At 47.1% G+C, this 234,698-nt stretch overlaps 5 protein-coding genes across 8 annotated transcripts; 3 read left to right on the top strand and 2 right to left on the bottom strand.

Annotated features, from left to right (window-relative positions):
- Positions 1–3,912: 3,912 nt before the first annotated feature.
- Positions 3,913–7,197, top strand: nopchap1 (NOP protein chaperone 1). The gene is made up of 4 exons (XM_069192894.1): positions 3,913–4,067; positions 4,566–4,649; positions 5,034–5,170; positions 6,225–7,197. The coding sequence occupies exons 1-4, from the start codon at positions 3,989–3,991 to the stop codon at positions 6,405–6,407; spliced, it is 483 nt and encodes a 160-aa protein (XP_069048995.1). The 5' UTR covers positions 3,913–3,988; the 3' UTR covers positions 6,408–7,197.
- Positions 7,198–8,661: 1,464 nt separating this feature from the next.
- On the bottom strand, positions 8,662–33,644 carry aldh1l2 (aldehyde dehydrogenase 1 family, member L2). Of its 3 annotated transcripts, none has more exons than XM_069192891.1 (24): positions 33,496–33,644; positions 32,743–32,826; positions 29,984–30,128; positions 25,996–26,230; positions 24,574–24,739; positions 23,491–23,592; positions 21,861–21,950; positions 21,391–21,523; positions 20,877–21,007; positions 20,191–20,282; positions 19,675–19,822; positions 19,076–19,195; positions 18,558–18,685; positions 18,245–18,395; positions 17,241–17,311; positions 16,507–16,612; positions 15,249–15,336; positions 15,065–15,158; positions 13,989–14,088; positions 13,723–13,821; positions 13,145–13,310; positions 12,732–12,837; positions 11,466–11,665; positions 8,662–9,203 (listed from the first exon to the last, which is right to left on the bottom strand). In XM_069192891.1, exons 2-24 carry the CDS (start codon positions 32,788–32,790, stop codon positions 9,148–9,150), a joined length of 2,775 nt encoding a protein of 924 aa, XP_069048992.1. In that variant the 5' UTR covers positions 32,791–32,826; positions 33,496–33,644; the 3' UTR covers positions 8,662–9,147. The 3 variants fall into 3 exon arrangements, with proteins under 3 accessions (XP_069048992.1, XP_069048993.1, XP_069048994.1); XM_069192892.1 differs by having other exon boundaries at positions 33,547–33,638; XM_069192893.1 differs by lacking the exon at positions 33,496–33,644 and having other exon boundaries at positions 20,877–21,002; positions 21,389–21,523; positions 32,743–33,162.
- Positions 33,645–38,850: 5,206 nt separating this feature from the next.
- On the top strand, positions 38,851–74,260 carry washc4 (WASH complex subunit 4). Its single transcript, XM_069192890.1, has 33 exons — positions 38,851–38,983; positions 42,042–42,181; positions 43,231–43,284; positions 46,733–46,798; positions 47,203–47,248; positions 47,459–47,526; positions 47,640–47,722; positions 47,824–47,866; positions 48,402–48,505; positions 48,601–48,721; positions 48,836–48,959; positions 49,195–49,322; positions 49,578–49,738; positions 50,645–50,771; positions 51,139–51,264; positions 55,971–56,078; positions 56,460–56,606; positions 57,633–57,712; positions 57,853–57,958; positions 58,791–58,907; positions 59,693–59,861; positions 60,707–60,861; positions 61,173–61,247; positions 61,339–61,443; positions 61,792–61,926; positions 62,566–62,674; positions 63,385–63,451; positions 64,076–64,162; positions 64,242–64,389; positions 64,679–64,775; positions 65,091–65,287; positions 66,289–66,385; positions 71,468–74,260. Exons 1-33 carry the CDS (start codon positions 38,923–38,925, stop codon positions 71,524–71,526), a joined length of 3,510 nt encoding a protein of 1,169 aa, XP_069048991.1. The 5' UTR covers positions 38,851–38,922; the 3' UTR covers positions 71,527–74,260.
- A 1,106-nt stretch (positions 74,261–75,366) lies between these two features.
- Positions 75,367–85,364, bottom strand: samm50l (sorting and assembly machinery component 50 homolog, like). The gene is made up of 15 exons (XM_069192889.1): positions 85,205–85,364; positions 84,423–84,533; positions 82,756–82,857; positions 82,164–82,251; positions 81,721–81,827; positions 80,828–80,958; positions 79,734–79,821; positions 79,205–79,333; positions 77,970–78,041; positions 77,794–77,880; positions 77,415–77,485; positions 76,539–76,606; positions 76,260–76,406; positions 75,734–75,875; positions 75,367–75,531 (listed from the first exon to the last, which is right to left on the bottom strand). The coding sequence occupies exons 1-15, from the start codon at positions 85,223–85,225 to the stop codon at positions 75,486–75,488; spliced, it is 1,410 nt and encodes a 469-aa protein (XP_069048990.1). The 5' UTR covers positions 85,226–85,364; the 3' UTR covers positions 75,367–75,485.
- An 8,498-nt stretch (positions 85,365–93,862) lies between these two features.
- On the top strand, positions 93,863–234,488 carry scube1 (signal peptide, CUB domain, EGF-like 1). 2 transcript variants are annotated; one of them, XM_069192887.1, is made up of 23 exons: positions 93,863–94,275; positions 98,455–98,577; positions 118,290–118,415; positions 135,155–135,289; positions 161,424–161,549; positions 162,927–163,043; positions 168,741–168,830; positions 188,526–188,642; positions 200,655–200,777; positions 210,452–210,568; positions 212,096–212,218; positions 214,077–214,196; positions 215,098–215,196; positions 219,406–219,522; positions 220,144–220,302; positions 220,624–220,827; positions 221,871–222,032; positions 223,795–223,962; positions 224,727–224,888; positions 225,658–225,855; positions 228,472–228,624; positions 229,198–229,277; positions 229,622–234,488. In XM_069192887.1, exons 1-23 carry the CDS (start codon positions 94,188–94,190, stop codon positions 229,772–229,774), a joined length of 3,060 nt encoding a protein of 1,019 aa, XP_069048988.1. In that variant the 5' UTR covers positions 93,863–94,187; the 3' UTR covers positions 229,775–234,488. The 2 variants fall into 2 exon arrangements, with proteins under 2 accessions (XP_069048988.1, XP_069048989.1); XM_069192888.1 differs by lacking the exon at positions 168,741–168,830.
- The last annotated feature ends 210 nt before the right edge of the window (positions 234,489–234,698 follow it).

Below are 234,698 nucleotides of genomic sequence, written 5' to 3'. Positions count from 1 at the left end.
AGTCAGAAATGTGAACAGCGCAGGTGCTGTTACAGCTGGAAACGCATTGAAAGTATTTGGGCGAAAGAGCAAACAAATGTAACGTGTCGACAAGCGCTGCGAGCCATCGGGTACACCTGGCTTCTGGAGTTACTGGCGCTGCGCCTCGGGAATCCCCTCTATGAGGAAGCACACCGCCAGACACGCCAGACACGTTCTCCCGGTCACAGCAGAGCTGCCCGGCCAGAAGCCTTTCAAGAAAGGGCTACTTTAGCCAAAGAGGTGCGGGAGGGTGGCACAAGCTTCCCAGCCCGATACCCTGGCTTCTGTCAAGCCGGATGGGCCGATATCTTTACAGCGTCTCCCGCATGTTCCCGATCTGATACTGGAGATTCACAGAAGTGAAACTCGGAGATCGGCTCCATTAGACGCAATAAAAATAAATAAATGCACTTGCATTGTGGGGCGGGGTTGTGAGTCAATTCCAGTTTTACATTGCTTAACAGTTAGCAGTAGAGTGTGTATGTCGCTTATGTTGGGTTTTTTTTTATCGGGATGGTCTGTGTGCTGCTAATTTAATCACCAGAGTGACGGAGGGTCTGTAGAGTATTGAAACCAAGTACGAAACCAACTTATTTCGAAAGGAGTAGCGACGACGACGACCAACACCTGGGTGTGTGATCCGCCGGGCCAGCCGGGGAGCAGGGGGCCGTGACGCCGGGCAGTGAGAGGGTCCCGGCACACACAGCGGAGCCCCGAGCGTTTCCAGGCGCTGCTGGCCGACTCCGAGTTTGGAGACGCGCCAGTGGGACTCCGCTGACATCGGGTAACTGCTGCCCCGACAGGCAATACTCCGCCACACGTATCCGCGACGCCTGCCCCTTTTTCCGCCTGACTCTAAATGGGTGAGCGGGGCGCAATAACATCATGAGATCTACTCACGGCGCTCGGGAACGGCCCGGCGAGGTGGCTCCGGCGATGGCTGGCGTGCAAACTTGTGCAGCCAGTTCGGGTGCCGATCGCGTCCGTCTCCTCCCCCTCCTCTCGCATCCGGCTCGCAGCCGTGGGAGGCGCTGGGCTCGTAAACACCGCCCTGTGTTGCACTCCCGAGCCCCCTCGGACGATAAGCGCTTCCCGACCGGTAGCCTCCTGCAAACGCAGACCGAGTGCGGGGCGGCTCCCTGTCCTGCCCTGCGGTCCCCTCCCCTCCGGCCGAGCGGCGCTCGCGGGACGCGCGCGCAGACGGCAGGACGCGTGCGCGGGAGCGTGCCCGGGCACGCGGCTGCGCTAGGGGGGGGGCAGGCGCGGGCGCGAGGCAGGCCGGGCGCCCCGCTTCAGCGCGCGGCAGGAGGGCTGTCGGGGTACCGGGCGCCCCGAGGAGGGGCACGGTTTTAAATTGCTCTGGGACTGAGGTCCATCAGCTGCTCCACGGAGCGCCAGACTGATCTGCTGAGTGTTCAATGGTAGCTCATTGTCATTGCCATTATATGAAAGCTGCATTCTTAAAAGAGCAGTGACGTGCGCTCCGGAACAGGCACTGCCTGCTGTCCGCCCGTACTGAGCGACAATAGACAGAAACGCAGAAAGGCGCTGCCGATGCTGTCTGTGCTTCTGTGGTTTTTGCCAGGATGGGTCAAGGTGTTTAACAATTTAACACAGGTGTCATTTTAAAAACCCTGAACTTGAACTTGAACTGTATTGCCATATGTAACTGGTACTGGTACAATGGAATTCTTACTTACAGAAGTCTCTCGATTGTAAAACAAGTGTAAAAAACAAAACAAAGTGCAAACAGTGCATCAAGACAATGTACAAACAAACAATAGACAATGTGCAAGTAAACATGTAGACAGATTGAATGTAAACAATACAGACGTGTAAACAATGACTGGAGATCTGCGATAGATAAGAAATCATAAAGAGGTAGATGGTGATGGTGTAGGTGTGGTCCGAGGGGGATGGCTAAATGTGTTCACCAGTCTCACTGCTTGTGGATAGAAGCTGTTGAAGAATCTAGTGGTCAGTGTCCGTATGCTCTTATATCTCTTGCCTGAGGGCAGTGGGGTGAAGAGCTCATGCCCGGGGTGGTGACTGTCCTCTGTGATGGCCAGAATTCTGATCTGACGGATGGAGCCCGTGTTTGTTTGTTTTTTCTATGCCCTGATCACAGCCCTGCTAGGGTGGATTTCCTGCGTAAAAGTGAGTGATCGAATTATTGGGACGCTCAAATGTGGCCTTAAAGGTGTTTTGCACAATTTTCGTATTTAGACATGACAATGTCAAATCAAATAAAAGTGTGTGCATTTAGTACCAAGAGTTTGGTGTTATGTTATGTTATGTTATGTTATGTTATGTTATGTTATTGCTATTGTGTTGCTGTCTATTGTCTTATCTTCTGTCCTATTTATATAATGCACCTGGGTGACTAATGAGAAACACTTTTCCTAATACTATGCACCTGTGTATGTTTAATGACAATAAAGTCGAATTGAGTTTGTCTGATTCTTTAAACAAATAAAAAACTTTTGGATGGAAGACGTGTTAGTGGGGCCAGTAGGAGGCGCTCACCCTGCTGTCTATGTGGCTCCTAATGCCCCAGTATAGTGACGGGAACACTATACTGTAAAATATATTTTACAATATTTTTTAAGTTTAATCTTACTTAAGCTTTCGCGATAGTTCTTTTTTTTCCTCGATCGTGATCGTCTTTTCGGTTCCGATAATAAACCCAATTACTTGTTCCTTTGTATATATTAGTGCTTTGTACTATATAAGCGCTTTGAGAAGCCACCTTTAAAGGCGCTATATAAAATAAAGTTTATTATTATTATTCCTTCCTTCATCTTAACTGTGACAAGACTGAGGTCATGCTTATTGGTACCCCCCATCAACTTCGTAAAGCCAGTCCTGTAACCCTGTCTGTAGATGGCTCTGTACTTGAGCTCCAATCAAAATTGAAAAACCTTGGGGTTATATTCGATTCTGGCTTAACATTCGACCCACATGTACAGCATACTGTCAAAACATCTTTTTTTCACCTTAGAAATATCGCAAGACTACGCCCTATGCTATCATTAACTGTGGCTGAAAAGCTGATCAACATATTTGTATTCTCCCGAATTGACTACTGCAATGCTCTGCTCCCTGGTGTATCTAAATCTACTCTGAACAAGCTGCAGTATGTCCAAAATTCAGCAGCCAGAATCCTGACCAGGTCTAGTACAAGTGTTCACATTACTCCTATCCTCGAGTCCTTGCACTGGCTTCCGGTCAAATTCCGCGTAGACTTTAAAATCCTCATGCTCACCTACAAGGCTTTACATGGCTTGGCACCTCAATACCTGTCTGAACTTTTATCGCCCTACTCCCCACCTCGCAACCTCCGCTCTTCAAATTCTGCCCTCCTTACTGTCCCCCAAGCCCGTCTACATTGTATGGGCGACAGGGCCTTCTCCTGCTATGCCCCCAAGCTCTGGAACTCTTTGCCCAAGGATATTAGAGAGTCACCTTCTCTAAACTCCTTCAAATCCAGACTCAAAACCTTCTTCTTCAGAAAAGCCTTTACTTAACTGGTTCCATTCTTCACCCCTCTGCTCTTCTTAATACCATCTTCCACGGTCTCCTCTATCTTTATTGTTGTATTGTTGTAATTATAATTGTGTCCTGTCTTGTGAAATTTTCTTATTTATTGTTTAGTCTTCTTATTTATTGTTATTGTCATCCTGTAAAGCGCTTTGAGAAGCCACCTTTAAAGGCGCTATATAAAATAAAGTTTATTATTATTATTATTATTATTATTATTTTATAGTGTTGGTGCAATAACGATTTTAAAAAAGCTCGTCGACGGGCGTGTGTATTCCTCCAGCCTGTGGGTGGCGCGTTGCCTTTCTCTTTGCGCTCTCACTTCCCTCTTCCGCTGGGGGGGCGGGGCTGAACTCGTCGACCCGGATGTTGATGGGGCTCCTCGGGTGAGGAGCGCGCGTGGCGGTGTTGGGTCCCGGCCGGCAGGATGGGGGACAGCGAGCAGGCGGACGGAAGACCCGACAAGCCCATTTCTCACGAACTGCTGTCGTGTGGCAGAGGCGGAGGTTTGTGCCGGAACCGAAAAAAATAACTAGCGCGAAAGCTTGTGTTCAGGGCCAATTTGAACAGTCCCATCCAGACAGCTCTAACCGTTTGTTATAAAATACTGTGTTGTATCTGGACGTGATAAACATTTCTCATACATACTCTGTTGATATACGCTAAGGCTGATATAATCACAGATGGAAATACATTTCATTCTAAAACAAAAACTACGTTTAATAACTTGTTACTGTAGAGCTCACTGAACACAGAAGAACTTGCATCCAGGTATTCCTGACCGATCCGACTGCGTTGTGCTTTTTCTGCCAGGTACTTTAGTTCACTAACCACATATTTATTGTTCTGGTTGTTTACAAACTATCACTCTTCATTATGTACTGTGTACATTGTGTGTTTGTTGTCTGCTGTACCGTGTATGTCCCGAGAGAGCGCCATCCGTCCCGTTGCACATGGAGATATGGCAATAGACTCCTCTACTCTCCGCCCTGTTGTTTTTGTAGCTCTGCAAGACAAGCTGCTTCTAAAACCTAGATCATCCAAGAGTGGCGGCACCTTACAAACAGTGAAAGTTCCCAGGAGCAACGGTGAGTTCATATTTATAAAAACAAGAACATTTCTCTGTTCCTGCCTGAACATTTTTTATGTACGTTTCCCTCTCCTCTCAGTTCACTGCTGCACGGCAAGTGCCGGCTCTTTGAGAGCGCAGCAGTTTTCAGTGTCTAGGTATTGATATGGCTGAGGTGTATTGATTGCGCTGGTGTAGTTAAAACACATGGAGAAGGTTGTGGTTTATACTGTGCAAAAGGATTAATAACCCCAATATTGCTACTTCTGGTACTGTTTTGAAATGCACTTTGATGCTCTGAAAATTTGATCAAAACGATTTTTTCCCCCAGTGAACTTTCGATCAGCGTTTTGATCTGTGTCTGTCTGCGCTCTCTGAGTGAGGAATGCCTGTGTCTGTTCAGTTCTAGACAGGCTGCAGTGTTTTCTGCCTCAGATGGCCCAGGCCAATGAGAAGCTGAGGCAGCAGATGGAGTCATCACCGGCCAACCTGTTCGACATTGAAAACATAGAAGAAAGCTCTGATAAAGTCATTGAGATGGTGAGGCATGCTGCTGGAGTTGCACTGTGGATGAGATATAGAATTGCAGAACTCAGGGTACAGGTGCTTAGAATAATATCAGCAGGTGCCCAGATTCTCATTTCCGCACTGTACATGACATGACAAATACAATCAAAAGGGACCTGGGTATTTCTGTGCATTCTTGTGTGTCCTCATCAAGAATCAAAGCATGATTTGTCGTCTCTTAAATTGTCATATGCAGACAATTTAAGAGAATGAAAACTCAACAACAAACAGAGGAGACTGAGAAGAGATTTGATCCAAGCGTGTACAATCCTGAGGTATATAGATAGGGTTATTCCAGGGAGCTCTTTCATAATGGGAAGTGAAATAAAGCTGTGGGGTCACAGCTGGAAACAAGAAGGGGATTGATTAGAACAGAATGTGGTGGTGGATGTGTGGAACAGGCGTCTCAGCCAGGTGGTCAGGCCAAAACATTTGACTCTTAAGAAACTGCTGGATGAAATTTTAAATTGGACCAAATGGCCTCTTACTCTTTTGTAAACTTTTCTTATGCTCTAAAGCATCTCAAGAGTTCTGACCAGTGTGTGAATTCCCCCTAACTTGAGTGCAGCTCAGGTGAGGTGCGGTACAGTGATTGCGGTGGTGTGACAGGGTGGCGAACTGTGGAGTTACCGTCGTTTCCTTGGCTGGAGCTTGTTGGTAATGGGTTTCCTCCACTCGTGTCCCACAACATCCACGTACCACACCTCAGCTGGGCCAAAGCAAGGCCCTGGTAAAGGAAGAGCGCAGAGACGCCAGATGTAAATTAAGTTTCTCATGGAGATACGTGCCAGGGATACAGGCTACATCCTTTGACAAGATGAGTTGGAGGTCTGTTATTGTTTTGTCTAGAGCATAGTGATGGAGTACAGCTGATTCACTGGTTGTTGCTTGCCTAGGAGACAGATCTTCTGTCTGTGGCCTGGTTGATTTTTCAAACGGCCAGCAGCACGTGTCAGAGCGCGGTTTGAAAAGCAGTACCACAGTGCAGGACGCGCTCCTAACGCAACACCTGCTTCCTCTCCGGCAGGACGTGGCTCTGGTGGAGCTCAGCGACTCGGGCAGTGAGCCTGAGGAAGACTCGTCTGACGAAGAGGGGTCTGAATCGGAGAGCGAGGGGGAGACCGAGATCACGGAGGACACCCTCCGCCTGCCAGGGAGCCAGCGGAAAAGGAAAGCTAATATAGAAGTGCTGGACAGTGCAGACACTTAGCCTGGACGGTTCTCCTGGAGCGCCTGCGAGGAAGGTGACTGAGCACCCCAAACCTGCAGCCGCCAGGAGCCCCGCTGCCCCGTGTGTGGACTCCGCTGACTCTGCTTTCAGTACCTCACAGAAGACAGGATTCTGTGCAAAGCAGATGGCAGATGTTTTCCGCTGGCAGCCATCACAGTAGCAATTTAAAAGCTGCCCACCTGTGAATCAGGAACCAGACCTGGAGCCAGGTGTTTAGTAACACACCCTGCGGCAGGACAGCAGCAGTTCTAGCGTAAAACGGATTCAAAACATCTCTCTTGCATTGTTCTGCACATGCCATTGCTTTCTAGATATTGTATGTGAACTATTTTTAAGATTAAATCTCAGAAGATAAGAAGGTCACAGAATCTCAGAAGGTCCATAGGACTAAATCATGTAACTGATTGTAGACACTTGCGTGAAGTATTGGTGTCACACCCCTGCAGCTGAAGCCTTGATTTGTCCCCGGCTCCTTTGTCAGTGCATGCCCACGGCAAACACCTGGAGGTCTAGAATGGATTGGAAGCCTTACTCTATTGGCCTGCATTTAGCTGGAGAACGAAAACAGAGAGTTGATCCCATTATTTTCCTGCACGACCCTGGTCTGGTGCACTTCCAGGTCGTTCCCCAGAGAACTGGTTTGTGCTCCCAAGTCATCAAGAAACAGCTACGAGGAACTCTGGAAGAGGGAGTTGATGTATCACTGTACAAGAAAGGGTTTGCGCTACGATTGGTATTTTCAATAAAGTCTTTTCCTATAGCAGTAAAATGTTCTGGTTGCCTTTGTAAGGTGCTGGAGACTTTTCCATTTTCAGGGTCAGGGGGTATCTGCTACCTATAACAAGAATCCCAGTGTAGCTGGTACAGACCTGGTAAATATCTGTGTTTCCAGAACCACTTCTGAGACTGCCTGCTCTCACTCATGCCACCAGTGCACAGGACACTGAGAGCCTCTGTGTGGCTTGTGGTGAACACAGCTGCCTTTGTGCTCATGGAACTGCACCCTGAGCAGACCTGCAGAGCAGCCCTGAGTGTGTGATCCAGCCTGGTACCGGCTGGGCCTGGAATATACAGTGGTTTCGTGTGAGTGAACAGTGGGGATATCAGATGGCTCGCAGAATGTGAAATTTTGATTTGGAAATTGTATGCAAAGGAAAAAACAGGGAAGTCTTTTGATATTATCTGAAAGCTTAAAATAAATCTTCCCTGCTGGATTTTCCCAGTACTCAAACAAAACCTGTTTCAGCAGTGGATGGAAAAATGTGTAAAAGACCAGATATAAAGTTATACCCTAACCCCGCTCTGACAAAAGACTGTGATAAATGAAGCTTTAAGCTCAAGTCACAGTCAAGTAAATCAGTGTCTTGATATGATCGGTAACAGAACTGTATTTCTTTTATTACTGAAAGTGTTTTTAAAAATTTTGCTCAATCCTCAATGTATCAGTCTTCCTCACTGCGAGAGAAAAACACCACACTGGGAATCCTAACAAGAAAATATTTACTGGGTTTAGGTATATTATTACATGGTGGCTCTTTGTACAAGCAGACCTTCAGAGACAGGGACTAGGGCAGGCACAGATACTTTCTGGTTTTTGCAAATTAAGATTTTTTTAGACCTCTATGCACTCTGAATAGATGGAAAATAAATATGCTCAATGGAGTATTGTAGTTGTTTCTAGAACTGAATGCAATGGTAAGAACTTTTTCTAAAACCTTCACATTTTTTATTACAAATACTGTATATTTTCATAACACTGTGAGTAGAGCAGTTTGTTCATCATCATTATAATAAGAAACTTTTGGGGGAAAAAAGATATATGACCAGATTTTGGGGTATTTTCTAAAAAGTAAGCAATGTTGTTTTTCAGTCATTTAGCCATCAATTATCAGTGTGCTGCTTGTCCTGGTGAGAGTTGTGGACAGGGCAAGTCTGCACCAGGAGCTCGGGGCGGGACTGAGCACACCTGCTCTCCCCGGCCTGGGACACCGGTCTGCTCCAGGAGCTCGGGGCTGGACTGAGCACACCTGCTCTCCCCGGCCTGGGACACCGGTCTGCTCCAGGAGCTCGGGGCAGGACTGAGCACACCTGCTCTCCCCGGCCTGGGAAACCGGTCTGCTCCAGGAGCTCGGGGCTGGACTACACACAATTTGGAGTAGGCAGTAAGTTTAAGGATTAGCAAAGGAACCTGAAGGACCTGGCAAAACACCCATGCAGATGCAGAGAGACCACGCAGACTCCACACAGACATCTGTGTTTAAATTCATTAAAAAGTATACATATACAGCCACCTTATAAAAAAGAAAATTCAAACTAAAATAAACCTTTTGCTCTCAAATTCCCTCAGTAAAAAGAAACCCTCTGTGTTTAAAAAACATAGTTCTATTTATTGTTAAATTCTCTGCAGTTCTGTGGGTGGTGTTAAGTGATCCAGTGTTAAGTGTTAAGTCCAAAAGTTCGCAATACTCAAAAAAATGAGCCTTCTGCTTTGGATTTGATTGGACGTCTGCTCATCTCTTTGCTGTAGGTTTGTCTGGTTTAAGGTAATGCTATGCAAACTGGTTGGTGTATAAAATCTCTGGAAGTGAGTCCTTAAATACCAGTCTTTTTTTAAGTTTAAAAATGAAAGATCTGTAGGCACATGGATGCAGTGAATGTTTAAGAAGTAGCAGCTGTTGGTGTTTCTTGCAGCTGGTGATGAGGAGGCCAAGGGACCGCTTCAGTACTCCACTGTCACAGCTTTCGTCCTCAGGTACTCGTGCAGAGCTTCCTCCCCTGCAGGGACATGTGCAGAGACAGCGTCAGCCTCCGTGCAGCAGCTCCTCCACACACAGAGCAGGGACAGCGAGGCCCAGAGCTGAGGCAGCTCCTTCACACACACAGAGCAGGGACAGCGAGGCCCAGAGCTGAGGCAGCTCCTTCACACACACAGAGCAGGGACAGCGAGGCTCAGAGCTGAGACAGCTCCTCCACACACAGAGCAGGGACAGCGAGGCTCAGAGCTGAGGCAGCTCTTTCACACACAGAGCAGAGACAGCGAGGCTCAGAGCTGAGGCAGCTCCTTCACACACACAGAGCAGGGACAGCGAGGCTCAGAGCTGAGGCAGCTCCTTCACACACAGAGCAGGGACAGCGAGGCTCAGAGCTGAGGCAGCTCCTTCACACACAGAGCAGGGACAGTGAGGCTCAGAGCTGAGGCAGCTCCTCCACACACAGAGCAGGGACAGCGAGGCTCAGAGCTGAGGCAGCTCTTTCACACACAGAGCAGAGACAGCGAGGCTCAGAGCTGAGGCAGCTCCTTCACACACACAGAGCAGGGACAGCGAGGCTCAGAGCTGAGGCAGCTCCTTCACACACAGAGCAGGGACAGCGAGGCTCAGAGCTGAGGCAGCTCCTTCACACACAGAGCAGGGACAGTGAGGCTCAGAGCTGAGGCAGCTCCTCCACACACAGAGCAGGGACAGCGAGGCTCAGAGCTGAGGCAGCTCTTTCACACACAGAGCAGGGACAACGAGGCTCAGAGCTGAGGCAGCTCCTTCACATACACAGAGCAGGGACAGTGAGGCTCAGAGCTGAGGCAGCTCCTCCACACACGGAGCAGGGACAGCGAGGCTCAGAACTGAGGCAGCTCCTTCACATACACAGAGCAGGGACAGCGAGGCTCAGAGCTGAAGCAGCTCCTTCACACACAGAGCAGGGACAGCGAGGCTCAGAGCTGAGGCAGCTCCTTCACACACAGAGCAGGGACAGCGAGGCTCAGAGCTGAGGCAGCTCCTTCACACACAGAGCAGGGACAGCGAGGCTCAGAGCTGAGACAGCTCCTCCACACACAGAGCAGGGACAGCGAGGCTCAGAGCTGAGGCAGCTCCTCCACACACAGAGCAGGGACAGCGAGGCTCAGAGCTGAGGCAGCTCTTTCACACACAGAGCAGGGACAGGGAGGCTCAGAGCTGAGGCAGCTCCTTCACACACAGAGCAGGGACAGCAAGGCTCAGAGCTGAGGCAGCTCCTCCACACACAGAGCAGAGACAGCGAGGCTCAGAGCTGAGGCAGCTCCTTCACACACACAGAGCAGAGACAGGGAGGCTCAGAGCTGAGGCAGCTCCTTCACACACAGAATAGGGACAGCGAGGCTCAGAGCTGAGGCAGCTCCTTCACACACACAGAGCAGGGACAGTGAGGCTCAGAGCTGAGGCAGCTCTTTCACACACAGAGCAGGGACAGTGAGGCTCAGAGCTGAGGCAGCTCCTTCACACACATAGAGCAGGGATAGTGAGGCTCAAAGCTGAGGCAGCTCCTTCACACACACAGAGCAGAGACAGCGAGGCTCAGAGCTGAGGCAGCCCCTTCACACACACAGAGCAGGGACAGCAAGGCTCAGAGCTGAGGCAGCTCCTCCACACACAGAGCAGGGACAGCGAGGCTCAGAGCTGAGGCAGCTCCTCCACACACAGAGCAGGGACAGCGAGGCTCAGAGCTGAGGCAGCTCCTCCACACACACAGAGCAGGGACAGCGAGGCTCAGAGCTGAGGCAGCTCCTCCACACACACAGAGCAGGGACAGCGAGGCTCAGAGCTGAGGCAGCTCCTTCACACACACAGAGCAGAGACAGCGAGGCTCAGAGCTGAGGCAGCTCCTTCACACACACAGAGGAGGGACAGTGAGGCTCAGAGCTGAGGCAGCTCTTTCACACACAGAGCAGGGACAGCGAAGCTCAGAGCTGAGGCAGCTCCTCCACACACAGAGCAGGGACAGCGAAGCTCAGAGCTGAGGCAGGTCTTTCACACACAGAGCAGGGACAGCGAGGCTCAGAGCTGAGGCAGCTCTTTCACACAGAGAGCAGGGACAGCGAGGCTCAGAGCTGAGGTTATGTGGTTACATTCAGACTATCTTAATTTAATTACATTACAGAAGGAGCTCTTTTTGCACAGAAGCTGATTTCCTTGAACAGGAACTCCGAGGGCTTGTTCAGAAAGAGCTTGCACAGGGAGAAGCCCCTGCTGTCAGGCTGTTCAGTGGAGAGGGACGATATCTTACCAAGGTCCTTCCCAAACCCGGACTGCTTGAAGCCCCCGAAGGGCGCGGCCACGTCGGTCTTGTTGTAGGTGTTGATGAACACGGTTCCGGCCTCCAGCCTCTCGCTCACGTACATGGCCTTGCTGATGTCCTGGGTGAAGACGCCGGACGCCAGTCCGAACTCGGTGTTGTTCGCCCTCTGGAGCACACCGTCTACATCCCTGTTGGAGAGTGGGAGAGCAGGGTCAGACCTACACCACACTGCCTGCTGGGAGAGTAGCACCAGGGTCAGACCTACACCACACTGCCTGCTGGGAGAGTAGCACCAGGGTCAGACCTACACCACACTGCCTGCTGGGAGAGTAGCACCAGGGTCAGACCTACACCACACTGCCTGCTGGGAGAGTAGCACCAGGTTCAGACCTACACCACACTGCCTGCTGGGAGAGTAGCACCAGGGTCAGACCTACACCACACTGCCTGCTGGGAGAGTAGCACCAGGGTCAGACCTACACCACACTGCCTGCTGGGAGAGTAGCACCAGGGTCAGACCTATACCACACTGCCTGCTGGGAGAGCACTGCATGCTGGGAGAGTAGCACTAGCGTCAGACCTACGCTACACTGCATGCTGGGAGAGGACCAACTGTATCTCACAACTCACTGACAGCTCTGCATTTGTGTTCAATCCCACACAGCACCCTCTCCTGTGATACAGAAACTTTACATGACACGAGTAAGGAGTGAGTTTTGAAGCAAGTGTAAGGAGTCTCCACTTGTTCACTGAAAACTGTGAGTAACCCATATTGAAATCATGTCAGGGAAGCACCCTAATTATTTATATATACACTGTGTATTTTATTTTGTGTTTGATTACTGAACAGGACGGCACAAAGTAATGAAATATACAGTATTTATATACTCTTTAAAGATGCCTGAGAATTACATTTATCATAAGTATCAACATAGATATGAATGTTGTCAGAACTGTTAAATTAAGTTGCTGTACTACCCTGCTTTCTCGGACCACCCAGAGCTTTCTTCAGATATTAAGGACTCAAGTGTGCTCTCCAGCTGATTCAGGGTCTGAAGGATTCATTTTCATCGTGAAAATCACAGCTCTAAACAGACACCTGAAGAGGCTCAAGAGTCAAGAATGTTTTTCCTTTCTACTTGTCCTCCTAGAATTAGCCTGTCCTTGTTCCTACTTCGCAAGGATGTACGTGGACAGCGTGAGAGTAAATCCAGACCTGTCAATCTCAGACAAAGCTTAGTGAGATAAACCCACCCATCTCTAAACTTGGAGATGACCATAATGGGCCCAAAAGACTCCTCCTTCGCGATGTACATGTGATCCTCCACATCTGTGAACACTGTGGGTTCCATGAAACAGCCTAAAAAACAAAATAAGGACAGGAAGCTGAGGAGAGAAGCGTGCAGGAGCAGTGTGTGAGTGTGTAAGGACAGGAAGCTGAGGAGAGGAGCGTGCAGGAGCAGTGTGTGAGTGTGTAAGGACAGGAAGCTGAGGAGAGGAGCGTGCAGGAGCAGTGTGTGAGTGTGTAAGGACAGGAAGCTGAGGAGAGGAGCGTGCAGGAGCAGTGTGTGAGTGTGTAAGGACAGGAAGCTGAGGAGAGGAGCGTGCAGGAGCAGTGTGTGAGTGTGTAAGGACAGGAAGCTGAGGAGAGGAGCGTGTTGCCTGACCTGGCCGTGGAACCTGTCGCCCTCCGTACACCAGTGTGGCTCCCTCCTTCTTCCCGATCTCGCAGTACTCCAGCAGCTTCTCCAGGTGGGCTCTGTGGTTCTGGGGCCCATGGTCTGTGGAGCGGTCCAGGGGGTCCCCGATCTTCATCTTCCTGATCTCCTCCACCTGAGAGGTACCGCAGCGAGAGAGACAGCAGTGGTTTTCCAGCCCAGTCCACACAATGCCCTGCTACTCCATTCCTGTTTGACTTCCTACAGGAGTCCTCGCTGGACTGGGACCTGGCCAGGAGAAACAACTGGCCTCACATGCTACTGTGGAGCTTTTTCTGGCATGTGGCCATGCCACCCTGAGCACGCCTGATCTCGTCTGAGGCTAAGAGGGTTGGGCCTGCTGAGTATGTGGATGGGAGACCACCTGCGAACAGCTGGTGCTGTAAGCTTTTATACCAACATCCAGGCAACTAGTTGTTATGGAAATAAAGTACTGAGCTTGAACTTTATAATATCCTACACAAGCAGTTCATCTTCATACTGTGCATTCGTCAGCAACATCCGAAGCCAGTGAAATCTTCACTCACCACTCTCCTGACGAACTCATCGTGAACGGAATCCTCCACAAACAGGCGGCCAGCTGCAATGCAGTTCTCTCCTTTGTTGAAGAATACAGCCCCCATGCCCTAAAAAAAGGAAGCCTGTGTCTGGGTCCTTAATCATCAGCTCATCGCCCATGCCTGTTCCACGTGGCTAACACTCGAGACTGAATTCCCTCGTCACTCCAAAAGCAACCCCGTCGCCTCCCCTGAACGAGGGTGTGTGAAGAGGGAGCCCCAGCACCCCAGCTTACCATGCGCACAGCCTTGTCCAGCTCGCAGTCGCTGAAGATGATGAGGGGGGACTTGCCCCCCAGCTCCAGGGACACCTTCTTCAGGTTGCTCACCGCACAGCTGGAAGGGGGAGCAGGTGTCGCGTTAGCACGGCTCTGGGAGCTGCCTGGCCTGCAGCTCAAGATTCTATGTGTTGGGCAGTTGAATTTCACAGACCTGCAGATGATCTGAATGCTTTCCTGACATCTACCACCTTAAGGCCTGTTAACTGGAAACAGAAAGTGCCTTACGGCCTGTTCTTGGTTTTTACAAGCGCTTACTCTTGCCCCATTTGAAAACAATCGCTTAATGATAGTTCATGTGGCAGCTGAGTACATTTGCCTGTGTATCGTTAATGTCCTAATTCATAATAAACAAACCACATGGGTAATTTGCCAATAGACCTGTCACTTGTCTTAGTGCGGGTGTGTGTTACTGACACTCTACACTCCCTTTATAGTTCACAGCTCAATGGCACCTAACTGGCTCTCAGAAATAACAGTCCTTCATTTAACAAGGAAAGAGTGTGGAGGAAAAACTCCCCGTTAGAACAATGACTTAGTCCAGAGGGAACTGCACTGTGCTTGCACAGAGGAAGAAGCTGTGAAAGAAAGAGAACTGCCCCTCTCTGCTCTGTAGCTCTGCAGGCCACACTGTAGAGCACTGCATCTGGGGCATTAAGCCATCATAACAATGAGCTTCAAATGGGTCAGAAGGAGAACTAGAATTTTCACGATTTTCTAAGCCTGATTAAAGTAACATTCTCTCCATTTTGAAATTTACTTCAATGTGAATTTAGAAGTTCTAATATTTCTCATGTCGAAAAGTTTTGGCCATCAGTTCCACAGCCCATTCTTATGCTGTCAGGCAGGGTGCCTTCTGAACTACAGTTTGTTCCCAGGGTTCCTCTTTAAGGTCAAGTTGTTCGCTAAACACATACGCCAATCTTGTCAAACTCAAACCTACAGCTTCCAATACCTACAGCCTCCGACTGGTGGAAGCCCAGCCGGGCCAGTGAGCCCAGTGGAGACCCAGCGACTGCGATGTGGCGTCCTACCTCTTCATGATCTGCTTGCCAATGGGTGTGGAGCCGGTGAAGCCCAGCTTACGGATGTCAGGGTGCTCAGACATGCGCTGCCCCACCAGGCCTCCTGTGGGCAGAGACAAACAGAGCCCGGGTGAGAGGAGGCCGGGGCAGCAAGGAGGCGGCCGCTCCAGAAGCTGCTGTAGCCCCTCGTTACCTGAGCCAGGCACGATGTTAATCACACCCTTGGGGATGCCAGCCTTGACCGAGAGCTCTGCAAACTTCAGCGCAGTCAGTGGCGTCACCTGCGACAAGACGGACACACTGCCTGTCTCAGTGGTGTTATCCAGAGAGCCTTACTCAGTCGAAAGAGTTTAGTGGATTAATAGATCCATGAGAAGGAGACTCACTAATACGAATCTTTCCATAAAAACTTTGCTAACTGTTTTAGCCTGTAGCTCTCTGTGGTAGTGAGGGATCCCCTAACACACCAAGACTTCTCACAGTGGGGGACACGTCCTCCAGGAAACCCTGCAGATCGACGTCTCTAAAAACATCACCCGCAAACAACACTTGAAGGGCAGAACGATGCTGCGGAGAGCGCTGTCACCACTGGGCACGCACGTGGGCGGGTACCAACACACAGACCGTTACAGTTTAACCCTGCAACAACAAATTAAAATAAATCCTCGTCCTCTGCAGGGCTCCTGGCTACATTTCTCCCAGTCCCACCTAAAGCAGTCAGGCAGCTAGGCTGCTTACCGGCTTCGAGACAAATCGTGTGGCCATAGAGACTCCAAGCTGCAAACCAACAAAACAGCTCTCACAGAGTTGTCTTCTCCTGTCAGTGCACCCACTCTCCTTCACCCTCCCTGCTTCCACCAAGAAAGCATCTGCATCTCTACCAGCTCGGCGATCGGCTTATATAGGCTGGAGCAGGACACACAGCTGCTCCCTGATCCAGCGACTGCTAGCAAATGTAATTTTTTTAACAATTTCTCTGGTCTTGCTAAGGGTGAAGGTGTCCATAAATTGTATTATACTTCTGGGAAAAGTACTGCCACTCAAGGCAATATACACTCTAATATACACAACACAGTCATCCTGCTCATGCTGAGTGTTCAGTGCTCATACCACCATAATCCTGCTGAGCGAAGAGTCTCTCAGCCAACTGTCCTCTGTCACATCAACACCAACCAGCTTCACTACAGCACCACTGTAACTCACACATGTGCGAACAGCACAGACTCAAGTGCTTCCTGGCACCATATCTGACCTGGGTGATAGACAGCAAACAGGCTGACTTTTGTCAAGTCAAAGTCACCACAGTCTGGCTATAGAAATAGGGCAACCTGGTTGGTCAGGGACAACAGGAAGAAGAGCACTGCACATCCCTGAGAGACAGGGATTGTAGGCTAATGTGTAAAAAGGGGGGGCCAGAGTGAGAGAGAAGGGGATTGTGGGTCAGGGTTTACCTGGGCAGGCTTCAGGACCAGCGTGTTCCCAGCGGCTAAGCAAGCTGCACTCTTCCACGCCAGCATCATCAGGGGGTAGTTCCAGGGGATGACAATGGCGCAGACGCTGTCAGGAGACACACAAAGTCGCATCCGCAAGGAAAACACCACACAGAGGGCACACAGTAGCTGACCCTGAGCAGCACAGAAGGTCCCTCAGGGTCTTAGTTCAGACAACGTTCAGCTGTTTTCAATTGATTCAGACATATTGCTGCAGGTGAACAGGCATGCATATGTGGTGTGAGTGGGTTTAGTCAGGCATCATGGATGGTGAGAGAGGGGGTTGCTGAAGTACAGTAAATGCACATAGCACCCCAACAAAGAATCGAAAACACTGTACATTTCTGGCACGCAAAATGAGAACAGTATTGAATATGTGGAAATAAGTGGTGAAGATCGGTGTCCGGCAAACTGCAGAAGTCCTGTTACTGTGAAATGGACACATCTGCTTACATGTGCTTCCCTTCATAAAGTGATCTTATCTTATCTGCATGTGTTCCAGTTCCTTTGAGACTGACAAAGAGCAGGAGAGAGGACCGCTGTCCTTCTCCTTCTGCGCGTCCTGTGACAGCACTGCGCCTCGGAGAGCCGACCTCTCCCATGGAAGATGGGTAACGAATACTGGTGTCATTTCCCGCTTCTATGCAGTGAGAAGACCTCAGTGCACCTCTGCTCCCTGGCCCCACTGTTCTCACCCCAGCGGCTCCCTCTTGGTGAAGGTCAGGTTGTTGTTGGGACGGGCCTGGTTGATGGGTATGGTTGTGCCCTGCAGAAGAAGATCAATACTCTTGGAAAATGAAACTCAAAATCGAGCTCTTCTTCTGAGGATGTTTTAAAGGACTAATTTCTATTTGGTTTTGCTTTGTGCAACCACATTTACCGGCCGACCAGGTTGTTAGAAATAAAGCGATGATAGAACTCAGTACAGCGGGTAAGGTTTTTGAAGGTACAATTGTCACCCCACCCTGCTCTGCACACAGTAGTGACCCCTGTGCCCACATGGGGAGAAAGAGGAAGTTTGCCACTGCCCCCTGTGCCACCTACTGCCACGCTACTGGCTCTGCAGCAGGACGGCAGGTGTGGCACTGACTGGCAGAAAGGTGTGGACATTTTATTGAGCTGCAATATACAATGATAATAAAACTACAAATCTCAAAATATTACTTTGCCTTTTCATGGGGACAAACACTAGCAAGAACTGCCTTGGCTGACACTTTTCTCTCTATCAACGCTCACAATGTAATCACGGAAACTGCGAGATCAATTCACCATAAATGTCATAAGGTCATGAGCAGCCTGGGCCTTTGACTTCCTGTGAAGTCCTTCTTGGGCCTGTGACTTCCTGTGAAGTCCTTCCTGGGCCTGTGACTTCCTGTGAAGTCCTTCCTGGGCCTGTGACTTCCTGTGAAGTCCTTCTTGGGCCTGTGACTTCCTGTGAAGTCCTTCTTGGGCCTGTGAAGTCCTTCCTGGGCCTGTGACTTCCTGTGAAGTCCTTCAGGGACCTGTGAATTCCTGTGAAGTCCTTCCTGCACCTGTGACTTCCTATGAAGTCTTTCCTGGGCCTATGACTTCCTATGAAGTCCTTCTGGGGCCTGTGACTTCCTGTGAAGTCCTTTCTAGGCCTATGACTTCCTGTGAAGTCCTTTCTAGGCCTATGACTTCCTGTGAAGTCCTTTCTTAGCCTATGACTTGCCGATACCTGGATCTTGTCGCACCACCCAGCAAAGTAGCGGAAGGTCTGCACAGACATGCCCACGTGCGTCTTCAGTGCCAGGGTGTACACTGCGCCCGAGTCCAAGGTCTCAATGGTGGCCAGCTCCTCCTGGTGCTCCTCCATCAGGTCAGCCAACCTGTGGAGAGTCGGGACAGAGCACAGAGGAGCCATGGTAATGACCGGCCAAGGACTCTGCAACTCTTCTGTTGTTTGAGGATATAGAAGTGGTCACCCCGGATCTGCGTATGAAATAGCTGCAGGTGGAGCTCAGCCTGGCGCCGGGGCACCGCGTACTCACCGGTACAGCAGCCGGCCTCGGTCGCGGGGGTTCATCTTCCCCCAGGGCCCTCGCTCAAACGCCTCCTTCGCCGCCGCCACAGCCTGGTCCACATCGGCCACGGACGAGTACGACACCTTACAGACAACCTGGAACACAGCAGCGAAGCCAGTCTGCCCACCAGAACCACAGGGGCACACAGCGCGCGGCACTGGGAATTAAACAACCCTGCGGCCCCTGGGAGGACTGCAGAACGACTTCAGCCAAGTGCAAGAGCCCAGCATTCCCCAGCATCATAATGTACTGTGCTCTTGGGCTTGATACCCCCTCACAATTCTCATGGCATCAGAAGTGAAACGATCCACTGGGGCATGCCGGAGCTCATGCAGTGCTTGTTCCTGAAGATGCTAAGATGTGCACACCGCTTTTAAACTCCAACTTCTCTCTTGACCACGAATGAGCAAAGCTGTGCATTTAAACCACGGGGACTCGATTCAAGAAGCTTCACTGGCATGTCCAATGAATTTCAGTATTCTCACCGAGCCATCTGTGGGGTTGACTGTGTCGTAGGTCTTTCCGCTTTCAGCATCCACAAATTTCCCATTGATAAAACACTGATGCGGCATCTTCACAGTCATGTTATTCACTTCTTTAGTTACCTAATGAACAAAACAGAACCACTTGTTTATTTAGGATCTTTTAGCTGGTGAAATAAATGTTCTAAAATGCAAAATCCAATATAAATTTATAGTAGAAGACTTATAACACCTTAAAACGTTTAGGGGAGCTACTGCAAAACCCATACAGTGGGTAAACAGCAGAGATCTTCAGGGAGGGAGGAGGTCTGAGCTGCGCTCACAGCTGCAGTACGTAGTTTAGGCTTTTAGGCTCTAAAGTTTATATACTGAAGAATTCAAACCCCCATTAAAGTATGTGGATTCAAAAGCAAAGCTTCTGAGACCTCTTCAGAAATATTCTGGGCAGTGACTAACATGTCAAATACAGGATTTGTACACAACTTCATACAATGTTGTTGAAAGTTCTCGAGTGGGAGCAGCCAGTGTTTTGCTTGAGAAATGAAATGAGAAATCCTCCTCTGGTGACGAAGACTGAGCCTCGGCAGGCTGTGCCGACTCACGTGGTCAACAACCAGCTCTTCCTCCCTGTCCTCGCCCCTCCGCCTCCTGACCACCATCTGGATGAAGTCCTGGAAGCTGGTGGCCATGTACACGTCCTCGTTCTCCAGCTGCAGCCCCTCACACTTCTGCTTGATCTCCTCCACCAGCCTGCGGAGCGGAAGACACGTCAACACCCTCACTGCCTCGCCTCTGTGCTGAGAGTCACGACTGCCTCGCCTCTGTGCTGAGAGTCACGACTGCCTCGCCTCTGTGCTGAGAGTCACGACAGCCTCGTCTCTTGACTGAGAGCAAGGCCTGAGGCACTGGAGTCTTGACAGGCAATGTAGAGCCCCAGCCCAACTGCAGGGAATGAGCTGCAGCTGAAGGAATGTTCCTCACTAACAATCTGTCAGGCTACTTTCCGAGGTTTTCCATCTTTACCCCAATGTTCTTTAACTGAGCTCTCCTCACACTTTCACCGCAATCAGTACCATAGTACACTCTGAAAAGTTAAGGACTCCCCAAACCAGACTTACCTCACTACATCCATTGAGGCTGCTCCAGATTTGAAGAAATCTGTCGAGTCCTCAATCTTTGGAACGTTGCTCAAAATGCCTTTCCAAATGGCCTGAAACAAGAAGCGCGATCAGAAACGGAAAAGCCATCTGCTGAGCACTTCACTCTGGTGAGATTGAGCAGAGCTGGTGAGACTGAGCAGAAGGACCTGACAGTGCTCTTCCAGTGCTCCTGACAAAGCCAAGCAGAGAACTGAACCGAGGAAAAACTGTTCCGGACCCCAGGGGCTGCCACACTCCTCCACACAGACACAGAGCTCAAAGGCCCCGGTTTGAGGGCAGCATGGAGCACTTAGGGCTCACTGTGATGATAGACGCCCATGATGAATGCTTGGCGCATGAGGTGTCAACATTTTTATCTCTTACTTCCGTGCGCATTTTAATTTAATTTAAACTTAAAGTAGTTGATGTGTTTTTAATAAATGAGGTTTCCCAGATAAGTGTACCTTAAAACTGAGCACGTTAAATACATCTGTACTCTGTAATTACAGTCAGAATGTTTTCCCCTTTGTGGTAAATTTGCCCACAGTGAAGACAGGGAAAGCTTTTTTGGATTCTTCAGGGGAATCAGGACGATTATCTGGAAGGAAACCGCCTGGGGTGGGTCTGCTCGAGCAGCATGAAGCAGAGACAGCGAGGAAGGCTACCCGGATTTCCTCGGCGATCTTCTCCTCCTCCTCAGTCAGCTCCACACTCGCCGTCTCTCCGGCCGAGAAGTACTTGGACGCCGGGATCATCCTGCCATCCTCAAACTGCAGGTTCTTCACCAGGAGCTGCGGCAGAAGAACGGGCCGTGAGAAGCCAGCGTCGGCCTAGAGCTGCTGCTCGCTCTCCGCTCAGGAGAAGCCACTGCTGCTCCCGACAGTAGAAAAATGTATTGCTTTATGAAATTACATTTATATTTCTCATTCAATAAACAGCACTACTATGCTGTCACTCTGTAAAACGCTTCAACAGCCTAATGTAATGACAAGCAGAAGAGGGGGTCCCCTCTCAGAGAGCTGCCTCTCACTGAAACCCCTCTTCGTCTTTCTCAGGGGGAACAGTTCTCAACAATTTCAAGGCAGCTCAGATTCTGAGAGGCTGCCCGGATGTTCTCCTTTCCCGCAGTCTCTCCCGGGTCGGGAAGGGATCGTGCCGCGCGGATCGGCGGAAGTACCGATTTCCCGTCGGAGCCGAAGAGGACCAGTCCGTTGCTGGTGACAATGCCGGGCTGCGGGGCTCCCTCGATGTCCAGAGGCTCCCCAGGGGGCACTGGACCGGCCAGGAGGGAGGAGCCATACAGGGTCACTGCCTGGACAGAGACACAGCGCCACCTGCTGGTGAACTCAGGCCTTCGCAGGGAAGCAGAGCTGCCTGACTCGTCACGTTACAGGTTCCAACTGAACGTCTCTCTGAACAGCCTCCCCGGATACATCAGCTGGTCTGGAAATAACTGATCAAATTCTATTCTGCAATATCTCAGAGAGTCCCTGTATAACACGCTCACGCACAGCACTGCATTTTCCTTTTCCTCGTTTAGCAACAGTAATGACCCAGTGACAGTTAAAGTAAAAGACCAGAAGAAGTGGGCAGAAAACCCGGGCCTCTCGGACACCCGAGCAGAAGCCCACCAGGTGTGCCCGCCGTACCTGTCCGCCAATGACGGCCCACGCTCCCGGGACTTTATCGTGGCCGCGGACCCAGTTGTGAATGGCCTGAGCTGGCTGGTTCCAGGAAACCTGTGGAAAACAGGGAAAATGTACTCATTCCAGTGGTGCAGCACCGGAGTTGTCAGAGGGTCACTACAATATAACCCCAGCCTTCCAGGACACCTGTGAAGCTGTACAGCTGTCTGCGTTCTGCGACTCTTGCCAGGGCCTTAAAGTAAACTACTTTCTCCTGAGAAATATGGGCCACACCTGCAGCTTGCCACTCACCTGCAACTCTTCACCCCCGCCCCCACATGTGAGGGATGCCGACCCCAGAGCCACACACTGCAGCCCTGACCCAGCAAAGATTTCACTCTAGGAGTGTGCGTTTCAGTGATCTGTCACTATTGGCTTACAGAACCCCTCTCTGGGCTCCTAAGATGTACCGGTGGTCCCCTTTTGGAGAAGCCTGCTCAGTCCCAAAAACCAGTCCTTCACAGAGATTATCTTCAGTTCCTCTTCTCACATGGAATAGCTCTCCAGTCCTCTGTTCCACAGAGGGAACCGGGACAACTGAATTCCTGAAGAACTCCCGAATTCCCCATTTCTCTTCTTCCTAACAAAAGAAAGCTCTTTCCTCTCATTCCCTGAAACATCTAGCACACTCCACCTGGCTCACCCTTCCCAGGAAGAATCCTGTCCCATTCCTGCTCCAGGACCCCTGACACACCCTTCCACGGCCGGTCTCCCTTACACTGGAAGATACATGTTCCCCGTCTCATGCGAGACCTACTGTACCAGCGAGCGTCACCTACAGGCCCCCAGTTTCCAACTATAAACACTACTAATTTGCCAGCAGCCATATCACCCTGCAACTCACCACTGGTAGTCCACTGAAGCTCAGCAGGTGTGAGCCTGGTCAGTACCTGGATGGGAGACCTCCTGGGAAAAACTAAGGTTGCTGATGGAAGAGGTGTTAGTGGGGCCAGTAGTGGGCGCTCACCCTGCAGTCTGTGTGGGTCCTAATGCCCCAGCATAGTGATGGGGAGACTATATTGTAAATAGGCGCTGTTGTTTGGATGAGACGTATAACTAAGGTCCTGACTCTCTGTGGTCATTAAAAATTCCAGGGTATTTCTCAAAAAGAGTAGGGGTGTTACCCCGGCATCCTGGCCAAATTTCCCTCTGGCCCTTACCAATCATGGCCTCCTAATAATCCCCATCTCTGAACTGGCTTCATCACTCTGTTCTCCTCCCCACTGAGAGCTGGTGTGTGGAAAGTGTACTGTGCGCACTCTAACTCCTCAAACAGGGGTTAATCACCCCTGTGCTACCTAAACACTGCAATTTGGGATACAACTAGCACACTCTCCCTGAACTGTAGGAGCTTAGACACAGCTCCCTGCCCTCTGCACCTGACAGCCGCAACTCCTGAGGAGTTTCTCAGTTAAGCACAGGGCCAACCAGCTGATTCCCTCCTTCTGCCTGGGGAATCCACCCCAGCCCATACCTCCAGTCTCGAGACGAAACCCGGCACAAGGTCTTTCTCACTCCTGTTCTGCCGTCTCAGAAGAGCAGGGGAAAGACTACAAAACAGAGCAACCCGTTGGGTTCCCAGTCCCAGGCTCACCTGGGCGTTGGACTTCTTCTGAATGCCTTCATAACTGGCGCCCTCTTCAGGCTGGGGAATGCGTGGCGCTTTCCCTTCGGCAATCAGCTGCACGGCTTCCACCTGCAGCAGAGACGGGTGTAAAGATCTCTCTCAGAATAAAGTGATAAGCTCATTCACTGGACTATGAGAAGCCCCAGTCCTGTATTCTGAGCGCAGGCCTCAGCTGACAGTAATTGAGAGCAGTGTTGCTCCAGTGCAACACAGTAAAAAGACTGTGGAACTGTTGGTCATCATTAAACCAGAGCTTCCAATTATGGCACATATGTACTGCAAGTAGTTCTAGTCAAACTGTCTCAGAAAGAGCTCATGGCTGCCGGGAGCTGGACAGTATTACCACACCGGCAGGAGCTGGACAGTATTACCACACTGGTAAGGAGCTGGACAGTATTACCACACTGGTAAGGAGCTGGACAGTATTACCACACCGGCAGGAGCTGGACAGTATTACCACACTGGCAGGAGCTGGACAGTATTACCACACTGGCAGGAGCTGGACAGTATTACCACACTGGCAGGAGCTGGACAGTATTACAACACCGGCAGCAGCTGGACAGTATTACCACACTGGTAAGGAGCTGGACAGTATTACCACACTGGTAAGGAGCTGGACAGTATTACCACACTGGTAAGGAGCTGGACAGTATTACCACACCGGCAGGAGCTGGACAGTATTACCACACTGGCAGGAGCTGGACAGTATTACCACACTGGTAAGGAGCTGGACAGTATTACCACACCGGCAGGAGCTGGACAGTATTACCACACTGGCAGGAGCTGGACAGTATTACCACACTGCCGGGAGCTGGACAGTATTACCACACCGGCAGCAGCTGGACAGTATTACCACACTGGCAGGAGCTGGACAGTATTACCACACTGCCGGGAGCTGGACAGTATTACCACACTGGCAGGAGCTGGACAGTATTACCACACTGGCAGGAGCTGGACAGTATTACCACACTGGCAGGAGCTGGACAGTATTACCACACTGGTAAGGAGCTGGACAGTATTACCACACTGGCAGGAGCTGGACAGTATTACCATGCCTTTGATCCCCTCCGGGAAGAGGAAGCGGTTGTACAGGGTGTCGACTGTGTCGTTGGGCTCCACTGGACACTCCCTCTGCAGCAGAATGGGCCCCGTGTCCAGGCCGTCGTCCGCCCAGAAGATGGAGAAGCCTGCCTTCCTATCCCCATGGATCAGCGTCCTGGAGGGAGCAGGGAACAGCATGCTGTGGCTCAGAGCTCCTGTCAGACCGCGAGCTGGTCTCCCGACACAGTCGCTGGACGAATACACAGGCCAGCGAACTCCTAAATCTCTCCTGTCCCCCCGGCTGTCCACGCAGCTGGAGCTCTAGAGCCCCCAGACGCTGACAGATCTGCGCAGCCAGCAGACTGCAGAGATGTGCACTTAGCCGGCAGTTCTCTGATCACCGCAACACAAAATCATCCACCTTAAAAACAGAGAGACGCACCTGAAGAAACATTGTTCTTTTCAGACTCTAGCTTTGCTTTAAAGTAGTCAGGCACTATGCCGTCTGAGAATATTTCAGGTTTCTTGTTTCAGATGTGTCTATACATCAAAAGCCACATGCAGCTCATCAGTGTCTGATTTCCCATCAGGCCCTGCAGGCACAGTGCCTAGGGCCTACGAAGGAGGGAGACACTAGTGACTCACGAGAAACAAGCTGAAACAACCTGCTTGCGATTCGACTCAAGGTGCTCCGGATCAATCACCATACAGTATCTAGCGGCTGTTCTAGAAACCAGAAGTGTCGAAGTGACGGTCACTCGACTCGCTCCATCAATCAGGTGGTCTAGCATGAGAATAGTTTAAAGTGCATCATGTCAATCGGCGTCATTCAATTGGCGTTTACCCCTCTTTTTACACATTTCAGAGTGAAAGTGCCCAGGGCCTACGAACACCTAAATCTGGCCCTGCCACTGATCTGTAGAACTGTGCCCAGAGCAGAGTAAAACCGGGGGTCTGCAGAAGGGCCAGGCACCTGGTGTCTAAAACACCAACAGCTCAGCTGGCACCCCTCCTCGAGGGTTTACACCGCGCTGGTGTAATGGGTAAGGCATGTGCCTTGCATGCTGGAGGTCAGGGGTTCAAACCCAGCTGTCGCCATGAGTTTGAGCGGAGCGGTGGCTCTGTGGCTCAGGATCTACGCCTGTGGCTGGAAGGTTGCTGGTTCATATCCCGCAGCCGGCAGAGGAATCCTACTCCGCTGGGCCCCTGAGCAAGGCCCTTCACCCCAACTGCTCCAGGGGCGACGTATAAACTGCTGACCCTGCGCTCTGACCCCCAGCTTCTCTCCCTCTCTGTGTGTCTCATGGAGAGCAAGCTGGGGTCTGTGAAAAGACAAATTCCTCATGCAAGAAATTTTATCTGGCCAATAAAGTGATCTTATCTTATCCTGCAGCCCTGTGCGCTCTGCCCCGGGGCAGTCCCGCCACTCACCAGTTGATAGCGGAGGCCCCACGGTGCAGGGGCAGGATGGAGGGGTGGTAGATGATGGAGCCGTGCCTAGGGTAGTCGATCACGCTCATGGGGATGAACTGGCTGCAGAAGGGCAGGACGTTGAGCTCGGCACCCACCGCCTTGTAGGTGTCCACCACCTCCGGGATGGGCTGGCCTTTCATCCTCCACCTGGGGAACTTGAACACCGGCGTGCCATCCCTCTCCGCCGCCACAGCTGGAAGCACACAGCCGACAGAACAAGACTGCGTCAGCCTCCGTGGACACCACCCCGCTCCACGCAACGCAAACCGCGAGCGCCAACATCTACTCTTTCAGAGCTTAGGATTCACCCACCCCTGTGTCAGCAGCCTGGGCTGAGCACCGAGCCCTGCCTCGTCAGCAGGGCGAGCAGCAGCACAGAGCACACAGCACCGAGCCCTGCCTCGTCAGCAGGGCGAGCAGCAGCACAGAGCACACAGAACCGAGTCCTGCCTCTTCAGCAGGGCGAGCAGCAGCACAGAGCACGCAGCACCGAGCCCTGCCTCGTCAGCAGGGCGAGCAGCAGCACAGAGCGCACAGCACCGAGTCCTGCATCTGCATGGTAAGCAGCAGCACAGAGCTTTTAATGAGGAATGACTGGGGCATTTTTTTTTACATAGTAAAATAATTAAAATAAAAATCCCCTCTTTTTACAAGTTATGATAATGAAGAACAAATTCTCATTTACAATGACCACCTCAAAACCCCGTTTGCAGCAATCTGAGTGCAGTGCCTTGCTCAAGAGCAAAATAACGGTGCCCCACCCAGTATCTGAACCCACAGCCCCCTGGACCAGAGCCTGTAACCGCCACCACCCGCCAGGCTGCTGTCTCTCTGTCCCTGGGTGATGATAATGAACAAGGACAGAGCTGAATCCTACAGTCACTGGAACGACTTTTAACATTCAGATATCAGCAATGAAGCAGAAAATTAACTTTCACGGAAGGCGAATAAAAGTGCTCATTACAGCCTCTAACAATGGCTACAGTCGCCAGGGAACAGCAGATGATTAACCGCCTCTCTAGCAGCGAAATACCGAAAATAATTGGAAAATGCAGAAGGAAAATTAACGGCCTGTCACACCCGTACTCTTCAGAGGTCGAGATGTTATTGAGTTTATTGATCTACGAGTGCCCACTCATTGGTTTTGATCACAGACGCTCCACAACTGTGAAAGGTATTTTTCACTGTGTGTTTGCTTAGAAAATCACTCTGTCACCTACAGTATCAGTCCTCACTGCACTCTGACCACAGGCCTGCAGGCTGCCTGTCCACTCCCACTCCACAGCTCTGCATCTGCAGGCTGCTTACTGCCCTACCGCATGAGGAACGTTGTTTCCACTCCACTCTGCACAGGCACTGCACTGCTACCATCTACAGGCTCACCATTTCCTTTTTCTTCTCAATTGTATTTTATTTATTTCATAACTGCATTTGAACAATCTCTTTGATTCGTATTTATGTTAAATTATTGTTAGTTTTATAAGTCACCGTGGATATCCTGAGTGTCTGCTCAGCAACACAAAAGCAGACGGTGTCTTAATAAAAAGTGGTATTTGCTCAGAGCTCAGAGTTTACTGCAGGGCCACATGGCAGCTGCTATGTTAATGACTATTTCAGTACAGTGTGTTCACAGAATGGGCAGCATGGCAGCGTGGGTTTCCTCCTGGTGTTCCAGTTTCCCAGTCCAGAGACATACTGGTAGGTTAACTGGCTTCTGGGAAAATTGGGCCTGGTGTGACTATGTGTCTATGTGTGCCCTGTTCTGGGTGTATCCTGCCTTGTACCAGCTGATTCCCAGGATGGGCTCCGGATCCTCCACGACTCTGAATTGGATAAAGTGGTTAGAAAATGGATGGATGGATGGATGGATGCTCACAAAATCCTCTTAGAGTTTAGAGGCTGTAGAGCCAATGTTCTTTCAAGGCTAGAGGCTGTATCTTAAAGCACGAGCTCATGAGCATGTCAGAAGATGACAACTTGAAATGCCCCATGACACAAGGGGACACAGGGCTGAAAGTACGGCCTGTGTACTGTCGATCTGCAGATCTGTGCAAGAGCACATGGCAGCAGTCACTTCCTGAATCTGGGACAGCCGTCTGTCCAATAGACTCACGGGGTAGGAAAGAACTTCCCCTGCAGAGGTCTCAGTAAAACACTCTGCTGCACTGCCTGCAGTAACCGCATCTATCTGAACTGTTTATAGACAGCAATACTCAAAGGACAATGCGCAGGGTCAATTTATTTTCTTTTATTGGGCACACACAATATACAAACAAGACCAAAACTTTCACACACAACTGAGACACAAGCAGGGCGCCATTCTTGAGACTATGCTACCTTTCATGAAAGTAAAGGCATTTTCACATATGGTTCCACAATATTCATTGGCGCCCGATGAAGGTTTCCAGTTCACAAGTCAGTAAACACATCTGAGGGACACTGTGAGCTGCACACACTACAGGCCCTGCAGACTCTGCCTGCGACCAGGATACAAGTGATAGAGGCAGATAAGAGACTTTACTCAGGGCGTTGTGCTGAACTAGCAGCTGCCACCTGCCAGAGCTCCCACACTCACCCAGCCTGCGCCCCCACTCTCTCTCTCTCACCCAGCCTGCGCCCCCACTCTCTCTCTCTCACCCAGCCTGCGCCCCCACTCTCTCACACTCACCCAGCCTGCGCCCCCACTCTCTCACACTCACCCAGCCTGCGCCCCCACTCTCTCTCTCACCCAGCCTGCGCCCCCACTCTCTCACACTCACCCAGCCTGCGCCCCCACTCTCTCTCTCACCCAGCCTGCGCCCCCACTCTCTCTCTCTCACCCAGCCTGCGCCCCCACTCTCTCACACTCACCCAGCCTGCGCCCCCACTCTCTCACACTCACCCAGCCTGCGCCCCCACTCTCTCTCTCTCACCCAGCCTGCGCCCCCACTCTCTCTCTCTCACCCAGCCTGCGCCCCCACTCTCTCTCTCACCCAGCCTGCGCCCCCACTCTCTCACACTCACCCAGCCTGCGCCCCCACTCTCTCACTCACCCAGCCTGCGCCCCCACTCTCTCTCTCTCACCCAGCCTGCGCCCCCACTCTCTCACACTCACCCAGCCTGCGCCCCCACTCTCTCACACTCACCCAGCCTGCGCCCCCACTCTCTCTCTCACCCAGCCTGCGCCCCCACTCTCTCTCACTCACCCAGCCTGCGCCCCCACTCTCTCTCACTCACCCAGCCTGCGCCCCCACTCTCTCACACTCACCCAGCCTGCGCCCCCACTCTCCCACACTCACCCAGCCTGCGCCCCCACCCTCTCTCTCTCACCCAGCCTGCGCCCCCACTCTCTCACACTCACCCAGCCTGCGCCCCCACTCTCTCTCACTCACCCAGCCTGCGCCCCCACTCTCTCTCTCACCCAGCCTGCGCCCCCACTCTCTCTCTCTCACCCAGCCTGCGCCCCCACTCTCTCTCTCTCACCCAGCCTGCGCCCCCACTCTCTCACACTCACCCAGCCTGCGCCCCCACTCTCTCACACTCACCCAGCCTGCGCCCCCACTCTCTCACACTCACCCAGCCTGCGCCCCCACTCTCTCTCTCTCACCCAGCCTGCGCCCCCACTCTCTCTCACCCAGCCTGCGCCCCCACTCTCTCTCTCTCACCCAGCCTGCGCCCCCACTCTCTCTCTCACCCAGCCTGCGCCCCCACTCTCTCACACTCACCCAGCCTGCGCCCCCACTCTCTCTCTCACCCAGCCTGCGCCCCCACTCTCTCTCTCACCCAGCCTGCGCCCCCACTCTCTCTCTCACCCAGCCTGCGCCCCCACTCTCTCTCACTCACCCAGCCTGCGCCCCCACTCTCTCACACTCACCCAGCCTGCGCCCCCACTCTCCCACACTCACCCAGCCTGCGCCCCCACCCTCTCTCTCTCACCCAGCCTGCGCCCCCACTCTCTCTCTCTCACCCAGTGGGTCGGCCTTCCCATCCTTATCAGGAACGGTGAACACGCCCACCACCCTGTGGCCCTGCTTCCGCAGCTGGCTGTACACTTCCTGTCCGAACAGGCTCTGCCCAATCAGGGCCAGCTTCAGCGTATTCTGGAAGCACACCTGTGGAGGAAGGACAGAAAGCAAAAATAGGTGACAAAGCCCTTTTCTACCGCGTGGCGCTACTGCAGGAATACTTCACTATTCCACACAACCAGCTCCCACTCTCTCACGGCCATTCTGTAGAATTCAAGCAGCCCGTTTATCTCACACACGGTGCACACAGCACTCGCTTGAGGCACCCAGGGCTTTAACTCTCTGCACGTGTGCATCAGTGTGACTGACTGCTCACCCCGACTCCTCCCCTGAACACTAGCCTTCGGTCTGGACAGAGCACAAGCAGAGAGAAGCACCAGGTCAAGAGAGACCAAGAGAAATGCAGGAATATTTTGCACCTCCTCCTGCAAAACAAGTTAAAACATGCAGGAGCTGCAGACCAAACCAGATCTTGGCTGATCTCAGTTTCCTGACCTACAAGTTCAGAGCCCTGAAGGCTCTCACTCTGCTTCAGGTCCACCTGCGGTTAACGTCTAGGTGTGACTATTGTGCACAGAAATGGGACCAGGTGTACAGAGCTTGCCTGGAGCCTAAATATGTTTATTCACGTTGCAGTATCAAAGCCTCGCTATGCAAATGATAGACAGAGATGCTACAGGCTAAGTACTGTGCACAGAGTAAAAAACAAAAACAGCCTCAAGAAAACAAAGTATTCTTGTTTCTTAAGACTAAAGGCACAACCTGAAGAGAAATACACTAATGCTCATAAGACTGCAGTAAGTCAGTGGACGCCTCCAGGCATCTCGGACAGCTGTCGAAGCTCCACAGCTGTCTGACAGCTCAGGAAGAGAACAGTCTTCAAGAGGGGAGGCCTTTCACAGCAGAGCTCCAACCCAGGCAAACCAAGGCTGCAGCTCTGATAGTGTTACACAGATCGCAGTGGGTCGGAGTGGGTCGAAGTGGGTCGAAGTGGGTCGAAGTGGGTTATATCGGGAGAGTTCCTTTGTCCTTTACTGCCAGGACTAGACTTGGGAATGCAGAATGAGTATGAATACAGTATCCTCCATTAACTGTGTGAAACATGAGGAATAAAAACTCTAGGGAGAAACAAGCAGTCTGTGTGGGTACACACACCTGTCTATATGTAATGGCAAAGCTGCTGGATTGCTTGTGGTCTGTTTTCCGTGCACAAGCATGCACACTGCCACACCAGGGCCAATCTTCCCAGAACCAATTAACCTACCAGATTACCCTACCAAGGCACCCAGGGGAAACCCACACAAACCCAGGAAGAACATGCGAACTCCACACAGACAGCACATCTGCATATCCAATTAATAAGCCTGGTACCACGTACTCTGAGGCCTTGACCTGCTGGGCGTTAACCCTCTGTATTGACTCCCGGTAAGATAAAGCCTTCATTCACAGTCTCCTCAGAAGGGGGAAAACCCACAGCCCCTCTGGAAAGGGTTCGATAGCTAACTAATGCAGACAATTAGCGCTGACTTCCACTTGATAAAGGCAGAAGTGCGGGCCTTATGCACCCAGCAGTTTTCCACAGAGCCTAAGAGGAATCGCATTGTAGGAGCGGGGAAAGTCTCAAGCACAGTGGCCTGAGCCCAGGAGAACACAGCAGCGAAACGGAGAAGGTCATTCAGTCTGTCGGCGAGTTAGAACAGAAGGGTGGATATTATAGTTAGCTCAATGTCTGAAAGGGAATAATTTAATTGGACAGTTGGCCTGGAGCGTACGTAATTATCTGAGGCGATCAGGTGCAGCGCGATTATTCCAACTCTTCGCGTCTTGAGGCGGCGTAGCGATGGGGGAGGGGTGTCTCAAGGAGGAGCGGTGCTGATCTCCCGGCGCAGTTCCGGGGACAGAGCCGAGGCGTCTAACGTTGCGATCTCGATTCATAAAGCAGGAGATCCACGTCCCCCTCGCAAGATGACACGCTGGCGGCCCCGCCGAGCGCCCAGTTAAAAATAGCAGCGATCGGCTGGGCAAGGCGACGGCGCAGTGCAACAGGATCCGCGCAACGTGTTCCCTGGATGCCGGGACTGCTGATGCAATTCATAATCCAGGAGAAATGCGTCGAATCCTGGAAGGCAGCCAGCAAGTGCACCGCGCATCAACGTGGCGGAGAAGAAAAACGAGGTTTTCTGAAACACTACATATGCGACAGCACATGCCTGGCTGAGAATACGATCATTCAGCAAATAGTTTCAGAATGCAGTTAAACACCAGTACAGCAAGATCTCACGACGTCAGCTGCAACGTGTATACAGTGCAACTCATTTGATACATTGTTTCCTTGCAAAGATTTGTTGTTTTTTTTTCCAACAGAGACTGGTGAAACTGTTTAAACTTCCTGGGCTACGCGTAGCAACAGAGACACAAAATCCATATGCATCGTTTTTATATGATTGCACTGCAAGGTACGGTACAACTCTCACACGTGGGAGGAAATCAGGTCTTTAATGATGTATTTAAATATACTCGATAAAACGCGAAATAGTTCGTGTGAAAATTCAAGATTTAGAGACTCTTTATACTACAGCGAAGGCCCTGTGTTTTTCACTGTCAGTGCAAAGAGCTCGAATTTGCTTCTAACCTCTTGTGACAGCGATGCTATGCAACACAGCAGTTCCACAAAAAAATGACAACCAATTCAGCTACTCACGGGAGCTGTGGAGAAATTCCTAATGACCTGCCTGGCTGTCCACAGCATGATGCCGGCCACCCAGTGGAGCTGTCGTAATTGTTACTGGAAGAAAAAGGAAGAAGCCTGCTGCAGAGACAGTGACCAGTGCTCTAGACGACCCCGCACGCCTCTCTCATACTGTGTGCAGCAGGAGACCCGAACTCGGCGGAGCTCCCACACGCGACCGGCGAGCGCGCCGGCCGACGTGCGCGTCCCCGCTGTCCACATCGTGCCTGCGCGTTGACTGGGGAGCTGTTCCTTGGTGCGTAGCGAGCACGTCTCACACATTTGACACTGCCCGTTGTATTGGTTTTTAAAAAGAGCACTTGATTCAATTTGACACGAAGGACTGTTGTACAGACTTCTTCAAAGTGGAGTAGGGTTTAAGGTCTGCAATGTAAATAAATCAATGTACTCTGAGAACAGTGAAAGGGTCGTTGGGTGAGACAGGGCTGCAGCCTGAGCCCAACAACGTTCAATATCTATTATGATGTGGTCCTAGAATTTGGCACTGCTGGAGCAGGGCTGGCAGACCTGGCTATCCAGAGAGGACAGGTTTAGTGACCACGGCGTGGACACAGAAACTGGACACAGGCAGACCTGGTGCCCAGAGAGGACAGGCTGTGCTCCCACTGCCAGCAGGGAGAAACAGAGACAGAGGTGCACTTCCTACTGCACTGTGGGATTAGACATTCTTCTTTAAAATCACAAATCTGATCCCAGAATTCCCACCTGTCAGAATCAGAACAGCTTCGAAACCTGCTGGGGAAGCAGGACACTCACGATACTCTCTAGAGCTGCAGTCCAGCAGGCAAGAGCCTCCGTTGGTCGTGCAAGTTAGTCCTTCTGAACTGAGTCGAATTGAAACCAGCCCGCATCTCTCGGCGGCAGGCACGCAGCGAGCCCCCCGGGCCACGCCCCCCGCGCGCAGGCGTGAGTGGAGGGGGCGGCTCCTGATTGGCTGGCGGAGTGGGAACGGCAGGGGCTTGCGCTACTGCGGCCCCGCCCCTCTACCATGCCTCGACTGGACACGTCACAGGCTGGATAAGGGCCGCTTGCTCGCCGCACTAATCGTCTAAATGGGGCTTCGCTTATCTTCACCTGTTTGTATCGCGTACTAATGCCAGGTTACTTGACCTTGCAATTATTTACGTCTCTTCAGCCTCTATTAAATGCAAACCGGCACGCATTCAGCTCCCCTGCGCTACAGTGTGTTATGGGACAAGTACAGGATCGTCCCGACATGGAAAGAAGAGACACGGTATTTGGGCAGCTGAGACTCACGCCTGACCTTTGCAGTTTTTCCTTCTCTCCGCTCTTCCGTGTGGAGTGGACCCCTGCTTGTTCCTTTTCAGCCAGCGCACGCTGACGCAGCTCTCCACCCAAACGTCACGCCCAAGATCTTTTATTTTTAACGTGCTATACCATACCTTTTCTAAATGAAATAATGTTTAGGACTATAATTCTTATACCTAACCGTCTCAAAGCACTTTGCTCACAAGAGAATCCTCTCTTTGCTCAGCTCTGAAATGCAGCTCCACCTGGGAAAAGGCAGCAGTCTCACGGGACGCCTGCAGATTAATTTCCTTAATTCTTTATTAATCCTACATACCTCCATTGTTGGACAGGAATTCTTTGATGCGCTGCTTTCAAAGCATTATTGGAGCAGTGGGGTCTTGGCTACGCCTTTTGTGCTTAAAATGATTCTGTAGAGTTTCAGCCATCACAGGGGGTCACAGGGGAGCTGGGGCCTGACCCGGTCAGCACCAGGCGCAAGGCAGGATATACTCTGGACGGGACGCCAGTCCATCACAGGGCAGACGCACAGTTACACCCGCGACTAACCCACCAGTGTGTCTCTGGAGCCCCTGGTGTGTGTCTGTGTCTGTCTGCCCTGTGCTGGACTGGCGTCCCATCCAGAGCGTAACCTGCCTTGCGCCCTTGGAAGGGGCTCCGGCTCCCCAGCGACCCCCGACTGGATGAAGAGGTTAGAGAATGTTAGGGCAACCAAGGCCAGTATCTCAGGGTCTCCCATGTGGAGTAAGAGAGAGTGATCGAGACAACAGGCGCAAGCGAGGTTGGGTATCCAAAGCCGAATGGTAAGCCAGGGCTGAGGTCCAGGAACGAGAAACGGGATCAGAAGCCGAAGGCGTCTGCAGGGAAATCCAATCCAAATCGTAAGGCAAAGTCGTGGTCAAGGAGCGAGCAGTGAGGTGCGAGTCCAAAAGGGCCGACCAGACAAGGCAGGTAGAAGCTCTAGACAAGAAACGGGTACCGAGCCCCGAGCAGTGCGCACTGAGGGTTCAGGCACGGCGTGTACGAGGAACCGCCGGGGGTGATGAGTCACTCGTGCGGCGGCGCTTGTGGTTAAGGGGTATCCGCTGCAGCCGATCAGCTCGTTGGCGAGAACTGCACTGAGGGCCGCTGGTGGTAACAGAGAAGGGGTGATCCCTCCGGCTCGGCCGCTGTCCCGCCGGGAGGCAGAGGCAACAAGTCGCACGGTGCTGCTGAGCACCGGCTGGGCCCTGCTTCTGTCCCGCCGCGTCACCTGAAGGGCTCATCCAGGGCACCCCGACCTGCCGGACACGCTGCACTGAGGCTTCTGCTGGAAACGTTACCCCGAAATAAGAAGGTGTGTCAATACTGTGTTGCACGTCGGAAAACAGCTCTTTTATAGGAGCAAAACCAAGCAAGGCAGCACTGACTTCAATTAGACAAAAAACTAAATGAGAGACAGGAATAACAACGTTCATTGCAAAGTGAAAGTAAAAGCCCCCCCAGAAAAGAAACAAGTCCTGTGTCTGTTTGAGGTCTGGCGATCATCAGTGTCTCCACTGATCCAAAGGTTGGGTCTGTCATTTGTCTTGTTCTTTATGGGTCCAGGGGTCAAGGGATCCAGGGGTCAAGGGGTCCAGGGGTGTGATTTGTCTCAGGTTTCTTCCACAATCCCATATATACTAACCAGAGCACCAGTTTATATAGAGAGGACCACAGCTGCTGTTAGTCATGGTAGTAATAACCAGCAGCCCGAGCTCTGGCAGCTGACAGCCTGTCACATACTGCTACAATAGGATCACTGGGGCAGGATAGTTTTAGGTTTCTGGACTTTGTGGGCTTGCCTGTGGGTTGGATCTCTGCGGCAGACACTGCTGGTGTACCCTGAAAGAGGTACAGTACTTTACCCCCATTTGCTCCAGTCCACCCACCCGTATTAGTCTGCATTGCTGTGATGGACTAATGTGCTGTCCAGGGCTACCTGCTACCTGCCCTGAACTGTCCTCTCCGACGTTTACAGGTGAGATCTGGTTTTACAGCAGTGGTTTAACTCACAACCTCCCAGGCTCTGCCAGACCTTGGCTTTGTCCTCAAAGACAAAGGACTCCATGGATTCCTGGCAGCTGGCTGCTCCTGGGTGAATTACGAAGGCAATGACCTTGAATTCTCAATTGTCGCCAGCCGCCGCTGTCTTACTTTAACCCCTGGCCGGTGGAGTTGGCTGCTCTCTGCAGTGAGAGAACAGGCTGGGTGGGGCCCTGGAAGAACAGAGGAGTTCCCCCAGGAGGAAATCACCCCGACAGCTCTGGTGCTTCAGCTGGTGAGGCTCTCTGCAGCACACTGCATCAACAGCCCTCTGCTGCCCTCAGACTCCTGTGGACTGTGTCCATGATCGTATTAAACACAGGAATTTAATTAATAATAATTAATAATTGCTTACACTTATATAGCGCTTTTCTGGACAATCCACTCAAAGCACTTTACAGGTAATGGGGATCCCCTCCCCCACCTGGATGATGCGACAGCAGCCATAGTGCGCCAGAATGCTCCCCACACACCAGCTCTCAGTGGGGAGGAGAGCAGAGTGATGGAGCCAGTTCAGAGACGGGGATTATTAGGAGGCCATGATTGGTAAGGGCCAAAGGGAAATTTGGCCAAGACGCCAGGGTAACACCCCTACTCTTTTCGAGAAACACAACACACTGGGATTTTTAATGACCACAGAGAGTCAGGACCTCGGTTTTACATCTCATCCGAAGGGCGGTGCCTGTTTACAGTCTAGTGTCCCCGTCACTACACTGGGGCATTAGGACCCACATGGACCACAGGGTGAGCTCCCCCTGCTGGGGTCAGTGTCAGTGGAGGTCAGTGTGTCTGTAGCAGGGCTGCCCAGTCCTGGTCCTGGAGAACCAGTGTGTCCGTAGCAGGGCTGCCCAGTCCTGGTCCTGGAGAACCAGTGTGTCTGTAGCAGGGGTGTCCAGTCCTGGTCCAGCAGGGCCAGTGTGTCTTATCATTATTATTATTATTATTAATAGTAATAATTAAACTGATCTCCTGTCCCAGCCTGAGGAACACTGAGCCTTCTCTCAGTAAAAATAAGACAGTGTGTCACTGAGGAGCAGTGAGTCTGTCTCTCAGTAATGTGTTTTTTTTGTTATTTCTGCAAATGTCCAATAATGTTTCTATTGCTAATGTTCCGTTAATTGCTTCTATTTTGGCAACTCTGTAATTCATCCGTCGTGCCAGTAAAGAAAGTGTCCCATGACGTCTAATTTCAGACTGTAACACTGGCGGGACAGTACTGCCCAGTACGGTAGTTCAGCCACTGCGTGGACGATGCTGCCTGATGTCTATTTCTCTTAACCCAGAGCCAGCACGAATTGTCCTGCTATTGTCCTCGTCTTAACTCCCGCAAGGCGATCAGCGTGATGGCAGCGCCCTCTGCTGCCCAGGCGCGGAAGTGAGTACTGACAGAAGAGAGAAGCGCACACGATTATTCACGGATTTGACCTCCTCCGTCAAAACGGAATTCGGACTGGTGTCCTGGATGGATAGATAGAAACGAGTCATGTATATACTTCACACAAGGGACATGCACAGGAACACATTAATACACAAACACACGCTACGTCCGTGTTCCCCTGTTCTGCCTGCGCAGAAGCTCTTCAGATCCCGGGCGGTTTTGGTCGACCGGTAGAGTTTTCCTGAGGCGGCTTTTTCAAACGCACCGGGTTCTGTTCTGGCTGAGAGGAGTCGTCGACCATCATTTCCGATCGCCTCTTTAGTCTGAGTGTGTACAGGTCTCCGACAGACGGTGACTCCCTCTGCATAGCGGACATCTATAAAAACATAAGAAAAGCTGCAAAGGAGAGAGGCCATTCAGCCCCAGTCTGCTCGATTTGTCAGTAATTAATTTATTCCAGGATATTATGCAGCTGTTTCTTGCAGGAAGCCAGGCTGTCAGCTCCTGCAGTATGGCTTGGTAACGTTAGAGTTCCACACCCCCACAACCCTCTGGGTAAAGCAGGGCCTTCCTGTTCTTGCTTTTAATAGGAACTTCCATGCAGTCTGCTGGGGTGACATTGTCAGGACCTTCAAGGATTTGAATACTTGAATTAGCTCTCTTTGTAGTCTTCTCTGTTCTGGACTAGACTCTGTTCTGGACTAGATTCAACTGGGTGGTGTGGTGGTGCTGTGGCTTAGGATCTGTGCCTGTGGCTGAAAGGTTGCTGGTTCAAATCCCATGGATGGCAGAGGAATCCTACTCCACTGGGCCCCTGAGCAAGGCCCTTCACCCCAGCTGCTCCAGGGGCGCTGTATAAATGGCTGACCCTGCACTCTGACCCCCAGCTTCTCTCCCTGTCTGTGTGTCTCATGAAGAGCAAGCTGGGGTCTGTGAAAAGACAAATTCCTAATGCAAGAAGTTGTATCTGGCCAATAAAGTCATCTTATCCTATCTTAACTTCCTTCAGCCTGTCGGTGTAGTTCACTCCTTTATTCTCTGGAATGTGTCTGGTTGTTCTCTGGATTGATTTCAGAACAGCAATATCCTTTCAATAATGTGGTGACCGAAACTGAACACCATATTCTAAATTATGCATTACTGGTGCGTTATACTATATATTTTAACATAATATACCTTGACTCAACGCACACAGAAATGCCTCAACGCACACAGCCTAATACAGCTTTAGCAATACTGTAAGTCACCTGTCATTACAATTAAGCTTTTTTGAGTTTGAACGTAGGCGTTGTATAGACTACATTTCCCACAGTTCCTCGCTCGAGGGAAACAGGAAGTCACGGGGTAAATCACGGGATCCCAAAAAATTGGCACTTCACATTTGCTCGCCGTCACTGCAGCTGAGAAAACGGACTGTGGTGATGGCGGTGGAGACAGTCTCTCCGGATTGGGAGTTTGATCGTTTTGACGACGGGTCTCAGAGTAAGCGATCTCGTTTATGTGGGTTACGGCAGACGAAGTAACGGAGAGTTTGGTGTTTTGTTGGTGCCTGTGTGAAGGAGAGTGAAAGCGGAACTGGTGAAGCTTGGTAGTTGTATCTCGCACAGAAAGCTGGCAGTCAGGTGCGACCTGTGTTGTTTTCGTCTGTCGGGACGAGCCGTGGCAGCTCGAAGTAATGTTTATTCATTGACAGTTGTGCAGTTGATATTTGTGAAGGCGCAGAAAAGCATACCGCGACGAGTAAGGTGTTTTTGTACTTCCGAATTTGTGGGAGCAGAGCCGGCTGTCGTAACGCCAGAGTGATCAGAGCTGCCGCTGTGTTAAAAGCCTTTGGGTTTCGGCTGCCTGTCGTCCGGGGGCTCTCCGGTGAGACTCGGCTGTACGTCTGAAGGTGGGTCATTGGTGTCGTGATTTGGGTGCTGTTTAGACCCGGCGCAGAGGTGCGTCTGGTTTCTGGACCTGGAGCTGTGTGTCGGCTCGGGGGTGTGTCATGGGGACCCCCCTCCTCCTGGCCCAGCGTGTAGCTCTGTGTAGCAGTGGTCGCCCATCCTGAGGGCGAGAGTTTGGGCTCTGAGGTCCAGGGCTGTCCTGGACCGTGAGTCTCCACACCGGATATGCTGCGGGTTCAGAGCCCGCTCTCCTCTGAGGCGGCTGGACGCGATCGCCGGATCCAGCCTCCCAGACAGGCTCGACGGGTCGAATCTGTATCTGTGCTTATGTACTGTGCACTTTTCCGCCCGTATTCACCCGAGATTAGCACAGAATAAACCGTTTCGCTTCTCCCTAGGTCTTTCGCATCAGCACTGTTATGCATGTAGTAATACTAATTCTCGCCGTCGCAGCAGCTGAAAACGGGCTGCGGTGGTGAATAATATGTTGCATAGTGAAGAAGTTGCACGCCTCAAAATGCAACATATTATTCATCTAGAACCGTCTTGATTGAATTGAGCCTACCTTTAGTGCCCCTAAGGGAATTTGTCTTGCACATCAAGAGCTCATAGCATGTAACGTGAATGACAGTAACACAATACAGCAACAATACGGACGACAATCAACCCCATCCCTCAAGCAGAACTCAGTTATACATCATAAGATTGAAAAACAGACGATTAGCTAGTACAGGGTCTAAAAACAATAACATGATCCCTACCTGCAAACTCTGTACATTGCTCAACAATTGAATGTTAGGTGTGGAGGAAATAAATGCTCTCTTAGTCTTTATGCAGGGGATCTGAATTTCTGGTACGAAGGGAGCAGGAGAGCATCTTCTCAAAAGAGGAAAGGATGAGAGGGGTCTAAATTTGATCGCGAGATAAATAATCGCCCCGTTAGGCATGTTTTTGAGTTCAGGAATGTGCCGGTAATCTTGCCACCCGTCCAGATTACTCTGCTTGACTTGTTTTTGCTCTGCAAGGACACAGCAGCTCCCCAGCTCTGAACACAAAAGGTTAGAATAAAACTCGCATAAGAAAAAGTGTCAGCATTGTGCTTTCCATATGGAAAAACCTTACCTCTGTATTGAAGGTCCAAGATCATTTATAATCAATAAAGATCTGGCTTTCGTATCTCTTTAGAGAATAGAAGTTCTTTGCCATCCACTATGAAAACAAAAGGAAAGGAATCTGTAGCTTTTCGGTCAGTGGGTCAGGAGTTCTGGGGTCAGCTGGGCTCATGTCAAGGGGTCAGGGGCTGGACTGTAAAAAGGTGCCGTCCAGAATTGCTGTGGTCAGTAAAAATCCCAGGGCGTTTCTTGAAAAGACCCTGGTGGTGTGTGTACTTGACAAGAACTTGATTGTGTTGCAGCGGTTTCAGTGTGGTTGAAGGAAGTTCTGTCTAGCTGCTGTGAAAGAACCCTTCTACACGGGACTTGCAGTTCATTTTCCTAGGTCTAGAAAAAAAAGCCCTGGAGCTCTTTCTTTTTTGCCTTTGCAGTCTAGGTCAGGAGACACTGTAGTGCTGTTAACATAATGGGTGAATTGAGGGCTTTACTGGGCATGTGGAACTGAAAGTAAAGGAGCTTTCGCAGCCTTCTCGTTCGGTGTGCAGTTCCAGTGCGGTGTTGTAGTAGTGTCGCATTGCAACATCCTTTACAGAAGAACCAGGAGGACATGCTGCCGTTGCTGATGGTTCTGTCTGTGGAAAGGTGGCGTGGGAGCTTGCGGATGGTAGTGTAACTGTTTTGTAAGGATGAAGGAGACGGCAGTCCGTCAGCTGTTTTCTCTGTGTTGTGTCTTACACAGTGTGGAGAGGGCTTTGGCGTTGTGAGCCGCACACTCAGATAGTTGGCTGTGTTTAAGATGAAACGGCAGCGGCGCGCTCTTGTTTATAAGGCAGGAGCCCGTGCTGGGTCGTCCTGCTTGGCCGTGTGTCTGGAGAGGCGGGCTGTCGGATCTGCGGGACAGAGGCGCCTGCGCTCCTGCTCGACAGCAGCCTGGAGTGGAGCGCCGGTGGGCAAGCTGCCCAGCCCCCATGACACAGTCCCGGGATCCCCAAGTAGCATCCCCAGGTTGTGCAAGAGATGAGCAGCGCAGGGTGGTGCGCAGGACGAGCTCCCTCACTCGTGGTCGTGCAGTTCCTGTGTGAGCAGGAGGAAGTCGGGGAGGGGGTGCTCCGACAGCGGACTCAGATTTCCAGATGGCAGAGTTGTGTCCCGGAGACGCCCTGTAGGCAGGATTCTGATAGGCAGAAGAAGGCGGCATTTTGTGTGAGCCCTGCAGCCCGAGGCTGTGCTGGATTGAGCTGACTCCTGCTCGCTCTCTGGAGAGCTGGAAACTGGAATCTCTCACGTTTCGATCTGGGAGTCTTACTCCAGGACAGTTGCTTCTTTGCTATTGCTGGCGTTTACGGGTGTTTGGGTGTGTGCAGGGCCGTGTGTGGGTGTGTTCGGGGGGGGGTATGCTGTTGTGTGCAGGTGTGTGTTGTGTGCCGACAGTGTGTGGGTGTGTGCAGCCTGTAGATGCCTGGCAGTGCGCTGTCCGCAGCTGGGCGCCCCCTCGGCCTGGCTGTGCCCCCGCTGAAGCCCTGCACCTCTGCTTCTCAGAAATCCACGCGGAGGTGCAGCTGAAGAACTATGGCAAGTTCCTGGAGGAGTACACCTCCCAGCTCCAGGGAATCGAGGACGCCCTGGACGAGTCCATCGGAGACGTGTGGGACTTCACCCTGGATCCGATCATGCTGCAGGTACCCGTCTCGGGGCCTTCAGCCTGCTGGAGGGGAGGCAGTCTGAACCAGGAATCGAACCTGACAGGCAATCCAGGGCACAGGAGGCCGCCATCAGGAACTCTGCCACGAGCCCCGTGTGTCCCTTTTATTAGGTCACGAATGTGTTGACATGGCAGGTGACTTAGACAGCTCCCCGCACCGCTGAAGAGGGGGAGATGGGAGGTGTGAGACCCGCAGGCTGGGTGATGCCAGCAGCCATATCACCCTGCAACTCACAACTGGCAGCCCACTGAAGCTCAGCAGGTGTGAGCCTGGTCAGTACCTGGATGGGAGACCTCCTGGGAAAAACTAAGGCTGCTGCTGGAAGAGGTGTTAGTGGGGCCAGCAGGGGGCGCTCAACCTGCGGTCTGTGTGGGTCCTAATGCCCCAGTGTAGTGACGGGGACACTATACTGTAAACAGGCGCTGTCCTTCGGATGAGACATAAAACTGAGGTCCTTACTCTCTGTGGTCATTAAAAATCCCAGGGAGTTTCTCGAAAAGAGTAGGGGTGTTACCCCGGTGTCCTGGCCAAACTTCCCATTGGCCCTTACCAATCACTGACTCCAAATAATCTCCATCTTTGAACTGGCTTCATCACTCTGCTCTCCTCCCCACTGAGAGCTGGTGTGTGGGGAGCGTTCTGGCGCACTATGGCTGCCGTCGCATCATCCAGGTGGGGCTGCACATTAGTGGTGGTGGAGGGGAGACCCCATTACCTGTAAAGCGCTTTGAGTGGAGTGTCCAGAAAAGCGCTATATAAGTGTAAGCAATTAGTATTATTATTAATTGTTGGACGCTGATGTGCATGTGCCTAGGTGCGCTCACTATCGCCCCCTGGCTGCCGGTGAATTATGCAGCACGGCGTCGTGTCTCAGGCACAGTAGCTGTCTAGGGTGACATGACCGCAGATTAACAAGCCGGTTCCTCTGGGACCGAGCCAGAGCTGTGTTTTGTGAAGCCATGTCTGTGTCTTTCTGTCATTCGCAGACGACAGTGTGACGAGACGTGTTTTCTTGTCCTTTTCAGCTTCTTCCCTATGAACAGTCCTCTCTGCTGGAGCTGATCAAAACAGACAATAAGGTAAAACAAACCAGTCGCCCTCTTCAGCTCACTTCTGTTTTGCAGATTGTATTGCTTGGCCTTCGTGGTGGCGTTTCGGTTAGTTCACAGCACCGGAGTCCTGGGCTCAGGTCCACCCTCTGGTGTCTGTCTGTGTGGAGTGTGCATGTTCTGCCCAGGATTTCTTCCGGGTCTCCAGTTTCCTCTCATTTTCCAGAGACATGCCAGCTAGTTTTGAGTGTCCCTTTTCCCTGTGCCCCTGTGCCCCCATGCCTGAGCTCCTGGGATAGGTTCTCTTCACCCGGGGGGATGCGTGAATCTCTCTCTTATCTCAATGCTTTCTTTCCAGTTCAACCAGTCATTTCTGCTTCCTTCTAGCTCTGCCTAGAATGAGTAGTATGGATGGGAGCGTGTTCATTCAATTCTGATGTGTTATTAGTGGGGAGGACATTATGTGAATGGCTGGGTTCATGTAAGGTCAGGTTGCCCTGCTCTCCCTTACTGGAGCACGGTGTGGTGTTAAAGTACTAACGCAGTCTGGGATGTGCAGTCCATGTGGAGAAGGAGGAGGACCCATGCCTTGGTGACAGGGGTACCTGTAACACAGGTGTGTGGCCTGCAGTGGGTTACTGATTACTGGGTATCGCCTGGTGTTGCGGATTGTGCCAAGCGTAGGAGGTGAATGACCAGGTCAGTGACCTTGTATTTTCTTTAATTTTAATGTTCTTACAAGCTCAGAGGAATATCATGACCTGCCAAGAGCTTCAGGATGATCTGTTTTTTTATTCCATTTAAGTTCCATTCCATCTGGGTTGTTTAATCATTTTATGTATATCTGATCAATCTTCGTTTAAAAAAATTCTCACTCCTAAAATAAACGGACAGCCGCCAAGAACTACAGTAGCTCTAGTAAGTCCCTAATTAACCACAGGACTCTATTCTCTGTCACTGCTTTGCCACCACTGACTGGCGGATGACGACATTAATCTGTACATGGACTGTGCTACTAGCTATGTCAACAAATGCATAGAAGATGTTGTCCCCAGGATTACTGTTCGCAGATACCCAAATCAAAAACCGTGGGTAAATGGCGAAGTACGAGCTAAACTCGGAGCTAGAACATCCACCTTCAACTCTGGAGACAAGTACACGTACAGGAAATCCAGATCCGATCTCAGAAAAGCCGCCAAGAAAGCCAAATATACACTATCACGACTACCGGGACACTCGGAATATCTGGGATGGAATCCACACCATCACAGATTACAAACCAAAACACGGCACCACGACACACATCGCTTTTCCCCCCGATGAACTAAATTCATTTTATGCTCGGTTTGAAGTCCATAACACGGAACCAGTTAAGGAAATCCCAGTAAACCAGGGCGAACTCCCACTGTCTGTCTCCAGAGCTGACGTGTACAAGTCTTAAGAAAGACTAATCCACGCAAGGCTCCTGGCCCCGACGCTGTCCCTGGTCTGCGCAGATCAACTAGCGGACATCTTCACAGACATATTTAATCTCTCCTTCACTCAATGCACAGTCCCCTCTTGCTTAGAGAAAACCACCATCATCCCGAACCAACTGCCTAACTACCGGCCCGTTGCACTCACATCCATCATCATGAAATGCTTCGAGTGGCTGATCAAAGCACACATCACCTCCTTACTGCCTGACACCTTGGACCCACTGCAGTTTGCATACCGACAAAACAGATCAACTGAGGACGCCATCGCCACTACTCTACACACTACCCTCTCTCCCCTGGACAAGAAGGAAACGTATGTGAGAATGTTGTTTATTGATTACAGCTCAGCATTCAACACCATTGTACCCTCAAGGCTTATCACCAAGCTCCAGGACCGAGGACTAAGCTCCCCTCCCTGCAGTTGGATCCTGGACTTTCTGACGGGCCGACCGCAGGTGGTGAGAGTAGGCACAAATACATCCTCCACGCTGACTCTGAACATCGGTGCCCCCAGTGCTGTGAACTCAGCCCTCTCCTCTACTCCCTATTCACCCATGACTGCATCGCCAGGAACAAGACAAACTCCATCATCCAACTTGCGGACGATACAACGATCATCGGCTTGGTCACGAACGGTAGAAACACTGACAGCATGATGTCAGGACAACAACTTCTCTCTGAACGCCAGCAAAACTACAGAGCTGATCGCGGACTGCAGGAAGCATCGAGGAACAGACCACGCACCCATTCACATAGCGGGTCCGCAGTGGAGAGAGTCAACAGTGTCACATATCTAGGTGTCAACATCACGGACGATCTAACCTGGACCCACCACACCAACCCCGTAGCCAAGACAGCACGGCAGCGCCTGTTCTTTCTCCGCAGACTGAAGAAGTTCGGCATGCCGTCACACATCCTGACCGACTTCTACAGGTGCACCACTGAGAGCATCCTACCCGCCTGCATCACTGCCTGGTGTGGTAACTGCTTCCCCGAGAGCGCCAGGCACTCCAGAGGGGGGTGAAACTGGCACAAAACACTATCGGCTGCGCTACTGAACACAGAGAATATCTACTCTGTTAGATGCCTCAGGAAGGCCAGGTCTGTCCTCACGGACCCCAGTCACCCTAAGCACAACTTGCTCTCTCTACTACCATCCGGAAAACGGTACCGAAGTATACAGACCAAGACCACCAGGTTTCGTAACATCTTCCCCCGGGCAGTAAGAATGCTAAACAGCCAACCACAGCAGACACCTGCAGTTACCTCCTTGAACTGACAGGGGGCACCAGCGCCCTCCCTGTCACTTGCACTCTCAGGACACATACGAAGAGTGCTAAATACCTCCTACCCTTGTGTTACTTTCGCACAATCTGTAAATTGTACTGTAAATTGCAATTGTGTCATTTATTGTATCCTAATTTTTTTCTTTTAGTTAATCTAATCCCTATAAATTCCTGTCCTTCTACTCTTCTATCCCTCTTAACAAGCTTGCAGACAAAGCATTTCATTGCCGACAACTTCGCTGTATGCTGTACTGTTCGTGCATTGATAAATAAACCTTGATTGATTGATTGAGGTACAGTGTAATTCTGTTTGTAATTGAGTTGTCTCACCTCCAGAATTGTACTTGACATGTAATAACAGTGAAAGATATCTTTAATTGTCTGGTGACCATTTCTTGTTTTTTTAAATAAGCTCAGACATATTTGTTCTTATATTGCATGTCTGTGATTATAATGATAATAACTGTAGCATATTTTTAACTGTAATTGGAACATCAGAGTTATTTCAAATCACACAGCAGCTGTAACTATAACTGAAAGAGGTCATAAAGCATGGGTGTGGTTCATTGGCTCACCTGTTTCCATCAAGATTGTTGTAATGGAGTAGGAATACATGCTTGTTATCCTTCCCCTTACCCTCTTGACTGGGGAAAAAAAGAGTTGCTAAGCTGCTCTTGAGGTGGAGTTTAGTAACAATGATGATTTTCTCTGCAGGTCCTCAATAAAGTAATCACTGTGTATGCTGCTCTGTGCTGTGAGATTAAGAAGCTGAAACATGAGGTGGGAGAGTTTTAATTGATTGTTTTAATTGATTGAGTAAAGCATAAATTAGTGTTGATCCTTGTTCGTGATCAGTCATTCAGACTGTTGATTAGGATTCATCCCAGTGTTGAGCCCAGATTTTAGATTAGTGGTGATGTTAGTGTAGAGCTCAGACTCTAGGTTATTGTAGAACTCAACCTCTAGATCAGGGTTAAATCCCTGCGTTGACCTCACACTATCGATTAAAGCTTTAAAATAAGAATATGTTTTTTAAACATAGAAGAATTCGGATGTGTTTCCTGCCAGCCCCCTTCTGTATCCGACTGTTTCTGCCTGTTTACTGTTTGCGCCTCGGGTGCAAATCCTCACGCCACACAGCTCTCGTGACCGGACGCTCGAGTGACTGAGATCTCTCCTTGCAGGCGGAGAGCCGGTTTTACAGCGGGCTGCTGTACTACGGTGAAGGAGGTAGGTAGGCCGGCCGGTGTTTATACGGGTGTCTGTGCCAGGGGTTGCAGAAAGAGCTCAGGTTCACTGTGGCGGAGTGAATATCGCTGTATTCCCCCCAACCTGCACTCTTTCCGAAGCTCTCCTGCCTTCCCCTGCCCAGTGTAGAGCGAGTGTGGGAATCCGGGGGGTGAGCGGAAGGCCAGGGGTTCATCATGCCTGTTTTTGCAGCTTCGGAGGCCAGTGTGGTGGAGGGGGAGGCTCAGATCCAGATGGGCAGGTTCATCTCCTTTCTGCAGGTACGGGAAGCCGAGGGCAGCTGCGGCTGCAAGCCTGCATGTGGCTCAGCTTGTCTAGAGAGGAGGCCTCTGGGTAGTGACTGCCTGCCTTCTGCTCTCCCCGCTGTGCGCAGGAGCTGTCCTGCTTCGTGGCGCGGTGCTCGGAGGTGGTGGTCAACGTGGTGCACCAGCTGGCCTCGCTCTACAGCAGCAGCAAGTAAGACGGCCGTCACCTGGCGCCTCGCCCTGCTCTTCCAGCGGCGGCCCCCGGACCGAGCTGGGGCGGGCAACGCTAGCCTTGTGTTTCTTCTGTTTCAGGAGCGCAACCAAAATCATCGAATCGTCTGGTGTCCATTTTCAGGTACGCGACCCAGTCAATCCCCTTTCCTTCGACAAAGCGGCGAACAGTACTTGCCCTGCCCGAAGCGCTCGGTTGAGATGGGGCCCGGTGTCGTGGCTGCCGGAACGATGCCGTGGCTTGTGGGGGGCGCAGGAGTTGGCCCCCCTACAAACAGCACAAACGATGAAAGCCGCCTCAGTCATTCGTGCTGTGTTTGTGCCATTGAAAGTAGTGTTTGTGCTGCTTTCGTCTCCGAGATACAGTGCCTTGTTTTTTCGGGGTCATGATGTCACCCCCCCCCCCCCCACGACGTTGTAGGGAAACCAGACCGGTCTCGTTTGTTAGTGCCACGTTTGTGCCGTTGAAAATAACCTCCCAGCTGCTTTCGTTCCCGAGATATAGCACCTTCTTTTTCGGGGGGTGACCTTGCCCAGCCCCCCTACAACATCACAGGGGATCTGGACCGGTCCCGTCTGTGTGTGCCGAGTTTGTGCCATTGCTTGTGGAGGGCCCTGGTCTTCACCGGCCTGTCGCCCCTCTCGCCCCCTCTCTGCAGACGGTGTACGAGCACCTGGGCGAGCTGCTGGTGGTGCTGCTGACCCTGGACGAGATCGTGGAGCACCACGCCACGCTCAAGGAGCACTGGAAGATGTACAAGAGGTGGGTGGGCCGGAGGCGCGCGGGACCCCCGCAGCCCGAGAGCCATCCTGCTCCGCGCCAGCTGACCCAGTCTCCCGTCCTCTCCCCCCCCCCAGGCTGCTGAAGTCCGTCCATCACAACCCCTCCAAGTTTGCCGTGCAGGAGGACAAGCTGAAGCCCTTCGAGAAGTTGCTGCTGAGGCTGGAGGGCCAGCTGCTGGACGGCATGATTTTCCAGGTCTCCCGGCTCCGTTCGCGTGTGGGACAGGGCTGAGGTCCGGGCCGGCTGCAGGAGTGTGGGAGCGTGGGAGTGTTTTTCACGGTGCTGTCTGTCCGACTGTCTCCCGCTCAGGCCTGTGTGGAGCAGAGGTTCGATAGCCACGGGGAGGGGGTGCCAGTCTCCAAGAACAGCGCTTTTGCTGAGGAGTTCGCCCACAACATCCGCACGATTTTCGCCAATGTGGAGTTAAAGCTGGGTAATGGCTGTTTTTATAATAATAATCAGCTTTATTTTATATAATAATAATCTTTTACACTTCTATAGCGTTTTTTGGACACTCCAGCGCAGGGACTCCAGGACAGGAGTAATGTGATCACTTTCTGGAGACATGGTCAGCATTTGGTCTGAATTGGAAGTGACATTTGATGTCATTAAGCGGTTGCCGCCGGGGCACCAGCTCAGAGTTCAGCCTGCTCTCTCGTCGTGTTCAGGTGAGCCGTCGGAGATCGACCAGCGGGACAAGTATGCGGGAGTCTGCGGGCTGTTCGTGCTGCACTTCCACATCTTCCGCTCTGTCGATAAGAAGCTTTATAAATCCCTGCTGGACGTCTGTAAAAAGGTCAGTTCAAACTCTTCTTTTTGTTGTCTGATTGGTCTTCTTGGGCACGGACATCTGATTCAGTTTTTAAGCGCTTCAGAGTCCGGCCACACTGATGTAGTCTTCCTAGTGTGGGTTCATAACTGAAGCACTGTGGAGGTGTGAAAGTCAGGGTAGTGAGGTGGGGGCCACGTGCTCTACAGGTCGTTTTTGCAGCTCAGGAAGTGATTTTGTGGGGACCCGAAGCTCCCGTCTGACTCTTCTGCCTCCCTGCAGGTGCCCGCAGTGACGCTCACTGCCAACATCATCTGGTTCTCCGACTCCTTCCTGCTGAGCAAGGTGCCGGCTGCCGCCAAGCTCCTGGACAAGAAGAGCCTGCAGAGCACCCGGGCCCAGAAGGAGAGCTTCCTGCCGCAGAAGGCACAGACGCTGGCCAGGTGGGACCCCCCTCTCTGCCCTCCCGCCGGCTCTGGCGTTCCCTGCGCAGTGGAGCTCCAGACACCGGGACGGTCTGTGCCAGGGCAGCTCGGGGTGGCCCAGCGCCCTCTTAAGCCTTTCCTTGATTTTGACAGTTAAACCTGTCGAAATAAATAACGTGCAGGCCCCGAATACACATTACTGTATATACACTTCGAGGTCTTTGGCCTTGCGCCGTCCTCGCCGAGCTGGGCGCAGGTTCAGCGAGATTGGTGAGATCTCTGCACCCGACACTGAAATCGCCCTGTCCTGCCCACGGTGCCCTGGGGCTGGTGCGCAGCTCCAGCTCTTTGGTGTGTATGTGTAGTGCGTCCTCCTTACTACAGTCTGTTGTGAGTGTGCTCTCGTGTGGGATGACAGTGGGGTTTGGCAGCAGCTCGCTGTCTGACCAGAAGGCATTACAGGGGGTGATCAGGTCAGCCCAGTCCATCACTGGGGTACAGCTCCCCTCTATTTCAGACATTTTTATAACTCACTGTCTCAGGAAGGCTGGAAGTATCGCTCAGGATACCGGTCATCCTGGTTTCTCCCCCCTTCCCTCTGGTAAGTGTTATACATAAAGGCACGACCCTCCAGATTCAGAGACGGTTTCTTCCCACAAACTGTCAGATTACTGAACTCTACCCCTGCCACTGGCTCACACTGGTGGTTTTTTTTCTCGCACTGCTTGTCTGACTTTTTTTTTAAAGATGTATGTTATTTAACTTATTGTTGCTGCTGCTGCTCTGTGTTTGTTTTTGGTGATTCCTTTAATGTCTTTGTATTTATTGGAACATACATGCAAATAAGCATTTCATCGCACTTGTGCATATGGCAGGTGAACTGAACTGAGTTCCCTGCTTGAGCTGTCTGTGCTCCTGCTGCAGGGACGTGCAGTCTTACTACGTGTTTGTGACCTCGTGGATGATGAAGATGGAGTCCGTGTTGTCCAAGGAGCAGAGGACCGAGAAATTTGCCGAGGACTTGAACAGCAGGTGCAACGTCTTTGTCCAGGTAAGGAGGAACAGACAGTCAGGAGGCGTCTGGGTAATCAGAAAACGTTAGTTCGTTGGACGATTGAGTAGGTGCAGAAACCAAGCGGGGTCCTGCAGATTCCTCCTTTTCTGAATGCTCTGGAGGGAACACGGACTCTTTTCAGCACCGCGCTCCGGTCGCGGGCAGTCTCTTGTCCTACCGGTGAGGTGCAGTCGGTGCCTGTGCGGGAGTTAAGCACCTGTGCTTCAGATCCAGGTGTCAAGATGTGTAAAACATTTCTTCTGGTGCAGGACAGGTGTTGCCACTAGTGAACTACTGGAACGGGGGGTTTAAAAACAAACGTAGCTGCTCCTTTTCGGGTGCTGATCCCATTGTCGTCCTCCAGGGCATTCTTTACGCCTACAGCATCAGCACCATCATCAGGACCACGATGAACCTGTACATGTCCATGCAGAAGCCCATGACCAGGACGTCGGTGAAGGCTCTGTGCAGACTTATAGAGCTGCTCAAGGTATTTGGCAGTGAGCTCCAGTGAGCTCACACATGCCTGCCCCCCAGTCACAGCTGCCCCTGGACGAGCTGTCTGCCCCCGTCACACCCGCCCCCCCCAGTCACAGCTGCCCCTGGACGAGCTGTCTGCCCCCATCACACCCGCCTGCCCCCCAGTCACAGCTGCCCCTGGACGAGCTGTCTGCCCCCGTCACGCCTGCCCCCCCGTCACAGCTGCCCCTGGACGAGCTGTCTGCCCCCGTCACACCCGCCCCCCCCAGTCACAGCTGCCCCTGGACGAGCTGTCTGCCCCCATCACACCCGCCTGCCCCCCAGTCACAGCTGCCCCTGGACGAGCTGTCTGCCCCCGTCACGCCTGCCCCCCAGTCACAGCTGCCCCCGGACGAGCTGTCTGCCCCCGTCACACCCGCCCCCCCCAGTCACAGCTGCCCCTGGACGAGCTGTCTGCCCCCGTCACGCCCGCCCCCCAGTCACAGCTGCCCCCGGACGAGCTGTCTGCCCCCATCACACCCGCCTGCCCCCCAGTCACAGCTGCCCCTGGACGAGCTGTCTGCCCCCATCACACCCGCCCCCCCCAGTCACAGCTGCCCCTGGACGAGCTGTCTGCCCCCATCACACCCGCCTGCCCCCCAGTCACAGCTGCCCCCGGACGAGCTGTCTGCCCCCATCACACCCGCCCCCCCCCAGTCACAGCTGCCCCTGGACGAGCTGTCTGCCCCCGTCACGCCCGCCCCCCAGTCACAGCTGCCCCCGGACGAGCTGTCTGCCCCCATCACACCCGCCTGCCCCCCAGTCACAGCTGCCCCTGGACGAGCTGTCTGCCCCCATCACACCCGCCTGCCCGCCCCCCAGTCACAGCTGCCCCTGGACGAGCTGTCTGCCCCCATCACACCCGCCTGCCCCCCAGTCACAGCTGCCCCCGGACGAGCTGTCTGCCCCCATCACACCCGCCTGCCCCCCAGTCACAGCTGCCCCCGGACGAGCTGTCTGCCCCCATCACACCCGCCTGCCCCCCAGTCACAGCTGCCCCCGGACGAGCTGTCTGCCCCCATCACACCCGCCTGCCCCCCAGTCACAGCTGCCCCCGGACGAGCTGTCTGCCCCCATCACACCCGCCTGCCCCCCAGTCACAGCTGCCCCCGGACGAGCTGTCTGCCCCCGTCACGCCTGCCCCCCAGTCACAGCTGCCCCCGGACGAGCTGTCTGCCCCCGTCACACCCGCCCCCCCCAGTCACAGCTGCCCCTGGACGAGCTGTCTGCCCCCGTCACGCCCGCCCCCCAGTCACAGCTGCCCCCGGACGAGCTGTCTGCCCCCATCACACCCGCCTGCCCCCCAGTCACAGCTGCCCCTGGACGAGCTGTCTGCCCCCATCACACCCGCCTGCCCGCCCCCCAGTCACAGCTGCCCCCGGACGAGCTGTCTGCCCCCATCACACCCGCCCCCCAGTCACAGCTGCCCCTGGACGAGCTGTCTGCCCCCATCACACCTGCCCCCCAGTCACAGCTGCCCCTGGACGAGCTGTCTGCCCCCATCACGCCTGCCCCCCAGTCACAGCTGCCCCTGGACGAGCTGTCTGCCCCCATCACACCCGCCCCCCCCAGTCACAGCTGCCCCCGGACGAGCTGTCTGCCCCCATCACACCCGCCTGCCCGCCCCCCAGTCACAGCTGCCCCCGGACGAGCTGTCTGCCCCCATCACGCCTGCCCCCCAGTCACAGCTGCCCCTGGACGAGCTGTCTGCCCCCATCACACCCGCCCCCCCCAGTCACAGCTGCCCCCGGACGAGCTGTCTGCCCCCATCACACCCGCCTGCCCGCCCCCCAGTCACAGTTGCCCCCGGACGAGCTGTCTGCCCCCATCACACCCGCCCCCCCCAGTCACAGCTGCCCCCGGACGAGCTGTCTGCCCCCATCACACCCGCCTGCCCGCCCCCCAGTCACAGCTGCCCCCGGACGAGCTGTCTGCCCCCATCACGCCTGCCCCCCAGTCACAGCTGCCCCTGGACGAGCTGTCTGCCCCCATCACACCCGCCCCCCCCAGTCACAGCTGCCCCCGGACGAGCTGTCTGCCCCCATCACACCCGCCTGCCCGCCCCCCAGTCACAGTTGCCCCCGGACGAGCTGTCTGCCCCCATCACACACGCCCGCCCCCCAGTCACAGCTGCCCCTGGACGAGCTGTCTGCCCCCATCACACCTGCCCCCCAGTCACAGCTGCCCCTGGACGAGCTGTCTGCCCCCATCACGCCTGCCCCCCAGTCACAGCTGCCCCTGGACGAGCTGTCTGCCCCCATCACACCCGCCCCCCCCAGTCACAGCTGCCCCCGGACGAGCTGTCTGCCCCCATCACACCCGCCTGCCCGCCCCCCAGTCACAGCTGCCCCCGGACGAGCTGTCTGCCCCCATCACGCCTGCCCCCCAGTCACAGCTGCCCCTGGACGAGCTGTCTGCCCCCATCACACCCGCCCCCCCCAGTCACAGCTGCCCCCGGACGAGCTGTCTGCCCCCATCACACCCGCCTGCCCGCCCCCCAGTCACAGTTGCCCCCGGACGAGCTGTCTGCCCCCATCACACACGCCCGCCCCCCAGTCACAGCTGCCCCCGGACGAGCTGTCTGCCCCCGTCACACCTGCCCTCCAGTCACAGCTGCCCCTGGACGAGCTGTCTGCCCCCGTCACGCCTGCCCTCCAGTCACAGCTGCCCCTGGACGAGCTGTCTGCCCCCATCACACCCGCCCCCCAGTCACAGCTGCCCCCGGACGAGCTGTCTGCCCCCATCACACCCGCCCCCCAGTCACAGCTGCCCCCGGACGAGCTGTCTGCCCCCATCACACCCGCCCCCCAGTCACAGCTGCCCCCGGACGAGCTGTCTGCCCCCATCACACCCGCCTGCCCCCCAGTCACAGCTGCCCCCGGACGAGCTGTCTGCCCCCATCACACCCGCCCCCCCCAGTCACAGCTGCCCCCGGACGAGCTGTCTGCCCCCATCACACCCGCCCCCCCCCAGTCACAGCTGCCCCTGGACGAGCTGTCTGCCCCCGTCACGCCTGCCCCCCAGTCACAGCTGCCCCCGGACGAGCTGTCTGCCCCCGTCACGCCTGCCCCCCAGTCACAGCTGCCCCTGGACGAGCTGTCTGCCCCCATCACACCCGCCCCCCCCAGTCACAGCTGCCCCTGGACGAGCTGTCTGCCCCCGTCACGCCTGCCCCCCAGTCACAGCTGCCCCCGGACGAGCTGTCTGCCCCCGTCACGCCTGCCCCCCAGTCACAGCTGCCCCCGGACGGGCTGTCTGCCCCCATCACACCCGCCTGCCCCCCAGTCACAGCTGCCCCCGGACGAGCTGTCTGCCCCCATCACACCCGCCTGCCCCCCAGTCACAGCTGCCCCTGGACGGGCTGTCTGCCCCCATCACACCCGCCCCCCAGTCACAGCTGCCCCCGGACGAGCTGTCTGCCCCCGTCACGCCTGCCCTCCAGTCACAGCTGCCCCTGGACGAGCTGTCTGCCCCCATCACACCCGCCCCCCAGTCACAGCTGCCCCCGGACGAGCTGTCTGCCCCCGTCACACACGCCTGCCCCCCAGTCACAGCTGCCCCCGGACGAGCTGTCTGCCCCCATCACACCCGCCCCCCCCCAGTCACAGCTGCCCCCGGACGAGCTGTCTGCCCCCATCACACCCGCCTGCCCGCCCCCCAGTCACAGCTGCCCCTGGACGAGCTGTCTGCCCCCATCACACCCGCCTGCCCGCCCCCCAGTCACAGCTGCCCCCGGACGAGCTGTCTGCCCCCATCACACCCGCCCCCCCCAGTCACAGCTGCCCCCGGACGAGCTGTCTGCCCCCATCACACCCGCCCCCCCCCAGTCACAGCTGCCCCTGGACGAGCTGTCTGCCCCCGTCACGCCTGCCCCCCAGTCACAGCTGCCCCCGGACGAGCTGTCTGCCCCCGTCACGCCTGCCCCCCAGTCACAGCTGCCCCTGGACGAGCTGTCTACCCCCATCACACCCGCCCCCCCCCAGTCACAGCTGCCCCTGGACGAGCTGTCTGCCCCCGTCACGCCTGCCCCCCAGTCACAGCTGCCCCTGGACGAGCTGTCTGCCCCCGTCACGCCTGCCCCCCAGTCACAGCTGCCCCCGGACGGGCTGTCTGCCCCCATCACACCCGCCTGCCCCCCAGTCACAGCTGCCCCCGGACGAGCTGTCTGCCCCCATCACACCCGCCTGCCCCCCAGTCACAGCTGCCCCCGGACGAGCTGTCTGCCCCCGTCACGCCCCCCCCAGTCACAGCTGCCCCCGGACGAGCTGTCTGCCCCCGTCACGCCCCCCCCAGTCACAGCTGCCCCCGGACGAGCTGTCTGCCCCCATCACACCCGCCTGCCCCTGGACGAGCTGTCTGCCCCCATCACACCCGCCCGCCCCCCAGTCACAGCTGCCTCCGGACGAGCTGTCTGCCCCCATCACACCCGCCCCCCAGTCACAGCTGCCCCTGGACGAGCTGTCTGCCCCCATCACACCCGCCTGCCCCCCAGTCACAGCTGCCCCTGGACGAGCTGTCTGCCCCCATCACGCCCGCCCCCCAGTCACAGCTGCCCCTGGACGGGCTGTCTGCCCCCGTCACGCCTGCCCGCCCCCCAGTCACAGCTGCCCCCGGACGCGCTGTCTGCCCCTGATCTGTGGAGCTCACACAGTCAGCGCTGCTGTTCTCTGCCCGCAGGCCATAGAGCAGACGTTTCACCGGCGCTCCATGGTGGTGGCCGACTCCGTGTCCCACATCACCCAGCACCTGCAGCACCAGGCGCTGATCGCCCTGGCCACGGCCAAGGTAGGACATCGCCGGCAGAGGGCGAGCAGAGCGGCTGCTGAAAGGATTATTCACTCTTACTTCTTGAGTATGTGTGCCTGTTCCCCATCATGGTCTTCTCTGTTCAGGGTCAGGAAGGTTCCTTCAGCCTGTCACGGTGGGACGTTCTCTTTAGCCTCAGACTGATCCTTTGCTTTACAATATCGCTAACGGCGAAAGGGGTGCAAGCTGGTTTCTGATGCTGTGTGAGGTACCCCTGAGGGAAAGTGTGGGACCACGGGCTGCTTTTACCCTCTTCTGTGCTGCCGGCTTGCTTCCAGAACAAAGGGTCTTTTTTTAAACCTTCTCCTCTGCGCTCTTGGGCGCGGACTGAGTGCGACTCCCTGTGACTCCCCTTTGCAGAAGAGAGTGATCTCGGACAAGAAGTACAGCGAGCAGCGACTGGATGTGCTGTCGGCGCTGGTCCTGGCGGAGAACGTGCTCAACGGCCCCAGCACCAAGGAGAGGAGGCTGGTGGTCTCGCTGGCCCTCAGCGTGGGCACGCAGATGGTGAGTCCTGCAGGGGGGCCAGACTACGATCTAGGACACTGAAGGATAATAATAAAAATAAACTTTATTTGATTTAGTTCCTTTAAAGGTGGCTTCTCAAAGCGCTTTACAGAAAGACAACAACAACAAAAAAATACACAAGTTACACATGATGAGAATACACAGAGGAGACAGTAGATGGTGGTGCTAAATACAGCAGGAGCAGAGGGGTGAAGTGAAGGCTCTTCTACAGAAGAGGGTTTCGAGTCTGGATTTGAAGGAGCTTAGAGAAGGTGACTCTCTGGTATCCGAGCTCCAGAGCTTTGGGGCGCAGCAGGAGAAGGCCTGGGATCTTCTCGTTTTCCTTTTCCCTTCCTTCTAATCTTTACGTGTGTGTATTTGAGTGTTATGAAATCCGATGTCAGATTTAGAGCAAGTTCACCCCAGATGGAATATTGAGCAGCCGGAGTAGAGTGTAACAGCAATGGCTGACGGCTAGAGACCACCCAAGCCTGCTGTTGGGGGCTATGAAGCATTCCTGGATTCCAGTTATCTACTTGTTGTTATAATTGTTATTACTTTTATTACTATTTATATTATTAATGGAGAGAATAGAGTACTTTATTGCCATATGTACACGTATATTGGAATTCTTAAATTTTATTATTAGATTAATTCTTAAATTAATATTATTAAATGCAAAGATCACTTAAGATCAGTTTGCTACAGCAGGGCCGACGGGGCTCCTTTGTTCAAGTTTGGTGATTGGTGGTGTTTCCTCGTTAAAGAGCAGAGCGCAGGTGCAATCAGGGAAATGTGGTGCTAGTGTCTCAGGGAGCGGGAGGAGGCTCCTGTCACCTGTGACCTGGCTGAAGGGGAAGGTGGTGGATCCCCAGAACTGGATAGGTGTATTGAGCATGTCAGCGGTAGCGCTGTCTCCCTGGGCATGCTGTGTTTGTCAGAGCGGTGGCCATGCTGAGCACGCAGGCACGGGTCGCCCCGCTCTCCAGTGGAGCTCACACCTCCTTCTGTGCTCGTTCTCCACAGAAGACTTTCAAAGACGAGGAGCTGCTCCCCCTGCAGCTGGTGCTGAAGAAGCTCGACCTGATCAGCGAGCTTAGAGAGAGGTAGGGGGCTCGGCTGCAGTCTCGCTGAGCTGATTCCTCTGTTTTCCATTTGTGGGTAGAGAGATGAAACCCACAAGCGTTTGAGAGCAGCCCCTGGCTGACTCGCGAATCACCCACCTGTCCTCCCCGCCGTCTTCCAGGGTGAAGGTTCAGTGCGACTGCAGCTTCCTGTACTGGCACCGCGCCGTCTTCCCCATCTACCTGGACGACGTGTACGACACCGCCGTGGACGCAGCCCGAATACATGTGAGCTTCGCCTCCCCTGCAGCTTTAACCCCCTCCTGCACTGCAATCTGCACCTACTGCAGTCTGTACACTACGCCCCAGCCCTGCCTGCCTGCGCTCTGCTCCCGGCCCCGTCTGCCCTTCTGCCTGCCTGCGCTCTGCTCTCGGCCCCGTCTGCCCTTCTGCCTGCCTGCGCTCTGCTCCCGGCCCCTGCCTGCCCTTCTGCCTGCCTGCGCTCTGCTCCCGGCCCCGTCTGTCCTTCTGCCTGCCTGCGCTCTGCTCCCGGCCCCGTCTGTCCTTCTGCCTGCCTGCGCTCTGCTCCCGGCCCCGTCTGTCCTTCTGCCTGCCTGCGCTCTGCTCCCGGCCCCGTCTGCCCTTCTGCCTGCCTGCGCTCTGCTCCCGGCCCCGTCTGTCCTTCTGCCTGCCTGCGCTCTGCTCCCGGCCCCCGTCTGTCCTTCTGCCTGCCTGCGCTCTGCTCCCGGCCCCCGTCTGTCCTTCTGCCTGCCTGCGCTCTGCTCCCGGCCCCCTCTGTCCTTCTGCCTGCCTGCGCTCTGCTCCCGGCCCCGTCTGCCCTTCTGCCTGCCTGCGCTCTGCTCCCGGCCCCTGTCTGCCTTTCTGTCCACCTATGCTCTGCTCCTATGCTCCTATGCTCTGCTCTGCGCTGTAAGTCACTGGGGTTAGTCCTCTGTGCTCAGTCAACAACTTTGGATTATGTTTTAACTGGAAACAAAGTAGGGAGTCAGTTCAGCCCCTCTCAGACAGAATGAAAACCAAGTGCAGACGTGTTGCACTGCTCGTGACGAGCTGGAGTGAGACCTGCAGTCAGCTGTCCACGTGCGTTGTCGTTCTGCAGTACATGTTCAGCGCCCTCCGGGACTGTGTCCCTGCCATGCTGCACGCGAAACACCTGGCCTGCGCCGAGCAGCTGCTGGAGAGCTACGACCACGAGATCATGGACGTCCTCAACGAGGTGAGGGAGTCTGAGTGGAGAGCCTGCAGGCATCGTGACGGAGAGGTGCCGAGGCACCTGGAACTGTGTCCCTTCAAGAGAGTCTGATCTTTCCCTTGACAACAAAGACAAGAAAGAAAACTTACTCAGCTTTGATTCTGATATATAACTCTTATTAACTGTATTTTTTATACTAGTGCGTTTGTCAGTTAGATTCTGGCAGCCCACTGAAGCTCAGCAGGTGTGAACCTCCTGGGAAAGCAAAGGTTGCTGCTGGAAGTTGTATTAGTAGGACACTATACTGTAAAAAGGCACCGTCCTTCAGATTGCACATAAAACCGATGTCCTGACTCTCTGTGGTCATTAAAAATCCCTGTGCATTTCTCAAAAAGACTAGGGATGTCACTGGTGTCCTGGCCAAATTTCCCCCTGGCCTTTCCCAGTCATGGCCTCCTAATAACCCCCATCTCTGAACTGGCTTCATCACTCTGCTCTCCTCCCCACTGAGAGCTGGTGTGTGGGGAGAGTACTGGTGCATCATCCAGGTGGGGCTGCACACTGCTGGTGGTGGAGGGACTTTCCTTTATTTGTGGAGTGTCCAAAAAAGCACTGTATAAGTGTTTTAAGTATAAAGAATTGTATTATTATTTTGGTATTTTCATCAGAAATGTAAGTCCCGTTCGTCAGTGTTTTGTTCTTGCGCTGGGTAATATCCCCCCACACTGCAGCGGTGGTACACGCAGACCCGAGTCAGGACAGCCTGGCCTGGGCTGACGGCCTCTGTGTCTGCTGCTGTGTCCTGACAGCACCTGCTGGACAAGCTGTGTAAGGAGATCGAGAAGGACCTGCGCCTGTCGGTCCACACTCACCTCAAGCTGGACGACAGGAACCCCTTCAAGGTGGGGATGCAGGACCTGGCCCACTTCTTCTCTCTCAAGCCCATCCGCTTCTTCAACCACTTCATCGACATCAAAGGTAATCCTACCACTGACCACTGCCCCCTGACCAGTGACCTCACACCTGTCCACTCTCACTCTTGCCCCCTGACCAGTGACCTCACTCCTGTCCACTCTCACTCCTGCCCCCTGACCAGTGACCTCACTCCTGTCCACTCTCACTCCTCCCCCCTGACCAGTGACCTCACTCCTCCCCCCTAACCAGTGACCTCACTCCTCCCCCCTAACCAATGACCTCACTCCTCCCCCCTAACCAATGACCTCACTCCTACCCCCTAACCAGTGACCTCACTCCTGCCCCCTCTCACCAGTGCCCAGTCCCCACAGTCCTGCCCAGTGACTGCACTCCCTGCATTGCCCAGTGACCAGTGACCACATTCCCTGCACTGCCCAGTGACCAGTGACCTCACTCCTGCCCACTCCCTGCACTGCCCAGTGACCAGTGACCACACTCCCTGCATTGCCCAGTGACCACACTCCTGCCCACTCCCTGCATTGCCCAGTGCCCAGTGACCACACTCCTGCCCACTCCCTGCACTGCCCAGTGCCCAGTGACCACACTCCCTGCACTGCCCAGTGCCCAGTGACCACACTCCCTGCACTGCCCAGTGACCAGTGACCACACTCCCTGCACTGCCCAGTGACCGCACTCCTGCCCGTCTAGTTTTGGGGCTCTGATTAGTCGTGGTAAGGACAGAATGCTTATCTGAACTTCGCTTCAGCTGGGCTCATGCTGACCTGGTCGTGTGTTTGTGTGTTTGTGTGTTTGTGTGTTTGTGTGTTTGTGTGTTTGTGTGTTTGTGTGTTTGTGTGTTTGTGTGTTTGTGTGTTTGTGTGTTTGTGTGTTTGTGTGTGTGCTTGCAGCCCACGTGACCCACTACCTGGACAAGACTTTCTACAACCTGACCACAGTGGCGCTGCACGACTGGGCCACCTACAGCGAGATGAGGAATCTGGCCACCCAGCGCTATGGCCTTGTCATGACGGAGGCTCACCTCCCCAGCCAGACCCTGGAACAGGTGGGAGGGGCGGAGTCCAGGATTTATCCCGGATCTTGTCCCGGGATGCTGGGATCTGGCCCCGGCCTCGCTCACTCTCTTTCTGTTTGCACTGTGTGACTGGCAGTTACCTGGGAGGGGGTGACACTATTGTATTAAGTGATTCCTTTTTGTGAGTTATTTGGAATATTTAGAAAATTAAAGTGAAATGTCATGTTTAAAGCAACATCAGATGCACCAGCAGCAGGTGTGCGTGTGTTTCAGGGCGCATGTTTCAGGTGTGTGTTTCAGGTGTGCGCGGGTTTCAGGAGTGACGGCTGTTTGTGTTTTAGGGGCTGGATGTGTTGGAGATCATGAGGAACATCCACGTCTTCGTCTCTCGCTACCTGTACAACCTCAACAACCAGGCAAGTTCCTTCTACCAGCTCTGGGGAATTGGGTGGACATCTTCAGTCCTGAAAGATGGAAAAGCTGATTTATCCCGTAAATTTTGCGCAGATCTTCGTTGAGAGGACAAGCAATAACAAGCACCTGAACACCATCAACATCCGGCACATTGCCAACTCTATCCGAACCCACGGCACAGGGATCATGAACACTACGGTAAGCTCATCCCGAGGGGGGGCGGTGGTGTAGCAGCAGAGTCAGGCGAACCACTCTTCCACGTGCCAGCTGGGGTCCGGGGGTCTAGGGTCTGGGATCCGGGTCAGCCCTGGTATGAATAGCTTGACAAACGCCAAGAAGAGACAAACACGCCCTCCATTCCTACAGGGCAGCAGCGATTGAAAGCACGGAGCGTGGCTCCTGAGAAAGTGGATGTTTCAGCATGATGGGGCTTTGCTGCACAGGGGGGAAGCTTCCTTCAGCTCCTGGTATAGTGGCAGCTGCTTGTGTGGTCTGGCCCAAAACTCCCATGACCTCAAGCACCCGGTGTCTCAACCCCTTCCCCAGGTGAACTTCACCTACCAGTTCCTGCGGAAGAAGTTCTACATCTTCAGCCAGTTCATGTACGATGAGCACATCAAGTCCAGGCTGATCAAGGACATTCGCTTCTTCAGAGAGACCAAGGACCAGACGGATCAGAAGGTAAGGGGACGGGCGGTGGAGCAGCAGACGCCGTCCTTGTGAAAGAAGCCCTGAGAGGTGGCTGGAGCTCACCTGCGGCCCAGTCTTGCCTGTCCCTGCTCACAGAATCGCAACAACAACTTGTTCTGCTGGAAAAGACAATACCTTTGATTTCTGTTGAGAAAGGAAACCAAATAAATTGTTTCTTGTGAAATGTGGTATAGCTTTTGTGCTATTCTGTAAATAAAACCAATGTTATAGGAACAGGTATGGTTTTATTCCCTGCTGAAAAGAAAATAGAGAGACACAACGTTTCAGTTGTGGAGTCTTCTTCAGGTGTGAGGGAGAGAGGCAAATTGTCAGATGATAAAGCTGAAAAATACTTGACAGCCAAAACATGGTCTCTTTTCTTTTCTTTCAGCAGGGAATAAACCTGTTACCTGTTCCTTTGCAGCCTACGCATGCTGATGCAGCTCCCTGCTTGAACTTTTTCATCCAGTGTTATAGTTGTGTTCGATTGGATTAGAAGACATTCCTAAACATTCAGGAAGTATAAATATGATGGATGAAAAGTGTCGTTGATACCGTTTGTGTCGTGGTTCTGGTATGGAGGAAACCGGGCTCCGGTCGTTGTGCTGACCCTGTGGTTCCTGTTGGCAGTACCCCTTTGAGCGAGCGGAGAAGTTTAACCGGGGCATCAGGAAGCTGGGAATCACCCCGGATGGGCAGAGTTACCTGGACCAGTTCAGACTGCTGATCAGCCAGATAGGTAAGGTGCTGATACAGGTGTGGCAGGGTGGTCTGCTGCTGGGAGTGGCGATCAGGTGCTGCGCTCTGGACACCAGGCTCTCATCCGCACCGGCACGCCGCTCAGGCTGTTAGTGTGTAGTAATAATAAACAATTATGTATGAGAGTCCTTTAAAAGTGGCATCTCGAGGGGCTTTACAGCAAAACATACACAACGAGGGGAGACCGCAGAAATGCACAGTTACAAGTAGAGTTTGGAATACTGTAGGGAAGAAAAGCCTGTGGAGTCTTCTTGGAAGAATAATGTTTTTACAATATATTGCACAAAATGTGGGTCGGACGTCAACCGTGGATCAAATATCACTCCCAGGTCCTTCAGCCATGCTGCAGGCACGAGACGGGTGGTGCGCGTGTCGCTGATCGCCGGGGCGCGCGTGCCTGCAGTGCGCGTGTCTCTCATCGCCGGGGCGCATGCCTGCAGTGCGCGTGTCTCTCATCGCCGGGGCGCGCGTGCCTGCAGTGCGCGTGTCTCTCATCGCCGGGGCGCGCGTGCCTGCAGTGCGCGTGTCTCTCATCGCCGGGGCGCGCGTGCCTGCAGTGCGCGTGTCTCTCATCGCCGGGGCGCATGCCTGCAGTGGTGTCGATCTGCGGTCCACATGAGGGGCTCTGTTGTGTCACGTGGTGTTGGATTTTCCCATGGCTGCCGGTAACAGAGCTGTCTTGTCACACAGGTAACGCCATGGGCTACGTGCGCATGATCCGCTCCGGAGGGCTGCACTGCTGCAGCAGTGCTATAAGGTACAGCGGCGTCTTCAGCCCCGTTTCATCAGCTGCTGTGCTGCAGGTCACAGGCACCTGCCCTCATTACCACACCTGTCCACCTCACTGTCTCTCCCCTCATCACCGCACCTGTCCACCTCACTGTCCACCTCACTGTCTCTCCCCTCATTACCACACCTGTCCACCTCACTGTCTCTCCCCTCATTACCACACCTGTCCACCTCACTGTCTCTCCCCTCATTACCACAGCTGTCCACCTCACTGTCTCTCCCCTCATTACCACACCTGTCCACCTCACTGTCTCTCCCCTCATTACCACACCTGTCCACCTCACTGTCTCTCCCCTCATTACCACACCTGTCCACCTCACTGTCTCTCCCCTCATTACCACACCTGTCCACCTCACTGTCTCTCCCCTCATTACCACACCTGTCCACCTCACTGTCTCTCCCCTCATTACCACACCTGTCCACCTCACTGATGATGTGATGGTTTTTGAAAGGTGGTCAGTGGTGTTTGTGAGGAATGGGCTATTCTGGGAGAGAGAATCCCTCTTTGCCTGCTGGTGTCCTGGACTCGTTCGGACTCGGGGGGGTGATATTTAGTGACTGAGGAAGCCTCGTGTCCTCGTGTGCTCGGCAGGTTTGTCCCGGACCTGGAAGACATTGTGAACTTTGAGGAGCTGGTGAAGGAAGAGGGGCTGTCGGGGGAGACCCAGAAGTCCGCCAGGTAACGAGGAGACCGCGCTGCCGGTGCCGTGCCTCCCTGCCCGCGACACGGCTCTGACCCGCGTGCGTCTGTCTTCTAGGCAGCTGGACTCGGTGCTCGGAGACCTGACCAGCAATTCGGCCGAGGGGACGGAGTACTTCAAGATGCTGGTGGACGTCTTCGCGCCGGAGTTCCGCAGCACGAAGAACATGCACCTGCGGAACTTCTACATGATCGTGCCTCCGCTGGTACGGGCAGGGCTGCTCAGCGCTCATTGAACCCGCCCTGTTCAAGCACAGGGCTGAAGCCAGTTAAGATTTTAGTCACTGCAGATGTGAGAACCATTATATGAAAAAGAAACAGTTAGTTCAGGTGAAATGTTATTTAGTAATTTCTGAAGACGGGGCTCGGAGGATCGGCGTGCTCGTCTGAGAAGGCTGTAGCGCGTCGGTGTCTTTCCTGCGCGGCCGTTGGCTGGAGAAGCAGGGCGAGTCGTGGGAGATGACATGAACTGCTGCCGCCTCCCCTCTCTTGCAGGCGGTGAACTTTGCAGAACATTCCATCAGCTGCAAGGAGAAGCTGAACAAGAAGAACAAAGTGGGGGCGGCCTTCACAGACGACGGCTTCGCCATGGGTGAGGGAGGGGCAGCTGGCCCGGCACAGGGGCTGCTCCACTGCGGGGAGGCTGTGCTCTGAATTCGGTGTGTCGAACCCAGCTCCCAGCAAGCGGAGTTTCCAGAAAAGGACTCCTAAGGCGGAGAGCTACGGAGTTACACTGTTCCTGGTGTTGCGGATCTCGTCATGTTGCTGGAGGGCCGTGATGGTTCTGTCTGCGCCCGCTGGTTCTCCACTGCCGTCCTGTCGATTTTGGAACCACGCAGCTGTGGAATAGTCTGAGCTTTCAGACCCCCCCGTACTGACGGAGCTCCCCTGTGTGTGTGCTGTGCAGGTGTGGCCTACATCCTGAAGCTGCTGGATCAGTACCAGGAGTTCGACTCGCTGCACTGGTTCCAGGCGGTGCGCGAGAAGTACCTGAAGGAGATGAACGCTGTCGTCAAGGAGCAGCACGTCCAGGCCACCAGCCAAGACGAGAAGCTGATGCAGACCATGAACCTGACGCAGAAGCGGCTGGACGTGTACCTGCAGGTAACGGGACCGGTCCGCTCCAGGAGATCAGGCCAGCAGCTCTGATCTCAGGGATCAAACAGAATTCCCAGTCCAGTGCCGCAGTATCGTGACAGTCACAGGGGACGCTGGGCTGTGGGAGGAGCGGTCCTGCGGCGGTCCCTCGGTGGGGGGGGGGAACCAGCCCCCCTCCTACTGGCCATTGGAGGGTGCAGAGAATATGTGAATGTACTGAACAGTAGAGTCATGATTATCCGAACCAAACGGGGACCGATAGTATGTCGGATAATCGAAAATGTCGGATCATGTGGAAACTGAGTAGACAAATCATAGATTAATGGAAGTGCAGTAGAGGTATGAAATCTGGTCTATTAATCTACTGTCACACTAAAATAACTGAGTACAGAACTATTGTTAGTTATTGTTAAAAAACCGAGAGTTTGGAATCTGTTTCCCAGATGTGCCGCTCTTTCTTGCGGTCCTTCCTGGTCTCGCCAGCGTCTTCGTGACGACATCGGTAGCAGTCTCCTCGGCTCGTGCCGCTCCGAGAGCCTGGACCCCCTTCGCTGCGACTGATCCCGATTGAGAGAGCTCCTTTCTTCCCCTCTCGCTGGGCGTGCTTCTAGAATACAACTACATTAAGGGAAAATACAACAGGAAAGACAAAACGCAATCACTGTATGTGCAGGGCGAAAATAAACCACGGGCGCGAACGAGCCCGCGCAGCTACAGTGCGTCAGGGGCAGTATGGGACGCACTGAGAGACAGAGCAGCGTGGGATTGGGCGAAATACTGTGGCTCTCTAGCAGCTGCACCCTCTTCTTAGCTATGCGCACACAAGGCGGTCCGGCGAGGGTCCGGCGAGGGTCCGGCGAGGGTCCGGCGAGGGTCCGGCGAGGGCCCTACAGTATGAAGCATGCGCACAGTACAGTATATAGCATGTTGACTGGCTTTGTCGGATAAAACAAAACGTTGGATAATCGAGACTCTACTGTATATGAATGCAAGTACTGTTATTGCAGGAGTTCGAGCTGCTGTACTTCTCTCTGAGCAGTGCCAGGATTTTCTTCCGTGCCGACAAAACAGCTGCAGAGGAGAACCTGGAGAAGAAGGACAAAGGTGAGTCCAGCACTGTCTGTCCCAGAGTCCCGGGCGCAGCGGTGTCCCCCGGGTGGGGGTGCGGTGAGTGAGCAGCCTCACAGCACTAGGAAGGTGGAAGCTCCTCCAGCTCTAGGCTGAGCACAGTGTACTAGAACCCGAATCCAGGACTGAGGGTACTCCTGCACACCCCACACACACACACACACCACTGTCGCAGCAGAGAGAGCTGCACACCCCACACACACACACACACACACACCACTGTCGCAGCAGAGAGAGCTGCACACCCCCACACACACACACACACCACTGTCGCAGCAGAGAGAGCTGCACACCCCACACACACACACACCACTGTCACAGCAGAGAGAGCTGCACACCCCACACACACACACCACTGTCGCAGCAGAGAGAGCTGCACACCCCACACACACACACACACCACTGTCGCAGCAGAGAGAGCTGCACACCCCACACACACACACACACCACTGTCACAGCAGAGAGAGCTGCACACCCCACACACACACACACACCACTGTCGCAGCAGAGAGAGCTGCACACCCCACACACACACACACACCACTGTCGCAGCAGAGAGAGCTGCACACCCCACACACACACACACACCACTGTCGCAGCAGAGAGAGCTGCACACCTCACACACACACACCACTGTCGCAGCAGAGAGAGCTGCACACCACACACACACACAACACTGTCACAGCAGAGAGAGCTGCACACCCCACACACACACACACACCACTGTCGCAGCAGAGAGAGCTGCACACCCCACACACACACACCACTGTCGCAGCAGAGAGAGCTGCACACCCTACACACACACACCACTGTCACAGCAGAGAGAGCTGCACACCCCACACACACACACACCACTGTCACAGCAGAGAGAGCTGCACACCCCACACACACACACACACCACTGTCGCAGCAGAGAGAGCTGCACACCCCCACACACACACACCACTGTCGCAGCAGAGAGAGCTGCACACCCCACACACACACACACCACTGTCACAGCAGAGAGAGCTACACACCCACACACACACACACCACTGTCACAGCAGAGAGAGCTGCACACCCCACACACACACACCACTGTCGCAGCAGAGAGAGCTGCACACCCCACACACACACACACACCACTGTCGCAGCAGAGAGAGCTGCACACCCCACACACACACACACACCACTGTCACAGCAGAGAGAGCTGCACACCCCACACACACACACACACCACTGTCGCAGCAGAGAGAGCTGCACACCCCACACACACACACACACCACTGTCGCAGCAGAGAGAGCTGCACACCCCACACACACACACACACCACTGTCGCAGCAGAGAGAGCTGCACACCCCACACACACACACACCACTGTCACAGCAGAGAGAGCTGCACACCCCACACACACACACCACTGTCGCAGCAGAGAGAGCTGCACACCCCACACACACACACACACCACTGTCGCAGCAGAGAGAGCTGCACACCCCACACACACACACACACCACTGTCACAGCAGAGAGAGCTGCACACCCCACACACACACACACACCACTGTCGCAGCAGAGAGAGCTGCACACCCCACACACACACACACACACACCACTGTCACAGCAGAGAGAGCTGCACACCCCACACACACACACACACCACTGTCGCAGCAGAGAGAGCTGCACACCCCACACACACACACACACCACTGTCGCAGCAGAGAGAGCTGCACACCTCACACACACACACCACTGTCGCAGCAGAGAGAGCTGCACACCACACACACACACAACACTGTCACAGCAGAGAGAGCTGCACACCCCACACACACACACACACCACTGTCGCAGCAGAGAGAGCTGCACACCCCACACACACACACCACTGTCGCAGCAGAGAGAGCTGCACACCCTACACACACACACCACTGTCACAGCAGAGAGAGCTGCACACCCCACACACACACACCACTGTCACAGCAGAGAGAGCTGCACACCCCACACACACACACACACCACTGTCACAGCAGAGAGAGCTGCACACCCCACACACACACACACACCACTGTCGCAGCAGAGAGAGCTGCACACCCCACACACACACACACACACCACTGTCGCAGCAGAGAGAGCTACACACCCACACACACACACACCACTGTCACAGCAGAGAGAGCTGCACACCCCACACACACACCACTGTCGCAGCAGAGAGAGGTGCACACCCCACACACACACACACACCACTGTCACAGCAGAGAGAGCTGCACACCCCACACACACACACCACTGTCACAGCAGAGAGAGCTGCACACCCCACACACACACACCACTGTCGCAGCAGAGAGAGCTGCACACCCCACACACACACACCACTGTCGCAGCAGAGAGAGCTGCACACCCCACACACACACACACACCACTGTCACAGCAGAGAGAGCTGCACACCCCACACACACACCACTGTCGCAGCAGAGAGAGCTGCACACCCCACACACACACACACACCACTGTCACAGCAGAGAGAGCTGCACACCCCCACACACACACACACACCACTGTCACAGCAGAGAGAGCTGCACACCCCCACACACACACACCACTGTCGCAGCAGAGAGAGCTGCACACCCCACACACACACACACACCACTGTCACAGCAGAGAGAGCTGCACACCCCACACACACACACCACTGTCACAGCAGAGAGAGCTGCACACCCCCACACACACACACACCACTGTCGCAGCAGAGAGAGCTGCACACCCCACACACACACACACACCACTGTCGCAGCAGAGAGAGCTGCACACCCCACACACACACACACACCACTGTCACAGCAGAGAGAGCTGCACACCCCACACACACACACCACTGTCGCAGCAGAGAGAGCTGCACACCCCACACACACACACACCACTGTCGCAGCAGAGAGAGCTGCACACCCCACACACACACACACACCACTGTCGCAGCAGAGAGAGCTGCACACCCCACACACACACCCCCACACCACTGCCGCAGCAGAGAGAGCTGCACACCCCACACACACACACACCACTGTCACAGCAGAGAGAGCTGCACACCCCACACACACACCCCCACACCACTGTCGCAGCAGAGAGAGCTGCACACCCCCACACACACACACACCACTGTCACAGCAGAGAGAGCTGCACACCCCACACACACACACACACCACTGTCGCAGCAGAGAGAGCTGCACACCCCACACACACACACACCACTGTCACAGCAGAGAGAGCTGCACACCCCACACACACACACACCACTGTCACAGCAGAGAGAGCTGCACACCCTACACACACACACCACTGTCGCAGCAGAGAGAGCTGCACACCCCACACACACACACACCACTGTCACAGCAGAGAGAGCTGCACACCCCACACACACACACCACTGTCACAGCAGAGAGAGCTGCACAGCCCACACACACACACACACCACTGTCACAGCAGAGAGAGCTGCACACCCCACACACACACACCACTGTCACAGCAGAGAGAGCTGCACACCCCACACACACACACACACCACTGTCGCAGCAGAGAGAGCTGCACACCCCACACACACACACACCACTGTCGCAGCAGAGAGAGCTGCACACCTCACACACACACACCACTGTCGCAGCAGAGAGAGCTGCACACCTCACACACACACACCACTGTCGCAGCAGAGAGAGCTGCACACCCCACACACACACACACACCACTGTCGCAGCAGAGAGAGCTGCACACCCCACACACACACACCACTGTCGCAGCAGAGAGAGCTGCACACCCCACACACACACACCACTGTCGCAGCAGAGAGAGCTGCACACCCCACACACACACACACACCACTGTCGCAGCAGAGAGAGCTGCACACCCCACACACACACACACCACTGTCGCAGCAGAGAGCTGCACACCCCCACACACACACACACCACTGTCACAGCAGAGAGAGCTGCACACCCCACACACACACACACACCACTGTCGCAGCAGAGAGAGCTGCACACCCCCACACACACACACCACTGTCACAGCAGAGAGAGCTGCACACCCCCACACACACACACACACCACTGTCGCAGCAGAGAGAACTGCACACCCCACACACACACACACCACTGTCGCAGCAGAGAGAGCTGCACACCCCCACACACACACACACCACTGTCACAGCAGAGAGAGCTGCACACCCCACACACACACACACCACTGTCGCAGCAGAGAGAGCTGCACACCCCACACACACACACCACTGTCGCAGCAGAGAGAGCTGCACACCCCACACACACACACACACCACTGTCGCAGCAGAGAGAGCTGCACACCCCCACACACACACACACACCAGTCGCAGCAGAGAGAGCTGCACACCCCACACACACACCCCCACACCACTGTCACAGCAGAGAGAGCTACACACCCCCACACACACACACCACTGTCACAGCAGAGAGAGGTGCACACCCCACACACACACACACCACTGTCACAGCAGAGAGAGCTGCACACCCCACACACACACACACACCACTGTCACAGCAGAGAGAGGTGCACACCCAACACACACACAACACTGTCGCAGCAGAGAGAGCTGCACACCCCCACACACACACCACTGTCACAGCAGAGAGAGCTGCACACCCCACACACACACACCACTGTCGCAGCAGAGAGAGCTGCACACCCCCACACACACACCACTGTCACAGCAGAGAGAGGTGCACACCCAACACACACACACCACTGTCGCAGCAGAGAGAGCTGCACACCCCCACACACACACCACTGTCACAGCAGAGAGAGGTGCACACCCAACACACACACACCACTGTCGCAGCAGAGAGAGCTGCACACCCCCACACACACACCACTGTCACAGCAGAGAGAGCTGCACACCCCACACACACACACACCACTGTCGCAGCAGAGAGAGCTGCACATCCCCACACACACACAGACCAAGCAGGACTTGTTGTTACCTCTCCTTTCTCGGCGAGGGTTGGGCTGTCGGAGGCAGCCGCGTGGCAGCGCTGACTCGTGTGTGTCTGTCTCAGATGAAGGCTCCAAGGCAGCCAACGGCGACTCTTCGTCTGCTAACCCTGCCATGAAGTGACACGGGCGGCCCAGGCAGCAGGCCGAACACAGAACCGGAACTGGACTGCATGACAGAACCGAACCGAGCTGCAGCTCGTACACCAGCTCGCCTGGGAGGAGAGGCCGAGTGAGGGCAGCTGTTGTGCGGCGTCTCTGTGGAGGGAGTGGAGGGGTGTTGGCCATCAGGTGCTAAGAACAAGAGGATCTGGAGGTCAACAAGCTGACAGGAAAAGGGTTCCCAGCAGCCACTGCTGCACTCTCCCCTAGTCCCAGCCGGGGGAGCTGTGACCCAGCAGAACGTGCAGAATTGTGGGTAACATCTCCACACTGCCCCCTGCTTCCTGCTGCATGTAACTGTACATCACCTCCTTCCAGTAATACTCCCGAATTTCCCCTCTGCAAACACAACAGTTCTGACTTTCCTTCTGCTTTTAATAAATCTTGAGTTGCTCTTGTGCTTTTCCTCCACGTTTTACTTTAATTGTTCTGTTTTGACAGGGAGGCCGCGAAGGCTGCTCAATCTAGCGTTTCGATTCTGGTTCTGCAGTTTTGTCTGTGATACAGACACGTGGATAGATTGTGTTTTGAGTGAAGCCTGTTGATCTAGTTGAGTTTGTACGTAGCACTGAACAAGCTGAGAGGCTGTTCTTACTCCCAGTAGGACAGAAGACAGGACTGTTGTAGCTAATTCACCACACTGACACTGTTAGTAAATGCGCTTACGCAGTTTTCCAAGGATATAGAAAACAAGACATTCCTCACGGAGTGCTTAGAGAGTTAGTTTGAACGACGGCTTCTCAAAGCCTTCCCTTGAACAAGTTCCCAGTCGTGGATCCCCACATCAGCCAGTGTTTGATCCACCTGAGCCCTCAGTTACATACTAGAGCCTTAATAGGCCCAGTATTGGGTTTAATTTGAGCTCTTTGTTTTCAGTTCCTAAAGATGTGGGAGGGTACCTTTTTAACTCTTTTTAACTCTTATGTTTCACGAGTAGCTTAAGATCTCCAACCTAGAAAAAAAGTACAACTGTTAGTTCCCAGGACCAAGTCAGAAAATGCTGTGTGAACCCATGTGCAACTTTTTCAATTGTGACATGTCTGTGTGTTTCGAAGGTAGTCTACAGTAGAGCGTCTGGAGGTCATGGCAGCATTATTATGGTCTCTGGTTTTTGGTTTCTACAAGGGAGAGACGTGATGTCTTCTCCTGTTGGGCATCTGTCCGTTGCTGTGTATTTAAAAATGCCAAGTTCCTTCAGTCTTCCATTGAACCTGCCTTTTCAGTACTGCTAGAGGCCTGGGAGAGCTCTTCATTGGTCGGGCCACTAGCTTGTGATCTGGAACAGGTGGAGCTCCGCAGGTGTTTCTGCCATTGTTATCGTACATTAGGTTGGGTTAGGAGTCAGAAGTAAGGCAGCGAGGTTGATATGAGAGCCCGAATGTTAAACTGACAGCATGTTTGATCATGAGGATCTTAAACCGTCTAATTTTATTTAAACGCAAATGGGTATAAAATAACTTCTGAGACCTGGAAGTGCAAGGCTGTGGATGTTAGAAGGCAAAGTTCAGGAACACGAAGGATAAACAAGGGCATTGGGGTCCATTGCACTTATTTAATTGCTAGTAGCTCTTGGATCCAAAGATCTCGCTCATCTGTTTCTCGAAATTATCCAGATGATCATATCTAGGGACACACATGGCTGGGAAGTTTGTTCCAGACTCCCACAACCCTTTGTGTAAAGAAGTGCCTGTTTTTTCCATTTCAGCTTTTGTGTTCTGCAGAATTAATTTTGGATTCTGTCCTGCAAGTAGGGCACTTAACTCTAATGTTTTGAATTATGTTCTTTAGCTTAACACACTTGTTATACTAAACTATCCTCACACTTAATATCTGTGAGGAAGCCTGAGAAAGTAGACCTTGTTTTTTATGGGGTTTTTTTGTATAAAGTGAAACCCATTTTAGCACCAGCGTTCTTGTTGATTTTGTTTTAATTCATGCACATTTAATGACCAAATAGAAAATAATCAAGATAATCTAGGAAATGTATTCCAGGGAGCTCCCAACATGGTTTGTACCTTTCTTGTGTGTTTCCTGACAGCCTGCAACCTAGGAAAGCGCAATCAATTATAATCTACACTGACTTTCATATTGCTTTATGTGCTTGCTGTTGTCCTCTACAGCGCAGATCTTAGATCTGTACCAGATTTGTACACTGCTGGGTGTTTTACTGGCGCAGTCCGAGTGAAGTGCTTTGCTCGAGTGTACAACAGCTGTGTGCAAACCAGGATTTGAACCCCTCAACTTCTCCTTACTAATAATCACTACTTCCAACATGTTTTAGTAATACTGTACTTAAACCAATTCTACAGTCTTACAGTACAAAACCCCACTGTCTCTTGTGGGGGGGAAAAACCTTTAAGACAATAGATTAAAGCAGTTGTGTTACAAATCCAGAGAGGTGATTCTCCCCTCCGATTCTGCAGTCTCTGCCACCATCGGCCTGAATGTCTTAAAATAAGTGATGATCGGGACAAACACTATTCGAATCTTCAGTAATGACATTTTTGTATCTGCAGGGAGAAAGAATGATTTCACCACCATGTGGGGTCATTTTACCAGTTTACATCTTGTGTACATTCCTGGTTTTACCCTTCTTTTATAAACTGCCTTTATGTAAATTTAATATATGCCTAAGCACAGAGTCATTAATGTGATGTACATGGATATGAATAATAAAAACATTTTTTTTAAAGTCACCTGTAGTGTGGAGTCTCATGTCTGTCCCATATAGTCTGATATCTAAAGCCAATGATCATGGATCTCATTGGCAGGTTAGGGGTGGTCTCTGACCCAAACCTGGAAGCCCAGAGAGAAAAGCAGGACTGTACACGGGGTAGGATGCCAGTCCACTGCAGGCACCAAGGCAGGGCACTACAGAGGTTGGACACCAGTCCACTGCAGGTAGCAAGGCAGGGCACGACACACGACACCAATCCACTGCAGGAAGCAAAGCAGAGCCCTACACAGGTAGGAGGCCAGTCCACTGCAGGGGGCAAGATCGGGCACTACCCATCGCAATTCTCCATGTATAAGGTTTACAGAAACTCCCCAGGTAAAGCAATGCTCAACTACTACAACTTTGTAGGTAATGACACTGTAAAATAATTTAAATTCATATGGTGTGTTTTTATAAATTTATGTAAGGAGACTGCTTACACACATAGTGCTTCCTTAATTTCAGTAAACCATCAGTTTGTATATTTAATCCTTGTCTACTTTTACCTATATATGTCTACTTATATCTGTATGCAAAATACATTGTATTCACTGTAACAATATGTGAAATAATGTGTCATTGAAGGATAAAGTAGTCAACGTTCCCATAGTTTGAGTATAATTGATATATATTAATATGAATTATATCAAGACAGTATCTTCTGCTTACACTAGTCAGTATGAAATGATAGCTTTAAATGTGAAACGCTGGTGCTTAATTTGTAGAATCAGTACCATAATTAGGGAGTTTAGCAGTGGTATATGAGACTATACTTTGTGATTTATCATAGTAAACTTTAATATTTTAGGGTATTTTTAAATGACTGCAGTGTATGATCAGAAAGTTTTTACCAGAGTATTTTTTAGGTAAAGATGCTGTCTGCTCATCATAACGGCATCTTATTCGGTGGACTCTTCCTGGTGTGTGTCCTGCGAGTGTGCTCGTTGGTTACGTATGAGCAGCAAAGAATTTCATGTGATCGACTCCCGTTCGACAAATGCCAAGGTTAGAAACTAACTTCTGCTTCCATCCAAGATGCTCTGAATGACGGACCCATAGGAAGCAGAGTGATTTCGTGGACCAGGGTGGGATTGGGATTATTTTTATTTTTTAATAAACTTCGATGTCCAGGATTGGAACAGCTGACCCTAACACACAGCGGTACAGAGGAGGAGGTGAGTGTCGCAGAACAGGAGGGAAGAGCCTTACAGGAACCGGATTCCTGCACCGAACTGGACTCCGTCGCATATCCTGCAAATACAAGCGGATCTCGGTGTTAGAACCCTGTGTGGGAGCAGCTGGGACGCTAGGCTGGGATAATCTGCTGGGGTTACACAGGGGCACGTGGGGGTGCTGGACATACAGTTAGGACCCCTGGCCGAGATGGGGGCTTCCTTTAAAGGGTGGCCCGGGCATCAAGCCAAGCTGAAAATGCACACGGCCAGGACCGTACCTGTCTCCGCTCTGAGCTCCCATGGGCACACAGTAGTTCAGCTCCAGCCTGGCAATGTTGCCCAGCCTCAGCACTATCCCCGCGCCGTAGGACCAGCGGATGCACTCGGCCAGCCTCTGCAGATGAGCGCGCGGCCCTTCGCCTGCCAGGGGGCACACCGCAGGTCGGAAACGTTAGAGCGCGAGAGCAGACGACGCAGGGACGTCCGTGACAGAACATTTGACAGCCAATGAAAAACTGGCACAAACCCTGAACAGTATTTATATTTTAAAATTGATCAAACATCTTTATTTAACTCTCTTGGAATTATTTTTGCTGATCTGCTTTCTCCATACCCATTTATTTTTATTTTTTGACCGACGCTTAAGAGTCCCCAAATTTTCCCGACATGGGAGGGCTGCTACCCTGGGTGGGTACTTGGTGCCGTGATTATTAAACTTTCCCGTATTCTTGTTAGTGTGGCTACATGACCAAAAGACAGAACACACCGTCCGGGAAAGGAACGAGTCTCAGGGCCGACGCTCACCGTAGTTGAGGTTGCACAGGTTCCCCGCGTTGAGGAAGAAGTGGGTTCTGAAGAGGTCCCCAAAGCCACCACGTCCCGGGCGGAAGGGCAGAGGGGTGTAAAGGTGAACCCCCCCAGCCCAGTACGCCTCCCCCCCCAGGTAGTCACCTGGAAAACAAGCGCTTCTGTTGCCTTCCGTTTCCTGTGCGTCACTTAACATTAGTGTGTTCTCAGGCTGTGCGGCTCTCGAGCTCCGAGGCCTGTGTGGTTCCCAGATACTCAGGTGCTCCTGAAACTCACCCTCACTCTGCGGTCCGATGCTGTACATGCTGAACCCTCGCACACTGGTCGGGCCACCCAAATAAAACCTAACGAGGGTGCAGAAATAATTGTATAACTGTACTACATTTGTAGTTTCTGTACGGATGGTAACTGGAAGAACAAAAGCAATATTTAAAAAAACAAACTACATACAGAAGCTAGAAGCCATGGCCTGATAGTAACAGATGATGCACAAAGGGAATGGAGGGAGTTCAACATTATTTTAGTCTTCCTGACACTGAGGAGACTTCACACAGGCTCATGAAGGGTTGGCTCCCCACCCAGGGCAGTGGGTATCACAGTGGGTATCACAGTGGGTATCACTTAGCAAACTAAGGCTGCTGCTGGAAGAGGTGTTAGTGGGGCCAGCAGGGGGTGCTCACCCTGTGGTCTGTGTCAGTCCTAATGCCCCAGTGTAGTGACGGGGACACTATACTGTAAACAGGCACCGTCCTTTGGATGAGACGTAAAACCGAGGTCCTGACTCTCTGTGGTCATTAAAAATCCCAGGGCGTTTCTCGAAAAGAGTAGGGGTGTAACCCCGGCGTCCTGACCAAATTTTCCCCCTGGCCTTTCCCAATCATGGCCTCCTAATAATCCCCCTCTATGAACTGGCTTCATTACTCTGCTCTCCTCCCCACTGAGAGCTGGTGTGTGGGGAGCGTTCTGGCGCACTATGGCTGCCGTCGCATCTTCCAGGTGGGGCTGCACATTGGTGGTGGTGGAGGGGAGTCCCCATTACCTGTAAAGCTCTTTGAGTGGAGTGTCCAGAAAAGCACTATATAAGTGTAAGCAATTATTATTATTATTATTATTATTATCAATAACGCAGGGTGATCAGAGAACTGATCGTACCTGTCGGCGATACAGGAGGGCTGGTCTCCCAGCGGCACCAGCAGGCCGCCCCACAGCGAGGCAGACAGCACCTGGGGGAGGCAGAGCACAGGAACAAGGACAGTGTCCTACATAGCAAACAGAACGTCGCTGGCACCACAGACCCGAGGGCTGGTGGCAAACGCAGCTGCGCATTCTGAAGTGGATTTCTTGCAGATGCATCACATTAACAATCGGTAGTGGTCTGCAGACCCTTTCAAAGTTGGTCAAGCTACTCATATACACAAACTCTTTAGCTATTCAGCAAGAAAACAGACGATGGCAATAAGGTACGTCAGACCACACAAGAGACTGAAATCCCCCTGCTGGGGAGCTTGCCAGGAGGAGAGCAAGGACTTACCGAGTCCCAGAAAAGACGCTTGTTCAGCTGGATCTCGAAATCTTCTTTCAGGAAGCTGGCGTCTCCCCCCGTGTAGCCAGCCAGCTCCTGCAACGAACCCCAGCACAGGTCAGCCCTCGCGAGAGCCAGCCTGAGCCAGTGAGTGACGTGTGGTGCACAGGAGGCTCCTCGCTCACCTGGTTAATCTTCAGGAAGGCACCTCTCCTGGGCAGGATGGCCGAGTTCCTGGTGTCGATGACCATGGCGTGCTGAGGGAAGAGCAGCTCGGTTACTGCTCCCGCTCATCTGAACCACGATTCCACCCCAGCGTCACACACTTCTCACATTGTCAGAAATATCCACAGCCTGGCCAGCAGCCATATCACCCTGCAACTCACCGCTGGCAGCCCACTGAAGCCCAGCAGGTGTGAGCCTGGTCAGTACCTGGATGGGAGACCTCCTGGGAAAGCTATGGTTGCTGCTGGAAGAGGTGTTAGTGGGGCCAGCAGGGGGCGCTCACCCTGCGGCTCATGTGGGTCCTAATGCCCCAGTATAGTGACGGGGACACTATACTGTAAACAGGTGCCGTCCTTCGGATGAGACGTAAAACCGAGGTCCTGACTCTCTGTGGTCATTAAAAATCCCAGGGCGCTTCTCGAAAAGAGTAGGGGTGTAACCAAATTTCCCATTGGCCCTAACCAATCATGGCCTCCTAATAATCCCCATCTATGAATTGGCTTCATTACTCTCTGCTCTCCTCTCCACTAATAGCTGATGTGTGGTGAGTGTTCTGGTGCACTATGGCTGCCGTCGCATCATCCAGGTGGGGCTGCACATTGGTGGTGGTGGAGGGGAGACCCCATTACCTGTAAAGCGCTTTGAGTGGAGTGTCCAGAAAAGCGCTATATAAGTGTAAGCAATTATTATTATTATTATTATTATTATTATTATAACACGCTGCTGAGGTAGAGATGTTACACACAATGAAACGGAGCACAGTGATCGTAACCTGCTTCATAAAACTACACACTCACGAGACGTTTCACAACAAATAAACATTTGCACTCATCAGTACTCCTCCTCTTAGCATCCGATCAGCTTCTTCTGCCCCGAACTCTACTAGCGGACAACAGGGGTACAGCACACCAGTGTAGAGGTACATGTTTTAAGAAATTAACCACAAAAACGCAGCTTGTATGATTTCTGCATACGAGAAACAAATCAAGTAGAGTTTCCAGATTATTTTGTTCTGACAATTCATTAACAAACGTGCAAGATGCCCGCTCTGAGAACTGAGCACTAATGTTCAACGTGTAGGTTCAGCTGTCAGCCCTGCTCAGAGAGGACCTGTCTCTCTTGTGCTCTCTCTCTGTTTCACGGTGTCCGCTGTCCCGCCCGAAGCCCAGCCGGCAGCGGAGCAGGAGCTGCTTACCGAGAGGGATGACTTGAGCGAGTGGCCACTTTCCTCTCGGACAGCGAAGGAGGCCGTGCGAGCCAGGCAGCCCAGCTCTCTCCACACCCCCTCCCACTTCAGGCTGTGGTTGGTCCTCCAGATGGGGAACTGCAAGTGCAAGACAGCACAGCGCAGCACGGTCAGACCATCAGGCCAGGACTCGAGCCCCATGAGCCCCACATCCACCCCCACGAGCTGCCACGAGCTCCCATGAGCCCCACACAAGCCCAGGCCCTGTGCCCCTGCAGATGCACCACTGCATTTCTCTACTCTTTTAATTTGTTTTTAAAAAAAATCAGCACTCCTCTACAATGAAACTGTATCTTTTTGCTGCTAGCAGAAACCAAAAGGGAAAATCAAATCGCCAATGATCATTTTCCCCCCAGGTTACAACTGTAATCTTTATGTAACAGTAAGATAAACAAAATGAAACGAGTCAGTGTAGCTTTTGTTCCAGATCACATTCTGCTGTGAAGTGCAGGAGGTGAAGACAGACATTCCTGCTTACATTGATCTCTGTGGAGATGCCTCGGTCGGTCTCTCGGAGGGAGCTCCAGGGAAACTGGCCCGTCACCTTGTACAGGTTGAGAGAGAAGCTGCAGAAAGAAAACCACCAGGTGAAACACAATATCATTCCTCCCCACTTCCCGCAAACTGTCACACCACATCACCAGACTCCAGCATTATGGATAACTGCCTTAATATACTGATCATCCAAAATAACTCCTATTTATGCATGCAGTTTTAATGAAATACAATATTCCATATAAATATGGAATATTGAAGAAATGTTTTTGGAACCATTTTAATTGATTTGTCATTCATGCACAGGTGAGGAGGTGATTTAACCAGTTGAATGCCAAGCCTGATGTACATCGAGAAAGTAAAATGGATTGATCAAAAGAACCACCTTTGTGCATTCAGTGTGTTAGAACAACACTTCAGGTTGGCCTACCCGCAGTGGAGCCAGGTTGTCTTTACTGAGGTTTTATGCAGATCATGGATCAAGAAGTGTGGCGCAAATGTACAGATTTCGTTGTTTCTCCCTTCAATGGCGAGATCCCAATAGGAGGACCTGCTTAGGAGTAACTAGATGCTACAGGACTCCTCTTGTATTGACTGACGGGAGCCTGACTGATCAAGTCCTGTAGTCTCCTGGGGGCCCAGCAGGATGTGACACAAAGTGACAGCACAAGGGACAACACACATCCGTCCTCATGCCACTCATGCATCAACAGCTTTGTTGCAAGCTATGAATGGGACCTGCTGTGCCAAGGATGCCCTACTTGTCAGGCTTGAGCTCCTAGGAACATTTGTAGATTGAGCTCTGATGGGTGGAATCTAGAGACCAGGGAACAGGGCAATGGGACAGCATTTGCAACCTGGTGCAAAGCAGGCTTCTAATGACGGTCACACATCCTACTACTCTCTTTTTCACAGAAGACTCCCCCCATAATGATCAATCCCTTCTTAGGCCAGTAAGGCTGGAGGCGAGAGGAAGAAGAGGAGACCATCCGCTCGATCTCGCCCGGTTGGCCGTCAGGAGCTTATTGACCCGAGATTAAATAGCTCAAAAAGCCACTGTCTCAATCAAAGGCTCACTTGCGTTCGAACTGCCCAGGCTGAGGTTTGAAGAACGACAGCCCGTAGGAGGTCTCCTTGGTGCCGTACGAGAACTGGAAGGTCAGTTTTTCAGCTCGGCCAAACAGGTTGGGCAGTTTAAGCCCAAGTACCTTAAAGAAATAAACAATTAGCACATTACAGTGAGACACAACATGCACGGCCACGTTGTTCTCAACCTTCAGCACCACACTGGAATCCCTACTTCTGCTTGTTGTCATCGATAGACACACGAGCACTGCTGGACTTTACCAAACTGGAGCCTGAGCCTCCAGCAAAACTTCTCAGCTTTTACATCTCACAAACTGCACAACCCTCACCCTGTCCTGTCTGAAATTAGTTTACATGAGTTTAAGCTACACAGCAGCTCATGATGTATAAAACATTGAGAACTGAAGTATGAGTTCAACATGAAGAATTTAGTACCTTTCGGCATTTATTTCAAATACACTTTTCTAAAACACTAAAAAGAGGAAGGCTTTCGGTCCAAACTGGTCATTTAGATGCTAGTTAAAAAATTGACCCAAGTCTCTCATTCATCACTTTCCTAAAGGATCTCAAGAAATCAGCTTGTTCCAGACACCCACCACCCTCTGTGTAAGTGCCTCCTGGTCTTAACACAGGATGCAGTTCCACAGAGACATTCCCAGGGTTGGGTTCAATTCCAGTGTTCCAATCCCAATTCCCCACTTCTAACCGATTATCAATGCCATGAATGTAAAAAAGGAACTGGACCAGAGAATTAAGTTGAAAATTGTGTCCTCAGGAGAAAAGAGTGTGAGTTTACAGTAGCACAGATGGTGTTTTTTAAGCTGTATGCACCAGGGTGCAGCTGTTAGCGGTCCCTGGAACTCTCTCTGGGTAGAGATACTTACCATGCTGCCTTCATTGTTGCCCACCATAGTGTTGTAGCTCCCAGTGAGCCTTCTCAGCTCTGTTACTTCAAATGTGACGTCTAACCCATTGGGCAGGGCATCCTCTCCTGCAACGAAGCACTGGCATTCACTCGAAATACAGAGGCTGGCAGCTTTTCTGCAGTCGGAGCTGCTGAGTCTAAATCAAATCAGAAAGATGAGTATCCAGGTCTTTTACAATGAGCTAAATTTTCTTTAGGAACAGTTTTAAGCAGTACGACCCACGGTCACATGGTGCTGTCCACAAGATGAGGGGGGTGCCCCTGCCTAAATTCTACTCTGGTCTTGTACAGTCTGGACTCCCTGAAGCTTCTGTATAATTAACATTCGGGAGAGAACGAGCACGTCCGAACCAGAGGAGCCTCTTCTGCCCTGGTAAGTACATGCTCCGCAGCAAGGGGTACCTTCAGAGGTGTCGATCACAACCTCCACTTGTCGGAAGATCCCCAAGCGCAGCAGCTTCTCCCGGGCCTCATGGGATTTCTTCATGACCTGCAGCAAGCACACACCATCACACATCACCAGGGGTCGGGAGTCAGGGGTCAGGGGTCAGGGCTGGAGCACCACTCTGGAATGCGGATCCCAGGCCACTGCTGAAGTTTGAGTCTTCCAATAATTTAAACACCTAATTGATCGCTAGTTACTTAATGAGCTGCTCTCCACTGGGTTAATGGCTGTGCTGGAGCACAGGCTTGAAAGGCTGGGCATCCCGGGTTAATAGAAACAACAGGACAAAACCTGCAGCTGCTTTTCACTGTGCGTCCAGTTCTGAGGCTCCTGTCACGCAGCTGGTCTGGCTGGTTTAGGGGGGAGGCAACAAGGCAACATGATTCACTGAGCATGCTAGAAGCAGGAATTGTCAACTATCACTGACTGGGGATCACAGTGCAAGAGAAATTGCCTTTATTTAAATTGCCCCCCACTGGGATGAATAAAGTATTTTGAACTGAACCGAATGGAATAGAACAGGCCAGCTCTCTCAGGGCTGGTACCCACATCGATGAGGTTCCTGGCACCAAAGACATCGGCGATCTCGTATCCAAGGAGGTCCTCTTTAGTTCTCCCCAAGCCATCGATGTGAACACGCTGCACGACGACCTGACAAAGAGAGAACCCAGAGTTACACACTGACGCTGCTTGCACACCTGGCTCTCAGGAGAGTTACTGTCTTCATTTCCTACACCTGGAGAGTTATACAGGACTCCACTTCCACACCAGGAGAATGACAGACTGACTCCACTTCCACACCTGGCTCTCAACACATGCTTACTGCACAGTCCTGAAACGACCATCTCTCAGCAGAAGACCATATACCCTTACACTTCCTTTCAGTGCAGTGTGAACAAACCCTCTTCTCTCCTTTTTGCAGTAAAAGGAGAAACGCATTGAAACGTGGAGCCCGGGGAGCGTCACTGGAGACGGGAGAGGTATCCGGCCGGCCCTCACCACAAGTCTACGGACTCGACTGGACTGCAGACGCTGGCCGTCGAGCCCAGGAGGAGCTCGAGCAGGGAGCAGGTTAGGGACCATTCCCCGCCGACAGGGCAAGAGGAGCTGCGGAGCCTTGTTCAGGTGTGAGGGAGAGAGGGGAACCGGCAGGTACGCAACGCGTGGGAGAACAAAAGAGAGCAGCTGATAAAGAGTCATCGACACTCAGGGAGAACAGGAGGAGAGGACACCAGGGTTACACCCCTACTCTTTTCAAGAAACGCCCTGGGATTTTTAATGACCACAGAGAGTCAGGACCTCGGTTTTACGTCTCATCTGAAGGACGACGCCTGTTTACAGTATAGTGTCCCCGTCACTATACTGGGGCATTAGGACCCACATGGACCACAGGGTGAGCGCCCCCTGCTGGTCCCACTGACACCTCTCCCAGAAGTAGCTTTCCCAGGAGGTTAGAGGCCAGACCACTACACTTCAGAGACCTTGGTATGGAGGTTTATTCCTCCTCACATACTCTCACACGCAGAGCTGCTGCTGCCCAGGGATCAGCTGCTGGTGTAGACAGCTCCCTCCTGCAGAGCTGCACTTCGCCCCCAGGGGGCACCGGTTCACAAACACAACCACCTGCCGCTCGGGGAGCCCCTGGGGGCTGCAGCTCCACCCAGGGGTCTCGGGGCCCCGTGGAATATCTGAGCGCAGGAGGGGAACAGCCTCCGCCTCCGGGCGCGGGGACACCAGCCGCGCCGTCTGCCTGTCTGTCTGTCTGTGTGTCTGTCTGTCTGTCTGTCCGTCCGTCTATCCATCTGCCTGCCTGCCTGTCTATCTGCCTGTCTGCCTGTCTGCGTGTCTGCCTGCCTGCCTGTCTGTCTGTGTGTCTGTGTGTCTGTGTGTCTGTGTGTCTGTGTGTCTGTCCGTCTGTCCGTGTGTCTGTCCGTCTGTCCGTGTGTCCGTGTGTCTGTGTGTCTGTCCGTCCGTCTATCCATCCGCCTGCCTGCCTGTCTATCTGCCTGTCTGTGTGTCTGCCTGCTTGTCTGCCTGTCTATCTGCCTGTCTGCGTGTCTGCCTGCCTGTCTGTCTGCCTGTCTGCCTGTCCGCGTGTCCGCGTGTCCGCGTGTCCGCGTGCCTGTCTGCCTGCCTGCTCAGCTAGCCCTGCCGGGCGCCGCACACACACGGCCAAAAGCCCGAGGCAAACAGACTCCTCTGCAGAGGCCACCTACGTCTTTATTCTCCAGCACCTCCTGCTTCGTCTCGGGCTCCACTTCCACCAGCTCCGCGTCGTCCCCCTGCAGCCCGAAGTCGGGGCCGTCCATGGGGAGGGGGTCCAGGCTCTAGGGAGGGCGGAGAGAGAAACACTTGAAACCCGTCAGGCTCCAGCTCAGGGGCAGCTCTCCTGCGTCTGCCCCACGAGACACCTGCCACCTTACTCGCCTTCCCTCTGGTATCTAAACAGTCTGGGGATCAGGGACCCCAGTCAGAACTGCTGAATAAGACACCCCCCAGGAATCTTCAAGTTCCAAGAAACAATAACAATTCACATCACAAGATAAGAGGTCCTCATGCCTACAAACGCAAGGAAGGGGGGACTTATGTGAAATGTTTTGTTTAGTCTAATATACAGAGTTCATGAATGCTGTCCCTCTTACTGCTTTGAATTCATAAACCCATTACGACATAGAGGGCATTCAATAAAGTGATGATCTGCTGCTTCAATAGAAGAGCACTTAAATATCCGCTGAAGAAAACAAACCTTAAAAAATAATTAAAATAACAGCGACAGGAACACTAAAGCAGGCATTTACTGGCAGGTGCATCTAGCTCGCACATGCTGCCATGAAACAACGATGAGCAAAATTGCACATAGAACAGTTAGCGTTGACTTGTCAAACGCAAGCGGGCGACACGGGCCTACACCGGCACTGAGCGATGCGATCACAAAGGTCACCGAATACCCGCGCTCGCAGCAAAACTACATCCTCTTGTCCCGGAATAAGGTATTTACCCGGGCGTGGACAGTCCCCATGCTGGTGCAGTTCGCGCAGTATTACAGTCAATTCCAATCCTCTGTCACGGGAAACCATCAAAAAGTCACTGACTACGGTTCTTCCAGCCGAAGCCTGCCTATGGGGGACGCCATGACAGCCCCAGGCCCCGCCTCTCTCCAGCCTGATTGGACAGAGCAGGCGGGTGTAGGGAGACGCCATGTTTGTAGGGACAAAGTGCCCAACACCTTATTTTTGAACTTCAGTAAGTACAAACAAAAGAGAAAAGAAAAATAAAAACAGAACAATGCGCCTCTAGAGGTCATTAGAAATTGAAGCACAATAAGTTACATTTTTAGATTCATCAATTGTGTCTTTTTCCATGTTATTTTTCAGGTTTTAATGGGTTTTAAGCAATATAACATTTCCACCTTGTAAGCACGAAAGCAGCTGGTAGCCATTTTGTGATGCTCACCAATTACTAGTGATAGATTAATTATAAGAAAGTGTTCTTTTTCTATATTACATCTTGCAAAGTTTAACATAATATCAAACTCCTTAAATCTAACATTCACATTTAAATGCTTAAGATAAAGGTGTACAAGTCAAAGAATAACAAAGAACAACCTTGTACTATATTCATACAGTTAATAAATAAACGTGTCTGTTTTATTTCCATCCTTGCACAACACACATGAATCAACTTTTTTATGTTTGAATCTAAGGCAGTATCTGTCAGGAGTTATCAGACTAATTTCCAGTCAATACTTGTCACTCCCTGTACTCCTAGAGGGCGCTCTGCTTCTGTCCTGTTCCTAGTCCCCTGTGATTGTTCATGTCTTTCTGGTGTGTCTGGTTGTGTTGCCTATTTACTTCCTGTGTCTGCTCTGCTCCTGGCTCAGCTTGAGGGTACGGATGTCCAGAGACCCGCCTAGCACCAGGTCGCCACACGTCTGTGGCCTGAGGGCACAGGTTTCTATACCGACATCGTCTGACCCCCTGAGCCTGGGCTAATCCCCATGTTGCCCTTTTTACCGCTACGCACAGGGTCTCTACTGCCCTCCTGGTCATTCCACAGCCTGCCCTTCAGACATCCGTGACAATACTCTCAAACACTGCACTCCAGAAGCATATACAGGGAGGAGTGAAGCACCGTTCACACAGATTCTTCCTGTGGTTATTATTGAACAGATTATACATAAAACTCGGAAGGTCAGAACTGACAGAGTCAAACTCGCCACTTTCTCAGGGACAGTGTCAAAGACTCTGGCATCTTCCGAGGGGTGACTGGAATCTGAGATCTCTCCAAAAATTTAGAGTAAGTCCACATTGTCCAGCTAACCAAATCTTATTATGCCATGTCAGCAAGAATCTACTTTTATTTTTGTACTTAAAGTATTTGTTATTCCATATGTAAAGACCTGCTTGTGAAAGTTGAAGAACTCAGTCTGAAATTTAGTAACATCATTTTAGACAAAGTCAAGGTCACCTATTTTTTGAAAGACCAAATTGGGAATCAGTTTTATTTTTAAACTTAAAAATAAAGTTTATTATTATAATAATAATAATAAACTTTATTTTATATAGCGCCTTTAAAGGTGGCTTCTCAAAGCGCTTTACAGGATGACAATAACAATAAATAAGAAGACTACAACAATAAATAAGAAAATTTCACAAGACAGGACACAATTATAATTACAACAATACAACAATAACAATAGAGGAGACCGTGGAAGATGGTATTAAGAAGAGCAGAGGGGTGAAGAATGGAGCATATATTATGCTTGTTTATAATTTTGTTACCCAAGTGATTTTGTAGGGTTATATTTAAGGTATCAAAATCTAAAATGTTCTTCCCACCTTGGTTTTTGGGCATAACAAGATGTTTTTTGACATAATGGGGTTTATTCTTCCGTATGAAGTGATAAAGTAATTGATCAAAATCATCACAAAAGTGTTTAGGAATGTCCAGTGGGAGTGAGGCACACACTAAATGAGAAAAGCCCTTTGCTACTGACAGCAAGACACGACCTGTCAGTGTTAAATCTTTAATTAACCAGGACTGAAAGCTTTTTTTTTTGTCTAAAAGGGATGATCTTGGCAAATATTAATATCCAGATATACAAACACTTTCTTTGGAGGTATGTTATCAATTATTCCTAAATCAGAATCTAAATCTAAAGCAGAAGAGAAAAGAGTTCACATTTGTTAATATTTACAGATGAACGTGGACCAGATGAAAACACAGGGATACCTTCAACAGCATTTGCCTGGGCTCTTCTGTCCTTCAGGAAAACAGTAGTATCATCCACTAGGTGACAAAGTTTAATTTGTGTACCAGAAATATTCATACCTTTTATAGTGCTTTTATAATACAGTAGATATGAAGAGCCAAAGTTTGAGGTGCTAACGAAGACAGAACAGGCGATATTGGGTATCCTGTTTGGATACCTTGGGAAATCCCTTTGAAAAGTCTCAGTGAGCTGTTGCATCTCTTGTAAAGTGTCTGAACAACCAAACTGTGACCAAAGCCAAAATATTCCAAGCATCTGAAAATAATTTTGAGTTCTACTATATCAAAATCTATCTAGAAATGAACAAATTAGATCAAGGTGCCATGTTTCATGAGATCCCTCCAATCCACAAAATCCAAAATGGAATGTATACTAGTACATATACAGTATACGTCTGCCTTTCATGAAACCAGATTGTGACACATCACTGATCCGGTCATTTCTTCACTGTTCGCGAATATTAAGGCCAACAGCTTCACATCATTGTTCAACAGCGACAGTAATAACTTCGCCAGCTAGTCTTATTATAACCCTTCGCTTGTATTTTCAAAACCCTGTCTGATTTTAAGCGTGTTCCTTGTTCCAGTGAGGGAAAGCAGCTAGCACCTTTACATTATTTTCTCAAGGTAAAGCACAGATGAAGGTTTTGATTAAGGCATTTAATAACTGATCTTAATTAATCTTTCACCATTTAAATGGAATGGAAAACTTGGTGGCAGCTGTTTGTCCTGTTAGGCATGTACTGTAGTACACATTACTGCTATATCCCAATCAGGTGCGGAGCTGCGTCAGCATGCGTAGGCTGCAAAGGAACAAGTGATAGGTTTATTCCCTGCTGAAAAGAAAAGAGAGAAAACTTCTTTCTTCTCTTTTCAGCAGGGAATAAACCTATCACTTGTTCCTTTATATCCAAATCAGGTTTTGCTCATTGCAGAGCTTCTCCTCTTCCTCATTCCAGCCCAGTTTATTTGTCACATGCACCGGTGCAATGAGCAAACGTCTAGACCAGAAGACACATTACGATCGGAAGGCTAAAGAGCTCCAGCTCCTGCCTGGGGACCGAGCCCTCATGTAGATGGCAATGCCCTGCGAGTGGCCGTGGCAGCTGGAGGGCTGGGTCCTGGGCACGCTCGCACCGTGCCAGCTCCTAGGTCACAGCCGCGTGCCCAGTTCAGTCTTCCACTGATCCCTGAACTCTTCGTCTCTGTCTGCGTGAAGGAGCCTGGCCTGGAGAGCAGATGACTCAGAGTCACCTTTTACTGGCTTTAGTAATCGAACCAGAGAGGAACTCAAAACTGCTCCACCGAAGATGCTGCTCAACCAGTGATGCTGTATCGTCTGTGCCTCAACAGTTCACAGCTCTGCTAAGCTTCCCTGCTTAGACACAGACAGAGACCCCGCTCTCCTGCATGGCAGACTGGGAGAGCTCGGGAAACATTCTGAATATGCAGAGCTGTAGATCTAAAAGGTAGAAATTCACCTCAAAATGGAGGAAAAGGAGCAGAACTCTGGGCTCCTGACAAGGAGAGCCATCTGAGGAAGACCTTTCTCATCCACGCAGTCGTGAGAGCAGGCCCTTTTCTTGTCGAATGGCTGAGAAGACTATTAAACTGGAAAAAAATCTGGTTAAACAGCCGGAGATGTAAAAAGGAACTCATACAGTTCATTGCATGTCAACCCAAATGTGGAATGTTTCGGCTGGCTCCTAAAAAAGCTGGGTAGTTTTTTTGTTTTGTGGCCGGTGAGTGGATTGCATGAGAGCTCTTTCCCAGTGCCATGAAAGGGAATGTGTTTTCTTCTCTTTTTCCAGGCATTTTTTTTGCAAAGGGAAGCAATTGGGCGTATAATTTCTATCCTGCTCACTACAGGGGACCCCTCTTTATTCCCTCTGCTCCTATTATCCAGAGCTAATTAAGTGCTTTGAGTCCCCAAGCCTTCCATTAAATTCATTACTGTCGAAATCATCCCAGCAAGTCAGATGTCCTGTAAGTTTATTTTCAAACATTTTGGTCAGTGACTGCAGAAGAAACAGACACTTTGATTGTTTTTTTTTATTAAACTTTAATCCGTGGTTACAACAGGACTTTCTTAAAGAGTCTACTAAATACACTGTTTTTCTTTTCAAACCATTGCAGACATACAGTAGCACTTATTTTCCAGTTGAAAGGCACAAAAAAGTGTTGGTCAATATGACTGAAGTCCACGCTGAACACTATTTTATGTGTTAGTGTACTGGCAAGCAGGTGTCATGGGGAGGACTGCTTTCAATTAATAAATATTTTCACATTTAATAAAGTTATTTTAAAAAGCACATTAAATGATATTTTCCCAAATAAAATGGTACTGATTAAATACTGCTATTGCATTCTATTAAATTGATAGTGGAACTCAACTGGATTCAAGTCTAGCTATTTTTATTTTTTCCCATATTCCACCATTGCTGCTATGGGGTCCCATTTTGTGAAATTACAAAATGATGCATGCACATTTTTAAACTTAATATTTTATTTAAACATGGCTTAAACCTAAGACTTTTAAGGGCAAGATAAGATACAATACATGTCAATAATCAAGATAAGAGATGAGATCACTTTATTGGTCAGATACAATTTCTTGCATTAGGAATTTGTCTTTTTGCAGACCCCAGCTTGCTCTCCATGAGACACACAGACAGAGAGAAGCTGGGGGTCAGAGCGCAGGGTCAGCCGTTTATATGGCGCCCCTTGAGCCTTGCTCAGGGGCCCAGTGGAGTAGGATTCCTCTGCTGGCCGCGGGATACAAACCAGCAACCTTCCAGCCACAGGCGCAGATCCTGAGCCACAGAGCCAAACAGGTGAAAACACCTTTGGCAGCAATCACAGCTGCAACTCTTTTGGGGGACAAGTTTTGCACAGAAGCTTTGTGAAATTTTTGTCCATTCCTTTTGCTCATTTGCATAAGCAGTCTGACGTTTCTATGTGATGCATTATGTTGAGTTTGTGTTACTCTTTGCATTAAGACCAAAAAGTTTCAATTTTATCTTGTGTGACCGCAGAACATTTGCCACATGCTTGCAGTATCACTTAGGTGCTCTGCCAGATTTTTTATTTCATTTCCATGCAAGCCCTCTTGGAGTGACTGGGATGGTGTTGTCTCCTGGACATGCTCTCCTGTCTCAGCCGCTGTCATGGCTGGCCTCACAGTTGCATCCCGAATCTCCTTGACTGGCTGCTCGGTTTGGAAGGGCAGTCTGACCTAGGCAGTGTCTTGATCTGTTCCACTTCTTAATGATCGACCTCATAAACGACTTTGAAAAGTTTTTATACCAATCGCCTGATCTTTGGCTTTATACAACTTCATCCCTGAGATGTTCCGAAAACTTCTTGGTCTTGGTTGAACCCGTGTTTGAAAGTGACAGGTGTTTTGTATTGAACCTTTATTACTGCAGACACAGAGAGACCATCCAACTAACTGTGTTTCTAGTTAAGGTAGTTTTGTGCACCTGCTGCAAATTAATTTGGGTTCGCCACAGCGATGGGGTCGACTACTCATAACTTTGAGCTTTCTTTCAAACTACTTATTTTTGTTGTTTTTTTTAATATGTGGAATAGGTTATGTTTACAACGTATGTTGCAATTTCAAAGTGTCATGACTGCAAGCTTCGAAGCAACACATTCTGGAAACTGTGCAAGGGTCTGCATACTTTTGCAAGGCTCTGTATATTCTTCCATTAATTATGTAGTTAATGAAGGGTCAGTTTTTATACAGTATCTACACACACGTTTAACAAGCATGTGTTCAGTAGGAGGAACCTCTCTTATTGAAAGATACCAAACCATCCTGTAAGCTCCTGTGTCTCCTTGACCAGTTGTGTTTAATCCCCTGATGGTTTGGAGACCCATTCCTACGGCAGGGTATGTGTCCTTCTGACATCTGAACCCCCAGATTCCCAGTCCAGCACTTGGACTGCTCCTCCACTCTGCTGCTGTAGCTCACCCTCTCTCTCCACAACAGGAGGAACATACTGTGGCAACCAGGGCCCCTTCATTCTCAATGTCCCCCATGTTCTGTCATTACTGATGCTCTGGACACCAACACTCGATTGCAGTTACCAGTTGCCTGTACATTTTGACCTCTCAGAGACTTGGGCAAATAAAGCAATGAGATCTTGTCCAGCTCATCAAATATTTCCGCCATTGAAGTCACTGGGAGTTCCGATGGATAACAGAAGGTAATGCAGCGATCCAGGAGCTGTTCAAGAAAATTCACTGGTGGTAACAAACTGGAGGAAATAACTCCGGCCCAGGATGTAATTCTGCCTGTTGGCAACAGTTTTAAGCTCGAATTGAGGGGATCATTCCTCTTGTTACAACAAGCGAAGCCCTTTGTAAACAGATGCATCAGCCCTTGTTTAAAAGAGCTCTCTCTCGCCCCTCCCCCAGGAATGATGCTACTGTACATTCAAGATTTCTTGACCCAATCATGAATCGACAGACCTCTGTTTGATGTGGTGAAACATGAAGACATAACAAACATTGATCGCAACACTTCGGAACATTTAACAACCTTCAAGTCCTGCAGTCAGAGAGAGAAAAATACACAAGTGCAGTAGACCTTGTGAAGGTTTTTTAAACGTGTCTCCTAGTTTTACAATTATGTATACCAGTTCATTAAAGAAAATATTATCTTTAATAAGAAAATACATACATGTGTGGGTCAGTGTGGACCAGTTTGGGCCGGTGTGGGTCAGAGTTTGCCAGTTTGGGTCATTCTGGACCACTGTGGGCCAGAGTACCAGCTCTCACTGGTACAGACTGGAGGACTGTGCAGCAGACTGACCCCTCTCCCTGCGCTGGTAAAGATATTTTATAATGATCTTTCCTTGGTACTTGGTGTGTATTTCACCAAGTGTGTGTATCTGTGGGGTGATCTGGCTGGATGAAGGCTTTATTAGAGTGAGGGACGGACAGCTGTGACCTTTCACACATGGACCTCAGTGCTGAAGGTCAGTCCAGGTTGTCCCTCCTTTCATTGTGAGCTGGACCCAGTGAGCTTGGCTGCAAGATAAGATAAGATGACTTTATTGGCCATATACAATTTCTTGCCTTGAAATTGTCTTTTCGCAGACCCCAGCTTGCTCTCCATGAGACACACAGACAGGGAGAGAAGCTTGGGAGGGAAGCATTTATACAGCACCCCTGGAGCAGCTGGGGTTAAGGGGCCCAACGGAGTAGGATTCCTCTGCTAACCACAGGATTTGAACCAGCAACCTTCCAGCCACAGGCGCAGATCCTGAGCCACAGAGCCACCACTCCGCTATAGGTTTGCTCTGCTGTTGTAGGTGGATTAAACGTCTGAAAGCCTTTACCTCTCAATAAAGAGCATTACTCCCTTTTCCTGACCTGCTTGCTCAGAGCCCTGCCCAAAGCATGTCAATGCTGCAGTAATAATCATCACTGTTTTGCAGTTTTGGCAAAAGAGATTTTGTTTGTAACTTGAAAGGGTCTTAAAAATCCTTATTTCAGAACGCCTTATACGTTTATATTTAGCTTTCCAGCAAATTCCATTGCCTTTCGCTTTTCCTAGTACAAAGGATGAGAGTTAGTCAAATAATGCGTTTTGCTCCGATAGGGCTCTGCTTTGCAAAAGCCGTTGGGGACGGAGAACGACCTTGTGTCCCCGGCTGCGCTCTATCCATGGCCACTAGATGGCGCCTCAGAGAGGATTGCTGGTCTGTGGGTGAGAGTGCGGTACTGGTCGTGCCGGCAGAGGGCGCAATGGCCACACGAAGGTAGTCTAGACTTTTGAGGATTTCAAGACCTCGGAGGACCCTGGACGCTCTTCAATTTCTCTTGACTTGTTCAATAACTTTTTTAAGGTCAAGTTAAAAATAAAAATAGATAGCTAAAGAGGTTTTATGCTTCCAGCAATTTTTTATATGAATAGATAAAAGGGCACGCCAAAGTAGATATTAGTTTCACATGCTGTAATGAATTTACACAGACGCTGAAAGAATGAAATACATTGGCACGACTAACAAGGTCAGTTTAGATTGTTTTGATCTCATTCTACCTTCTCGTGAACGCGTGTACCTCATCCATTTGTTAATAAGAAACTGGTGTTTGTATTCACTCGGCTCACAGACAAATCAGAGTGCCGGTCATCTAAAAGACGCTCAGAGCCCTGTCTGAAATGAATCGAGAAGCGCATGTTTCTTAACCTGCTTAAAACTCCCTCCCAGTGTGGTTGGGCACGGCGCGTTAGGGTACGTTCACCCCATCACAGGCAAGCCCGACCTGGAGCTCGAGTTGATGAAGCCGGGGCGAGTGGCCAATTAGTTGTTTTCACGGGCAAACCAGTTAACGTGCTTATCTCTCTCTCTCCCCATCCCGGACTGCGTCGATTTTAAACGCACTTCACACATTTCACGTCTCTCCGGCGGCGAGGGGGACTAAGCGCGCGGGGGGGCGCACTATTCTTTTTTGATGAACTTCGGCGGATCCCGTCCCCGGTCCCACCCATAGCTAATGAATGGGACTACCCCCCCACCCCTCTCTCTCTCCCTCTCTCTCTCCCCCTGAACCTCCTATCTCCTCCTTAAAGGAGTGCAGGCCAATCAGGGAAGGGCGCCGGGCTGGTCGGGCTCACGGATTTCTCGCTCTGCCGGTCCCCGAGCACCGCTCTTATCTCAGAAACAAGAACCCAAACTGCGCTCAATCACAGCGTGAACATGGGCACTGTCTCCTTTCCATGGGACTTGTGTTTGTTTTTCCTCCTCATAAATACTTGTGCTGTTTCGGGAAACGTTGGACTCGCAGGTAAGAAGCTGTCCCCTCTCTCTTTCCTATTGCCTTTTCCTCCCTATCATGTACAAAAAAATAATAACTACTACTTTCCCATCACCTTTATCTTAATGTTGCAAAGGAAATATTCAGATTTGTTTTATTTGAACGAATAATGGCATGCTACATTATGAATTATGTCCGTGTAAAAAAAAAGATGAATGCATGAACTTTTAGAATGTACACCATTATCCAGCTCAGATCAAGAGAAGGACAATCGTATTTTCACCTTAACTGGGTAGAGGACGTGTTGCTAAAAAGAAAAGGTAGTCATTTTAAATAGTTATGTGTTTTCTTGTGTGTATATGCTGCGCAAATAATCTTAATCTGTATATTAACGCTGATTCCATGTAGTTTGACCTCAGACATCGACATTTTTCAATACCATACCTATGTGTAAAACTTCGGGTTTGTTTTAGATTTTTGATAAGTATTCAAGAAGAAAAGGCATTGTCCATCTGAGGTGAAGGTCCCGCAAGAGCGGAACTGATGCCTTTGAGTCGGAGCTCATCTGGCGCTGCGCTTCTTCCATCGCCTCTCAACAGAGGCACGCAGACCTGGGGCTGTTCAGGGCTTACAGGGGTGACTCTTCTGGGTTTACAGCGGCGACTTCGCTGGCTTCACGTTGTGAGAGTTTGGTCCCGCTACGCTGTTTAATGCCGCGGAAGGCTGCGGGCGCTTTTGTTGTTGTTGTTTTAATTCTCCGGGCGGCGTGCGGACGGCCAGGGCAGTCACGCCGCCGAATGCGCGAGATGGGTTCTAGTTAATGAGTCCAGATCTGACAGGGCGCTTTCGCCTCCTGTCGCCGAGCCAGCGGAGCGCATCACGAAACGCCCAAGCTCCTGGCCTCGGTGCTCCCCCTGGGACCCGGGAGAGGAGAACCGAGCCCAGACCGGCCCTAGAGGACCTGGGAGCAGGTCCACATGAAGAGAGGCGTTTCGGCCGAGCGCGTCTCCTTCTTAGCAACTTTAAAAAAAATCTTCCAGCGACTAAACTGGTCCTGCCTTGTGCCTATATTAAATATTACAAATAAATGATTTACCTCTATTAATTACATATCGCATGTAACTCCCATATTGCGTTATAATGACAACAGATTGTAATACTGCATATGTTGAAGTAATTAATTGTGTTCAGATACTCTTCTGCCAATCCAGGGAGACTTTATTGGTTTACTGTTAAAAATGCAAAGCTATACTTTGACTCCAAATGAGGTATCATTGAGTATTCAAGTCCATTTCTCAACTGAGAACCACATCAACATTATTTTTGTGATTATGGTGTTTAATAACTGATTTCTTACCCGCTGTTTGTCGGAGCTGTAGCTGTGTGGTTTGTGCTCTTCGGCAGTGGTGTTGTGACCCTGCCCAGACACTGACAGCCCCACAAAGGGTCTGAGAGCCAGCTGTGTGCAGGGCCCTCTCCGTCTCCTGCACCCAGCTTTCCTCAGGTGTACTCGTGTCCTGTTCTACCTGTGTCAGTCGTGGGATTCCCTTTTCTTCAGTAAATGTCACCTGAGAGCAGGCGTTTAAACCTGTCCCAGGATCCTGGTAAAAAGACTGAGTCCCCGAAAAGTGGCGTGTTTAAGACCGCTGCCCTGACACAGTCATGTGCTGCTGGATCGCAGTGCGTCTCTTCTAAAGAGGACCGAGCACAGCCCCCTCTTTCACCGCAGTGTTGCACATTGTTATGTAAACACAGGGGTTGTGCAAGAAGTTCTAAACGTCTCCTCACAATGCCGACCGTAGCTGTGATCTGTAATAATGAGATGGGGAAATGAGATGCTATTGAGTGCAGAATTCCCCTTGAGAAGACCCAGATGTGACTGCCCGCGTTAATGACAAGTCAGTCAGCCCCAAGCCAGTGCAGAACAGCTGAATTCATTTGGACATAGAGACATCAATCTTTGTTCTGCCAGAGGGGCCTGGTGTAATGATATTTATTTAGGGGTCTCCCAGGAACAGGGGTCCTTTTTTATAAAAGCACAGTTTTCATCAAGGCATTTTTCATCAAGATTTGTAGTTAAACTTGACTTCCTCCTCATTTTTAAGTTTGTTAATTCAGTTGTTTGATCATGAGTGTCTTGTCCGTGTCGATGTGTCGTCGGTCCGGGTGTACCGTTATTATCTTGTCAAGCCTTTTCCTCAACCTTCCCTGCTAGTTCTCACAATATTTCATGAAGACAAAAAAAAAACAACAAGCTAATCATGAAAAAAATAGAAGACAATCAAAATCATTGTGTGCTCACAGGTATTTTCAAAGCTTTAAGGAAGGAACAGCCAGTTTCTTCTGTTATTTCCCAAATTTACTATGGTAACATAAAATATCTAATTAAATAGGATAAAATGAGGAATTCTAAAAACACTTTTGTGTTATATTGTGAAATTGTGGGTACAACAAAAAGCAAATACAAAGTTCAGCTGTTTTTGATAGAAAATATGAATGGCTGATATCTCATCCTCCACTGGTGATGTCTACATGGAAGTCATCTCTTTGATGTCATTCATGTGGTCAGTATTGGCCTGAACCATATTTGAAAAATGGCTTAAAATTACATGCAGTGCTTTGAAACTAAACAGGCACAAGGTAACTGTGAATGTAAAACTGTAACCGTGTTTGTTGTTGTCAGTGCTTGCCTGCCAATCGCCAGGCGATGAAGTTTGTCATTATAATGAAAAGCTAAACTGTGGTTTAATGGTTTGTGTGGGTCTGAGTGGAAAGCTATTCATCACATCATGTGTGCATTTAGTATTGCGCAGGAATCAAAGTCCTCATTTGTTTGGCTAACTGCGGTAGTGTAGGGGTTTCTACCAGAGACGTGCGTTTAAAATGCCCAGAAATGTTGCTTTCTTTCACAGATTACACAATCAAGTGTAACAGTTTAGAGTCGGTTTCCAGCCTAAAGTGGGACAAAGTGTCTTGCTTTCTGCAAAAGTGTTATTTATTTTAGTGTCACTGTTTGACAGAGCATTAAAATGGAAAGAAATCCATCTTGGACTAATCATGCATTTTAGTGTTGTGATTTTGTATGTGAGGACCTTTAAAAAACATTTATACTTACCTGTTTTTGTAAATCTCCTTAAAACTAAAATCACATTGTTGAAAACCGATTCCCAAATCAGAATGACTTGCCGTAAGGTCTGAGTAGTTTGTGAAGATGCACAATTGAGGCGAAGTACACACAAAGTGGGTCTGATTAGTTTTAAGAGTAGTTTTTGTGACTGATTATTAACAGTTTTCTTTCCTTTCAGCCTGTTCCATCACAGCTCTGTGAAACACACACTATTTAATTATACTATTGAAGTTCGTTACAGATCGATCAGAAAAATTAGGCCTAGCTAGTCCAGACCAGACTCTGCTGTAGGAAGGAACTCCTGGGGTGGGTTCTGCCTGCTCCTGCGACAGACTCTGGTCTCCTCCAGCAACACGTCGATTCACAGTCTGTCTCCTCCCCGTGTACCGAAAGGGTTTGAGTTCTCGTGTGATTCTATGTCATTTGGTTGTGCTGGTTTTGTCCGCATTTTGTCCAGTTTTGTTCTTTATTTCAGCAATTTCAAAGAACAATACCAAGGAATTAGTCTTTTGTGCATTTGAGCCAGACTTTTATGATGATGGATAATGTTGATTTTGGCTGAGTAACTACAGCATTCTTACTGCGGGAATCCTAGAGAAAACATGCATTCCCAGTAAAAATGTGGCATTCTCAGACGGGAGGGGTGTGTTTCTCTGCCCCTCATGCACTCATGTCTTAGGAGCAGAATCTTAAGCCTTGAAATAAAAAAATCTACAGCTGTAACCCAGCTCTGGAAGAGCCTGTCTGAGCCGAGCCCCGTCACAGCTGCAGCTGTAACCCAGCTCTGGAAGAGCCTGTCTGAGTCGAGCCTGGTCACAGCTGCAGCTGTAAGCCAGCTCTGGAAGAGCCTGTCTGAGCCAAGCCCTTTCACAGTTGCAGCTATACAGTAACCCAGCTCTGGTAGAGCCTGTCTGAGCCGAGCCTCGTCACAGCTGCAGCTGTAACCCAGCTCTGGTAGAGCCTGTCTGAGTCGAGCCTCGTCACAGTTGCAGCTGTAGCCCAGCTCTGGTAGAGCCCGTCTGAGACTATTTGAGTCGAGCCCTGTCACAGCTGCTTTGCTCTTTCCTGGTGGATTTGCACAGATGCTGACGAGTGTGCTGAGGGGACGGACGACTGTCACATCGATGCCCTTTGCCAGAATACCCAGAAGTCCTTCAAGTGTATCTGCAAACCAGGCTACAAGGGAGATGGGAAGCAGTGTGAAGGTAAGGCGTGGGTGTGGTGAGAGTGTCCGTGAGTTAGCAGATTCCTGAAGCTGTCGATCAGACATGCACAGCCCTGCTGTCTGTTGGCAAGCACCCCCTGTGGCTTCTCACAGTGGGTCTTTATAGAAGGTGCTCTCGTATTATATTAACTTGAAGAAGAGAGCGGCTCTGAGCAGTTTCCACTTACTCCATTAACACTGCTGACATTACTAGGGATTGCGTGAGGAGTCATTTTAGCCCACTCACTCAAAAATGATTTCAAGCTAAAATTGATAACATTGTTTTTTTTCTTAAAATACAAATCGTGTAATAATTTAAAAGCTAAGCCTCACTTAAGTTCTGATTATCTTTTCATTTTAAAGTTTGTATGATCAAAATGTGATCTAATTTTTCTGTAAGGCAGATGACAGTCTTGTCATCCTCTTATGGAGTGTGTTTGTGTTTGTGCAGACGCCTGCTGTGTTAGCTGTCTTAGTGATGTTGTCTTGATAGCACTTGTATTTTGGGGTGGGGTTCGAGTGGCCCCTGGGTCTGCAGTGTGTTTCACATTTGTAACCTGTTGACTTCTTGACTTGCTTGTCTTGTGGTAACACAGAATGATAGCTCACATTGGCTGTATCGATAGAGTGTTTAGTCATGGTAAGATCTAGCTCAGCCCTCTTGGCTGAGGTGCCACCCCCTGGCTGCAGAGCAGGGGGCTGCACAGGTGGAGCTGTGAAGCAGGAGGGGCGTGGGATATGAAGGCGAAGGAGACAGGTGTTGTATTCGTAGGTTTTTTATTTAAATTAAAGGATGTTATTTATTATCATGGGTTGGGGCAGCTGAGGAGAAATTGATCTGGGCTGTTCTCTTCCCTCCTGAGCTTTCTTTGTAAATTCTGTAGATCCAGGATATTTATCAAAGTGTTTCCTGTTGGGTCACTTGGAGATAAGTGTGAATCTTCTTTTCTTCTTAAGTAAAAAGGCTCATTGAGCCAAACAGAGATTCATCTCTCTGGTCTGTGTATAGCCTGGACACATTTCCTGGTTTAGTTAAAAACGTTTAAAGACAATTTGATCTCACAGGGGTAATTTGAGGACGCATAATGTGATTTATGGGTCTTCAAATGGCACATGTCCTCCAGTGATTAGACAGGTGCAAAAGGCTATTCATGTCTGTAATGGGTTTATACTACTACTAAAGCAATGCATACATTTAATCATATCCCAGTTTAAATAACCAGCTTTCACAGTATAGCCACAACACTATCACAGTGAACCTGGTAGTGCCACACCAGCTCTTCAGTGTGAGTGAGTGGGCTGTGGCAGTGTTTGGGAACAGATAAGAGAGTACACCTCTGGGTACGATATTCAGTATGCCTTAAAGAGCTGCAATTTCAATGGCGTGTCTCACCAAGAACAACAAGAGTGATTCCCTGAACTTGTAGGACACTTTTCATCCTAGAGAAACCCAGACAGGAGACTACACTTCCTCTGCCACTGAGGTCCAGTTCCACCTGTGTTACAGAAGGGAGCTCTGCTGTGCGAGCAGCCCAGACAGAAGGGTGCAGTTCTGCCAGGACACTGGGGTTAACACCCCAGCTTGTCCAAACAGTGCCATGGGATCTGAACTGACCAGTAGTCAGGTCAGCACCTTCTACAGCTGTGTCCCAGTCGCCATACTGGGACCATGGTTTGCACATTCTGGTTCTGAGGGAGTAGTGCCCCCTGCCGATCCACAAACGCCTGGCTCCTAATTTTCCTTGGAGAACTCCTGTCCCAGGACAGAGCAGGCCCAGCCTTGCTGAGCCCCTGCGATCTGATGACCGATCTGATTTACTAAGGTGCTGAAGGGGGAGGCACTGCCACTGCTGAGCTTATCCAGTGTCCTCTGCTTCCCTGTGGTTTTGCTTTCCTTTCTAATGTGTCCTCATCAGGTGCCAAGAAAAAGAGCATTGATGTCAGGTCGAAGAAGGATATATGACTCTAACACTGAATTTCCATTTCCGGCATCACAAGACATTATCACTGTTTTTCCAGAAAGCCTCAACACTTTATGACTCTAATACATGAGATTTGTGTAATGGACACATTACAGTCATATGTAAATTTTAAAGAATCTTTTTAATATGTACTCAGAAAATATGTATCAGAACATTGAGTTTCTAGACATTCTCTTCAAATTAACCCCAGTTTTATCCCAGCGTTCCTAATGTGTGAAATACGTCAATATACTGTATCTCAGAAAAGACCTCTACAGGAGCTTGTGAAAGTTCTGGGCCAGTTTCCTGGGAAATGCAGACAGCGGTAGAAGCAGAATTCGACAGGTGAAACTTGAAATGTCTTGTTAAGTCTTCCAGAAGGAATTCTTCTGGGCAATATAGCAAAAGACTGGTTCCAATTACTGGATCAGATGCCCACAGCGACTGTGGTCTCGTTCTGTGTTCTGTGCTGTAAACCTCAGATACAAAGTGTGACAAAAAAAGCCATCCGGCCCACATTGTTTAATTATATGATGTATCTGAAATCTGACTTCTTTGTAGACAAGTGTCTGAAGCACGACGGGGCATCTGAGTCATGTTTACAACAGAAGATGTTTCATCCTTAACCACCCTGCAGTCCAAAGCACATGTCTCGTTAAGAAGACTTTTGTTTGTGATCAAGTCCTTTCTTACACTCCCCTTCTTTGATGTGAATTAAAAATAGACACTATATACACACAACATCTCTACTTTCATAATTGTGTCTGCTGCTCTTCAATTTCTCTCCTAGCCCCGTGAAAGATATTTGTAGTTGTTTGAAAACATAATTCAAAGCCCTGGGATCCTTCTTTGGAGCAAGACCAGAAGAAAAGAATGTTTTTCAGACAGCTACTAGAGTTTGGATTTGTCTTCAAAGAATTTATGGTGGGATTAAGGATTTAAAACAGTGTGTGTTTTCTTCCGTGTTGTATTATTACCGGTTATGCAACGTGGTTGGTCTATACCCTAAACAATAAGATAATTAAAGGACTGACATGGATTGTTTTTCAATAGGCAGGACATTCACCTTCAGCAAATTCACCCACTGCGAGAAGATGTGCAGGGTCCGTCTACAGACGCATGCTCTTCCGTGTGAACGTTTTGAGATTTTGGAATTGTGGTGGCTCTGTGACTCTTGCATATGACAGCTGTGTAATCTGTCCAGGTGAATGACCTCCTAGACCTTTCCTGGAAAAGGTGTGGAGCCCAGACCAGATCAGCCAGATCAGGATCTTTAGAAAACGCATTCACTAAATTCATTAATAAAGCAGATTTCAATGAAAATGATATTGCCCATTTCGCGTTGCCCTCGTCTTAACTTTTTCGATCCGCGTTCTTCATTTCTAATAAGTTTTCTTTCTTGGATTTAGTACAGGTTATTACTGGCGCAAAAATGCCAGGTTTCACTTCCCCCTTAAAAATCCCGAGCGACGCCTTTAGAAGTGGCCAGCGAGAGTTCAACAAGCATGCGTCTGTGTGGAAAGGAAAACTGAAACCAGCGAGTTGAGGCAGACTCATAAATAACTGGTCAGTCAAGACGTTCCGCAGCTACTGAGACAACTTGTCCTAACTGGGCAAAACTACCCAGAAGATTCTCACTCGGGCTGAAAGAGACTGCACAAGGCTTCGCTCCTTGTAATTATCAGTGACCGGAACTGCCAGGGGCACCCCTTTGATTTCAGCATACAGTAGGGTCTCAACATTTGTAAGGGTTTGGTGTCATCAAGAATGTCCAAATTTGTATGTAACCAAGTCCACCTTTATAGCGTCACCTAATGTGCTTCAGTGTGTAGTCTTTTATGCCTAAAAGATATGAGTACCGTAAATCTCCCTTATTAAAGTACTAATGCACTGGATGTAAGACTGGCAGAGAGCATGAACAGTCGTCTCCAGCCTGTCACTCCCCACACTGCTGACACAGAACCTGGAGCGTTCAATACAATGCTAAAACAAGACCACGCTGAGAGGTGGATGCTGTACTTGGGCAGGAGGCAGGGAGAGGCACATCTAAGTGAATTTGAGAATATTAAATTTGCAGATGTCAAGACTTTAGTGTATATACAGTGTACAGCGATTATACTGATGAGTATAATCAACTGCTGTATGTGCTTCAAGCTGGAATGTCCTAACAAGCAGTTGTCCTGAAACCAGATCAGATGAGTAGACTAGACATGACGATGGAGTCATTACATCAATGATAGGGACGCCCAGATCTTCCCTGTGGGGCCATCAAGAACACCAGTCACACTGCTGGGCCAATGAGCAACCCACCCACAAACACCCTTCATTCCTCTCTGTCAAGCAGTAATTCTCCTCGTCCTTCAACAGAGTCTTTAATGAATCTGTTCTCCACTAGATAACTGTATTACCTTCAGCCTCTCCGTCAGTGGGGTGATGTTATCGTCACTTTGCAGCACAGTAGTGTGATGAACAGAGCAGCTGATCTGAGAGTCCAGCCAGTGCAAGGTCATGCTCTAGTCATGAAGGGTCAGACGCACTTCCACTGCGGTCCGGCCATGTCTCGGGTCCGGCATGCGAGATGGGTGGACTGGTGACCCCCAGGGACATTTCCAGACCTGAGCAGGGGTCATGAGCAGGGGGCTGGTGAAAGTACGTAGTATCGCTCACACCCGTCCCACACCAGAGCAGTCACCCCTGCAGGCACAAAACCCCTGGAGTCACTGACATTCGTGGTGTCCTTATAGCAAACTGGCGTTCACATCCCTGGCATGCTGACAGGGGATCGTGCTGTAGTTCTTGAAGACCGGAATGACTGAACTGCACACTCTGTTTCAGAAATGCTTCATCCATCCCTGGTTTAGCAGTTTCATTCCACAACTCATGGCTCCAAAACGCACACTCCTTGTTCCATGTAGTTTTTTTGTGGGTGAAGTATAAGTGTAGGTGAATATGTGTATACAAATCTGAAACTTTGAAATACAGCCTTATTTACAGCCCAAGGAAATCCTAAATAAGTGACTCCAGTGATGTCACAGGTTCTAAAACTCCTGTTTGTGTTTTGCTCGTGTTTGAATCTCAGCCTCAGACCAGCAGTGTTTCTACACTGCTCTCCATGTTCATGGCTGTGCTTCTTCATTTATAGCCTACAGCTCATTTTGGTGTCTTTTATTTTTCAAAGAGCCATCTAATTGCCTCCTCCATCTTTAAAACCTAATTTGGTGTTTAGCATCTGCTTTTTTAAATTCGACATCTGGGCCTTCTAAACTCATACAATGATGTGGTGATCAGTGCATAAACACATTTTGTTACACTGGATGATAATGACCATATTTCAGATGAACCTGGAAAAGGCTATAATATTTCTTAATTTTCTGACATCATATCCACCTCACTTGCAGTGCCCTGAGCCTGTTGAGGTGAGGTCAGTCCCTGGAGACCTAGACAGCACAGACTGCTCCTATCCGATGGTCTGACACAGGGGGGTTAGCTGCTGCGTGCCTGGGGATTGATGCTGCGGGGCTCTGAGCCTGCAAGCTCTGACCTTTATCAGATCACAACACATCAGATCGCTCTCGACTGCGTGCGAGTCTGACAAGAACTTGCTTTATTCTGTGAAGACCAAAGAGTCAAACTCATGAAACATGATTGTGAACCCACAAATACGGAGCAGTCACATCCATCTAGCACTACGATGCACAAATATGCAGTAGCATAATTCTAACAAATTTTTCACAGTAGGACAGTGGTCTCAGACTAATTTCCCGGTTTCTTCTAGTCTCTGTTCTAGCCTGAGTAGTCAGTTAAACAGTTAAACCAATTATTTAGTAAGTTAAGGTGGGTAGCTGCGTCAGCATGCGTAGGCTGCAAAGGAACAAGTAATAGGTCTATTCCATGCTGAAAAAAAGGAGAGAAAAAACACGACATTTCGGCCGTGGAGCCTTTTCAGGTGTGAGAGAGACAAGGCAGTAGGCCTTTTGTTAGTTAGATGTGTAGGGTTTTTCTTATGGCCTTTTTCAGATCAGTCACTTCATGAAATGTAATCTCTAAAACACCTGAGCTAGAATTGTTACAATCATGCAGTTTATAAAACACTGTGATAACTGAGACACCCGGCAGTAATGTATCTGAGGGCTGGTTTCCCAGGCCCAGACTGACTACAGTGCCTCCTATGGCGTCACATTTTATGAAACTGTGAAATGGTGCATACACATTTTTTTAAACTTAATATTTTATTCAAAATCTGGATGCTCAAACTGAAGACTTCTGTTGGTAAGATACTATAAGTTACACTAAATGTCAGCAGAAACTAAAGGAAAAGACTGAAGTATGTTGATTGCAAAAATAACTTGGTATTTGATGGAAGCTCCTTTGGCAGCAATTACAACCACACGTTTCTGGGGGTCTCTACCAACTCTGCACACTGGCTTGCTGCCTTGTTTGACCTTTCTTCTTGGCAGATTGGCTCAAGCTGGCTTCTCAGTAGGTTTCAAGACTTTGACCGGTCCACTCAAGAACATTCACTTTCTTATTTTAAGCCACACCAGTGTAGCTTTGTCTTTATGCCTTGGGTCTGCTGAAAGGTGAATATTTGTCCCAGTTTTAGGTGTGAAGCAGGTGTTCTGCTAAGTCTTGCAAGTGCTTTGCTCCAGTTATGTTCCCATCAGTCTTGACACTCTTCATGAGGAGCAGGACTGTGACTTAATGTTGCTCCCATGCTTGACAGTAGGGATGATGTTGCCTGCATGATGCACTCCTGTGTGTTGGGCTTGCATCAGACGTAACTTTGCATTTAGACCACAAGTTTTCAATTTTGTCAATTTTTGTCCACAAAACCTCTTGCCACATGTTGCAGTATCACTTAGATGCTCAGTTGAAGTTACACTCTTAGATGTGTGGTTAGCTAAGCTTGTTTCTCCTTTCTGCTCATGTTGAACTGTTGCCATGGTCAACCAGCTCAACTGGGTTTCAAAGATGAGCTCTGTGAAACATAGCTAGCTTAGACTGATCTGTTTTTGTGTTTGTGTTTTTGTGTAACACCTGTACAGCAGCACTAGTGTTAGTTTTAACCAGTACTGTAGATACAATTGCCCACAGCAAAATGTAAAGTCAGAATAATGATGGAAATGTTTGGCATTATACTTAAGCCCTAACTTGTACCTGTACCTCTATTAGGCTGCTATTTTTAACATTTGGTCTCATTTGACCATATTAAATTGAAAATAAAGAATGCAGTATTTCCTTGCTTCACTGTTTTTTCCACGGACAAAGGGAAAAGATTAGTTTTACTAGTGGGGTGATCAGGCCCTGAGTAGTGGCTGTAGGGCCACCTTCATGTCTGGCTGGAAAGATGACCGTGGAGACTAAAAGGCAGTTTGGGGTTAAAATACTGCTTGCAGTTCTCATTAAAAAAAAACAAAACACATTGAACAGTAAATGTAATTTTCTTCCAATGATTTTGCTGCGTGGTGACTGAAAGTCTGATCATCTACAGTCCGGGGCCGTACTGATGCTTTTCCAGAAATTCTATTACCTGGGAGGAGGCTGTGGTGGTTCGAATCAAATGAAATTAAAAAGAGGCTCACAAATGAATTTCTTGTTGATAGAAAAACAGATCATCCATGTAGTAGATTTATTAGAATTATGGTCTTTTACAGAGCATTGCACATAAAGTATTTATTCCTACACAGCGAGGTATTTTTGCAAAGTCATCATAGATAAAACTAGAAACAATTTTATTTTTTTTGTAGATTTTTCGCAGTCAGATTCCCTGGAGGAATTAGGTAATGGACTAAAATTTCATACCGTTTGTTTTTGCTTCAAATGAAGTGATGTGAACTTGTTCCATTAATACCAGTCGATGCTTTCTTAATTTTAGCATCTTTCCAGGATTTTTCATTCCAGTGTCCTGTGTGAAAGCCTGCTGAGCACACTGTAATGGGATTCTCTAAGACAGACAACTGGGCAACGGACACACAAACATCTGTAAGGTTAAAACCAGTGCTATTTAATTTATAGTGCAGGGAACAAAAAATCCTCACCACAAACAAACAAAAGCCTGAGCTCTTTTTTGAGCTTCTTTAAAGTTCCTCTCCAACCTACTTGGCAGATAAACTGCTCAGTGGCTTGAAAACAACTCGCAACACAGCAGCCTCACTCTGAGACTCTTCAAAACCACATCTCCCACCGACACTTTACCCCAAAAATACTCCCTCTAAAACTCACAACATCAGTTTCACACAACTCAAAGGTGTTGCTGTTCCACATGTTCAATCAGTCTGTGGCTTCCTTTGCTTGTGCAGCTGGTCATGTGACTGGGACCAGCAGCTCATTCCCCCAGAGGAGTCTGGGGAATGTAGTCCAGACAAGGCTACCATCTTGTCTGGACTGACTGTGCTCTTGAAACTGTTAATGTGGTCAACAAATCAAGCTGTACAAACGCAGCCAACTCTCACTTTTCAAACTCGCAGTGTACGAATGTTTGCTCTGCTGAAGAATGCATTTCAATACCAGTTTTTGGCAGTTATGAAGAGATTTTCACTCCAATGTAGGTGTGCCTTGTGTAGATGAAAGGATAAGGCTATCATATTGTGATCTTTATAGTTTCCCAAAAGCAGTTCCCCAGCACATCTGTGTTCTTAGAATTTTTACAGCTCATATGTAAATATGGTGATTAACTAACATAAGCAAGCATTGATCTTCTTACTTGGACGATTAATAGGGCGTGCTAGTGTAAAATACTGATGGTTGGGGAATTCTCTAGGCCTTGGGAATGCACTGCAAAGTTTTGCATTTAAAGGGATTGAAATTTCATTTGAGGTTTTACGAGTTTTCACCTTCCGAAAAAGATTTCGAGGAACTAAATCCGTTCGTACACCGAGTGAGGGACGTCCCGCTGCCTCCAGGCTCCAGCCCTTTCGTGTGGGTAGAAAGGGAATGAAGCGAATTCCAGTTATCTCAGGCCACTCCGCTCTCTGTGGGTCTGAGGGTCCCTCTGAGTGCATGTGGTTTCTGTGCCACCTCTGGTCTTAATTACTGAATTAAAGAATTGAATAGAAAGTTGTGTCTGAATCAGTTGCCAAGTGAGAAGTACTGTTAAACGTGCAGGAATGTGACTCCTGAAGAGTGGAGTTTCCTAGCCCTGATGTCTGGAATTAGCTGCTAACATGCACCACCAAGTCTCTCGAACGACACTGAAGGCGCCTTCTTTCTCGGAGGGAGCTGAACAGTGCTGGCAAAGGGCTCTCGCTGGGTCTTCTCGCTGGGACAGCTGGCGCGAGTCCTGCTCACTTTCTCGAAGTGTCTGTCCTCAAGTCTCTCGCTGTGGCACTCTGCTGTTGAATGTGGGCTGATTTCTTTAGCCCTGGAGATGAACAAACAAATTATCAACTTGTCCATCATGTATGCAGCTAAGGGGTATTTGAATCAACCAAATTAGTTTAGGCTGTCAGCCCACAAGCTCTCACAGGATGTTGAAATGTTGGCTTCTGCTCAGTACACAGCACTTATGAAATAATGAATGCTCTTTCAATACTCAGCAAGACTCTTGTGTGGACTTTGCAGGCAGTGCACCTAGACTGTGAATAAACTTCACTGCTCCCACTCAGCTCCCTGTTTTCCCACAATTCCTTGCCATGGGGTTCCGTCATGAAAGCCCTACAAGGTAGAAGATGCCATCAGACACAGTAGGAATCTTGTCTTTAGTGTCTCCTTCATTTCAGCACACTGATCCCTGGAACAAGTACGAGGGCGATTCTTCGTTTCTTTTCTGAGTTTGATATACACGCAGCCAGATTTGCACGAGACTGGAAATAAGTATAGTAACTAGTGGTTTGGGAGTTTTTACTGACTTTGGTGAAGTTTAGTCCAAGCAAACTGACAATTTCTTTTCACCTAAAATGATTTTTTTAGAGGTCTCCTGCTTGTTTTACAGTTCATTGGACAAACTACAATTTCAATCTGTGATGTCTTCTGTCTTTTAAATACTGGGAGAAGATTATGTCACTGGTTGGTGCATACAAAATACAAGATATTCCCTCGTCTTTCACTTAAATTCCTTTATTCAGCAAAGGACAATATTCTGGAGCTTAGAAAAATATCATTATGAATTGAGATCATTAAGTAATGTTGCTGTGCTCAGAGATCATGTGAGGAAGGGGAGTAAGACATCAGAGACCCTGAAATGGAGCTTTGGGAGAAAAAAGGATCTTTCTGATTGAAAATGAACTAAAAGGCTAAGAGTTTAACAAAGTTCTAACTGACGTACAGGAGATTTCAACCTGGAAAATCTTCTCTGAAAGTAAGAATTAATTACATTATAAAGAAACTGATATAAGAAAGGTACGCCAGGAAAGAGAGAGAGATCACTTTATTGGCCCTATACAATTTCTTGTGTTAGGAATTTGTCTTTTCACAGACCCCAGCTTGCTCTCCATGAGACACACAGACAGGGAGAGAAACTTGGGGTCAGAGCACAGGGTCAGCCGTTTATACCGCACAGCTGGGGTGAAGGGCCTTGCTCAGGGGCCCAACGGAGTAGGATTCCTCTGCCGGCCGCGGGATACAGCCACAGGCGCAGATCCTGAGCCACAGAGCCACCGAAATTGACTTGTTAAAGGGGATTTCTAACAAATGTGGCAGGATGTGGATGTGGCAGGATCAGGGGCAGCCCCTCCCTACATTAGATGCCCCTGTGCGGGATGGTTGAGCTCCTGGTAGACTGACACAGGAAGGCAGGTGCACTGATGCGCTCAGAGTGCCTGGTCAGCTCACCTCCAGGACAGCATGGCACCATCTCACAGGCTGGCCTGGTCAGTACGGGATGGAAGACCCCGTAAATTGACCAGAGACACAGTGCTGTGGGAGTTGTTGACCTTCAGATAAGACATTAAACTGAACATCTGACCACTTAGTCACTAACAATCTCAGGATACAATTTGCATGGGTATGGGTGCTCACCCTGGTGTTCTGGATAAATTCCACTTGGGGCTTTTACAGTCTGAACTCTCTAAGGTTCCCCATTAAGTCTGCCGGTGAAGCAATTTCTCTCTTTTCCACCTTATCTGTTGCTTAGAGGGCCTGCTATGTGTCTCCCAGGTGGGGCTACAGTAAATATTAGCAAAACTGCCTCAAATCTTTTTGGGTAAGTCTCTACCAATTCTGCACACAGGTTGGGGGCAACATTTGCTCAGCTCTTGGCAGATTTGCTCAATATCTATCTTATGGACGGCAGTTTTCAAGCCTTTCCACAGGTTCTCAATTGGACTCAAGTCAGGACATTGACTGGACCACTCAAGGATGTGAACTTCCTTATTCTTAAGATACTCTTGTGTCGCTTTGGCCTTCATTTGGCCTTCGCTTTGGATCATTGTCCTGCTGAAGGCAAATTTGAACCTCAATTTTCAGTTTTTAGCAGAGTGAAGCAGGATGCTCTGTAGTTTTTTCCTGTACTTTGTGCTGTCCACTTTTCCATCAGTCCCAACAAGCTTTTCAGTCTCTGCTGAGGAGAAGCACCCCCAGAGCTTGAGAGCATGATAGCTGCCCCTGCTGTGCTTGACTGTAGGAGTGGCGTTGCCCGGATAATATGCTGTTTTGGGTTTGTGCTGAAAGTAACACTTTGCATTTAGACCAAAAAGTTCTAATCTGTCTGGGCCACAGAACCTTTTGCTACATTTTTGCAGGAATACTTGGGCGCTTTGGTGCAAACTCTATGTGGGATATGAGATGGGTTTTTCGCTTTCCCAAACCAGCCAGTTTTGTGGGGTGACAAGGAACTTATTGACTGATGCTCATTTTCTCCCATCTCAGCCACTGAGCTCTGTAGCTCTTTCAGTGCTGTCTTTGGCCTCACAGTGGTGTTCCTCACCAGCTTAGTCCTTGTCCAGCTGGTCGTTTTGGAGGGATTGCCCAATGTGGGCAGTGTCTGGGTGATGCACCTTTCATTTCTTGATTATTGATGAGAGGGATGTTCAGAGACTTGGATATTTTTTGTACCCTTCTCTGGTCTGTGCAAATCAATGACTTTATACCTGACTTTGAAGCTTTGAGAGCTTCATAGTCAAGTCTCTGCTTAAACTTCACTACCTGACCAAGGAACCCCACAGAGACAGTTGTGTTTTCATTCTGAAATCATGTGAACCTCTGTTGCTTCATACAAATGTCATTCATCTAATTATGCGGCTCATTAAGGTAATATTGCACACCTAAATTAATTTAGATTTGGCAGAGCAAAATATGAATACTTATGCGCTCATGACTTTTCTATTCTTCATTCAAATTATCTGTCCATCCATCCTTTTTCTAACTTTATTCAATATAGGAGTCCGACTTTAATAAATTATTTATTTACGTCTTTAGTTTTGTTCATTCTTTGAATGAGTGAAGTAATGTATATTACGAATATTATTTGCTACTTAAGCCTGACGGAATATATCACGATCTCGCAAGAGTCTTTCATTTGCAGTATGTGAATGCAAGAGTTTGTTTCTTTCTGTAATGGAATGGCTCACTTGCATGTGAGGATACCTTTATATACCTGAAGTGAAGATAACGGTATATTACAGACATTCATTTAAATTTTAAAAAAATCTATTCATGGTGATTGAAACTGTGCCGTCTTCAAGATTTAATATTAATGATATACCCCTTAAGTACCAAGAAGTAAAAACTACTGTATATTTCTAACAAGTGTGATTACCTGTCATATAGGGAATTGGACCATAACAACTCTTACACACAGTTCTTAGAGAACTTAGTCTTCATCTGACAGAGATGTCCAGAGGGTTGAGTGTTCAGTGTAGTGCTGAAACTCCTCCCCGCTGGTGGCTCAGCTCAGCCCCTGAAGTCACTGTGCTTTATTTAGCGCTCTTCAGGAGTCTAACTGGAAAAAGACAAGGGACACGAGCAGCAGAGATGTCTTTTCAGTTACTGTGCAATACTGTATGTCTGTTTTTATCAGCCTGCGGCACATTTCCAGCGCTCGAATGGAGTAGAGTGAACTTGAGCCGAGCTCATTTGGTAGTTTCAGAGTGCTTGAAGTTTATAGTGTTTTTTATTTAATTGGTCAAAATGAGTGTTCTGTTTATCTCAGGTAAATATCTGTGGTTAGTTTGCTGTTGGACTTCTCTAAATTCTTTACATCTCTTGTTACACTTTAAAATGTATTAAGTTCTTTCACAGATAAAAAAAAACGACTTTCAAAACAAATCAAATTTTTACGAGACAGATGTCATGTATAAAGGCATATTGAGATCTATTTTAACTGGCGATATTTCCTACTTCTTGTACCTTGTCTTTGTGCAGTCATTTCCAGCTTTCTGATTGCCAAGAAGCTATTTTTTCCCTGTGTGGAATGAGCAGCGAAACCACGGGGGAGATGAAGCACACGCCTGAGAAGCAGGAGTAAAATGAGCGAGCCTACATAATCCAGTTGATTGGATGTTAAGAATAAACATTTCTGTCGGAATTGAAAGGGGGCTCAGTGTGATGTAGAAGCCGCTGTCGGATGTCACGATGCCCTTTAGTAACAGCTCGGGATCAGGAAGCTGCTCAGCTTGAGGCCAAGTTAGAGCAGCCTCAGATGTCAGGGCTGGGCTGGTTTCCCCTTCACCTGCAGTGGAAGAAAGCTTGCTGGTGACTTCTTTTATAATTGTAGTTAAGAGTGCGCCAGTTAGCCATGGCTGCTACGTTTTCTGTCATCAGAATGCGGGGCAGAAGCACATGATGTTCCTGGACATTTCTGTGCCTCGTGTTTTCATAAATTAGAAGATAGAGGAGTTTATTTTCCATATGTCCATGTCCAATGAGATTCTCATTCCCGCACATTACAGCAGACAACATAGTATTAACAGAAAACACCATGAACTGTAGACAGTACATTACAAAACAGTCAATAATAAATAGTGACAAATACTTGGTAGCCAAGTCAAAAGCACAGAGTGCAGAGGTGCTTTGACTTCTGAGGTATTGCACAGTAAGATGCCGTAGGGTAGAAGCTGTCCTTAAGTCTAGTCTAGGATTTTGGAATGGCAGTGTACATCTGAGTCCACTCTGCAAAAGCCTTCACCTGTCATTTTCAACTTTGCTTTGTTCCATAACTGCTAAATGTATCCGATCCGTGAAAATTAAAAAAAAAAAGATAAATCAAGTCTAATTCATTTTTATTGGAATCACTGCAGTTGCAGCTTTTTTGATTTGAAACAGATGTTGCCAGTTTCTGGCTACCCCCTCTTTGTTTCCATAAATAACCCCATCGGTGATAAATCTTTCAAAACAAAACCTTTGTTACTAAAATGAAAAAAACAAACGTTCTTTTTAAAAAAAGACCATTTCAAATCCATTAAATTAGATCTTTATTCGGAATTTTATTTTTTAAATATTAGTGCCTTTTTAAATATGAGTGATTTCAAAAATCCAAAAGGAGCTGCAGACCCATTTCTCCTAGAACAAACCCCAGTTTTCCTTTGTGATGTGCCCGTCTGTAGGCAATGTTAATACTCTGGGCTTATGACATGTGCTAAATGCAGATCTTGCTGCTCAGGGCAGATATGGGGCATCAGTACGACATGTGAACTGAACAGGTCTGTAATAGTGGGATGGAAGCTGTCCTGCTGCTGGTTGCCTTCCTGTAGTGTTCGCTTTGTGTGAGGAGTATGAAGTCAGGACTGCGCTGGGCAGCGTGCTCGCAACTTCGCAGTCTCCTCCACACTGAGAAGCCAAATCTAACACGCAGAAGAAGGCATGTAAAGGGGTCCAGGATTTGCTTCCAGGCAATATTGCTGCAGTGACCCAGTAGCTTTGAATCTGGTTCCACAGCTCCTGTAGCTCCTGTCAGGGCCAGGTGTTTAAAAGCTGCAGCTCTGTCTCAGTCTCTGTCTCCCTGAATTCACTGACAATTTTGTGGGAGGTTGTAATGGTAGTGGCACATTGTGTCCCCGGTATAAACAGTAGGTCTACACAAACTTACCATTTCTGAAATGTATTGATCTGCACAATGATGCAATATAAATTGGTTAAGATAAAAAAGGGATTAACATTTCTTTCCGTTCATCGGAAACGCTCATTAAGCAATAGACCATTATGTCTCTACAGCACTGTTTCTCTTTTGGGTAGAAATCACATTTCCTGAACAGCTCATAAGAAACCACTGTTGTATTTTGCTTCTTTGCCAATAGTATCACACCAAATATTTAGCAAAGTAAGTCCTGGGACACATAAACACTGTGGTTTGCTCGACGACTGTATTTACAAACTGCGCTCGCTGTTCTTGTGTTGTTGTTGTATACTCACATAGCTTAAGTAGCCTGCTTTCCAACAGAAGAGCCTTGCCCCAGCCGTCAAGCGGGGAGGAGGGAGGATCAGGGTTTGGGGCTGCTTGCTGACTCAGGACCAGAAGGACTCATCATCATTGTCATCATTGGTCCTGAGTCATGGGCTTCATGGGCTTGTCACCATGAATCCAGTGTTGTATCAGCACATCTGGAGGAGGACGTCAGTCCAGCCAGTTGTCAGCTGAAGCTGAGCTGAAAGAAGATAGTGATCTATACCAGCAGACAGAAGACACTGCAGAATGACTGAAGAATAATAATCTCATTTTAGATTGGCAAAGTCAAAGTCTGGACATGAACCCACTTGAAGTGTAATGACAGGACCTGAAGCAAGTTGTTCCTGGTGCGAGTGTGAGACATGTTTGTGTCTGTGTCTGCCGTGCGATGGATTGGTGTCCCATCCATGGTGTATCCCGCCTTGCGCCCAGTGCCTCCTGGGATAGGCTCTGGGCTGCTGTACTGGATAAGCGGTTATTGAAAGTGATGGTGATGATGTGTGGATTAAGAATTGAGAGAAGGTGTAAAAGCTCAATTCTGGGTTATGTAATTAGTGGACGATCACAGGGATCTGTATTAGGACCACTCACTACTCTTCCTTATTTATGCCAGTAGTCTAGATTCTGATATACAGTAGATTGTAAACTACTCTGATTTGCAAATGATGCCAAACTAGAAGGACAAGCAAATCTTCCAGGCAATGTGGGGACGCAATACAAAGACAAGCAGTGTGCTCGGACTATAGTTAAAAGTGTAGAAAAATCAATCATGTTATTTTTAAATCCTTTAATGCACTCGGAAGACCTCACTTAAAATGCTGTGTTTTATGGTATTTTAGGTATGATGTTATAAAAATATATTTCTGCTCTAGATTCCATCCAGAGAAGAGCGACCAGATACAGATATTGTTTAGGGGATTAAACTATTCCCCTAATTGACAAGTTGAAGGAAATGAATACTTTCATCTTCAACAGAAAAGGTCATGAGGGGACGTGAGACAAGTTTTCATCCTCAAACACCTTGACAAAGTCTGCCTGGCAGATTTCTTCAGAGTGAACAGTGAAACACAAACCGGAAGACAAAACGGGAAACACGGTGGGAGTGCCTTCACAAAAGAAGGAGGCACTTCTTTACCTGGCCAGTGGTCTGGAACACGCTACCCAGCCATTCTGCCGAAGCTCAAACCCTTGTGTTTTTCAAGACAGGTTCCAGGGATCTATGAACTACTGGATTCCCAAATGAGGAAAATGTGCAGGATTGCCTCCTCCTGTTTGGAAGCTTTCTCGTGCTTCCTTCGCGGCCACCTTGACAGAGGTCACCATTTTGTGATGCATCGGGCACCTGCTCTTGTTTGTTCCGGCGAGATTCTGCGCTACAGTTTTTCACACATCAGCCACTCTGCATTAGTAACCACACCCAGTGCCTGTTCCGAATTTACAGGGGCAGTTGGTGCAGCCCTTTGTAACTGAATTGTATGTATGTAAACCATATTAATAACAAAAAGCAAACGCCCACCTGCCTTCAGTCTGCGTGCGAATGACACAGTACGCTGCAACACTAAGTGGATCATTGTTCAGGTTGGTTCAGTAAGATGTTAACGATTCCATTGATATAGGCTTAAGACTGTTCTTGAAGACTGAAGGTGAACATAAGATAACTAAAGTGCCAGAAACCATTTTTGCTATTCAGTTTGAGTGCACAGAATTAAGAAACACTTGCATTGTTTTTTTAATGTGTTTCTACTGTAGTTTTTACCTCGCAGTAAGAGCAAATGTGCATATTAGTAAGTTTCTCCAATTAATACAGTCATGTGTTCTTTACATGCAACATGTTCTTTACATGCAACAGAGCATGCAGTCCAGCAATGCTGAATTGATGTGAGCGGCGGTTCAACAAGACGTTTGTGCTCCGCACAAGAGCAAACCGCTTGTCATGTGTTTTTGATGAAGGAAATGTGCTAATCTGAGATTTCCTTTTGTAATTGCTGTCAAATGTCCCAGGTAGTGTGCAGAATCTCTGAACACCCTGTCTCTTCTCAAGACTCTCACAGCTGGGAAAGTATTTTACCATTATCTTTTGTATATATGTTAGAATGAAAATCAAGTTTGCGCCAAATTCGAATATTAACCAGGACGTTGGAAAAATAATCTGGTGAAAGAGTTGTGAACACATTTTTCTGTATGTGTGAAATCGGATGGAACAGAGAACCTGAATTAATGTGTAACTGGCTAAAATTCACATTGAGTTATTTTTCATGTACTGTAAGTGTAGACATTTCACACATTTCTGTCTATCGGAGACTTGACAGAGCAAAAATAATAGATTAATAGACTAAAATTATTTGAATTGAATTTTCATACAGCCTACATATATGGAGTGCCCATCTGAAGATTTCAGGTTAAAAACTGCCTTTACCTTTCCCCTGTAAAAGGAATATCTTAAATTAATGAACAAGCCACCCCTTCCCTACCACTGTGAATAGAATTGTATTTTATGATAAATGTCAACAGATTTGATCAGAGTTTAGATGAAAGGCTACAGACAATTCTTCCAATTAGTGCTAATTTCACACCGACATGACTTGAGTAGAAAACTGCACCTAAATGCTCCATATCTGTCACCTGTGATGCTCAATAAAGCACACAGCCTGATAGTTAAACTTTCCTGGTCGGTGTCAGGAACGTCTCTAGAACCTTTCCAGTGATGATGTCCCAGGATCTCCTCTTCCTGCGATACAGCTGCTCAAGTGCTTCATGTTCTCCACCATCAAGGAAGATAAACACGACAATAACAGTTCTGCTGTAGTACTGTGGATCTCAAAATTTACCTGACGTTTTAAGGACTCTCATTCATGAAGGAATATTACGTTTAATCAGTTTGCTTGGTTTTGTAGTGTGGAGGATGTCCTCTGCTCAGTGCAAAGAAAATGATCCTGTTTTAGAAACACAAATCTGTACTAGTACTGTGGTAATATGAAAGCCAGTACTCAAGCAGTCACTGGTGTATTTAAGTTAGAAGTTAAGAACATAAGAATGGTTACAGAGGGCATCTGGGCCATCCACCCTGTTTAGTTAGATTGTAAGCAGGTGATTAGTCCTAGGATCTCATCCAGATGTTTCTTGAAATAATCCAGGGTGTCTTTTTACAGTTTGTTCCACTGTTCCACTCCCACTTAGATTCAGATCTCTGAGACAGCCAAGTCAGCCAACACTGTGCAACATATAATAATAATAATAATAATAATAATAATAATAATAATAATAATTCCTTACACTTATATAGCGCTTTTCTGGACACTCCACTCAAAGCGCTTTTCAGGTAATGGGGATCCCCTCCACCACCACCAGTGTGCAGCCCCACCTGGATGATGCGACGGCAGCCATAGTGCGCCAGAACGCTCCCCACACACCAGCTCTCAGTGGGGAGGAGAGTAGAGTAATGAAGCCAGTTCATAGATGGGGGTTATTAGGAGGCCATGATTGGTAAAGACCAGGGGGAAATTTGGCCAGGACGCCGGGGTTACACCCCTACTCTGGGATTTTTAATGACTACAGAGAGTCAGGACCTCGGTTTTACGCCTCATCCGAAGGACGGCGCCTGTTTACAGTACAGTGTCCCCGTCACTGTACTGGGGCATTAGGACCCACATAGACCAGAGGATGTGCTCCCCCTGCTGGCCCCACTAACACCTCTTCCAGCAGCAGCCTTAGTTTTTCCCAGGAGGTCTCTCATCCAGGTACTGACCAGGCTCACACCTGCTGAGCTCCAGTGGGTTGCCAGTTGTGAGCTGCATAGTGATATGGCTGCATATACAACATAATAAGTTCAACATTAAAGTAATTTAAAATTAAAGCAAAAGAAAAATGTACATGTGCAGATGTACAACATGTAGCCAAATAGGGGACAATGCATTCCGAGATCAGCTGCATGAGTAAAAATGCTGCAGCTATTCTATTCTGTTTCAGTGGAACAGAAAAGAAACATTTCCAAGAGATGTCAAGCTAATGTTTGTTTAATTTAACGGGAGATTGCAAAACCGCCTATTTAATCTGCTTTGAGAATGAATATTTTGCGTGTTTGCTGTACAGTGTTGAGTGTTCAGGTTTGATAGAGTATCACACTCTCCACTGACACTAACCTGAGGCAGATGCATTATGCATTTCCATCATCTCTTTATCTGCCTCTGGAATATACTGTTGGAAATTTCAGGAGAATGCTCACACCCATGTAGAAGGGTGTAAATAAGCACGTTTATGTGAGTCTTGTTGTAGCTTTAGCCACCACAGCTGTCTGCCAGGGCCTGTTGGGGCTCCAGAGTCCAAAGCCCAGGCTGCACCAGAGCCCCCCTCATACCTTACCTCTGGTGCCAGGCTCAAGTCCTGCCCTCTGTAGGCACCCCTCTCACGAACACTGTCCTCCTACCTGTCTTCCAGACATCGACGAGTGTGACAACGACCACACTGGTGGCTGCGTTCACGAGTGCATCAACATTCCTGGCAACTACAGGTGCACATGCTACGATGGCTTCATGCTGGCACATGATGGGCACAACTGTATGGGTAAGTACGCAGCATCTCCCTGCATCCTCATGGCAGCTCTCCAGCTCCTGTCTGCTGCCTACAGGAGCTGTTCATCTTTTTGAAGTTTTATTCTTTGAATCTTGTGTGAATGCAGCTCATTTGAGAGGGGCAACAGGAGGAAGGAAAGCTTGTTTTGAGGTTTTTCTTTCCCTGGAGATATATGCAGTGTGTATACGCACGTGCAGGGCCCTCCAGGTTTGTCCATGTCCCAGATAAACGAGGACAAAGTAGCCATCCTGCAAAAGGAAATTTGGATGTACTCCTTCATGTTTCTAAGATGACTAAAAGAAACATGTACTGTAACCTTAATAGTAAAGTTGGATTTGTCATAAATAAAGTTCAGAAAGCAAGAGGGTTCCATTTATTCACAACCCTTTAGTTGATATTGTATACTGTAAATCCTCTTTTGGTAGGCATCATAATGACAAGTGTGATATTAATTGTAGTGTACTATGAGTGCAGTGTGATATTAATTGTAGTGTATTATGAGTGCAGTGTGCCTGAAGGGATCAAGGGTCGACCATTCTACGAGCAGAAATGCTCTTGGTCCATCAGAAACTTTGGTTTCTGTCTGTAAGCTGCTTTTATGAGTTTGATCTGCGAGTGTTCGATTGGACTGAGGTCTGGAGATTGCTGTGGCCATCTGAGATGTGTATTTTGTGTGTACTCCGCCACTTCTTTGTCGATTTGGATGTTTCATGTTGTCATGCTGGAGTGTCCACTTATGGCCATGGTGTGAGCTTGTCGGCAGACAGAGCCGGCCAGCTTGTGGGGGTATTTGTTGGAGTTATCAGATCTTTGGCTTTCAGGCAGCATGAGCCAACCTGGTTTTTGAGTGCTGGGTTACTATAGGTGTTAGAGTCACCTTTCAGTGTGTCAGCTGAAGATCTGGAAAACAGCTGATGCGCTGACTGGTTCAATCAAGTCTCTGAGGTCTGAAATGATATGAAAACCACAATGAGCTGTGACTGGAATTACCCACCATTCTAACTCTCCAACTCCAACTATAACCTCTAATGATATTCATAATTTTTCATGAAAATGAAAAAAAAAATCATGAAAATTATGACTGATAAATACAACTCTTAAGTATTTTATTTTTAATCAAGTCATTTCAGTTCCACCTTCTAGGATCTATTAAACTAATTGATAGTGTTGAACTTGTTTGTTTTAAAGAGACTTTTGGCTGACAGTTTTCTCCCGTTAAACAGGTGTTTGCTTTTGGGTAGTTATGTGCACAAAAGAGCTGTGAACATCCTATCAGCCCATCTTACTTACTTACTTTAGTTCCAAAGTTTGGAGCCTGTATTTGAAAGTCAAAATGAAAACCAAAGAACTCTCTGTTAAATACATTTTTTACAGGCGAAAGAAAAGCAAAATACAATCATACAGCAGCACAGAAATTGTGCACACCAAAATCAACAATTTGAAATATACTGAAGGTGAAAGATGCCACAAGTATAATTAACAATAAGTCTGACTTTGTAGGCCAAGATAAACATCTACAGCTGATGACAGAAAAATTATCAGAGCTGTCAAGGAAAACTCGAAAACAACTGTCAGTGAGATCACCAACAACTCCCAAAAAGCAGGGGTAAAAAGGTATCAGAATCCACAGTTTGCACAAGACTGAGGCAGCAGAATTAAAATAAATATAACCCTCTCAGCACCAAGAACAGAAAGGCCAAGTTAGGATTGGCTGAGAATTGTAAAGATGAGTCAGGAGACATTCGGAACAAGTTTTATGGACAGATGTGACCACAATAAACCTTTACTAAAGTAGGTGTAAGATTAAAGTAAGGAGAAAGAAAGGACCTGCAGATGCTCTGAAGATGCCAGCTCATCTGTAAAGCCTGGAGGAGGTCATGGCCTGGGTCGGGCCGGTAGTGATGATGTCACTGATGAGGGCAGCAGTTTTCAGAAACAAGATCCTTTTGTACTTATGGAGCAGCACTTCATCATGCAGCATGACAGGGACACAAAATGTTTGGCCATTGCAGCCAAGTTCCTTAGGAGGAAAAACTTAAAATCTTAAACTTTAAGTCTAATCAGTCTTTAGATTTAAATCCAATTTAGAAATAATTGAAGTTGAAACACCTCAAGAATGGGCAAAAACTCAAAATAGCTGCAGCTGTCTGGGCAAACGCTTGTACAAGGAGTCTGGTGAGCTGGTTGTGTTGCAGACATCGTGCAGTTATTGTTTCATAGGGATACGCAGCCTAATACAGATTTGTACACTCTGACATTTACAGTGCTAAAAGCAAATGTGTCCCAGTAGTTACGATCACTTGAGTGATCACACTCTAGAAAATGCCAAATACACAATACAACATGACAAAGGCACTTCAAAAACTACTTGCATGAGTCTGGTTTATAAGAATGTTTTTTACCCAATTTCCTAAGCTAAGAATGCCACTTGTGCTCCTCCAGGTTCTCTGTTTTGTTTTGCTCTCCTTGGTGCTTGTCTGGCCACCAGATGCCTGGCGGTGGAGTATCGTTCCCTGAGCTTCACGTCCCCAGCCTCTCGATCCCACTTTGCCCAACACAGGGTTTTAAACACATTGGAACAGACATAGATCGGGCCCTTCTTTCTCAGATACTGAATATCCCCCGCGAGAGCCTGTCTCTACATTCGTTTATTTATATTAGGCCTCATTTCCTCCTTCATGCGCGGCCACTGCTCGGTAGCCCGGGCAGGGCTTGCCTTTACCACAGCTCTGTCTCAGATGGGGTTTGTGTGGTTTTTTGAGCCCGAGCACAGTCTGTCTGTGATATCCCGTCACACACTGAGCTTGTTAAGGTATGATTTGAGAGGTTCCTGGTAGATTTCTTCGCTGCTTTGGTACTTCCAGTATATTTGAATAGTGTCTCAAGATCTGAGATAACTCTTACTTAGAAATTATTCTTCCTTTCTGGTGCTCCGTCAGTGCCCTGAGCTCACCTCCAGTGTGTCTCAGTGACAGTCTGACGGAGCTGCCAGTAGGCCTGGAGTAACATGGTGTAAATTCATGATCTGAAGTTACAGCAGCAACTTCCTTCATTTGGCTCTCGCATGCTGTGCTACAACCTGGGGCATTTATCTGAGAAGAGTGAGCTGTGAGTGATTCTACACTTTTCAGACCTTCTGTTTTTGTTCTGACCTGTTCTTAACAGTGTTTTGTTTTTTGACAGCCTTCAGATGGGCTCTGTGAGATAGGAGAGGATTTTAAAATTGCCTTTGTGATGAAGGAGATTTGCATAAGAATTACACCTCCGCTGGGATGAATATTGGCAACTCATGACCCTGTGGGCTTATCTTGCCGTTGCTTAGATCAAGCGAACAGCTCAACAATGTTAACAATGTGTTTGGGAGAACCATTGCTCATCAAAGTTTCTTACAAGATTTAGCATGATAATTAGCAGCAGCTCATCTTGTTAGTAATTGAGTCTTCTAAGCCTTATTCACCCTGGTTTGCAAATGAGGCTCTGTCCAGTGCAGGAGCTGCCCGATCCTCCCACATGATTCGTTCTAACTGAGGGTGTCAGCCCGTCTCCTTCTCGGTCTTTCTCTTTAACCCCTCGGTTGTCAAATCATCATGTACAGTACTCCGGGACTCTGCTGTCTGGCGTTCAGAGTTTGGACACAAACTCTCTCTTATGAAGTTGCTTAATGATGACAGATACCGGCAGTTGCTTCCTCACTGTCTGACTTCCTTACCCATCACATGATCTTAACACTTCATCTACAATGAAGGCATCTCACCTCTTACTGCCCTGCTGGCTCAGTCTCTAGTTTCGTACTCATACACCAGTGCAGCGAGCTCTGCTCATGAAATATTTCTCATTCTCATATTTCCTTTTTTTTAAAAATTATATAATGTTAGCATGCCCAAAGGGCTTGGGCAGCCAGTTGACCTTGGACCCCTAGAGGTTTTTTTTCTCCTTACTAAGATGTTTTTGGTTCCTCTCCTCTGTTGTCTTCTGGTCTTTTCTGTTCTGTATTCACATGCTTGGTCACTTGCTTTGTTAAGCGCCTAGTGGCAACCTTGTTGTGAAAGGCGCTATATAAAAAATAATTGAATTGAATTGAATATTTGGAACCAGGATTTTAAAGGGGGCAGCTGTCTTTCCAGTTTGTGTCTCCACGTGCTCGGAGTGTGTTTCCTATTGCTGCAGGAGTTTGAATTCAGCCGATTCATCTACACTAGCTGTGTTCACAGATAATAACTATGAAAATTTCCACTCTAAATCTAGTTAAGCATTTTTCTTTATTCGTGCTGTAATTAAGAAACATTACTCAATTTAGTAAAGGTGTGATGCTTAATTTTACAGTTTACATGATTCTATAGAAAGGCAATTTAAAACCTAGCTCTGCCTCTAAGTGTCCCTGTTTCTGAGAGTCAGACAGTAGAGTAAAGCTGGGCCCTTTATTCTTTGCCCATGTAAACTTCGACACTTTTCTTCTAACTATTTAGATTTTTGTAGTCTTTAAGAATCATTTCACTCGGCCCTGCTGAGGGTATCTGGTACCGTTGGTGTAACTGTGTTTTGTTGAGCACTGAGTGTTTGCTTCAGGGTGGGCTTTGTAGGGTGTTTTTGCTGGGAATGACCACAGCCTGGAAGAGCAGTGTAACTTGAAGGCTTGTGTGTGTTGGACAGTTTATCAAGTATGACAACGCTGCCTGTGTGAGAAACTGACAGTAAGATCAGGCTTTTGACTTTTGCTTTGGCCAAGTTCCCTTGAGATGAAGTGTTTCAGGGCTTGATCTCATTGGAAACTTGCCAGCGTTTCACATAAATATAATGTTTCATGTGAACAAACGAATTCGATTAGAGCTAACCAGGAAAAACGTGGATGACTTTTTGTCTTCTAGCAAACCGTTGAATGATTCCAGTGAAACACGTGGATAAATATTAAGAGAGTGACCTCAGTGTCCTGAACTACTAGCAGAAGTCCAGTTTCCTGTAGAAGATTGACGGAAACGAATCCTTTCACAAGGAAATAGTGTTGGTAGCCGGGGTTGTGTTTTTTTTGTGTGCAGCCAAAAGGGCTGGTCGTTTAAGCATTGCGAATTGCACGGAGAGCAATTCCATTATTTCTGAAAATGCTGACAAAAGAGTGTGTTTTAGTTACATGAGAGAGGAGCTCATGTTTTTTTTCTACAGTATTTCTATTCTTCTTCTATTCACATTTGCTAAATGCTGAATTCATTTTTTTCATTGGTCTTTTTGTTGGTTCAACAAGGCACATTTTCTGAGAGAGAAGTCAGACCCTTGTTGCCTTACCCTTCTTATAAAACACAAATTTATAGAAATCTATAATTCTCTGCACAGCGGTTTGAGGCCAGTTCGGATGTGTGACTCTCCTGTCACACAAGAATTCCTTCATTCCTTCTTCTTGTGATCAGAATTTAGATCTCTTACCTGCCTCCTGTATGAGAAACAGAAGTGAATCTCGAATTGGCAGTGTTGAATCGCTTTAAAAATAATTTCACTGTCTGGACTGTAGAGTACCTCAGTGATTCAAAAGAGTACTGTACTAGGTTTCAGTTCCGGTACAATTCTTAGAAAACAAACAAATCTGAGGAGCTATGTGAATGTTCACAGGTTTCAATGTTACTGAAGAATAAATGAACTTTTGCCTTAGATTTCATTTGGCAGTGAAATAATTTGGACCTGGAAAAGATTTTTTAAAAAATGTAGGAAGATAAGTTTTTATGTGTGTAATTTCATTTTTCTATGAGCACAGTCAACATCAAGCAATCATTTGTAATAGGAGCAATTTGTTAAATTAAATGACGGCCAACTGTGGAATATGGTCTGTGTCCATGATATCCTTCCAGGTATATCCTCAGAGAATTTTCAAATCTTATTTGACGCTTAAACAGTGTTTTTCCTATCATGTAGGCTCAGTATTTTTTCTGAGTTGCTCTCTTGGCTGTTGATTCAAACTGGAGTCTGTCCAAGACTATCCTCTGAGGTAATGAACTTGATTTCTATTTGACATCTTTATAGTGGAATATCTCAGATATGAAAGACATTGATGCTGTAGGGATTTCGGGCTATGATAGTAACAGCTTCTATCTCACTGCCCTGTTCTGAGACACGGAAGGTTCTGTTTTCTTTTCTAATGATTTCCAGAACACTGAAGGCAGATCTGCACTGTAGCATGGAAGACAAAGATACCAGCTCCCGAAACGCTACCTGTTATCATAATTGAAAACAGCTTTATAAACATCCTTCTCTCCTTCTCAGAACATTGTCAAAAGCTTGATCTTATTTGATGGAGCTTCTTCAACAGTGGCTTCTGCTTGGTTGGATACAGCTCGTTATCTGATAGAGATATAGTGCTCTTATTGTCACACAATTCGTTTCTTGCTGATGTACAGATTTATATCTGGTATACCGTAGGGACTTGTAAAAACCGTTTTGAATATTCCAGACTAGTTAATCAGTTCCAAGTTCTGTTGAAAACAAAACACGCTAACCTTTTCCGTTAAAATAAATCATGAACGCTCGAAAGCTGACATTAGACATTTAGCTCCTTTAAATTGTCATTTGTCATCTTAAGGGCTCTGAAACCCTTAAGTCTCCAGCATGGCACTTCCTAAGGCAGACATTGAGATCTCTTGTTCTCTCTATAGTCTTGAGTGACAATAGTCTTTATTTCAATTGTATTACTTGTTGCACTGACAGCTCACCTCCCTCCAGATTCCATTGCTGGCTGCAGAAATGGGGATCCCTGGCTGCAGTAATGGGGTGCCCTAGTAATTGGGTTCCATGGGTGCAGTAATGGGGTTCAATGGCTGCAGTGGTGGGGTTCCCTGACTGCAGTATCCTTCAGAGGTGGTGTGCTGGAGGGGGGCCGGTGGAGTCTGGGCCAGCACTGCCGCAGTTTCACTACCATTCAGAGTGAGTGCCGACGTGCAGACTCTCTCAGCAGAATACCCCACTGCTGGGTCCACAGGACCTGTGCAGTCACTACAACCCACATGCTAAACGAAACCGGTGCAGCGTCCCTCACACGAGCGCCTGGAGTCTCTTCCCAGCAGCGGACGGGGAGCCTGTGCAGCCGAGTATGAAGCCTGGCTTTCTGTGTTTGTTTTAGGCGTGCAGCATGTGTTTCACTCTGCTTGTTACACAGGGGGCCGTGGGTTCTAATAGGCATCAGGAATGATAACCAGAAACCTCAGAGTCTGGGCTTTGAAAAGAAAAAAATAAAAGAAAAAGGGAGAAAATAAAAAAAACTGTCTTGAGGAGTGTAGGAAGTTGTTTTATAGATTCCCAGATGCTTCATGTCAACAAGTTAAAGCACTAATTGATTTAAGATTGCCTAATCTGAGGGCTGATTAAAGAGTAATCTAGTACAGTTCCTCTTTTCTTTTTGATTCAGCCTTTTATTTATTTGTTCTTTCCTGAAGACAGCTGCATGCAATATGTTGATAATTTGTCCCTTTTCTGTAAATGTCTGTTGTGCTGTTACAGTTTATTTTCTTAAACCTCTTTCTTCTGTTCATCAGAATCTATTGGGTGTTTCAGTCACAGGACTCCCACTGAAGGCTTCGAGAGGGCTCTGTAAATGGCTTATGATGAATGTGTATTGAAAATGGGGTTTGGGGTGATAAGTCTGTTTACATAGAGCAGAAGCGCAGCAATCAGAAGATACTAACTGCCTCTGGGATATTTCACTGTTCTCCCAGGCTACAGATGTAAAACTAACAAAAAACTTGGGTTTGTTTATGTTTTATTGTTCAGTCACATTAGAAAAGTATTTTATCTAGACCAGAAAACCTTATGTAAGCAAATGTTTACTGGCCAGTCTCTGCAATGGTCCTGTTCTCTATCACATATGTTCTTGAAACTCAAAGATGAGATGCTTGCTTCACTGGTGTGGAAATTTGGCCAGGACGCCGGGGTTACACCCCTACTCTTTTTGAAATATGCCCTGAGGTTTTTTTAAGGACCACGGGGAGTCAGGACCTTGTTTTTAAGTCTCATCTGAAGGACACTTTTTTACAATATAGTGTCCCCATCACTATACTGGGGCATTAGAACCCACACAGACTGTGGGGTGAGCGCCCACCTACTGGTCCCACTAACACCTTTTCCAGCGGCAACCTTAGTTTTTCCCAGGAGGTCTCCCATCCAAACTCTCACCTGCTGAGCTTCAGTTCAGCATCAGTGGGTTTCCGGTAGTGATTTGGTTATGTTTAATTAAATACAACAGAAATAATTCTGGGTGGCACAGTGGTGAAGTGGTCAGCACTGCTGCCTTGCAGTGCTGGGGCTCTGGGTTCAGTTACAGACGTTGCTGTCTCTGTGGAGTCTGTGTGTTCTCCCTGTGTTCACGCAGGCTTCCTCTGGGTGCTCTTGTTTCCTGCCACAGTCCAAAGACATGCTGGTAGGTTAATTGGTTTCAGAGAAAACTGGCCCTGGCGTGAGTGCGTCTGTGTCTGTGTGCTCTGTGATGGACCGGCGTCCTGTCCAGGGTGTACCCTGTCTTGCACCCATTGCTTGCTGGGACAGGCTACTGGATACAGAGGCTCGAATATGGATGGATGCTCCTCAAGTAAGAACTAGTCTTCCTCATTGGTGCAAGACAGTCACATCGCAGAAAGAGTCGCACACAGGTGATTGCGGTGACTCTGTCGGCAGTCCAGACCTGCAGCTGCACACACATGTGTTTGAGGGGGATCTTCTCAGCCTCTTTAGCTGAAACAGAAGCACAGGAACTCAGAACTCACCTTTGCCCTACTGCATCTTTTTAAAACCACAGCCTCCCTGCTCCCCTGTGGCCCTGTACTGGATAAAGTGGTTTAGAAAATGGATAGGTGAAATAGTTGTTGCATGTGAATACAATTTGTTATCCTAATGTATGTGATCACAGCAATAATAACTGTATGATTTGCAGTGGACTTTTACTGCTCTGTGGATTCTGTTCTTGGATATACTGTCTGTAGTGGATATTGAGCTTTGGTCTGTGTGTCTGGAGATCCTCCGTGTTCAGAGTTTCAGTGCTGCTATACTGATAGAGCATAACTTGCTCTTTCTGCCAGAGACAGGACCCAGTGGTGCTGTGCTCTGTGTCCTCGGTCACTTCTAAGGTCTTCTTGTTAACGTAACAGTGCTCATTGAACTGCCATCACTCCCCGATACTCAGACAGACGAATTCTGGCTAAACATGAAACTTAACTACTTCTCACCAAGAGACCGGGGTTTTTGCCAAAGCGGAGTTTGCTGATGTCTTCAGAGAGGAACCTTGTGGCTCTGAACCTGCAAGAGTGTGATCGAATCCTGGTCAACTAACCTCTCCACGCCCGCCACTGTCTGAGCAGCGCTGCATTCGGGGAATCCTGCTCACTATCAGCTAGTGACATGCCCCAGGTTCGAACCCGTGCTCCCATAATCAGTTGAGTCACTCAGGAGGCCATTCAGAGTTCTGAACACAGCAGATCCAGTCACGAAAATTAGATCTATTTCTTCTGGCTGCAAAGACGCAAAAAAAACTTTTTCTTTTCACCTGGGATAGCCTTTTTATTTTAAAGCATAGATACAATTTAAAGGTCACAATGTGTTTTGCTACACTCTAGTGATTTGGTATTGTCTTCTTCAAATTTGCTTCTTTCATGTTAGCTTGAGTGGTTTGGTAATAGTATGAGAATATCAGGTATTGGGAATTTGACTTAATTTTCATGTGACCTCTGTAGTAGTGGTCCTGGGTTCGAAGGATGAGTCCTAGAGCTGGAACAGGTGAGGTATAGTAAGTGGGCATAGAGAACAGGCAGAGCACAGTCCAGAATCGTAGTCAACTGGCTAAAGGAACATGTCCTGGAGGGACACAGTGAAGGTATGAGGGAATAACCAAAAGCCCAGGTTTGGCCATGTAGCCAAACAGAACACAAGGAACCTTGTGTCAAGACAGAGCAGGGCCGAGAGAGTTTAAAGCACTGCTTGGTCAGAGCTTTAAATAGTCTGCTTCACCGGGAGGCAGGGGGGGATGTGATCACTCACAGGTGAAGCAAGCTTCCTGTTGCATTGCGTTTCCCCGGCAACCGGCCTGATTGACAGCTGGAAGAGGCGCAGGAGACACGGCCTTCTCCACAGCCCCCCCACGAGGGCGGAACTCTGAGAATTCTGAACCTTCTGCACAGCGACGGTTCATTTATCTGTTCTCTCTACATGCGTGTATTATGATGCTTTAGGGACACTGAAAACCTCAGATTGATTTTTAAAATAACAGACTTGAGAAGCTTCAGAGAAAAGGACAAAAGCCTATGGGTGCCAGCACACACCTCCCAATCAACTACATTTCCACCATGCTTCATCTGTGCAAATAAAGCTTTGCACAAGTTTAACCAAACAACACAAAGGTGTTCCAGTCGAGTCTTGCAGGGTTTTAAGTCTTACACTTCTGTTTTGTTTTGACATGAGGGGAAAATGAAGGCACTATCAACAGTTGTGAGAGGCCTTGTGTCTTTTTGTCGCCTCAAAGGGATGTTGTCGCTGCAGGGGTTTGAGTGGAGAGTTATGAGGTTGTGCGAGCTGCAAAGGGGCAAGTCAAGGTTAATTTCACACTTTCAGGTGTGTGTGCACCCGAAGAAGGCTCTGGAGCTGAAAATTTTGTTTTATTTTTCATTAATGGAATGAACTCTGCTTCTGCCACTGCACCTGTGTGATGTTGTCGAAAGAAAGAACTTTAGCCAGTTTTGTAACTTAACGATCTATCATGAGGAACTTCACATTATGGCATGTCAAGGAGTTCCTGCAGTGTGACGTTAAGAGAGGCAGTGCTGTATAAAGACATCCTCACCCTATCTACCAGCCCTTCCAAAAAACTCAACCCTGGTTGAAGTTCACCGCAAACTTCCCTTTATCATATCTGAGCGTCGAGGTGTTTGGAGAAACGTGTGGCATTGGAATCAACAGTACTTTTATCGCTTGCTTAAATTTCAGGTCAAAGTTATGCACTTACAGTAGTGTAAACCAGCTATACATTTAAAAGTTTGGGATTCTGGGAAACAGGATGCCGATGTAGAAAGAAGTAACTTTTCTTAAAGCCTGCCTGTGAATGGCCCATACTAAACCCAGAAGGCCTGTTCAGGGAGAAGGCGTATCTGCAGTACAGCGATACTTCTTTGCCCTGTATTGTCCAGTGAGAATTCATACACTTGTCCAGGGCTGCAGCTGCAGTCACTGCAACCATACAGCGTCTAACTAAAATCCACTGGAAATGGGAATAATTCACTGTTGCCTCATTGTATTTCGTGACACTCTCCCACTAAATGATCTGACAGGAAAAGAAGCGTGGCTGTAGCCGTAGTAATTGAAACATGCTGTGTTCTCCAAGAGCAGGGCTTTTTAAAGGCTCATTTCTCCCGGTAACGATCTTGGTGTTTGCTCGCTGCTCCTGGCAGGAATTACTGGAGGACATGGAACTTGTCTCTTTGAATGGAGTGGGAATGACAGCCCTACTGCACTCTCAGCAGACAGGGTCATGACCCTCAGCACTTTTTAATGTTCCCTCTGACTCTGGATCCATGCGCTGTGCTGGGGCCACAGCCACTGGGATTCCTGGCTCAGGAAACACACCAGAGAGCGGGCCTGCCCATCTCTGTTGTTTCAGAAGCCCTGAGCTCAAGAGCTGCCTCGTCAGTAGCAAAGGCCATGCTCTGGAATCTGTGCTTATTTTAACATTATAAATGCTTAATTGTGGTGTTTAGAAGTCTTTCTTTTTTAAAGGTGGTTAAATGACAGATTGTATCCAATCACAACAAAGCCTCCATGTCACAAATTACCATTTTCTGCCTTAGGCTCCACACCAACTACTGTTAAGCACATTTAGTATACATAATTTTAACCTTTTTCGAAAGCACGTTGTGTGCCTGTGCATATATTATGTATGGATTAATAATAAAATCAGAGTCGTGAGTTCTTAGTGTTTGCTCTTGAATGTGCTCTATTCCTGTTAAACAAGGTAGTCTTTTTGGGAGCAGTGTTTGGGATAGTTTGGGATAGTACCTCTGATGGCAGCATTTTTAGAGAAGAATAATCTGAGTGTTTTTTTCCTCCTGATGAAATACAGCCAGCTGCCCAGCCATATTGGGTCAAGTCTTCAAAACGCCCAAGGGCTTTGTACAGGGCACTGAGGACGTCTTCACAACCAACAGTGAAACATGAACCACAATGCCCCCTCCCAAAGCTTCACTTTTGTCCCTGGAAGAACATGGAAGTGCTTTTAAAACTGAGAACGGGAGGCATTTAATTACAGTGAGTGTGGCGTTCAGCATAAGAATGTCCATAATCTCTGTGGATAGTGAAATCGGGGATTTTCCCTTGTATATGCTTCCTAGTATAATGCCCCCCTCCCACTTTTGCCCCTGGAAGTACAGTTTTCCACTGATACTGCAGTGAATTCTTCTAGTGACTCACTTCTGCTGCGTTTCGTACAGAGAAGTAATTGGAAGCCAGTGACAAATGAGGGCCGGCTATTCGGCTCATCCAGTTCATTGGATTTTTAGCAGCTAATGGTTCTCATCCAGTCATTTCTTGATCACTGTCAAGGTATGGGCTTCAACACGGTGGTTGTGCAGTTTGTTCCAGAGGCCTCTGTGCTCTTCCCTTCTTCTGTCTTTTTTCTGAAGAAGTTCACTATGTTGACAGGTCAGTGTCTCCTTGTGTCTGGACTCCTAGTAATCTTCCCTGTTCAGGGCTTTAAAGGTTCGGTTCCTACAGCCTGTCAGTGTAGGGCATTTGTTTTAAACCTGGTTGCTCTTGTTTTTTTGTAAAGTGCTGACCAAAATTGTACACGCTATTCTAAATGAAGCATAGCTGAGCAATTCTGTGATTTACGCTCTATATCGTACAGTACATCGTAAAATTCTGTTCGTATTTTTATTGCTTCTTCGCAGTGTTGAGAAATCGAGAAGATGAAAATGATGTTTCAACATTAACAGCTAAGTGTTTTTCATAAGTAGCTTTTTCAGCCTCAGTGTTTCCTGGGTTCTACAGTATTTCTAGTTTGTTATTGCTACATACAACACCCTACACTTGTTTTTGTTGAATGTCATCCACCAGGTGTTGACCACTTCCAGATCCGGTCTAAATCTTTTTATATTTCGCTGGCAGCTTCCACGGTGTTTTCTCATCCTCCTGTTGAGGTCTTCCCTGCTGTTACACATACTGTCTCACATGTGGGTTTGGAAACATCAATACCCTTATTAGTAATAGGTTGGGAAGATTAGTTAAGGCAAGCAGCAAGATCAGCAGGGCAAATCAAATCCACCTACAGTAAATAAACACAGGTTTGCAATGAAGGCTACAAGCATTACGGAGTGTGTGTCATACCCTGTCCATTGTGAATTTACACTACTCCTATCTGGGAGACACTTCTGTGTCTCTGGGAGTAACAGTAACATACTCAGGGAATCTTTCATCCCTGTTGCAATATTTCTCTCAAGTAATCTGAAGTAACTCTCTTGCCTGCTGATACACTGCTGTACTGTCTTCTTTGTTTATGATGTTTATCTTTCTTGATGTTCACTATCCCAGAATCGAGGTCATTGCTGTAAATCAGGAAGCACTAATCACCTCAGGAGCAGTGTTTTATCCTTCTGGTATAGAGCTCTCACCATGTTAGAGCTGGTAAAATGTGTCTGCTTGAATAAGCACTGCAATCTGAAGTTTATGTACATAGTTCCTGGTGTCTCTGCCTTGACTTGTTGGACTGTATCTGTGGACATTAATATAATTCTCATGGGGTGTACATAAGAATGAAATATTTTACAGTGTGGTGGAAAAGTAAGTACACATGAGCCAAACTATTAAAGAATGGCTGAAAGATCAGAAATCCAGGTTCTTGGAGTGGCCAAGTCAAAGTCCAGATCTAAACCCCATAGAGGTGCTATGGTGGGACCTAAAGAGACAGGCACATACTGTACAAGAAAGCCCCCAGTTTCACAGAGTTGCAGAGTTTCTGTAAGGAAGAGTTATTGCTGTGACAAGGTGTGCCACAACGTACTGAATCAAGGGGTGAATTTACTTTTTCACATAAAGATATTGAATTCTGGACGATTTTTTAAAGTAAATAATAATGACAAGGTAGGATTTCTGTGTTATTTGTTAAATGAGGTTAGTTTTTGCCTACTATTAGGACTTGGGGACCAGGTCAAATATGTCTAAACATGTTAAACTGCAAAACCTTTAGAGGGTGTACTGTACTTTTTCACCACACTGTACCTAATGGAACTAAGAGTTATTACATAAGAACATTACAAATGAGAGTGGACCACTCAGCCCATGTAGCTTACTGGGTAGCTAATAGCTACAGTAATTGAACAGTGGATCTCATCAATACTTTTTCTGGAAGTACTGACTTCAACCACATAGCTGGGCGGCTTGATCCAGACCCCCACAACCTTTTGTGTAAAGGGTTGTGTCTCTTGAATACGAAACACTAGCAGTTCCCCAGTCCGGATCTGTACTCACAGGTTTCCAGTTACAGGCCAACAGCTCGAACCACAAGCTCCTCCACTGTCTGACCTGAGCTACTGGCTCCTCTGGAGAGTTGAGAGGCCACAGATGTCGGGTTATTGGGGACCTGAGGTCACCATACAAAGAATTGCGGGGCCATGGCTGTCCTTGAAATGATTTTCTTGTAATATCTTGTTTTACGTTGGTATCCTGGTGACAAGGGCCATAAAGATTTTACAGCTACATATTAAGCGAATTCGAAATACTCTAAAAGCTCGTAAAACAGCTTGGGTTCAAGCCTAAAATATCACTGATGCATCACAAAGACAGGACTGGTACAGACAAGGTTCAGGGCCTCTTTTTATATGAGCTCACAAAGCTCAGATCACTTTTAATTATGGTACCAGTCATGCATTTGGTCTCTTCCCCTCATTTGTGATGTTTGAAAAGAGCAGAACACTAGAAAGAATTCAGCCCTGGACAGTGGCATGTCATTACTGTGTTCCTTCTGCTTCTGCAAGAAGCAAACATGCCTCTGATAAAAGGACATTTCAGCTTCTGAGGTAAGCTTGAAATGTTGATTTACAGACAGGTTTTTTTTGTTGTCAGACTTTCCTGGTGTGTTATTTGTGCAGTTTAGTGGGTCCTGTGAAGATAGGCACATGTGATGTCAACTGAACTTATTTTCCAAGTCAAAGGTAATTTTTCACAGATGGGGAGGTAGCACAGTGCAGTTTGAGGAGGGATGCGTTCATTCTAAATGGAGCAAACTGTTCCTCAAGTAAGTCAGCACGGTGGTGCAGTGGTGGCCATTGTGCTGGGTTGCTATCTGCGTGGAGTCTGTATGTTCTCTTTGTGTTCGTGGGAAAACTGGCCCTGGTGTGAGTGCGTCTGTGTCTGTGTGCTCTGTGATGGACCGGCGTCCTGTCCAGGGTGTACCCTGTCTTGCACCCATTGCTTGCTGGGACAGGCTACTGGATACAGAGGCTTGAATATGGATGGATGCTCCTCAAGTAAGAACTAGTCTTCCTCATTGGTGCAAGACAGTCACATCGCAGAAAGAGTCTCACACAGGTGATTGCGGTGACTGTCGGCAGTCCAGACCTGCAGCTGCACACACATGTGTTTGAGGGGGATCTTCTCAGCCTCTTTAGCTGAAACAGAAGCACAGGAACTCAGAACTCACCTTTGCCCTACTGCATCTTTTTAAAACCGCAACTTGCAATCAGGCTTGTGCATCTGGTCTGTCCATAGCTCTCTAAAAAATTAAACGCAGAAGGTCTCGGAGTAAATCTCTCAGCTGCTCCTAGGACACGGATTTCTTTGAAAGTCATGACGAGGGTGGGCATCCAGAGTTATTGCAGGATTTGAATAGGCCCCAATGTGTAACAGTGGACAGGTGTAGTCTTTGTAAAGCATATTGGTGTATCAGCAGTGTCTTGTATGAAGGAGAGGGTATGTGGCTTTTGTTTAAAAAAAAAATCTTAAAATATAACCAGGATGTAGCCTTTATTTTAGTAAAATTCTACGCACAAGCTGAATGGTGTCTACAGGGCTGGTTTTGTGCACTTATGAATGTGAATACAATATTTAATTAAATGCTTATTAGCAAGTGACCACATCGCCACCACGAGGAGAGCATTCCTCTGGTTCTTACACCAGTGGAAATCTGTCCCAGGCCAAGGCAGTCAGCACCTCTATTAAAGTTAATGAACGGTATTAGGTTTTCAGAGCCTTGCTGTTATAGGGGCCCCCAGATTTACTGTGCTTTCAACAAAATCTGCCAGGCTCATAAAAACGTGTCCCAGTGTGCACTGCATGGGATACAGTGTTTGATCTTGTCTGATAACATGTCTTTTTGGTAGCCAAAGAGACAAATGGATGGTGGGTTTTTTTTCTCCAATTGTTTCATCTCTTTCAACAGGTACTGCAGGTCGGGCTTTCAGTGAATGATATTACAACCCTGTCAGAAACTGCATTTTAGCTAGGTGCATGTGTAGTCTAACAGCTTCTGTGTTGACAGGTCCAGTGCATTGATTTGTTCTCTGTTCCTAGTTAATAAGGATATATATTCTAGCAGCAGTAATGATAGTAGCTGTCATTGATGTGCTAGACAAGGACAGAAACAGGCTGTAGATCAAGCTGAGCTTGTGCTGTAGCTGTCTGCACTGTTGGTGGAAGGTCTGTGCCACATGCTTTTGCCGGATGCGTGATTGCTTGTTAGAGCCCCCCTCTGCCCTGTGACTGGACGCGTGTGCTGTGTCTTTCAGATGAGGACGAGTGTCAGGACAACAATGGCGGATGCCAGCAGATCTGTGTGAACACCATGGGGAGCTACGAGTGCTTGTGCAAGGAGGGCTTCTTCCTGAGCGACAACCAGCACACCTGCATCCACCGCTCTGATGGTGAGTCACACCCCCCAGCGCCCCCAGGCCTGTTGGACACAAAGACAGGAGCTGAATCCAGGGGAAAGGGGGGGGGTTCATGAATATTCTCCACAAATAATGTTTATTAGTGACTCCAATAAAGTATTTTATGAATGAAAAAAACTGCATTTTGGGCAAGGTGTCCAAAGACAGTCCTGTCGTGAGATCTTGAAGCTGGCCAAATGTGCTTTAGCATGTGTTTAAATGGTGACATTCCTATGGAGCTGTGTTGAAATGATCCAAGGTACTCACATTATTCCCTCATGTGAGCACGTCTTGGCTCTGGTTGGAGTGAGAGCAGCCCCTGAGAGACTGTGAGCAGGTCCTGCTCTTTTATTCTCCTCAACTGCAATATTACAGTACGTGTTCTTGTCTTTTGTCCTGCACTTGGATTTGCAATTCCTTCTCAGGGCCTGAGGGCCCTGATCGACTCCGCTGTCCACATGCTCCTTTCAGTTTGAAGCCGAAAGGGCCGAAGTTCAGTCATTGACTCTCAGTTCTGAAGTAGGCCTGTCATGTCAAGTCACGAATGTCTCCCATTGAAGATCTTTCTTTCCCTTTAAATCAAATTAAATTGAATTGCACTTTATTGACGTTGACTGATGTTTTACATTTCCAAGATGTCAGGCACAGTGAGGTTTAATCTTTCTGGCGCACCTTCTTCATATCACCGCAGAGGAAGATGAATTAGCCTTCAGGTTTCAGCAAGAAAATTAGTTTTACAGCAGTGAAACACAAATCCAAATATATTTATATATTTGTTGTTTGAACCCATAAACCTACAGTAATTTCTCTGTCACAGTGTGACTTCAGAAAGCACCCCTGAGTAATTATCTGGGATTCTTGACTTGTCAAGCTTTTGCTGTGGGAATAGTCACTGAATAGCCAGCAGGCTGCAGCTTCTAGCCTCAGCCCAGATTTCCAAGCCTTGAACCGGTTGCCTGTTTGTTTGTTGTTGCTGTAATTCCTGAAGAGCACTGAGCTCATGGGAACCTGTATTTACATTTCTCGTGTCTTCACACATTTCATCTAGGAGGAAGCTCGACTTTTATGCAGACAAATTTTTCAATCTAAAGGTTGCGTTATAGACATTCAAGTCATTTTCATGGCCGAGGTAGATTGTCTCCCTTGAGCCCAGAGGTTATGGATGAGATTAATATGGGATGTGCACTCTCCTTGGCAGCTTGGGCAGGTGTGGTCTCAGGAGACACCTGGTCACATGCGTGGCAAACCAGTGAAGGTATGCTATCCTTGATTCTCTCACTTTGCTTCCTCATCCTCACTCCTTTGGATCTCTGTCGTTCCCAGATGTTCTACCTCCATCTGTTTTGCTCAAGGCCCATAATCTCCCAGGTGATGATATTGTTTTTGCATTTCCTCATGTGTCCTTCTACCACATGTCAATACCTTCTCCTGGCTTCCTCTTGTGCAATTGCTCTGGATGAGCTGGGACAACAGAACTTTCTTTGGAGGCCTGGAGTCTGACATCAGGATGATGTGGCCTGCTTGACAGATCTGATTAGAGCCTCAAAGCCTTTGGCTCAAGCCTGGAAGAGAGCACTGATGTCGGTGCACAGTTCCTACAACTGAATGTGTAAAACCTTCTGCTAGCAACACTCTTAATATGACTTCAGGTCTTTAAAATATCTTCTGTATGTTGTCCGTGTTTAAAACCTGTACAGTAATGGATGTGACGATCCAGAAGAATCCTTCTCGTGAGCTTGCCAGTGGTGGACAGCTGAGAAATTGCCCTGTATTTTGCTCAGCGGGTTTTTTTCCTCTTTCTTGAAGATTTTCACAATCATGGCAGCCTCACACTCATTCAGGATTATGTCTTGACTGCTGAGCATGGTGTGTTGTTCCTGTTCACTGCACTTAAAACTTTTCCATCAGCTTCAGCTTTTTTATTGCTCTTCATTTGCATAAAGTTTATTCATTTTAATTTCCATCACCACCTTGAGTGTTGGGAGAGTTCCTGTCACGATCGCTACTCCTCCTCTTAAGGGCACTCCAGCCCTTCCTTGTTCTGCCCCATTACCTGCACCTGTTTCTTATTTCCATTCCACCTTAAAAGCCAGACGCAGACCTCACTCCTGGTTCCTCATTGAATTCCACTTCGTGAGAGCCCGGGGTCCTGCTGCGTCTGGCTCCGTTATGATTTTAACTTTCTGTTCCTGATTCCCCGGCCCGCCAGTCCCGACCCGGTTCATGATTTTATTCCCTGGATGGATCCCCTGGCCTTGGACTCTACCTTCTGTCTTGGATACCCGTTTGGATTTTCTCATGGATTGTTCGCCCCGGATTCACTCTCCCTGGACACCTGCACCCCTTGGACACGCCCCCTGTCTCCATACCCTTTCCTGCATGACTTTTTCCCCAGTGTTTCTTCACAATTCCGGATCGTGTCGTCTGCATAGGGCCCGGAAAGAACTGTTCTTGACAGTTCCAAGCTTATCTCTGATGGCGGGCTGTGTGGATAAAATTGTACATAATCTCATTGACAGTGGACCCTGGGTCAACTTCAAAATGCCCCTTCAAAGAGTTTTCTCCTCCCTTTCTCTTGGGTCTCAAAGGGACTGGTCTTTGAGAACAATGAACATAACAAGTCCTTGACCTAGTCATCATAAATAAGTCTGGGAAGCATTGAATTTCCTTTTCCTTTGATTTTCCACTATCTGTTCTTTGTGTCTTCCCTTTTGAACCTTCGTACATTAACTGACTGGTGGGACAGTTTCTAGTGCTTGTAGCTTGGGTCACACTGCTGAACACTGAAAGCCTTGTGCTTGTGATCAATAAATGTTTTTTATTTAAAATCCACCCTGGTGTTACCTGGTATAAAATCCAAATGTCTCCTTGCAAACATTGATGAATTTTTTGTCTCAATGACAAAATTTGCCAGGAGAAATATAACGGCCATCTTTGTGATTCTGGGCGACATGGTGAATGAGTTATGACTGAAGCCCAGTATTGGTTCATCCATTCATACTAATCTGGAACATTATCCTAAAAGGCATTTTATTAGTCAGTGACTCATGAAACAAGAGGACAGAAGTAGGAACTTCACACAAAGGGATGTGGGGGTATGGAACTGATTACCCTGCCACCTGGTCCATGATGAGACCACGATTTCTTTCAAGCTCAGCCTGAGTGGATTTATCTCATTTGAAACCTATCTTATGTTCTCGTGTTCGAGACTCTTAGACTGTCTTGGGCTGGAATTCGCAATGTTTCATAGAAAGCCTGCTCATGGTCGTTTGAATGCTGCGAGATGTCCCTTGTAAGTGCGGGTCTGTAGTAGAATTCAGTAGCTTGACGGGCCCTGACACATTGGCAGAGAGAGCAGAGAGACCTGATTTGTCCAGAGGCAGAAGGGTTAACGTGCAGCAGTGTGAACAGTGAGCAGGGCACAGAGCCCCACAGAGTGTCCACAGACACGCAGCCAGAGATCTCCCTCTCAATGCACACGGCTGTTTGGCAGTTATTTCCCTTCACTGAGTAAGTCTTTAAGACCAGAAATGATGATACAGTTTAGTGTTTCCAAGGGTCCTATTAAAGTGTGTGTGAATCATGAATGCTAAAACTCCTTGGAAAGTATAGATGCCCCAGTCTCTGTGTTTATTTGGTTTATTTGGCTCACCAGTAGAATATCTCCTGTAAAGCTTCAAAAAATAATCTTTATTTGGAAGCTCTTTTTACAGAAAATGAGTTATTTTCATGAAGCAGCGGGTGACTGTCTTGGATACATTTGTTTGTTTTCCACTGGACTGCCCATTTCTTTGGTTAGCTTTATAGACTGAAGGGTTTGTTTATATTCGCTGGGCTTCAGTGAGAGGTTTTCAGGTCTCAGGCACACTGCTGATACACAGAATACTCCTGGTTCTTACAAAGTCCAGAGATCGATCTTCTACAGATTATTTAGGTAAAACATGCTTTGCAGAGAAGCTCTGGGCGCACTGAGATAAATCTGTCACTCCCCTGGCATTGTGGGAAAGGATTTGTGCAAACTACTGAAGCCATCTCAACAAAGCCTTTGTCAAGTTCTTTGTGCTTTGTATTATATCAGGACGTCCTCAGCAGTTGTACATTATCACTTGTGTGCTTTATCTCCAGAAATTGCACTTTGGTGTTTGGCGGAAAATATTGCTTAGCTGATTCTTGGGCTGAACTGTTTTATTTGTTTTCTGAACACAGCCTTACAACGCAAATACTTGGAAGTTAGAACCAACCAGGAGTTTAAATTCAAGGGATTATTCTTATATTACACAGCAATTACAAGGCAAAACAGAATGGACCCTGCTTCTTCAGGAAAGACAAATCTCCTGAAACATGTTAGGACACCTGTGGACCTATGAGACTAATGGCAGGGGTTAAATTGCTGCTGCAGTTCACTAAACGTTCGGGCGTGTTGCTAAATTAGAGTCTTTTTTAGTTTTATTTGATTTACAAATGCACTACGTTAACATGCCTCTGTTTTATCCAATAAACAGTTTTTCTGCAACATTCTAATGTTTGAAATATCCCAGTGAGTGATGAGTACTTTCTTTGCAAGCACGGAGTGAATCAATAACCCCTAATGAGCAGCTGTGATATTGCTTTATTCCTTAAAAAGGAAACAGCATCAGGAAAGCTACATCCTGCTCTTTCCTGTCTAGGTGATAGAAAACCTCATTAAGTGCATTCTTGAACTGTTTTTTGTTTGTACTGTGGTTAATTTTCCTTAGACATCTGTTACAGGTCACTCAGACATACAGGCAGGTGTGTATATGTCAAGACCCTTTCTGTTTCACAGCCTCAACAAGGTGACTGTGTCTCTTTTTGACGTTCACCTGTCTGTAGGTGATAGGTGATTGGGACATAAGCCTTTTCCAGATGCACTACCTGGGTGCTGTGGGAGCACTGACACGTTGCTCAAAGAACAGCAACACACAGAGGACGATAAGAATAATGTACAGTCAATGGGTTCTGTGCTGTGGACATTCCTGTGGAAGCGTGTTTGGTCTGATCGTCAGGTCCTGCCACTGCTGTGGCAAGCAGCCTCCCTGAGCGGTACGGCACCCCTGTCGGGGCTCTGGTGGGGGTAGCGCAGGCTCAGGCTCTCCTGGTGTCGGAATGAGGACACCGATATAGGTTGTCTTCATCTGGTGGAAGAGCTATATATATTCGGCATGCTGTTTGCCACGTGTTCTCTGCAGCCCGCCGGCGATGGGACAGGGCCTCTGGGAGCTGGTATCCCCATATGGAAGATCCAGATTATTGCCATATTTTCTATATTTTTTCAAAACAGAAATGTCTTGTTTTGCTTATCACCTCTGAACATGTTAGGTATTTTGCTTTATGGAGGTGTTTAAGTGGGGGAAGTTATAACTTGCGTGTAAACTATATATTGAGTTTGTCCAGTGAGGCTGAAATCTAAAGACTTCAGTACATCACTATATTTCTCTCTTCTTCTCCAGCAATACAGACATTCTCAACATTTGTTTCCAGTGATCTGCTGTCTTGTTTTTATTTGCTAATCTCATCACCTTATTTTTTCCCCACGTACTCAGTGTTTGCCATCTCGTATTGAGAGCTGATGGTTTTTCTTTCTGCCTGTAACACTCTGCACTCGTTTACATTACATGTCATCTGCCAGGCGTTTGCCCAGACTTGCATTTTGTCTAAATTTTTTAGTTTCCACTAACTCCACTTCCACAGTGTTGCTAATCCTCTTATGGTGGTTCCCTGTATTAAGGTGATTAGTTTACTAACTGTACCAGAATCTGGACCAGGGATCTTGAACCCTGGTCTCAGAGGGCCAGTGTGACTGGTTTTCATTCCAGTTCAGCTCTTAGTACCCTAAAGCAGCTCCTTTTTGGATTCATTTGAAAAATGTAACAAAATCACACAAGCTACAGTTTTGAATAGTTCTAGAAAGCATGCAGACACATCTACCCTCCAGAACCAGGACTGGACGGCCCTGCTACAGACACACACTGACCCTCCAGGACCAGGACTGGACAGCCCTGCTATAGACACTGACCCTTCTAGGACCGGGACTGGACACCCCAGTCTAGATCAATGACATAATTTAGAAGGAGCAGTAGTCCTAAAGCAGATTCTTGTGGTAGAACACTAATTATATCACCATAACCTGAGCACTGATATACTGTACTCTCGGCTTTATATCCATTACCCAGCTCTCTTTCCAGATATAAACATCACTCTGAGTGCCTACTGCCTGTAATTACAATCTTTTATGGGGAACTTAATCAAAAGTAAATACTGCTTATCCTGTACGGTTGTTGCTTATTCAAATAATTCCAATATGTATAAAGGCAATTGCCTTTTCTAATTCTGTGTTGACTATCTCCTAGATTTTTTTTTCAGTACAGATGGTATTCCAGATTATTTTTGGTTATTGTTTCCATAACCTCACATGTAGAAATCAGAGTTAGTGAGTCACTTAGGTCATTTGCCTTCTTATGAGTGGGTAGTGCATTAGTCCCTGGGTACTATGAATATCATCTCTTACATATATTTGATAGTTCAGGTGGGGAGCTGCGTCGGCATGCGTCGTCTGCAAAGGAACTAGTAAAAGGTTTATTAATAGGTGTGAGCTCACACCTGAAGAAGGCTCCACGGCCGAAACATTGTGTTTTCTTTCTTCTCTTTTCAGCATGGAATAAACCTATAATATATTTAATAGGATACCAGCAGGCTCTGGAGATAGGTTTCTAATACAGTAAGTGCTTCTAGTACCTAAAACACTCCTATGCTGTACTGTTTCATATATAAGATGACTGGAATCATGCCAGGGCCTCTACATCAGGTACCCATTGGGCATGCAAGCTGAGGTGGACCCTCACCGGGCCACAGCGCCTCCTGCTGACAGACACCCACAGGCCCCGAACAACCGGAGAGACCTCCTTGTTCTTCAGCTAAAGAGCCTGGTTCAGTAGCGTAGATCTGGGGTAAAGAGGTCTGTTCCGGAGTTTCTCTGCAAAGTTCCATTAATCTTCCTCACGTGAGTCACAAGAGATGTTTTTTTTTTTTCAATTCCGACGGGACATCTCACTTTAGAGAGAGGAAAATAAACACCAGGCTACATTGAGCTGTGTTTGTTTGGGTTTCCCAGGACGGGAAAGAACGTCGGAAAGCTACTGTAAGCTCCCCACTTCAGACTCTGAAAGAGGAATTCTCAGTTTCCAGACCCGCCTGGGGACAGAGGAGTGAAAGGACTTTTCAATAATCTCTTTTCCAACTTCCAACTGGGATCATAAAATTGGTGTGGAAAATCAGATCCTATTAGACTTCAGATATATGACCATCTCATAAAAAGCTCTGTGCTATTATCCAAAGATTACTGCTCGCTACTAGCTGCTTACCTAAAACTAATAGTATCTTTTTCACTTGTAATATTCTGATTTCATTATTTTTAAGATTCGGTTTGTTCTTTCAAGTCCTTAACACCTAGTCAAGAGACTAAAGGTTCCATTTTTATCTATCAAATAAAAATAAATGTGAAATGCTTAATTACTCAATAAACAAATAATTAGGTTACATACTTAAATATTTTATTGCTGCTTTCAATCTGAATAGAACACAGGAGTCCTCTCTGAGATCAGTTGAGGTGCACGAACCAGAGATGGCAGGACTGGGGATTGGTGACCATTTCCTCTGTGTTAAACATCACGCTGGTCACGGAAGCCAGGATCTGGGTGTCAGGGTTCACAGTTAGGAAGCGCAGGAGAGTGGAGAAGTTAAGGCTCTTCTCCTGTTTTTGAATAATTTCATCTGTATTTGAAAAGACCTTTAGAGTTTAACACAAAATCATTTTCTGTGATGCTAAATGCTTCCAGACATGGTCGATGATTCTCGGGCTGTTTGACTGTGACTGACAATATGCCCCAGATGTTACTTCTAGTGAAACAGTTAATTTTGATTATTGTTAGTGTTGCAAAGCAGACAGTTTTTTTTTGTCTGATTCAAAACTAATTATTGTTTCACTTCAAAACATTAAAAACTTAAACACACATGAAAAAGAAATCTGTATTGTTGATTTATTCTTGGAAAAATCTTTCAAACTATCAGAAAGTTGCTTTAAGAAATGTTCTTTCTGAAATACAAAGGACCCAAAAGTGAATCCTGGAACCAATTGAAAAGTGTTCGGCACAGGGCAGTGATCAGAACGCAGCACAGGACATTTATGTGGTCTGGAAGCTAGACATTGGGTACGTAAACTGAAATTCAGTAAAAAGTTTGAGCTCTACAGTCCCTGTCATTTCATTTGGCGTAAAAGTGTGAGTGATGCCATCTACTGACTTGAGTTGGGTCTCTTCAAGTAAGGCAGTAATAACATTCTTACAGCATAAAAATCTCAAAATATTTCTCCCTTTTGTGGAGTGAGTTCAAGCCTCGGAGATCCTGATTATTATAAAAACACCGGGAAAGGCCAAACCACCAGCAGGGAGCTGGTCATTACCATGTAGTAATACGAATCGTGTCAGTGACATACACAATAGAAGGAACTAAACTCCTTCTGAGTGCGAAGCATATACTAATATGAGGTTTGAGTGGGGAGCTGTGTCAGTGTCTATTGGCTGCAAAGGAACAAGTAAAGTAAATTTCTTCAGGTTCTTTACTCAAACCAGAAGCAGTGGAGTCAGAGTAAAGATCAGAGTGATTCTCCATTGCTGCATGATTGAATAATGAGACAAATCTCTACAGTGCTGCTAAAATTAAACCGAGAGATTTGCTCAATGATACTAAGAGAGCACTAAAAATAACATGTCAGTATTAATGACATACAATATTGGGACAGTAATGAATTTCTGCAATATAGTGTACAAATTCCACAGAATTAGATTCCCTGTTCTTTTATCAAATCCAAGCATTTAAAAAACATAATTGTGTAAGAGTAATTTAGCCCTTAAATTAATCCTTATTCCATAAAACATCCAGGCACTATACAATGTACTAGGCACCATACGATTTGACACCTGCAGAAGGCTCCACAGCTGCAACGTTGTGTCTCTGTTCTTTTCAACATGGAATAAACCTTTCCTTGTTCCTTTGCACTATGCAGTGTCTGCAGTTGAGAAAATGGCTTTGACGGGCACAACGGAGAATAGTTAAAAATGTTGTGATGGACTGGCGTCCCGTCCAGGGCAGTATCCCTCTTCACTATCCTTGTGCTGGGATCAGCTGCGCCTGCCCTGTGACCCTGAATGGGATAAAGTGTTTAGAAAATGGCTGGCTGTCGGCATTATTATACTATAAATAAAGGTGGTTTACTTAAACTCCCAGCGGTGTGTGACTGGGCATGGGGTCTAGAAAACCCCAGCAGGCTTGCCGAGTTCCTGCTGCCTTTGTCAGCCGCTCTGAGCTCTGAGTGCTGCGACGTCCGTGAGACTTGTCAGGGAAAACCAGAAGAAACTTGTGTGAGGAGCAAGGGTTAGGCAGCACTGCGAAGTAGGCCTACATCATTTGTCCTGAATTGTAACCTATATGTCCTAAGTTGACTTAAAGACACTTGTTGAGAATCAATGACAGATTGATTGGCAGGTGGAGTGAAACTACTCCTTAATATACAGGTGTTTTTGACAACCACTTTCCCCATTCATTCAGATCAGCGGTAATATTATTCTGAACTATACACCCAGTAGACACATTTGTCTGCTGATCACTTCTTCCTGAAAGTTTCTGTTGTTACGTTTGTGAAAACGTGGCTATAATAATTGCTTACACTTATATGGCCCTTTTCTGGACACTCCACTCAAAGCGCTTTACAGGTAATGGGGATCCCCTCCACCTCCACCAGTGTGCAGCCCCACCTGGATGATGCGCCAGCAGCCAGAGTGCACCAGTACACTCCCCACACACCAGCTCTCAGTGGGGAAGAGAGCAGAGTGATGAAGCCAGTTCAGAGATGGGAATTATTAGGAGGCCATGATCGATAAAGGCCAGGGGGAAATTTGACCAGGTTGTCGGGGTAACACCCCTGCTCTTTTCGAGCATCTTCCAGCAGCGACCTTAGTTTTTCCCAGGAGGTCTCCCATCCAGGTACTGACCAGGCTCACACCTGCTGGGCTTCAGTGGGCTGCCAGTTGTGAGTTGCAGGGTGATATGGCTGCTGGCCATGAAAATATTTCACTAGACTAATGGGCAAGTGTGTAATGGTTTGGAGCGCCACCTAGTGAGAAATATCTTGTGAACCCTTGCAACACAGTCCGTCAGGCCAAGCTGATAAAAACGTTACAGTGAGCGTCCTTCAGCTCGCTAGAACTTGAGGTGAATAGATAAACACTTTTTTGTCCTTATGGCCATACTAGTTTTGTGGTGTGTGAACTTGATGAATAGATAGAAGGTGTGTGCTCTTGTTTTTATGGAGCTCTGGATAATTCTTTCTGCATTGCGTACCTACCAGGCTGAAAAATACTGCTCTTCAAGCTGAGGAAGCTCCAAGCTCTCTGCATGGGGTAGAAGTGTATCCTGGGCTATACTGTGAACGCAGAATAATAAGATAAGATCACTTTATTGGCCATATACAATTTCTTGCATTAGGAATTTGTCTTTCCGCAGACCCCAGCTTGCTCAGCCATTTATATGGCACCCCTGGAGCAGCTGGGGTGAAGGGGCTTGCTCAGGGGCCCAGTGGAGTAGGATTCCTCTGCCGGCCGCGGGATACGAGCCGGCAACCTTCCAGCCACAGGTGCAGATCCTGAGCCACAGAGCCGACTGCTGGACAAGTTGCTAACCAGTAGAGCACAGAAGTGTGAAGACCCGGGTTCTACAGGGGTGGGCGATGCTGGACTTTCCTACAGGTTTTAGAGCTACAGTACCATTTGAATCGCCTCTGACCAAGACCCCGATTGGGTAAATTACTGTAAGTCTCCATGCATTGTTTGAATTCAGTCTGCCTGGTGGACACTAGAGAAGGCTAAGGCAATTAATGGGTGAGTCTCATTTGGTGCCTCCCAGCATGCCGACAATGTGCAAGTTAGATCTTGATTCTTAGCCAGACAGGATGTAAGGAGAGAGGATTCCCCTCTTGATTCCTTGACACAGTCGCTGTCCTGCTGCCACTGAGGTTGCAGTTTGCCTTCATGCTTGCTCTGCTGATCCATGAGGAAGCACGGGGTAATCTCCCCTACAAGATACAGCACAGGACAGCACCCACAAACTTTGAAAGCTGCGAAGGCATCCCACAGTAATATCCCTCAGTGTGCAAAGCTGTACAACATACAACCAGGGTAGCACAGTGTGGAATGCCAAGTGTCATCAGAAGGATCTGCTTTGTTGTTCTGAGGGTTTGTGGAAGTAAAAAAAAGGGCTTCTCAATTTCACTGATTTTCTTGATCTCAGATGCACAACACATGGACAAATTTAAGGAAGCTTATATTATATTAAATCTTATATTATATATATATACCCTCACACCTGAAGAAGGCTCCACGGCCGAACCGTTGTTTCTTTATTCTTTTTTTCAGCGTGGAATAAACCTATTACTTGTTCCATTATATATAACCAACACTTATATTTCTAGAGACTATAAAGTTTGTAAAGCGAGAAAGTTGCAGGCCTGAAAAAGTCATTTCTGTAAAGATATTTGATTGATTGATAGTGACTAACATGAGTCACAAAACAACAATAAAAACCAGTCTTTTAACCAGACATCTTTCCACTATAACGGCTGTTGTTTTGAGATTAAAACAAGCATTTTCGAAGAGGTTTTAAACGTTAAAAAGTGAATGATCCTGATTATTTTATATTTAACATAAATCCATCAAAAAAAAACGATTGATCTAGTTTTTCCTTAAGAGGTGGGAGGCACTGGCTGAGCAGTGTGTGGCACCTTGAAGGGAGTCTGACACTAAGCGCACAGAGAGCAAACCAGAGGAGAAGCCCGCAGTTAACCAGGAAGAGCTGCAGCTCTTTAAAAATCACCACTTTTTCAATGAAGTCCTCACACTCTGCAAACTTTGTGTCTTCTCCGATTTATAAATACTTTAATTAAATATTATTTTTCGTGTTTAATGGTTTTAAAAGAACCATCATAATTCTGACAGGAATAGCTTGTCTTTTCAGAGTAAACACAGGTTGTTATTTACAAGGCAGACGGGGAGTTTTATGAGGCCTCCACTTCAACGCTGATGTTTTCTTTTGAAAATTTCCGCAATATTTTTAGAAAGCCGTTGACTTTGGTGAGTGGAAATGTTTCACATGTGTGAACAGGCAAGGATTCCTCTGGAAAAGAGGTCTGTGTAAAATGAAACAAATAAAGCTACAAATTTAAAAACCTCAGTCCCATAAACTCCAGGACTGGGTAGAAAAAAGAACAAAATTCAAGCAAAAATCAAACAAACTCTGAATTGCTTAGAAATATTATGATTTAAAACCACTAATGTCAGTCCAGAGCATAACTGAATATTTTCACCTACTGTTTGATCTCCAGTCGTCCTTCCAGGCGACGCTTGTAGTCATGGCTCGTATGTTACTGTGGTACTTAGCTGGCTAAAATAATGCCTTCATAGAAACAGAACTCTGAAAAATCCCCACCATTTTTTTGACACCCCAAAGGGTTTTTGAAACCCCAAAGGGGCAGAAGGCCCAGATGACAGATCATGGTGCCTCTCAGAGAAAACACCTGAGGATCCTGAGAAACCACCCCTACTGTAGGGCAGCAGTGGTGGGGGTCATTTCATTAATCTGGTGGAAAAGCTAAAAGTGTGACGTGGCTTCAGCTCTTGCCCACTACGCGGGATTTTGTGCCGGCGAAGGCCAGGTTGAGCTCACACGAGTGGTTGCACCCGTGACCTCGTATCTGGGACTCATTCCTGCCAGGAAAGCTCCTTGCTCCCACTGAACCTTCCACATTGGCTTAATGCTCTCTGCATATTAAACTGAGCTCGGCTTAAGTGGAGTCATTGAGGGGAAAAAAAGAGGATGTGTGTGTTTAGAAGGGTGTGTGAGTGGGGGGAGGTCTGAAGTGGAGGACATTAATGCAGTTGGTTCAAGAAAAGCCCTCATTGAAATTCATGGCTTAGTACCTATAGCATTGTGGATTTAGCAGGGCAGTGAGAGTTGGGGTCTGACAGATTTCAATTAAAATGGCATTTGCAGAGGAGGGATGAGAAGGGGGAAGGGGTGGTGTACAGGGCGTGCTTCATACAGCGAGTCCGAATTTTCGTTTCTCCTGCGGCACCTCCAGAGACTCTGTCCATTCGACCCGCGGTTGGTTTGTGTGAGGTCGTGCTGGAAACAGGAAAGGGGTTATAGAATTTTTGTGTCTTTAGCTCTGTACCGATGGCATCGCACGAAACGTCTCTTCTTCAAGGATACGTCACACAGATACATGAAGACTGTGCATGCATGGATTTTAGGAACCTATAACGTATACACCTTCCCTAATAAAAGGTGTGTTATCAGTTCCAATTTGGTTAGGTGGATGGAGAGGGCATAGTATTTCAGCTTCTCTGCTTAATACAGTAGCAGCATTAGTATTGAGATGCCAAGAGCTTTACAGCTCCCGTCAGAGAGCGAAGTGAATGTTGCAAAGTCCTTTAAAAATAGCGTTGCCACATTATCGCCCCTATCCTACATATCCCATATTATCTCCCTTTGCCTGCTGCAGAAATAGAGAAAGAAATGCATCAAGATTGCAACACCTGTGAGCGTTTTATGCCCTTTCTGGAGTCTTTCACGTCTCCTGAGTCTGCAGCAGCTTCTGACGAATTTGAGGCAGATAAGACCAGTGTGGCTGACCAGAGCCTCAACATCGCTTGTATTGACTTAAGAAGACTTATGGGGTGCAGCTTAAAAAACAAACAAACACCCCACCTTAAAAATACCCCTTGTGGTGAGCATTGTGTAACCCCTCCTCTCACCCCCCCAGATTGCAGAAAACAGCGAGGGTGGGGAAGGGGTCCCTCTCCTCCCCAAAAAGTGAAAACCCAGAAAGGTCCCCCTCCCCCAGTGCAGCCTGGGAAGCCCCCTTGTGCGTGCGTGAGCGGAAGAGACAGCGGCTCAAGGAAGTCCAAATATGGGCATAGGGCAGAGAGGAGAGTCGGGCACAAAAGGAAACCCTGACACACTTCAGAAGCTCTGCAATCACATGCAAACCACAGCCTGACAGCAGTAACAGCATTTTCTTCCTGTATCCAGCTGTTTCATCAACTTTTCTTGATTTACTTGCTTAATCCTGATTATAATAATTTGGACAGAGATTTTCATCCTAAAGGATCTCAAAGTGTTTCATATAGAAGGGGACCCACTTCACTCCTCACTGACAGACAGCGACCATTCTGCACCAGCAGCCCCACCTGGGAGACACACAGTGTTCATTCTGCACCAGCAGCCCCAGCTGGGAGACACACAGAGGCCTTCCTGCGTCAGCAGCCCCACTGCTCAGCAGTTCAGAGGGAGAAGTGAGAAAATATAGTTGTTAAACCGAGGTTTGCCAGGAGGTTACTTATAAATACTCATCTGCTGAGCGCTCTGCATTTCGGTCTCGTCAGCGAATGCGAGACATCCGTCTGCTTTGCTGGTCCTTTGTTGCTCCTGTGCTTCATCATCCTCTTGCTGGCCTTGTTGGTCTGAGACCTGTCCATCGTTTGACCCCTCCAAGCCAGGACAGGAGTCGCTTTCGTGAAGTTCTTCAACCCCAAATTCATTGTGGAATCAAGCAGCTTTCCTCCCTGGAAAATTCACAGCTGCTTCATCTCCCCCCTGCCCCTTCCTTTTCTCTCCATCTTTGGTCAAGTATCCACCCCGCTGCACCTGTCGTCCCAGCTTGCAAGTGTTGTTTCGTCTCTCCCCTTTCCCCATTCTCTTTTACATATGCAGTAGGTGCCCGGCTGTTGCTGATGTCCAGTTTGTCCCAAGGGCGTGAGCACACGGCATTAGCCTGCACTGGGTCAAGACTCACTGCCCACTCATGTCCCATCCCATCATGGACAGATTAATCTCTGCTTTACATCCCCCCTGTCTGGTGGCCAACTGGTGCGGTGCCAACCCTTGACTCTCCCTCCCCCACTCACCACAATCTTGTACCCCAGCCTCTCAGGTTTTCCAGACTCCTGTTTGTCCTCAGGCTTGTTACGGTATCTGATGTTCTTCCTATTTGGGGGGATGCCTGTGAAACCCGCCCTCATTCATTCAGTTTTTGCAACTTTCAGCAAGTGGTTCCCATTCTACTTAGTGTTACCCTTCTGGGTTGCCATAGCGTCCACTGCCCATCCCAGAGTTGCAGTCTGTTGGCTCTACTGCCCCCTGGTGACTTTTCCAGCCTCTGCATTCTCCTACACACAGTTCCTGTTCACTCCTCACATCGCACTTCCTCCAATCAGTGTTCATCCAGAACCCCGCACATCAGAACCGGCTCGATCAAACACAGCCCGCGGACCTGTAGCTCCATCACTGAAGACATCCGCAAAGAAGATTATGCTGTGAAGCCAGGAAGAAACATTTTCTAAGTTACCTGCAATATCAGATATAATTCCACAGACAAATTCCACAGACAAGTTTATTTAGCCTCCTTAACTGTGCCCACCCCCTTCCTGGTTTTTAGGAACTTTGCACATCCAAAGTTCTGCTAAAACCTATGTGATCGGATACTGGATTCTGTATTGCTAACGGTGTCCCCTTAATTGTTTTTTGGCTATCTTGTCCTTAATTGTTGTCCAGTCCATTGTAATTGGAATTAGATTGAACTGCTAAATTGAATTAAGGGGAAGCTTTAGGGAGGCCAGATTATACAACACCAGGGTGGAATTTAGCCAGAACACAGGGGGTTAACACCCCTAATTTTACAAACAGTGTCATAGGATGTTTTGTGACCAAGGGATTGACCACTTCATTTGAAGAACAACACCTCCTACAGTGCAGTGCATGCTGGGTAACATAGTTTTGGATGCCCTCACCATACTGTGGCATTGGTTTAGAATGCCAAAGAAGAGGAAACACAATACGACATGCTAGAGCTCTGCATGTCTCCTCCTGGGTGCTGTCCTGGTTTGGGTTTGAAAGAGAGGTCTGAATCTGTTTAGAATATCCCATCATCTCAATGTGATTGCCGAGAGAGAGAGGTGGTGCAGTCTGGGGTGGGCAGGCTCGGCCATGTGCGTTATTGACAGAGGAAACGCTGTGAACCGAAACAACTGCGCGGAACTCACCTCGTGCTCAACATCTCATTGTTCCCCTGCTCAAGGAGAGAGCCTCTCTGTGCACACAGCTTCAGACACAGCAGTCTTTGCAGTTCTGAGAGTTTCACCAGGCTTCTGAGAGCAGCCGGAGAGGCCCTTTCACATCCTTTGCATATATGCACATGTTGTTATTGCTGACGTCAGCCGACTGGATCATAAGCAAAAAAATAACCATTATTAATTTTGCCCAGTGACTTGATCAGACCACAAAAATGAAGCAGGTCCTGTACTTCAGTTTTTTATTTTGACAATGTGTGTTCATAAGATGTCACAAACTGTTCATTCCGACATAAAATCAAATTGAGCAGCTGTCCATAATCATTCTGTCTTACACCAGACAATATTGTAAAAGTTTGCAATTAGATTATACAGTACATTCAAGGTCTCTGTAACTGTGTGTCTTACTGAGGAGAACCACTCTGATGGAGTGAGAGCTCTACCTTCAGAATAATTTCTCTCATTCCAAATCAGTGGAAAGAAGTTAAATCCAGATGGCAGCATTCTTTTAACTTTTGGGTGAAAATAGAAAAAGAGATTCCATTAAGATGATTGGAAGTAAACAGCTGGTGAGCCACCATATCCAAAAATAAAATCTACATTGGGCATAAAAAGTGTAAATTTAATACTACTACTAACGATAATAAATTATAACTTAGATAGGGTGTAACAGAAGCACGCTTGTGTCTGGAATTGTGGGCAGGTTGTGTGATGCCTTGATAATTTTCTCCTTCATTCCTAACTGTCAGAAAATTATTTTGAATGTTGTTTTTGAGCAGGAATTTTGGCACATTGTATCAACAAAAAAACATCAATACAATCAAAACAAGAAGAAACATGACATTTCGGGAAAGCTAGTGTAAGAAATGTTTTATGATGTGCTTCTGGAGCGCTTTCTGCATTCAGCAAAAGCATTCAGCTCCTTGCTTCCAAGTGTGCCTGTAAATGTCCAAAGGTGCAGAAATAACTAGCCCACATGCAGAAGGTGTGAAACACAGAATGAAACTGTATGTGTTCAATCACTCCAGCATGGTTTATAATCTCAGATTGCGTTTCTTTTCAGTTAGGAAAAAATGGAGCACAGATTTGCATTGGGGTCAAAAATGTTGAAACACCCCAGTCGCTGGGGTTTGAGGCTCGTTAGTGTTCATTAGCAGCTGGCCGTTTAGTAAGAGGTGACCAGCAAGAGCTGTGTTTCCCTATGTACAGTAGCAGCACTGAATTCCATGGAATCCCAAGAAATGGCCGGGATGGAACGGAGATGAGCCTCCGACCTCACCGGGGGGACACGCCAGGCAAGACAGATCTGCCCTGTTCCAGGGCTAGACAGGCTCTTTTGATCGGTTTTGTCTCCTGGCATGGAAATTTAATTTTTTCTTCTCTTGTTTGTTTGTGTTTTTCCAAGTATCTTTGTACCGCTTTGAAAAGGAAACAGCCTTCAGGCTAGTACTATTCCTGATAGTGTATTACTAAACATTCTCATGCCGACACACGCTGGTCTGGGAGAGAGAAACTTAACTTTCTTCCGAGGTGCTCAGGCTCTGCTCGCATTGCCGGCCTCGTCCCGGTGCAGTCTGCCGCTGTGACGGCACGGGCAGAGACAGGAGAATGTTCCGGGTGACTGATCCCCCCTGTGAAAGCCGCATGGCGCAGTGTGCTGCATAGGTGGGGCGGAGCGGTGGCTCTGTGGCTCAGGATCTGCGCCTGTGGCTGGAAGGTTGCCGGTTCAAACTCCTACTCCGTTGGGCCCCTGAGCAAGGCCCTTCACCCCAGCTGCTCCAGGGGCGCCGTATAAATGGCTGACCCTGCCCTCTGACCCCCAGCTCCTCTCCCTGTCTGTGTGTCTCAGGGAGAGAGGGAGAGCAAGCTGGGATCTGCGAAAAGACAAATTCCTATACAAGAAACTGTATTTGGCCAATAAAGTGATCTTGTCTTATCATACAACCCATGGGCCTCACCTGTGCCGTTCCCAGTGGCTTGCAGAGGTGGCCAGAACTCGAGCCCGGCCCCGAATGTGCGTGTGAGCCCAGATCCAGGAGTCCTGCCATCCGCAGCTGGGTGCCGTCTCCTCCTGGCATGGTGGGACTGGCACAGCGCCGCGCTGCCTTGCTTTCCTTGGCACGGCAGCTCAAGGGAATTAAAAAAGAAAGAAAAATTGAAGAGGGCTCCGCCTTATTCCACAGCCTGCAGAATCAGAAATATATTTATTATTCTTGTTATACTGCCATATTAATTTCGCTCTTTAAATAGTACCAAAAAGTGGATTTCTAGATGTGTTTATTGGTTTGAGAGGAAACAGGGATGACCTTACACAAGAACTCAGTGTACTGTATATCAAGCTTTTGTTTTCCTCAAAATTTGCTTCACCTGAAATTAGTGAAGTTCTTTAGATTCTCTCTGACGCTACCACTGTGCTAATAGTTGTTGGTAATCGAACTTTTCTGAATATGCTCTAAAGATTTTCAGTGTGAGAATTGTATTAAAACATAAAGACATTTTACAATGGAGATGTATCAGTCTTAAGTGAAAAGCTTACAGTATATGCCATTTATCTTCCCTTTTAAACTATTTCTGCTTGATCTGAAGTGAAAATGATGGGAGGTTTGTCCTGTGGGTCTTTTTATTATTTATTTAGATGGTACGAAAGGCAGATTTGATACTGATGTGTATCGTGTGTGGGCATTGGATCCTGAAGTCACAGCTGGGATGGGCATCGGGTCACTTCTCTCCAGGCCATCTCAGCTTTTTTTTTCTAACGTTAACAAATACTCAAGAAATGCTTTGTGTTTAGGTTTTTGGGTTTAAAGTTTTGGAATGAGTTTGTGTTTTGTAGTTTAAAATGTCCGTCATTTATATGCTACCCTAACAGGTTCCTAATTTTTAATAGTTTTGTTCTGTCACTTCTGTCACAAGTGACTTTGGCATAAGCGAACAAGCTTTAAAAGTGTAACTACAGATGAGCACGTTGTACACACTGTGCTCTCGTACCGCATAAGAGTAAAGCAGCGACAGGGCCCTTTGCACATACTGCATCCTTTACAAAAAAGACCAGGAAAAAAATGTTCCTTGGCACCAACGTAAAACAGTCTGCAGAGTTTGATGATGTTTCAGCCTCATCACTGGAGTGGGAGGATCCCTGTGTTTCCACGAATGTTGCTATTAGTTGCACTTTGACATGACTCCAGTCCCTGTGAGGCCTGGGGATCTGGTTGTTGGCTCTCCTGGCCCAATGCAAGCGCGGTGCTCGGTATTCGCCTGCTCGATTAACATTTTTGCTCATTCGGTGAGAAGAGGATGAAATCTCCTGGCCTGAAGCCTGTTCTGTCTTGTGGTCATTGCAAAACATACGGCTCACTTCATCTTTCAGCTGAAAGAGACTAAAGGGACAAGGCAAATTTCATTTTTCTAAATTTGCCAGTTTTTTACTGTTTTGAAAAGGAGGCAGTAATATCCCAGGTCTAATATACTTGGCAGGGAGACCCAGTTCTTGCTGAAGGGTTTTGCATTGGCTGTATCTAGGTAAAACGGCATCCGAATACCAAATGATCAGTAGCACTTTACCCTTTGACCCCTCTTCAAAACAAAACAAAGAAATAGAATATTTATGAGGTTTAATTTTTTCTATTTCTAAGGTTTCTATTTCTATTCTCTTAAAACTCGTGTTTCACTGTAAACCACTTTTTTCCGTTTCTGCTGCTGTAAACCTACTGTACATTGTTGTATTTCCTTTACAAAATTGTTGTCTTTTTGTCAAACAAATGTCTGTACGGTTGTCTGGGTCAGGTGAGCTCCTCCTGCTCTTTGCCGGGGGTGTCCTCAGCAGTTAGTGGTGGGAATGAAGTCATCTGTGTGGGGTACAAGGTGCACATTGGTCTGCAGGGCTCCTCTCACCTGTGGGTAAACAGCTCGTATACTGTACGTTCTCTGCAATATGGGAATTCCTGTAAGCTGTGTCAGGCCATTTAGGCCTTGTGTGTTCAACAAGTAGATGTTTCTCTACCATCTGACAAATGCTATATATACATTATTCATTGAATACTACTTATTAACTCATCCTATAGCTCTTTCTGTGTTTCCAGCCTTTTTTGATAACAAATGTAAGAAAATTATGTTCAGACTGTGGAATGGTATTTGTCTGAGTTGAGTGTTGAATGTCTCCTTTTTCAAATTCACTTAATCTCATTACATTAAATGGCCTTAATTATCATAAGCAGTTACTGTATGTCATTGATGTGTGTACCATTAAGTTAATTTCCAATTTAAAAGTGCATATGGTTATTCTGTTGGCATTTTTTGCCAGCAGTGAAACTGGACCATTCAGTCTCTGCTAGTTTTTTCATTTTAAATGAAAATAGTTAGACTTGTTTTATGTCACATCCTGTTGGGAATTTCTGAGAGGGTTTCTTAGCAGACAGCAGCTCTGAGGACTTCCTGTCCTGTTGTAACTAACGACAGTTCCTTGTTCTTCCCTGAGGTTGCACATGAAAGGGAGCCACTGGTTAAATGTTTGTTTTGCCTTCAAAAGCTCATGAAGAGTTTAGCCAGGCACAGTTTCTCTGTGCTCATTTGTAATTATTCCCTGGAATGGGTGGAGAAAAGGCCTTTGTTACTAATAGGCCTCTTGGTTCCTCTCAGAGCAGCCTTCCATGGTCCTTTTCTATATTATTTTCTATTAATGAGGTGAGAAAAGGCCTTTGCTCTGCTGTTAATACAGAAAAGATAATTGTTCTGTTCATACATTCACTAAAAAGCTCCTTGTGTTCCTAAAGTGTTTAAGAGACAAGGATGCAGAAAATGATGTTATTGATGGTGTTACCGTGGTGACAGCCCCTTTAGAAGAATGCATTCTGCTGTATTGTTGTGCCTCAGGAGAAAGCACAGACTGGGCCCTTTTGAGGTGTACCCAAGGGCTCCTGTCTTTTTGTTTTCCTTTCTTTGATGGCTGGGGTGATTTAGAAACTCCTGCTTTTGGGCGAAGTGGGCTTCACGTGAATAGCACACCACCATTTCTGATGGCTACAGGCTGAAAGTGGTCTATCGCTGGAGCCGCGTAGATCTGTGCATTAACCCATCGGGTTCAGAAATTAAATCCACCCTTGGTGCCGATTTAGCTAGTTTTTTTTTCATTTTAATGTCTGATGTTTAGTTACTCCCACGGCGCCTTGTGTGAAGAAGTGTCTCCAGATCTCGGTTTTAAAGGCTCTGCCCTTTAGTTTGCGTTGAGAAAACGAAGTGTCGTCTGAGGGCACCGGAGACGTCAGCACACAAGTTCAGACTGACCTGAGGCAGCAATACAATGTTTTCCTGCCCTGAGCAGCACCTGACAGATAACCGACAGGAGATGCTCTACGCACTGTTGTTTTCGAAAAGGTGTTTTAAGTTTCGTACTCTGCAGCATAACAAGCAATACGCAAGTTTTGTTACTCCCTGTTCAAATGAATCACTGCTGTAATGCTGAATCATCCAGTGAAATGAGGAATGTGTGCCGGTTCTGTAGAGGAATCCCAGACAGAGAGGGCTGGCTTAATAATAATAATAATAATAATAATTTTGAAATTCAGTTTTCACTAGTTGATCGCAGGTCAGCTTTGGTCGTTAATAGTATCATTTCATCCAGACATTCCAGTTCATTGCAAGCACATGAGGAATGGCAAATTACCCCTGTCTTCCTATAGGAACATGGTGAATATCTTTACCTGTCATTTTCTGTTGGAAAAAAAGTAGAGCAATGACTTCATTTGTGTTTGCTTCCTGCAACAGTTAGTTTGACAAGTCTGCTCGTTATTAGAATTTGATCCGACATTCATTTCTGCCTGCCATCATGGCCAGAAGCCGTCTCGGCTGGGGATCTTCACCACAGAGGCGAGAAGCGAGCGCGGCGCAGCCTGGGCCGTGTGCTCAAGGTGGGCTTGTTTGGAGTGGCAGCGAGCGGGCCTCAGCGGTCTTCTCCAGGCGTGTGCAGAAGCCCGGAGCCGTAGCTGCTCTGGCAGCGCCGTCGGTGCGGAGCTGCGCTCCGAGCAGGCGGAGCTCGGATCATCAAGGGGAGCTGCGGCAGGACAGCGCAACATCTGTACGCAGACGGAGATTTATAAAGCACGAAGGCTCACTTAAATAAGTCTTTCTCACCAACAGATTGTCAAAGTGATACGTTTAACAGGCACACCAAGACCAGTCTGGGCCTGCCTTGTCTATTCGACTGACCATTCTTCATGCCCTTTGACAGATGGTTGAAAATTCCAGGCGATGTCTTGAGGCAACTTGTGAAATCAATCCTGTGACATGTCAAGCTGTCATGTACCTTTCTGAATGTTAATATACTTGATGGGCATTAAAAACTACCTTACAGCCTTCACTGACCAGGAATAACATTTTAAGGTCTGTTTAAAGCTTTCCAGCTTCTGAGAGCCTGGTGATATGCTTGGCTCCAGTGTGTGTCCCGCACAGCTGGGAAAGGACTATTTGCATGATTGAATTTCACCCCCTTGAATCTGGTCTTTTTCCCCCATTTTTGTCTTAATATAAATACTGAAATGCTAATGCATGTCTCCAGCATTGCCAATCCCTAGACTCAAACCCATGTGAAGAGGAACAACTTCATGAAAAGAATGAATCAATACAAGTTAAAAACGTACATCTAGTGCTGGTGGACTGGAGTTTGTGACAGAGCAATACTAAAGATTAACACTTAAGTTAGCTGAGGTTGACACGGACTGTACATACTGACTGCATTAGTGTTCGTAAATGCGTTTTTTAAGTTGCTCTGACCTCTGCTGAACCCTAGTAAAATGTCATATTGCATGACATAGCTTTGCACAATTAAGAAAGCAAAACATGGACTGAGGAACTCCGTAGTGGTTTATTTATTGAAGGGCACTGGCTTAGTTATAATGACGGATTAGGATAGAGTTGTAAACAGTCTTTATTCCGTGCTGGAGCTGACCCTCGACCCCCTGACGTGTGTCTGCTTCCTGACATGTGCTTACTCGACAGTGGGTCCTGCGGCGAGGTGAGCTTGTCATTCATTCTGCTGGTCAGGTGAGTGGTAGTGCACTCTCAGCTGGAACACTGGCTGAAGTGCTGCTGAGTGGAGCACTTGTCAGCTTGTTCGGTAAACTTGTGTTCGTCACACACTGCCAGCAAGCAAGAAAGACGGCAGTGCAGAGAGGGGTCGTGGGAAGACGGTGGTCGAAGAAACTCGGCTGGGCTTGACGTCACTGTAACCCGAGCTGTAAATGAGCAGAACCAAAAGGCACTCGTCATTCACCCCCTGCTGGTAGCCTGTAGACTGATGAAGGACCCTTGTACAAATACTGTGGCTCTAGGTATGCTGACACCAGTTTATATAGTTTGAGCTTTGGCAAACTGGTGCAGGTAAGGGTGCAGAGAGCGATAAAGATTGAATATGTCAACAGTTCTTTCCGGGCCCTATGCAGACGACACGATCCGGATTTGTGAGGAAACACTCTGGAAAAAGTTATGCAGGAGAGGGTATGGAGACAGGGGGCGTGTCCAAGGAGTGCAGGTGTCCAGGGGAAGTCAGTCCGGGGCAAACAATCCATATAGAAAATCCAAACAGGTAATTAAGAATAGAGGCAAAAGTCCATGGCCAGGTGATCCATCCGGGGGGATAAGGAACAGGAACCGGGTCGGGACCGGCGGAGGGAATCAGGAACAGAGGGTTAAAATCATAACGGAGCCAGACGCAGCAGGACCCCGGGCTCTCACGATGTGGGATTCAATGAGGAACCAGGAGTAACGTCTCTGTCTGGCTTTTAAGGTGGAACTGGAGGAGGGGCTGGAATAAGGGACAGGTGTGGGGAATGAGGTAGAACACGGAAGGGCTGGAGCGCCCTTAAGAGGAGGATTAGCGATCGTGACAGAATATCTGTTAACTGCAGTACGACTTGGCAGAAACCTTTCAGATCAGCACAACTGAAGTGGAAAACCTGGTGGAAGAGACATGGATTCGAAGGAGAAACGAGGTGGGAATGAACTGTGGAGGCAGTGGGAGTAAACTGACATACAGTAACACTATTGCTCTGCCTTCTTTGTTGGTGATGTTTGCTTGTCTTTGTTATATTGTTGTACCCGGACTGGACTGTGAAACAGATTCTCCCCCAGTGGATGATATAGCTTGAATTGGTTAGATTTGAATTGAATTGTAAAGGCACTTGCTCTGAGCACAGATGGCCCCTGTTGTGCTGACATGACCGTGACCAGTCCTGCCACTAGCCGACTGTGACTGGGGTTGTCCAGCGGGCTCAGTCTCGCAGGGGCTGGGTTTTGATTTTGGCCACGGCTCCCACAACACAGCAAGCGCTCAGGCTCCCCAACACCGGCGCTCGCCTTGAGGTCAGTGAGGGACACAACTGGGCTTCCTGCACGTCACTGCAGCGCTGCGTCAAAGTGCTGAAGGCTTGGGAAGGGTGGGCGGGACAGAGGACATTAACTAACACATTCATTTATATTAGTATGGCCTAACACACCAGGTTTACAAGAATGCAACAGGGCAAACAGAATCTGAAAAAGAATCTGAAAGGTTATTCCTTTTAAAAATATATTTTTTCCTGATTATATTTTAAATTGCTCTATAATCGATACAGTGCTCTTACGCTGATCCCTGTTATTGCTGAATGAGAGCTGAATCCGACTCCGGTCTTTGGTCTGTTCTGCATTACCTGCTGGTCCTGATCAGTAGAGATGTCCTGGCTGCTGTCTTGTGATGATGAAGTTCAGCTCTGATGGTCTGACAAAGAACGACTTTACTGTTCCTCCTTCCCACAGAGGTCATAGTTCCCGCTCCAGAGAGGCCTGTTGCACTCGGGCATGTGGTGTCTCCTCAGATGATGTCATTGTTCATTGAGAATTGCCCTTGATGTTCATTTCTTCTGTGCTGTGAATGAGAGAGGCTGGGCTCAGGGTGCTCAGTAGTTTTGAAAATTCTACAACAAACATTACTGAGCCTCCTCCCCTTACTTTGTGTTTGCCTGTTGGAAGGTTCTGAATAAATGCTCTACCTGATGCTGTAATTGTACAGCAGTTCTCACTACACAGAAGGCACCGTGAGTGATGTGACGATGAAAGCGCTGTGCAACGTGAACCCCCCAATGAATGTGGTATAGATCCTTTTCTGTAGAACGTGAGTCACGATGAGTTGCACATAGATCCCAGTCCAGTTTAACATGCAAACCTGGCTATCCCAATTTTCTGATTCTCCACTCAGAATGCAGTCCTGTCAGGCCCTGTAATGCTTACTCATGCAAAGACTGAACGCTAGATCTTTTATTATTTTAACAGATGACTCCTGTAACACAAGAAGACAAGTGTTGAAAAGTTTATGACACTTAGTTTCTTTTAGCATTGTACGGATACTATGCTTGAGTGAAGATATGTGCAATACACCCAGAAGCTTCAATAATCTTGTTAAATTACTGAAAAAATGATCACAGTGGCTACAGAATCCTTCTTTTTTTTGCTTTTTTTAATGCCTCCTTGTGTTTTTGCATCAAAATGACATCGAGAAAAAGCTTGAAGAATTGAGACCATCTGTGCTGTACGCTGGCTATTTTAGTGGCTGAATTTTACACATAGTTGGAGCAAATTTCTTTGTCTTCTGTGAGCCAACCCAAACTTCGATGTCTTGTCCCTTGTGCAAGGGAACTGCAAGAGGAATGTTAAACTAATTTACGTGGTCATAAAAATCCCACATTACTCCATGAGGACATGACTGAAGTGTATTTATAATGGGACCCAGTGCCTGCTTTTATGCTGTAAATTATGATGTTTTAAAACCTCAGCCTTAATCCCAAAATGTGCTCTCTGCCTGGACTCCCTCCAGTTCACGTTGTGCCAACAATGGCACGATTGTGTTTGTGTCCAGTTCGCAACTGGGGTTTTGTTTTCACACTCTGCTTTCCCCCTTTGTCGCTCTGCAGACGGGATGAACTGTATGAACAAAGACCACGGCTGCGCCCACATCTGCAGGGAGACGCCCAAGGGAGGAGTGGCCTGTGAATGCCGCCCTGGCTTCGAGCTTGCCAAGAATCAGAGGGACTGCACACGTACGTAGCCCTGCAACCACCCCGGGCGCAATGTACAGTAGCAAGCGCCCTGTCCTCCTCCGTGCGCTCGACAGGGGGTAATTCTGCTCTGCTGTTGCCATCAGAATTTCCGTAGCACCGTATTTATAACTGTCCAGGTCAAAGTCAACTGAAATCTCTAATTTCCTAATCGCACCCCCTGTTTACACTGGGACGGGAGGTCATTCCGTCCGAGAAGCATGGGAGAGCCAGCCTGACTTCTTTGAGAAAGTGAAAACGTCCATGCGGAAGAAGCTCTGGCCGCGAGTCACTCTCCGATTGAGCTGGAAGGGACAGAATACGAGCCTTTCTGCCAGATTTACACCAAGGTTTCTCCAGAATTACACATTCTAGGGATGTTGTCCTTATTTATTGATCTCCTCATTCACATTAACCTAGTGAAGTATTTTTCTAAAATGAAAAACGTTAACTCCATGCTGATGTCTAGTCGTGTTGGCAATGGGCAGCACTGGTCTGTGCTGCAGTTCAACAGACCAATAGGAGGATACTTCTTCAGTGAGCGCAGTAAACTTCATTTTGCTATGCAATGTCAGACAGAGCAATAAACGTGCTTTGTTTCCCAGGCAAGCTGTAAATAACATCCCATTACATATTAATGATCCGTTTCTATTCACCTCTGGCAACAAACACTTTCATAATGTCATGCTGAAGTGCTTACGTCCGGCAATGCTGAAGTAGTTTACCAATATTTTGTATTTCGGTTAGTAGTATCTGACTGAGCTTTTAACGCATATGCATAATTAATAGTCTTGTTACCACTTACCACATTTTTTATGCTATTTGCCAGGTTAGAAATGTGTGTCTCAAGACAGACTACCTTTCTGATGAAACCAGTGGCGTGTGGTGATTGCCACCTACAGTATCAGTAAGAGTGGGCAGAGGTGTCTGTTTGCTTTCAGGATTGTGTCTAGAAAGCACTTCAGCCTGTCTGGTCATCTTGTAAAGCCAATAATATAATTGGGAAAATGATGTGGCTTAACAACAGTAATTATAGATTTTTTAGGCACACAGAAAAACTAAATATGAAGAAGCCCTAATTGCGAGAGAGACCGGAGAGGATTCTTGTACACATTGGTGAGAGGTTGTGGCAGAAAGCTTGAGGCATGTCAAAGGTCTTGAGATGTCATCCTTCTCTTGTTAGACACCAGCCACAGGCAGATGGATGATCCCTGAGTCAGCTTGCCTGCAGCAGTTGACTTACAGATAAAACGAGTTATGGTTGTGGTCTCTCTCTTTTTATACGCTATGACTAACACGCTGTGGATTTGGTTTAACAAATGTGCAACAGCTATAACGGTATTTACTTTCCTTATGTGTCCGATGTTTGTTTAAAACTAGTAACCTGTAACTATGGGAACGGGGGCTGCCAGCACACCTGCGATGACACGGACAGTGGGCCTGTGTGTGGGTGCCATCAGAAGTACGCCTTGCACTCCGACAGCAAAACCTGCATCGGTAAGTCCCCACATTTCCTGCCTGCCCCTCTCTCTCTTTAACGTGTCCGCGCCCAGTGCCAGCAGACATAACAGCCCAGACATACCAGCGCTGTTTCTTCAGTTATAACCAGTATTTGTTAGGCTAGCTAATTACTTCAGGAGACAAATTAGCTTGAAGAAATAGAAAATGCAGACTTTCGGGTTTTGTAATTAACGAGGGCCGCAGCTGACGTTTGTTTCTAGATTCGGGAGGTGCTTTCTAGCTCATAAAAGTAACTAAATAAAACAATGACAGAAGAGAACAGGAGGACGTGTGAATGGCTTTCTGCTCCACAGCATCTCGACAGGCAGCTGGCTCCCCTGCCCGGGCCTCCTGTTATTTTAAACAGTTGCAATGAAACAAGTATTGCAACAAACCTCTTTAATTCCCAAGTGACCTTAAAGATATACTGCGCCGAATCTGCCTGTTTTCCAGAAACTATGCTTTTTTTTAAATAAAAAAAAATACTAAACAATGAAATTGCCTTACCATAACGCAATTGCTACAGCGCAATTAGGAAGAAGTTAAGCTCCTTCCTTCTCACAACACAGTCCGGACTGGAGCTCTTCCTTCTCAAACGTGTGAAAGAAAAGGCTCGGTGGCCAACAGGCTCAAGAGGTCAGCGAGGGGCTCTTGTGATCTGCAGTGTGTCCAAATCAACGCCACTGAGAGTCCTGACGCTCAGCCTTCCAGCTCGCTTGCAGAGTGAAAGGGACGCCCGAACGAGCGCCATTAAAGGGACACCACCCCCAGCCCATCTTTCCTCAACACACAGATCGCCTGGGCTGTCACTGGGTTCTGTTCACCAAGGGAGCGTTGTGTAGCATTAGGAAGAAGGCTCCAGATCTGTCTGTCCACTGGGCAAATGTTTGCCTTTTTGAGGAAGCAGCAGTCTGCCAATGCAGATGGCTAGAAATCAGCGGACAGTGCCGCCTATCCACGTTTCAGCCGAGCCTGTTCCAGCCTGGCATTCTGGTTCCTGTCCAGTGGTGATGTCTGCCATGTGTTTCCCCCACAGCCTCATTGGGGTCCACCCCATTCTAGGTCCTTCTTCCCCCAACAGTCCTTTCCTGGACCAGGCATTTAAAACACATTTCAAAGGAGAGGAGACCATACAACAGTAGCTCATTGATCTAAGGTTCCTGGCCAACAGATTCTCGAAAGAAACCAGGGTATCAGCTTCAACCACATGGCTGGGAAGCCTGTTCCAGACCCCCGCAGCCCTTTGTGTAAAGAAGTGCGTCCTGGTCTCTGTTTTAAATGCCCTTCTTCACAGTTTCCATTTGTCCCGCAGTTTGTGTTTCACTGTTTATTCAGAACATGTCTGCTGGTCTGACTCTTCCAATGCCCTTGTGACTTTTGAACAATTGAATCAGATCATTCAATTTTTTAGGCATTGAACTATATTTTACTATGCATTGCGAACAGCTTTATTTGAAAAAGTATTCTAAAAACATAAGGAAAAATAGTTACTCCTTCCTAGCCAGGTTCTGTAAATATCTGAGTGCAAAATGTGAAATTTGTATATTTTACTTAGGAAATTTTTTGAGAGTAATTTACAAAGTATTAACTTATTCAAATGAATACGGTAATGAATAGAAGTACTGTGTTTAGTACTTCTATCAGTAAGTTCTCTTTGAAAGAAAACTGACCTTCTGTTTTGTTTGACACATTTTTCACGTACTGGCGTCAGAATAATGAGCAAGGAATCATATGCTTTTCAACAATAATTCCAGCTTCGTTGGAGATAATCCTAAAAAAGCCAGTGGTGAGGAATTAATATGAAATATTGATGCCTAATCTTTAAAAGATAAATAAATCAGGGTTTAATATAAAAACAGTCTCTATACACAGCTTTGTTATGCCGAGACATGTACTTGGGTTGCCATTCCACACACAAAGCAGATCAGCAGTAAAAACAAGCCCCTGTCTGAGAGAGCAGTTAGCAGCATCACGCAGTGGAATATGACTCCTGTTTGAAATGGGGAAAACTTTGTGTCTGGATGTCAGTATGGCTGTATCCAGAGCAGTAGCTCCAAAACAGCTATGGTTTTGAATTTCAGAAGACAAATTAACAGTTCCAGGTGAGTCATGTTTTTTTTTCTTAATATTGTTTCTATTAGCTCTTACTCCTGGACCGTGTTTGATTTGGATGTGAGAATCTTTCTACTTTGTTTTTCAGCGTACAGAAATAACTCCTGCATGTGCCAAATATGTCAGGGTATCTTTCACGAACGCGTGATGGTGATTTACTGCCTTCTCATTACATTCCAGCACCTGAATGAAGTTTATAACAAGGAAATTGCAAAATCAAGCTGATATGGGTTGGCAGTTCCTTTGCGATCTTGTTTTGCTTTGTACTTCTAATGTTTGGGTGAACTGCTCCCATTTTACTTGAAGGAAACTGCAGTGGTTATAGAGAGGGTGTTATAATATCTGGCTTCAGAGCCCCAGATCCAGCATGAGGGGTACAGTGCTCTGTATTAATTGGGCTGTGAGCTGAGGAGCAGCGACAGCAGGTAGGAGGAACACAAGGGCTCTGTTGGTTAGATATGGTTCAGTCAGGTAATCAAGGCGCATGGGTAATAACACCGATCGTTTCCCACAACCCAGGCGTTTTCTGAGCTAAAAAAATCTGGGTTTGGTTTACATTGCAGAAACAAAACCAACAGCATCTATTTTCTGAGGATGTTGTCCGAACAAGAGATAGAACTGTACCAAAGTGAAGAAATAAATATGGTTGGAACTCACTTTTCTCTGTTAACAGAGACCATATCTAAATGGTCATTTTTAAAGAACAGTGCATGGCTCTTACGTGGATGGACTCTAAATATTGAGTTCATACTACTGAAAATGGAATTTATGTACTGAAAGTGGAAAAAGTGTATTTTTTTCTTAGGACATAAATAATTACCATTACAATTTTTAGAATAATCACCATCTCTTTGACTGTGGCAATGCATCTGAAGTAAATGGGAGCTATGTTGCAGGCTGCTTTCTAATTTCCATGACTGATTTTTCTGGTAACTGCCATCAATCACCACTTGTTGCCAGATGTGCTGCATACCCCTGGGAATAATTTGCTTTCCAAAAGGAAATCTCAATTTTTTGGTATTGAGAAGACATGGAGGTGTGCTCATATTAGTATTGCTTTTGTCGGAGGATTGTTTAGTCTGCAGTTTTCTTACCATTATTTTGAAAACACCTGACAAGTCGGTTCAAAATTTCTTGTGAATTATGTTTCTCTTAGTCTGCCCATTGGAAACGATCAGACATTCTGCACATATAAATGATATATTCTGTTACTGGTGACAAGTAAAAGATAGTTCTAGAAAACTTTGGTTTCATATTGAAGGCTAAAATGTGTTTGTGAAAGTTGATTTAAATTGTTTTCTCCACAAACATGTAGGTGACTGTGTTGAATGTGTTTGATTTCTGTTGACAAAGAAATCTCTGTGCAGTTGCAGTTCCAACACCTTTTCTTGACTTTGCTGTGGTGTAGCTCCGTGCATTGGTAATGCTGAAACGTTTAGCACTAAAAGCATTGCGATGAGTCCTTGTTGGTCATCTTGTCCTGTTCCGGGCTCGATCGAGCCCTGGAGAACAGGGAGAAATGATCCTCTTCCTCCTACAGGTGGATTTCCTGAGTGATGGCCGACGTCACAAAGACGTCCATGGAGGGGAAATTAGAATTCAGCTTGCAGGGAATAACTCTGTGGGAAACGCTTCATGGATTGTTTTAAAATGACTGTTTTTTTGTTATAATGTTTTCTTTTTCAGCTTCAGGGAGCAGCAGACGCCTTCACGGAGGAATAAACAATCCTGAGTTCTTCATCGGACAAGAAGTCCATTCTTTGTTTCTGTGATCGAGTCACATTGACTGCTGTGTCAGTTTCCCCATTCTTCATAGTTCTTTCTTCAGGCTTCCTGTTCCCTTCCTTCTGCTTTCTGGTGATGGTTACTGATTGCCTGTCTTGTCTGAGCATTGACGTGAAAAAAAAACAACAACCTATCGATTCTGAAAAAAAAAGCAAATGATGAAACAGCCAGAGATAACACCTCAATTGCAGCCTGGTCCAGCCTAGAACTGGTTAAAAATGATCAAACCTATTCCAAGATAAACCGCAGTCAAGAAAAAAACCCTGTTATTGTATGACCATGTACTGATGCCACAGAACAAAATTAAACCTGCCCATCCATCCTGTCTCTTGCCACCCTGTCTGCAGAGGTGTGGATTCTGCACATCACTGTACTGGAATGCAGACCTCTGCCATTCCATCAGCCACCCTGCATTCTGTCTAACCCATTGGTGTCATCCTCGTCCGCCTGTCCTTCCTTTTTCGTTTCAATTAATTTACCTGGTTTCTGCATGTGAGAATTCGTTTTGCATTTTTTTTGTTTGCTGTTTGTTTCTGTTTTGAAATTGAAATTAATAAATAATAACCCACCCTGTCCTCCTGTTTAATTTAGTCCACCTTTATTGTTCCTATTATTAATTTACCTTTTGAATTTCTACTTCTTATTTGAGTTGACTTATCTGTGCTTGCTGCAACAGGCACCACTGCTCTGTCAGTGTTGACTCGTTTCTCTTCCTGGGCGCTCCTCCCCACCCGCGCACATCTCCAATGGCCCTCATCAATGTCAGAACCCTTTACAGGGTGTGTAACCCAGCCCAAAGGTCCCTTACGGGTCTGGCCAGGCCAGTTCTGGAGAGGCTTATGTCTCCTCCACTCCAGCGTCCTGGTTCGCATCCCGGACAGGACTTTGCGTAGGAAAGACCTGCCTAGACACAATGCAAACCCTGGAATGGAACGTGCGTGTTTGCAATAGTGGAACGAATACCCAGTGACTGCCCCAAGCTGTGATCTGCTCAGGCTTAGGATCCAAATGATTGGAACAGCTGTCCTGTTGAATGTCACCTTCACGGGCTGTGTCCATCACCATTCCAACACTACCATCCTAACCGTGGCCCCGCTCTGGAACAGTGTTTCAAGCATTGACTGTCGAACCAGTTGTGATGTGTTCCATAGACAAGCAGGCAACCAGCACTGCCCCCAGATGAGCTTTTCCTGTTTGCATGTGGTCTGGATCCTTTTTGCTTTTCTTTTTTTCCCCATTTTCCTTTTTGTTTTTGTTTTCCTCCCCTTTGCGCGTCTCCACGGGAGGTTGTAGTCTGCATCCATCACCGGGTCCTTCAGCTCTTGCATCTGTCTACTCTTGTGCCTGACGTATTTCTTGAGATTTTCGTGCCGACCGAAGTCGGCCAGCAGCTCATCGTACCTCTGCCTCTCGCTCTTCTCCCTCTAGTCACTTTCTCCAACCCCTCCACCATCCCCCACCTCCTCTGAAGTTTGCCTTTGACGTGTCTATTCATTCTCTGCTGATGTGAGTCATTGTTGAAAACATGCCCTTTTGTGTTAGACACAAAACGAGAAATCAGCAACCACAAATCATTGTTTGTCTGTATTTTTGTGTCCTCCCTATCCCACTTCTTTTTTAAATAGAATTTTCTTCTGGGACTTCAAATGGGATTAACACTCTAACAGGGGTTTTACTGCTTCATGGCTTTGCATCTCGGCTTTGGTCTGCACAACGCCAAGAAAGTGTCTTAGGCGGCGGAGAATTGGGCTTCTGATTAACCAACTGCTCCATGTTTGTCCCTTACTTGTGTTTTAGAGAAGGATGAGGCTGCAATTGAGAGCTCTGAGTTCAATGCCACGTCAGTAGCTGATGTGGACAAGCGGGTGAAACGGCGCCTTCTTATGGGTAACTCTTTTCTTCCACCTCCTTTGTCGTGCTGTGGCTCTTGTGCTTGTCTTTCTTATTTAATACCTCGTTTCACACCTAAGGGCAACTTATTACCGCTTCTCCGCAAGTAAAAAAAGGTTTTGTGCCTTCCACCCCTTCAAAAAAAGCTGAAGGTGAGGGAGCTTCCTGTGAGAAAGCTCATCTCTGTCCACATGAAGTGGGACAGCTCAGAAGTCAGGCAGGGTGCTGTCTTATTGTAAAAGAGCATTTGGATGTTTGCTTACCTTGACTTTATAACCCACTGACATTTGCTTGTTTGTTTTTATTTTCTGTCCTGCACATCCTCAGCCAGATCCTGCAGGGCTCTCTGAACCCAGCTGGCAGATTTCCGCAGCCATGTTATTAGGAGCTAATAATCTTTCACTGAAAAACAAACTCGGACATCTATTGTCAGCCTGGTCCAGATGCATTAATTCAGTTTGGCTCAAGATTTAACATTTTAGATTTTAGCCACCGTTTCGTGTGTTACAGTTTTAGATTAAACCTGAGTCCTGTGCTCTGTTTCCTTATTCATTCCTTGTGTTTCCGAGACTCCTGAGAAACAGCGCTGTCTGAATTTATCACAAGAGAAATTTGACTTCAGTCTTTCTGTAGTGACAAGCTGCTGTATCATAACAGAGAGCTACAAGCTGAATGTCTTAAGAAAACAATATTTTTTCTTCCTTTTGACCTAATAAAAAGAGACGAGTTAGAACACACCGAGCTTAGAAAAATATACTGAGAGTGATTATAGTGATGTATAGGCAGTGCTTTGGTAGGGAATTAGCTTTTGTTAGCTCTCAGTCACTTCTGTACTTGACTTCTAAATCCTTAACCTACACTGAGCTCTTAAAAATGTATGTCTGTAAAAAGATGCGTTAGACAGTGGAATCACGTGTATATATGAAATATGACATAATCACATATATATGTGTATATGATTTAGCATTGCAACCTTTAGATGTTTTTGTCAATTTTTAGTCTAACATGAATTGGTAGAGCAAGGCCTATATGCAATCGAAGGAATGGTAGAGGGTTGGTGCACAATTTAATCTTAAACCAGGCTTTTTGTAATCAGCTCCTCACAATTATTGCAGTTTTTTCTCTTTGCTTCGCTTCAGCACATTAATTCAAAGAAACTTTTGTCTACTTGGGTGGAAGGCAACAGAGCTCACTTAGACTGTGATATTCAGACCTTTTTTTAATTGTGTAAACAGGGCCTTTCATCTGAGCTGTTGTTACTAATGACTTAACAGCTATGAAAACTAAACTCAACTAAACTGCATCTCTCGTTTTCTCAGAACCTATGAATAGCATCCTTTTTGCATCCTAAGCTTTCTGAGTTCTGAGGTTTTGTAAATCCTCTTCTGTCACACCAAGACCAAAATATCAGTGTTGATCATCCCTGGTCAGAGATACTCTTCCTACCAACTTGTTTAGCACGTAATAGTATACACGTAATAGTTTTCCTTTTCAGCTCCAGCGTTTGTTTTAGTAATGACCAGAGAATGAAGAAAACATGTGTAATGGTACCTCATATTGGCTTGTTCCATGTTGGCTCAGTGGCTTAGTGATCTGTACTTTGGTCAAATTTCCTCCGCACTGCTCTGATCTGCTGATGGAGGACATGTGGAATTCAGCTGAATGATGACTCGTGGTAGCCACCATTATTAATAACTCCTCTCCTGAACACATATCAAATAAAATAAAATACAATTGCCCAGTTTTGGTTTGTCTGTGCTAGAGGCTGCTTAAGTTAATCCAAGCTTCTATACTGTGTTTTTCATATTCCCCTGAGGCAGAATCTGTTAGGCAACTCTAGAGTTTGCCAAAACATACAAGATGTTCTTCCCCACAGCAGTTATTTACTCTGATTAACTCAAATATTTCAAAAGCTAAAAGGAATTTCAGTTAATATAAAGTCATGGTGTCACCAGTGTGGCAGACTAGACAGGCAGAACCTATTGTGTGTATAGTCTGATGAATTGTGGCTCACAGAGGTTATGCTACAGTGCCATGGCTCTAAACGTGTGGCACATGCTAGTTTAAAGACACATTCATGTCAGCTGAGCGCCTCTAACTGTAGCACGAAGCTGAGAAACCCCTCGTTTTACTGTGCTAATGGATTGGCTGTGAGCCAGGAATCTTGCTGTATGGAGAAACAGTGCAGTAAAATGTCACCCAAGTCTGCAGGTCATTTTGTGGTTACTTGTTAGGAGTTCAGTGCAGCCACAGGAATGAAGATTTCACTCATTCATTTCAGAGTCCATTTGAGAGAGCTGTGTTCATGGAGGGTACAAGTAATTCTACTTTAATTTGTCCCAGAATCTTTACTTACACATTAACGAGTTTAACATGTTTTTTCATATCTATTGTTAAACTCTGTTATGGTTTATAACAATGTCAAAATTCTGCATTTGTCACCTTTAAATCATACCCTTTTTGAAATGTTAAAAAAAAATGATTTACCATTGTAATAAGAGAGCAATGTTGCAGTATAAACAGATGAATGTTCCTTACTGCTGAATTTCAGGGTGATACACATCTTCTGGTAATTTGACTGATTACATCACTCATATTTACCCAACCCATTACATTACCCAAATTTAAGCAGTGTGCAGCCTTTTAAGCAAAGAATATCTTATTTTGTTATGTCTCTAGAGAGTGTTGAGTTAGAAGTTATAGATACATCTGCACCTTCAGAATTATTTCTCAAGATGTGTGATTCGATGCACGCTTCAAAAAAACTCCAAAGCTGTACCGGTCTCTCTGAAGCGATTAACATACTGTATATAGGGCAGCTGTTTCATTTGCTGTTGCAGAAAGTCCATCAGTTAAAGGACAATTAGGTGAGCAAACACATAGATTTTCAAAGGGTCTGTGCGGTATGAATTTCTGATGTTTAGTTTTCACTAGGAATGACAACACCCAAGATGAAAGCGTCATGGAGCGTAATTTTGGCCCAACCCGCTTGGCTGAGGGCTGGCCTCCTGGCCAGAGGACAAGGAGGTCAGGACCCCCATGCAGGGTGACCAAGGGGCAGCTGCAGAGGTGGAGATGGGGTGGAGGTGGGAGGCAATAGAGAGAGAGGGATCTCGTAGGTATCTATAGTGTTTTGGGAGAGGAATAGTTGTCAGGAGCAATTGCTAATTACTGACAGCTGAGTCTGATTGAACTTGGTTGTTGTCATCCCTCCCGAACTTTTGTTAGAAGCTCCATTTATCCGGTGAGCAGCACCTAGTGGGGGATTCTTCACTGGCTGTGCCCGATCCTATTTTCCTCTCTGAGGAGAGTGATTTAATGAAGAGGGCAGTAGAGGGCAAGGTATCGTACAAGAGGCAGAGTGTGTGGAATTGGGGTCAGGACTTTGCAGCTCCTGAGCTGAGTGGAAGGTACCCAAGTCGTGTGGTGTCCCTACCCTCCAGATCTCAGGATCAGCTGCAGGTCTGCCTTCAGCAGGCACAGGTGTCAATCCAAGGACTGGGGAAAGGAAATGAAAGCACTGTTTACCCTTGACAGTCCGTTTGTTCAGCCCCACCATAAACACATTAAATAAAAATATTGTTTCCAGTCACCAGCCGACAATGGCATAACATCCTATCATATCATGTTATTTTGTGGTTGAAATGGGAGCTCGTCTCATGTGAAGACTGTAGGCGCAGTTTGGGACTTGGCTGAGAAAGGCAGATGAACATTTGCTTAAAATGTCTTCACTGTGGTTAGGAGGCTGTGTGATCAGTGCCTCCCTGTAAAAAAAATCTGGTTTGATCAATGAGAGACGAAATCTCGCTTTGCTTTCTGAAGCCAGACATTATTCTTGCAGACGGAGGAATGTTCTTGTGAGCGACGACACCACACTATAATGTGGTTCTTTCCAGAAGCTGTCCTGCGCTAAGAGCCAGGAGGTGCAAAGAGGCCTTCACAGGCCAAAAATAACAAAACAGACATCGAAATGAACCCAGTAAAGCCGTCTGGTCTGTGTTCCTAATGACTTTTCAGATACCATAAGAAGCAGATCCTTAATCCAGGTGAGGATTGGTCATCACAGCCTGTTAATAAGTTTAATGCCTTTAATTGAAGTAGTTGAATACTGCCCTCAATTTACAAAAGCTGTAGCCTACACAGCTTGACCTGTAGATGTCCTTTGCAAAATCAAGATCTAGAGAATGAGTTCACAAAGGTTTGTCATCACTTTCGTCGTCCCAACATCTTATTACTCAGAAAGCCCAGAATAATATTCTTGACATAATTCATTAGTCAGCTGTTGTGCTTTTGGTAGATTTAGGTCTTTGTAACAACTGTCTTTACACTATCGATTCACATGTCATAAATAATGTTACAGTACATTATACTGTAGCTATCTTATGCAAATAACCATTGGGATAGTTCTAGTGGAGTGGTGTAGTTCAGGCTATTGTCAGGATGAGAGTTCTTACTAACAAGTAATTACATTACTGTCTGTGTGCATTTATGTATGCTACTCTATCAAGACCACATCTGCAACCCCTAAGATGAAGTGTTACTGTACTTGCACAATACAGTGATGTAAAATGCGGACAACAACTGCTCTTACAGTATTGTATTAAATTTAAAATGAACAAATGATGACCCTCATGATAACTTAGGAGAGGACGCTGATAAGCTTTTAATTATTTTTGTGGTGCATTCATGTGGATCTTAAAATGTCATGTGTCTTTTTTTGGAAGAAAAGACACCAGGCTGTAACCATGCTTGCTTGCGCTTTGGGTTCAGTCTAAATGTGACAGTCCTGAGTCGGTGAAAATCAAAATGAAGATGATTCCTTATTGTGAATCATGGTCTCTTTCTGTTTTAAGCAATAATAAACAATCGGATGCTCTGTTTTCAATTATCTATACAAAAATGTATAATTTTTACTTTAAAAAGTCATCCGTCAACTTCATGAGAAGATAGCGTAACACTATATGTACGAGAACAGTGGATGCATTTATTTTATACAAAGTATATCAAATGAAGTTATTAAGTCTAAGTAAATAAATGGAAATGCCCATGCATCATATTTTCGTCTTTGACCTTCTGAAGAAAGCTGTGTCTCTGCGTTGCTTTGCTGTGTCTTGTATAAGTAAGCCTTAGTGAAAAGTGCTGATGAACTGAGAGCAGTTCAGGGTGGCCAGCGTCCTCCAGTGCAGACGAAGACGCCTGTGGCTATGGTGGTCACTGGTGTGGCCGTGTCAAGGATGCACTTAGACCTAGGATAGCCTGTATGTCATGCAACCTTTTTAACACAGGATCGCTTTGACACACAGGAGCTGTGAAGCAGGAGGCAAGGCAGGAAAATAATGGTGACCTTCACCTTGCCTGGCATTAATCAGACATGATCAGTTCACACTTATGATACACAAAAGACTGTAAATGCCATTTAAGACCTGGTGAGGAGGAAAGGGGGCCTCTCCTTTTGGCAACCCTTGTTCATTCCCTCCCAGTCAGCATCTTTCATCTCCCCTGCGCAGCTGAAGCACCCTGCGCAGCCTGTACGATGCCAAGCAGAGTTGTCAGAAAAGCACGCTTGAAATACAATCTCGTTTTCTCGCGTTATAGTAATTTTCTCCTCTAAATCACTTGTCAGTTTTCAGACTCACATAGATGAAAAACTTTGTAAGTTCAGTATTGAACTTCACAGGTTTTTTTTTTATTTGTATCAAATGAGCTACTGTACTTTAACAGAGATAGAGAATGTATTTAATTACCTGATAAGAATCAGCACTTTTTGATGTAGAATACCTAAGTGGCTATTAATTCTGATTTTAGAGTAATTAAAGGTGTGATTCAACAGACACTTGAAGATGACAGCAGTATTCATTTTGGCTGGGATTTAAAGATCCTGAGGAACAGTCCACAGTGTCCTACATTTACGTTTCTAAAAAATGTTAAAACCTACAGAGTACAAAGATTAATTTCAAGGTTGATGTCATTTAAGAGTTTTGGAATTTACAGAATTTTAGTTTAAATAAACTTCATATGCGGGGCATATGTGATGATTTCAAGATGAACACGTACTGTAGGTATTTTAAATCCCTCCCTAAAAATACAGAGTAAACTGTACGCAGATGTCGCTCACTGTTGATACTGCAAGTTCTGATGTCATTAATGGTTTAATTATGAATAATGTATTACATCTGGTCCTAGAAAAAATAGTTATTCTAATTAATTATCCCTTGCATTTACATTTCCTTTTTTATCCCAAAGACCCCAAAATGCTTTACATATAGGAGGGGGCCCACAGTTTGTACCAGTGTGACAGAGCAGCCCTGTGACACAGCAGATCAGCTGACAGAATGAGAAATTACTACACTGATTGGGTAAAGGGAGGAATTAAGGGAGTCCAGACTACAATTCCAGAGTGGGCTTTAGCCAGGATACCAGGGTAAACACCTCGACTCTTAATAACTGTTCCCTGGGATCATTAATGACCAAGTAGACAGGACCTTGTTTTAAAGTCTCATCTTGGACAGCACATCCTACAGTACAGTGTCCCTGGTCACTATATCGGGGCACTGAATTGGAGATTGTGGTCCAGAGACAGCTGTGCTCACTTCTGGTCCATCAAAAGCACTTACAGCAGTAACCCAGTAACCCAGAGTTAGCCTGTCTCAGGTTTTTACATCTGATGAGATCAGGTGACATCTGCCAAGATGAAGTGATCTTGTATCAAGATACAAGGTGTCAGCTGTAAAACAGCACTGGAGCAAAGTGCCAAGTGTGGTGGCCTGACCCACTGCCTCTCAAGTCAGGAGCGTTGGGTTTGATTCTAGATTGGGAAGACTGTGTGCTGGGTTTGATTCTAGATTGGGAAGACTGTGTGCTGTCTGCTGTTCTCCCTGCGTGTGTCCATTTGGATTTTCTTAGGCTGGCTGGTAGGGCTAGCTGCTCAGAATGAACTGGTCTGGGGGAATTATAAGGGTACTTAATACTCTAAAGGGTTTTTCTCAGTGCAGTAGCGACTATTGGAGGACAAAAAAAAGTTCTGACTAAATTTGAAGGAAAAATTCAGATGGGAGGATATAATATGACAAATGTTTTAGGGGAGTGGGGTTTGATTAATTTAATTTCACTGCACTTGACTTTTTGAACTACAAAACAGGATAGTTCAGAATGCGCAAACAGATCAATCAGTTTATTTTAGACCGCATGATTTTTTCATCTCCTGGAAGTTTTGGGAAAAATAAATAAAAGAGTGATGTGCATAAACAAAAGAGAGAAATGGTTTAGTGTTCTGCCAAAGTCAGATGAGCTGGTAGAAATGTCATACTCCATTCATTTTAGACACCAAAGTGTTGATCCTCTTGTGAGTCTAGTAAACATCTTGTAAGTCTTGTCAAATTTGGCAAGCTACCCTGAGAAAAATGCTTCACACAATTTTTTTTTTCCTTCAGCATGGAACTAACCTCTAGTTGTTTCTTTGCAGCTCACATGCTGACACAGATCCCCACCTAAATCTCAATACGATATATAAATATATTTGTTGTATATTATTTGGGAAAAAGGTCAATTATACAGTAAGACCTCTTTTACTGGATTCTTTTTTCTGTTTGTTGGAAAGAGACATGGTTGATAAATGAACCTCAGGATGTCAGTAAGCAGAGGATTTGGGAAGAGGTCAAATTCTAATGTTGCACTTCCATTCACTTACTGTGTATAAATATTTGCTGGCTGCGAATGTATCTTGCACTTGCCATTGCTAAAACCTCACATATGTCACATTCGCTTTCTTCAAGCCAGTATGGGAGTTCGTTTCTTACCTTTTCACAAACCAGAACCTCTTCAACCCCACTGTCTCAAAGGGGAGCAACTCTGTGCTCCAGCCGTGCGGTCTGCTCTTCTCGTCCAGTTCTGCTGATGCCGTCGCCCTTCACTGAGACCCCGGAACCACTGCGGCCATGCATCCCCTTCTACTTTCCTCACTCGTTCTTCTCTCTCGGAATCCACTACGCCGGCGGCCGTATCTTATCTTCATTGTTTTGTTTCTTCCCTTTTCCTAGTCCTCCTTTTCACTGTGCCTGTCGCAGTCACCCAGTCACTCACTTACTGTGACACTCACAGTGCCTTGGGGGTGCCAGCGTATAATATCAGTCTGCACTTGGTCAGGGCTCCTCCAACTCAGCCTTCACCATCCCTGGTGTCTATGTTCTGACTATGGCTCAAGTTGCCAAAATGACTGGTTTCCTCCCCCTAGATACACCCTCAACTCCTCAACACCTCCCATTGGCGTCCAACCGGTGTGGTGCTGGCCCTCAACTCTTTCCCCTCAAGTTTGCACCTATGGTTGTAGCTAATATTTTATTCTAATCAGGAATCCATTCTCATCCATTGAGTTCTAACAAACTTCCACAAGTGATGACCTTGTACTGGTTTCTATCCTACTTCTGCATCAGTACAGTTCACTTCTGGCTGCTGTTCCAGGTTACCATAATGCTTAACACTGCCTATCACAATCTCAAGCAAGTTAGGCTTTGGTGGCTGTTCTGCCACCCGTACAGCTTCTCATTCACTTCATTCTCTATCAGTGTTCCAAATATCCACATCTATAATAATGTTATAATGTTTCTTTATTAGCTATAGCACACATTCTTCTATCAATTCCTGCAAAACTATGCATTAGAACTTGCACCAATATCTCCATGTTTGTTGAACTCTGCATCAGTGTTTTAGGGACTATATTGGGGGTTGTGAGAGCTCTGACATTCGGTTAAGGCAATTATTTGCTCAGCCACACAACTTAATGGAAAAGTATTAAGTGTTTAAATACTGATCTTTATACATTATCTCTTTATTTTCATTGGCTTCTTTCATTGTAATTAAAATTTGACCACATTACTGAAATGGGTTGACTTAACAGACGTTCTGGAGGAGGTCAAATTGTAATCTTGCACTCAAGCTCTCCATACTTGCCAGCTGCTCATGACCCTGCACATCTTTTCTAGTTCCCTTCCTCCATCGTAACTGCAGCATCGCAGCTGCCTCGCTGGCTCATTCCTCCTAAGTGAGTGGGGTTGTGACAGCGCTGATATTCTGCCAACACTGTCATTAATTGCATTAATTTAGTATGCTTGTAGTACATCCCTTTATATTTGTTGGTTCATTTTGGTGTTTTTAGAATTCTGCCAAATAACTGAACTATAATTATGTGAAAGATCTTTAGAAATTTGGAAATAATTGCAGTGTGTTTAGACAAAAAAGAAAAAAAACAGAAACAAATAAATAGGGTGCCCAGTAGTTTCCTGTATCTCAATGGCTAAGTGAAGAGAAGGCTTACCTCATTTTGGTCACAGTTACTCCAGTCTGGCTCTTTGAGGGCCATAATCTAGAGAGTCTTTAATTCATTAGCTGCTTGAAACAAGAGGAGAGGAGTTCAGTGCCATTAAGACACAGTGTGACCGCATGTCCTAGTTTATTCACCCTATGAGAAGACGTAGAACAGCACCAGAGATGGAGACTCCAGATATAAGTCCCATTCTCTGAGTTGAATTGCCTAAGGTGCCAGTGCTGGAGTGGGGACAGTGCCCAGAAGACTGCTGCAGAGCATGACGAATGCTGCTCTTTATGTAGTTGTTCAAGTTGTGACAAGTCTTCCACAGCAATGTGGTTCCCACTGGGGCTCCTTCAAGGCTGCCCCACCCAGCAGCCCTCCTGAGAAACAGTGTGAGGTACAGGGAGTGGCACTGCCCCCCAGAGAAGGAGGCTGTCAGTGTGAGGTACAGGGAGTGGCACTGCCCCCCAGAGAAGGAGGCTGTCAGTGTGAGGTACAGGGAGTGGCACTGCCCCCCTGAGAAGGAGGCTGTCAGTGTGAGGTACAGGGAGTGGCACTGCCCCCCAGAGAAGGAGGCTGTCAGTGTGAGGTACAGGGAGTGGCACTGCCCCCCTGAGAAGGAGGCTGTCAGTGTGAGGTACAGGGAGTGGCACTGCCCCCCTGAGAAGGAGGCTGTCAGTGTGAGGTACAGAGACTGGCACTGCCCCCCTGAGAAGGAGGCTGTCAGTGTGAGGTACAGGGAGTGGCACTGCCCCCCTGAGAAGGAGGCTGTCAGTGTGAGGTACAGGGAGTAGCACTGCCCCCCTGAGAAGGAGGCTGTCAGTGTGAGGTACAGGGAGTGGCACTGCCCCCCAGAGAAGGAGGCTGTCAGTGTGAGGTACAGAGACTGGCACTGCCCCCCTGAGAAGGAGGCTGTCAGTGTGAGGTACAGGGAGTGGCACTGCCCCCCTGAGAAGGAGGCTGTCAGTGTGAGGTACAGGGAGTGGCACTGCCCCCCAGAGAAGGAGGCTGTCAGTGTGAGGTACAGAGACTGGCACTCCCACCCTGAGAAGGAGGCTGTCAGTGTGAGGTACAGGGAGTGGCACTGCCCCCCAGAGAAGGAGGCTGTCAGTGTGAGGTACAGGGAGTGGCACTGCCCCCCAGAGAAGGAGGCTGTCAGTGTGAGGTACAGGGAGTGGCACTGCCCCCCAGAGAAGGAGGCTGTCAGTGTGAGGTACAGGGAGTGGCACTGCCCCCCAGAGAAGGAGGCTGTGCGGTGTGAGGTACAGGGAGTGCACCGTTTGCAGCCCCTGAACTGAAACACGGCATAAATTCAAAGACTTAAATCTTTTGTCTGAATACTGTATGTATTCATTTTTTCAATACATTACTTAGATTCTGTTAGCAACTCACCAAAGTATGTTAATAAAGAAAATATTGTAACGCTTACGGCCGACAGTCACTGTGTAAGAGCCGGCGTACCAGAGCAGGTGACGTCACCGCCCTTCCCTGTGATAGCAGGACTACAGCTACTGGGCTGTAGAGAGATCTCTCTTTGGCTCACCGGGCTGGGTCACTGCTGAGAGACGTGGGAGTCCTGGGTTCGAGCCCCCGACGGTGGGGGCGCCCGCCTGAGCCCCCGTTGCGTTACAATATATTGAAATAATTGAATGTCATGTTTTGAAATGTATTTTGTAATTTCTGTATTTTTGCAGAACTGCTACAACTTCAATACTTCAGAATTACTGTGGCTTTTATACTGCAGAACTACTATAACTATAACACTGACAAACTACTGTAGTACAGTATTTATACCCCAGACTTACTGTGGTTTTTATACTGCAAACCTAATGTAGATATTATAGTGCAGAACTGTTACAATATTAATACCTCAGAACTGGGTTTTATAATGGACCTGCTTCTCTCGTCCTCTGCTGAGTACCTCATGTGATTGGTGCATTTGTGCTGCTTGGTGTCTCTGCTTTGCGACTCCCCATGCTGGTTGATGCCTTGAAAAACACAGAGGTGAAGGATCTGCAGAGCTGGGTCATTTCTGGGTCAGTTCTTGGGCTCCAAAACATGGAACCCAAATCATGCAGCCCAAGTGACGTACATCTATCACTGCTGAAACCTGGGGTTCTTCCCATCAGTTAAAGACCACTCCAGCACATTCCCAGCTCCTCTCACATCTTTCTCAAGATCTTCTGGCTTTCTTGGCACCTTTCACAGGGGGGGTATCTTGTACGTGGTCAGCCATGAATGCGATAAAGTAAGCTACATGGACATGGCAGTGACATCATTCTTATCTGACTGTAATAATGACAAGTTTTGTGCTCTGCCTTGAATCCTTCAAATCCATTATTTCTAACTAGAGTTGTTTAATCCTCTTTAATTTAATCCTTTTAACATGCAGTGATTCAATTTATGACAATACAAAATTTAAAGCTTTGCAGATTGTTTTAAATACTAATAATGTGGAAGAATGACTAAGTGCTGGCAAGAGTATAGGCAGAGCATTTTGGACAGTGGTGAACAAGCATTTTTCTGGTTTATTTATCAAATAACATTTACTTATTCAAGAGGGACGTATAAAAGTAAAGCAATTTTAAATTGGTATAACTTTTAATATATTGGTTGGTGCTTTATTGCTATTGTTTTTTTGAAAACTGTTATCACTTTAGAGTTAATGTATTTAAGATCAGTGGCACAATAATATTATTTATTATTACACACTCAGGCCTTTCAATGCCAAGGTACAGTATGTATTCAGTCCTGCCTAGTTTAGGAATACTTCACACAGGGATAGATCTGCATGTAGTGAACAAAACTATGTGAAAGGAAGGAAAAATGCCCTGCACGTCAATTTGTCTCCCTGAGGCTGAGCCAGAAGCAAAGACCAGCTGGTTACAGTATTAGAAAAGGGCTCCACTCTTGGGATTGTAATGGTAGGGTGGTTCATGCCGATTATAAATCAGTTTTGAGCCTCGCAGCTCAGAAAATGACAAGGCCATTCAGCTCAGTTGCTACCTGCTGCCCTACAGCAGGGATGACTGGCTTTCTTGAAGACAAATGATCTCTTTTTACCCCCAGTTCTGTGTTCTAAGATAAAACAAGCTGTTCCTACTAAGACATTCTGTTATTACTGCTTCTGCCAGCACTTCACGGAGTTTAGGTTTTGAAGTGTTGTTTACATTAAATCATGCAATCCAGCAATCAAAGAAATAGAAGATTTGTTTAAAAACACATTCAGCGTCTTGTGAAGTCATAATATTTTAATCAAAGCATTTTTATCTGTTGTTTTGTTTGATATGCAGAGTCCCCAGCCAAATCAATGGGCTGTAACAATAGCTATTCTGATGGGCTCAAGCAGAGAGCAGCTTTGAACATGCACGCCTCTGTTAATCTACAGCCATGAATACTATCCTGGATAGAAGTGTAAAAACACATAAGACAAAAATTGACAGGAAACATGCGAAGCAAAGTTTCAGACCTCAAATGTCTCAGTGGCACAAACTACCAACCTGCAGCCTGTGGAGGAAGAGCTGTGTATCAGGACTACAGCCACTGCGATATTCGGAAAAGTAAAAACCGTGTTTAAGAAGCGGATGGAGAACATTGGCCATCAATTCTGTAATCCATTGTGGTGAAGCCATGTGCCAACGGATTTGAAACGATGCTTTGCAAAACACAATGAGGGATAACAGAGCCCATTTCTGAGCACTATTTGCCCACTGCCTGTTTCTTACAGACTCAAAGTACTGGGAAATTTCAGTGACACAGCTTGAAATGAGTTCAGTGACCTCATCCGTGCCTTCCCACCCACTCCAAAATCCTTTCAATTTGCAGAAAGACTTAAGTGGACAAAACCCAGATGCCTTTTGCTTGTAGTTCAGTGAGAACAGACTGGGCATGCAAGGACCTGTCAGGCTGAGAGATGCACTTCAGGCATATTAACCCTTTGTCTACTGAAGGTCCATTTGTTAACTGTCTAGATTGTGTTATTCATTTTATAACACATATTTTGTCATCAGGTCAACATGCTTTTTTTATTGACATGTGTAACTTTCCCCTTTGAGTTAGTCAGATGCAGCTGACTTATTTTCTACGGTTTGCTTCAGAAATCATAAATGCAAACCTGATGCTTTGAGTGACACAGCTTGGTTTCAGCTGTTCGTTTGTGAATAAACACCATGGAACTGTTACACCTCTGCAATGAAAACGACAACGAGAAGCAGAAATGTCATGTAGAGGAGTGGTACTGTTGACTTCTTTCCTCCTTTGTATCATACGTAGACAGGCTCAGAGCCCCTCCTGGTAGTCAGAAACTTACCCTCTGTCCTCTGGATTCTCACATTCCTCTGTTAAGTCCAATTTGCTGCTTAAATGGTTTCATTTTGATTGTGACCAACAGTTTTTCATAATTATTTAACTCCAACTTTGGCACTCAAAGTTCCTGGAAGAAATAAGAGACGTACAGTCATTTTCTTTTCATTACAACATTCTTATCAGCTCTGTTTACTGGCAAACCAAAGAAAACAACATCAACAGTATTGCAATGACCAGTTCAGAGGGAGCTCTTCTGGATGCTGTAAAGGCAGAAAGCCAGTCATGCCCGTTGAGACAGCTGTGGAGCTAGAGGCTCAAGGCTAGGGGTCATGAAGACTTGGTGTGGGTCAGAATTAATTGCCAACTGGGCTGAAGAAAGGGACAATGATTGCAGTAAAGGACACAGAGATCCAAGTAAAGGCAATAATGAAGCCTTGTCTCTACACAGCATAAGTCCGGGGCAGACAGTCTACTGTATATGAAATGATGAAAAGGACTTTTGACAGAGTATTCTCTCAAGCAAAGAGATGCTCTTAACACAGATCACAGATGGCATTTTATTGTATTTTATAGTATTACAATAAATATTTATAGTATGTATTTACTATAATATATACACAATATACTGTATACATAGTATATATTATGTATGTACAGTACTATACATAAACAGCAAACATTTATAGAAGACCAATAAAAGGATAGGGATTCTTGTAAATCTCAGTGAAAACCTGCCAACAATGAAGTACTTTAATACTCTACAGTCTCCAAGACCTGGAATCATTATGCATTTTGTAAGGTGATACACACGTGTCATTACAACGTACGCAAGACTACAACCAGGAGACCATTCTGCTCATCTAGTTAGCTATCACTTGACTGATCCAAGGATCTCATCAAGCTGGTTGCTTGAAAGAAGCCAGTGTACCATCTTCAGCAACCTGATGGGCCAGTTTGTCCCAGTTTTTGAACATAAAGTTAAAAGAGTACAATTTAAATCAAGGGGTGTTATGTTAAAATTGCATGATACACTAGTAAGACCTCATTTAGAATATTTTGTACAGTTTTGATTACCTTGTTATAGAAAAGATATTGGTGCTCTGGAATCAGCCCGGAGAAGAACAAACAGACACATTCCAGGGAATAATGAAATGAACTACACTAATGGGCTAAAGGAACTGAATCTCTTTAGTCCTGAACAGAAAAGACTATGAGGGGACGGACCTGACCAAAGTATTTATAATCTAAAATATTGAAAGGAGTGAAATATCTTTTTCAAAACTCGTTTTCTGCATAAACATCAAATAATTTTTAGACGTTACATCTTCGGGGACTGAGCAGCATCTCATATTAGAATTTATAGTTCACGTATCTTCAACATGCACATACTGTAGCCCTCTCCACCTGACGACAGATAAATAGTTTACACAGCTTTAAATATCTTCTGCTAGGTGTTTATTTGGGCTTGAATTTGTTTTGTTTTTTACCTTCCTTTGCTGCTTCTACATTATTTGCTATTCCGCCTGTTTTGGCTTGCTATGCAAATGTGACTAGTTTACAAACTACACCAGAATCTAGATCTTGATATCAATAAGGAAGAGCAATGATCCTAGGACTGAGGTACTCTGCCTCAAACATCAGCATCATTTTGAGTGTTTACCCCTATCTGAGGGCTATCTGAGCCCTCTGCTGCCTGTCCATTAATCAGTTATAAATCCAAACACCCACATTAAATAGTGAGGTAAGACCTACCTTTTCTAAGCCTATGGTATCTCCCTAGAAAATAAGATAATAAGATACAGATAATCTATTAGTGTAATTCTGATTATGATTTAGACAACCTTAGCTGTAACAAAAATAGGAGTAACTGAGCTTTAATTACTTGGTTTGGTATAGTGTAATGATCCTTTTTATGTTAGAATTTATTGAATTTACAGTTGTACATTAGTGATTTTCCACTCCACGGGTGTTTCTCCTGTCCCACCTACACTCAGCTCACTCCATGAAGCTATAGCTGCTGTTGCTCCAGAGTGCGCATTCCTCTGCAGGACATGGGGTTGCACGGGGCTTTCAGAGCCCACTGAGGTGAAGCAGGAAGCTGAAAACCTTCAGAGACAACTGTCACTCTTTGCATTTCTGAAACAAGAAGCTTGAGAGAGCAAAGGAGTTAGTGAGTCATATAAAATATAACAATTGCACATCCTTTGTTAGTGTCCACAAAGGAGGGTATTATATAAGAGGCATTGCAAAGAAGTGTAGATTTGTCTAGGGTGTCGCTGCCTCTAATCAACAATTCTGTATTTTAGAATACGGTCAAGCAAAGAATTTGTCTACGTCACTGTGAAAGGCTGTCCGGTAATCAAAAAAACCAGGGCTGATCGGGTTTCAACATGTGGCTGATTTTAGCACCACCAACAGTAAAGTCCTTCATCTCCTCCCAGGCTCTGCGCTGTAAAGTGGGACCAGGCTTGTCCTCGGATGAGCTTTTAGTTGAGCACCTCGTCTGCAGTAAGCTCTGTCCTGGGAGGACCGCATGGTGGGCAGTTTACAGCTTGGAGCTCCTGGTTGAGCGAGCTGTCAGAAACAACACAGACACCATCGGGCAAGCGGACAGGAGCGCCGTGACTGTGTGCGTGGGACACCGTTCCTGACGTACTGGCAGCTGGGAGGAGCCTGAAAATCACAAGAGACATGGGGAGATAATAACGAAGGTCTGCTGTGTCTACAGAACGACGTGCAGGTGCCGATGTCTGCACCAGCTATCAAGTCTTCAAATTCCTTTGACATCATCTCCCAAGTGGATGTCTTCAAAATGAACAGTGAAACATGAATCCGAGAATGCACGTCGAAACTCTGCATTTAAGTGGATTTAAAACTGAGAACAGGAGCTACAGGAGTACCGAACCAGCTACCCAGCCATGTTGTACCCAGGCTATCTTCAATGGCTTGATCTGGTCTTTGGATCAATTAACTTCTAACGACCAAACAGCCTAGATGGGCTAATTGGCGTCCTCTCACTTGTATGCATTCTTACGTTCTGACCATCAACAGTATAGAAATCCTAGGAGATGTGATACAGTATATGGAGCAAGACTACAGAGAAGCAGTTAATTTTCAGTTACACATCAACAATAACTTAAGAATAACACAAAGAAAAAATACAATATTTGTATTGTTCAGTAGAATACTTCTTGAACTGTGTAAGAAATTATTGGTGACGAAGTATCCGGAAAGTGTGTTTGGCTCCAGTCTGTGCCATTGCTTTCCAGCTGCCTAATGGATGCTGATTAGGCAGAGCAAATGAGGAATTAATGGGAGGATATTTGTGATGTAGGAGGTTGAATTGAACTGCCCCAGGAGTCCGATCCAACGCCTGGAGTTTGACACATTTTTGTCATGTTAATGTAGCCCCCATCAAAGAAAATTATGCAGATGAAGAGCTTGTAGCGTCACGCAAATGAGCAAATTATTGTAAAGCAATAATTTGATGAGGTTATTTCTATGTTATGCATCCTGACTTTAATAATATTGTTTAGAAGGCTAAGCATGCTAAAGACGTGCTGCATCTGGTACTACTTCGCTCTTCGGTTGTGTGTTTCCAGTTACAGTGCAGGCCCAAGAACTGTCACCACTTGGATTTGTTCTTTGGCTGTAATTGTTTCTCTCCATGTTCAGCTTTTATTTCGACTCTGGAAATGTTTTTTATTTTCTTCGTGCATGTACAGTAGGTATTATCAAAACAACAATTTGAATAAGTGCATCCCAGAACTTTCTGCAGTTTTGCAAATATTTGGCTTTGCATGTTATATCCACCTCTTTTTTTGCTTTCTGAATTATTGTGCCGTTGATTCTGGTCATCCTTGTGCTGTGCATGATATTCACAATGGAAACATGTTGCTTAATATGTTTCTTTTCTAACTTAAAAATGTGAGACACTGAAAATACATTAGTGCTTGATGACTTAGCTTCAAAGTGCTGAAAATATTTACGTACAGTAAGAACAGTTGCAAACTGAAGAGGAAGCCATTCGACCCCAAATCATCCTGGTAGGACGAATGTTAGAATTATTTGCAGAATAAACTTGTATTCACAGCTGAAAGCAGATGCTTGGGAAAGACGGGTAGAAGAACATTCTGTGTGTGAGCAGTATCCCATCCTGACACCTGTAACAACCCTAGAAGTACGTTTGTGTCCACCAAGACAAGGAACCTATTGCAGACGTGTGCATCATTAGCACCCCTGCATGTGTCTGTCTTACCACTGACTCCAAAGGCTGGGCGGACTGTGAGTGTGCAGGGAAGAATCAGGCAATTGAATTGAAATTCATTGTTAAACCTTGTGACTACACTACAGGGGCTAAAAGCAGGCAGAGAGTGCAAGATCTGCAGAAATGAGGTTGCTGGTGGATGAGGAGGCTGTCCATCACAGTGCCAGTGCTCCCCCTCAGCACAATCCCTCTGTGTGCTAGGAGCGCCTCCAGGTTCACGTCTCTCTAGGATCCCAGCTTATTCCACTCACTTTTAAGGAGCATAAGGAGCGTGTTTTGCCAGTACTGTGCATCATTTCATTAATCTCCTCACTTCTGTTTCTTCACACTTTTACATACATGGGCAGCAGTCTCACAGGTTCAGTGTGTGTAAATTTGAACCTTTAAAATCTAGATGTGTGTTTGCATTGGTTGTTTGAGGAGATAGTTTTCAGTGTGGTTTATCAACGTGGTGCTTCATTATACAATAAAATGTATTCACTACTCAACAGTTATCATTAGTTATCATTATATTATCATTGGAGCCATTTGTGGTTGAGGCCATTGGGTTTTAGAAAGACACTGATCGAAGGATCCAGTTACTTCACTCCTTCTTACCATCAGGCTGACTTCACCTGCTGCTCCTCTACAATTTTTGAAAATGTTATTCATTGAAAAAAAGAAGGATAGGGTGAATCACCCATTGTTTTAAAATTGAGTGTGAATCAGCATGTTTGGTCAGTGCTGCCAGTAACTTGGGAAGATTTAAAGACTTGAATTAAATCATCTGGTAAAGCTGTCTGAAGACTGAGGGCATACAGTTCTTTACCTCGCCTGGCTGCGCCTCTCTCCCGAGCTCCTTTTGTATTGTGCTGACCAAATTGTACACAGTATACTAAATGAGGGTTTTCCCAATTACTTGTTCTTAATTAATCATTTCAATATGTACAGTACCTGCATTGATATACATTATCACTCTTATTTGGAAGCATTTGCTGGCCTTTTTCACACACAGTATCAGTTCAGTCTAGATGAGGTTCAGTATGAATCAACAAAATCTTAGAGCAAGCTGAAGCTCTAAACTGTAAGTTGTGCTGCTGCAGCATTGTCTATATCAAGTCCAAAAAACATGTCAGAGTATTCGTTTTTTAATTGAAGGACCATACATGCAGTTTGTGCTTCAACATTTGAACAAGGTATATCATGGTGACACTGAGGTTATCACTGCGGCCTTACAGCTTTTAGGTTCTGGGTTCAATTCCAGACCCGATCATCTTGCATGTTAACTTGTGTATTTGCAGAGTTTCCTACAGGCGATTCTAATTTCATCCACCTTCTGAGAACAAGCTGGTTAATTGGAAGTTCCAAATTCCCCGAGTGTGTTCTGTGATAGACTGGTGGCCTGGCCATGGTGTCATCCCTTCTTGCACTCTGTGATTCTGGGAAAGCGTTTGGCTGACTGCATCCCTCACCAGGAATAAGTGTTTTTTTGACAACTAATAGGTGCACGATAAAACCTTGCTTTAGCAATGTAAGAGGCATTGCTAGCGTAGAGTTACTTCAACGTATTGCTTCAATTTGCAGAAAAGAATAGGCTTGGAATTCTGTGATCCAGGATCTTGTTTATTTGCATAATAACTATTCTTTGCTTGAGCTTGAAGAAGGTTGAAAATGCAAAGGCCAGGTTTAAGCGAGTCATTAGGCAGGACACGTTTGATAACGGATCAATGCACGTGTCTGCTCTGTGAGTCTTTGCTCTTCATTCGTGGGGAGGCAGCTGTGTTCCTACTGTAGTAACGTGGGGCTCTGCCCATCCCCCTGTGCCTCTTCCTTTCAGAAACCTGTGCTGTCAACAACGGCGGCTGCGACCGGACCTGCAAAGACACGGCCACTGGAGTGCGATGCAGTTGTCCGGTAGGGTTCACCCTGCAGCCTGATGGGAAAACGTGCAAAGGTCAGTCTGTGTCTGTGTTTGCTCTGCAGCGGCTCGGCCGCCCCCCTCCCTCCTCCCCCGCTGCTGCCTCTGCCCCCCGAAATGCTGGAGTGGTGGGAGAAAAATCAGGAAAAACACTCCCGTTTTTTGTCAGCTTTTATTCATGCCAACGAAACCTGTTGTTTAAATATACTGCCCACCCCAGCTCTGTAAGCTGCCGTTCAGTCCCAGCTGGGTGGTTGTGTTGGGCTTCCAGTGTCTTGGCTATAAATCTCTGTTGAAAGGGTGGTGGACACAGTGTTGTGAAGCAACAGTACAGCAGCTCGAGTTCCTGCGCAGAGCAGTGGTGTGTGCTGTCTCTCCTGGTTATATTGGTCTTCTCCCTGAGGTTATTCTCTTGTACCATCGCTCTCCCTGAATTACACAGAGAGTGAATGGGGCCAGAGAGCTTGACTTAATTTGTTTTTAGTTTCTGCTGTGTTTAGCTGTGTTTTAAGCTGTGGGATAGTGGCTTTTAAACTTGAAGAAATGTTTACTGTCTATTCCAACGCTAGAACACGTCATTTTCTCCTACCTTTTTTATTAGAAATGTCAAAGTAATTTGGTAGCTTTATTGCTAGAGCAGAAAATTCTGGTTACTCAATTGTTTTTTTTAAACATGCAACATTGGTCTTTTAGTTATTTTTGAAATGTGCAAACTTTTTTATCTAAGAATTCCATTTTGAACTTTTACTTTACTTCAAACTTTTAAAAGTAACAATTTAAGAAGTTATTATATATTAAGTAGCTTAATAGTTCATCGCATATTAGCTTTTGAGCTCCTTGAGTAAATGCAGCAATGCCATGTGTATTCAACTGAATAATTTAAATTATATGTTATACATAAGATATAGGAACAAGTAATAGGTTTATTCCACGCTGAAAAGAGAAGAAAGAAAACACAACGTTTCGGCCGTGGAGCCTTCTTCAGGTGTGAAGGTGCAACTATAATATATACTGTATATAGTTGCTGTTACTGTATATTATAAACCCACTCTGAGTGTGTCGAATGGTGAATGAAGACCACTCTCTATAGATTGTCTGCACTGCTTCTGCTCTCTGTGTGAGATTAACCAGCCTGAGGTGAAGACTCCAGTGCAAACCTTCTTAAGAGCTCCAAGACCTCCCCCTCCAAGACATGGCGGACTGGGGGAGTAAATGAGCACTATTATATTTTCTGAATTCCTCAGGACTGCGAGGTGTGCTTAAGACGTTTGTGATCCATCCATGTTATAATCCTACAAAACAGTTAACTTGCTTTCATCAAAAGGTTTTACTTTCACTCTTTGGAGTATCATCAGGAGATTTCATTTTGTTGAAGGTTTGTGTGTCCTGGTCTTAATACCAGTGAATGCTTTACTGGGTTCCAGAGACTAGTTAGAATAGTGCACTCCTAGGTGTGTGTTCCTGGTCCTGCCCACCTGCTGAAAAGAGTGCAGTCTGTGGGTATGAAGAAGTTGATCCCCTGGGCGCCCCGAGCTGGAACATAGTGTAACCGAGGAGGTAGTTTCCCGAAGGGGCAGTTAGAGAGTGAAAGTGTCTGGGGGCTATGTGGCTCAGTCTGAAAGCCTGTGTCTCAGCTCCGTGCCAGCACACATAGCTGTATCAGGCTGTTTCATCACCATGGTCACAGCAGGCCGTCCTCAGTCTCAACCTCGGTTTTTTAGTCTTGGAGAGAATTTTGCATGTATGTGTTTAAATACTGGAGGTGCTCCTCTGGATCTACAAAGAGACGTATGAGCAAACTTTGAGCTGTTTGAACAGTGGGGCCAGGCTGGAGCCCCTTGTGTAAGAAGAATGCCATCTTGCTGTAACTTGGAGTATTGTCCTTTAAGGTATTATTGGCTTCTGTCTGTTTCTGTGCTTTCATGACAGACTTTACAATACCTCAGGCAATATTTATCAGAGAACAGAAGTTAGATCTTTTCGTTGTTGCAACAGAAACAGTTTAATATTAAGGACAACATGAGCTATTTTGCATTCAGAGAATATTTTTAGGAAATAGCCAGGGTCCACTTCTATCCTTTGTCTTCCTGCTTATCTCTTTTGTTCTCAGATTAACACCTAACCTGTCAGTAAAAGGATTCTCTTTTTCAATGATGCAGAAAATACTTCAGTCAAGACATTAGTCTACTGGAGTTCTGTTTAAAGGTTTGGTGTGTTTTTGAATTTAATTCTTTTCACAGAGAAATGGTTCTCTTAACCTCAATCGATTGAATAAAATATCAAGCTCATAAAGCCAGTGTTGACCCCTCTTTCATACTGTTTTAGAACATGCATGAGGGGTGTGACATACTGTAAGAGCACAAAATAACTGTAAACAGAAGATTCCACAGGCGAGGAGGCAACACAGCCCATCCCGGTCTCCTTGGTTGTTAGTAGTTAATTAATCTAAGTATCTCATCCAGTAGTTTCCAGTGTGCATCAACCACAGTAGCTTCAGCTGCACATCTGTGTGGCTTGTTCCGAACTCCCACAACCCTTTCGAAGCCGGGAGTTTAAGTTATCAGTCTTCACAAGTGTGTTTTTCTCAGAGCCTTTGATGTCTTGTGGGAGTATAACTACCAAACCAGCATCGTTCACAGCGGAAACATACTCTAAATTCGCTGTTAGTCCGGTTTCCCCTCAGCTCATGACATTTATTCATGGGCGATTAGCTAGAAAACTACTTAATACTAAAACTACTTAAGTGTAATAATTCTAAGCCAGCTTTCTCCTTAATGCAACTGATAATTGTTCTCAACTTGGTAGTTTCATAAACCAAAATGTTCAAAGACCGATCTATTAGAGATGTTTATAAACTTTTGAAACTCCACTTCCCTACCTAGTAAATGTATTATTTCCTCTTAAATTGTGTTGTTATCATTTAGATAAAAATGATTTTTCACAGCTGGGAAATGCGTATTGGTGCGTATTGGTGGTGTTGGTGGTGTTGTTGAACCCTTTGGTTCAGAGTTTATAAAAATGAATTCAAACTTGACATCTTATTTCCTGCACCAGGATTTTCACTTTTTGGGTGGATGAAGACAACTGAACATCCGTTTCATGTATTTCGCTGGTCCGGTAGTGATTAATTGTTCATGTCTGAGGTTGCATTTATGGTTTTCAATCTCTTCACTCTGTCTCAGTGTTCAAACCTTCCCCTGAGTCCAGCTATTTGAACCTATTTGAACATTTCTGCTCTGCTTTGGGTTGGGTCTGAAAGAGGTCGGCCTTTTAAAAGGTGGTGGTGAGGAGAGGGGGTGTGGCAGGAATTTTGTTGACAAAGAAAAAAAGTGTTGGGGAGAGGATGCATAGACCATCATACCCGTCAGGCTGTCCCCCACAGCACGCCCATGTCATTTCACCGCGTTTTGCCAGTGGGCTTAATAAATTGTGCTTGATGTTAGTCATCTCTGAGGAAAGACAAGTCATTTATCAAAAAAGAAAAGAGGAAAAACATTCACCCCCCCTAACCCAGGAATATATCTTCAAAGACCCCCACCTGCCCTCTTTACAGAACCTGTCATTTGGCTTAAACCTGTATCCACAGCAGCAGGACGCTTGTTAGCCTTGTCTTAGGATGGGCGGGAAGGCAGACTGGAAAGAGCAAAAATACTGTGTGACTCTGAATTGACTGGAATGAAGCTGCCAGATTATGCTGTAGAGGAAGATTTCTGACATGTATGCAAATGAAAAGAGTTTAGTATTTTTACTGTTCTACTCATTTTTCATTTGTGAGTCAGCACTATTGTCTTAAGTCTTGAAATTTCATATCATAAACTACATTCTCAGTTTTCATCACAGCAGATTAAAAGCAGATAGTGTTCTGCATTACTGTGCCGGACTGTTTTGGACTCAGCATGTTTTCACTCGAGTGTTCTCCTTAAATTTTATCCTTGTTGTTTTAAAATGACAGTTTATCTGCACCATGTAATACAAAATGAAGAATTGCTTTGTGGATGTGCAGAGAGAGATAAATTATGTTAGTGATGAGGAAAACCTGACAATACTTGCTCATGTTACAAGAGTAGGAAGTGCCCGTAAATGTTTTCAGTAAATTACAGAAAGTCTATGAGAGTCTATGGGGGTGGAGACTCAGTGTCTGTAGAGCTCTGGGAGTGGAGACTGAGAGATTTCTGGTGATAGCTGGAAGAAATATATTATGACAATCTGATCGGATATCTTGAGAAATAAGCTGTGCTGCCCTAACACATCATCACTACTGACATAATTTCGAAAACTGATAAATACCACACATGAACCTTTTCACTCTCGCATTTCTCTTGCCTCCTCTTCCATCCTCCTGGGCATGGGGCTGCGAGGTGGGGAGCAGTGAGATAATAAGTCAGGTATTGACTTATTTCCGAGCCATGTAGAGCCTTACAGGTGAGCATGAGGATTTTGAAGTCGATATGAAACCTGACAGGAAGCCAGTGCAGGGACTCCAGGACAGGAGTAATGTGATCTTTGCACGCAATCTGGTCAGGATTCTGGCTGCTGAGTTCTGAACATATTGAAGTTTGTTCAGTGTGGGTTTAAATACCCCAGTTTGTAGGGCGTTGCCATAATCAATTCTAGGGAAGACAAATGTATTGAAAAGCTTTTCAGCTACAGTCAGAAACAATATACAGTAGGACATAGTCTGGTGATATTTCTGAGATTGAAGAATTATGTTTTTACAATATTGTGTACATGTGTGTCAAATCTCAAGCCTGGATCTAATATCACCCCCAAATTCTCCAGTTTGGCACTTCAAGTACAGTGATATTCACAGATAGAGTTACAGCATTTGTTATACATAGGTGATGGTGCGTACCGAGAAGCACAACTTCAGTCTTGTCACAGTTTAAATGAAGGAAATTTTGAGTCAGACAGGTTTTTATATCAAAGATGCAATTTGAGAGTGCACAGGCACTTCAGTGTCAGGTTTAGTATGGACGTGCATTTGAGTGTCACCAGCATAGAACTGATCATTTAGACCTTCTGATGCTTCTGATACTGATTAGTAGGGCACCCAGTATAGAGCCTTGATATTTCTGGTTCTTGTGAACATTTTTTCATACTAGAGAGGCAAGTAAATAAAAACCACTGACCCATAAAGTTAATCCAATGGGAGTTCTTACAGTAGTAGGATAGTCACTAACAGTAATGTTATACTTCTCATCTTATTTAATGTACTGTACAACAGTGAAATAGTAGCGTAACGTTTATACCATTAGATTTCTGCATTCATAAAGCTAAATATGAAGTATTTAGTCATGTTTATATCAAAATGTTTGATTAATGCTTTTCTGTGAGCTCAATCTTCGCTACACTTCAAATAACAGACAGTTTAATAAAGGGTTAGAAAAATACCTTTTATTGCAGGTTTCACATGCAGACTTGGGGAAAAAGGAACTGATTCTGAAATGTTTCCAGATGTATGCTTAGAAGGAACATCTGCACTCATGTTCCATGGAGATAAATTATGTCTCCCTACATTTCCTCAGAAAGGCTGTCCAGTTTTGTGGAAAACCAGCACTGGCACCAGGGGCAGGTTAATACTGGTTTGCATTCCACTTAGCAAGGACAAAGCTGAGAAAAAACACCTATTTCAGAATCTAGAGGGTGAGACTTGATGAACACGTCATTTGTTATCGAAACGTGTCCAAGTCTGGAGCAGTGAGCTGCTATTTCTTCTTGTTATCTAAAGGTGCAGTTCTTGTTCATACTTTTGTTTTGCTTGAGTGTATTCATTACATGGCTTGTACAGTACGTGTGTTTGTGTGTGTATGCAAGTGCGTTTGGAAGTGTATCTGATTGTGTATGTGTGAGTGAGTACAATGTATGTGTGTTTTTGTGAGTGTGTGTGAGAGTATGTTTGTGTGTGTGTGTGCTGTTTTTTTTAGATTATTTCCTGCTTGTGAAAAGGTGCTTTTGCAGAAACAAATGGAAGGAAACAGTAAAGGGAAGCTTCTCAGTCTTTTTCAAAACAGAAACAATTAAAAAAGAAAATCTTTCAAGGCTGCTGTTATTTCATGAAGATTTTGAATTGATTCAGATTCTTAAAATTTTGAGAGCACTTTGTTGGAAGTCGATTTCCTGGGTGGAATATGCTTTTAGTCATCTAATGTTGAGTTAAAACCCTTTCTGCCAACAGCTTGACTTTATTCAAAATAATGTGCCGTATTCTTAAAATAAGAAAAAAACTGAAGTGAATTCTTATATAGTACTTTTCGACTCCAACATTTTGAGAATTAAACAACTGACAAGTTTATAATAATAATAATAATAATAATAATAATAATAATAATAATAATAATTGCTTACACTTATATAGCGCTTTTCTGGACACTCCACTCAAAGCTCTTTACAGGTAATGGGGATCCCCTCCACCTCCACCAGTGTGCAGCCTCACCTGGATGATGCACCAGTACACTCCCCACACACCAGCTCTCAGTGGGGAGGAGAGCAGAGTAATGTAGCCAATTCATAGATGGGGATTATTAGGAGTACATGATTGGTAAGGGCAAATGGGAAATTTGGCCAGGACGCCGGGGTTACACCCCTACTCTTTTCGATTTTTGATAATGAGCCGTAATTTATCTTACAGTATGTGAATCAACACTTTTAAGTCAATAGCTTACTACAGTTACCTATGTGGTAATACATTTAAAAACGAGTCCAGGAGTCACTTCATTACACAGACAGTTACTGGAGTTTGGAACACACTGCCCAGCCAGGTTGTCAAAGTCCAAACTTTGGCTTCTTTTCAAGGAACTGCTGGATGACACATTGACGAAAATGGCACAAACACCTACAATACTGTGATTGCCTTGGTACTACGAACAGAGAGATGCCCCTATTTTTTCGTGGCAAATTCTTAACGCAGGTCCTGTAATTAGAAACATCATGTGGAGTCTCTGTGGCCCTTCCATTAAAACCATAATGTTAAGAGCCAACTCACAGAGCACAAGTTTCATGATAGCACAGTAACACATATATTAGCATCAATACATTTAATTTACTGTATATCCCATCCCAATCCACTGCTGTGACAGAGGAGAACCAAGAAAACTTTGACCATGACACTTTTCCGCCTTGAACCACAGCCACAGGCAGCTGGTGATGTGAAACTGGGGCATTTATAAAGGTTTCCAAATCTCTGCTATCTGCACATAAGCTCAATATTCATACTGGTTCAACTGGTTCACTGTCTTTTTTACCTCTCTGTGAGGTCTTCGTGTAGTTTGAAAAAGTAAGGTACAGAGATCGGACTCATGTGTGACTGTGGTATGGTATACCATAATGCAGGACTCACAGCATTCACCTGGTAAATCGCATTGGGTTTACCTGAACTGACATCTGGGTCACAACTAACACTGATGAACCTTCCGGACACACATCACAAAACATGCTCTCCCTTGGCTCCTGGAAAAGGTAAATTTCCTTTTATACCTCTAAGATTTATTTCCGTGGGAGAAACAGAGCTTAACATTCTTGTTAAGCATATTTCATTTTACTCTCAATGTTGCATTATTAAAATATCAACATGTATTAATTTGGGGTGTACATTTAAAATGAACAAGAATGAGGTATATTTTACTTGTCTCTGTGTGTAGTGATCGTATATGATGATGTACTGCCTCAGTGGTTTTAATAATACCGTATGTCTCTTAGATTTATGACCTTGGGAGAAGCAGAGCTTAACATTCTTGTTTGGCCTTTTCCTGGTAATCTGACTTCTGCTAATTCATTTGATCCTATTAGGGAGGTAATGGGTCATCATATCTGTTTGAAATAGTTATTGATCCGTCTGGAGCAGTGCTGTGCTGTGCACATCGATCGGGCTGTGGATAATATCATGCTTGATGAGGCCCAGGAGGCTGGAGCTGACAGAAGCATCCAGCCGTTTGACAAATTACAGACTTTATCATTCAAAGCAATAGTGCACTGAGGCTGGCAGGCAGGAAGATGAGAAAGTGGCTCTAAAGAATCATGCAGTCCTTAATCCCCAGGCATACACCCACAGGACACACACCTACACACGTGACTCACACCCACAGGACACACACCTACACACTAGACTCACACCCACAGGACACACACCTACACACGTGACTCACACCCACAGGACACACACCTACACATGTGACTCTCACCCACAGGACACACACCTACACATGTGACTCTCACCCACAGGACACACACCTACACACGTGACTCACACCCACAGGACACACACCTACACACGTGACTCACACCCACAGGACACACACCTACACACGTGACTCACACCCACAGGACACACACCTACACGCGTGACTCACACCCACAGGACACACACCTACACATGTGACTCACACCCACAGGACACACACCTACACATGTGACACACGCCCACAGGACACACACCAACACACGTGACACACGCCCACTCCTGACACACACCTACACACGTGACACACGCCCCCTCCTGACACACACCTACACACGTGACACACGCCCCCTCCTGACACACACCTACACACATGACACACGCCCCCTCCTGACACACACCTACACACATGACACACGCCCCCTCCTGACACACACCTACACACATGACACACGCCCCCTCCTGACACACACCTACACACATGACACACGCCCCCTCCTGACACGCACCTACACACATGACACACGCCCCCTCCTGACACGCACCTACAGTACACATGTGAGACCCGCCCACTCCTGACACTCTAGAAACGCACTTGAGCAGCACAGTTTTGGAGCCACTGGAGTTTCTGAAGTCATTTCTTGGATGGTCTCGCTAACAGTAAACTAACCTTGAGGAGATGAAAGCATGAACTAATTTCTCAGCGTCAGAAAAAAGAAAAAAACTGGCCTTAAACGCGCTATGTTTCACAGATGGAAGAACAATGTGCTACAGGCTTGCATATATTAAGCTTTGTACAGTATGTGTTATTCTTTATTTTAAAAGCAAAATCTCATACTGTATATCCTGTCCTTAGTGAGTTTTTCAGAAATGTCTGGCTTTCTCTGTGCAGTAGATATATTTCATGACTGAGCATTTTTCAGAAAGGAACTAAAACGTATATTTTATAAAAGCAGTAATAGTGGATAGGAGCCTGGGAAAATCGACTCAATTTGTCTTGTTTCAGCACACGGGAGTTTTTTCTGCCCAGAGACTTCAGTTTCTAGCTGCCATTCATTGTTGAACCCACTGTTTCCTTCACAGCTTTGGTGCTGAATACCTTCCTTGGCACAATTCCCTCACTGTTTTGTGCTCGGCTGCCTCTTGGCTCAAAGGCTTTAATACTAATCTGAAGCAGTTTTTATCACTTAGAACACCAATCAAAAAGGGATTACCAGTGTAATCTAGAGTACGGTGCTCTGGCCTCCTGCTCTCACTTCATATCGTACAGAGTCTTCAGCAGTCCCTGTGATTTGCCCAGGGCAGCATCACAGACATGAGGGTTCAATATTGAACCGAAGATGATGCAGCGTGCCTGCTGCCAGTGAGGCCAGCTCAAGAAGGAGCCTCCTTCTCCGTTAGTATCCCTGGTCTCTGCCTGGTCTCCGCGTCGGCACACAGAGTCAAAGCAGAGATCGTGAGTCATGAAGTCGACCTGCCAGAGTTGTTGCACTGCTCCTTATTCAGATTTCAAATTCATTTTAAGGATAAAACAGAAGTGGTGTGTGTAGCCAGACTCCAAGGTCATAAGAAACCTTTCCAAAACGTACACATCAGTGAGTTTTATAACACATTGGAGTTTTTGTACAGTAGCTCTCTGGTGACTTTAACTGCAGGAAGAGGTCGGTATCGTGCTTGATCAAGAATTATTGAAGAATTATTTTCTGCCCAGCTAAGCAAAAATCGCCGTAGCTCCCTAACAAAAAAAAGCTGCAAAAGTACAGAAATCTTGCAGTGATGTGAATATGCAGACTCCAGGGGATGCTGTCAAAACATTGTTCCCAATGTTGTCACAGCCAAAATCTAACACAAACGCAATGTTCACTTGTCAGCCTGGGATTTTGTAACATTCTGACATCTTAATAATACAGTACGTATAAACCTTGTAAAAACATACACAGGATAAATGTATTGTGGCTGCAGCATTTTGTCTGAATGTCTGACATGACCAAACTGCGCCCTTCCAGTAACATTGTGAAATTGTTCCTAAATCATTTTATCTAACATAGTCAAGCCATGGCCTTGCAGAAGCATTTGAGAATGATTTTCTGCAACATCTGTGGGGATATCCATCACCAGGAGCAGACAGGTAATAATATAGTAAGTGAGTGATTTTGCGTGAGGGGGTAAAGGCACATGTGTTTGTCACTGTTCTCTTTGAAGCACTCTTATCAGTGTTTTGGATGCAAACATTGTTTCTGAGAGTCCGTAAATATGAAAGCAGTATTCCTGTTTGATGAATTGGGGTGTTACCCTGGTGTCCTGGCTGTACTCCACTCTGCGCTGGTGCAGTCTGGCCTCTCTGAAGTTCCCTCTTAATTCAGCTGCTCTCTCTCCCCTGTGAAGTGGGGCTGCTGGTGCAGAAGTTCCAGACTGGAGACTATAGGTCTCTACGTGTAAAGTGCTTCAGGATCCTTTAGGAAAGAAGTCACTATGTAAATGCCTGGAATTATAATTAATGTCCTTTTAGGAGATAGCTGTAAATTGTATACAGGTACTATATGTTGCTAGCAGCCATATCACACTTCAGCTTTCAGCTGGCAGCCCAACCTCCTGGGAAAAACTAAGGTTGCTGCTGGAAGAGGTGTTGGTGGGGCCAGCAGGGGGAGCTCACCCTACAGTCTGTGTGGGTCCTAATGCCCCAGTATAGTTATAGAGACACTATACTGTAAATAGGCGCCGTTGTTTGGATGAGAAATAAAACCGAAGTCCTGACTGTCTGTGGTCATTAAAAATCTTCAAAAACCATAAAAAACCTTGGAATCCTAGTCTGATTTCCCCCTGGCCTTCACCAATCATGGCCTCCTAATAATCCCTGTCTCTGAACTGGCTTCATCATTGTGTTCTCCTCCCTGCTGAGAGCTGGTGTGTGGTGAGTGTTCTGGTGCACTATGGCTGCTGTTGCATCATCCAGGTGGGGCTGCACACTGGTGGTGGTGGAGGGGGATCCTCATTACCTGTAAAGAGCTTTGAGTGGATTGTCCACTTACTATATAAGTGTAAGGAATTACTATTATCTTCATCATCATCAACTGTAAGGAGTTTGGGAGGCAGGTGTATAGCATCTGTGATATGAACTGTGTACTGTGTGCTAAAGCTCAAGACTTTTTTGTCAAATTCTTAGAGCAATCGTACAAAAGCTGAGCTCCTCAGTGAAGCAGTGCAGGTATTACCTTCGACAGCACTGCTCCAGTCCACAGGGTGCCATTGTCAGCGACATGGTCTGTTCAACTGTTATAGCTGGGAAATGTGATTCTGCATGTACTGTGGACAACTGTATTTACAGCACGCAAAAACACCAGGTTATTTATTAGAGCATAATGGAGATGTAGTGTAATATGCAAACCTGTTAAAATATTGCAGATCCAGGAAAAAGACAAGAAAGCTTTTTTTCCCTTCCTCTTTGTACAATGTGTTTTTGACTTGATACTCTTCTTTGCTCGTAAGGCCATTACCTTTTTCTGTGTACTTTATCCAAAGTGTACTTTAATAAACAGCTTTACAAATTTCTACTGTTTTAATACTACCAGAACAATGGTCTTGCAAAGTAAACACACTGATCAAACAGATGAAGCTTAAATTGCATTCACAATGAACATACAAATGAAAGCCATTGCCTCTTTTCTCATTTTTAACAAAGTGGCCACACCTTCCTTTTAACTACAGTAACTGTTCCTGGGTAACCCAAAACCCCGTGTGTCTGTACTGTCCTGAGCTCTTGCGTCCGCAGAGCTGTGCGGCACTGATGCCCTGTGTGTCTGTACTGTCCTGAGCTCTTGTGTCCACAGAGCTGTGCGGCACTGATGCCCCATGTGTTTGTCCTGTCCTGCTTGCAGACATCGACGAGTGCCAGGCGCACAACGGGGGCTGTGACCACTTCTGCAGGAACACGGTGGGCAGCTTCGAATGCAGCTGCCAGAAAGGCTACAAGCTCCTGACAGATGAGCGCAGCTGCCAAGGTGAGCCAGCAGGGGGGGCTGCTGATCTGTGCATTTGGAGATGAAAAATTACTCCATTCACTTCAAGCTATATTGTCCCACTGCGGAAATTTGTTTGGCCCCACACTGGCAACATAACAACACAGTGGCAGACAGTATTTCACCAACCAAGAAGTCAGTGCAACAGCATTACAGTTAGACGAGAAGAGAGGAGAAGATCGTTACGATGCATTGTTTGAAAGAGATCACTTATGAGCATCAGATTTAAAAAAGGAGTTAAAAAGTAGAAGAAAAGAGGAAAAAAAACAAAAGACTGTCTTCCAGCAGTGAACTCTCCATCTATCCTGGGTTATACACCCAGTGGGTCCTCTCTGTCTTTCTGAGGGGTTTCTGTGTGTAGGTGCTGCTCTAGATCATGTAATGTGTATGAACGCCTCCAGTTTTCCAGAAAACTGGACCCAAAAACCCAAAAGTCCTGGATAATTTCCATTAACAATTGTTTTACTGATTAATAGCTCATCGTACATGAAAATCCGATAGAACGATCACAGCATTACAAGGTTGTTTGTAACAATCATACATGCTGTTTGCAGAGGCCTTGTGTATAGCAGTTATGTGGAACAGTCCCTTCCGATGGAGGTATTCAAGATATAAGGGTCTGTAAAGTCAAAACATTTCATGTTTTATATTCTGTTCTGTCCGCAAAGTGTTGTTTAAAAGCTCAAGAAAAGGTGTCTTGAAAGCTATAATCAGAATGAATGAATCATTTCACATTTTTAAGAAAATAAATTAACATGTATGTTTAGTATGGAGTTTAGCTTTAATCCCTCTTTCATGTTGTGGGAAGACACCAGGCACTTTTCAAAAGAAGCATTGATTCCACTGGGTTTTCTGTTCTTTTTTGTTTTGAGTTAATTCCAGACTTGTACTGTGGAATTGTGTTCAGAAAATCTTTTCAGAGAGCACTAACTGAATCAGTCCATCACTCTGACACTCCAGTGCCTGTCAAGTTTCAGAGCACTATGTGACTTTTCCACAATTTATATCTGTTGCAGACAACAGACATCTTAGAGTGTGTCTTTGTCTACAGAACATGTCTTGAGGGGCATTTCTTAAAGGTCATAAAGCTCATATAAAATAAAAAGAAAGGCGTGCAGCTGGATTTCTCTGAGATGTGATGGAATACAGCATTCTCTAAAACAACTGAGGACCGTTGTGGAGCGAGAAACCGTTGTGGGGTGAGAAACTGTTGTGGGGCGGATGACCACAGTTGACGTCGTTTTCCCTCTTGATTTCTCGTTGCCTCTTTCTCTTGAATTTCCCTTGCAAGCAGTATGAATGTAAAAATTACCATTGACATCAGAGGCATGAAGGACACACCGTATAACATCAAGAAACCGATCGGTTTGAAACAGATCACATTGGTTGTCAGCTGAGCAGCTCTCCTCCATACTGCCTTCGGAAAACAAGAAGACACGGATCTCTTCAAACTTTCCACATTCCCTTCTTTCAAAACAACATCAGGATAAAATCCTCAGATCAATCTGCTTCTTGTAACGGGGTGCCGGTCCCGACTCCCGTGTAGTGTGTAGTTTAGGACCCTGTGCAGACAATATTATCCGGAAGAGACTGGAGAAGGGCTACAGGGAAAACACGGTGAGGGAAGGAAGGGATGGCGAACAGGGGGCGGTGCCGACAGTGATCCAGGTGCAAGGGGGGAGCGCAGGTGAACAACTCCAGGACTGTCCAAGGGGGGGAATCTGGGCGCTGTCCAAAATCCAAAAACCGGGTGATCCAAGACGAGACAGGGTTAAAATCCAGAGCGGGATCCAGAACAGGAGGTTAAAAGCACCATGACGAGGCCAGGCGCTCCGAGCCCCGGACTCAGCTGGGTCAGGGCAATTTAATGCTAGGTGGGCCTTCCAGTGCAGAGCCCTGAGCTTCCAGAGCACCGGGTTTAAATAATACCGGTGAATCCAGGGACAGGTGAACGTGATAATGAAACAAACACAAAAGGGGCGGAGCGCCCTCTAGAGGAGGGATGATGATCGTGACACTTCTACTACCAAAAAGGGGTGTGGGGCCCTCCAGAATCGACTGAGAAGGCCAAATATATTAATGATGGATTCTATTTAAATAAATCTTTAGAGAATAAATGTGACCCTCGTGTTTCTGGATTCTTATTTCTGACAAGTATGACTTTGCCCTGTGCAGCGCTGTTGAGCTTGCAGCGTGACATCATTAGAATCTTTTTAAAGCAAGACACCTTATTCAACTGGTTCATCTTTCAGTCATTTGAAGTTTCTTGTTCCTCTTTTAGCAGGGATATGAAAAAATCTGAAGGGCTCTGAACGGATTTGACCTATTTATATACCACAGTTCTACAGAAGGAAGGTTTTCATGGTGCTAAAACGCGACGCTTTAAAATATTACATGAGAAATAAATGTCTTGGGAAATAACAGTATTTGGTAAGATTTCCCTTCTCGGCATCTTTGCATGTGGCCCCCAGAAACCTGAACTGCACTGGGACACCGCTGGCTTAGTGAGGGGTTGATACAGTAGATATGAATAGGTTCTGTGAAGTCTGGGATTTATCTTTCCTGTTTTCCCTTTCTCCTGCCATATTTTCCTTCTGTCTGCAGGGGATTTGTGATACTATTTCTTATGTGTTCATTCTGAGAGCTCCAACCAGCTTGCACAGAAGAAACAAGCTACTGTACGCAAGTATGTGTCATTCCCCACTGCCAAGAATGTGAATTAGCAAGTAATAACTTTGAGTTATCAAAAGGGTCTGGCAGCACAGAGCAGACATTGTTTTTAATAAAGGTTAGGTTTTCCCTGTTTTAATTTCTGTTGTAGACAATAAGCAAAGTTATCTCACTCTTTCCGTGGTTTAAAGGATTTTATGCCCGTGCATGCTGGGAGTAGTAGCCATGCTCCTCCAGCTTGAGAGGAAAGCCTCTCCCTCCCCGCTGTCCATCGGGCGTGTCGCTGTAACAACGTCTCAGCTCGGGGACGTCATGAGCCACTTCCATCACAGAAAGAGAAAAGAAGGAAACGGAAAACTGCTCCAGCATGCCTGATAAAGAGGGATGATAACAAGATCATACGTGTTATTATCATGGCGAAAATATGGCCTCTCTCTTGGTACTGTACGTCACATCAGTGGACGATGGTGGGATTATCACAGAGCCTCACTGAGACCTATCATGTGCACGAAGCAATAACACAGGAGATTTAACTGAAATCACAAACCCTTTCTTGGCCAAGGACAGTTTCCAGTTGAGTCATATGGTGCCGCAGGTCTAGTTTTGCTGAAAACAGCTGTGAGTTCAGGCTGTTTTGACTCTCCTGCTAACTTCCTTCCCCTCGTTCTCCTCAGATTCTACCCACTAGTGGTCTTGTCAATCATTTATTTCTTCCAATACATTACCTGGTGATTCCCAACTGCTGTAGCGTGTTGTTAACTGCTGCCACCTCTTCAGGTTCAGACTGCTTGCTCTTTCCATGGTCTCCTTCCACAAGTGTTCAACTGGTCTAAGGTCTAAGGAGGGCATGAGTTTCAGGATCAGCGAGAGTTACACGTGCTCTTCCATTGCCATACTTTAAAATGGGATCGATCGTCTTGGCCAGCTCAGAGTTCAATGCACGAGGTTCACTTTTGCTTCACACACTTTATACTAATACAATGTCCTTCCTCCAACTCTTCAAGAGCTACATTCTTGAACTCTCTTCATATCTAAGCTTAAATCTCACCTTTTTACTAGGGCCTGTGTCTGGGTTCCCCTACAGTTGATCCTGTACGTTCTTGTTTAATGTTTTCTTTTACTGTACTTTTATTGCATATTTTTGTCCTTCTTTATCACTATGTGCAGTGTCCTTGGGTTTGGGTTTGATGATGATGATGATGATTAGTATTAGCACTATTACAATGAAATGGAAATCTTCAGCTTGGCTCAGTATCTGAAAGTATGGATAACATCCATGAGCCTCATGCCAGAATGGGGAGCTGAGGAATTTCAAGACCAAGGAAGGCTTGCTGCTTGCTGAGCAGTGCGGGACTGGAACAACACTGAACATAAACGCCGTCGTGCAGCAGCAGCACAGCTTTGATCTGCCCTCCTCTCTTGCTTGACGACACTTGTCTTCTCCTGGTCAAATTTAGTGGAGTCATTCAGGGCATCTGTCCCTTTTAGTCGCTGCAGTAGTAGCCAGTTTATCCCAGGATCTCATCCAGCTGCCTCTTGAAAGAAGCCAGAGTATCAGCTTCAACAATGTGGTGGAGCAGCTTGTTTCAAACTCCCACAACCCTCTGTGTAAAAACGTGCTTCCTGATCTTGGTTTCATACACTGTACACTTCCACATAACTGGTTGATTCCTGGCTTGGCCATGAGCCAGTCACTGTGCAGACAGCCCAGTCATTTCACTGTCATTTCACTGTCATCCAGGAAAGGAGAGTCATCTTACCTGCACAGCGGGTCATTATTTGTGGAGGAAATCAGCCCATTTAATACCTCACAGTCGACTCCCTCTGTAAATTATAAATTATTGTAAATTTGTTTATCTTGCAGCATCCCAGTCAGGGCTAATGCTGCTCTTAAGCATGAGCCAAAGCAGGAATTAAGAAAATGACGTTAGTGGAGGTGATGACAGAGAAAAGAGAAAAGAGAGCCGGGAATCAGAAGCATCTCCTGAAGAGCTGTTACTGGTCGAGCTCTTGTCTTCAGACACAGCATGACAGCCCTCCTCACTCACACCAAACACAAGCATCACGATTGGAGAGTAGAACAGGAGTTTTCCAATTGCTCCATAAAATAAAGTGTTTTCTATCGCTAAAGGATGATCTAATGGAAACATTAGTAGGGAGTCTCAAAATATTTTTTCAGTATTATTTCATGCCTTCAGTTTTAAATAGATTCAATTGCTCATGTACCAATGTATCACCTTACATTGCTGCTGTAAAATGTAGTATAGTGCCCTAAGTGAACCATCAAACAGGCGTCAAAGTGTGGATAGCGGATACTTTTTCAGTGAGCTCCCTGAAAAAAAAAGCTGCAGGCCTGTTATTTTTCTTGTGGATGGTGTGAGATCTCTGGTTTGCTTCACACGCAGGTGGGGGTCATCAGACTGCAACCTGAGGAGCAGCCTGTTGTTAACTCCTTGCTGGGAACTGGCCAGTGGTCACTTTGTGTTTTATTGGGCTGTGGTTGGTGATTTACTGCACTAATGAGATCCAGAAGGGGAACCATGCTGCATGTTCCCACTGGTTTATTAAAATCATTCATTAATTTCCTGTGACAGCTCCTATATTTTAGAACTTGCTTCCAATTTCCTCCAATTAGTGTCTCTTTAACGGGAACGAATTATACTTCCTGCACACGTCAAATTACAAGCAGTGATTCCAATTTCCCAGGATCTCACTCTCAGACACTCTGTCCTTATAGCCACTGGTCACATGCAGCTTCACAATAAATCTCAGCACATTTATAGTGAATGGACATCCACCTTTCTCCTAAAAATGAGCCTAATTTAAGAAAACACTGCAAAAAGATTTATCTTTTCACTTGCATTGTTTTAGAATTTCTCAGTCTACCAGCCCATTTGAAATCGCTACACTAATTAGCAGTACTCATAGGCTGACACATTCCCCAGCCACAGTCTGACAATGATCTGAAGATACTGTATAAACTGCTGCCAGGTTCTTCACATACAGAGTGTCGACTTTAAAAGTGTCACTGGAAAAGTGTCACTACCAAAGAGGTGACTGGCAATTTCGAAGAGCAGCAGACTATAGAATAATCCTGGGGAAAACTGTGGCGATTCGAGCGATGGTTAATGCAAATGTTAATTAAAATGTACAGGTTCCCTAAGCCATGTTTACTGGCTCAGCATTAACAATGCCAAAATATCACGTGTTCTGTTGAGGTACAGGCTCTTATAAGGGCATGCAAATAAAGGTGAAGAATGTCACCTGGGAGGGTCACCTTGTATTGTGTTTTCAATGATGAACGTATTTTGTTTTACCCAGCATATCCTGCTCTAGGCTAAATCCTGACATTCCCATGAATTCTTTTATATCTTATTTTACTATTTAAAAATGTAGCAACTTCAGCATCAGTAAATTCTATTCAGTGAAAGGAAAACCACTATGTGTTTCATAAGACATAAGATAACTAGTAATCAGATATGTTCTGCACCTATACAGTATATACATGTAGCTTCCTGTATATATTCATGAAATTTGAAATCTACAGTTCTATAGTATTTTTAGTTTTTTTTTAAAGAACTTTACAGTTCTTAATATTCTAATGCTATTCCAATATCTCACTTCCTCTTCCCTGGGTATACAAGCTTCCTGTCTGAGCACAGCTCTCTGTCTTAATGGTCTTACAGTGACAACGAAGTCACTTTAGAGAGGCCAGAATTTTGAAGCATCCTAGTCTGTCTGTGGTTAGGATGAAGAATTCATCATGTTTGTCTAGAGATAGACCTGTGCCAGTCCTTAGCAAAGATTTAGCTGTGCTCTAAAAGTACTGTATTTAACAGTTAGAAACTTCTCATTCACTCACATCAGACTCAAGAGTCTCATTCCAGTGCAGTGAACAACAACTGTGCTATAATTTACCAACACAACATAATATGCTGTACATCAGAGTTACATTTGAAATGAAATACACAAAATTGAAGTGTGTCACAATAACTTAATTAATAGTGGTAATATTTATTAAAGGCACTACTTAGTTCTTGAAAGTCAAGCTTGCTTGTTTTCAAATTGTCTTAACATCTTCCAGGCCAGTTTTATAGTTGCAGGAAAACGTTTGTGAACCCTTTGGAATTACCTAGATTTCTGCATTAATCACTCATAAAAATGTGGCTTGATCTTCAACTAAGTCACAATAATAGACAATCTGCTTAAACTAATAACATACAAACAATTGTACTTTTCTTGTCACTATTGAACACATTGTTGAAACACTCACAGTCCAGGCTGTGAACCCTTGTATTTAGTAACAGGTCGAACCTCCTTTAGCTGCAACAACCTCCACTAAACGTTTCCTGCAGCTGCTGCTGATGAGACCTGCACAACAGTAAGGTGGAATTGTAGACCATTCCTCCTTACAAAACTGTTTCAGTTCATTGATATTTCTGGGATTTCTTGCATGAACAGCTCTCTTCAGGTCATGCCACAGCATCTCAGTTGGGGTGAGGTCTGGACTCTGACATGGCCATTCCAGAACACACATTTCCTTCTGTTTAAGCCATCCTGTGTTTCGGGTCATTGTCTTGTTGATCAGCCAACTTCTATTAAGCTTCAGGTGACAGACCGCTACCCTGACATTCTCCTGTAAAATTTCTTGATATAATTTTGAATTCATTGTTCCCTCTATGGTAGTAAGCTGTCCAGGCCCTGAGGCAGCAAAGCAGCCCCAAACCACGATGCTCTCTCCACCATGCTTCACGGTTGGGATGAGGTTATGGTTTTGGTGTGCAGTGCGTTTTTTCCTCCAAACAGCGTTGCGCGTTTCTCCCAAAGAGTTCAACTTTTGTCTCATCCGTCCACAGAACATTGTCCCAGAAGTGTTGTGGAACATCCAGGTGGTCTTGACTTGAGACATGCAGCAATGTCAGCAGTGCCCTTCCATTAACACTAATCTTGTTCAGTGTTTTTCTTATAGTGGACACATGAACAGAGACTTTGGCAAGTCCAAGAGATTTCTGCAGGTCCTTTGCCAGTACCCTAGAGTTCTTTTTCACCTCCTTCAGCATTGCACGCTGCACTCTGGCTGTGATCTTTGCAGGACGCCCACTCTTAGGGAGAATAGCAACAGTACTGAATTTCCTCCATTTGTAGACAATTTGTCTTACTGTGGATTGATGAACACCCTGTCCTTTAGAAATGCTCTTGTAGCTTTTTCCAGCTTTATGCATCTCTACAATTTTTCTAAGGTCCTCTGATTTTTCTTTTGACCAGGGCATGAGAAGAGCAGACTCTGTCAGTAACCAACCTTTGTGTGCCATTTTTATAGGGCAGGGCACCTCCAACCCACACCTCCATTCTCATCGCATTGATTGGAACACCTGACTCCAATTAGCTTTTGAAAAGAGAGTGAGATAAGAGATCACTTTATTGGCCATATACAGTTTCTTGCATTAGGAATTTGTCTTTTCGCATACCCCAGCTTGCTCTCCTTGAGACACACAGACAGGGAGAGAAGCTTGGGGTCAGAGCACAGGGTCAGCCATTTATACGGCACCCCTGAAGCAGTTGGAGTGAAGGGCCTTGCTCAGGGGCCCAATGGAGTAGGATTCCTCTGTCAGCCACGGGATTTGAACCAGCAACCTTCCAACCACAGGTGCAGATCCTTAGCCACAGTGCCACAGCTCTTTGGAAAAGTCATTAGCCTAGATGTTCACATTCTTTTTTCAACCTGGACTGTGAATGTTTAAACGATGTGTTCAGTATCGACAAGAAGTACAATTGTTTGTGTTATTAGTTTAAGCAGATTGTGTTTGTGTCTTATTGTGACTTAGTTGAAGATCAGACCACATTTTTATGAGTAATTAATGCAGAAATCCTTGTAATTCCAAAGGGTTCACAAACTTTTTCTTGCCACTGTATGTTGTTTTTTTAGAAACCTCTGTTCAAAATCAGCAGAAGGGGTTAAGAACACAAGAGAGCTGACAAGTGAGAGAGGAGCCCTTTAGGAGTCCGTAGCTTATCCTCACTTATTGATCCCCAGAATCACTTCCTGCCCTTTCTCGAAGCTTCACCAGCATGGCTGGACAGAAAGCTGTCTCCCCTCTTGTACAGCGTGATCAGGAATGTCAGCGCAGGCCGGTGCTGGAGCTGAGGCGACTGGGCTGGAGTGGACCTACAGGGTCCAAATCTAGCGTGTCTCCAAAACTAAAGGAGGAAGAATTAACTTTTTCATGTCTGGTTCTCATTACTGACGTTAGCACACGTCTTGTATGCTACTGACAGCTGTATTGACTAATTACACTTCAGACTACTTCCTTTAGAATGCCGAATAAATATCTTGAAAATTAAAGGCTTTTTTTGTCTCTGTAGGCTGCACAGATCAAAGTCTGCCCCTAAATAATTACAAAGATATCACTCTGACCACTGAAACCTTCAACTCTTGCTCTGTTGACAACTAGATTACAACATTGCAAATCACAGAAGGCTATCATGCAATTTTCATTTGTGGCTCTTAATAGTTCATTTATACTGAAACAGGTTTCTGTGTTGCAATTATCCCAAGTCTGAGAGTGATGCATCCCCTTACATCAACCAGGAATTTGATTAATGCACTAAGTGTATAGAGTATATACTGTATACAGTATAATAGTCTAGCATAATGCCTCTTCTGTAGATTGCTCATACAAGAAAACATCCTTTCTCCTGCTTAAAATGAAAGGTTAAGAAATACAGGACTGGGGACTGGTGAAGGAAGAATTAAATGTGGGATTCATTTCTTAATCAACACTCTCTCAGCACTGAAGCCCCCTCTATGTCTCACTCTAAACAGAACAGTAAGGGTCCCTGCTAAGCCACAGGGTTAAATCAGCACACCCCTGCAGGCCTAGGGAATCTTCAATGGCTGTAGATGAAATGGTTCTAAACTGAGGGTTTGCTTTGTGAATTATTTCTCTATGAGCTGGAGGTAACTTTTTCTCGTTGTTCTTTTCTAGATATTGATGAGTGCTCCTTCGAAAGGACATGTGACCACACGTGTATCAACTACCCCGGCAGCTTTGAGTGCACGTGTCAGAAGGGCTACACACTCTATGGCCTCACACACTGTGGAGGTACTGTAGGGCTCTGGACCGTCCTGGTGGATAATCTGATTCTGCACCGATGAAACTGCTGCTGTCGTCTGCAGAAAAGGGACACTGTTTTTTTAGCCATCTTAAACATCGTTCTGACGGCTGCAAATGATTTGTATTTTTGAATGTTTTTGAAACGATGTAACACATATTCAAAGTGAAGGCAATGCGTGCCTGTGTTTATTTTGCCTGGGTACTGTTTGAGTCCTACCTGAGCGACAGGATCTACGGCAATGCACAGTGTGCAGGCAGCTGTACAGCCATCCTGACTTCATCGATCTGGTGAGGTTGTGTTCTCCAGGTTGTGTTCTGAAGGACAGGGACATTTGCAGAACCTATGCTTGCTTGCTTTTATGTGTACATGAACTATGCAAAGAATACTACTTCCCATCTCAGTGCTAAAGAACCAGCCCCCAAGGGGCTTTCATTGCAAATCCGAACAGATTACAATGGCTGGGTCTCCTCCCCGTCCTGCACTTCCTTTCAGATTAGTCATTCCTTAAAGACTGTGACAATCTGTTGTTACAAAATCACTTCCCAACACCGGACCTGTAGTATTTGAGCTCATTTAAAGAGGCGAGTAGTGTCCCTGTTTCCGCTGCTGTCGGTGTTGCCTGGGCTGAGCGATGGAGAGCTGGGCAGTCTCAGGGCCTGTTAATAGGCTGGGTGCTGTCAGGACACTGGATACTGGATCTCTCGGTGAAGAGCAATGATAGTGGTCGGCCGCTTCACGAGAACGAGGCACTTACTCAGCACACTCCACTAAGCCTGAATAGCAGGTCCTCTTTGTCTGCTGGGAGTCGATCATCTCACTGTCAGCGGCTTCAGAGATGGTACTGGAAGTTTTGACAGCTGGGGTTGAGGCGTCTGCTTCAATGGAGTCCTGCCATGCCTAACTGAACAACAATGTGCTCCATATTCTTTATTACTACTTAGGTCATTCAGCAACAGACTAAACATGCAGTAGCTGAAGGACGTGTAATCTGTTAAGTGCAGAATCTCACAGTTTGTGCAGTGTGTCCTGGCACTGCAGTATGGTCTGATGGGAGGGTCCTTCTCCACCCTCAGCGCTTTTCACCTGCTTCTCCTCCTGCCTCTTGTTCTTTAAGGACTGGTCCGGAGCTGTTTAGACAGCAGTGTGGGACTATTATCTACATACAGTATACAGTATTAGTGCATTGGTCAAGTGTCATGGTTGATGTACTGTAAGTGGATGCATCCCTCTTAGAATTGGGGTCCTGGACCAGAGGGTTGTGGGTTTGAATCCGGAGTGCGGCACAGCTGTCATACCACAGAACGAGGCGCTTTGCTCCCATCGATCCAGTTATCTCCCTGGAGTCCACTTCTCTAACTTGTCCTTTTCAAGTAGCCAGTGCTCTATGTCCTGTGCGGTAGGTCGTGTCTGCTATCACGGTTCAGTGTGGCCGCATGTAGTCGGGGGTTAACTGTGGTCCAGTGCTGGCTAATGGCGGGATGTCTGTTGTTGTCTCTCTGCGTGCTGCGCCCCAGACGTCGACGAGTGCAGCATCCGCAATGGAGGCTGCCAGCGGGGCTGTGCCAACATGGTGGGGAGCTTCGAGTGCCTGTGTCCTCCGGGCCAGAAGCTGCACTGGAACAAGAAGGACTGCCTTGGTAAGGAGAGCGCCCCCACCCTCACAAACCCCCCACCCTCACAGACCCCCGTCCCTCACACCCCCCTCACAGACCCCCGTCCCTCACACCCCCCTCACAGACCCCCGTCCCTCACACCCCCCTCACCTCACCTCACAGACCCCCGTCCCTCACACCCCCTCACCTCACCTCACAGACCCCCGTCCCTCACACCCCCCTCACCTCACCTCACAGACACCCGTCCCTCACACCCCCCTCACAGACCCCCGTCCCTCACACCCCCTCACCTCACCTCACAGACCCCCGTCCCTCACACCCCCCTCACAGACCCCCGTCCCTCACACCCCCCTCACCTCACCTCACAGACCCCCGTCCCTCACACCCCCTCACCTCACCTCACAGACCCCCGTCCCTCACACCCCCCTCACCTCACCTCACAGACACCCGTCCCTCACACCCCCCTCACAGACCCCCGTCCCTCACACCCCCTCACCTCACCTCACAGACCCCCGTCCCTCACACCCCCCTCACAGACCCCCGTCCCTCACACCCCCCTCACAGACCCCCGTCCCTCACACCCCCCTCACCTCACCTCACAGACCCCCGTCCCTCACACCCCCTCACCTCACCTCACAGACCCCCGTCCCTCACACCCCCCTCACCTCACCTCACAGACACCCGTCCCTCACACCCCCCTCACAGACCCCCGTCCCTCACACCCCCTCACCTCACCTCACAGACCCCCGTCCCTCACACCCCCCTCACAGACACCCGTCCCTCACACCCCCCTCACAGACCCCCGTCCCTCACACCCCCTCACCTCACCTCACAGACCCCCGTCCCTCACACCCCCCTCACAGAACCCCGTCCCTCACACCCCCCTCACCTCACCTCACAGACCCCCGTCCCTCACACCCCCTCACCTCACCTCACAGACCCCCGTCCCTCACACCCCCCTCACAGAACCCCGTCCCTCACACCCCCCTCACCTCACCTCACAGACCCCCGTCCCTCACACCCCCCTCACAGACCCCCATCCCTCACCCCCCCTCACAGACCCCCATCCCTCACATCTCCCTCACCTCACAAACCCCTGTCCCTCACTCCCCCCTCACAAACCCCTGTCCCTCACAGACCCCTGTCCCTCACAGACCCCCTCACCTCACAAACCCCTGTCCCTCACAGACCCCTGTCCCTCACTCCCCCCTCACAAACCCCTGTCCCTCACAGACCCCTGTCCCTCACAGACCCCCTCACCTCACAAACCCCTGTCCCTCACAGACCCCTGTCCCTCACTCCCCCCTCACAAACCCCTGTCCCTCACAGACCCCTGTCCCTCACTCCCCCCTCATAGACCCCTGTCCCTCACAGACCCCTGTCCCTCACAGACCCCCTCACCTCACAGACCCCTGTCCCTCACTCCCCCCTCACCTCACAGATTGAAAGGAAGTAGCACAGGCCATGTCAGGGCTGTGCTGTGCAGTGGGGAAGAGTGAAAATTGTCACAAGGAGTACTAACCTCACTGCAAGGATTGTTTCAGGAGGGTCTTGCTCCTCTTCGCCCAACTCTTCATTTCTGATTGTAAGCAAGAGATTCAAATCCACTCAAGTTATGTCCTCATATAATCTAGGAGCTGTTCAGGTTCATTGCATGCCAACAGATAGAGGAGAGAAGCAGTTCGTCTCGGCTGTGGAGGCCTTTCAGGTGTGTGCTGCAGCAAGGAATGAACTCTTACCTGGTTCTTTGCAGCCTGCTCATGCAGTCGCAGCTCCCTGCTCGAACCCAGTGTCATTTATCAATTTACTCTGCATGACTGGGGCCTCGCTGATAGCAAATACATTGGAGTCTCTTGAGTAATGTCACCCTTCCCTTCCTCAGAGGCGGTGAAGTGTCTCCCCAATGGAAAAGCGGCTCCAAAGGCCCAGCTGGTCTGTGCCAAGACGGGCGGCGTGGAGACCTGCTCGCTGTCCTGCCCCTCCAAGGCCCTGTTCGTCGCAGGTCAGTGTCTGCTGTTCTGAAGCATCTCAGCGGATGGGCAGACCGGTCTCGGGCTGGGTGGCAGATGCTGACTTTCTGCCTTACTGCTTTTTTACTGTGAACATTCGTTTTCAGAAGAAATGACACCTGGAGGAATATGTGGGGATACAGGGATATAAATATATCCCTGTAAATTCAAAACATCAGCAGTCAGTAGCGTAGTAGGTTTCTGTTGAGCAGCGATGACGGATCTTGGCACTGGAGCCGTCTCTCACTGTGGAACTTGACACCTTTCCCGTGAACAGAGCTCCTTTCCCTGTTCTTTGTCTCCCCCTCGTGGTAAAAGACGCTCAGCACAATATAATACTGCCAGTTCAGCAGAACAGTCCAAGAGCTTTCAGGAATCTTCGGTGGTAGAAAGACTCATTTTCATTTTAGTTAGTTTAGAAAGAATGAAGTACAGGTACAGACTTTAGAGGCAAGACAGGATGTCATACTTATTCTGTTGAAGTGACCTTGTACAATCATGACTTCTTCTGTGAAAGGAGATGTTTTTTACACATTTGAAGAATAGGTTAATTCCTACTTTATCTAAAAGGTGTCTTTGTTTCAGATATGTTTGAATTATTGGTGGTGTCTTTAATTTATGTGTGAAGTGCTTTTAAGTTTCACCTGAAGGTAGTCTCCCTCAGAGAGCTGAAAGAGAGGGCAGAGGAGTGGACATGCAGGGGCTCCGTGCGACAGCTGTGCTCTCTGGAGCCCCGGTGGTGGACTCAAGCTCCGCAGTACTCAAGCCTGATGGAAGTGTTTGCTTTCTCATGGGCACTGGAAGAACGCTGGCCTACCAAGCGCTTACGTCTCTGCTCCTCCACCAGTGTCTCTTTCCCCGCCTGCTGACCTTTATTTCCTTTATTTCCTCCAGATTCCGAAAACAGCTACACTTTCAGCTGTGGAGTTCCGACGCAGTCCGGCAAGACCCCGCAGAAGCGCAATACCACAGCCCCCACGCCGAGCTGCGCAGGTACGGAGAGACGAGAGCTCCCGCCGCAGTGCAGAACTAGGCTTGAAATAGCGGCGTGAGCCGCAATTAGCTCTGAGGTGTGTCTCGCCAAACGAGGGCTCAGTCTCGTCCGGCCACTTACATACTCTACGTATTTACATGCTTGAACACTTTCACCTCGCCCAGTTTTAACATTTGGTTTTGAAAAGTGTTCACATTTTGCTCACGTGATTATTGGCTTGCTCACTGTTGTAGTGGGGTACAGGAGCAGGTGTGTGCTTGGTAACTGTGTGTGTTCCCCAGCACTGAGAGAGCTTCATCTTACCATGATATTCCCCCTTGGGGAGTGGGTGTACTATGAAAAGGTCAAAGTAATTTCATGGGGACATCTGACTGTTAATAAACCATGAGAAAAGGCATCTTTGTTTCTTCGGAGTATAATGTCGACACAGCGGACAGAAGATTTCAGATTTGAGCTTATTCAAAATGCAGCATTTGCTCTGTCCAGTACTGCTCTGAAGAGTAGCACGCGTTGTACTTTTCATTGAGGACGTGTGCGCCTGTGGTCCTGATGTCAACTTTCACATGAAGAACAGAACAGCAGTCTCTCCCCGGCAGTGTCTTTGTGATCGACGCCGGGCACCGGAAATCCTGCTCTTTCTTATTCAGGCGATGGACTGTCTGCGTTGTTCTTTGAGCGCTTCGTGTGCAGTAACACTGCGCAAGTGGGAGGAGCGCTGGTCAAAGTCAAGGCCCTGTCTGAGGGGGGCGGAGGCACTGGTGTGAGGTCAGCAAAAAACAAAAAACAAAAACAAAGGAAAGAGAAAAATGCACCTCTTGGAACAGCAGTTTCCAGACTGCGCTGTCCCTATTTAGCGGGATCCGGACTGGTGGAAAAGGAGAGCGTGCGGCCAAAACCAGAAGAGGCTCAACCTGCCCCCATGGAGATACGCGGTGGGACAGGAGAAAAGAAAAAGAAAATTAAAAGAAGAAAAAAACATGGCCTTAATGCTCTCTCCGCAACCCCCTCCGGGACTGTTGCTGAAAGGTTGTCCCCTTGCGGGGGTCTGCTCGTCCCTCCGGGGAGGGGCTCAGTGTGTCTTAAAGGGGCCCCCTCAGCTGCGGCTCGTCCTTAATCAGCCAGGCCATCTGTGGTTGCTAGGACAAGGACGCATCGCCCTTAACCCAGGTTTCCGCCCCCACACTGAACACGCCCCACCTTAATGCCACAGTACCTCCTCAGAGTGGTCAGCAGACGCCATCACTTCTGCCTTCCACATCAGAACGTGTTCTTCTTTACTGCTCAATAGAGCTAGAATCACTGCTGATCTAAACAGAAACAGAGGGAGTAACCGTGCGCAGCTGGATGAAGACGGTGGTGAAGATTACTCCTCATATCGAGAAGGTCAGCGTTGCCTGTCAGAATCCTGCTGGAAATGACAGGACTCTTAAGTGCCTTCAAAGGCAAGACCAAAACATTACTGCTTTACAGTCAGGTCATGTGAGTTATGAGTGATAAGTACAATGTTATATCCATGTTATTTTGGGGTCATTCCGTGCATACAAATTGAGTGTGAAAAATCATTCCAAAAGAGTTCACCATACTCTTTGTATAGTCATTTGAGATGCTTTTCATTAGCTGCTTGGAGATTCTGCCTGTTCTTGGGGTGTTCTGACTTTAGCAGGCTGGTCAACAGCCTCCTCTTGTTTGTAACTGTTCTTATGACCTCAGTGTTTTCTTCGGCAATTGGATTAGAAGCTGCAAATTGACTAGGCCACTCTCAGATCTGCTGATGAGCTCCTTGGCTGTATGTTTGTATTGTCGCTGTGTGTTTTGGGTTACTGTACTGCTGCATGATGAAGTGCTGCTCCATAAGTACAGAAGGATACTGCTGCCCTCATCAGTGACATCATCACTACCGGCCCGACCCAGGCCATGACCTCCTCCAGGCTTCACAGATGAGCTGGCATCTTCAGAGCATCTGCAGGTCCTTTCTTTCTCCTCACTTTAATCTTTCACTTGCTTTGGAAAAAGGTTTATCGTGGTCACATCTGTCCATAAAACTTTGTTACAAATGTCTCCTGTCTCCTTCGTACTTCTGAGCCAAACCTGACGCCAGGTGGAGGGACTGGCCATGGCCTGGGCATGCGTGACTGTCTCTGCCACTTGAGCGGTTTTGACTGGACTGTCCCAGTGTTTTGGAGGCTGGTGGCTGTGCTGGACCTGACTGAGGACCAGCCCACCAGCTCAGCAGGCAGTGCTGGCGACTTGACCACTTCGAGCTCGGGCTGACCTCCAGGGATATCAAATTCTTGCACTTGGCTTTTTCAAAAAGCCAAATTCAAATTCAAGTCAGCACATTGTGTTTGCGTGGCTCAGGTGCAATGTGCCCGAGCACTGAGTACCCAAGTCACAACAGGACTGAGAAACGCATGACCTCAGTGTCTCACTTAGGTGGAACTGGCTGGAAACAGATACTAAGTTAATCCTTCAAGTTTATCATTCAGTTATTTTTAATAGCCAAACCTAAACATAACTTTTTTAAAGGCCCCCTCCCGCTTTAGTGTGTATTGCACACAGGTCATGACTGCTTTTCCCTTTTTTTCACGTAACCCCTTAAAGTGTCACAGGCTTAGTTCCATAATGAGCACATGAGAACTTTTCATCTGGCAGCTCTAACAGACCCAGCCTGGGGACCCCTCCCGCTCTCTGGCCAATTACTGTAAGCAGGCTCGTTCACTCCCCGCCCACGGCCAGAGTTTAAAAACGGTTTGCGTTTCGCAGTGCAAATATGTAGCTGTGTGCAAAGACAAACGGCAATGAAAGGAGCCAAGCACAGAGGGATGTCAAACTGTGTGCTGCGTGCGTGTCAATAGGTGGATACAGTCGTCCAGCCCGGAGCTGTCGCTCCAGGCCTGCACTGCAGGCTCTCTTCTAGTTGGTCGTCTGTAAGCAGTTCTGACAGCTGGAATTAGTGGTTTCTGAGCTCCTACATGTGCTGTACGTTTCTGTATGAGATGAGGAAGCAGCTGGCTATCGAGGCTCTGCTCCATCACTCACCAGCCCGCTGCTGGACGATATTTATGTTGCTGGATGTCATCTGCTCGTCTTGTAAGGATGGACAAAAGAAGTGTTCCAAAACCCTGGGGCTTGGAATATTTAGGTTCAGATACTGTATGTGAAATGACTTTGTGCACATTAAAGAACTTTGTATTCCTTTCCAGCATCGAGGGTCTTTTAAAAGTAATAAAGTGTCTTTACTATACAGTACATTTCAACAATGATTCAAAAATGAACAAGTGATTTTGGAAACATTGACCGTCTGTAGCAGTTACAGCTCTGAGCCTTCTTAGGTGTGTCTGTATCAGCTTTGCACATCTGGATTTGTGGCTTTTCACTCTCATTCATCCCTGCAGATTTGCTCAAGCTCTGTCAAACTAGATAGCAAAGCATTTGACTGAGCCACTCAAGGACATTCATCTTCCTGTTCTGGAGCCACTCGCATTGCTGTGGCCGTGTACTCATTGTGATCGTCATGTCCTGTTGGAATGAAGAGCTTTGCCCCATTAAGGTCTTCTGCTGACTGTGCAGCCCCAGAAGATGATGCTGGCTCCATGCATCATGGTATGGATGGTGTTAGAGAGTGATGAGCTGTGTTCGGTTTGCAGCAAGCACAGTGCTTTGCGTTCGGGCAAGAGTTCCATTTTTTTTTTCATCAGAGGAGGGAACCTCTGTCAGATGCTGGTATGTCTTTTCTCTGGAGTGACCTCTGTCCAGACAGCTGAATCTGTGTAGTTCTTCATAGGTTGTTGTCCTCTGGACAGATTCTCCCACCTCATCCATGGAGCTCTGTACATCTGTCAGGGTGGCCATTGGGCTCCTGGTCATTTCTCTGACCAAAGTCCTTCTTGCTTGGTTGCAGTGCTCTAGGAAGAGTCTGGGTGGTTCCATTTTCTTTCAGTTTCCCCATGATGAATCTGACTGTGCTCCTGGAAACTTTCAACACCATGGACACATTTCTAAACTCCTCCCCGGATCTGTGCCTCCTCACAATTCTATCTCAGAGGTGCTCCTTTGTTTTTATGGTAGAGTTTCTGCTCTGACATGCACTTTCAGCCATCCTGCGCCAGCAGTCCCAGCAGGTGTTGGTCACTATTGTATTTATCAGCATGAAGAATTGAGAATTGAATCGAATGCATCTTAAATTATTCACTTCTCTTTTTTTTCAGATATCTTAGCTCCACCGATTAAGCAAAAAGCCCGCTTTAAGATTAAGGATGCAAAGTGTCACCTGAAGCCGCGCAACAAGGAGAAGTTCAGAGACGCAGCGAAGCAGAGCATGCAAGGTAGCTATGACACGCGTCACTCAGACGAGATGAGATGTCAGGCGCGAGTCACATTTGAGAGATCTGGGAAAGATCTGGGGGAACTCATTGTACAGATGACACTGTGTCTGTTTTTGAATGTGTTCTCCCTCAAATAAACAAATACACACTTAAAATGTCACTTTTGAAAGTCAAATGGGTTTTTGCAAGCTATATCAATTCAATTGAAAATACTTTATTTATCACCAGGGGGGCAATTTAAGATTGTTTTTTATCCCAATTCATCCCTTGTCTGGATCTTCCGGGCATTTGCTATGGGCCACCCAGTACCAGATAGGACAGACATTACCAGCCAGATCTGATGCAAGTATTCACCAACAATCTACATAATCTTTTAAGTCCTAAATAATTGGGATTTACACACTAGTTATTTCTGCCAACCACTGAGAAACTGCAGGGTTTACCATCTGGTTGAATGGTGAATAAACTAAATAGTATCATTTCAGGGATAAAAGGTAATGTTGATTCCTTTTAGTAGCAAGTTCTCATCAGATGTTAGCTTTTTCCCTCCAGGCAGCTGGTCAGAAGGATCTCGCAAGCTCATTTTCACCATCTCACGATGCTGCTGTATTTCCCCTGAAGGCAGCCAGCTGCCCTGTGCGGACGACTGCCAGGTCACCTTCGTCAACCTGAAGTGTGACTCATCCAGGAAGAGGCGTCGGGGTCGGAAGTCTCCTTCTAAAGAAGTGTCTCACATCACCGCTGAGTTCGAAGTGGAGATGAAGGAGGAAGAGGTGTCAGGTCAGTAGATGACGGGAGGCTGGGGGTGTGGAGTCCGACTGTGGCAGGGCTCGGGGTTTGAGTGGAGGGCTTCAGTCGTGTGCCATTGCACTCCAGAATGGAACATCATGGCTCCTCATCACAGGGTCAGATTCCTAATCCTACTCTTAACAAGAACCAAGGCTCATCTGTTTTGTCCTGCGACAAAAATTCGACATGCTTGGTAAGGTACAAAACGTTTGGAGATTTGGAAAAGCAAAAAGACGCGATTACGGACTGAACTATTTGCTGAGGGCTGCCCGTGGGCCGCGGTTCGCTAACCCTGAGACTCTTTATGAGCAGACTCTTGTAACGTGGACTGCGCCCGCAAGAAAATGGAACACAAACTGCAGGCAGCGATGAAGACCCTGAGGAAGTCCATCAGCAAGCAGCAGTTCTACCTCCAGTTCTCCGGAACAGAGTACGAAGTCGCCCAGAAGCCTGCCAAGCTGCCAGACAGCCAGGATTCCTGCAGCACAGGCCAGGTTCCCCGGGAAGGGAAGTGTGGTGGGTAATAGATAAGAAGACACACTGAAAAGTATGCTTTTGTTGTGCTTTGTTCCAAACCAGCGAACCTGGGGGTTTATGTGCTAATAAACAGGATAGAATCTGTCTCACAGCCTTTATTGAAACAAAGCAGCCAAATTTCGCCATCCTCCCCCCTTCCCTGCTGGCATCACCCAGCCGCTTCAAGGGCTGTAAATCCAGTACAGAGCCTCAGTGACCCGGAGCCTCACCCAGTAGCTGGGCTGGGAGTCGTGGCCTGGCTAAAGGGCCTGAATCCTTGAATCTGAAACAAAGGCAACTCCACAACACCTTTATACTGGAGTGTTTTAGGTCTGATCAAATAAAAATAATTGCTTACACTTATATAGCGCTTTTCTGGACACTCCACTCAAAGCTCTTTACAGGTCATGGGGATCCCCACCACCACCAATGTGCAGCCCCACCTGGATGATGTGACGGCAGCCATAGTGCGCCAGTCCACACCTCACACACCAGCTCTCAGTGGGGAGGAGAGCAGAGTGCACCAGTCCACTCCCCACACACCAGCTCTCAGTGGGGAGGAGAGCAGAGTGATGAAGCCAGTTCAGAGATGGGGATTATTAGGAGGCCATGACTGGGAAAGTCCAGGGGGAAATTTGATCAGGACACTGGGGTAACACCCCTACTCTTTTCGAGAAACACCCTGGGATTTTGACCACAGAAAATCAGGACCTTGGTTTTACATCTCTTCCAAAGGATGACGCCTTTTTACAGTATAGTGTCTCAGAAACCAGACCGCAGGGTGAGCACCCCCTTCTGGCCCCTCTAAAAACCGTAGTTCAGGTACTGGCCAGGCTCACACCTGCTGAAGCTGTGAGCTGCAGGGTGAAACGGCTGCTATAATAAAAAGAAATGCGCTGAAAGACCGTCTTGAAGTCAAAAGCGCTAATCGCTTCATAGTTGACAGATCAGCCCTGAACTCTCTGTATTTAGTCTGTAATGATTAAGAGCTGTGACGTGGTGTCTAATACAGGGCTGGTGTTGTCTCTTGAATGTGGTCTCAGTCAGGTGTAGTGTGGGCACGTTCTACAGCGGCGAACAGCACCAGTGTGTCCAGTGTCCCCCCGGCACATACCAGGACACAGAGGGCCAGCTGTCCTGTGAGCCCTGCCCCAGCAACGAAGGCCTGGGTATCGCTGGGGCCAGGAATGTGTCTGAGTGTGGAGGTGAGTGGAGTCTCTCAGTGCACAAACTGTTCTCAATTCAATAAAGGTGAAGGGCCAATTTTAATCTCTTGAAATGTTTTGTCAGAAATGTCACAGGAACTGTGGTTCCTGTGCATAGAAACACTTTAACACTTTTACACAGCAAATTCTCACCAGTCCACAGATGTCAAATGTTTGTATAAATGTAAGTGAAGTACTGTAAATGTCCTGAATTTCATTAAACCGAGGCCCTAGAGCTGTGATGCTTGTCCCATGCTGTGTTGTCACAGTAGACAAAGAAGGGACCTGATATTCAACATCCGCACAGGAATTCAACACAGAGGATTTCATTACAATGAACAGTGAAACACAAACCAGGATTCACACATGGAACCTAAATGGAAGAACATTTAAAGGCAAGAAAAGGAGGCACTTCTTTACCCAAAGGGTGGTGGGAGTGTGGAACAAGCTACCCAGGCAGGGGTATCTGCTGAATAAGATTCTTGAATCAACTGCCATTAACTACTGAGGACCAAACAGGCTGGAGGGACTGAATGGCCTCCTCTCATTTGCAGCCAATCTCATGTTTTCATGAGCTAAGGATCAGTGAAGAAACAAGAGCTTGTCAATTCTGATACATGGCAAACAGTAATGATAACAGTAATATCCAGCCAATATATTTTGCATACACCTCTTCCTTGGTTTTCAGATCACAGCTTAAGCGCAGCTTGAGGGTAGTTCCACAAGTTAATAAATGCTTACATGGGAGTTTTGTTTTCCATAAAAATGTGCACATGGATTTCAAGCTGCCCTTAAAACTCACATTCACCCCTTCTACCCCTGTGGTTGTTTATTTTGGACACAAGCGCATGAAAGCTCATGAATAGCACTTCAGATTTCCCAGGATCTATTCTGCAGTCATGGCGATTGTCCTAATACACATTGCAATCATCTGTATTTGCAGATATTTTTCCAGATTCCTCCCTGTCCTTGTGTACCTTCTGTAGCACTCGTTTATTCAAATGGAAGCAAATCTCCTTGTTGAGACAGTTCTGTGTCGCCACACATGATAAATAGCAGGTTGTAATCTCTAGGTTTTCAAAAGCATTATTTCTAATGGCATTGTAATTGCTAGTGGGAGATGTATTTAGAGGAGAAAAGACATTGTAAAGACAAAGTTAATGAAGAACAGTGGCTTTGATCTGGGGCTGTTCTGTCTTGAGCAGTGTGTAATTAGATTTTGGCTTTTCCAACCATGGTCAGAAAGACCTCCTGGGGAACAGCTAAATTGCTATAGGTAATCAATAATTCCAAAGTAAATATCTCTCATGTTGGCCCGAGCCCAATATGCCTCTACAATTTATTCCTCTAAGCCTATAATCAGACTGCATGTAATTTTAAGATTGTAATTACTACCGAGCACCAGCGCACCTAGCTGGGGAATCTTACAAGTCACGCTGTGTTTAACAGCAGTGGGAATACAGATTTTTAACTTTACCCTGTTTCCAAATTTTTACTTTTTTTACTTAAAATTGACGCCAGGTTGCGGTACCACACACTTCAGCTTTAGTGCCCCGGATACAGTATGAATTCTCTACAGAACCTTTCAGCGCTGCCTCTTGCGCAAGAGTGGGAACTTCAGAGTAAGGGTCTGACCTGGTCACACAGCCTTGGGGCCGTTGCAGATCGCTCTGTTGAACAAACAAAGGGATGAAATCGGAGAAGTGCGAAAGCAAGTGTTTGCGCCTCTTTATTGCTGGTCTCTCTCTCCGGCCCTGGTTAGGTCAGTGCCCCCCTGGGCATTTCTCAGCCAACGGCTTCCAGCCCTGCAGACCCTGTGCCCTGGGCACGTACCAGCCGGAGCCGGGTCGCGTGCTGTGCTTCTCCTGCGGAGGAGAGCTCCTGACCAAGAATGAGGGCGCCGTCTCCTTCCAGGACTGCGAGACCAAAGGTATGGAGTGAGAACACTGAGCTCCAGCCCTCCAGCTTGCCTGAATCCTCCCTGCAGTCAGCTCCTCTGGGGAAAACTGCCTTTCAGACCTCAGATACATCTGCATGTGCCTTCTGCAGCTCTGAAGACTGTTAAGGATGGATTAACAATTAACATTAATTGGGATTCGATAGCTGTGTCATCTTGTGCAATATGAAGTCCTGTATAATTGGTAGACAATAAGTATTTGTACTTTTTCAAAGATACAAATGATATGTTTCTTTATTATTTTTAGTACTACTATTGTTAACTCATGCAGTAAGAGCAGAACTTCTGTAGGTTTCAGTGACACCTTAAGGAGACTTATAAAGATGGACTCTTTGGTTCAAGTGATTTGCTGGGACCCAGGTAAAATCCTCATTTTGGCTTATATTATACACAAGCACATGGTGTGTTTACCTTATCTCACACAGATCCCCATATAATGTATACAGTAATTACAGCAGGTCAAGCCTGGACACCTGTTACAGATAACTATACTAGTGCCCTGCTGACATGACCCAGCCACTTTCTCTGTCCCAAATATTTCAGCAACACAGTTCAAAGAAAATAAACTCCTGTGAGTTGTGACAAATGCAGTGATGGTAGGAGTTCAGCTAGATGGAAAATAATGCAAATTTTGTAGGATGGACCAGTCACTCCCTTAAAATATACCAAGTCTGAGCTGCGCCTGTTTCACCTATACTGTGATGCTAGCTAATGAGCTGCTCCTGTTTGTGTTGCAGTGCACTGTTCCCCTGGGCACTACTATAACTCCACCACGCACAGGTGTATCCGCTGTTCTGCAGGGACCTATCAGCCTGAGTTCGGTCAGAACTACTGCATAACCTGCCCTGGAAACACAACCACCGACTTTGATGGGTCCACAAATGTCACACATTGTAAAAGTGAGTTTGCATCAGTTTTCTATGTGCAATAACCTTGGCATGTCAAATATTTGGACTACAAAGCTACCCATACAGTATTTACTTACTTAATGATGCAAACCTTTGACCTCTAGAGATCACAGGTCAAATCTAAAACAAGTCCCGAAGTCCCGAAGAATAGTATGTCTGGGTATAGAGATTGAAGTACTCCACCATTTTATTTCAGTCTCTGAATGTTAAGTTTAAATATAATGGTCTATATTCAATGCTGTGGGCAAAGAGAAGACTTCAGTGTCCAGTAACATCTCATCTGAACTTACTGTGAACATTAAAATTGCTTCTAGTGTCCCAGCAGCTAAACTACAATTATGTAAAAATATTTTCAGTATCAAACAGACAAGACTACAGACGAGACTACAAGAGGTCATGTTTCAGGTTTTCAAAATCCTCAACGGCCTTCATCAAAATGAACAGTGAAACACAAACCTGAGAATACAGGTGGAAACTCTGCAGAAGAGCATTTAAAACCAAGAGCAGGAGGCACGTCTTTGCCCGAAGGATTGTGGGAGTGTGGAACAAGCTAACCAGCCATGTTGTTGAAGTCCTTGGCTTCTTTCGCGAAAGATTTCAAGATCGTTTAGCTAATCAAAAACAAAACAAGCTAGATGTGCTAAATTGCCTCTTCTAGTTGTCTAAAGTTTCTTATGTCCAGATGCTCTTATGAGGATTGTTTAGTTCATTAGTGATGATGTACAGCAGTATGTAACTTTGGCCCTTCCTGTGCTTGCAGACCAGCTGTGTGGAGGTGAGCTGGGGGATTACACTGGCTACATTGAATCACCAAACTACCCTGGGGACTACCCAGCTAACGTGGACTGTATCTGGAACATTAACCCTCCCCCGAAAAGACGCATCCTGATAGTGGTGCCAGAGATCTTCCTCCCCATCGAAGATGAGTGCGGAGATGTTCTGGTTATGAGGAAAAGCGGTAGGCCATCCACGTTTACAGCTGACATTTGGTCTTGTGGGTACTGGTTTGGGCTGTCAGGTTTTTACTTGAGCCTCAAAACTGTAACGGTTTAACTGAAACATTAAACACGGATTGTTCTTAACAACTAAGGTCCTGGCACGGGAGCTTCTATTGGTGCGTTGTTATCAAATCAATTTGACATGGTAGGGATTTTGTGAAGGGATATTTTTCAATGAAAAGCTAGGATACCATCTAGCTGGTATATTGCAGAATGTTTGACCAAGCCTAAATCATAGGCTAAACCAAGATGTGAAAAAACATGCAGCGTTTCATTACCACATTCGTGAGAGATACAAGGCCTTCCCTGAAAGTAACAATGAGCATGATACGCCCCCTAGTGGCTCAGTCAGGAAAGGACACTGAGAATGCAGGCTGAGTCTAACAGCACGGATAAGATCACTTTATTGGCCACATACAATTTCTTGCATTAGGAATTCGTCTTTCCGCAGACCCCAGCCTGCTCTCCATGAGACACACAGACAGGGAGAGAAACTGGGGGTCAGAGCACTGGGTCAGCCATTGCACAGCGCCCCTGGAGCAGCTGGGGTGAAGGGCCTTGCACAGGGGCCCAGTGGAGTAGGATTCCTCTGGCAGCCGTGGGAAATGAACCAGCAACCTTCCAACCACAGGCGCAGATCATTAATCACAGAGCCACCGGATGTTGCTCTTTAACCCTGGGTCTTGCAGGCCAAGCAATGACACAGTGCTGTTCCAGTAGGGTTCAGTCATACAGGGCTCACTTGGGTTTTGGCAGCGAATACCGAGACCTGTGAGCTATCGGTGAGAGACGTGCAGTTTGTTTAGCTCTGAGATAATTTAGCAGGATGAAAGTCCTGCAGAACCAGGCTGCTATACTGTGACAAGCAGATTACAGACAAGGCTAGGGAACTATGACAGAGATATGCGCTCCATTGTAACAAGGCAAACAGTTGATCCATCTTTGTTATCATACAGAGACCCATAGAGTCAACCTCTGCATTAGTCTGAGAACAAAACTGGAAAGGAAAAGATTTTAAATATAGCCTGTGAATGGAATTAAGAAAGTATTTCTTTATGAGGTCCTTCTTGGTTGCTGGATCTTCTAGATGTGTTCACATTGAACTGTAATTCCTTTCTTATACTGCGATGGTTTTAGTAGCCTCTACTGAAGACGGACAGATGTCTCTCGCTCTCGGTGTTGCAGGATCTGACCTTTTCATCCTGCGTTGCTCCCTGCTCGGCTCCCACCCCTTCTCCTCCCTCCGCTCGCTGGTCCTCCTGTCACAACCGGAGTTGGCAAAGTGGGCACCGTTTGCCTCTCCTGCGCCACCAGCCCCCGGACCTCCTGACCTCACCAGCAGAGACCAGCTGTTCATCCGCAGTCGCCATCCGCCCCCCCGCCCTCAACCACTGGCTTCTCTCTCTCCCACTCTGCCTGTTTCTGATTGAACATCCAATCCCCCACACCTACTGTACATCTCCAGCTTATCCTCACTGTGTCAACTCCCCTCTCTCTTCCCCTCTCCTTCCTTTCACTGTCCCCATAGGAGCATGGCGGCAGAGATTCTTATCACTTCGTACTACTCCTTTGTCTGTTCGCGGGTGGCGACTCACTACCAGTTCTTGTACTACTTCCGGGTCAGAGCACACTACCTCGTGCTACTCCGTCCGGGTCAGTGCAGTATCTTCTGCAGCCTGTCACAGAACTCCAGTCTCAAAGATCTGCAGCGGGCTGGCTCTCCTGTTCTCTGCCTGCATCCCCCGCGGTTCTTGTTCACTCCCTCATGTCCTGTCCCTCTGTTCTGGTGGCCAACTGGTGCGGTGCCAACCCTTGACTCTCCCTCCCCCACTCACCACAATCTTGTACCCCAGCCTCTCAGGTTTTCCAGACTCCTGTTTGTCCTCAGGCTTGTTGCGGTATCTGATGTTTTTCCTATTTGGGGGGATGCATGTGAAACCCGCCCTCATTCATTCAGTTTTTGCAAATTTCAGCAAGTGGTTCCCATTCTACTTAGTGTTACCCTTCTGGGTTGCCATAGCGTCCACTGCCCATCCCAGAGTTGCAGTCTGTTGGCTCTACTGGCCCCTGGTGACTTTTCCAGCCTCTGCATTTTCCTACACACAGTTCCAGTTCACTACAAGCCACAGTGCACTTCCTCCGATCGGTGTTCCTCCGGAACCCCGCACATCAGAATCGGCTCGATCAAACACAGCCCGCGGACCTGTAGCTCCATCACTGAAGACACCTGCAGCGGTCTTTTGAGGTTCCTTTAATCCTTTTCGGGGGCTTGTCATTCCCAGCCTTAAGGTAGAGGTTGTCTTTTCCTCAGCCAGGTGCGTCAACACAAAATATCAAAACATTAAGAAAGTTGTCCCTATAAATTTCATCATCCCTTGGCGTTTATAAGAATTTGACTTTCAAGCTACTGAAATGCAATCGGCAGCAGAGCTCCCAAGACACCAGCCCTTTCCTGTGCCAGAGGCCCAGATGTAGCAAGACACCACCTGGAAGACAAGCTCAGACCCTGCAAGGCTCTGTTCATTAATCTCTAAAGCTTTCAGTAGGATTAAACTCTGATTTTTCCCTCTTGACAGCTCTGCCTACCTCAATAACAACCTATGAGACCTGTCAGACGTATGAGAGACCTATAGCCTTTACATCGCGGTCTAGGAAGCTGTGGATACAGTTCAAGTCCAACGAGGGCAACAGTGGGAAGGGATTCCAGGTGCCATATGTGACTTACGATGGTAAGATGCCGTTGTCTTTAATTTCGACTGCACACAGCCGGTCTCTGTGTCCCCTCGCTCAGCAAGAGGACTCGGGCTCCTGCACTGGAACATGGCGGATATCTGACAATAGAAGTTCAAGCAGGGAGCCGAGTCAGCTTGCATAGGCTGCTAAGGAACAGGTGAAGGTTTGTTCCCTGCTGAAAGGAAAAGAAAAGAGACACGACATTTCGGCTCACACGTTAAGAAGGCTCCACAGCCGTGGTGTTTCTTTTCATCTCCTTTCAGCAGGGAACAAACCTTCACCTGTTCCTTTGCATATCTGACAGTAGCCCAGCGAGGATTCTCTCCCACTCACCACACAATCTTCAAGTGTCAGGGATTTCACTGCTGTAAGCACTGCGGTGCTCCTCGGTCACAGCGTTTGTATGTGGAGTGCTCACAAGACTCCTTTTCCTCAGAATCAGAGGGAGAACTGGCACAAATATAAGGGAGAGTTTTTTCTGACACTGCAATTGTGTGTGACTGTCACTGGGTTTGAATTTCAAACAGGCTAATTTAAATGGTAATGTAAAATGATTTTTTTTCTAACAGAGGACTACCAGCAGTTAATAGAAGATATTGTCCGGGATGGGAGGCTATATGCTTCTGAGAATCATCAAGAAATATTAAAAGTACGTGCCTCTTTTTTCCTTCTATAAACTGTCACCTGCCTCAAATTAAGAAATACAGTCCGTTGTTTGGAATGTTGCACTATGTAGTACAGAAAAAAGGGAATATTTGTGCGAATGTGTAGTTCTTAGTCCAGGGGGACAGTCACTGGATTCAGGCAAGACTTCAGCTGAATCGACAGGGTCAAATCGACAAGTCTTCTCCATCGTGTTGCCCTTCAGCTGGGAGTTTTGTGCAGCTGTTTATTCCACTGTCCGTAAGAGACAGTATGTCACAGCATTGAAGAATTATTCCAATCACGAATCTGTTGTAGAAACGTTTTATTTTTTCTCTTTTTGTTGTGCAGGACAAAAAACTGATCAAAGCACTTTTTGATGTACTGGCTCACCCACAAAACTACTTCAAATACACAGCGCAGGAGTCAAAGGAAATGTTCCCAAGATCCTTCATTAAGCTGCTCCGGTCAAAAGTGTCCAGATTTCTACGGCCGTACAAATAGCCTCCCAGTCTGTCCTCAGCATTCCTGATAGCCATCACCTACCGCTCCGCCACAGGAGAAAGACAACAGTCTCTCTGCTCCCCTCTCACGCCAAGTCTTCACTATGACTTTAAACCTTTGGAATGTTCTTCAGTATTGCTAAGGAATATTTATATTTTGTGTGCTAGAACTTACAAAAAACCTTATTATGGATGCTTTTTAAAATATTTTTTTATATTTGTTTAATGGTTTTATTTCTTTTTTTTAAACGACCCGGAAGTGCACAGAGTCTAGGCTATAAATCAAGATGTGCACTAAAAGATTCTTCTCTCCCTTTGACAGAAGAAAGAATAGCAAACATTGGGATTCCCACTGGACCTACTCAGTGCAGGAAGAATGAAAAGACCCAGTAGAGAAAAAAATCAATCAAGTACATTTGAAAAATAATTTTAAAAATAGCAAAGCAAAATAAAAACTACCTGCAAGTAACTTATGTTACAAAAGGAATAAATGTCTGTTTCATACAGTAACTAATATTTGGGACTTTAATTGCACTTGAATTTTATATTGTAAGCTGTAGGAAAGAAACATGTGTTCCATTCTCCTGCTGCTTGTGTTGTATAGATATTGACTGCCCTGCTCTTAGCGAAAATGGAATTTTAACAACCAGTTAATTCCTTTCATATCAATGAACTCTTGTGAAACGTAGCCTGGGTTCATAGGGGGAAATTCGGAGGAATTCAAAAAGCTTTAACCCTTCAGTCTGAACAAGACAAGTGTGTTCAGATTATGTGTGTGCTCTCTCATCGAGAACTGTACCATTTCAAAGCTGCCAGAGAGAAGAACAATATTTTTGTAAACCTTCTTATATGATGGCACCAAGTGCACATTCTCTTCTGTTTCGATGTGTAAACCATATTCATTACATTAATGCTGTAGCTTTCCTTGCTTTCCTGTTCAATCAGTAATGGTATCGAGAGGGTGTTAGGGCGTACTTCAGATAGTAATGGCAATTCTGTAAATAATAATTTTGATTTAGCATTAATTGCAGGTCTTGAAAACCTTTGTTTCAGAGATCAAAGGTGCATTATTAAAGTTCAAGGGTGATACAGAGATGCAGCATGATTGTATGGGTCACTCACAGTACTCCAGCTTCAGTGACTGATCTGCATTAGAAATATTGCTCACATTGTATGCATATTTAACAGTGCCTGGTTTCCTGATGCTAGGAGCCCGTCACTCACTGCTGCATTGCAGCAATGTGCCCTATTAAAATTCTTCCTTTATTGCTGCAAATTGGGAGGAGGGTGTTTCAGAGAAGGGGTGACTCTAGTGTTATTTCTAGTTCTCTTCCCATGTATCAGTTCTGAGAACCCCTCATCACTAATATGTACGTGTATGTCATTGTTTGCATGGTGTCTTTTCAGGTTGATCAGCTTATGCGATGTCTGTGTTTGTGTGGGCGTGTCGGTGTGTGTGTGTTTGTGAGTCTATGTGTGTGTTTGTACAGTACGTGTCTGTGTGTGGGTGCACGTTTGTGTGTATCTGTGCACGTATCTGCTTGGTATTTGTGTGTTGGTGCGTGTCTGTGTGAGCATGTTTGTGTGTATCTGTGCATGTGTGTATTTGTGTAGGTGTGTCTGTGTGTACGGATGTGTCTGTCTGTGTGTGTGTGTGTGTGGGGCTGTGTTTCTGCATGTCCCTGTGTGTTTCTATGCGTGTTCTGTATGTGTGTTTGAGCGTGTCTATGTGTGTGTGTTTGTGTGTGTGTTTGAGCCTGTCCATGTGTGGGTGGGTTGTGTACATCTGTGTCTCTGTTTGTGCATGTCTGTGTGTTTCTATGCGAGCTCTGTATGTGTGTTTGAGCATTTTCATGTGTGTGTGTTGGAGCATGTTCATGTGTGTGTGTGAGTTTGGCATGTGTCTCTGTCCATGTGTGTGTGTTTCTGTGTGTCTGTGTCTGTTTGTACATGTCTGTGTGTGTCTGTGTGTGTTTGCAGTTTCTTTTTAAAAATGTTTGCTCTTTTCAGTGAAGAAACACGTCAGTTGAGGCCATAGATGAGAGATGAGCTCAGATAAAGAATTCTTCAGAGGTGATTGACGTGATTAAAGAACCCTTATGGAATGAGGTTAAGTTGTTGATTCTGCAATGTTTAAATACTTCAGTCTAGCACTGAAAAGTAAAGACACAACTAGGAGTGCGCCCATTGGCTTTCATTCTCCATCCTCCCTCCCTGTAGAAGGTGCAGAATCTCTTCAGTTTGGGGGTTTGAAATGTGGGAGGGACTACATCACACCCTGATGTCTGATAAGCATGACTGTTATGAGGACAATTTTACAGAAAATAAACAAAAACAGTTCTGAGACTGTAGGCTTTGCTTTTGAGAAAGAACATGTGCAGGGTGACTGTGGTGTTCATTGGGTGAAACTCCTTCTGCTCAAACTGCAGTTTACACAGATCCGGACCAACTTTAAGAGACACCTATCTAGTTACAGTTTTCCACAATTATATTAGTCTCTTCTGCACCCTAGTTTTGTGTTACTGAGTGATGAGAAAGTGTTTCATTTCTGCGATGAGAAAGAGAAGCAGACCCTCTGTTTCATGCAGTCTGCCCACAGGAGGCACTTCGATCTTGACATGTGCTTGTGAGCAGGACAGGACTGTTCTCTCTCCTGCATTTACTAGGAAAACAAGACGACCTGCTATAATATCACAGGTATCAAGTGTTATATCAATATGATAGTCATCTGCTAATGTTTCATGAAACATATAGCAAAATAACGATGCTAACATGCCGTAACAAATAACAAATAAAATCTTAAACTGCTTAGAAAAAGAAACTGCATTAGAAAAGCTGCTATGCAGAAGCTATTTGCTGGTCAGCAGTCCAGCAGTGTCAGGCTGCAGAGACAGAGCTCTGGGGTGCCGAGAGCCGCTGCGCTGTAGTTCAGTCAGCAGGGTCTTCATACTTTCTAGCAGTTCCAGTTCCCTCTTTCGTGCGAAGGGTTCCGGTCCCTGAACCGGCGCCAGGACAGACAGTGACTTTTCACAGCAGGCGTTTTCCTCTGTGTCACAGTGTGCAAGCCACACAGCTACTAAGTGGAAACAACAGGCACTGCACAGAGAGGTGGGGTGGGGGGTGGCAAGGACAGTGTTCTTCATTCGCCTTCGAGACAAGTGGTGGCTTTGGATTTCTAGAACTGTGTTTCAAACTGTGAAACGGACATTGATGAGCAAGGTGTCTCAGTTCTTTATGCTCCTTTAACTGGGAACGTGGATGTTGCCTGTTGCCTGATAAATGACAGTAGTGAGCACTGTGCATGCACATTAGAACATGCTCATTTCTTTTGACTTCCCACTGTACTTCTTTTGTAATGATCTAAGATTGTTCAAAGGTTGTCCTTCCCATCACTGAGGCAGGAGCTTAAAATGGACCTTTCTGTTGCCATTTCAGTATGACTAGGTGAAACTGTCAATAATCAATCAATCAGTTAATTAATCCTTTATTTGATAAATACCCTTAGCAGCAGTTTGCCACAGAATTTATCACAGAGTTGTACAGATGTGTTTAAATATTTTCTTTACCAAGCTAGTGTTTATTAGAAAGTGTTTTTTTAAGACTAGACCTGCATATTTGTTTCATCACGTTTTAGAATATAAGTAATGGGACAAATTGTCCAATATGAAACAGTGATGTCATGTGGCAAAACAGCCGCTGATCTGCTCACAGGAATCAGCTGTCTGAATGTGCAAGTTCAGTGGCGCGATTCACGTGGAAACACGAGCCCTGCCCACAGGTGTGGCTCTCCCAGTGTAGTGGGGTGAAGTGGAAGATTACACTTGTAAGACGCTTTGCTCGTTGGGTTCTGTAAGCACGCTTTGAGAGAGGAGAGGGCTGCTGAGGCACAGGGCAGAAGAAAGAGTTGTCCTCACCTCCTCTCCAGCTGTTGAGCGTCATGTAGCCTTGGTACTGCTTTGGCGAGCTGTAGAATGTGACTCATCGCTCTGCACGACACGCGTCATGGGCTGGCGTTTGTACATGTCTGCAGAATGTCTGCACTTATTCTGGCCTGCTGAGGTGCTGCTGTGTTGTTTCCTGTGAATTGATGTCCAAGACTGTTCTGGGGTGTTGGTCCCCAGCTCGTGTGAGTTCTGACCTCCTGTTCTTTCACAGTCAGTGTTTCATTTGTCTCCCAGACCTGGGTAGGCTCTTTGTTTTTTTTGTTCACTTTTCATCACGAGATTCTAGAAATAATAAATATTTGTGGTTCCTTTGTCTAACATTCCTTTTCCTTGTGTAACTTTCTTACATCGGTATGACACTATACTGTAGTGTCATTTTGACATTTGCCACACTGTGTGTCCTCTATTTTGTATGGTAATATGCAGGAGGGTGAATAGTATTTACTATACATGTACATGTTTCTCAGGTTGCTTGTAGTATCCTCCCACCTCAATAAGTGTAATTGTCTAAGAGAGAACTAGTGTCCGCATGTAATAAAGTATGAGTTTCCATCACCTGTGTCCTTTTAAACTAACGTTTTAAGTTGGTTGTTACATGAAGTTCATTTATGTTTGCTGTGTTTGTGTCAAGATACTGTGAAACTCAGCCTATGGTTCTTAAATCAGGTCTTTGATCCAGTATTTTAAGTGGTGGTTTGTTGACTGTTGCATATTTGTATTGTGGATTCCAAAAACATTAATAAAGTGCTGCATTGTTAGAACCCTTCTAAACAGACCTCTGAGAGTAATATGGGCAAAAGAGCACACCAGTGGAGCTACTCTTTCGTATGAAGAGAAAAAAGGACTGCGCACATTTTGTAGCTTATAGATCCAGAATTTCATGCTGTTGTTTTTTAAAAGAAATCAGCGTATGATATTTGCAAACATACCTGGGCAGTGTATTCCAGACTACCACCGACCTTGTTCTAAAAAGTGCTTCCT

Source organism: Lepisosteus oculatus, chromosome 7, assembly GCF_040954835.1.
Source record: "Lepisosteus oculatus isolate fLepOcu1 chromosome 7, fLepOcu1.hap2, whole genome shotgun sequence".
NCBI classification, from domain to species: Eukaryota; Metazoa; Chordata; class Actinopteri; order Semionotiformes; family Lepisosteidae; genus Lepisosteus; species Lepisosteus oculatus.
The sequence above is the reverse complement of the archived record's forward strand: the minus strand, read 5'-3'. Positions and strand labels throughout refer to the sequence as shown.

Excerpts from the sequence above, each read along its gene's own strand:
- nopchap1 (XM_069192894.1), top strand. The coding sequence starts at position 3,989 with ATGGGGGACAGCGAGCAGGCGGACGGAAGACCCGACAAGCCCATTTCT. Across the intron at positions 4,068-4,565 it reads GTCGTGTGGCAGAGGCGGAG|CTCTGCAAGACAAGCTGCTT; the intron begins GTTTGTGCCGGA and ends TTGTTTTTGTAG. Across the intron at positions 5,171-6,224 it reads CTGATAAAGTCATTGAGATG|GACGTGGCTCTGGTGGAGCT; the intron begins GTGAGGCATGCT and ends CCTCTCCGGCAG.
- scube1 (XM_069192887.1), top strand. The coding sequence starts at position 94,188 with ATGGGCACTGTCTCCTTTCCATGGGACTTGTGTTTGTTTTTCCTCCTC. Across the intron at positions 135,290-161,423 it reads CTGCATCCACCGCTCTGATG|ACGGGATGAACTGTATGAAC; the intron begins GTGAGTCACACC and ends GTCGCTCTGCAG. Across the intron at positions 161,550-162,926 it reads GAATCAGAGGGACTGCACAC|TAACCTGTAACTATGGGAAC; the intron begins GTACGTAGCCCT and ends GTTTAAAACTAG.
- aldh1l2 (XM_069192891.1), bottom strand. The coding sequence starts at position 32,790 with ATGCTGTGGACAGCCAGGCAGGTCATTAGGAATTTCTCCACAGCTCCC. Across the intron at positions 24,740-25,995 it reads GGGGCCTCCGCTATCAACTG|GACGCTGATCCATGGGGATA; the intron begins GTGAGTGGCGGG and ends TGCTCCCTCCAG. Across the intron at positions 16,613-17,240 it reads ACCAAGAGGGAGCCGCTGGG|CGTCTGCGCCATTGTCATCC; the intron begins GTGAGAACAGTG and ends GTCTCCTGACAG.
- samm50l (XM_069192889.1), bottom strand. The coding sequence starts at position 85,225 with ATGGGGACTGTCCACGCCCGG. Across the intron at positions 78,042-79,204 it reads CGCTCAAGTCATCCCTCTCG|CACGCCATGGTCATCGACAC; the intron begins GTAAGCAGCTCC and ends CTCTTCCCTCAG. Across the intron at positions 75,876-76,259 it reads CCTGTGCAACCTCAACTACG|GCGAAGGGCCGCGCGCTCAT; the intron begins GTGAGCGTCGGC and ends GCCCCCTGGCAG.
- washc4 (XM_069192890.1), top strand. The coding sequence starts at position 38,923 with ATGGCGGTGGAGACAGTCTCTCCGGATTGGGAGTTTGATCGTTTTGAC. Across the intron at positions 47,723-47,823 it reads TCGCTCTACAGCAGCAGCAA|GAGCGCAACCAAAATCATCG; the intron begins GTAAGACGGCCG and ends CTTCTGTTTCAG. Across the intron at positions 64,163-64,241 it reads GAGACCCAGAAGTCCGCCAG|GCAGCTGGACTCGGTGCTCG; the intron begins GTAACGAGGAGA and ends TCTGTCTTCTAG.